The 262,074-nt window shown below is 38.2% G+C and overlaps 3 protein-coding genes across 13 annotated transcripts; all 3 read right to left on the minus strand.

Annotated features, from left to right (window-relative positions):
• Positions 1 to 471: 471 nt before the first annotated feature.
• On the minus strand, positions 472 to 131,431 carry TNRC6B (trinucleotide repeat containing adaptor 6B). 8 transcript variants are annotated; one of them, XM_087968287.1, is made up of 27 exons: positions 131,210 to 131,408; positions 125,769 to 125,841; positions 124,241 to 124,326; positions 113,556 to 113,623; positions 113,150 to 113,202; positions 69,439 to 69,526; positions 63,683 to 63,704; positions 59,979 to 60,323; positions 51,164 to 53,488; positions 49,291 to 49,446; positions 42,745 to 42,923; positions 40,794 to 40,868; positions 35,890 to 35,935; positions 35,090 to 35,238; positions 21,721 to 21,891; positions 20,951 to 21,076; positions 18,457 to 18,588; positions 17,954 to 18,061; positions 17,198 to 17,369; positions 14,883 to 15,020; positions 14,253 to 14,429; positions 11,954 to 12,100; positions 10,853 to 10,948; positions 9,900 to 10,124; positions 7,251 to 7,321; positions 5,835 to 5,974; positions 472 to 3,184 (listed from the first exon to the last, which is right to left on the minus strand). In XM_087968287.1, exons 5-27 carry the CDS (start codon positions 113,182 to 113,184, stop codon positions 2,797 to 2,799), a joined length of 5,511 nt encoding a protein of 1,836 aa, XP_087824413.1. In that variant the 5' UTR covers positions 113,185 to 113,202; positions 113,556 to 113,623; positions 124,241 to 124,326; positions 125,769 to 125,841; positions 131,210 to 131,408; the 3' UTR covers positions 472 to 2,796. The 8 variants fall into 8 exon arrangements, with proteins under 8 accessions (XP_087824413.1, XP_026550619.2, XP_026550624.2 ...); XM_026694834.2 differs by lacking the exon at positions 113,150 to 113,202 and having other exon boundaries at positions 131,210 to 131,431; XM_026694839.2 differs by lacking the exons at positions 21,721 to 21,891; positions 113,150 to 113,202 and having other exon boundaries at positions 131,210 to 131,431.
• An 11,999-nt stretch (positions 131,432 to 143,430) lies between these two features.
• SACK1F (scaffolding CK1 anchoring protein F) lies at positions 143,431 to 168,136 on the minus strand. The gene is made up of 5 exons (XM_026694841.2): positions 167,435 to 168,136; positions 159,972 to 160,139; positions 152,219 to 152,340; positions 148,916 to 149,604; positions 143,431 to 143,970 (listed from the first exon to the last, which is right to left on the minus strand). Exons 1-5 carry the CDS (start codon positions 167,888 to 167,890, stop codon positions 143,906 to 143,908), a joined length of 1,500 nt encoding a protein of 499 aa, XP_026550626.2. The 5' UTR covers positions 167,891 to 168,136; the 3' UTR covers positions 143,431 to 143,905.
• Positions 168,137 to 185,315: 17,179 nt separating this feature from the next.
• Positions 185,316 to 253,450, minus strand: GRAP2 (GRB2 related adaptor protein 2). 4 transcript variants are annotated; one of them, XM_026694846.2, is made up of 8 exons: positions 253,173 to 253,450; positions 214,209 to 214,294; positions 210,164 to 210,255; positions 206,231 to 206,350; positions 201,779 to 201,965; positions 191,795 to 191,917; positions 188,388 to 188,504; positions 185,316 to 186,321 (listed from the first exon to the last, which is right to left on the minus strand). In XM_026694846.2, exons 2-8 carry the CDS (start codon positions 214,284 to 214,286, stop codon positions 186,145 to 186,147), a joined length of 894 nt encoding a protein of 297 aa, XP_026550631.1. In that variant the 5' UTR covers positions 214,287 to 214,294; positions 253,173 to 253,450; the 3' UTR covers positions 185,316 to 186,144. The 4 variants fall into 4 exon arrangements, with proteins under 4 accessions (XP_026550631.1, XP_087824419.1, XP_026550627.1 ...); XM_087968293.1 differs by lacking the exon at positions 253,173 to 253,450 and adding an exon at positions 223,556 to 223,644; XM_026694842.2 differs by lacking the exon at positions 253,173 to 253,450 and adding an exon at positions 216,192 to 216,248.
• Positions 253,451 to 262,074: the final 8,624 nt, after the last annotated feature.

A 262,074-nucleotide genomic window follows, 5' to 3' on the forward strand; every position in this document is an offset into this window, starting at 1 on the left:
GCAAAGATAAAGCAGGAAAATAAATGTTAAACTCAAAACACTGTTAAAATGCTCCCAGAGTTAATCTTCATTGATATACATACATACATATATGAGTGTGTATGTATATGTGCGTGTGTGAATATTTATGAGATAGACACATATGTGCGCATGCACACACACACACACACACTTTTTGGTCTTTTTATGTTTAATTTTTTCCCTTTAAGCTTGTGATGGAAGAACATTTTAGCTTTTCATTTGTTAATTTTTTTTCAGTTCCCTCATTATGTCTTGTAAACAAGAGGGGCTCTAGCACCTGGCTTTCACCATAATATTGTAATGAATTCAACAAATCCAAAGTGCAGGTAAAGGGATCAGAAGGCAAGTTGGGGAAGAATGACAACACAATAGTAAACTAGCTTGTGTGTCATGTCACATATGGAAAATGCTTGGGGGCCATGAGGTGCTGCACCTTGATGTTTTTCTAACTTTTTCTTATAATTTATCCTGCATGATTTTAACTGCTAATGTCTAGTGACAAATATCGTTGCTTTAGGAACAGGTATGTTTATCTGGCAGGATTTAAAAAAAATTATCTTGCTTAGACAAACAAGGTAGAAAAAAGCAAAACAAGGGAAAATGCTGAAGATCCACATATGCAGTTTCCAAAGATTAAATGCATAACACCTGCTTATGTTGACCTACTTATTATGATACTGAAGCAGGCAAATATAAATGTGGGCACTCCCTTCGTCTTTTTTATGTCAAAGAATTCACATTAAAAATTAATTTGCAAATCTCCCTTTTGATATAAATGCAAGAAAGTTTGTTTTAAACTTGCTATCAACACTTCTATTTATACCAGACACCAATGTATAGTTCAATGAAACTGTTGAAGGAGAAAGATTCTTCTGTTTTTAAACTGTACAATATTATCTGCTACTTCCAAGTGCTGGAGTATGAATGTGTTTGCTGGTACAGAATATTGCAGCACTTTCTAAATTCAGTATAATGCAGACCTAATAAAAAGCCAGAACCAAGTTCTAATTCTTTGAAGAATATTTGCAATGAGTTCCCTACTTGTTTTTATCCAATCTATCCATCCTGAAAAACTCCTTTGTTATAAAGGCAATGTTTGTTACAGCTTTCTTCACAATAAGCAATTCTGTTCCCAGTGTACACACTGGCTATCTTTTGAATTAATGATAGGACTCCCCTATCATGCCTGGAGTACTACTATAATGGTTGTTTTTTAAAACAAAGAAACAACAACCTTTCTTTAAATACCGACAATAAAAAGCAACAGTACAGGGAAAAGTAAAAATAATAAAGGTGCAATACTTTATAAACAAAAGAAGTCTTTGCCAGTTATATGTCTGCCCAAGCAAACCCTAAGCATGACATACATGGAAAAATACAGAGAAAAAAATGCTCAAAGTACACACTGGTTTAAGAACATTCTTAAGTAAACGTTTCTGTCAGTGATGATCTGGTGCTGTAATACACCTAGGCCTGGCACAGGTAACACAATGGGGGAAAGAGAGAACAAAAGTTGCTGCATGTGCTTTCAATAGGTGACAGGCCAGCAAACTACTGACATTTAACTCTGTCATAACAGCAGATCAAGAAAACATACTTTGGCCTAAATTATTAGTGGGTTTTCCATTAATGGATAAGAATCTTCATACAGACTTCAGGAGTGAATTCTTTAGAATTGCAGAAGCTTCAACCATTGTATAGGTCTTTGTCACAAATATGATGCTTTCTTTCTTCTGGTAGGTCCCCAGAAGAAGAAAAGTGTTTTCATAAGAAATAACCTTGGGTTCTGTCAATAACTCTTATTAAAGAAAAATATACTTTAGACAAAACAAAATTCTACATTCTCTCTTTCCCTCTCCCTTCCCAGAAGCCCTAAAATTACACATCCCTCACACCAAATCCTTAGGATATGGCAGTGTTTTGCTTTATAACAGGGTCAGAACACAATGTGTAGTGTACTTAATACCCTGCTAAAATACCACCAACTAATAAGATTTGAAACACAGATCAATTTGATTTTTGCAACAGGCACCATCATTATTCAGTTTAAGAATCTAGTCAGATAGGTTGCTGACCAACAACAATGCAGCTTTTCAAGACAGAAATGTGCGCGCGCACACATACACACACACACAATCATGCAGACATACACTCTCACACAGATACACGCACACACACACACACAGGCAGTTACATGTGCCAGAACATACTGGTATATATCAACCAGCCAATCACAAAGTGTTTTTTTTCCTTTTTTGTTTTTTAAAGTGAGGCTCCGTCAAGTCTTTCCCTCCCACCCCACCCCAATTCTTCTGAACCCCACCCCCAACATAGTAGACCTAAGGACGGAAACACACCCAGTGCAAACAAAGTTAAAAAGCTATTTTTCAGTATATATGTTTCTTAGCAACAACTTCCGTATAACATGAAAAAGTGAAAAACTAGAAACTAATTTTTTTTTAAATTTTTTGTGTTTAGTTTTAAATGGTATGTGTACTTGCTTCACATTGTCTTTCTAAGTTGGCGTTCATGATTCAAGTATTTCAAGAGTGATATGTTCTCTTTTTGGATTCATATTCCAAACGAAAAAACTGAAGTTGTAAGGGAGGCAACTATGTGCTCAGACAGTCCTGTCAATGACCCACCTTTTTTCTCTCTCCATTTTCTTTTTTCCTTTTAAAATGTATTTATTGCAAGTTGAAAAAAAAGAAAAGGTCACGTTAGTGCTGCTGCTGTTCCAAAAAGGTCACGAGGTCAGAGTTGAAAGTTTTAAGTTCAGATTGAATCCGACCCTCCGCCTAGAAGGTCTCCAGGTAGTAAGGGAGCAGGGCTTCCCATTCTGTGGGGATCTTCTACACTTTGAACCCCCCATAAACTTGAAGAATAATTTGGAGGCCCCCATAATGAAGCACCAGCAAGGTCACTCCCACTGCTGCCGCCACCACTGTTGCTCCACTGCCCAAGCCCTGTTGACCCACCAAAAAGATTCAAAGCAGGTCCAACTGGATCTGTCTGATTCTGTCCTGCCTCAAGAGATTGCCAGCCTGCTGTGGGTGCACTGGGGGTTGCTGCAGGAGTAGGAGGCTGAGCTTGTGCCAGAAAGCGACTAACTTCCTCGTCTGTTGCAAATTCAGCCAGGATGGTAGTGTTTCCCAAAACACACCTATAAAAAAAAAGCCAAAATGGTAGAGTGAAGAGTAACAAACGAACAAGAGTTCAAATGACTAAAAATGTTGAACACTGCTTGAAACAAAACAAAACAACACACTTACTCCCATTTAAGTCAATAGTGATAAACAAATGAATGGCTGGAGTTCCATCATTTATTTTTGTTTTAATCCCTTTCTCAAAACCTTTCTTTAAAAAAGAAGAAAAATAATTACACAGATCTGCAATTTCCAAACTGTGTGCCAATGCATCTTGAGGCACTGTAATGATCTCACCTAATAAAATACCCAGGAAATACTGATCTTTTATGTACAACTGCTATTATCACATCCATACGAAGTAGCTTCTTTGAACGTGGCTAAATTTTGTTTTACTGTATGCAAAATTAGGCAGATTCTAACTGCCCACTGATAATTCACCACTCATGGTAATATATCATTTTGTCTGTTTTTTGTTTTTTATTATTGTTGTTTTAAGGCTTTTATTTGCAATATTGGTCTGTAACCATAATACAAATTGACTGATAGAAGAGGAAATAGGATATGTTAAATATTCAATGAAAACATGGCAATTCTCAACATTAGTTGGACACCATGCTACTGCTAAGCCTAGTATTTATTAGTTTAGTTTGGTGTTTCTGTCAAGTATTTTGTTCCCAAACTGCACTGCGGTGCCCCAGGTAACCCAGCACGTTATTTGGGAACTGTTAAGTGCTGCAAAAAAACTTACTGAAACATTATAGTTTCCCTTGACATCTGAAATAGTAAAAGAGGAAATAAAAAAGAAGTCAACCTCCACATGTGTATGATGGCTTCAATAAAGGAGTATTATTTGTAGCTCAGGGTTGAAATGACAGTGTTGGTGGGAGCTGTCTTTGGGGTTCTTTGGCTGGGCTGTTTATTGTTGGCTTGTTTGGCAGTTCCTTGATTGGGGTATTGTTTATTTGATTGTTGGTCTGGAGTTAATCTATGCTCAATTGGGTGCTGATTGCTGGTGGGGAGGCATTTTGATCTTTAGTCTTTTCTATAACTTGACAATAAACAACCCAACCAAAGAATCTCTAAGACCACCACACCAACACTGACAGAGCAAACCATTAGAATATAAACTGAGAGCAAACCCCCTCTGTAGCAACACTGATGATGTTACCTCGTTTGGGTAGTGAAACATCTGCAAGAAAACAACTAAGCTCAGAGAGCACCAGAACCCACTGTATCATGGCTTCTTAATTTCGCTTTATACAAGTAGTTTCTTTTATTTATACTACAACAAACACCTGTGGAAATATAATTGGAAATAAGCAAGTGACTATTTTATAGAAATAGTTAAAATCTTTGGGGATTCCTGTTAATTTCCAACTACTTTAGTATTAATTAAAATGTAACTAAAATATTTCAAAACTAGTACAGAGAATGCTATTTCAGCCTTTTTAAAAACTTACATCATTAACAGAAAGACTTGTTTACTTTTTCAGTAATTATCAACTACTAGAAGGTCATTAAATGAACTTTGTTTACAGTTCAGAGTAGTTCACTCAGAGAACAAAATAGCCCCCTACTTCTTTTCAAAAGATTGTATAAAAATAGTTTTATTAAACTAGACCAAACTATATCTAGTTCAATATCTTTTTTCTAAAGTAACTAGTAAGATTCCTTTAATAAGTCCATAAGCAAGATACAATATTCCTTGTTCAACTAAGTCCAGAACCTTATTTGGAAAAAGTATGAAGATGTTTCTATTCATTAAATTCCCTAATTCCCTATATATACACCATCTAAGCCAGTGGCGATCAACAAATCGTGCAATAGCAGAGTTATTAGAAAGTGTGTGATGTACCTCCTTTTAGTTGTTTTGAGTCTATTGCCAAACAATGTTTAATTGTATTAATGAGGAATGAAAAGTTCCAACCAATTTCCCATACCATAATATTGCTTAAGTAATGATGTATCACTTCCCAGATAAACAATTTTCAATCATAGAGAAAGTTCCAAATGTTTCTGCATTAAGAAGAGCAGTAATATCATGGATATTTGTTCTTTTCAGCTTTAAGTTAACTATTCAAAAGTAAGGTTATTTTTATATGGTCATAGGATTCTATAATACTAACCATTTATGAAAAAGGTAATAATAGAAATCTCAAATTCATAATTCTAAGTGACTTTTGAACATTCTATTGCATTTCTAAAACTGCAACTATGGTGAAAAGAGCAATATATAATTCTATCTGGGAAAACCTAGAACATTAATTTTGATTTGCAATTAATTCAAGTAAAATTTCTACATGAATAGGGATTAAAATCTCAGTGTTGCGAATTTTCCAATTTTTAAATTGGGTGATTTTGAGGATGACTGCATTTGTAGAATGATAAACTTTATCAAGAAGGAAGCTAAATATTAACTTGTCAGTGGTTTTCACCCATCTCTCTTGTCTGCACAAACTGTTAAAAGCAAGTTCTATTCAAGTATGCACAGCATACCAGGGCCATATCTATTCCAAGAAATGCATAAAATAATAGTGTTCAAAAAGAAACTTTTTTGCAATTGTCAGTCATATCTGAAGAATGCATAGATGAAACAATGAGCCGGGAATGTTATATATTGACAAAAAAAGTCAATGAATATTTGTAGATTGTTGCAAAACTCACATGTGCAGTGCAGTCTGGGCCTTAGCTGCCTCCTGCTTGGTGCTGTACCGGATAAGGGCGGTGCCTTGGGTCAGGTTGAGATGGAATGTCAGCAATGGACCATGCTGCATGCAGATGGTCCTTAAAGTTGACCCATCAATCTTAAAAAGAATAGCAAATACAGGTTATTAAAATTAAGAGACTGAGGTTTTTTCATCTTTAAATGTAGTGGAACTTCAGGTTGCAAATGCTTCTGTTTGCAACGAAATCGGGTGACAACCAGAATTTCGGGCAAAGTTGTTTCTGATCACGAACACATCTTCAGGTGGTGACCAGATACAGCTGTGGTGATTTTCTCTGCTGCGGCGATTTCCCCTTCGGTGCCATTTTTTTGTCCGTGCATGCACAGACGGTCGTGCTTCCGATCACGACCAAATCAGGTTGTGACCGTAGTCCTGGAACGGATTATGGTCGCAACCTGAGGGTCCACTGTACTATAAATAATATACAATCAGGCAGCATATTGTACAGGTAGTCCTTGAGTTGCAATAGCAACTAGGACCTGAATTTCTGTCATTGAGCAATGTGGTTGTAAAGCATGATGTCACATGACTGCACTGCTTAGCAAGGGCAGTCCTGGCATTCCTAGTTGCTCTCATAATCCCAGGATTGTGTGGGCTGTTAAGCACAAAGAGGAGGGAATACCAGGAAAGTAAAGCTAATGGATAAGAACTTCAGGTAGGCAAGAGTGTATGTGCTCTAGGTAGAGTCTATGGTGTGCAGGTGGGTGCTGCACTTTGGTGGTCAGTACCCTGGATAGGCACTATGGTGTGGGCAGGCAAAAAAGCAGCAGAAAGGGAGTGATTTCTTGCCAGCTTCCCCATTGACTTTGCTTGTGGGAAGCTGACAGGGAATGCTGGAAATCATGTGAATGTGACTTGCTGTGCCATCATAACCACAAGCCAGACATCAAGTGCTTGGATTGTGATCATGTGACAAGACCTAATGTTGGGTTGCTCAATTTAAGCCAGTCTTAAGCAGTCTTTACACACTGAATGGCAGTTCATGGGCTCTTAAATATGTTTAAGAAAGGAATTTGCATAATTGTGACTGGTTGGAATGACTTAAGATGAAGTTATAATAAAGAATTAAAATCAGGCTAATACAGAAAGTTATTCTAACAGAATTCAAAGCTTTTTGGCAGCTGTGTTAGAAATATTCTATAATCTCACTAAGGAAAAAAGAGGGAAGAAAACTGGCAGTCATGACTGGGTGCAGAACTGGAAATAACAGTGATAAATCTGATACTTAAGAATAAATTCTTTGGTTTTTAAGTATTGCCATATTGAAATAAGTACAGGGCTGTGGACTTTTAAAAAACACAATACAATATTGTATAAGATTTAGGAAGAAAAAGGGGGATGAAAGTAGAAATACCTGCGGAGTGAGATTGTGAAGAACCAGCCAATAGCTGGGACGTACAGAACCACCATCACTCCAAGTAGAGGCTGCAAAATTATTAAAACAGCAAGCATTTGTATTCATCTTAATTTATGATTTGGAAACAAAATAAATATTAATATTTATGTATCTATTTAACTTGCTAAGAAAGTTACACAAGAAAGATTGGTTGCTTATCTGCAATTGTTCCAAATGATCACCTGCAGAGAATTTAGCAATCAGATCAATATTAACAATGTTTTACTGCTAGCTGAAAGGGTTTTCCTTTTTTCTTTCTTTTTTTGGTGGCAAGCCCACCTCAAATACCCAATAGTTAAAGGACCAAGACTCCTCAATCCTTTCTTCCTGCTCTGTTCTTAACAGATCACTGCAGCAGTTATTGATGCTAAAGCCAAGAGCAATGCACAATGTCTGCAGTGGAAAGGAAAGTGGAAGGTTAGACACACATGAGGATTACACAAAAGGTATGAAATCAAGTTTTCTTTACTTTATGAATTTCTACCTTTCAGCAAAAGAATAACATTTAATCTGTTCCAGTAAGAGTAGGTCTGAAATTAAACTAAAATAAATATTAACATCCAATATCAGAAAGTAGTGTACAATTTCTATTGACTCAAACAAGAACTTGACTCTGACCTGGGGGGTGGGGCTGTCTATCAGTTGGGTATTATCCATTTGCTTTCATGATTTTTGGAAGACAAAGAAAAGTTCTCGACAGCAGTTTTTTTAAATAAAAGTACTAAATGCTGATGGTGATCTTCCACCAAAACATTTTTATCTGCAACGGTGTGTATTCAAAATAACTCTTTTTTGCATGCTTTCAAAACTTGTATGTGCGACTGCACAGATCACTTCAAAAATACACATACTTATTCCTTACAACTACATACTATTTCTAGAATTCTCATGCTTTTTTCTCATTGTACACTGCTCAAAAAAATAAAGGGAACACTTAGACAACACAATGTAACTCCAAGTCAATCACACTTCTGTGAAATCAAACTGTCCACTTAGGTAGCAACACTGATTGACAATCAATTTCACATGCTGTTGTGCAAATGGAATAGACAACAGGTGGAAAGCATAGGCAGTTAGCAAGACATCCCCAATAAAGGAGTGGTTCTGCAGGTGGTGACCACAGACCACTTCTCAGTTCCTATGCTTTCTGGCTGATGGTTTGGTCACTTTTGAATGCTGGCGGTGCTGTCACTCTAGTGGTAGCATGAGACGGAGTCTACAACCCACACAAGTGGCTCAGGAAGTGCAGCTCATCCAGGATGGCACATCAATGCGAGCTGTGGCAAGGTGGTTTGCTGTGTCTGTCAGCGTAGTGTCCAGAGCATGGAGGCGCTACCGGGAGACAGGCCAGTACATCAGATGTGAAGGAGGCCGTAGGAGGGCAACAACCAGCATCAGGACCGCTACCTCCACCGCTGTGCAAGGAGGGACAGGAGGAGCACTGCCAGAGCCCTGCAAAATGACCTCCAGCGGGCCACAAATGTGCATGTGGCTGCTCAAACGGTCAGAAACAGACTCCGTGAGGGTGGTATGAGGGCCCGACATCCACAGGAGGGGGTTGTGCTTACAGCCCAACATTGTGTAGGATGTTAGGCATTTGCCAGAGAACACCAAGATTGGCAAATTCGGCACTGGCGCCCTGTGCTCTTCACAGATGAAAGCAGGTTCACACTGAGCACATGTGACAGACGTGACAGGGTCTGGAGATGCCGTAGAGAACGTTCTGCTGCCTGCAACATCCTCCAGCATGACCAATTTGGCAGTGGATCAATAATGGTGTGGGGTGGCATTTCTTTAGGGGGCCAAAAAGCCCTCCATGTGCTCGCCAGAGGTAGCCTGACTGCCATTAGGTACCGAGATGAGAACCTCAGACCCCTTGTGAGATCATATGCTGGTGCGGTTGGCCCTGGGTTCCTCCTAATGCACGACAATGCTAGACCTCATGTGGCTGGAGTGTGTCAGCAGTTCCTGCAAGATGAAGGCACTGATGCTATGGATCGGCCCGCCCGTTCCCCAGACCTGAATCCAACTGAGCACATCTGGGACATCATGTCTTGCTCCATCCACCAACGCCATGTTGTACCACACTGTCCAGGAGTTGGGGGATGCTTTAGTCCAGGTGTGGGAGGAGATCCCTCAGGAGATCATCCGCCACCTCATCAGGAGCATGCCCAGGTGTTGTAAGGAGGTCATACAGGCACGTGGAGGCCACACACACTACTGAGCCTCATTTTGACTTGTTTTAAGGACATTACATCAAAGTTGGATCAGCCTGTAGTGTTTTTTTCCACTTTAATTTTGAGTGTAACTCCAAATCCAGACCTCCATGGGTTGCTAAATTTGATTTCCATTGATAATTTTTGTGTGATTTTGTTGTCAGCACATTCAACTATGTAATGAACAATTTAATAAGAATATTTCATTCATTCAGATCTACGATGTCTTATTTTTGTGTTCCCTTTATTTTTTTGAGCAGTGTATTTTCTCAATAAAAGTTTCAATTGATTTTTATAGATTAGGTAGTTTTTCATTGAACAAAGTTAAAAATCTCTGATCTGATTTATTAATACATCCTTCTTTGGCTTATATCCTAAAAGAAGTATTCACCAGAGGCAAGCCTTGAATCCTGCGCACCCCACCCCCTGAGTGAGCGGGGCGCTGTGCTGTTCCAAGGAGAGGATGTTTTCGGATTACTCAGACCAGGAGGTGGGCGTGGAAGCCCTGTAGTGTTTCTTGAGGAAATATGGTTTTTCCATAACTTGGTAGAGAGATGAGCAGGATTAGGTCCTATGGGATCTGGGGACCATGTTGATTTGTAATCATTGAATTTTGCTGAAATGGATAAAAGTCATTAATAAATACATCACAAATTAAGTTCTGTTTTTGTCAAAGGCTATTTAAAATGTTTGGTTTAAAAAAAATCTGAAGCAACACATCTGGGTCATATTTCATCACTCTATATTTGGCTAAGGAAAAAATAAAGGCAAGTCTCTGGCTACTTTATGATTTTCTTCCAGAACAAGATGGTCCCTGACTCTCCAACAATCACTCCATGCTTTTTAGAGGGGCTGGTAGAAGATTTGGAGAAAATAGACATTATATGTATGGTATTTCTTTTTACTTGACAGAGGTTCCCACAAAAAAGAAGACCAATCCTTCAACATGTACATTATTCCAGGCTACATTTCTTTCAAACTTCCAAAATTTACTAAAATGATGTGATGAAGTTTTTGCTTCAGTTAAGTAAACTGAATTCATTGTTCAATTTAATTTCATAAATGTCTTTATTTTATTACTAACTTCATTACTACATTCTATCAATTAATTACATTACCATTAAGCAAACAATTATTCTTTTGTTTTATGGAACAGCTTATTAAATCTTGGAGGTAGTTGATGGACTAATAGTAGATCCCACCTCCTCCCTTGTACATATTGCTCCCTCCCCCTCCCATCTTTTAATCATAATTTTGTATTTTTATTGGGATAGATAAGATAGATAGATTGATTCCACCTCTCTTTTATTCCCTTACATGGGTTGAAAATATAAAGGCATATACCTGAAGTGCTATGAACATTTGTGAAAGAATTGTCAGAGGCACTGTAGGGCCAGGCACCAGGTGAAGGCAGCGAGGTGTTGAGGGAAGAATTAGACCCTATGGAAAGTAAAGTAAAGAAAAACTCAGTGATCTTCAAATGTGAAAAAAGCTGAATATAACATGTTAAAACACTGAATATAACATGTTAAAATTGTTTGTATGTGTGTATATGCCTTGCTTAATTAGAATCATAGCAGCTTTCATGCTTTCAAATATCAGAATTTACATTTTGTAAATTAAGAGGTAAAACAAGATTTCCAGTTTGTATTTTACTATCTTGCATGACAATGCTCAAATTTTCACTTATGCCAACATGTCACATTCAGAGATGAGCCTTTCTCCCCTCTTTCCCCACCTTGAAACCTATTTTAAAACTAGCCACATAAGAGAGGGGAAAAAAGCTGCAATGAAGAACCAGCACTTAAGAGAAAAGTTAAAGCATCCGAAATCTTTAGGCCACTCTTTCAGCCCAACCCATTTTATAGGATTCTTACTGTGGGAAAAATAGGAGGAGGAACGAGCTTTATATATACTACCTTGAGTTAAGATAAGTAAGAGGAGGACATAATCAAATAAACCTTTCTTTTCAGAAAGTAAATCTCTTCTTCCCATAATTAGTCAACCAACAAATAGGCTATTACTTGTACAGGTTGTCCTCGTCTTATGATCACAATTGATCCCAAAATTTCTGTTATTAAGTAAGACATTTGTTAAGTGCGTTTTGCCCCATTTTCCAACCTTTCTTGCCACCGTTGTTAAGTGAATCACCACGGTAAGTAGTAACATGGCTGTTAGGTGAATCTGGCTTCCTCATTGATTTGCAAAAAGTGATCACGTGACCTTGGGACATAGCAACGGTCATTAATTATTAGTCAATTGTCAACCATCTGAATGTTGATTACATGATCATGGCAAAGCTTCAAAGGCCCTAAGTGTGAAAACAGTCATAACAGTCACTTTTTTGAACAGTCACTAAATGAACTGTTGTAAGTTGAAAACTACCTGTATTGTGCATGGCTCCAATCCTAGCAACTATAGAATACATATTACAATCCTGCAAACCTGTGCTGTTATCCCGCAGAAGTTGGTGATCCGTATCTACAATGGGGGCTGTAACGGTACCTCCCAGCACACTTCCTGGGGTCACGTAAGGGTCAGATTCAGGATCAATGTTTGGAATACCTTTCCATGGCACTCCTGGCTGAAATTCTGAAACAAAACAATCAATACTGCTGTTTAAAATAATGTGTTTATGATGCTGTTTCAATAATACTCTGATTCTGCATAAGCAGAATCATGTATCTCAAAATGCTATAGTTTGAAAAAAAAATCTGTATTAGTACAGATAAAATATATTAAAAATTTAAATTTTTTAAATTACAAACGTAATGGCAAAATTATGCGACAAAATCTCAGCAAGGAATTTTCTCCCTTCCCAGAATTACTAAATTGAACTGAGTATCCTAAAGAAATGTCACATTATTCAAGAGGAGTTTGTGTATATGCATACCTTAATATGATGTAGTTAACACCACTATTTAATTCAATCAAGTATCCCCAAAATCACATGTTATTTATGACTTGAAAGGTCTTAGGAATCAGCTAAGCTCATCAGAATGTATGGAGCAGGCTGTTGGGAGTGATACTCCCAATATTGTTATGTTATGATCCATCAAATCACCTTTGACTCCTGGTGATGAGAAGGACATGTTGTTGTAGATTGGGAAACATTTTTGGAAATAGTTTGATATTTCCTTTTTCCTAGAGCTAAGAGACAGTGACTTTGGTCTGTTTTATCTCCTTGATAAAATGATTTATTAAACTATTTTGGATGAGTACTTTGATAAACTCTAAAGATCAAAAGAGAATGTCTGCAGTTATATATGAACATGATTAAATCAAGGATGATTGTAAGGTCAGAAATGTGGGGTATAGGTATAAACTAGTTCAGTTAATCTCCCTGTTTTCTTATCTCGGACATTTATTAAAAATATTTTTATCCTAATTTTTTTAAATGTACAACTCAAGACAGAGAACCTATCAATACTCTTTCCTTCTCCTATTTTCCCCAGAATAAATCACCTTATGAAGTGAGTTGGCGGAGAAAGTATGACTGGTACAAAGTCATCCAGCCGGCTTTCATGCCCAAGGCAAGACTAGAACTCACAGTCTAGGCCACTCGGTGCTGGGAGCAGGCTTTTAAAGTGCCGCCAAGCAGGACCGCCGAGCCGGGAACGGGCACCAAGGCAGGGCAAGGCTCCACCAGCAGTGGCCTAGCTTTAGGTGGCTCCAAGCAGCTCGCTCCAAGCAGCCCATCCCGCCCACCGGGCGGAACCCTTCCCGCTCCTCGGCGGGAAGATGCTCCAGCCTGCAAGCTTTGCCTTGCAAAGTTTAAGCCTGGAAGCCCCGGGAAAAAAAGGGGGATCGGCGGGGACTCACCTTCGGAGAGGTCGCACTCGAAGGTGATTTCAAACTCCCAGCCGAGGCCTTTGCAAATTTCTTTTCTTTCCTACCCCTAGATCGCTCCGCACTGTTTTGCAGCTTTGGGGGCCACGCAGCACAGGGCAATACACCACGCCCAGCGATTTTTTTTCAGGGGCGGGCCGGATTGGACAGACCAATGGAAGCAATTTTTTTCAGGGGCGGGCCGCATTGACAGACCAATGGGCGGATGTGGCCTCGCGGGCCGTAGTTTGCCCACCCCTGGTCTAGGCCAACACCGTCACTACTACACCAAACTGGCTCTTAAGGCTCCCAATCTTTGATGTATTAGGTTTCATATTTCTTTCTGTGTTTTGTATAATATTGCTCATTCCAAAAGAGAGTAGTTAATATGTATTAAGGTATATTTGATAAACTGCACAAATACTTAGTGGGAAGAAATCAGTAACAGAGATATGAATCAAGGAGTATGTCACAGAGAAGATGATGCAGATGAAAAGAAAAACTAAACTCTGAATACAGGAAGACAATTTTAGCCCCATTAAGAAACAATTGGTTCCTTTGCAAGTAAGATAAGTGAACTTTGTTCTGCCTTATGATGACTTGTCTGGCCTCAAGATTTATGTCAGCTTATTTTTTGTATTCAAATCAGCAGCTTCAGCTAACTTGTAACTAAGTATCATGGGATAATACTAAATAATTTGGCAAACTGAAGTGAACAATTCTTTGAACTTGAATATACAAAGGCTTATTCATAACTTTAAACAATTTTATACAAATTCAGATGGTCAAATAGTGGGAGACTTTGAATCAAAAGACAGTGTTTGCTCAACAGTAAAAACTGTACAAATAAATTAACATATAAACAAGGATATCATTCCTTTTCCATCTACTCATTCATAGAGCACACTGAAATTACCTGGTGGCCAGCTGGCATTGCTGGATTTGCTTCCAATTTTACTGGTTGGTGGGGATTTGGCTGGTAGCCAACTGTCACCAGCAGGACCTGTATGGCTGCCCAGTGGGTCGCCAGGAACTATATCAAATTGGTTATAGGGAGATCCCCCACGGGCTTTTCCAGGGGGCACAATTGTCCCTGGAAAACAGAAGAAAAATATGTTCTGATAGAAGATGATCAGGCTGGTAGCAGAGGCTGTTATCATATTGTTACCAGTGCTATTATGTAATTCAGTATATTGAAATGTAGCTGACTTGTGCCATGGATACATATGAAAGCTGGAATAAATTCATTCAAAGCAGGCCATACAAGTAGAAAGTATAATTGAATGCTACAAGTATATTTCATTACTGTCTAGAGTTGCTGATGACGAGATGGGTGGAATATACATTTAATAAATGAATACATAAATTTATCCTTCAGAAGTTTGATCTATTAAAAATCAGATCTAGTTTAAACAAAAGCTACTGGATTCAAGCACATTATCACAGAATGTTCAGGTTATTTTAATAGATATTTCACTGGCAAAAAAAGTTATTTTTGGAATGTTATCACTAAGCATTTCTGACAATCTAAGATGGAATTTCTCACCATTTTTGTGCATACTGGCATCTTGGGAAGCTACAGGTGGCAATCCATCCATCATAGAAGTCCACTGTTTAAAGCGAGATTCTGTTCCAGTTTCTTTCCCTCCTACCATGCCATAATCCATGCTACTTGAACCAAAACCTTTAAAACAGCAATGCATTTAAATGCATATATAAGCAACTATCATGATAGGGATAGTGCTAATGAGGAAACTTAGATACATCTGCTCATTTTAAATAAATCTGTAAACAACATTGTTCATTCTCTCCTGTAAGCTGCACCTTAGTGTAATGTAAGCAATTCTGACATTAAAAAAGGACATGCTATATACTGATCTAATGATCACATAAAGACTTAGAATATACTAACCTATGATAATTCAGGCAACACAAAACTTGAAATAGTAACATTATGTTCAAATATTCATTAAAATACAAGTAGTCCTTGACTTATGACCACAATTGTGCCCAAAGCTTCTGTTGCTAAGTGACAGTTGTTAAGTGAATTTTGCCTCATTTTATGGCTTTTTTCTTTAGTTGAATAATTGCAGTTGTCAAGTTAGTAACGTGGTTGCTAAATGAGTCTGGCTTCTCCATTGACTTTGTTTGTCAGAAGCTTGCAAAAAGTGATCACATGACCCAGGGACGCTGCAACCATTATAAATATGAATCAGTTGCCAAGTGCCCAAAATTTGATCATATGACCATGGGGATGGTGCAAGAGTCGTAAGTGTGAAAATGGTCATAAGTCATTTTTTTCAGTGATGTTACCGAATGGTCACTAAATGAACTGTTGTGAGTCATGGAATACCAGACTTCCCTGTTCCAGCAAACATAACTATGTAAACCCAGGTGTCCCCATGTTAGTGGGGTTGAGACCTCTCTTGCATCAAAAGTGAGAGTACTGTCCCATCTACCCTGGTATTTTTAAAAGTGGCTATAGCAGGGATTCCCAGAATTCCAGATAGAAGTCTTTCTCAGCATTATTTGCATTATTATGACAGGAAATGGCCTTACATTTTGCAGGCACAATGACACAATTACTCATTTATATTTAATCAATTCTAGTTTGTAAGTGATGAAATACAATTTTAAAAGAATTATTTGTGGTCGATATTTTAATCAATCTTGTAACAATTTATTCTTATCATAAGTATTGAAAGCTATTTGAATAACTTACATGTACTATAATGAGTGCAGGAAATAATTTAAACTCTGATCCCACCCAACACACTTCATCACTATCTACATATGTTACTTATATCTCAGTCAGATGAAGAGAAAAGGAAAACTCGAATTAAATCCTGAGAATTTCTAAGGATTATTTGGAACCAAAACCTTTCCTTTTTTTTGGTCTTGCTCAGGGCTTGAACGCAAAACATCTCATATATAGAATAACCTGTATCACAAAAAGGTAGAATCTAATGAAAATATGACTGTGTTTGTGGAAAAATCTTTCTAGACATCATGTATAGAAAGTTATAGTGTATACAGCCATTAACTAGAAATCAGAATATGCTTTCTTGGCCTTTACTGACTTTTTTGTTGTTATTGTCTTATATGTGCCATTATTTTCATGAGAAAACACATGAAGTTAAATATTTATAAAAGGCCATATCCATAAATATATCAATATAAAATGCCACTGTAATATCGTGTTTTCCTGAAAATACAGCCTACTCCAAAAGTAAGTCCTAGCTTGATTTTTACATGTATGCCCAATATAAGCCATACCCTCAAAATAAGCCCCAATTAAGACCCCGCCCACTCCAGGGTGCACAGGTAAAACTTAAGCTAGGGTGTGGATGGAGTGGTGGAGTTGCCCTACTACTTACCTTCGGACAGTTGCAGCCAGACCTCGCACATCTCGGCCCATTTCTTCTGCAGCCGGCAAGGCTTTCCTGAAGGCCCTCTGTAGCTGACAACAGAGCTCTGGATCAATCCGGAGCTCTGTTATCGGCTGCAGAGGCCTTCAGGAAAGCCTTGCTGGCCTTGTCGGCCAAAGTTCCTAAAGGCCTCTTGCACAGGATTCAATAATTGACTGAAGTTTAATTCCAAAGTGTTTCCTAATTAGGTTTTGTACAAATAAACTATTTATTAAAAAGTCTAAATTAAGCAAGATAATTTTAAAATAAGATTAGCAAATATAATGCTAGGTAATGATAAGTAGAAAAAGAAACCAAACCTAGAGTTTCATGCGATATGACAAATTTCAGTAAAGAAGCAACATGAGCAAATCCAGCATGTATATACTTGGTGTTACAATATTATTGTGTAACAATGAAAAATAATAATAATACAGATATTTACAATGTTTACCTGAATTATATCCAGGAATCTGCCCTTTGGTTGATATATCTGAGAGACCCATATTTAGACCACCAGATACAATACTGTCTAAATGAGGCTTAGGTCCAACTGGATGGGATGGAGAATGTTTCATGCCCGGCTGTCTTTGCTGTTGTTGAAGGGCATTTACCATACGGGCAAGCTGCAGTTAAGAAACAAACAAAAAATGGTTGACCAGACATAGGCAATCTGGTGCTTCAAGGTATTTTGGACCACTTTGCATCAAACCTAAAAGCAAATGTTTGTATGATTTTTATCAAAAATCCCTATTCCTATATTATCTTAATAAAAACAAAGGATTATGCTTCAAAGCTTAGTTTAAAACACTGTTTTTAAACTTTCCAAGTTCATGAGATTCTATGCCATTTTGTTTAAAAAATGAGGAATATCTAAAAAACAGGGAGGAAAGGGAAAGAGTATCAAGATTAAATATTTATATTCTCTTTCAAGTAATACATCGATTATTGTATAATCTTAATAGAATGTCTTAGCTTGAGTATGATAGTATTTATCATTACTATATACTTCTAAACTCATTAAAGAAAGTCTTAAAATCAGTGCAACGTTCAATTTATTTCAGTACTAGATCTTGGTTTTACTGAGTATTGAAAAGGATTTAAATAAAAGATGGTGTGTCTTCAATTATATTCCATGGAAGAAATACTAGATAAAATAAAAACTTAATCACTATCCTTCCTGATTAACTTGTCAGATTTCACGTATTACCTGCTGTTCCTGTTGTTGTCGTACAGCTTGAGAAATCTTTCTCTGATTTTGTAACAGTTGCTGCTGCTGCTGCTGCTGCTGCTGCTGCTGGAGGAGCAGTTGACAGGCCTTCAATGCAAATGAATAAAGGAAAGAAACTAGTTTACTTTGTACAAGCTTAAATTGGATAGTGTACATTTGTGTAACAAAAATAAACAAAAAACAATTAAAAACATTATCATAGAACAGCCTGATGTTTAATACTAATTTATCAAAGGCTTTAATTAGAGTTGTTCTTTTTTAATGATATCTATACTTGTTTCAAATTTAATGTTTGGAAAACTATTGTTATCTAATTACTACTAAAGGTTTTATGCATATGCATATGTCTATGTGTATGTGTGTATTTCCTACAACATATATTTGAAACACAAACACACTAAAAAACTTTCAAGTGCATCCTACAGGAATAGGAATGGGGGGTAAGAAAATTTAGTTGGCCACATATGAGAACTACTACTTACAAGCTGAAACTGAGGAAACTGTGGAAGTTGGCTCAACATAGCAATCTGTTGAGGAGAAAGTTGGGGCCCCATATTGAAAAGGCCTGGATTCAGACCACTGCTAGGAAATTGCTTAAGCATGGAGGCAGAAACCTGTATGAAGACAGGAAAAAAAATTCCAAAAAGGAACAGAACAACAAAATCATTTATGAATAGAAACACTTCTAAATCCAAATTACTTTAGTACTTAAAAGAAGATACACCAAACTTAGCCAATTTAAAGTGGTAAGAACTCATTATTTCCCATTAAGTATTATTTTGGGGATTTATTAAGGTTTATGCCAGGATACAGGGTTGGTTTCCCAATCTCAATCACTATCATTTACGGTATACCCATTTTCACTTTCTGAAATTAAGAATACTGTAAAGTTTTTGCTTACTAGGAGGAATTGCTGGAAGGCAGCTTGCCACTGAATTATTAAAAGCCAGCAGGAAGAGTTAACTGGGCTGAGGAGAGGTTGTGGATTAATTATTCCAAATCCACCATAGTAAGGTAAATGTATTTCAAAACTGAACATAAAATTGAACTATTTTTATTATGGGATCTAAGTCACTCATGAGTTTTGAATTTTGATGTGCAAAGATTGGGTAAATGGAATTAAAGAATGAAAAATGGCTAAATGGAGATGGATGGCAATATGGAAGGTGGATCAGGACTAAGACTTTCTTTAGCTGACAAAACAAGATTGGGTGAAGGTGAAGAAAGATGTTGGGGGCTAGATGGTGGATGTGTCTCAGACAAAAGGTGAAAAAAGCTGGACAGTGGATATTATCTGATCAGCTCTAGGCTCAGAAGAAGAGCTACCCTTGAGTGAGAAGATGTACTGGAATGATTGTTCCAGGGGAAGATATAAAGATCTCTTCTGGCCCAGCAACTTCCACCCAGTGCCTAGGCAACTGGATTGCTGGTAGTCTCAGCATCACACAGCTGTTGGTAAATATCAGGATCATGTTTGTCCATAACTTGCTGGAGTGAACACGTATGGCATGTATTACTCAGTCCTGGTTATGAAAAAGTGGTGATGTTGCTTCTCTAAAATTTGTTCCTCCAGGTTTTGGTCCTGTCTCCATCTTCAAACCAAGGGATGTAAGGTAGTGATAATTGTTCAGGGTATTCTGGCAGTGGTCAGGGGTTATAATGTGATGTAGGGATAACTTTGAAGAACAGGAAGAAGAGCTACAACCAAGACAACGGTTAGACAAAAAAAAAAAAAGAGTCTGAAGCAGAAATGTAATCTGAGAAAGCATCTCAGATTTGACACTCTCTTCCTTTATCTTCAAGAGAATTAGAGACAGTCAAGTCTGAAATGCATTTACAAGAAATTACATTTCTTTCATCTGATCATCCTGGATGCAGGTCTTCTTCCTGCTTCTCAAGATTATACCTACCCCACTGGCAGCAGTTCAATCCTGACCGACTTCAGATTGACTCAGCCTTCCATTCTTCTGAGGTCAGTAAAATGACCAGGTCCTTAAGTGAAATGCCACCATTTCATTCAGATAAAGTTATCTCATACAGCTATATCAGTGTTACTCTCACACTGGCATACATTGATATCAAATGCACAAAATTTGGTTGTATTTGGTTGTAAATGTGGTTGTAAATGTGGTTGTAAATTTGGTTGTAAATGTGTGCAAGTGTTGGAAAATGATTTTCTAATTACCTTCTATTACTGTTAGATAACTGAGGTAGTCACTGAACAAGGAGTATATTGCTAGTCCTACAACTTATTACAGGGGCCCAGTTTTAGAGGTAATGGACTGTGAAGTTGTGACATTGGGCCATTGGGTTAAATTCGGGTTTAACTATATCACACAATTTGCTACAAGTCTTTTCCTGATCTCTTGGATCTCCTCTTGGTGCTATTGGTGAAAGCCCTCAGCTTTGAGTATAAGATACTTCAATTACTATGGGTGGATGGATTCTGGGAGGTCTTAGGAGTCTATAGCCACCATGGGCTTGTCGCAGATAATCTTGAGCCTTATAAACACAATATCCAGATGTTAAATTTAGTGTTTACTTCTCAGTAATCTTCATTATGATGACAGCACTCTTGGTTATTATGCGAGTCACTGCTTACAAAAAACTCCAATTGGTGGGCAGTCAGATTACAATGAGTCACTCTAGGCATCTGATACATCTAGATAGATTCCAGACAGCACCTGGTTGTTCTCTGGTACATGGAATATTCTGCTTTTAACCTACCGAATCCTTAAAGGCTTGATACCTAAAGACCTACTTCAGCTATAAAAGTTACTTGCAATAAAGCAACTTTCCTGCTCGGAATTAACTAGAAAGTGACTGCATCTATTACCTGGCTTTTAATGAAATCATATAGAAAAATGGCAGACTGAACAAAATTCTACTTTTACATTTGTTTAATTGTAACCTCATATGTTGATCCGTAGAAACCGGTTGTAAAGCTATTTACAATTAAGTTTTTATGCTGCTTACCTGGGGGGAAAGAAATTGAGGAGGCACTTGTGCCCGAATATTGGGAGAAGGGTTTAGCGGCTGCACTGGTGGGTGCATCCCTCTCGATTGTGCTGTGCTATTTCCAAACAGACCTTGATTACCACCCTAAAAGCAGAACAGGAACTATGAGTTCAACAGTATAAATACTTTACATGTAGTCACTAATTATTATTATTCATGAAATATTTCAATGTGCAGATATGTGCTACATTATTTAGGGCATATGAATGCTGATTACCTTAAATTCATTCTGCTCTAACTAGCTTTTCCCAACTTTATACCCTTCTGAGAAGCTGATTTCATATTATACTCATTTCTTTAAAAGTAGAAACAAAAACATAATATCCCTCTTCGTTGTGGAATCTAGAAAAAGACTTCCCTGCACAAATTTAGTCTGACTTTTTAGTTTCAAGTTACATCTTCAGAACAAGAGGAAAAGAAGTTTTTCTCGTAGTATTTCCCAATAGTCTATTTATTGACTCTAAATAAGTTTACCACAAGGTTTAGTAAGAAGTCAAGGGAACAAAAGCAATATACAGAATTATTAGAAAATGGGGTTAAGGTAAAGAGAGAGAAAAAGAAAGATTAAATATTAGGCTCTTGAATAGATATTTTATTTTATTTTAATGTATTCTCACAAACAAACCACATTTTAATTAGAAATGAGTCAGGAGGAAAATATCCAGCTCTCCAAAATTGATATAGGATATTGCCAAGCAGAAATATAACTAACAATGCGATTTTCTTACTTGTCTAGCAGCGAAGTTTTGGGGGTTGAGCCCTGAGCCGATTGCCCCAAGGCAGACGTTTGGTAATGTGGAACCAGAGGGAGATAGCTTGTAGTTGGGAGAAGGGGAGAAGGGAGAGCAGGGAGCCTCATCCCCAAGGCACCCATCTTGATTGGAGAAAGGCAAAGTCAGCTGAAGCAGTAGTTAGCCAATCAGTAGCAGTTGAAGGTTAGTGAAGCAACAGAATGCAAGAAGAAAAACAGCGACAGTGAATGGTAAAATATATGTGTGTCTATAAATGTTATGTGTGTGTGTGTGTGTGTGTGTGTGTGTGTGTTTTCTTAAGTTTTCACGGGTATTTATACGTATGGTATTCAGCTTTGTTTAGGTATTTTCCCACGTCGTTATAGTTGTGCTTTTAAAGTTGTAGCAACGTTTCGGCAGAATCTCATCTGCCATCATTATCTATACAGAAGCCTGATGATGGCAGATGAGATTCTGCCATAACATTGCTACAACTTTAAAAGCACAACTATAATGACGTAGGAAAATACCCGAACAAAGCTGAATACCGTGTGTGTGTGTGTGTGTGTGTGTGTGTGTATCTAGGTCTAGGTGTGTTCGGGTCTTTTCCCGTGTAAGATTAAGAGTATCTTGGCGACGTTTCGGTGAGGTCCCACTCGCCATCCTCACGCTGGTGCTTTCGGCTTTGTGCCAATGCAAGCAGTGTGTGATTGGAGCTGCCGTCTCTCTATAAATACTGGTGGTGGTATTACCCATTACCCAAGCCGTTACTACACAGGAGGATAATGGAAAAGAGATCAAAACACAAACAACCCAGGGGATTACAACGCAGGACCCAGGATACCACAACAAAAGAACTTGCAAGCCCATCACACAACCCACTACCCAAGCCGTTAAAACACGAGAGGCTAATGGAAAAAAGATCACTACAAAACAAACGACCCAGGAGATTACAGCACAAGATCCAGGATATCTCCACAACAAAACTCACAAGGCCATCACACAGCCCATTATACCAACATCAACTCCATCAACCAATCAAGAGGCAGCAGCGCAGCCAACCAGCCCAGCACACCAGCCCCCACCACCAGTATTTATAGAGAGACGGCAGCTCCGATCACACACTGCTTGCACTGGCACGAAGCCGAAAGCACCAGCCTGAGGATGGCAAGTGGGACCTCGCCGAAACATCGCCAAGGTACTCTTAAATCTTACACGGGAAAAGACCCGAACACACCTAGACTTACATACCTGTACCCGTGAAAATCTCCGAAAACAAATATACTTACATGTATGGTATTCAGCTTTGTTCGGGTATTTTCCCACGTCATTATAGTTGTGCTTTTAAAGTTGTAGCAACGTTTCGGCAGAATCTCATCTGCCATCATCAGGCTTCTGTATTGTGTTCGTCTCTCTCTCTCTCTCTCTCTCTCTCTCTCTCTCTCTCTCATATATATATATATATATATATGTGTGTGTATATATATATATTATGTGTATATATATATATATATGTGTGTGTGTGTGTGTGTGTGTATATATATATATATATATATATATATATATATATATATATATATATATATATATATATATATATATATATATATATATATATATATATATATATATGTGGATCTTTGGTTATTCGGGTTTTCGCCTGCTTGCACTGGCACTAAGCCGAAAGCACCAGCCTGAAGATGGCGAGTGGGACCTCGCCGAAACGTTGCCTAGATACTTTGAATCTTACGCGGGAGAAAACCCGAATAACCAAAGATCCACATACAAATACCGCGAGAACCTCAGAAAACAATATATATATATATATATATATATATATATATATATATATAAAGTTTTAAGCGGGTACTTACATGTATGGCCTTCAGCTTTGTTCGGGTATTTTCCCACGTCATAGTATACATATATATATGTATATGTATATGTATATGTATTTGCTTCTACTAGTCCTTTCTAGTAGAAATGAGTTTCTACTAGATTATGCTACTTATTTTGGAGATGTGGTCTAAAAGGAGCCTATCAAAACAAACAACCACATTATTTTAAACCTTTTTTTCATAGTTAATGCCAAAGTCACAGAAAAAAATCTTCAATGAAAGATATAAATATCTATGATTTCTGAAAAATTCCATTTATATTTTTGTACAATTCACCCAGTGCCTTAATTCCCATGGACCATATACAGATTATAAGGATAAACGTTCCTTTGCAGCATATATACAATTAAGTAACACTAAGAGCAGCCCAGATAAATACAGAAAGTCCTTGGGTTACCATGTTAATTGGGACCAGAATTTCCCAATTCTGCGATTCAGTTGACTGCAATGTTTAGTTACAGTAAATCTGGCAATCCCCATTGTGGTTGTTATGCAAGGGCCTCCTTGCAACTTGCTGCCAACTTCTAACAAGTCAATGGGGAAGCCGTTAGAAAGTTCCAAGTCTCAAGTAAGCCAGGAGACAGATAAGAGGCTGCTGCTGAGTGTGGGGGGTGGGCACTGAAGTGCAGCGACCTGGGGATGGCTCTTGCTGGGTGATGGGAGTATATATAGGTGGCAATCAGATGGTGTGGTGAGGTCGGACACTACCAGGTGCACATGTGATCAGAGTAGTGCAAATATGGCATGGTGACTAGTGGGTGCATGTTTGGCTGTTGAGGTGTGGTGCTGCCATGTGGGAGAAGGTGTGTGTGTGGCTCCCTCAGGTGGGGAAAGGTGCTAGGCATGCACGCAAATGAGGTCTTTAAGACTACCTGCAACACTATCACGAGATCAGAACGGAGCTGAAAAACTACTTCAAGAGTTTTTCCTGAAGGAAAAGCCCTATGCTGAAAGGAGTAGAAGGCTCCAAAATGAAAATGAAGAGAAGAAACATCAGTACCATCTGTTCCAGATCATAAAGCCCAGGCAGTCTCACTGACTGTTCATATACACTGGACTAAAATCCCAGGAAGGAGATAATCTGAACCACATCTCAGAAACCACATCCCTAAGCAGAATTCTCCAAAAGATCTTAGCTCCATCATCATCAGGGAGCCTACTCTCTTATTTATGCATGCCAAAATTGGTATACTGAGAAGCAGACGAACTAATATAAAAACTTAGTCCATATTTACCCCTTTAGACTGTCCATTCTTCAGCCAAAAATGAAGCACTGTACACAGTTGGGCCAGGCAAAATATAAAAGCTCAGGTGGAGCTTAGACTGTAGCCTTCTGGCCTTAGGTATCATATGTCTACTTGTCTGCCTAACTAACTGCCTCACATGTTAATATTCTAGGCCAGGGATGTCAAACTCAAGGCCCGTAGGCTGCATCCGGCCCTCAGGGTGCTTAGATCTGGCCTGCGGGGACACCCTGGAAACATTGAAGGATTGGCCCACAGTGCCTCTACCAGAGAAACCGGTGCTCGGAAGGGCCACGTGCAGCACTCCCGAGCTCCATTTTCACTGGCAGAGGATTGCAGGAGGCTGTTGCAGACAAAAACAGAACTTGGGAGCCCGTTTTCGCTGGCAAAGGCCACCACAGGCGTCCCCGACACAAGTGACATCAAGTTGGCCATGCCCTCCTCAGCCCCCCTGAGGTCAAACCCAACCCTGATGCAGCCCTCAATGAAATTGAGTTTGACACCCTTGTTCTAGGCTATGCAGGGAAGAAAGATCTAAATGGTGAGTGTTGCTATGATTTAGAATACCCTTAAGATTTATCCTGAATGTCCAGTAATTGTGAAATTTTGTGAGTAGCACGAGGTCAAAATCAATTGATTTTATACAGCCATTAACTGCTCTCAATACTAGAATAGAAAAAACAAACAAACCCATAGCCACTATTACAGAAATATCTCACCAGTGAGATATAATACAATATAATGCAAATATATTGAATTCAGCTCAGCGAATTAACCCTTTATTTATCTATTTGTCAAATTTGTATAGCCACCTATACAAATGCAATTCTGGGCAGTGTTTAACAATGAAATATAAAAACAAGGTGTTTAAAAATTAAATATAAAATCTAGATTAAAAATTAAATTTTATAAAAATGAATTACAACCTCTCACTTAATAGAAGATAAGGATGGGTGCCCTAGCAATAGTCATATGTGTCGAGAGCAGAGTGGGTTTAAATCTCCTGGGAGGGGTAAGGCTGTGAGATAAGAGGGAATAAAGGTATGCCATACGATGCCAGACTTCTCACTTGGCTCAAATGTCAGAGATTGTGACTATGGATAATGAATACTTGTCTGAGATTTTGTTGGATGTATTAATTGCAGCAGGCCACACAGAAAAAAACCAAATACAGAAAAAAAGTTTGGGTATTTGGCTGACCCTACCATACAGGTGGTTATGTGCAGATGTCCATGTTTTCCAGAGAAAGGCAACTAAGAATGCAAGTATGTTGTTCACAGGGGAAAAAATCATCAGAAGCTTCTAACTCTGACTCTGGAGCAAATGTGAGGGAGATATACCATTATGTGAAGTTCCTAGCTCTGCTTTAGGAAAATGCTGCATATATTGTGGGTGTGATTAATACTGATAACCTAGTCGAATCCTTCTCTTATTATAAAACATTATATGAAAAGTTATGGAATTGAAAATATAGTTGACAACCCTGGGATATGGATTTGAAATATAAGAACAAATAGTAGAAAGATCTGAACATAGGTGATCTGATTTTGTACAGTAGATTTTTGTATAGAATTAAAGATGTTGGTTTAATCATGAATAAATGAGGGCTGAAATATATGACAGAAAGTATGAACTGGTTGATATATATCTGTGGGTATATTCTCAAACTATTTATTAAACTTACATGCAACCTCATCTTGCTTAGAGGTGATTCTACAGTAACATTATAAAATAAATGAACTTATTTACAACCATGCACACAAACATACTGAGTCTTCATAAAAAAAAGGGCGTTGGTACTTACCTGATACGCCCGTTCTCTGTGAGCTGTGAAGAGCATCCAGAAGTGGGAGGTGCTTCAGTCTCTTCTGGAAAGGCTGGGCTTAAAACTCTGGGACGCTCCTCCTCCTCCACGGGACACCTCCTCAGCGTCCCCCAGTTTTGCGAAGACTGAGTGCCAAAGTCTGGGACTCATCACCTAATCTAGATCCCTGACTGGAACGGAACCCCACCAGACAGAAAGAAATGGGTGGGGCTGGATGCTCTTCACAGCTCACAGAGAACGGGCGTATCAGGTAAGTACCAACACCCTTTCTCCCATGAGCTGTTCAGAGCATCCAGAAGTGGGACATACCAAAGCTTGGCCTGTCCTTAGGGAGGGACTCCATCTGGATCAAAATCCACTCCTAAACTCTGTGGACTCTCTGCAGGACTCTTCTGCCAATTGAAGCATCTGCTGAGGCATAGACATCAATTTTATAATTTCTGACAAAGGGAGATGGTGAAGCCCAAGTTGCCACTCTGCAAATTTCGTCTATGGAAGCCCGTGTGGCCCATGCTGCTGATGTTGCCTCACTCCTTGTTGAGTGGCTTGAGGAACTGAGATGGACTGGCATTCGTAACTTTTAGCTATGGTGGCTCTCAACCATCTACCGATGGTCGTCGACACCTTTTGCCCTAAAGTGGATGGATTGAAGGATAGGAATAGAGCCTCAGATTTTCGAAATGTCGCCATGCGGTCTAGATAGATGCTTAAGGCTCTTCGAACGTCAAGTCGATGCCATTGATGCTCCAGTCTATGAGATGGTTTCGGACAAAAATTTGGAAGGACCAACTCCTGCGCTCTGTGGAAGGCTGAATTTACTTTAGGAGTGAACGAAGGATCCAATCAGAGAATCACTCTGTCCGCATGAAACACGCACAGGTCCTTTCTCATTGACAATGCCGCCAATTCGGAAATTCTCCTAGCTGATGTGATTGCAATTAGGAAGGCCACCTTATATGTCAGGAATTTAAGACTAGTGGTTCTTAAAGGCTCGAACAGACCAGTTGTAAGTGCGGTTAACATCTTGTTGAGGTCCCAGGTGGGATAGCGGTGAATTACAGGTCGTAAGTTTGCAGCACCCTTAAGAAAGCTGCGGACATGTGGATGGTGCGCTATGGAACGGAGGTCACCCCAGGCTATCACCGAGGCTAAAGCCGCCACCTGTCTGTGTAAAGTATTTGGAGATAGGCCCTTGGCTCCTGTAAAAAGTCCAATAATTGTCCTATTGATGGGGCAGTTGGGTTGATCTTAGACCCCTGGCACCAGCGACAGAAGGCGGACCACGTGGCCTTGTATATATACGATTTGTTGAGGACCGTCTGGATGCTTGAATGGTGGCAATAGCATACTCTGAAATCTGTTGGGCCCTTAAACGGCTCCGCTCAAACTCCATACGGCTAGACTGAGCCATTATGGGTTCGGGTGAAGTATCGGCCCTTGGGAGAGGTAAACCTTCGACGGTGGAATTTTCCAAGGTTGTTCTCTCGACAGGTCCTGTAAATCTGCGAACCACGTTCGCCTGGGCCAGTAAGGGGCGACCAATATCAATTCCGCTCGTTCCTCCAATAACTTCTGGATCAACCTGGGTATTATCGGGAGTGGAGGAAATGCATATAGAAGTCCGGGAGGCCACTGACATTGCAGAGCGCTGACGGCCTCCGCCCCCTGAGTCGGGTACCTTGAAATATACCAGGGCAATTGGGCGTTGAGAGGAGAGGCAAATAGATTGATCACCGGTTGCCCAAACCTCTGCACTGCTTCCTAGAAGACAGACGGGTGTAGGCGCCATTCTGCCTGATCTATAGTGGCCCTGCTGAGCCAGTCCGCTTGTGTGTTTAAGGCCCCTGCTATGCGTTCTGCCTTGAGCGAAAACAGATCGGCCTTGGCCCACTTGAACAACTTGGCCATCTCCAGCATCAGAAGTTTGGAATGGGTACCCCCCCTGTCTGTTTACGTGGGCCTTGGTTGTGATATTGTCTGTCAAGACCAGAACGTGGCGGGATTGGAAAAGGGGTAGAAAACTGCGTAAGGCCAGGTGAACTGCTCGCAGCTCCAACAGGTTGATGCTTTGTGATTGTTCAGAAATAGTCCAAATTTCCTGCACAGTGTGGGATTGGAAGTGAGCTCCCCATCCTACCAGGCTGGCATCGGTTGTGATTGTTGCCCTGTAAGGTTCCTTGAAAGGACACCCCTTGTTTATCGTTTTTTCCGACCACCAGTGGAACGATCGGAGAACATTGTGCAGTACCTTTATCCGGACATTGGAAGTGGCTCTTCCGGATCGCTGGAAAGGTAGCAGGAGCTCTCTAGAATGGAATTGAGCCCAAGGCACAATGGAAATACAAGAAATCAGTTTCCCTAACAGTTGAGACAGCACTGCCAGGGAAACCCTCTTTAAGGCTCTGATCTCTCTGGCCAAAGACTGGATACTGTTTAACCTGTCCTGAGAGAGAAAGACCTTGCCCTCCACGGTATCTATCACTGCCCCTAAATGAACTAACCTAGTTGAGGGGATCAAATGACTTTTATCCCAATTTATGGAAAAGCCATGACCCTGAAGTGTCTCCAGAGTAATCTTGGTATCCAATTTTGCTTGATGTCTGGAAGATGACAAAATTAAAATATCATCCAGATAACACTGTAAGCTAATAGATTTGATCCTGAGTGAGGCAGCCAAAGCCGCGAGGACCTTGGTAAAAGTCCTAGGGACCAAAGCCAGACCGAATGGTAGGGCGATATATTCGTAGTGCCGATCACAATAACAAAATCTAAGATATTTGTAGTGAGCAGGTCTAATTGGTATATGTAGATAAGCCTCTGTGAGATCTATAGAGGTTAGGACATTGTTCTCTCTGATGCTGAGCAGAATGGACTGGAGAGTAGTCATCTTGAATTTTCGATAAACCAATGATCTGTTCAGACGTTTGAGGTCCAGAATTGCCCTCCAGCCCGCCGAACTCTTTGGGACCACAAACAATAGAGAGTAACAGCCTTGACCCCGCTGTTCAGATGGGACCTCTCTAATGGCCCGAATATGTAGAAGATGATTGATAGCCTCCTGCATCAACACCCTCTTAATGGGGCCCGTGGACCTAGGGCTCCTAATGAAAAAGTTTGGGGGGGAGGATTGAAACTCTAGCGCCAAACCAAACCTAATAGTGTCCTTGACCCACGCATCAGAGGTGGAGCTGTCCCATTGATCAGCAAACAATTTTAGCCGCCCTCCAATGGGAACTGCTGTCAAGGACTCACTTGGGGTGACGAAAAAATCGGTCTCCAGTGCCTCTGGGGTTTCTTCTGTTTTGACCTCCCCGCTGACCTCTATCGGAAGATTCAGACCTATCCTGTCTAAAACTGGGCCTGTAGCCTGATGTTCTCTGAGATCTGGGAACGTATGGGCCTTGGTAGTAGGGCCGAAAGGAACCCCTTCGAAACAACTGGGGCGTTCTGTTTTCAGACCTCCGAAAAAGAGGGGGAAGCACTTTTTTCTTGTTTCTATTCTCTATAAGAAGGGGCTCCAAGACACTGCCAAATAATTTATCTCTCGATATTGGGGCTGATGCCAACTTGCATTTATGCTTGGTATCCGCCTGCCAATGCCTGAGCCATAGCAGCCTCCGTGCTGATACGTGAGATGCTATGGCCCTAGACGAGAATTTCACTGCATTAAATGTGGCGTCGGCGGAGAATTCTGCTGCTGCAATAATTTTAGCTATGTCCTGGTGGGCTCTGACATTTGACGCCGGCAATATATCCCTCAAGTGGAAGAGCCATCGGAGGGAGGACCGTGTAAAAAAGGACGCCGCTGTAGCAGCCCTAATGGCCCAGGCGTCCGAAACGTGTGCTCTATGGAGTGCCAACTCTGCTCTCTTTTCTTCCGGTCTCAGGGCTTCCTCGGCCTCCTTGGGAAAGGTTGAAGAAGAGGCCAGTGCCACAATGGGCTCATCCACCTCAAGCGTTTTGAGAAAATTTGAAAACTCTGGTGCCAAATTATAATATTGTTTATCGTACCCTGTTGGGGCTGGGTATGATGCTGCTGATGCTCATTGATTTTGTACTAATTCAGCAAACATACGAGGGACAGGAATAGTTTCCGCCTCATTAGCTAGTTGTGAGAATATTAGATCCTCAGATTCGTCCTGAGACCCTGTTGACAATGGATGAGGGTTTGATGTGCCTAGTTTAGCGGTGTTCTTTGCCTTGAACAGTAAGGATTTAAAGAGGTGCGGGCGAAAAAGGCCAGAAAAAGTAGGTTGGTCCAGAATGAGGCCCTCGTCGTCTGACATTCCCCGTTCTAGCGGGTCAGCCTCTGACAACCCCAAGTCCATCTGATGGTTCGACCCCCCCCTCCATGGGAACTTCCTGATCCTCAAAGTCCACCTCCTCCCGAAGACCCTGGGCTGGTATGTTAGGAATATTGGGGAATACCTGAGATTGATGTTGTCCGATATGCGCAAAGGATGGAGCGGACAGGGATCCCGCATGTGTCTGGTCCTGATGGATTGCTGAACTCAGGCCGCAATGCCCCTTTGAATCGCCATCTCCATCCATTGCCTCATTTCAATGGGGATAGTCTCAGGTAATCCCTCCTCCTGTCTTAGGCCAACTGTAGGGGTGAAGGTTGCCTCTGGGATTGGCCGGGCAGTGCTCCTTGGAGGAGATGTGCCTATGGGAGGTTGTCCAGAAACAGCCTGCCTGGGCTGGGTAGATAAGTCCAAAGGCCCCATCAATGGGTTTGGGTTCTGATCAGATTGTTGTGTCATAGCCATCTTGTCTGCCTCCCTGGCTCGCTTCTGCAATTGCCTTTCCAAAGCTAGGTGCCGTCTATGGGCATCCTTATCCGCCGCCTTAGAGGCCTTTTTGGGGCCCACTGGCTTATCTCGGGACTTATTTGACTTGGAGCGGAAAGCGTTGTCACCTTCCATTGTGGATGACTGATTGTCTTGCCTCTGACTTTAATTTTAAATGTTCTTTTTTAAAAAAAATATTATGATTATGATTATTATTGTTAATATTTGTACTTTGGGGTGATGCCTTCCCCTGCGGTTGAAAGTAGAACACACCTCCAAAGTTTTCGCGGGTACTTACATGTATGGCCTTCGGCTTTGTTCGGGTATTTTCCCACGTCATTGTAGTTGTTCTTTTAAAGTTGTAGCAACGTTTCAGCAGAATCTCATCTGCCATCATCAGGCTTCTGTATTGTGTCCGTCTGTGAGTCAGACTTTTACAGTGGTTTCAGATTTAAATTTGGGGCAGCCTATTGCTGTGCCAGAATGGTTTTTTTCTTCATCCTGATTGGTTGGGAGTCTTGGTCTGTGTTTATTGGTCTCGGAGTTTGCTGTGTTCTGCTTGATTAGTGTCTCTAATATCTTCTGTCTGTTTTTTGGCTCTTTTTGTATCTTGATTGGCTGGCAGCATTGTGTTACTTTATTGGAGGCCTTTAGTGCAGCTTGGCTTCGGGTAAATGGACGGCTATCATTAGTTAGGAAGCTGGGTTTCATCTGGGTGCCTGGTTGGGATGTGTTTGAGCTGGAGGTATCAGGGGGGATCTGTTTGTGCCCAGGTGTTTGCCTGGCTTGTAGTGTGGCGATTTTTTTGTTTGTGAGTACAGGCTTCCAAATGATTGACAGCCTGGTGGAATCATCTCTTCTATTCATGCTTTCTGGTCTTTTTTCAATCTCTATGGCTTCTCTGATGATTCTGTGGCTAGGGTTTTCTATAGTGGCTAGGGTTTTGGTGCCACTGAAGTTGATGCTATGACTTGTGGCTTCCATGTGTTGGACTAGTGAGGAAGTGTGTTCCAGCTTTTTGACTGCATTTTTGTGTTCATCCAGGCGGGTACTTATTCTTCTATTGGTCTGTCCAATGTATGTGGCTGGGCATGATGCACAGGGGACTTCGTATATGCCTTGGTTTTCCAGGTCAATTTTATCTTTGGGGTTGCTAAGGATGGCTGCTATTTTTCTGTCTGTTTTGAAGGCAGTCTTGATGTGATGTCTGTGTAGTACCTTACTAATTTTGTCTGTAACTTTAAAAGAACTACAATGACGTGGGAAAATACCCGAACAAAGCCGAAGGCCCATATATACATATATACATATACTTATACATATCTATCTATCTATCTATCTTTGGTTATTCGGGTTTTCTCCCGCGTAAGGTTGGAAGTATCTAGGCAACATTTCGATGAAGTCTCATTCATCATCTTCAGGCTTGTGTCTTCAGCTCTGTGCTTCTCAGAGTGATGTGAGCTTGCAGCTGCTTCTTCCTTTTAACTGCTAGTGGGGGTGTGACTTGATTGAGTGGGGGCTTGGCTGTGTTCTGATTGAGTGGGGGTGTGTTCTCATTGGTTGGGGGTTTGGCTGTGTTCTGATTGGTAGGGGGGTTGGCCGTGTTCTGATTGGCTGGAGGTATGTTCTGTTCAGGTGGGGGCTTGGTTGTGCTCAGGTTAGTCTTAGTTGCTGGGGGATTTGAACTGGTGAGCTGTGATCTTGCTGTTTGGCTTCGAGTTCGTGGTCGTGCCGCATCTTCATGGTGGGGGTCAGTTCGCTTCATGTATGGCTCGGAGGGGATTGAAGTGGGTAGTGATGCAGCTGCAGTGTGGCTTCTGGTCTGTGGTCGTGTCACATCTTCTGTGTGGGTGTGAGTCTGCTTTTTACGGGGAAGTGTGGTGGTGGCATCTTGTGTGGCCCTCGTGGGTGTGGGTCTGGTGTCATTCTTCATGTTAGGTACTCGTCTGTTCATGAGGGCGAGTTTCCAAATGGCTGGTAAGTGGGAGGTGTCATCTCTTTTATTCATGCTGTGTGGGCGTTTTTCTATCTCTATGGCTTCTCTGATTATTCTGTTGTTGAAGTGTTTGGTTTTGGCGATAGTTCTGGTATTTTTAAAGTCAATCTCATGTCCTGTGGCTTTGAGGTGTTGGACCAGGGAAGAGGTCGGTTCTTCTTTTTTGATTGAGTTATGTTCTTCAATGCGTGCACTTATTCTTCTGTTAGTTTCTCCAATGTATGTGGTGAGGCAGGCGGTGCAAGGGATTTCGTATACTCCTTGGTTTCCTAACTCAATTTTGTCTTTAGGGTTTCTTAGGATGGTGGATATTTTTCTGTTTGTGCAGAATGCTGTTTTAATGTTGTGTTTTTGGAGGATCTTGCTGATTTTGTCTGTAGTGCCTTTTATATATGAGAGGAGGGCTTTGCCGTTATCTTGTTCTCTGTCTTGGATTTTGGTTGGGCTATCTATCTATCTATCTATCTATCTATCTATCTATCTATCTATCATCTATCTATATGCATGCCCATATACATAGACATATGCCTGTATCTTTATGTATAACTGTATATGGTAAACAGTATATAAGGGTCCCCAACAAGGAAAACCCCCAAGTGCTCCAAGCGAGAAAAACTCTGGATCCCTGGTCCCCAACAAGGGAAACCAGCTATATATGCTCTGAGGTGAATCCTTTCCTGTCAAAACCAAACGTCCTGCAATTTAAATGGCACTTGCGGTTTCAGTCCGAAGAAATGATCCAAAGGCAATTGCAAAGAAATGCCTGTTTAATGACTAGCCTGCTTATCCAATGTTAGCCAGACAAGGGAGAGCTAAACCCAGGGAGAACAAAGTGGAAAGGTACTGCCTCGGTCCCCAGAAAGGGAAACCAGCGAGGAATGGTGCCTGTGTTAATTAGGCACGAAGTTGAGCCAGCCGTTGAAAAGGGCGGGAAGCAGAATCACCGTTGCTAATGTCTGAGCCGTCTAATGAGCCGCTGCTGCTGAGGCTCTAACTTGCGAGTTAAATGCTGCTGTCAGACGAAAAGGCAAGGCGAAGTTAGCCGCAGCTTCGAGCGCTCCACTCCGATCGCAGAGAAGGCGATCGAAAAGTTAGATAAGGTAATTGCCTAAGGTGGTAACCTCAAGCTGCCTGCAGAGTGGCAGGTTCCGCTATTTATAAAGAAACCTCTCTTTTTTTGGAACTAATTGAGGTAACCTAATAGAGGGACAAACCTGAAAAAGCCAAATTAAATGGGGAAGAATTTTAAAAGCCGAAATAACCCAAGAGCAAACCTGAATCAGAAAACCGTTCCAGTCAGGGAGTGCACAACCTCTTACCACGAAGGCTGAGCTAAAACTGGGGGACGCTGAGGAGGTGTCCCGTGGAGGAGGAGGAGCGTCCCGGAGTTTTAAGCCCAGCCTTTCAAGAAGAGACTGAAGCACCTCCCACTTCTGGATGCTCTGAACAGCTCATGGGAGAAAAACCCTTTTCCAAATAACTAATGCAAACACTATCTTCAATTTACACCTTATAAACATTATTTCCCCTATAATTCTTGTATTTAAACATGACTTTTTACCTGTGAAAATTCAGTTTTTATTTTAAATTATCATAAAAAAAATATGTCTCACCTTTTCAAAGTAAGGCCCACTATCTGGGTTTCCCATATCTTTGGAGCTAGGAGGACGAAAACCAGATCGATTCTTTCTCATTATGTCATGAAAGTCTCCAAGATTCATGCCTCGTTTGTCTACATCAAACTTCTTATCTTGGAGACCACCTGAAGAAGTACAAAATGATGTATTCTTACCAATTACCATTATGCATTACTGTTAATTGTTAAAATGCAACTGAATTAAATGATTTAAAAATTATACATTTATATGAAGTTTCCCTAAAACCATGAAACAATATACTGAAATGTCCACCAATTTGTTATGAATAAAAAAATATCCTTTTTCCACAGAAGAATATACAGATGAAATGATTTTGGATTTTGCATTGGCTAGCTCATTAAAGAAGCCCTGACTTTTCCTGATCTTGCATGGATAATAAACTATTTTTTTTCCTCTGATTATAGCTAAGCAAAATATATATTATTTATAGCTAATAACAGAGGTTTTATATTATAATGCCAACTTCAAGAATTATTTTATTTTGTAGCAGAATGAAACCAAATTATTACTTCCCGAAAAATCAGTACAACAATAAATCGATTACTATTCATATTCCATCAGCTATAGATGTTACCACTTCAGCTTCAGTTCTTTTTTTCTTTTTGACCATCATTATGTGGAAATTACATTAATGATACACAGTTATTCAAAAGGGATAGTCATATTGGCATAAAGCTTGCAATACTGCTCAATTATATTTTTTTAAATATTAGTAAATAAGGTGAAACTGTATCCTTGTGCTATTATATACATACCTACTGATAAGTCCATCTTATTGCCTGAAGTATCTTCAGTTTGATTCTGAAAAAGAAAAGAACAGTTCTCAGAAAACTCTAGCTTGGCACACTTGAAAAATATTAGAGAGAAGTTCCCTGAAGATGGGTTCCACATGAGTCCGAAAACTCAGAAGACAAAACTGGCCCCAGTGATTGACCCAGACTTTATCCTGCAAAATTATCCTGGGACACGTACCTTCATTTATGAAAAATAATGTATCTTAGTGTGCAGTTTATTTTTACTACTGAAAATGTGTCCAAAATATAGCCAGAAATGTCTAAAAAAATCACAAAGTTGAAAAAACTAATTCACCGGCCTCTTTGGAAACAAAACCTTGTTGTTAAGGTATTCTATTGGTTAGAAAGTTATATATTTTAAAGATAAATCTAGATTTAATATGTACTGGCAAGTACCAGCTTTGTTTGGCAATTTGGGACGAAATGTTCTTGTAACTTTTAAAAGACCCAAAGCTATAGTGCTGCAGTAGTTTTATTATTTGAGTTCAAATTAAAATCAATAGGCTACCTACACCTTAATTTTGAGTAAGTAAGTCTTAGGAGCAGGAATATTTTTTAACAGTGCAACATAATATCTAATTCTCCCATTTGAGATTTATGCCACAAAGGATTAGGTCCAGAATGATGAATCAGCCAGTGGGAAGATCTTCAAATACTTTGTCTAGAATGCTCCAAATGGCACCCCCGGCACAAAAGTCAGAAAAATAATAGAGAACAAAAGGGAAAGGTAATCTTTGCTGTCATACCCTAGCAAAATAATGCTTGTGATAACCTAATAAAGATTAGAGCTCTATATGGAAAGGGAGATGCCAAATGTTCAAACTGGCTTTAAGAAAGACTGAGGACCAACTACTGATATGCTAGATAACCGAGAATGCCAAAGAATTTTAAAAAAGTACTTCAGGGATTATGGAAAGGCCTTTGATGATGTTGATTATGGAATGTACTTAGAACAATGGGAATGCCACAACATATGAAACCTGTATCAGGTCAAGAAGCCACAGTAGAGACAAAGGAGTGAAACAAGGCTGCCCACTTGTTCATTTATTCACTCTGTATGCAGAAGATATATTCTATATGTAAAAAGATGAGAACTAAGCAGTCATTCCTGGTTATATTTTATGGAAATAAAACAAAGAAGCAGGATTTTTTAAAAATGCTTTTGAATTCTGGTGTTGAAGAAGACTTATGATAATGCAATAAGTAACCAACAAAATAAACAAGTGGATCACAAAACAAATTAAACCAGAGGTCCTACTCATGGCATCAACGAACAGGTTCAAATCATGAAATATATAATGTGAAGATCTGGCTCTCCGGACAAGTCTACAATGCTTGGAAATATGGAATGAAAAAGAAGAGGCTGACTAGAAACATCAGACTGAAGACAGCTCACCCTACAGGTAGTACTTGACTTATAACCATTTGTTCAGTAACTGAAATTTTGACGGCACTAAAAAAACGGACTTATTACCCATGTCTGAAATTATGGCTATTACAACACACCCGAATCACTTGATCAAAATTTGTGTGTTTGGCAATTCATCTGAACTTATGACCCTAGTGATGATGTAAACCCCCTACCTATTTTTTCCCTGTATCTCTGCCCTTATGATTAACCTGAAAAGTGGAACTTGTCAGTGGGACTGGAGCTGAAACTGAACCAGCTATCACAGCCCCCAGGCTCCTACCTCAGCTGCAGTGCTGCTTCTATCACTAAGAAATGCCATTTCAAACCCCATACTGCAGTCTATCATCACAGCATCACTGCGTAAAGCTCCAATTACCCCTGCCATCTGTGATCCATAAGACCTACTGTTCCAGCTGACCTTTGCTGTTTTCCTGGTGTTGCTGACGAGGCATGCACCACCTGATTTCACTCTATGTAAGCTAGATGCAGGCCAAGCTTGGCCTTTTTCCCAGTGCATTCTTCAAGCCCCTCTTGCCAATCATTTTCCAAATAGCATGTCCCATTCTTGTGATCTTCAGAAAGCTTCTGAATTCTGAAGCATCGTGAAAATGGGTTACCTGCCATTTTCCAAATAGTACACCTATATAAATAGTAAATATATAATATATAAATAAATAGTAAATAGTACACTTGCAAGATCTGGGGAAGACCAGAAACTTTCCAAAAGATTGTGAAAATGGGGCACATGCTTTGAAGAATGAACAGCATGAGCCGCTTGGAGAATGGCACGTGTGGCCTCCAGAAGAAAGCCCTCAGTGGCTAGCAGTTAACTCACATATAGTAGAGTCAGGCCAGGCGTGCTTTGTCAGCAGCAGCAGCAGCAGGAAAACAGTGAATGTCAACTGAGCACAGTAGGGCCTGTGGATCACAGAAAGGCTGGGCCGGGGTATGCTCCGCTGTGCTGCTAGGCCAGCTGAGGATTCCAAGGAGGGTTGCAGCTTTGTCCTGTGTTGCAATTCAGGGTTTCTTGCAGTGTCAAAGCTGTGACATGCCAACAAGACCCTGAATTACAGAGTATTCTTTCTCTGGCCTCCCTGTGATCATACAACAGTGCAGCAACCCCAGTGGTGTGATTCAAACAGTGCAACAACTGCTTTGGTGAGTACACACTTTGCACACACGCGTACTCTACCTTTAAAAAAAACCAATTTTCAACTGAATTATTTACAGCCAGCGGTGGGATTCAAATTTTTTTTACCACCGGTTCTGTGGGTGTGGCAGGGGAAGGATACTGTAAAATCTCCAATCAGAGGTGTTATTTGCCGGTTCTCTGAATTACTCAAAATTTCCGCTACCAGTTCTCCAGAACTGGTCAGAACCTGCTGAATACCACCTCTGCTTACAGCCCTGGTGACTGAAACAGTTGAGGCACGGCAAACAGCTCTGCCGTGTGAATCAGCTGTGCTAAAAAAAAAACCAGGAAATAAAGCACAGGAAAGAGCAGGAGTGGGCGGTACTCACCAGAACTACCAGTTTGCCTGAACCGGTAGAATCCCACCCCTGAGCAACCCCCTATCCCCAATTTACATGTGGCCTGCACAGGCCTCCTAGAGGATTCTCTGCAGCATCTCTTTACCTGGGACTTCCTTCACTTAGTGACCTGTGCTTCTCAGTTAACAATGGCAATTGGTAGTGCAGGGATTGTGGTCACTAAGCAGTGTGATAATGTGATATCTTACTTTATGATCTCATTGCTCTGCAATGGGAATTCTGGCCTCAATGGTGGTCAGAAGTCAAGAACTACTTGTAAGTTATTATCAACTTGATAGCACATAATCAATCAATCAACCAATCAATATTTGCCCATTCTTCTCTACCTCTCCCTTGCCCTGGAAATGGGAAATCAAAATAGATTTCTCCACTGTTCTGCACTGCTTAGAAGCCTTCCATAGGTGAAACTAATCATTATGTTCACAGAATATAATATTTTCTTCAATGACAAGTGAAAGGTACTTGGAAAATAGGGTCTATCCCTGTTCTTTCTGCAGATAAACATGGCAGGCCAGTTTGGCTCCTGATAGCCAGTTATTCAGAAGAGAGCCACTCAGGTTTTTTTTTTTAAACCAATGTGCATTCAGAATTTTGATAACATTTTTATATTAAAAAATAGATATCATAGGGAGTTACTTCCCAGAAGGCAACTGACAAGGCTCAGATGCATTATTGGAAAAAATATTAGATTAGGGCACTATTACCCAGCCGACACAATGTTTTTAAAATTTAAATTGATTTAAAAAACAACTAAAATAAAAATCTTCCAAAATTTCCATTTTTCTACTGCTGTGTATTTGAATGTGCTGCCTTAATTCAATTTAGTGATTTGGGCTTCAGACGAATTGGGACAGATAGGCAGAGAATGTCTTGGCAAGTGGGACAATCCCAGACATCTTATAAGAAGCCTGCTTCCTATTCTGCAGTAAGGGGACAAGCACAAAGCCCAGGGACAAAAAAGTTCTGATGAGGAACTGCATGCAGAATTCCTTTCAATCCAAAGCTAATGCAGAGAAGAAAGCAAGTAGAAGCATGTATGAGCAACATATGATCACAATAGCTCCTTTGCCAAGAAAGCAACTACACATGCACATAAACAGCACCACCATTCCCACATTAATAAAGACTGCACTATGGTCAATAGTGCTTAGATTGCCATCAGAGTCTGCTCTGTTAGATTTTTCACAGCCTATTCTTGTAAAACAGAAACTCATTTCACCTGTACCTCTATGGTAGCACACAAAAAGGATAGGTATTACTTTCAAAACAAAACAAAGTATTTATACTACCAAATAGCATTTGAATAAAACAATGTGGCATTCTGATTAACTATAATCTATATACAATCAATACATGAATCCAAGTATCTATTGTTTACAAAACAAAAAATACTAAATTTTGTTAAAGCTTAGTGAACAATATTCAATTAATACAGAATTTAAGTATTTTTAAATAACTGGCATTTGGTTCTGTTAGTTGTTCTATTTGCCATAATCTCTTATTGTAATTAAGTTAGTTTATGTGTAACTGAAATAGTTCTACATTCTCTCCCTCATTAATACCTCTACCTCCCCTTCTAGTGCTGCTTTTCAATGTCTATTTTTAAATTATAAACCTCCTAGGTATTGAAGTACTATATATGTGTGAAGTATTATACATTAGTAGAAGATATCTATCTATTGTGTGCATGCACAAATGTATACACAAACATATACATATGGTGTTATATAAACAACTAAGAAAATTTTGCAAATAATTATAAATCAGTCTTGTACTTAATAGCAGATTATGAAAAAATAAATAAGCACAATCTCTTATAATTGTGCCTAGAATAGGTAGCTTTTTTTGCCTATCAAATATTAGTAAATAATTTTTGCAACAAGAAGTACATAGAATTCCTTACCAACAATCCCATATTTGAAATCTGATCAGATAAGGTATTCATCCATGAGTCATTACTTCCTCCTTTTAATGAACACTGAAAACAGATAATTAGTTTAAATTTCATTCTCTGCTACAAAATCTTCAATTTAAATAATCTATAATGGATACTCATCACAAAACTGAAATTGGCTGATCCTAATTTCAACTGTTAAACAAAAAGGAATCAAGTTTAGTATTAAATTCATATACTTATTGCTTACTAATCTATTTAGGGGAAAACATTTCTTAGATGCAGTACAGAATTACCAACTGCGGTTACTTTTATCAAATCTAACATTCACTGCAAATCTTTTGGCTTCTCGGGGAATAATAAAAAATGATCTGTACGCAAAAAGTACCTATACTTTTATGTTTCCAACCCAGACAAATACACTGAACAAAAAAAATGTCATACATCCTTATTTTATTCCATCTTCCATGTTGAGCTTTTTGCTAAGCATTCCATTTATTTTTAAAATGCTTCTGTTGGTGGTTTTACTTCATTCAGTATCTCTATTCATGAAAAATATTCCATATTCAAGTCTATTTATATGCTTCGTCATATACTGTCTCTTGAATAAAAAAAAAGTCTATTTCTCAATTATCTGCTGAAGAATAAAATTCTAGTTGGAACATCCCTCTCCACCATAAAGCTCCATTGTACTTCCTAAATTTAGTTCACGGGCACCTCATGTACCCTTTTCCATCAGAATTTCAATCAGGAACTGTTGTTTTTGATTCATTCTTGCCTCTTTTCACTTCGTTTGGAGGAAACACAGCAGCACTTTTCCAATTGTTATGCATACATGCAGCATACATAAAAAGCAGGTCATGCAGAAATGCTATAAGCAAATCTCACACATTAGACAGGTCACAGTGTCTCTTTATCAAGAGACCATGTCCGTATTTTAACATTTTTTTCAGTTGCAAGAGTTATACATGCAGCCTCACCATTTTTCAACATTCTCACAGTACTGACAATTTGTGACCTTTTTTCCCCTTGGAAACTAAACATTTATAGCATTTGTTTCTATTCTATTCTTCAAATGTTATTCTCGATAAATCTATAGAATACTTCTTGCAACATTCTCTCACCAAATAATTTCCTTACTTTTGTTTTTAATTTTATTTGTTGCTGAAGGCTCTTCAATCAACTCAATCAATTACATGCACTTCTCATTATGTGTAACTTTTCATTTCCTAATTCTATCCAAGCATCTTTTTTCATACCTCCACATACTCCTATGGCAATCCATTACATAATTCTTGTCACTCTCTTTCAAGAATTTTCAGTATCTTTTCTTACATCTTCTTTACTTTCATTCAATTGGAAAGTAATCTATTTCCTAATCCTCTTTTATATAGGACTCCTTTCTTACTATATTATCTTCAGAACTATTAAAAGGCTGTCCTGACAAAATTTGGAAAGTAGTATCTGCAGTTTGTTTGCCATCTGTTTCACAGTAGTGTATTTTAACGGTGTGTCTATTATGTCTTCAGTTCTCAAAAAAGATATGCAGTTTTAATTGTATACAAACTACAGTATATAAAATAAGTAATAAACAATAAAACCAATCATGTTTTTGAATTCTTTTCAGTCCTTTGCCACATGTATATATATATATATGTATGCAAACTTGTTTAAACCATATATTTGAAATCAGCATCTTTTTAAGGAGATACGCTCCATTCACTATTTCCATTTAGTCTCTGAATGGTTTCCTACTTTTTTCTGAATCCTACCCATCCATTCACGTCACCACAAAATCACTGTTAATTATGCACCTTCAGTACATTAAACTATCAAATCATTTACAAAAAACCACTACCTTTTATCACAAATCTTCATAGTTAACATTCTGTTGTAATAGCTGTTTGAGAATGATATTTGCTTATCTATGAAAGACTGCACCACAAAAGACTTGTCCTACCTTAATTTGTGGTTTCTTTCCTCCTTGTCCCCAGCTGGTTGAATTATGGGAGGAATTACTTCCCTGAGAGCCTGCTGTGTTCCAGACTCCTCCCTCCTCTTCCTCTTCCCAGTTGGCATGCCGTGTTCCTGATACTGGCCCATCATTATCGCCCCAGCCATCTTGAGGTGATTTGGAATCTTTAATGGAAAATAAATGTCAGAAAAAAAGACTCAACAGCCACCCTAAATTTCCCACATCTATTATACATTCAAGCATTTTAACCTTCAGTAAACTTGTTAACTTGGATTGTAATTGATAGGTTAACTTTTTAATTTTTTTCTGGAAATTATCATTTGCAGTGGTACATCCCTCCTCTTTAATCCAGAAATAAAGGCCCAAACAAACAGATCTCTTGACTAATTTTGAATTACTAATATATAATAATTTTAGAATTACTAGTATATATCAGATTTATATAAAGGCCTCATTTTAACATTTTATATTATTAGTATGGAACAAATATTTATTTAATTAGTCTTAAAATGTCCTACAAAATGGGTTCTAACAGATCAATGACCAAGATAAAAATAGAAAAATGGGAATCAATCAATGCTACTGTTCTTGGCCCCAAATAAGGAAATTTTTATTAGATTGTTTCATAGGTGGGACACGGACATGCTAAATTAGCATGCATGAACAAATGAAGTTCTTTATGCTGCTAAAATGATAGTCATTAGGGCTCCTTTCGGTCCTAATTTTTTTTCAGAGATTGGTAACTCATAAACCAAAGAATATATCTGTGTTCAGATATTACACTGAATATAGTTCTAGAAATAAACTACAAGTAATCCCCAGGTTACGAGCGTTCCCTTAATGAACATTCAAAGTTACACAATAAATGACCTCTAGTGTTTGTGAACAAGTCCTGAAAATATGAATCTTGCAGCACCACTGCAGTTGTTCACCCTTATGAAAAACTGCAGAGGCTCTGCAAAATTTGTCATGAATGTTGCTGGACAAAATGGAGCTTCCGAGGGGCAGATTCTCCCCTCAGGCCTCATGCTCTCCACAATTGCTTCCCCCCCCCCAACCTGCCAGACTGGGTCACTTACCTTGTGAAGATTTAGCAAGCAGTCTCCTCTCCAGCCTCTCAGCCGGCGCTCCTCTGCAGTTCTAATTGGGTCTCAAAATGGCCCCCGGAAGCTCCATTTCAGTCTGTAATAGGCCCTGGGAGGCCCGGAGCATTGGATCTGCATCTCAGCTCCATTTCAGCCTATAACAGGCCGGAGAAGGCACGAATGGAGCGTCAGAAGGCCATTTTGACCGGCTGGGGGAGGCCCATGGAGGCCTGAACGGAACTGCAAAGGAGCACACTCAGCTGAGAAGGAGACTGTTTGCTAGATCTTCACAAGGTAAGTGACCTGGCACGGCAGGTTGGGTGGGTGGCGGAAGCAATTGTGGAGAGCATGAGGTATTTCAGTGGGTTGGGGAGGCCTTGGGTGGTCTTAAGTAGATGGCTTGTTCCATCACCAGGGACCCCCCCCCCATGGGCTTCCCCACCCTGCAACACTTCATGCACACTTAACAAGTCTCACATTCAATTAGCAAGCTTGCCAGGTAAAGGGTGAGTTGGCGGGTAGGGTTCCCATGGGCCATGTGGGTGGTGCAGCCTTGTGTTCCCATGTAGCCTGGATTAATTGCTTTGGGGGGTTGCTCTGGGGGTGATATTTCTCTGTGGATGGTCCATGAGGAAATTTTGGTGGTCCGCAGAGAAATGTCACCCCCAGAACACCCCCCCAAAGCAATTAATCCAGGCTGTGTGGGAACACAAGCCTGCGCCGCCCACATGGCCCACCCACCCGCTGGCTCCCACCCTTCGGCCAAGTGCAAACCTACAAAAAGCAGCGCAGCCCTCGCTGGCTACGACGAGGTAATGGTGCTGTTGCAGCAAGAGGCAGCTGGTGGCACAAGCGGGCTGAAGCGGTGGAGATGGCTGGAAGATGCAGGAGCGCCGCGCTACTTGCATTTGTGGGGCGCTCCCGCACCTTCCAGCTTGCCTGGCCTGGGCTCTTCTTTGATGGCCACGGGCTGTAGGGATGGCCCAGAGCAGGAAAAGTACCAGTTGGTGGTGGTGGGAGAGGGCAGAGTGGGTAAGTCTGCGCTCGCCATCCAATTCAGAGACACGGAATGGGGCCACGTCGTTGTCATCAGTTTTCTCGTCCCTCTCGGAGCTCTGCTCTGCTAAGGGTGGGGCATAGTGCTACAGCCAGGAACCCGGAGCCCTTCCTCCAGCCTGGGCTCCCTGCTGGTGGGTGGGTACCTCCTTGGGAGATGCCCTTGCCCCATGGAGAGAGACCAGCACACGCACGCTCTGGGGAGAGACTTTGAGGCCTGGAGGAAGGGACCCTTCTCTGCTTGGAAGCGGTAGGAGTAACCTGGAGCTTAGCCTCGGGGAGTCCTCTTGTGTGGAGGCCAAAGGGGGGAGTTGTCGGATGCCTAGACCAAAAGAGCACAGAGAAAGACAGGCTCCTAATAACCATCCTGTTTGTGCAGGCAAGAGCTCAAGCTTTTGTGGGCTTGACACCCGACCTTCGGCCTCCTAAATTTCTGTTTTAAGAACTCCTCAAACAGTTTACTGTGATATTTTTTTGTAGATATGATAAAAAAGATACAAATATTAATACAAAATAACAATACACATTAGAATAATACTGATAATAAAGGATTAATTATTTAATATACTTAAAAATAGCAAATTAAAAAAAAGAGAAGTAACAATTTTTAAAATATTTGCCACAGATTTGTTTGGTAACAGAGAAACTATGGCAATGAGTTGTTTTTGAGATTAAAATCAATCCCAATCTATATCTTGGTAGAAAGAGTACCATGGAAATAAGTAAGAATTGTTTTCATTCATTTGAAATGCAAAACAGCACATTTTTGAGTCCCCCAAGAAGCCACATTTTTATGCATTCTTTAGAGCAGTGATCCCCAGCCTTTTTTATGCCGCGGCCCGTACCGGCATCAGCTGGGCGCCGGCATCTTTTTTTGATGAAAAAGTGCTTCCGGTGACCTCACCGGAAGCACTTTTTCATCAAAAAAAGATGGCAGCGCCCAGCAAACCAGCGGCCCGGTAGGACTTGTTCCACGGACCGGTACCGGTCCGCGGACCGGTGGTTGGGGACCCCTGCTTTAGAGGTTCCTTCTGGGATTATGCTGCCAAAATTCAACAACAAATCATCCTGCTCCCCCCCAAAGACCTGGTCTTGTACAAGTTTATTCTTTCAATTTATCCAGGAAAAGGCTCAAAAAATGTCCCCAAGCACTTCTTTGGATCCAGCAAAACTAGTAATCCAAGGACCTCTTCTCACACCGCAAATCCATACATTTCTTATTTATTTCCCCCATCTCCCAGCTGGAAAAAGTGAGATAACTTAATTTGTTTCCTGTATATTTATTTATGACTTTGGATTCCTATTTTCTCTTATACAAACAGCAGCAGCTTGTGAGGCATAATATTCTTAATAAGAAAGTCGTTTAAACATACTGTATCTATGTGTTTACTCTGGATACTACAAGCCTAAGAATACTATTAGCAAATATTAGCACATACAATTAGCAACAGACTCCAGTTTTATCTGATAGTTCAATGTCCTTGATTGTTAAAGTGTTCATTCTCCCTCCTGCTCCCACTTTCCAGTTTGTTCATCTGCATGTTTACATCAGAGACTAAATACTATTAACTCTAAAATCTGCTCTAAAATTAAATTCTTGGTTGCCTATATAAACACTCAAGATTGCTCTATTTAGAGTGTCCCTGTCAACCCCACAAAAACTTCATGTGCCATCCAGTTAAGTTTGTATAAGCATGTTTAAGTGTACTATTTAGCTCCATACTTGTTGTGGTTAGCCAGTAGCAGGTGCGGACGGCTGAGGAGAGCAAGGACTCAGATGAGGGACCAGGACCACTAGGGAGTAGATTGCTGCCTTCAGAGATTGTGGGGGCTGGCAGGAGCGATGAAGAGATTCCCAAGGAGCCTGTGCCAAGTGCGCGTGCGCGCAGGATTGCTCACAGGAAAGAGCAGCTGCAACAGCACGGGTGACTCGGGAGTAAGGCTGCAAGTAATGGCCCCTCCTTCAAGAAGATAAAAGCCAGCTGTGAAGCTAACGTTCTTGGCAGGAAGCAAAGACGTTTCGAAACTCAGCCTCATACAATATCTTAAGTTGGTATTTGAAGACTCTTGTGTTGTGAAATATTTCTTATCTGTGATTCTTGGAAGTTTCTCACAAGGTTTGTGTTTATCAAAGTTAATTAGTTTGCAGCAGCCTTTTAACTGGGGATTCCTAAGACTCATTAAAAGGTTTCTGTTCCTTTTGGTTATTGTTTGTCTTATTGGAAAAGGGTATGGATTAGAACAATACTGCACTTCATAGTAAAATATATGGATCCAAGACAAAGGGTTTATTGACCAGCCTTTTGCAACTTGCATACTCTCAAATGTATGGATTCCAATCCCCAGAACTTCTAAGTCAAGACAGCTGCTGCTGACAATTCTGAAAGTTGAAGTCCATGCATCTAGAGAAAACCCAATTTGGACAAGGTTCAGAACACTGGTAGAGGAAGATGAAAAGTAAACTTGATCAAGCTACTGCACAGCACACAAGCTGCTGCTGTTGTTAAACACCCATATTTTTCATCCCTACTGTATCAGCACTATTGTCCTGCAGCCTTGTTTAAGATCACCTAAGATGAATAAGAACAATTAACACCAGGATGCTATGACACTTCTGGATAATATTTTACTAACAATCACTCAATTTGAGCAAAGTATTGGTTTCTTATATGCAGGAAAAGCGATGAGACAGCACTTGTACTGACATCTAGAACAGGGGTCGCCAACCTTTTGGACCTCAGGGACCACCAAACTCATAATTTTAAATCCCAGAGACCACTAATATGAATTTTGACTGACGGTGGCAGGAGAGAGAGAGAAGGAGAGGGAGAGAGAGATATCTGATCGAACCTCCCTCCCTCCCTTTCTCACACACACACACAAAAAGGCAGGGGTGGGATTCAAATTTCTTAACCGGTTCAATGGGTGTGGCCTAATTTGTGGGTGTGGCTTGGTGGTCATGTGACTGGCTGGGCATAGCTTGTATGTAAATATTATATTTATATAAATATTGATTTTTTTATAAAAAATGAGCAACTTTTACCCAAAATCAGGCAAAGCAGATTGAATTGCTCACAGAACCAGATTCATTCAGAGATCTGTGAGATCGGCTACCTGAGCCTGCCACATAAAATTTGCTTGCAAGCAAACCCATAAAATTTGCTAGCAAGCAAACTCACAAAGTTAACTCACAACACACGATGTATGTAAATATTGATTTTTTTTTATAAAAAAAGAGCAAAATCAGGCAAGGCAGGCAGATTGAGTTGCTCACAGAATCACAGATTCACTTAGAGATATGTGTTTCTGCCATCGGCTAGCTGAGTTTGCACTGCTTCAGTCCTAAGGCAGGTTCAGCTCTGCTTAAAAGCAGAGCCGAAGATCTAAAGATTAGCTAGAAAGCAAGAAATCCAACGATTTCCTGCTTCCTAGCTAATCTAAATCTCCTGGCACAGCAGAACAGCTGATGGCCAGAAAAAGGAAAAACAGCAACTTAGCAGGCAAGTTTGCCAGGTAAGGAGTGAGTGGGTGGGGAGGGCAGGCCACGTGGGCAGTACAGCCTTGTGTTCCTGCGCAGCCTGGATTAATTGCTTTGGGGGGGTGCTCTGGGGGTGACATTTCTCTGTGGACCACCAAAATTTTCTTGCGGCCCACCAGGTGGCTGTGGTCCACTGGTTGGTGACCACTGACCTAGAACTCATTTGGCTTGTCGAATCTAATAGAATGGATAAAGTGCTCTCTAGCACTAGTTACCTGAGATAGTTTAGATCCATGCACCTTTTAGTTCTTTTGGGTGGTCTATGGGAAGCAATAGTGGTGAATTCCTGGGTTCAGGAACTGATTAATATTTCTTCAACCAGATACTGCCTTTAAAGAAGCATTAGTTTATCCTTATTGAAGAGCCTTCCCTGAATTTGGCTTCTTTAGACAACCAAAGAAGGTGAATGTGGATTTAACTTCAGAGGACCCTAGAGAAAGATGATTTGTCTGGATCCTTTTCAGAGTTCTTGCCTGGGATTAATGCTACAATGGCAATGATACCCTGGTAGATGCCAAGACATGGATAAACGTGGGTATCACTCCTGGTCCTACTTGATCTCTCAGTGATGTGTAGTAATTGAATGCTTTTAGCTCAGAGTTAGGAAACTGAAATATTGTTTTGTAGAAATTCTCCTGAGGTGTAATTCTGGATTTGGAGTGGTAGTGAGAGATTGACTTACCAAGTATTCCCTTGTAGATTCCTGCTGAAAACAATTCTGTTTCTTTTTATAAAACTATATTTTTTTCTATGAACTATATTCTTTTAGAGTTTTCAACAATTAGTTTTAATTAAAAAAAATTCAAAATATACATTGTTGATGTTTTAAAAGAGGAAACAAGAAGTACTTACTAGGTTTTATGGCATTTGATGCACTGGAGGATCCATTTCCCCACGTGGTAGAAGTCCCTGCTTCCTCTACTTCACCCCAACCAGGACTGGCTTCATTTGGTTCACCCCAAGCAGCGGTACCATTATCTGGTGCAGGGTGTGTGCTTTTGTTCCAGACTAAATACAGAAATAATTTTCATTCTAGGCTATTTATTCACTAAAGTGCTTTTCTAATATCCAAAACAACATAATCTCAAAATATAGGTAGGCCTTGACTTACAACCATTCATTTAGTGACTGTTCGAAGTTAAAACAGCACTAAAAAGTGACTTATGACTGCTTTCAAACTTATGACCATTGCAGCATTTGGGGCCATGTGATCCCCTTTTGCGACGTTCTGTCAAGCAAATTCACCGAGGAAGCAAATTCACTTGACAACTGTGTTACTAACTTAAAAACTGCAGTTATTCCCTTAACAATTGTGGCAAGAAAGCTCATAAAATGGGGCAAACTCACCTAACTATCTTGCTTAGCAATGGAAATTTGGGGCTCAGTTGTGGTAATAAGTTGAGGATTACCTGTAAAGCTTTCTCTTTCTACACAGCTGATTCTACTTTATCATACATCAGTTTTAATATCTATTTTAAATCCTACATTATTGTGCTAAATCAAGTAACAGTTTGTCATTACATTAAAAGTAGAGTTTGATTTTACAGACAATATAATTCAATATAATCACAAATCGAGTGTAACAAAGGAGGACTTCAAATAAAAATTATCTGAATGAGATCAGAAAAATGTTAATATATGTGGAATATATTATACTATGATCATGTATAACCTATGTTATCCACAATTTGCTCAGAAAAACATGATTATGATAGTATAAATCTATATATTGGCAAAAATATAGCATATTTTCCTCCATTGTCTGACACAAACTGTTCCTCCATTGTCTGCCACAAACAAATATAACAATACAAGGCAGGAGAAGCACTTAAGAGCTTGGGTACATCTAAGTTGAATGTAATATGCTTTTTAACTTCTCCTTCTGATGCTTGGAAAAGCAACATAATTAATTGGAGTCACATATGTTGCTCAAAGATTCTCCACAGATAAAGTTATTAATATCAGAGTCTATAACAAAATAATTACTATTACTGTTATGAATATTTACAAGCACCCAATCTATATTATACCGGTATATATATACATGTTAATCTGATAGAACATTTAGCCTTAAAATAACCAATCTGTTGGATAGAGCATTGGAAATCTATCATTTGTATGTTCATACTCCCTTCTCCTTAATGAGAAGTAATCAGAAAAATTTAAATATCCAATAATTTGTAGAATATTATATTTAAAAAACTATCTAACAACAAAAAGGTGTGCAATCCTGGAGAGAATAGGTGCCAAGGATCCTGCCAGTCCTGATCTATCGGGAAATCTATCTTCTGCTACTCCTGTATTCCCCTTGGCAGAAATTGTAACAAGGAGCTCATCGTTTCTGGAAATAAATGCTTTATGAATTTTATTCACATTAACTATACATTATGAATGTCTTAGTAATAGGAACCTCACAGGAATCTGATTCTTTGGCCAATGTGAATGAGGTTCTGGCAGTCTGGTTCATTCTATTCTTTTTTTAAGTTAAAGGCAGTTCAGAATTCCCCTTCCTGACACATCAAACACAAGAATAAAATTGCTTATAAACAGTAAGCATTTCATAATATGTTATATAAGACTACTGTATTCAAGGTTTACAGTCTGTATTTCAAGGACACATTAGATATATGACAAACTACAAAACAGATTTGAAAATTATTGTAGATCTAAATTTAGGGTTAGGTAAACTGTTTGCATCACCATGAAAATAGTTAAAAACAATTACCTGAGGCTGTTACTTTGCTAGGCCTTGGGGGAGGGTGGTTCTGTTCTCGTGAAGCTTGTCCACTTTGTGAGTTCTTGTCCCACAGATTCACATTCTTATAATTGTAACTATTGGGGTCTCCCCAAGCTGAGGTGCCATCATCAATATCCATTTTACGACAAATTGACTGGGGGGATGGTTCTTCCCAGCCACTGGGTTCTTCATCCTTTGAGACAGTTGACTGTGGCCCACTGTTCCAGTTAGAATTGGGTAGCCTTCCATTACCTGGAGGCTGTGGTTGTGGAGGTGGTGGTGGGTCCCAGGAACTGGGTGCCTCTGACTGCTGATGGTGCTGTTGTGGATTATTCCAGGAACTGGGTTGTCTACCAGTATCATTCCATGCTGGAGTTCTTTTACTATTATCCCACCCTGCTTTAGAAGAAGAGTTTGAATTTGCATTATTACCCCAAGTGCCAATCTCATTCTGGCCAGCTTCACACCAACCTGATATTGACTTATTTCCTGAAGTTTCCCAATTGCCATTTTTTGTTTGGTCAACTTCTTCTCTCCAGCCATTCTTCCCAGAAGACCATCCCTGATTAGGTGGCCGCCCATTCCATCCTGGGTCTTTGTTGGAATTCTCATTCCAAGATGCTGTGGCTTTTTCATCTGGTCTTCCCCCTCCCCAGTTAGAACAATTGCTTTTGTAATCATTCCATCCTCCAGTGTTTTTGGGCTCTTTCCATTCTGTTGAAGCTGAAAGCTCACCCCATCCAGACTTGATTGGATTGCTTTGGCTGGGTGCATCTCCCCAGCCCCCTGAGTTCTTTGTCTGTATGGTAGAACTCTCCCACCCCTCAGTACCTTTATCAGACTTTCCTTCAGCTCTTGGCATTTCTTCTATGTCCCAAACAGTATCTTGCTTGATTTGAATTTGACCCCAACCAGTATTTGAAAGCACTCGGGGGTCTAAATCAGTCCTGCTTAATAAAGTTTGCAAAACTGCCTGACAATCAGGATGTGTAGGCCTGTATGATCGGCGTCCAGAATTGTGACTATCACTGCTTCCTGCTTTATGGTTGCTTCCAGTGCTTTGACCTCCAATCTCACTTCCTGCGGAACTAGATCGTCCCCAACAGGGAGCCTGGGAATTACCTTGGTTTTCAGGAAGCAGGTGGCCCCTTTGATTGTCCCATGCTCCAGTGCTAGAATTTGGTTGGTTTGGACCATTCCATTCACCAATCTTCAGTTCATCAGACCCAGACGGCTGTTTCCATTCTCCCTGAGACATCCCTGATGTCATTTTGTTCCCTTCATTCCATTTACTTTCACCAGAGTGTTGAGGGCCAACGGTCCAAGACCCATCACCCGTAGATCTATTACTATTATCCCAAGATTCATTTCTTGACCCATTCGATTTTTGAACAGAAGCTCCCTTCCATGAGTCTTCCCTATCCTTCCCATTGTTCCCATGATTTCCAGAATTACTTTGATTAGAAGCACTGTCCATTCCAGAAGGCCCCCTAGCTGTACCCCAAGACCCAATGTTCCCAGTTTTTCTCTCTCCAGTACTTTGTGAAGGGGTATCAGTGCTCCTGGAGGGGTTCCCAAAGCCCATTTCAAAGGACATTCCCTTATTCTCTACTGGGGTTGGTGAACTTAAGTTCAAGGATATAGCATTTCCGTTTTTTGGTCCATCAGTGTTGTGGATTTGAGCATGTTCTCTGCCAGAGACAAAATTAACACCCGCATTTTCCATCTTTGACTGCTGTTCCCTAGAAGTCTGACCTGTTGTATTAATCTGTGCATTTGAACCATCATTATCAGTTTCTGAAGTCCCTTTCCTTGAATTGCCCTCCTGAATTAGTGCTGGCCAAGCAGATGGGTTGCTATTTGGGTTAAAATTGTTAAAGCCAGGATTGGGGCCAATTCTATCCTGCCCACTCAAGTTTCTCCAGCTTGCTAGACTACCATTACTCTCTGCTGAAGGACTGGAAGATTGAACAGGTTTAGCCTTGGGGTCGGATTTCCAAGCCCCAAGATTACATTCATTACCAGAGCTTCCAGACTGGCACTGGTTTCCTTTTCCTTTGTTGCTACTGATGCTTCCCAGCAGAGTGCTCTTCTCTGAGCTGGAGTTTGAGGCACTGTTGTTGTCTGTGGAGTTTTCGGAAGAAGACTCAGTATCTTTGCTAGCAATACAAGGCCACTCTTCCATGTCAGACCCGTCTACAATCACCTTGTCCCAGACGTGAGTAGGGTTGACATTGGTGCTGTTGGAGGACACTCCAGGACCCCAAGTGGAATTTGCATAATTTGAAGCAGCAGCACCTCCAGTTGTTGAATCTAAAAAGGCAATAGACCAAATTATTCATAAATCCATGTAAGACCTTAAGTAACATGTACATGTTTGCTGAAAGTTTGAATATTTCACAATCCTGTGAAAGACATTCTTCACTGCCTTTACTTCCTAGTTGGTTGGATGCAGACTGTAAAAGTATTCTGCATCTAGTGTAGGTACTGCTACAACTAGTAATCTAGTCTACACTTCTCTATATTGCTAGAAAGTGTTATGTGAAAGCCCAAATTAACTAAATCCACAATGGGTTGGTGGAGGATAGTATCTTTGGGCTCACGTGGCATATTAGGTTTTTATTTATTGATCATATTAAATTGTATATACCACAAAGCCCCCCTCTGAGGGATATGGGTGGTTTAGAAATATGAAATGTAAATATATATTAAAGATTGCAAATTGTATCATAAAAATAAAATGATAGCAAATGAACCAATGATTGGAATGGTGTAATTTTGTGGACATGAACATCTGGAGGGAAATAAAGATGCAGATTAATAATAAACAGTATAAAGTGTTTTTCATAAAGTATGAAACAGTGCTATATCGGTTATTGGTGGTATTTATGAAAATATATATCTATAGGTTGGTAATAAGTATATGTTATATTTCAATGAATTATGATAACAAAAGAACCAGGTAAGCAAGGTTTGGGGTAAAATTATGTAAATTGTTGAATGAACATGACCAAGGAGAAAATTTTTGTTGCTAGACAATTTAAATGAAGCTGCTTGAAATAGTAAATCAGAGAATACCACAGAAATGTGAGATGGAACATTAATATGATTAATGAAAAAGATTGCTTAGTGGAATGGGGAAGGTAAGAGGCTTAGATGGAGAAAATGTAGATAAGATAATCATTGCTGCAATACCTGAGAGAAAGTAATTGTGTAAGATTTAGACAAAGAAAAAGATTGTTGCAAGGAATAAAGAAAACAAGGAAAAATCAACAGACTATGCAGAGCAATGTTTATGGAAATTTTAAAAAACTGTTTGAAAAATGAAACTAAAAAAAATAACCTTCAACAAAATGAACAGAATTCAAAATAAAACTCATGAAATTATTTGAAAGGAAGCTGAAGTGAGGGAATGGAAGAATGCTACATAGGTGGTCCTCGAGTTATAATTGGTCACATGACAGTGATTTACATCCCTCTTGCCCAAACTCTGCATTTACTTCCAGCTTCTGGCAAAATGTCCCATAGAAAGCAATGAATTTGCTTAATGATCATGGATATGTTTAAGGACTATGGTGATTTTTTTGAACAGCTTCAAAAAAGGTCAAAAATCAAATCTGTCACAAGGATGATCCCCTTTTGACTATCAAAACTTATGACCATAATGGGAAGGCTCCGTTATCAGCAAAAAAAGCTAATCCAAATATGAACCAAGTCTAGGAAGCTGTCTAGCAGCAAAGAAACTCTTAGTAGAAATTGTCATAAGATCTTTATAAATGACACTACTGTTAGGTCCAGGGACCTTCTGCATTTGCTGGAGTATGAATGGCCATGATCTGATTTGGCTTTTCTTTTACAGATTACCACTGCCAGACATAGCATTCACTTTTTTCTTCCTTAGATGCATGAATGCTTCACAACTAGGAAGATGATCTTGGTCAAACTACTGTTATTTTGGATGGGAATGATAAAGCTGTTGTCTCAATGTCTTTGCTAAATCCTGGTACCACATACATCTTGCTGAGACCTGGCAGCAAAAAGTTGGCATTTTGATAAACTTTCTTCCCGCTTCTCTTCTTCATCCACAGAAGAGTCTTAAGACAAAGTCATGATACTAATAACTGGGAGAGAGATGGATGGCATTGTAGAGAATGGTAAATTCCCTCAGAAATGGATTCCCAATTGTACTTTCATATGCTAAAAAGACTCACTGCAGTTTGTTGAAATTGGTGAGCAAAGAAGTGGAGTGTGGAATGGAGCTTGAAAATAAATATTTTAGACTGAGGCAGGTATGGTTTGATACTGCAAAATAATCTATCAGTTCTGATAAAACTGACAAAGTCCAATTACCAGTGTCACTTTAGACCTGCTTCTCCTCAGACCTGGTCAGAGTGCTTTGAAGACTTTTAATATTTGTAAGCATGATATCCAGCTGGTGATTGATCAGACAATCCTAAGATTTCAAGCTCTATATTAGAAATGTTGAAGATACTGACCAGGATTTTAAATTTACAGTCACAGTAGGCTTCAGGCTCATCACAGTTACTACTCAAGAGCAGCAGACTGTCTAAAGCACAGCTTTCTGGATCATTGGAGCTGCTGTGTATGAAGTAGTATAGACTTATTGTGGAAGAAATTATTGGAGGCACAAAAATCTTTTTGTGATAAGCTTGACTTCTGAATACCTGACAATGCAGGTAATATGAGCAAAAAAGGCAGCAAAACAGCATTGTTTAGCTTTGGTTAGTTTACTCAGGGCTCACATCTATAAAAATGAAACACCAATAGAGAAACTTTGACAAGAAATAAGCTTTCATGCACAGAAGAAAACAAAGGAGATTGATAAAGTACTGTTCTCTTCGAGGACATTTTTAGACACAAAAATGTATCTACCAAAAAATGTAGAGTTCTTGAACATTGCTTACTCTTCCCTCCCCTCCAATCTTTTTGGTTACCATTTGGATGTATTATTCTCATTGTGTTGCTTTATCATTTGTTTATTTACTGTTTTATTATTTTATTTCTGTTCTGTTTACACACCTTTCATTTTTTTATTCTAAGCCAGGGGTCCCCAAACCCAGGACTGCACAAGTGATGCAATAGCGTGCACCCATTTGTGCTAACGGCTTACCCAACACTCGCACAGAACCATCCCCTCTCCCCCACCTGCATTGGTCCACAAAGCCAGCAAGGTTGGGGACCGCTGTTGTAAACTGCCTCATGGCGAGATAGGCAGTAGATAAATTTAACGAATACATAAATCAATATTGTTGTATAATCCATCAATATAAATCAGAGCATGAAGAACTATATGTATTCAGCATGTTTTTATCATTTGTTCATTAAGAATACAGATAGCCAAACATAATTCTTAGCATACTATCAAAATAACTCATAAGAACTAAACTCTGCATGTGGGATGCATACTCTTAATTCTGTGGCAGCAATCACTCAAAATACTCCATTGGGAACCTGTACATTACCCTGTTAATAAAAACATAAATTAACACTCCAGTGGTCAGTATATAGTAAAACCAGCCTCTTGCAGAACTCATTCTGGATACAATGTCATAATGCTTTAAGACGTTTGGTTTCCCAAAAATTTAACACTCGGTGGCTTCAGTTCATGCCGATACTGGTACAAGATGTTGATGTGAAAAGAAGTAGACCCAACCCAAATATGTACTGGATACATTAGTTGCTACCACTTTGTGTTTAATGCCAGGAAGCCTTTGCTCCTTTAAGCAACTTATTTATTTATTTATTTATTGTTTCTTTTATGTATTTTTATTTTTCTTATATGTATCCATGTATTCATAACTATGTTTTTACTTATACCTATTATCTTGTAAGCAATTGACAAAAAAAAACTTGCTACAGCTATGACAGACTGCTTTACAAATTGCACCATACAAGCTATTAGTGGCTGCCTACGCTGTCAAGATAGAAATTTCAGGTCATAAAATTATGGTCTGAACTGAAAAGTTTTATATTTGAATTTCCTACTACCTTCTCCAATGCTGATGCTGTAATAAATTGTTATTTTAATACCAGATTAAGTTGTTATAGTATTCATATGCTATCAGTGCTGCCACCAAACTAAAGAAGATGCAATCCCCTTTGCAGGCCTTTATAGTAAACCAAACTACACAGGCCTTAGGTCTATATTCTAAAGCCCCCACTCCTCTATCACCCTTCTGGATTCATCTTTTGGACTTGTCAGAATGAGAAAAAATTAAATAATTTATAATAAATGTACATAATGTATTCCATTTTACAGGCTGTTTTGAGGTCATTCCCCAGTTTAACACTGATCACTTTCCAGTGTTTCTATGTTTAGAATCAATCATTTATTGTATGTATCTCACATGGTAGTAAAACCATAAAATCCAAAATTAAATAATACATTGAACAAGAAATGACAGACGTACAATCTGACTCAGAAGAAGCACAGGTACCCAAGGTTACATTGCTAACATCTGACAGATAATGAGAAAGGTGAGGGAGTTTTTATAATTTTAAAAGCAAGAAATAATTACACATATCGAGTTTCAAAAAGATAGCAATCATTTGTTTTCTTGATTATACTAGAGTTACTGATTATGTGGACTATGGCCTGTTCTTTAAATTATTGTATGGCGTACCCTTTTAAAACAAGGAAATGCCAGGTTACTCAGCTACCTGTTGTATGATGACCAAGGAAACAACAGAACAGAATATGGAGCAATTCAATGGTTCAAAATTGGGACAGAAGTTGCCAAGGTTAATATATTTGCAGAATATATCGTGTTTCCCTGAAAATAAAAGCCAGTCTTATTTTCTTTTGGGCTCCGAAATAAGCACTAGGGCTTATTTTCGGGGGCGGGTGTTACTTTTTTTGAGTGTTGCCGCTGTGAGGTGGGAGTGGAGCTGCCCCACATGCCTTGCACTAGCTTACCTCAGGGCCCCCACAGCCTAGTGGTGTCAGCTTTGGCATCCCTGTTCAACAAGAGCCCACAGAAGTGGGCCGGCGGCCACACGGTGTCTTGCTGGACGGGGATGTAGGAGCTGCCGCCATGAGATGAGGCCATTGTTGGGGCCTGTCTGCGGGGCCCTGAGGTAAGCCGGTGTGGGATGCGTGGGCAGCTCCATCCCCCCTGCCTTGCCTCATGGCCGCGGCAAGGGCACATTACTCGGCCTTCTGCTCCGGTGCCATGCCAGAAGAAGTGGGCTAGTGGACATGTGGGCTCCTGCTGCACATGGCTGGTGGTGCTGCCACCACAAGGCAGATGGCTTGGCTATGGGAGCCCCGAGTTAAGCTGGTGTGCGTATGGAGCAACTCCACCCTCCCTCGCCTCATTTCACCTAATGTCGGTGGCACCGTGAACAACCAGGAGGAATGGGTGGGTGGCCAGCTGCGCAGGTGCTTAAGTAGGACTTATTTGGGGGATAGGGGTTGTAATGGGCACACATGCAGAAAACACACTAGGTCTTATTTTTGGGGTAGGTCTTATTTTTGGGGAAACACAGTATCACCTTGATAGCTAAAATCAAGGAAAACCTAAGGAATTCCTTGTGGAAGGTGAAAAGGATATTGCAGCAGTAGGAAACTATTGCTCAATATTAACAGATATTAAAGTTAAAATAATAGGCAATCCCAACCCAAATAAAGACATGTTTTTCATTACATCTTAGTGGTAATATATAGGTATGAAAATGGGATCATAAAAATGGCGAAACAAAGAAAAATTATGCTTTGAATTTCAACGTTGGAATAAAATTGATGCGAACCCAATGAACCATAAGAACAGCAAATAATTCAATGCTAGATGAAGTAAATCTGGATGTCACAATAGCCCTAATGCAGCTAAAATTTAGTTTGGACACATGAGAAAGCAAGAGTCATTGAAGAAGATCCTGATGCTTAAAAAAAATCAAAGGCAAAATCTTAGAGAAATTATGTCTTTTAGGTCTCAAAAGTTGGGTTTGAATGTCTTTATATTTACACAGTTAGTACTGTTATGTGACCCTGAAGCAAAGTAACTCGCATACTTAACTTTAAAGACTTACATGCAAAATGGAGGTACACAGATAAAACTTACCTAACTATAATTAAAAAATAAGCAACCATAACTTCAGAAGCAGGGTAATGCAGCTTCAACCTATCATATTCCATCTGGACATGTTCAGTGCTTGTTTCTTTTTAATACTCACATCATCCCATCTAGCCTAGCCATCAGCAGTAAAGAGTAGACACCTGACATCCAATCACATTTATTTAATTTCCAATCACACGTTGCAAAACAACTTAAATACAATGTCTCAAGCACTCAGTGTGAGACATCTTGAAAAAAAAATTGTTTCCTCCTGGAAACAAAAATGTTCCTTTGTTTTGACTTAAAACCTATGACAGCATTTCAAATTCTAGTGACTGATTAGGATCAAGATATTTCTGAATTCATATGAACTAATATTCACATTTTTCAGATTCAGAAGATTAAAAATCTCTGATCTGAAATCAGAATAGTTTGAACTTAGAATGCTTTTTTCACTTCCCTCTAAGGAAATATGCTGGAGAAAATCTACTTACCTAGCTTTATGTGAATAATTAAAATAAAATTTTTATTAAAAAATGTATTGCAATATTTATGCTTTGTATTCTGCCTTATTCCCAAAGACTGTGATTTTCCTTCAAAGGTTGTTACAGAGATTTCAGGATATAAATGAGTAAATTAAAAAAAATCAATTTCTAAATTCAAAATACAAAATTATATGACATAGCACAGATAGCAAAATACTAAGCAGAATGCTAATGGTTTCATACCAGTTGCAGTCCCACTGTCACATGGCAGTAGCACTCCTGTTACTGGTTGTGCGTTGTTTGGATTTGCTCCAGGTGCTGGAGAGGAAGTAGGCCCTACTCCACTTCCAAGGAGCATACAAGATGGCGGAGGGGGCTGCCCACGTTTCAATAACACTTTGTGGTCCTGCTGGCAACGAAATCGCGGCGGCACCTCCCGAGGCATGTAGCGGGCAGCGCTTGGCGGTTGACCATTCGGCACTGCCACCCTTTTGGCATTATTGCCACCGTTTATAGGTGGCGATGGAGAGCTGCCAATTGGGCTGGCGGTCACTGGTTGGCTTAAACTTGTTTTTGTCGCTTCGGGCACTATAATGTAAAATATTGGGTGGTATTTAGTATTGTTTACAAGTTTAATGGTGTCATAAAATCACAATAAATAAGAGCTATTAAAATATTGCTAACTTTAAGCACGAAGAAAATTAGGAATCACTATAACATGAATTCACAAGGAAAAAAAAATCAAGATTAGAGAAGTTTGCCAAGAATCCACTAAAAGCTTTTCAGTCTATCAGCTATAATTATCAAGATGGTATTCTCCACCAAAGAAGGGGTGGGGGAGTAAAGATGTTGTGTCTGACTCTAGAGGGCAGTACTCATCTCAGTTTCTTAACCAAGCATTGTCCAAAGAGGCTTCTGTGGTATATGGCCAACATGACTATACATCGAAGTGCACAGAATGTCATTACCTTCTCACCAAACACATTTCTTTTAAAAAATGAAAGCAAATGAGTGATTACAATGGCTAGACCATAAGGGAATAAAATAACAGAAAAACTACTTAAATTATTTGTATTGTTTTTCATTATGGATAGTATTCCGCCATAGTATTTAAATGGGGCAAATATACTATAAACAACTGTAAGAAAGAACTACTTTGTAACTAGAAATATAGCTTATTTTAAAACTTTGTCTTCATATTAGATTGGATTCTGCAAATTATACACAGAAAAACCTTTTTATTTGTTCAGTTACACTTTTTCATTTTATGATTTTAAGATGTTTAAAACATACATTTGACAAATTCAGACTAAAAAGTAGAGACATAAGAAATGCATAAATACTTTTACTTTTTTAAAAAAGTTTACGCATGTTGACACAATCTTAAAAATACATAAACATGAAGCAACTGTAATAATCTTTTATAAAAATCTTCAGAAAGTATCCTATTTAAGTAGATATAGCTTTTTAATAAAATGGGAAGAATAGTATTCAGAGAAAACAGAATTGTATAGCTTTAGTTATTAGTACAAAATGTATTGAGAAATGATATGGTCATAAATGGTCAGATGACATATTATTATCTAGACAAGCCATGAAGAAGCCTCAAAGAATCTCTTCAGTCTCAGTAAAATAAGAAATGAAGTGATAAATGAGTTTAAAGAGGCAAACTGATGTACCTTATAGGTATAGCTTTTACACAGGATTATGTGTCTTTTTAGTATAAGTATGAAGCATTTTAAGTCATATTGGGTATGATTATATCTCAGCGGGTAGCATTTTCTAACCCACTCTCAGCAAATGAAGCTTGTCTAGAGGCTATCTTTACATTTTTAATAAATTATTATACTGTAATAATAGTTACAATAAATGCAAATTACATGTTATAAATTAGTTATTTAAAACATTTATTTCTGCTCTAAATGCTTTAAAGTTAAAAATAGATTGTAAATAGGAGAGCTAAAATGATTATGTTGGAAAACAAACATCAAATTCCCTTGAAAAGCACCTCTAATATCCTAGCAGAGTATCAAAGAGCAAATTGGGTTTCACTAAGAAAAAGTACCAACGTCTATGTTAGATAAAATGAAAGGACTTCTTTTGGTGTTTGAAGGGATGGATTCTGTAACTAATTTGACTGTTCTTCATGATATGTTTATGAAATTGACTCATGGATGGATTAAAAAAGATTTTTCAGATAAAGAATTGTTGTTGCTGATTGGCTCCTACCTAAAAAGATAGAATTCTGTCATAAAATCAAAAGGTGCTTCATAGCACTATTGGTTTAAGGGTGTGCACACTTATGAAACCACATTATTGTATGTTTGCTATTGTTATTTCTCCTCTAAAAGATTTCAGCTTATTTTTCAATTAAATTGTATAGCTTATATATTATATTAAAGGTGGGGAAAAAATTCTGAAGTGATTTTTTTTTTTTACATCTCAAAAACCTAGCATTTTAACAGGGTGCGTAGACTTGTTATACAGCCTCTATAATCTGATATCTGATTGTGTAAAATCTGTAAGTGTCACACCATGAACAATCTGGAAGTTTTTCAGATAATCCCACATAAAGCTCTTTGAAGTTTGATCATTTTGTAAGTAAGGCAGGTGCTACCAAATTGAAGATCTAACTTCCAAATAAATACACAAAATGTCTTAATCAAGAGTGAAATTATATTCATTTCGTCACGGTAAGTGTCCAGATATCCAGAACCAAAAACTGTCTAGAACATAGAATTGTGCTTAACTCTAAGAATTTATTTTCTTTCCAGCATTGGTTAGAGCTGTGATGGTGAACCTATGGCCTGCATGCCAGAGGTGGCACGCAAAGCCCCCTCTGTGGGCACACGAGATGTCGCCCCAGCTCAGCTCTGCCACATGTGTGCCTCCCACCGGCTAGCTGGTCTTCGTGTCTCTGCTGCACATGCGTGGGGGCGCATGAATTGGAGGGGCACATGCGCAAGGGATACATGCACATTGCACTTTGGGGATGCACGTACTTATGTGCGCTTTGGGCACTTTGTGCCAAAAATGTTAGCCATCACTGAGTTAGAGTCTTTTTTCTGGGTTTGTTGTTCTATTGAATAACATCACATTTTAGTTTTTTAGTTTGTCACTCCAAAACCATGTGTGAATATATTTGTGGGAACTATGATTCAGGAAAACTATGACTCCCATAGACCTAGGATTTATGTTTCAAAAGACAGGCCGTGCTCACCCTGTGGAATATGGTATCAGCTAGGCATTTTTAGTTTTCAGTTTGGTTAATTTAGAATTTTTCTCCAAGCCACTAAGCAAGGATTCCCAGTAAATTAAAGATCTATTAAACCTGAGAAGAAATAAGAGTTAAATCTCGCCTTTTCTAAGTTACAACTAAGTTATTCAATTAAAAACAATTATTTTTAGGCATAAGGGCGCTGTGGTCAAGAAACGGAGAGACTGCGAGTTCTAGTCTTGCCTTAAGGCACAAAGCTAGCTAGGTGAGATTGGGCCACTCTGAAAAAGCTTGCCAAGAAAACTGCGAGGACCTATCTATCTAGGCAGTGTCCAAGAATTGGACGTGACTGAATAGAAAAACAAATGAAAATAAACTAGCACTCTTTAAAGACTGGAAAAACAAAACATTTCTCCTTTATATTGTAGGGAAAAAAACGTTCTGTATTCAGTTAACCCCATAGTACTTAACATAAGAATACGGGCTTTATCATAAGGATAAACCTGGCTGGGTGACTTTGAGCCAATTACCCTCTTTCAATCCAACTCATTAAGCTGCTTTTGTGGGTAAAATAGAGATGAAAGTTGTATTAGGTATGCTTGTTGTTTTGAGACATATATAAAAATAATAAATGTGAAATATGAAATATTTTTGTAAAAAGTAAATGATTTCTCCAGAAATAGCAAAATAGCAAGAAAAGCAAAAAGTTAGAAAAATTAAAGCTTCTTACCTTTGGTTTTTTGATCTGTGACCTATAATTAGTAAGAATAAAAACAAAAGTAATTCGGTTTTCGTAAGTTATCATAGTTTTGAAACTACTATTATCTAAATAATAATTACTAACTACTCATAGTTAGTAATAGTATACTAACATGCAGCGGTACCTGCCAATATTAAAATTTCAGTCAGGCAACTCATTATTTCTATCAGTAGAGATACTGGTACTATATATGCATTTTAAAAAAGTAAAGCAAACTATGGAGTATGGCAATGTAGATTAAATCCTGAAGGTGTTGTATTTTCACTGAACTATTCATCAGGAAGCCGATACAAGATATATATTTAGGATTAAAGAACTAGAACCAAAAAATAAATCTGTTCATAAAGCATCCATATAAAAATCCAATCTTGCTTATCCTAAACTTTGTTCATTTTAATAATAATAATAAGATATAAACGCAATCTAGTTACTGTTATTGTTAAATATGCAGGCTATACAAATTATTTAGAGCCCCTTTAAATACCTTTTGTGCCACAGACCAAGACTTAACTCATAACATTTCTTCAAGCCTTCACAGACCCTCTATCATGACATCATGGTCCCCCAGCGGTCGGCAGATTACAGGTTCTAAGTAACAACCACTGACTTAGAAACTTACCAGCACCCATAGCTACTTTCTCTCTAACCCCAATATGGCATCTTGAATCACAATCCACCTCCTAGTGGAATGTATATCTTATCACAAGCCAAACACTAATTTTCAACATTTAACTGATAAACCAGAAACATTATAATTCTAACTCCATTACTGTAGATTTTAAAATTAATACAAATAGTTGTAAAGGTTTCACTGCAATAAGCCACCATTTACAAACACTATTAATCCTTGCTTTTTCCCGAAACCACAATAAAAAGTCAGGATGAACTGTTAGTTCAGATGCTTGCTCTTTCATTCATTTCTGAATTACCAAAACTTGCTGATATCCCAACTGAAAAATTATAACTACAATTAACCTCAAAATTGTGATATATAGTATGTTTACCAATCATGGTTGGAGAGCAATAGTAACTATAATTTACTTAATTTAGATAGTACAAAAAAGTAAACTGGAAAAAAGGCAGGAAACTGAGCCATTAATAGTGTCATTTATATCAGTGATCCCCAACCTTTTTTACGCCGCGGCCCGGTATCCCCAACCTTTTTTATGGCGCGGCCCGGTACCGGCATTAGCTGGGCGCCGCCATCTTTTGATGAAAAGTGCTTCCGGTGAGCTTTCTACCCGGAAAAGCTCACCGGAAGCACTTTTTCATCAAAAAGATGGCGGCGCCCAAGCCAGCTGCCCGGTAGGACTTGTTCCACGGACCGGTACCGGTCCGCGGACCGGTGGTTGGGGACCCCTGATTTATATCATATCTCATTATGATTTAGCCATAAACTAGTATGTTATTCTTCCAGCAAGTGGGTACAGGGAGAACTTACAGTGGATTGTTTGATTTTTTAATGTATCATACAAATTAAAGACTTGGGAACTCTGTTTTTTTTTTCAAAGAACAAAAAAGTAAGAGAACAAAAGAAAACAATGATTCCAACCCTCATTTTGTTTAGGCAATATTAGACTTACAATGACATTGAAAAATGTGACATGACCTTTTTCAGTTATGATCTTTGCAGCATCTCTGTGAGCAAAATTCAGGGACTCATATTTATGATGGCCGCAGTGTCCTGGGGTCACGTGATCCCCTTTGCAACCTTCTGACAAGCAAAGCCAACGGAGAAGATAAATTCACTTAACAACTGTGTTCCTAACTTAACCCCAGTGATTCATTTAACAAATGTTGTGAGAAAAGTAGTAAAATGGGGCAACACTCACTTAACAAATTTCTCACTTAGCAACATAAATTTTTGAGCTCAGTTGTGGTCATAAATCAAGGACTATCTGTATTAAGTTTACTGACTTGTTTCTGTTGGAGAAATGGCCAGGAAATCAACATTTGTTCACAACTAAACTTATGTTCTCATCCTATGGGGGCAGAGATTGTGCAATTGATTTGACTGATATCCTGCTGTTCTGTTCATGGATTACATAAATTTAAGATAAAACTATAAGACATAAATACTCAAATTATTAAATTATTTTCAACTTCTATAACAATGATTTAAAACAAAATGGTGGAAAATGTGCTACCATTCAACTATAGTTCTGAAAGTCCAGCTGCTAAGTGTTAAAGGATGCAGGGAGCTACCTTAGTAGCACCTGGAAGGCCATATTCCCTGTTCAAAATGCTTTCCCCATATAGTTGTGCAATTGTTTATAACCGATGTTATAGTAAATTTTGGAATAAGCAGGAAAATAACTAGGGTTAGACTCAGGTGTCAGGTTAGATAGCATATGGCATCTATTTTATACAAATGCTGATGTAGGTACAATTGAAAAGTAAGAATGCAGTGAGTAGTTGTTATAAATGCAAAGTAGCTAGGATAGATAGAGCAACTGATAGCTATAAAAGCTATCAGCCTGACTCAGTCCATTGCAAGTTGAAGGCTTCTTCATTTAGATTGTAGACTGTATTCTACCACATTGTTCCAGTGTGGTTGATAACCTTCTTTTCAACTTTCCAGTCTAGGACTACGAGACTAAATGACTCCAAATCCTGAAGCCATTTTTTGTCCAAAGAACTAGAACTTGGGCCTCAAAACTTTCAACCCAGCACCTTAACTACTATGTCACACTGGTTCTCCAACGTATGAGTTTGAGTGTACATGCATATACATATGCTCTCATATGATCGAACCACTTTTTGTCTCCCATATGAATAACAAAAAAGTTAGGTAATATGTGCCACATCTTTTATTACATTTTTATTGGTATGAAATCTAAACCGAACAAACTTTAAATAAAGCTGAACGCATTATAAAAACTGGGATATGTTTTCTAATTTGAATTCTAGCCTTTGCTATTCCAAATGCTTACTTTACAATAAAATATTAAATATTAAATTTCCTTAGTGAATGTTGCAAGAGTTAATTATGAAAACTTTTAAAAAATTAATAAAGTAAAATTATGTACGGATTTGTGTTAATTTTTGACGATGCTGGGTATTTACATAGCAACAAAGTCATAATGTGACCACTGTTTAAACCAGCTTAGCCAAATCCATAGAATAAGGTGCATATAAAAAACACTTTCCTTTTTGCTGCCATTTAATTCAATTGATGGAAATAAATCATATAGTTTATAATTTGTCTAATTTTTATTTAGGTAAAAGATATATGAAAATCTTGTTAATATCAGTTGTTAAAGGTCAAAGAGATCAGGAAAACCAGTATTACACTTTTCCACTTGCCTTAAGATTAAAGATTAAACTCAGCAATAACCTTTGAAGTACCTGAGACTGTATGGTATAGCATTTCCTGCTTGAGCAGGGGTGGGACTAGAAGATCTCCAAGGTCCCTTCCACCTCTGTTATTCATTTTACATCCATAAAACAAGTGCCTTTTATTGTCACAAAATAAGTGTGTTGTACTGGTAAATATTATAACCTAGCCTTGGACAAATCTATATTTAACCTTTTTCTCAACAGAGATCTTTACTGAGTGAATTTGGACTTCTACTCTCAACTCAATGCTATCTCACAAAGGTGTTGTGGGATTAACTGAAGGAAGATTATCATATATTTTTTCTGAGCTCCTAAAGGAATGTGGGATGTTCAAGGTTGAATAAAGTCATAACTGCACCCTCATAATTTTAAATTTTAATAAACTGAATAGAAAATAGAGTGTGAACATATTGGTAGATGGGATAAGGTGGTGAGATCTAACATCACAGTAATCTCTTGGATGAGTTATTAGGTATAAAGTTTACAACAAAAGTTTTGATAGTTACAATGTAGTTAAATACAATGCAATCAATTATATTAGCTTTACTTAATTTTTAATTATATGGAATTTGAATTTACATTTATTTTATCTCTATGGTATTACTTTATCTTATCCCATCTATTTCACAAACTACTGCTTATTAAATATGTCCCTTATCCTAGATCAGGTTGTGTGTTCTTCTTTTAGACATGACATTCTGGCCTATAAAAGCCCAGAAAAACAGCAAATGAAAAAAACTACATCTTCTTATGATAGTAATATATGTGACATTGCCAGAACTTTAAAAATTTTTTTTACCAGCAATTGTTGAGGGAAAAAGATACGGTTTACATCCTGGCAAAGTTACCATCTTTGATCAATAAATTTTTCTTGGTTCTTGCATAACTTTTTATCTAAAGGTAAATGGCGGATGTCTACAAATTTGAACTTTATATTTTGTAGCTCTCCGGAACTGTTGCTAGGAATTGTTTTTAAGTCCAGCTAATTATTTAAATACTAGCAGTTATTTTCAAATATACATAATTAGGCTGGAAAAAAATCACTAACACTAAAATCACTAAAAGGCTGAGAACCAAGGAAATAGGCAACCTAGAAAAGCAACAGTACTTTTTAAATGGTGTTAGTACTGATATATACAAATAGTCCTTTACAAATATTAGGTTATTTGTTTTAAACTGACATTATTTCTAAGTATCCTAAAATGAATGTTGACAGTAACCAAATTACTTCCAAGATAGAATCAATTTATCGCTCAATATATTAGGCAAGATACCTTCTTAGCTAATTTTTACAAAGTTTTTGTAAAAACTTTGATTCTTTCTACTAAAAACAAAGATGCCTGCATGTGTTTGTTTACAAAAGAACTCTTGAATCTTTCTCAGTCTGTGAAACAACTACTACATATTAAAGAAACATTTGGGAATCAGTGTTATCAGACACTGATAAGGCTACCTCTTAAAAAAACCTATTCTGGAGCTCTGGAAATATTACTAAAAAGAGGCAGTATTTCTGCTAATGACGCATTTTTATAGTTATTCCAGGATGGATTACAGGTAGTCCCCGATTTATGACAAAAAATTGAGCCCAAAATGTCTGCTGCTAACGTTTGTTAAGTGAGTTTTGCCCATTTTACGACCTTTCTTGCCATGCTGTTAAGTGAATCACTGCAGTAATTAAGTTTGTAACATGGTTAAGTGACTCTGGCTTCCAGAGTCAGAAGGTCACAAAAGGGGATCACATGACCTTGGGAATAGGACACAGCAACTATTTTAACTATAAGTCAGTTATCAAGCATCTGAATTTTGATCATGTGACTATGGGGACGTGCAACGGTCCTAAGTGTGAAAAACAGTCCTAATTAACTTTTCAGTGCTGTTGTAAATTTGAATAGTCCCTAAATGAACTTCTGTAAGTCAAGGACGACTGCATTAGTTCACAATCTTTTGCTAAAAGCAAGCAGAAAATAATAACTAATATTTCATTATTAATAATTATTACATACCTAATAATTAAAATATATTACAATTTACAGATATAAAGGGCTCCCCCTTCAAGTATTTCCTAAAGCCCAAACCAATTCTCTAGATTGTTTTTTTTTTAAACAATATCCTCACCTTTTCTATTCAACATACCTACTCACAAGGATAAATAATAGGTGTTTTTAGATAAATACACAAGCAGAAAAATATACACAGCAAACCATCACTTGGCTGTATGCAAAATTCAAGAGGTATCTTGTGTACTTAAAGGCTTTTTATTGTGAGCGCAAAACTGAATGAAGGCAGGACAAAGTAGAACATGGTTGAGGGCATAAAGGCAGTTATTTTAAGTGAACTGCCGATTATAAAAAATGAATACTGAATGACAAAAAGCCAAATACCCTTACCTTCTGAGTAGATTCCTTCTTTTTCTTATCCTCTTTTTTTCTTTTCTTGTCTTCCATTAACTGTTCTTCCTTTTCTTGCTCCTTCTCTCTGTTAAAGTTTAAAATTAAAATTTATTCCTATGTGTGCGCTCTATTCCCAAAAAGAAAATCTAATATATTGCAATACTGACTCTATTTCATGTAAACAGAAATGTTTCAATCAAATACGGGTTAACTACTCTAAAATAAAACTTTGCTATAATTGCTTAATTACCTTCATTTCTACAGCATCCGGTCCTACACTCCATGTATATTAGAAGCATGAGGAAAAGATAACTTATAGAGTTTGTATTTTTTTTAATTTCAAACTGTTTTTTAAAATTATATAATTAGTACTTATTTTCTTGAGATGCTTCTCCATCAATGTATATTACTACCTTCAGGCAAATATATTCCAATAGAAAATATGCCCCTGACTCGGTCCCAGAATGTCACCAGGATTCTCTTTAATATCTAAATGGCACCATTAAAAATAAATTTATATATTGCTTCAATTTTACTATATCCTACACTATTTAAAAATATATATAACATGAAACAACTGAAAAAGCCAGTAAAGCAAAATAGCAGTGCCTGGGGCAGGGTGGTGGTAAAGAAGCCACAAAATAATGCCTGCCCCGAGTCTCACATAACACAGAAAAGAGAATCTCTTTTTTAAAGTATGCATCTCCATAGAGAAAATTTACCTCATGTTGTCGCTTCCCTATGGTTCAGTTAAAGTGCTGCCCACCCACCCCTGAGCTGGCAGGCATAACATTTCCTGTCAATTCATATCCTACCTCTATTCTGGCTTATTAGCAAGTAACTTGAGTGGTAATTTCAGGTGTGAGATGTATTCATTCCTCCTTTCTGAATACTACTAGATGGTGGGAAACAGTCTGCCAACATCAGCACTACTTTAGTGGGCCTCTTGGAAAATCAGCTCCTGGCAGACTTCTTTTCAAGCTAAACCCACTGTGAACCCCTCCCCTGTAAAACAGCCAACAGAGGTGGGATTGAAGAGTAAAGTAGAATGTTGTCTCCCATTTTACTGGGCAACATTTCTCTCAAGGTTATGCTGATGTAGCACACACCAAACCTTCTGTCAAAAGCAGCTCAACCAGCAGATGATCTTTGGAGCTGCCCAGTAATGAAAAACAGAATCTTTCCTCCTTTACTGATCTTCCATGCCATGCATTGATTACCTGTCATATGGATTTGTTTTGAGTATGGGTTTACTGTTCTTACTTTTCCAGAAACTATAGACAGCTAATCTGCAGAGTCCAGTTGGTAGGGTGTACAGTGGAAGAGTTCAGTGTGAAAACTCACTCTTCTTAAAACAGAATGCAAGAAAACTGATCCCACTGCATACAATCATCTTGTTCTATTACAAATAGCAACTCACAACAGCGTTTGCACACCTTGAAATTGATCATGTTCTTGTCTTATGAAAGTTAACACAATTTTAATCCCGGAATACCCAACAATAGTTTAAAGTACCGTGTTTCTCATATAATAAGGCTGGGTCGTATTTTTTTTGAGCCCCGAAAAAATGGCTAGGCTGTCTTTTCGGGGGTGACTTAATTCCCCCCCCCTTGCATCTTTGGGCGGGCGGGCAGCGACGGCTTGGATGTTGACCTCAGCGTTGGTGGGACACTTCGTATCGGGGTCAATGCAGGCAGCACCATATCCGGGTGTGCAACAAAAGTACTTCCTAATGGCAAGCCCCCCCACCATTCCCCCCATTTTGCATGTTTTAATATAAGCCTTAATTTGGGGGAAGGGGCTTAATTTCATTTCATGCCTATAAAACATGCTGGGACTTCCTATTGGGGGAGGCCGTATTGTTGGAGAAACAGGGTACCTCCAATATAAATTGAGATTGAAGGCAATATTATAGAGGCACACCAGAGAAAAAGGGTTGCTAGGGAATATTTATTCTATACTTAGAGATTTTCCTTATTCGAACTGCTGTGGACTTTGCAATATGTTGCTCAAACAGCAAATGCTCCCTTGAACATTGTAGAGACTAAAGGGTGACACAGTAGTCTTTGATTTACAATAGTTTGTTCAGCAATTGTTTAAGTTATGGTGGTGCTAAATGAAGGGACTTATGACCACTCCGCAAAGTTACAGCCATTGCAAATCCTCCAGTCATGTGATCGATTGACAAATATTTGGATGCTTGGCAGGCAACCTGCATTTACAACTACAGGGATGATTCAACTCTCCCCTACCTATCTCTTCCCAACTATGCCTTTTTGGTTCCCTGCATGTCACCCTAGCTAACCTTCGCTGCCTTCTCACTCTGGTTGCTGACAAGCATGCGCAATCTGGTCCCTTGTGAGGCAGCTGCTGACTGCAAAAGGCTTTCTTCCAAAGGTCACACATGGCAGTTTCTTTGCTGGAATTGGAGAACACAGCTTCACTTGGCCAGCAGCCGCCTTGCAAAGGGTCCTGTGCAGACATGCCTTGTCAGCAGTGAGAAAGAAGACAGAGGTTAGCTGGGGCTGTAGAGCGTAGAGAAGCAGGGGTCTCAGTTCAGGGTGTTGAAAGTACCTGAAACTGGGCTTGGGACTTTGCACTGTGTGGCTGGGGCTTCCTGAGCTTTGCACTGTACTCCTGGGCTTGGTTAGGGTGGTTAAGGCTTCCTGGGGTAACTGCAGCTTTGTACTATACTATAGCTCAGGGGACTCCTGCAGTCTCATAGTTGTGGCATGCCAAGAAGCCTGTGAGTTTCTGTGTGGCAAGCAGCCCCAGAGCTTCATGATTCGGGGGCTGCTTTGTACAGCAGAAAGCGAAATGCAGTGTAGCCAAAAGGACAAAGAAGGAGAGGAGATAGGTGGGTGGGGGGACACAAATGTAGTCCCTTACCTTACTAAGGTTCAAGGCTGGAAGGTACCAAGTCCAGAATAGCTTTAATTGGAGTTGGTTCTTAACTAAAGACTAGTGGAATTTGCTTAATGATGGCAGCGGGAAATGCCAAGACTGCCATTGCTAAGCAATGTAGTTACATGATATCATGCTTTATGATAGCACTATTTAGCAATTAAAAAATTTGTCTCAACTGTAATTGTTAGTCGAGGACTACCTGTATTTTAATTGCCTGTAACTCAGATAGAAGAGCTAAAGTGCCATTACTGTTCTAATGATACGAATTCTATTTCATTTTTATAGTTTAATTTTTAGGATAATGTTAGGCATTTTTAATAAATCTTAGGAAATCATTCTAATCTGCATGAGGCTGAACAAAGTGAAATACAAGCCAGATCTGCTACTGCTATGTATTGGCAATTTAGTTATAATATAAAACTTATGCTTAATTACATTGTTTTTGTATATAGTTTGGGAATCCTCCTCAATTCAGTCATTTTTCAGATGCTTAGACTGCTGTCTTCTAAGCATGTTTCCGCAAATATAGGGTGCACTTTTTTCAGATCAACCAAATCCATTGGTTGCAAAAGGAAATGACTGACTAGCTTGTTGTCCAAACATCATATGGTTTTTGTTAATATCCTTACTACTCCACATAAAAAATGTATTAAGAACAAATTCAACAATAGTAATCCCATAAGCAAAGTCATATTACGTTCTTTTCCCCTGTTAAAACTTATTTTAGAAAACTTAACTGATTGAAAGAAAAAAAGATGCATCTTAAGTCAACTAAAATATTTTTCCATGGTGCAATGTGTATGTACATATTGTTATGTATGTATGTATGTATGTATGTATGTATGTATGTATATACTGCTCCATGAAAAATTACTGTTACTGTTACTTATTTTATCTTGCTGTGCTGTGCTATGCTATGTTGATGTTGCCACTATTTTAAAGAGAGAAAGAAGGAAGAAATTATACAGACAGTGGTATTTGAAACTCCTGAGTGACATAGAGTAACAAGAATACTTATTCTCTATCTACAAATTCCTTATCTTTTCTGAGAATTCTTGGATGAGAAGCAACATGTCTTCAAAGAAAAATCAGAAAGACCCATTGAAAAAGCAACTTTGGGACAATCATGGCCTGGATGATTGAGAATTGCCATAGACATATGTCCAGTGGATGTTCACATTTACATTATAATTCTTCAGTTCAATTCTTTAACAACTAATTGTAAATGCAATTTAGAAGCAATATAACTATTCCTCTTTAACAATATTTAACAAGTGCTGATAAATGATTGTTTTTATAAAAAATCAAGAGTCATTATGTTTTTAGGTCTCTTCCCTAGGTTTAACAAAGTTGACAAACTGTCTCAAAGTTCTGCTAGAAATAATGGAAAATTTCAGACAATATTCATAGAGTCTGCTGAATCCTTGAGGAATACAGTAAGGATTTCACAGACCTGGCATGTTGAAAAGACAATGTACACAAACACAACTTGTAGAGAAATTACTTAAAATGAAGAAGGTTCCACTATGATGAAGCCACAGCATATTGGAATAGCCAAAATTTACAAAGCTTGCTGCAACTAGCAAGCATGAAGCAATATTTGGCACCTTACTGCTATGTACTGACCTTTCCCATAGGGTATTTTAAAATCTATCATCACGGATCTTTCCTTTTTTAATAATAAATTGATTAAAAATTACAATCATAGTAAAAACTAATACAACTAAATAAATGAAAAGAAAATAAAAAAAATAAAAAGTGCAGAAAAGAAAATTCTCTATCTATAAACCAATTCACAAAGCCTTGTCATTTCAGTTCTGATGTCAACAAAAAGTCCATTAAGGGTTACCAGAGGTAACATCTCTTTTAACCTTGATCAAATAAACCTTCCTTTTATTGAACAATCTTTATCTTTACTGCCTTCCAATAATGTCCTAGAATTTGATTTTTCATTTTTCTTTGTCCCGTGTCACAAAATTCTTCAAAGCTTTAAAAGCCTCTTTTGTAAACCCAATATAGAAAAATTATCCAGAGCATACTTTTGGATTATTTGCATATCTTTTTTAATTATTAAGACATCTGCCTGGGTTGTTTTTTTAAAAATATCCAGTGTGCAGTATATTTTATCATGTCAATTTTGTACTGTCTTCTTAAATCCACTTTCAAATCATTGTCTTGTCAGGTAGACTTGTTCTATCTATAGAGGAAGACACTCTTAAAATTAATTTCTTCATCTACTGTTTAAAAATATCTTTCAATGTATTTCAGCTCCCACTCAAGTTCTTCACAATAATTCACACAATGAATTTCACTTAATCTCAGTTCACAATAAGAAGTCAGTGAAGACTCATCATTTCTCTGAATCAGTTAACATTTGTGTATATTTTTAAATTAGTCACAGCTATAGTTTTATCAAATAACCTTTTATGTCTTTGCAAACTATAAAAAATATTTGAACTAATGTAATAAAGCAAAACATTCTTGGTGCACTATACCAAATGTGGCATGTGTTTATGTATGTGTAAATTTCACACTATAAACACTGTTTGTAACTATGCAACTAATCTTTGTAACTATTCTGAAGATAGAAACAAGGTATTTGTAAAAATATAGATGCAAAAATAAAGATGCACTAATTTTTTACTAATGTGATATGGTATTTAATAGATTGAACAGTAGTCTGAATACAATCCCTAGAAAATTGTAATTTTATTCATAATAAGCATTAAAGATCACTTAATATTTCAAGAGTTAACACGAGATATACAGCTTACACTAGGGGTCCCGGCCGTCCGGGAGGGGGGGGGGGGGGGGGGGGGGGGGGGGGGGGGGGGGGGGGGGGGGGGGGGGGGGGGGGGGGGGGGGGGGGGGGGGGGGGGGGGGGGGGGGGGGGGGGGGGGGGGGGGGGGGGGGGGGGGGGGGGGGGGGGGGGGGGGGGGGGGGGGGGGGGGGGGGGGGGGGGGGGGGGGGGGGGGGGGGGGGGGGGGGGGGGGGGGGGGGGGGGGGGGGGGGGGGGGGGGGGGGGGGGGGGGGGGGGGGGGGGGGGGGGGGGGGGGGGGGGGGGGGGGGGGAAAATCGGTGGGTCGCCAATCAGTGGGCCGGGGACCACTGGTGGTCCGCAAGAAAATTTTGGTGGTCCACAGAGAAATGTCACTCCCAAAGCAATTATTCCAGGCTGCGTGGATTAAGGCTGTGCCACCCACATGGCTTATGGGAACACAAGGCTTGCGTCGCTTGCATTGCGAACATGAGGTAGTGAGGGGAGGGGGGAAAGGGAAGAGGGGAGGAACTTGCCCCACTCACCTGGCCTGGCCACCGGGCTGCTTCTTTCCGCTTCTTCTTCTTCTGCTTTTGGCTGCATGCAAGGAAAGCAGCAACAGCCTGTCTCTCTCCCCCAAACTCCACCAGAAATGAGTCTTTGGGATCCTGCAAGGCATCCTGCTCCAAGAGGCTGCACTGGCAAAGACTCATTTCTGGCAGAGTTTGGGGGAGAGAAAGAAAGACTTCTGCTGCTTCCCTTGCATGAAGCCAAAAGTCTCTCTCTCTTCCCCTCCCACTCCCCCTGAGAACGGAGCTGGAGACAGTATCCTGCAATCCCAAATAAAGAATGATTGATCGGTAGGAAAACGGGGTGGGGAATTTTCCTGAAGACATTTTTTGGGATTTTCCCAGGGTCTCTGGTCCGCGGGATTTAAAATTATGAGTGCGGTGGTCCCTGAGGTCCAAAAGGTTGGTGACCCCTGCACTAAACTATTTTAATAGAAACTTTGATTCAGTTTGTTTATCCATAGCCTATTAAACACACCTTAACCGGATAATAGCACCCCAACCCAAAATTGTGTACCCAGAGTTGGTAAATTCAGTTCATATCTTTATGGTTTTTTAACTTTTGCATATCTAGGCAAAAAATTGTTATTTCACTCTTTTTTCCTCTCTATTACTACAAAGCTTTATGTGTGTTATCAATATCAATATTTCATTTACCGTATTTTTCGCACTATAAGACGTATCCCCCCCAAGTGGGTGGAAAAGTCTGTCTTATAGAGTGAATATTGCGGCGGGGGGCAAGGGGGGTTGGTGCACTGCTGCTGGGGAATGCTGGAGCTTTTGCTGTTTATCGTCACGGCCTGTTCGCCACTACCACCTATTCGCCACGGCCCGTTTGCTGCCTGCCTATTCGCCATGGTCCATTTGCTGTCGATAGATGGCGGTGGATAGGTGGCAGCAATCGGTGTCAGACGGCCTGTGGCAAACAGCTGAGCGGCGGCAAATGGGTGGGCAATGAACGGATGGCAATAGGTGGCAGTGGCAGTGGCAATAGGTAGCGAAGACTCCAGTGTTTCCCAGCAGTGGCAGCAACTCAGCTCAGTTGAGTGGTGGTGGGCACAATGGAGCACAGCCCTGACGAGCCACATGCTGAGGCTGTGATAACGTGCTGAAGCTGACCAGGCTGTTTGCTGCAAGGACGCCAGCCAGATGAATACCGGATGGATACTGGAAGGCAGAGGTAGATTTTCCCATTGTTTTCCTCCTCTAAAGGTAATGTGCGTCTTATGGTCCAGAGTGTCTTACAGACCAAAAAATACTATACTTAGTTTTCTATCTAAGTTTTCTGTTCTTCCATTTCCAATCAGCATCTACAACTATTGAGCTTACTTAATCTTTTAGAGATATTTTAGAGTTTCTTGCACCATACTTTAAATGCAAACTTGGAACTCCCACAGATCTCATTTCTCAATACTGCCTTGACTCTCCTAAACAGCAGCAACCAAACCTGAACATCAGAAATATGGTAAGTTATTTTGTTAATAATATTTAAATGAAACTTACAATTTGTATCCACATTCAATAAGCAGGGCCAAATACAATGACCATTTTTTTCAAACGTTTTTCTTCCTGAAAAGCTTATTTTCATTTATCTATTATTAAACTTATATGCCACTCATCTCACCAGAGGATACTCCAAGCAACTTACAATCGTTCAATTAAAATGCAATATAAAACACTGAAATAATAAAAGGGATCTTAAATTTAAAATTCAGTTAAAGTAAAATTGACCGGAATGCAGAGGAAGAGAGCAAAGTGCACAAAAGGAAGAAGTGGTATGTTATTTATTCCATTAGCCACTTCCAAAATGCCACATGCCCATTAGGGTCCTAAGTCAGTTGGCATAGCCAAGCCCGTTTGGAAGGCCAAAAGGGTAAATGTACATCTCACTTCAGGGGGCACAATGCTTTAGAGCAGTGGTCCCCAACCTTTTTTGTACCAGGGACCAGTTTCAAGCACAAACACTTTTTCAAGGACTGGGGGAAGAATCGAGTTTGGTGGTTTGCTTGCAGACGTTTCATTACCTGACTAGGTAATATCTGATGTTGTTACCTAGTCGGGTAATAAAACGTCTGCCAGCAAACCACCAAGTTCAGGGAGCGCCCGGCCCTGCCTCCCTCAGCCCCATCCCTCAGGTGTCTCCCTCCCTCCCTCAGGTGTCTGCCTTGTTCCTCTCTCAGTGCTCTCTCGCTGCTCCACCAGCCCAGGAAGAAACTGCTTCAAAGAAGCCGGGGTGGGTGGGTGGGTGGCTTTCCTGTCGCCGCAGCTCCTGCGAGCGCCCGTTACCCCCCACGCCGCCCGACGGTTCAATCCACAGTGCTCTGTTCTGCCTGCCTTCTTCGCTTCGGAGCAGCTTCGCTGATAAAAAGAGGCGAATAGTTATTATTCTCAGCCGAAGCTGCTCCGAAACGAAGGCAGGCAGGCAGAACGGGGCACTGAATTGAACCGTGCGCGGGCGGGCGGGGTAGGGGTGAACGGGTGCTTCGGAGGAGCTGCGGCGACAGGAAAAGCCACCTCCCCGGCTTCTTTGAAGCAGTTTCTTCCTGGGCTGGTGGAGCAGCGAGAGAGCGACTGAGAGAGAACGAGGCGGGAGGAAACCGAAGCCGCTGAGCCAGAGAGCAGGACAGGCTTCGGTTGCTTCCTCCCTCCCCTTCTTTCATTTGTGTCCTTGATCCCCGATCCCAGCAGAATTCACCGAAGGCGAAGAAAGCCGCCATTTTATTTTATTTTATTTGCGGCCCGGTACAGAGTGCTCCACGGACCAGGACTGACTTTCCCACCAACGTCAGCAAGCCACCCCGGGGTGGATTTCCCTCTCCCGAAATTGGTCTTACCTTTCAGTTGCAGCTCATGTGGCTCTAGTCAGGTAAGGTTTAGCTCGGCTGAAGGGTGGGGGACAGTGGGTGGGTGAGCCATGTGGGCGGTGCAGCCTTGTGTTCCCGCGCAGCCTGGATTAATTGCTTTTCGGAGGATATTTCTCTGTGGACCATGAAAATTTTCTCGCAGACCACCAGTGATCCACAGCCCGCCAGTTAGTGACCACTGCCTTAGACAGCCTGGATCCATGCACTGAAGGGCTTTAAAAGTTACTTGAACTGGATCCAGAAGCAAACTGGTAACCAGTGCAGCTTGCAATACAGTGACATAAGATTAGCCAATCTTGAGGTACACGATTTGCCTATGCAACTGCCTTCTGCGCCAGCTGAAGCCTTTGGATACTCTTTAAAGGTAGCCCCATGTAAAGCACAATGCAGTAGTCCATTGTGACAGACCCCTTTCAAATATAACACAAATATAATTTCAGAATTACTGTATCATGTAGTAATAATTGAGAAATATAGTTATAATAATGCATTCAATCGCATGTTTCCAACATAGTGCATGAGTTCAAAGGGCTAAAAGTGTTTAGCTTCTGATTTTTGTTTGTATCAGTGTCTGATGCATCTCGCTGAAGTGTTTAATAATAGTCAGCCAGCACCGATGGATTCCAGTTGCCTGATACCATTTTTTCCCACTCTGGTAATATTCTTGTGAAACCTTTCAGCATGTTCATCACTGAGTTTTGGGAAAGAAATCCATGTGTGCATGCAGAAAATGAATCTTTAGTGACACATTGCACTTCATGGCCTTGTATGCTGTAAGAAGTTTGTCAACCAGCTGAATGTAGTTTGGTACCCTTTAGTTGCCAGGAAAGTTCAATGACATCCTTGAATGCTTTTCAGATGTGTTTTTTTTCTGGCCACACTAACAGATCTTTAATCCACTTGTCATTATTGTTGTGTCCACTCTGTTGGACCAACAAAAATGCCTTCCGTAACTTGGCATTAGTTATTCTTGCAAACTTCCATCTCAAATAATGCAAATCACCACCTTCTTTGATCATCACATAAACTTTTTCATCAATCCTAGTTTATATGAAGCACAGACAAAAATATCTTTGTCGGGTCAACAAGAGGTATACGTACCACATTTTTCAGTCCTAGAACTAAATTTTTTGGAGTGGCCATTTCTTATATTATTATTCTTGCATGGCTGTCCCATTCACATATGTAACAACAGTACTTGGTATATCGAAGCTACATTCCAAGTACCAGAATCTCTACTACTTTTAGGTCTCTACAGATATTTCAGTTCTATTTGATATACAGGATGTATTTCAATAACAGTTCTATGTGTTCATATATTTCTTTCCTGAATGCCGCATAGTTAACTGATACAGGATATATATACTGCTGGTGTATAAAAAGATTTCTATAAAATGGTGTAAGCGAGACTAAATTGCACGTTATTTTCATGATTAGTAATTTCATTATTTGTAAGATACACCTAAAAGTGTTCAGGAAGCAAAATCTTTGTTGTCTAGTACCTCTTCCAACATATTCTTCCTTTTTTTTTTTGAATATTTAAAAATATATTATGGCCATGTCTCCAAATGTGATATGCGATTTCCTATATGTCAGAAAAGTGTACATATACATAAACTTAACTCTATCAATCTCAACTTTTATATAATAAAAATGGAGAAGCAGAAATATCTTAGAAAATAGCTATCAGTAGGACTCTGAAAAATTTGATTACTTAAAAATATAATTCCTCTCTTTTATCAAGAACATCAAGTTCAAATTCTACAAACTGATGCTCTATTGCTGCAAACCATAGTGATATTGCTCCTTCTTGTGTTGTACTTAACCGTAATAGTTGAAAATTCCAAACAATTTCTTTCAATTTATTTAACAGGTAGTCTTTGTTTAATGACCACTCATTCAGCGAACAAAATGATCACTCATTCAGCAACCAAAGTTACAATGGTGCTGAATGAATGGTACTTACAATTGGTCACTGAAGTTCCAGCAGTCTCCTGTGGTCATGTGATTGTGATCTGGGAGCTTGGTAACTAGCTTGTACTTGTAATGATTGCAGCCTCCTGCAGTTACATAATCACCTTTTGTGACCTTTCTTCCAGCTTCTCACAAGCAAAGTAAATGGGGAAATGGTCAGGGAAGATCGGAAATCTCTTTGATAAGTTGTTTGCACCATTCCCCACCTAGCAGCAGCCATCACCAGCTCCACCACATTCTGGGGCCACCTGTGCACCCTTCTCCCAGCCCTATCAGAGTGGCTACTGATGCACTCTCCCCTGCTGGCAGCAGTCATCTCAGGCCCTGCCACACCTTAATTGCCTTCCTGTAAGCTACCTGGGATTTGCTGAACAACCTGAGAACCCTTAACAACAGCAAAAAGAGGTGCCAGAATTTCAGTTGCTAAGCCACGCAGTGATGCAATGTCATGCTTTATGACTGCATTACTTAGGAACAAATTCATGTCCCAATTATTATCATTAACCAAGAACCATTTGTAAAGTGTGCCTAGATCTTAATTTAAGGTGGTTAGCTGACAGCCAATTCCTGATTTTGCTTTCAAAAAAATTCTTCGCTTCACAAAAAGAAACTATTCAAATTCTAATGTTTTGTTAATTAACTAATTGCAGCTGCCTTTGGAAATGGCCAATATAAATCTTGTCCTGTTATCTGAATCAGCAGTAGTGTGGCTGCTTTGTCCTTTGCAGAGAGGAGAAAAGTAAGCAGGCAAACAACAGAGCACAGGTTTTGTGTGGGCTAATGGTCAAAGCAGAGATGAGAACAGGAAGTACTGAGGGGATACAGCTGGCAGGTAAGAAAATAGATAGGTAGGACAGGAAAAAGGAGAGGGAAGGAAATAAGAGTAGGTAGAACAGGGTCCATCAAAATTTAATACCAACTTTTTAAAGGATTCCAGAGGCATATAAAGAGGTTTGTCTATTCTGGACTAAATGAGATAACCAAACATTGGCAACAGTAAATTTCTTCAGTATTTCTACACATCATTATTGAATAAGAATGGAAACCTATAATTATATTTGGTGATATTCAAAGTCTGTTTAATATTAGAATTGATGGTCAAACTTAAATCTTTTGTAGCTGATAAGGCTTTATAAATGGATAACAAATGTGGTGGAATCATTACTGATAACTTGCACCACCATGCAGAGTAACAGGCATTTTGATGATTAAAATTGATCAACTAATTTCTGTTACTATTGTCAACAATTTCAAGAATTCTAAACTGACGGTGTATATGGCTTCGCAAAAAATGCGAACAGAGCTCTTTCTCCCATCTAAGAGTGTGGTGATAGGCAGAGAAGATTGAATATTTTGAACATCTGTATTCAGGACAAGGGCTAGATTTATGATTTTTTTTCCTAAATGATATTCTTTTTTATTAGTTGATTCATTGATTACATTTTTGAACGAGAACTATAGGGAGGCAAAAAAATAATAACATCTTTCTCTAGATTCCTTTCAATATGAAAGAAATACACCAGATAAATTATCTAAAATTATAGAGGTATGTCAAATTATAGAGGTATGTCATGTTGGAAGTATAAAAGCAAAGAAGGGACTTTTTATCATCCATGGTGTACAAGTGATAAAGCAAATATTTTTTGGAGTATGATTCATATTTTAATTCAAATGTTTTTGAAAATGGAGATCAAAATGAAACCAGAACTTTTTCCTTTTGAGCCTAATGGAAAAAGGAGAAAAAAATTGGAACATTGTTACTATATATGTTGCCAGCAGCAAGACTATTGTATGCACAAAAATGGAAGGACACTTTGATTCCTACCGTGGAAGAACAGCTGCAGAAATTGATGGGAGTTGGCTGAAATGGCAAAACTGACTACTTTGATTAAGGAAAAGAACATAAGTACCTTTGTTTCCATATGAAAACCACTTCTGAACTTCATGCTCAATATGGAAAAGAATGAAACTCTGACTTTGACGTTTTACTGATTAGACTGACAGATCTTTATAGAAATGGCTTGTTCATACTATTATGGAAAAGCAAAAAGTTGTGATTTTATGTTAATGCCTTATTTTACTGTAACAGAGAGTCAGAAGCTTCTTTTTCTTTTCCCTATCTTTCCACACTTTGATTCCCCCTTTCCCCTCCCCCCTCACTGCTCTTCTATTTACTTTTGTATTTTGTATCAATAAAAATATTTACTGAAAAAGGAGGCAAAAAATAAATAAATATTTCTTTCAATATGCATGCTTCAATGGATAGGAAGAAGCCATATGCTTTCTAGCAGTGTCCAAGAAGTTGTAAAAGAGGTTCTTTCAGGAAACAGAAAGCTTGCACTAACAAGGAGAATATAAAGTAATACAAACTCTAGCAGAAAGTATAAGGTATAAAATAAAAATTACAAAATAGAATAAATACATGGCAAAAAAGAGGGGGCAGGGAGGAATAGGAACATATTTCAATGAGAAAACCAACCAGACTTATATTTCATTTAATACCGTAGAGAAGCTGCTTCCATGATTGGTTTTCTGAATGAAAGGTATATTTGAGAATGATATGGGGATTGCAAAGAAAATGGGCTATAGTAATTGTTTGCATCTATCTTTACTATAGAAGAGACAGATACCTGAAGCCATATTGATTTTCTTAAGGAAATCTGAACAACTAAAGCAAACTGAGGTAATATGATATTTAATAAATATGATATTTATGGTAAACTACATTTGTAATAAATAATTGGGTCTAATGGCTCCCATCCAAGAATTCCTAAAGAAATTAAACATGAAATTGTAGATCTAGTAGCAAGTTTTAAAAAAATTGTTACTATAATAAAGCTCAGTGTCAAAAGCTTGAAAGATACCAAAAGTGAACACCAATTTTTAAAACAGAAATCCAGGGAAGATCAAGTTATTAATAATTCAATTTAATGATTTTCCTGACAAATGGTAGAAATGGCAATTGAAGGGTAAAAAAAACTTGATACCTAGAAACAACATTACTGAAAAAAATCAGCATGAATTTTGCAAAGGAAAATCCGACCTCAACACCTTTTTAGTATTTTTAGAACTCATGGATGGAGGTGACCTTTTCAAATTCTAATCTTTGACTAAGTTGCTCATCAAAGACTCTTAATTAAGCAATAATGGTCACGATTTATGGGTGAATTGGTGAAATTTGCAGGATACGAAATTATTCAAGGTGACAAACTGATTTCAAAAATTGTTTTATCAGATAAATATTCAGAAAATTCAATTGTGTGAAAACCCTTCAATGATTAGGAATCATTTTAAAGACTGTGTTCTCCATTACTAATCTCCCATGTTTTTAGAATAATTTAAAACAGATTTTTTAAAAAAGAAATTAACTAAAAGTAGAAATGGGCGTTGGTATTAATTACCTGAGAACGCCCTTTCTATATATGCTGCAAGAGAGTCCAGGATGGGTTAGACTCCTCTCTGTGACATCATAGAGCTGAATCTGCCACTATATAAAAAGCCAGCCCATAGCTGGCTCCCCAGCTTTAGGCGAAGATACTTGACAGATGTAGAGTGTCTCTGGAAGCAAAAAAACAATTAGAAACAACTACCCCTTACCAGAACCGGACGAAACAAGGGTGGGGCTGGACTCTTGCAGCGTAGATAGAAAGGGCGTTCTCAGGTAATTATACCAACGCCCATTCTCATCCATGCTGCACTGAGAGTCCAGGATGGGACATACCAAAGCCTGCATGTCCACGGGAGGGTCATCGTCCGGTCTGCTTACTCAGATTGTGGTATCACCCTCTGGAGCACCCGTCTGCCGAACGCTGCATCTGCTGAGGCAAATTAGTCCATACAATAGTGCCGGATGAAGGGTGACAGAGATGCCCATGTAGCCGCCCTGCAGATCTCTTCAAGTGAGGCCTGAGTGGGCCAGACGGCAAAGGTTGCAGCGCTTCTGGTGGAGTGAGCCGTTAGGTTCTTGGGCACCGGAAGAGACAAGGTCAGGTAGGCATTAGAAATACATGTCCCGATCCATCTACTTAGAGTAGAAGAGGCCTTGCTCCTCAAGGAGTTTGGAGAGGTCACGAACATGGCCTCAGTTCTTCGAAATGCCGCATTACATTTGATGTAGATACACAGGGTTCTCTTTACATCCAACGTATGCCATTTGCTCTCCAACTCATGGTGTGGCTGAGGGCAGAAATCCGACAACACAATGTCTTGAGCCCGATGGAACCAGGTATTCATTTTTGAGATAAAGGTAGGAGCTAAATGCAGGACAACCCTGTTCTTATGAAAAATAGAGAGATCCTGTCTGACTGAGAGTGCCGCCAGTTGACACTCTCCTGGCTGATGTAATAACCACTACAAAAACCACCTTAAGGGTCATGAATTGAAGTGACACCGATCTGAGGGATTCAAATAGAGGCCTCGTAAGGGCCTGCAATACCTTAGGAAGCTCCCACATGAGGTACCTATCAATAACTGGGGGATGGAGGTTGGAAGCCCCTTTTTAAAAAACCTACAAACTGATGGATGATGGGACAGGGAAGAATATTTTTCCCAGGACAGCATGGATGAAAGGGCCACCGCCTGATGGCGGAGGGTCTTAGGCAAGAGCCCCTTATCCAACCCGTCCTGAAGGAATAGTAACACATCAGTTACAGATGCTGAGATGAGATTACTGTTTTCCTTCAAGCACCAATTGCAGAAAACCTTCCTGGTGGCATTGTAAATGTGAATCATTGAAGGTTTACGGGAAGCCTGGATGATATGGATCACACTATCAGGAAGGCTAGAATCCCTCAGATGTTGCCACTCAAGCGCCACACGGTCAAGCGGAACCACTGGGAGTCTGGATGAAACAAGGCTCCTTGAAAGAGGGAGATTCTGGTGGCCGGGATCCTCCATGGTTGGGCTACAGTCAGGTTCACCAGATGGCAAACCAGGGTCTCCTGGGCCAATATGGTGTCAGGAGAATCAGTTCCTCCTTTTCCTCTAACATCTTCCGAATGACCACCGGAATGATAGGAAGAGGGGGAAAGGTGTAGAGAAGACCCGGAGGCCATCTGCTCCAAAGCACATTGGTCCTCTCCGCTCCCCGAGAACAAAATCTGGTGAAAAATCTGCTTACCTGAGCATTTAGGGGAGTGGCAAAAAGGTTTACTGCTGGTGCTCCGAATCTGAGAGAGATCCCTGAACAGGGAAGGGTGGAGATTCCACTCCAAATGGTCGACCTTGCTTCAACTCAGCCAGTCAGCCTGGGTGTTGTCGACCCCTGAGATGTGGTCCACCCTGATGGACAAAAGGTGCCTTTTCGCCCACCGCCCCAGGCGTTCGGCTTCCCTCATCAAGGCCCTAGACCTCATCCCCTCGTCGGTTGACATGTGCCTTTGTGGCCATATTGTCCGTCATCACCAACATGTGGGACCCTGCAACCCTGGTCTGGAAATGTTTTAGTGCCAGGAAGATGGCCCTGAGCTCTAGCCAATTTATGGGGCAGGCCCTGTCTACCTGAGACCAACTGCCTTGGGCTATCTCGTCAGCCAGATGGGCCCCCCAACCCTCAAGACTGGCATCTGTGGTGATCAGGATTCTGTCCGGTTCTTTGAACAGATGTCCCCCCCAGACTGCCAGAGATTGCCACCACCTGAATGTGCAAAGGATCTGTGGTGGAACCTGAACCTTGGAGGCCTTGCTTTTAACATTCTGACTGATTCCAAGACACTAACTCAATAGACAAGGAGCTGAGTCAAAGCTGGGAGCAAACTAGGGGCTGGCTTTTTATATAGTGGCAGACTCAGCTCTATGACGTCACAGAGAGGAGTCTAACCCATTCCTGGACTCTCGGCGCAGCCTGGATGAGAATGGATGCTTCCTATCTTTTCCATACAGAAATGCCAGAGAAGGAGGAGAAGAAACAAATGTAAGAGCCTAATTCTAGGCCTCAGGGAACATGAAACATTAAGAAATATGAATATCGCAAATCACAACTCACTGAAAGAGGAAATGAAATTATTAAAAATTGATATTTTAGGCATAAGTAAACTGAGTTGGACTGGGAGTGGACTCTTTCAGACAAGACAATCACACCCAGGACATGAAAAACAAACACGGAATGATGATGCTTTCATAACTATGAAAGCTATAGCAAGAACAGTATTTGTCTACAATGCAATCAATGAATAAAACAGTTATTACATTTTGTGGGCAACCCTTTAATATAGCGAATAGCTACTTCTGCTGGCTGCCAGCAGTTTGGCAGTTAAATTCTCACCAGCTCAAAGTTTCCATCCTTCCAAGGTTGTTAAAATGACGACCCAGATTGTTGGTGATATGCTAACTCTGTAAACCACTTAGAGAGGACTGTAAAGCATTGTGGAGCAGTATATAACTCCACAATGCTTTACAGTCCTCTCTAAGTGGTTTACAGAGTTAGCATATCACCAACAATCTGGGTCATTTTAACAACCTTGGAAGGATGGAAACTTTGAGCTGGTGAGAATTTAACTGCCAAACTTCTGGCAGCCAGCAGAAGTAGCCTGCAGTACTGCATTCTAACCACTACGCCACCTCGGCTTAATATGATGATCAACAGAAAGAGCAGAAGAGGCGGCTAGTAAATGTTATGATCAAGTTCAATCTGAAATTGACAGAACATTAAGCCAAATATGCTGCTTGTGACTGGAGAAAGAAAAATGTTGGAAACATGAAAGAGGAAAATGTAGTTGGATAACTTAGAAAATTAAAACAAAGCAGACCAACTTAACAAATTAATAAGTCATTCCAATGATTTCCTCATAGATAACTATCTTCAAAAAACTAAAGACATGCCTCCGTACATGAACATCGCTAGATAGAATATATAGAAATGAATCTGGTATTATTGCTGAAGGGAGATGGAGAAGCTTAACTATAGCATCAAAGAGAAAAAAAAATCTCGGTAAGGACATTACCAGAGTTGCATCAAATTGCAAGATAAGCAGCAAATACAATAAGCAAATACATTAAATAGCAAATATGCCTCCCCCAGTGAGGCACTGCCTTGACACGGTTATGGGACCTGCATGCTATGAGGATGCTGAGAGCTATACCAAAGATTCAACCATATTGGACAGTCTCAGAAGAACCAGACAGAGTGTCTTTCCCATAACAAGTATGGTGAAATGCAATTTACAGAACATACTGTATCAGTCGTCTCCCAGGTCAACGAGGACTGTACTTAGGGGTTGGAGTTCTGGGATATCTGGTGAAAAGTGGGCCATAGGCTATTGGCTCTGCAACTAGGACCAGCAGCTGCAGACCTACTGGAAGAAAATTATCTGTCACAAATATACAAAGACTGAAAACAAAAAAATAATCATCTGTTATTATAGATCAGATGTAACGTGGACTTTTGAAAAGGAAGGAAACCAGATCTGGAGAGAATATCTAAAATCAGAAATAACAGAACAGAATAGCAGATCAATGCCGATTTATAATACAAAATGAAGTATTCACAGAAACAGAACAGGAAGAATCGCAAAATTCTATGTAGGGCAGTGATGTTTTTGGCACCAAATGCCCAAAGCGTGCATGCACCCCCAAAATGCAACTCCCTGTGCATGCTCCCCCACCATGTGCACATGACCCCTTGCGCCCCCGCCCATGCACGGTAGAGACTGGAAGACCAGCTGGCTGGCACGCACACATGCATGGCAGAGCGGAGCTGGGGTGACAGCTCGCGTGTCCAGAGAGAGGACTCTGCATGCCACCTCTGGCACACGTGAAATAGGTTCACCATTATGGACCTAGGGTAAAGAAATCAAAGCCTTGCCAGAAGTAAATCAGACTGTACAGGCAAACCAGGAGGAGTTGGCAGTAGAGGAGGTCAGTACAGCTATTGAACTATTTTCATTCTGAAACCAGATACTTTCTCCTCTGCATCAGAAACAACGAAGACTTCATTTAAAATAAAATAATTGAAATAGTGTAACTGAGCATTTAGAACAGTACAAAAACAATGAAATTGCCCACATTGAAAATTGATCCAAAGAAACAGCTAGCACAAGTGTTAAAAGATGTTAATACTGTCATATCAAATATAAGCACCAGCTCACTGCAAGAACTAACCAACTAATGTAACAGCTGCAGACCTGGAACACAACTGAATACCTGACATGCAAAATCAAAAAGAAGAGGAAAGTAAGATCAGTAAGCTAAGATTAGCTGCAAACAAGCTAGAACAGATTAAAGAAAAGAAGCTGAAGAACACGAAAACCAAAGAATACCTAAATCAAGAAATATCACTTAGAAACAAGGAAGATCAGGGAAGCACTGGAAATAATAAAACAGCAAATAACAGCTATAGCCAAGATCAGCAGATATGAAGCTTGAATTACAAATTATAGACAGAATCTCCAATTTTAATCCAATCAGAAATATTTCTACCAATCCATCAATGGAGAGACTGAAGGGAATCAGTCAACACCCAACAAGGAAGAAACAGTGCAGTTCATGGCATAGATAGGGGATAACCCAAAGAAATACAAGAATGCAACCTGGCTAAAAGGAGGTTGATAAGAAAAAAACAAAGAATATCAAGAATTGGTCAGCACCAAGTGAAGATGAACTGCAGGTTGTTTGGTTGAAACATCTGACTGGTCTACTATACCCACTCATTGCCAAGCAGGTTAACAACATGTTGCAAGGAAATGAAACTGAAGAGTGGCTAACATTTGGCAAAATCTACCTGATAATGAAGATCCAGAAAAAGGGAGAGCACTAAGCAACTACAGACCCACCAATTACCTGCTTACCAACAACTTTCAAACTGCTAACTGGTGCAGTAGCTGATGCAGTCCAAAAGCATCTACTTGAAAAAAAAATCTTTCCACTTAAGAGGAAGCAGCCCCAAAAGTAGAACAACAGATCAAGTCCTGGTGTTTCTAAAAAACTGCAAGAGAAGAAAGACTAACTTGAATGTAGCATGGATTGATTACAAGAAGGCATTCAACTTCCTGCCACATAAATGGATAATCAAGTGCCTGAAACTAACAGTCATAGAAACATCAGAAGCTTTGTGTAAAGATCCATAGCACAATGGAAGACCCAACTGCTGGTCAATGAGGATAGATTGGGATAAGTTAATATCAAGACAGGAATCTTTCAAGGAGACTCCCTATCACCACTACTATTTGTCATTGCACCGATTTCCCTATCAACAATACTGATAGTCCATGGCTATCAAACATCAAAAACATTTACCAGGATATTCCATCTCTTTTTACTTGGATGATTTGAATTAGTACCAAAAAATAACATCTGAAATAGAATTGCTATTCAACACTGTTCATATATACAGCCAAGATGTTACAATGACATTCAGACAGGACAACTATGAATAGAATAGAATACTTTACTGGCCAACTGTGATTGGACACACAAGGAATTTGTCTTGGTGTAAATACTCTCAGTATACATAAAGAAAAGGTACATTCATTAAGAATCAAGAATCATAACGTACAACACTTAATGATAGTCATAGGGTACAATCAACAATCAAATCATACTAAGAAACAGTCAAGTGGGAGAGGATGGGTGATAAGGAGTGGTGAGAAGATTAACAGTAATAGTAGTGTATACTTTGTAAATAGTTGAACAGCGTTGAGGGAATTATTTGTTTAGCAGAGATGGCTTTCGGGGGAAAAACTGTTCTTGTGTCTAGTTGTTCTGGTGTGCAGTGCTCTATAGCGTCGTTTTGAGGGAAGGAGTTGAAACAGTTTATGTCTGGGATGTGAGGGGTCTGTAAATATTTTCACAGCCCTCTTTTTGACTCGTGCAGTATACAGGTCCTCAATTGAAGGCAGGTGCGTAGTAATTGTTTTTTCTGCAGTCCTAATTATCCTCTGAACTCTGTGTCTGTCCTGTTGGGTTGCAGAACCAAACCAGACAGTTATAGAAGTGCAGATGATAGACTCAATCATTCCTCTGTAGAACTGAATCAGCAGCTCCTTGGGCAGTTTGAGCTTTCTGAGTTGGCACAGAAAGAACATTCTTTGTTGTGCTTTTTTGATGATGTTTTTGATGTTAGGTGTCCATTTTAGGTCATGTGATATAGTAGAACCTAGAAATTTGAAGGTCTCTACTGTTGATACTGTGTTGTCTGGTATTGTAAGAGGTGGTAGTATGGGAGGGTTTCTTCTAAAGTCTACCACCATTTCTACAGTTTTGAGTGTGTTCAGTTCCACATTGTTCCGGTTACACCACGAGGCAAGTTGTATAACCTCCTGTCTGTATGCAGATTCATCGTTGTTTCGAGTGAGACCAATCACTGTTGTGTCATCAGCAAACTTCAGTATTTTAACAGATGGATCGTTTGAGATGCAGTCATTGGTATATAGGGAGAACAGAAGTGGAGAGAGCACACAGCGTTGGAGTGCCCCTGTGCTGATTGTACAGGTATTGGATGTGATTCCGCCTAGCTTCACCTGCAGCTTCCTGTCTGTTAGGAAGCTTATGATCCACTTACAAGTGTGTTCAGGTACTGCTAGTTGGTTTAATTTAGTTAGAAGAGTGTCTGGAGTGATGGTATTGAATGCTGAACTGAAGTCTACAAAGAGGACCCTTACGTAGGTATTTGGAGATTCAAGGTGTTGTAGGATGTAATGCAGAACCATGTTAACAGCATCATCTGTCGATCTTATCCAAACAGGAAAAATAGTGAAGCTGAAGGAATCAAAATGCCCTACGGAAATAATATCAAGAGTCTGGGATGAAGATGGTAATTACAAATACTTGGGCATCCTTCAAGCTAACAACATAAAGCACAATGAAATCAAGAAAAGGGTTAGAGGTAAATACAAGAGAGTGAAGATCTTAAAGTCCAAACTCAGTGGAAGAAATATCATCAAGACCATTAACACCTGGGCAATTCCAGTCATTGGATTGCAGGCAACTAATTTTCTATGGGTTTCTACCAATTAACTTAGCTATTCTGTAATCTGTGCCTGGCAGAATATTTAAAATACTAAAGAAAGTTATTTTAGATAAGATGTCTTACCATTCTCCTTAGAGCTGCTCGGAGCATCCAGAGTGGGTGGTGCTTCAGTCTTCTGCTGTTGTAGGCTGAGCTAATTCTTGAGGAACGCTCCTCCTTCCGTCACATGACTCCATTGGAGCGTTCCCCCAGTTTATGCTCAGCCTCTAGCAGAGTAGGCAGTGTTTTTTCACCTCTCTTGGCCGTTTCAAGACTACAGTATTTGGATTGTTTCTCAGGTTGTACTTATTTTATTTTAATTCCTTAGCCTGCGCAGTAGGTTGTTGGGATTCTAAATTCCCCTGGGAGCCTTTAGTCCCGGGGGGGCCAGGGGGAAGACTAGCCAGCTTTCCAGGCTACCCCCCCCCCCGCCTCATTGCCTTCTGCCGGTTTTTCTCTGTTGATTTATTACTCGCATCGTTTCGCTCCGTCCCCCCCCCCCCCGAATGCCGTTTTTCTTCTCTGTCGAAGGTGCTGTTTCTCCTTTGCTTGCCTTCCCCCTGGGGACCTTGCATTGCTTAGAGAGCTGTTTCTTGCTGCTGCTGGAGCCCTGTAAGCCCACGTAACAAGCGGGCGCCATTTTAAGCGCCGCCTCTTGGCCGGGCGCCATTTTGTTTTTTTGCTTATCTTTCCGATCGCTGCAGCGCGCTTGGAATCAGGCAGCAGGACCGGCTGGCCTGCTCAGATTCCGATTAACTGTGATATTGCCTGGTTCTTTCGTTGGAGGCCAGTTTCTCTGCCTCCCTTGTTGGCTTCTTCTGCGGCCTGCCTTAGCTGGCACGGTTTGACTCTCACCACTCCCGCCCGGTTCTGCCTGGGAAGGTAGTTTGGTTAGGCCCAGCTTTTGCCTTAGGACCCGTGGCGTTCCTTGGTCGTCTGGACCAGCTTCCTCGTCTTCCTCTAATCACCTTCGGAAGAGAGTTTTCTAAAAAATCATTTACAACAATAATAGACTAGAGGAATTTAAGAGACAGAGGAAGATCTTATAAATATATAATAATAATAATAATAATAATAATAATAATAATAATAATAATAATAATAATAATAATAATATAATATATATATATATATATGGATCTTTGGTTATTCGGGTTTTCTCCCGCGTAAGATTAGAAGTATCTAGGCAACGTTTCGATGAAGTCTCATTCATCATCTTCAGGCTTCTGTCTTCAGCTCTGTGCTTCTCAGAGTGATGTGAGCTTGCAGCTGCTTCTTCCTTTTAACTGCTAGCGGGGGTGTGACGATTGGGTGGGGGCTTGGCTGTGTTCTGATTGGGTGGGGGTGTGTTCTCATTGGTTGGGGGTTTGGCTGTGTTCTGATTGGTAGGGGGGTTGGCCATGTTCTGATTGGCTGGAGGTATGTTCTGTTCAGGTGGGGGCTTGGTTGTGCTCAGGTTAGTCTTAGTTACTGGGGGATTTGAGCTGGTGAGCTGTGATCTTGCTGTTTGGCTTCGAGTTCGTGGTCGTGCCGCATCTTCATGGTGGGGGTCAGTTCGCTTCATGTATGGCTCGGAGGGGATTGAAGTGGGTAGTGATGCAGCTGCAGTGTGGCTTCTGGTCTGTGGTCGTGTCTCATCTTCTGTGTGGGTTTGAGTCTGCTTTTTACGTGGAAGTGTGGTGGTGGCATCTTCTGTGGCCCTTGTGGGTGTGGGTCTGGTGCCAGCTCAAATCCCCCAGTAACTAAGACCAACCTGAGCACAACCAAGCCCCCACCTGAACAGAACACACCTCCAGCCAATCAGAACATGGCCAACCCCCCAACCAATCAGAACACAGCCAAACCCCCAACCAATGAGAACACACCCCCACCCAATCAGAACACAGCCAAGCCCCCACCCAATCAAGTCACACCCCCGCTAGCAGTTAAAAGGAAGAAGCAGCTGCAAGCTCACATCACTCTGAGAAGCACAGAGCTGAAGACAGAAGCCTGAAGATGATGAATGAGACTTCATCGAAACGTTGCCTAGATACTTCTAATCTTACGCGGGAGAAAACCCGAATAACCAAAGATCCACATACAAATACCCTGAGAACCTCAGAAAACATATATATATATATATATATATATATATATATATATATATATATATATATATATATATATATATATATATATATATATGATACATATTTAAATAAATAAATAAATAAATAGGGGGGCGAAACATTTCCAAGGGCTCCCGGCCTTGTTGTAGGTTGACCCCTAGGCGTGCCAACCGCCACATATTGGTCCTTTTTTCTTACTCAATTATCAAAAAATGGCAGAAGGCAATCCTTCTACAGGCTCTTCCTTGAAGGCCAAATCAAAGACCCACTATCTGCGCAGGCAGACTAAGGAGCCCTCCAAAGCCTCCCAGAGGGATGCCTTAAGACGCCATAAGGCGCTGGAAAAAGAGATCGATAAACGCACCAGGCTCAGTGCCTCCCATACTACCTCCTCCTACCTCTTCTCAACCCCCTCCTCCTGTAGTCCATTCCTCCCTATCCAGGCGCAGCTCGCCCTCTCAGGGTCACCAGGCTCCTGGAACACCGGCCAGACGAACTCCAGAGGCTACCTTCACGCCCACGGCCGCCGGCCTACACCAGGAAGAACCTCTCATTCAGGTGGCTCCGGAGCAACTGAGATCCTGGATGGAGCAGGCTATCCGCCAAGGGATTGCAGAAGGGCTCCAACAGATGGGCAGGCCTGGTCTACCTCCACTGGCCACCGAATCCGAGTCTCATTCAGTAAGATCACTCCCACTCAGATCAGAACCGCCACAGGATCAGGTACTCCATCAGGGGGAAGGTTCCCCCTCAGTAAGGGAGGAGGAGGAGGAGGCGGTAGAGGAACTAGATCCTTACAGGGAGGAGGAGGAGGAGGACTTTGATTTGGGGTCCCTACAATATAATGAACCCCCTTATGACATAGAACCATCAGAGGCAGAGATGTCAGAGGATGAGGGTCTGGCTCCCGACCAACCCGCCTTTGTGGGGCTTTTTAAGACCCAACTATTCAAATCCCTCCTGTTCAAGGCCAGAAACATTTCGGGTCTAAAGACTCAGATCCCCTCTGACCCCCTCCTCTCACTCCAGAAGGTCCAGAGGATTCCATTTTTCAACAGCCTGTCGTGGAAGCCGAGGTCATACCAACCCCCCCATCTTCCTTGGCCTGGTGTCCAAACAACTAGCCTCTTCGGCGGCCCCTCCCGCCCCTCGGCTCATGATAAAAAATTCTTTAACCTAGACCCAGAGCTTTCTAACCTATTGGGTACTCCGGAGGTTGATGAGCCCATCGTGGGCCTGGCCTCTTCCACCACCCTCAGCGACCCCCTAGAGGCCCTGAGACCGGAGGAGAAACGATCCGAACTGGCCTTATGCCGTGCCCACCAGTCAGACGCTTGGGCAATCAGATTGGCCACGGCCGCCTCCTTCTTCATCAGGTCATCCATTCGCTGGCTTCGCCAGCTTAAGCAACATGTCCCAGCCTCCAATGTCCGAGCTCATCAGGACATAGCCAAGATTATGGCCGCGGCCGAGTTCTCGGCCGACGCTACCTATCACTTGGTCAAATTTTCCACCCGGGCCATTTCCTCCCACGTCTCTCCCACGTCTGCTCTGGCTAAAACACTGGCAGGCAGACCTCAAGAACAAGGTTAAATTGGCTTCCGCTCCCCTCGTAGGAACCAAATTGTTTGGACCATCCCTGGATCCCCTTTTAGTAGAAGGAAGGAACAAGAAAAAATTCCTTCCATCCCTCACCCGCAAGTCAGAGCCAAGATCCCTGCAGCCCTTTCGGAGAGCTCCCTTTCGCCCCTATTTCCAGACCCCCCTTCCCAGGTACCAAAGACCCTCCCTTTGGCTCGGGTCAGCCTCAGGACAGGACCGACTCCTCTGACAGGCACAGAAGGGGCGGGGGCTTCAAAAGGCCCTTTCGGGGCATGGGCAGCAGGCCGTTCAGGCGCTCCAGATAAGCCACCAGATTTGATTCCCATTGGCGGGCGTCTCAAGACCTTCGCCAACCAGTGGGACTCCTCAACCTCCGACGCCTGGGTTAGGGACACCATCAGGTTTGGCCTTGCCCTTGAATTTCAATCTCCTCCCCCCGATTTTTTCATGCCATGCCCCCTATCCAAGGACTACACCAAGCGCAGCCTCATGGACTCAGCAATTCAGCACCTACTTGATATACAGGCCATTCAACCCATTCCTCCATCTCAAAGAGGACAGGGATTTTATTCCCACTTATTTGTGGTACCCAAACACTCGGGGGGATGGAGAGCGATTTTGGATTTAAAGAAGCTTAACCGCCATCTCGTATACCGCAAATTCAAAATGAACACGCTGCAATCCATCCTACTGGGTGTTAGGCAGGGAGTCATCCATTGACCTCTCCGAGGCATATCTACACATCCCAATCCGACCCTCCCATTACAATTTCTCCGTTTCTGCTACAATAACCTCCACTTCCAATACGTGGCTCTCCCATTCGGGTTGGCCTCAGCACCCAGAACTTTCACCAAGGTCCTGGCCGCTTTAGCTGCTCACCTCAGAACCCTCCCGGTGCGCCTCCACTGCTACTTGGACGATATTCTCATCCTTTCCACTTCCAGGGAACAGGCAATGAGGGATACCCAAACTACCCTATCCTCTCTCCAGGATCACGGGTTCCTCATCAATTGGAAGAAAAGTCAATTATCTCCCTCCACCAGGATAACTCACCTGGGGATGGTGATCAACACTGTGAAGGGAAAGGTGTTTCTATCTGAGGAGAGAATTCTCAGTATCCAAAAATCTGTAACAAGTATCAGAGGGGTTCCCTTCTGGAACTATCCCAGTTACTGGGTAAAATGATATCTTGTCTTTCCATTATTCCCTGGGCCCGTTTCCACTCCAGATGCCTCCAGTGGTTCCTGCTCCCATGCCAAAGATCCGGATCAAGCAACTCAAAGCGCAAGGTCAGGGTTTCACCAAGGGTGCTCACCTCCCTCCTTTGGTGGAGCAAGGCGTCTATCAACAAGGGCTGCCCCCTCAAGGAGCCCCCAAGAGTCACCGTCACCACAGACGCCAGTCTGTCCGGATGGGGAGCTCATCTCCAGTCCCTTACAGCTCAGGGCAGATGGTCAGCCACGGAGAAACTATGCAACATAAACTGGTTGGAGCTTCGCGCCGTCCATCTGGCCCTCCACACTTTCCTCCCCCAGGTACGCGGCCGCCACATTCTCATCCTTACCAACAACATCACAGCCAAAGCCCACATCAACAAGCAGGGGGGCACTCAATCATTCCGCCTAATGAGGGAGGCCGAGCACCTCTGTCGGTGGGCGGAGTCTCACCTACTTTCTCTCAGGGCGGACCACATCTCGGGCACCTCCAACACCCGAGCAGACTGGTTGAGCAGGGCCACCATAGACCAGTCGGAGTGGCGCCTCCACCCAGCTCTATTCAGGGAGGCGACATCCATCTTCGGGCCACCAGTGGTAGACCTGTTTGCCTCCCCCCTCAATACCCACCTTCCAAGGTTCATTTCAAGATTCCCATCCCCAGGGGCGGAGGACCACAACGCTCTTCGGTGTCCATGGCCCACGGGCCTCCTTTATGCCTTCCCTCCCCTGGCGCTGGTGCCCTTAGTCCTTCAGAAGGTCCTTCAAGAGAGGGCGGAACTGATTCTGGTAGCACCTTATTGGCCCCGTCGCCCTTGGTTTGCGGACCTCCGCAGCCTATCAGTAGCCCCCCCTGGAGGATCCCAGCAGACAGAATCTCCCTGTCCCAAGGTCCCCTCCTCCACCCGAACCCCCAATGGCTTCAACTAGCCGTCTGGAGGTTGAGCGGGAACGTTTGAAGAGGGAAAACCTCTTTAACAAAGTCATCGATACCATTTTAGCAGCCAGGCGACCCTCAACTACAAGGATTTACGACTCCACCTGGACCATTTTTCGTAAATGGTGTGTCAAGCTTCTTATTGACCCAACTAACCCCTCCATTGCCCAAGTGCTTGACTTTCTTCAGGAGAGTCTCAGTAAGGGACTGTCCCCCAACACGCTAAGACGGCAGGTAGCTGCCTTGTCTACAGTCATCTCCGGTGGAGAAGGCAGTTCCCTCTCTCACCATCCCCGTATTCGAGCCTTTCTGAAGGGGGCCACAAATTTGCGTCCCCCGGCCCTTCACCGGTATCCAACCTGGGACCTCAACAGGGTCCTTACCTCCCTCACAAAGCCACCCTTCGAACCCTTAAGAGAGGCTTCGCTTCAGTTCCTATCCTATAAAGTAGTTTTCCTGGTAGCGATCACTTCAGCCCGTAGGATATCAGAGATCGCTGCACTGTCTGTTAGGAAAGACCTTTGCGTCTTCCACCCCGACCATGTGGTCCTCCGGCTTGACCCTTCCTTCTTGCCCAAGATTAATTTGGTCTTCCATAGGGCTCAAGAACTTATCCTCCCCAACTTTTGCCCCAGGCCAACTCATGAAAGGGACAGACTCTGGCACACTCTGGACGTCAGACGTGCCTTGCGGATTTATATTAAACGTATTGAGACCTTCCGTAAATCTGAGGCCCTGTTTGTATCTTTCCAACCAAAGTCACAGGGGCTCAAGGCTCCTCCAACCACCATAGGTTGTTGGATAAGGGCGGCCATCGCCAAAGCATATCAGGCTCAGGCTCTCCAGGTGCCCAGGGGTATCACGGCTCACTCCACTAGGAGCGCGGCTACGTCAGCTGCCTGGGCTACCCAGGCTCCAATAATCGACATTTGCCGGGCAGCGACGTGGGCCTCCCCGTCACCCTTTATTAGGCATTACAGAATTGACAGATATGCCTCAGCTGAGGCTTCCTTCGGTAGGAGGGTTCTTCAGAGGGTTCTCCGGGAACCCGAGGGGACTGCAGACCAGACGGCGCCCCTCCCGTAGGACAGGCCCAGCTTTGGTATGTCCCACTCTCTGGATGCTCCGATCAGCTCTAAGGAGAATGGGCGTTGGTTCTTACCTGACACGCCATTTCTCTTCGAGCTGCGAGGAGCATCCAGCCCCTCCCTTTTCTTTCACCGTCTGGTGGGGTCTTGTTTTGGCCAATGAACCTTAAGTCTAGTCAGATGAGAGCAAGAATTCCTGTTTCCTCTCGTCTTCGCATAAACTGGGGGAACGCTCCAATGGAGTCACGTGACGGAAGGAGGAGCGTTCCTCAAGAATTAGCTCAGCCTACAACAGCGGAAGACTGAAGCACCACCCACTCTCTGGATGCTCCTCGCAGCTCGAAGAGAAATGGCGTGTCAGGTAAGAACCAACGCCCATTTTGTCTGTGAACTAGCAAGACTCCAGAGACACTAGCTCTGACTTCAAGGAGCTGAGACAAAAAGCTGGGGCTCACAGCAGAGGCTGGCTTTTTATACTGTGGCAGATTCAGCTCGATGACATCAGAGGGAGGAAACTTATCCCATTCCTGGAATCTCGTCGCAGCGTGGAGAAAGGGATGGTTGTTAAAAAGAAAATGCCCCATATTAATCCTCCTTTCTTTTGTCAAACTAAAGATTATATAAATGAGCTTGAATTTGACAAGATTTCCCTACTTATAGTTTAGGTACTCTCTCTTTACAAAATTCTGCACATTTATAAAAGAAAGCCAACAGGCCAAAAGCTACCTATTCCATAAGTGTTGCTTCATGATAAACCATCAAATGTCCACAAAGACTCAAAACAGTTTTTCAGTTTATGTTATTAAAATATTATCAATTTTAAATGTGAACAAAATCTAGCACTGACAAAAGAAACTCTGAAGTGTTAAACTTTTTTTATAATATATTGTTAGATCAATGAGAGAATGTATAGACTACATACAATAGTTTAAAATTTAGTTTGAATTACAGTTCGAAAGAAATTTTTTATAAAAATGATGTATCAATGGCATTTGACTTGGGAAAAACTGGCAAAAATGTATAAACTTCTAATAAGTATTGGAAATGTAACCAAACTCCAGGTACATTTTATCACATGTGGTGGTGGTCTTGGAAGTATATTCTAAAATCTAAATCATATTGGATAAACATAATAATGCTGAATATATGAAAATACAAATACTAATGAAACCTGAATCCTTTCTCCTAGGTATTATAGACAAATCAATAGAAACAGTTTGGGACCTGATTTCTTTATACGGCAACTGCTACAAGGGTTGTTTATGCCAAATATTGGAAATAAATGAACAAACAAAAAAAGCCTACTGTTGAGGAATGGTTGTTAACGCTGAATGAAGTGGTAAAGATGGCTTAATTAACTGCACTGATTAGAAACAATGGATTAGATTAAGTTCATATGAGATTAAAAGCTGTTTGTGGACTTTCTGAACGTTAAATACAATAACAAGGTGTTAACTGGGCTTTGAAGACTAGTTCTGTACTTTAGGTTACCTGTTAACTTTTTAAGAGTAGATGGTGGATTGACCTGACAGATAGACAATAGTTTTTGTTTTTTTTAACTACTGGAGCTGCTAGATCTTTTGATTTACTTAGGATGCTTTGGAGGGTTTTGATTGGTTTGTATATTGCAGTTATGCCATACAATTCTAATGATCTGTTGGTGGTTTCTGAGATGTTTTTGATGTTATGACAGTGTTATCTTTTTCACAGTTTATGTTGATTGTGCTGTATAGATAGGCATTTTTTATGAAGTTGCTTTTTTGTCATAATAAAGGACCAACTAGAGAACTATCAACATCTTCAAAGGAATAAAATTCACTATGGGGAAAGAAAACAATAACATGCTACTCTTCCTGGATATCCTTATCAGCAGAAGTAGGGATGGCAAATTAGAAATAACATCTATTGTAAAAACCACCCACATCAACCAGGTGCTCCATCAAAGTAACAACCCAACTTCCCACAAGAAAAGCTGTGTAAGAACACTATTTAGACAAGCACAAACACACTATAGCAACTTTGAGCATTAGAAAAAGGAAGCACATCAGGTATACAACACTTCAACAAAATGAATAGCCATACAACATCAAAGTTCTCCTCATCAGCAATCAGCACCCACATGAGCAGAGATTAACACCAAGATTTGGACAAATAGTCAAGGAGCAAACAATATTCCAATGAAAGAACTCCCAAACAAGTTAATAGTACACAATGGTCTAATCAAGTAACAATCAAAACCACTCCCACCAACACTGACAGGCAAGCCATTTGAATATAAAATGACAGTAAACTATACTGCCTACTAACAATGATGATATTACCTAGTTTGGTAATGAAATGTCTGCAAGAAAACAACCACGCTCAGAAAGCACAGTTCATTCCTGAGCTACAAATATTATCTTCTATCGGTATACCCAAGTATATACAGTAATAAGGAAATGAGCTTAAAATGGATCAGCATACAAGGCATTACAAAAGGCACAACTAAAATCAATTCGAACAAGGCAAAAATAATAAAAACAGAAAACAATGTTATTGCACAGAAATGTTTAATGAAAACCCCAAAGGGTATATATAGTATATGGGAGACCAAAGAGGCAGTATTCACTAAAATGAATACAGATAGCACAAATTTATAAAGATTTAAGAAAATGAAAGCTCAGAATGTGCTTAGTTTGGAAAGTAAAATAATGCTAAAAAGAACAAAATTAATTTTCAGTATGTTTAAAATAAAGGGGAAAAACTCCAGTATAGCAGCTGTGGAGCAATTAAAGGCAATTAACAATTAAAGGCAGAACTTCTAGTTCAATTGTCTTTTCTAAGAAGAGGATGCATATACCCCAGAAAAATTGAAGGCTAAGATTTCAATTCAAATTTTATAGTATAGGTACTCCTTAGTTGTCTGGATAGTAGGTACTCCTTACTTGTATGGATAGGACAAGCAGAAACTATTGGGAAAAGTGAGTTGCTTATACATCCAGGCACTAAGTTATATAGAGTTTTATAGGTAGTGCCCAAGCACCTCTCTTTATTATCCAAGTCAGGCAGAGGTCCAGTGCACAAATGGTAGAAGTGAGAAGGCTTGAAATATAAACCAAAGGTTTTCACTGATTATTGGCTACCTTAATTTTAAAACTGGAATATTTCTTGATTGAACCTCATATAAAAAATTGTGCCTGAGAAACAAACTAATGTATTTAATTAATAGTAAAAGGATTTGCATAGGAATAGCAAAATCAATTATTAAAATTGGCAATGTATATAGGTGGATATAAATGAAGATATGTTGCTTCTCCAATAAATTTTACTGTATTATAAGTTTACACAATATTTTAACACAATGTGAAACAAAAAAAAATCAAGATAGTTTATCTACACTAGTTCTTAAATAACATTTTGCTGTTTTACAGCATATCTTGCTCAGAAAGAATTATTACTAACTACCATTAAGGATACTTTTCCATGTTGAAAACAGGGAATTATAAAAGGGAAAATTATATAATTGAAATGGAGAGTTATCAATAATATAAATGAAATGCAACCATTAATCTAAATCACACACATCCATTGTAGGCATTCTGCTAAACCCAGCTATCAAGTCATCACAAATGCTAGATTATAGGAAATAACACTTTGCATAGCAGTAGAATTATTTATTGATCAAATATGACAAGCTGAAACTATATATATAAAAAAGAGTCTAGAGAAGGATCACTACATTGATCAAAGAGTGAAAGGTTAAAGAATTTGAGTGTTGTTTTTTTTTAATTTAAAAGGATAATTGGGGCAAAGGGAGCAAAAAGCATTAAAAACTCTTGGTTAGAAGGCTTTAGAAAATTTGAAAGAAACCACAATTGCTGTGTTTGCCCATGGTAATTAAATGGAACCTCAATGTTCAAAGATACTATGCCACAGAAAACTAATTACTGGAGAGCAATATTACAATAGCACTATTGCTTTTATTTTTTATTATATAAGCTCTGAGGACCCCGAATGACTGATAATCAGGACCCTGGAGCAGACACCAATCTATTTTTTATTCTATACCCTTTTTATAACACACTCATTAGGAATATTTTTATTTAATTATAAGTATTATGCATATTTGTTTCTGTCTTACCACTGTTGACCTACTCTATTTAAAAGATCTTGCTATACATTTACTGAGAAATACATGTTTCAATTTGGAAAAGATTCATTGAGCATCTAGACATTCACATTATTGAAGCCATAGTTTTCAATCACAGACAAACTGTCCCAGGTTTTTTGACACCATTCTGCAGCAATGTCAGCTGCTTTATCAATTATTCTGGATTATACCTATAAAATGTATAAAGGCTCCGCTTATCAGTGAGACTTTTTAAATATTAAACCAACCAAAATGCATGCTTACCAAAATGGTTTTCTTTTAAGTTACCACTATATAAGATCATTTTTAAATTCTTAATTTCTCAGATCAGTTTTTTGCATGCCTCCCAAAGAAATGACAGAATTAAAATTGTTTAGCTCAAATCAGTACTCTATCTCTGTTCAGTTTCCATTCATTGTTTTTCAAATGATTTATTCCATTTTCATCTCTAGAGTTAATGATAAAGAATTGTATAGTAAGTACTAGCAGCACACAAACTACAATTTCATACTTAATATGCTAACCCTCAAAACCAAACCAAGGTGATTTGTCTTGAGTAAATCACTCATACATGTGCACATCAGCACATTAGAATATCAACCTCAAAGAATACATCCATTTTCAATATAATATAGAGCACTTCTCAACATAATAGATTCAAAACCAGATTTTATTTTCTCAAGACAATAAAACCTAACTCAACATACATATGAGCAATTATGGAATAAGCTCAAAATTTAGTGAGATCCTTGTTTTGTGACAAGAAAAAAATATTTAATATTGCATGAGCTAGTATAAAATGTGAGATTTCAAGCAATACTCTGATAATTGATTGCAGTGGAATCATTATAAGCCCCACCTATATCTTACAATATCACAATGCAAATTAAATACAAGGCCCTTCAGGAAAATGGGAGAAATGTATGACAATCAAAATTTACATTGCTCTATTCAATTCTACTCACAGAGATACATTGTATCTCTCTCTCAATGCAAAAGGGCTTCCTTCATAGAAAGTAAATTTTATAGTGCCTACTGTTCTGATCCTTTTGATGAAAGCTATACATGAGGCTTCATTTAAAAAAAACAACACCTGTTTGGAGGGGGAAAGCCTCATTTTTCTTCCCATATAAATTTCATTTGAAATAACATTGTGTATAAAATATATTCTTCAAAGTCTAAATTGCATTAGTATTTCACCTTGATACTTTTAAACTTAACCTTTTCTAGCAGAGATGAACTACAGTAACAACAGTTTCCTCTGAACTCTGTCATGTTTATAGCATTTGCTTCCCACTGCAATTCAAAACGTAAGAGAACTAAAATAATTATATTTTTGGATGAGGAGACACCCAGACACAAGTGTTATTTAGGTATGTTTTGCCTGAGATTCTGAAACATAAGCCGCTTCCAGAAAAACCCACAAGCTGTTTCATTGATTACTTCAAATCCCTCTTAAAAGCTGCAATGCTGCATTATTTTATTTCTGTGAATCCCTAGAATATAAAGCATTATTAAAATATGCACCTCCCCTTTCCCTGGCCAATCATAACAGCAAGAAAGAATATAAGCACATTTAATGTATGCTAATTTTTGCACCAGAGTTAAAAGCCTCAAAAGACATGAATGTTTTCAGGTAAAGAAAAAGAGAAAAGAGAAGTCTCAGGTGAGATTCTTTACGAAGATCTAATATAGCCAAGCACATTCAGTTAATTATACTCAAAAGGTATTTAAAAGCCATTTAATCTTTCCAGAATTTGCCACGTATATCTTTTAGCGATCTTCTCCAAGATCTGGCAACTGCATTTGAACAAGATCAAACCACTTATGCGAGGCAAACATCGTGCTGCAAAATCAAACGAAGCAGTCAAGGTAATCTGCACAAAAATATTATTTAAACTACTGACCTCATAAAGTGCAACAGTGCTTGAATCCAGCAAGTTGAGGCATATAGGGGTAAAAATGGAAGTGACGAAATCTCAAAAAAAATCTGCTGTATTTCTATTTTCTCAAATTGAAATGTTCAAAAGCCAGCACAAGCTCCGTCGGCCATTTTGAGTTGAACTCGATCACAATCGCGATCGCGCGCCGCCATGCGCGCGCGCGCAACTGCGCGCACACTTCGGCTCCCCTCCCCCGGTATGGAAACTGCTTTTTGTGACCTTCAAATAGAGACGGATCATGTGACCAGCGTATATTGTCAATCAGGAAGAGGGCAGGAAAATTATAATCTTAAGGAGAACGCAGTTCACTTTTCTTTCGTTCCTCTGCAAAGTGCAACTAGTATGCTTCGTTTTCTACTACTTCTCAGCAATATACTCTACAAAGTGCCACATTTTAATAAAGATTGGCAACAGGTTGAAATTATTTTCTCTCAAATCAAACCTTATTTTAATCTTACATTTAATAATCAGCTCACACTTTTTCCATTTCTATTTTCTTATTTAAATGGATAGAAAATACAGACTATATCTAGGTAAATAAGAAGTGTGTGGCAAGACACAATAATATTTACCTGTCATTTAATGCCAAAATGTAAATCTGTATATGCTGAAGTTACAGCTTGTTACTGTTGCAATCCATATTCTTACTCATCCTGTCTACTAAAAGAAAAGCAATTTCAGCATACTGTGCTACTTTTTAGATTAAAAAGCAGTGCACATTTGCAAATTAGGAATTACTTCTTAACAGAAATACTTAAACATTAATTCCTGATTAAGTGAACATAATTTATTTTCTGTAATAATAGATATATTCTGTAATACTATATCACTTCTGTAATATTGTATACGGCAATCACAATAGCTTATAAATATTTGAAAATAAAGCATGCAATATTATAGAAATTACAATCCATGTTGAATACTTAAAAACAGGATGAAACATTACTACCATATCCTAATAATTTATTTAACCAATTAACTGTTTAGCTCCCTTCACTCTCAATGTTCCAAGCCAGTGTCTTCCTGCAGTAAATCCCATTTTGGAAAAGACTTATTGATCAGGGGTGTCAAACTGGTGGCCTGAGGCTGTATGAGTTACACGCAGGCCATGCTCACCCCAGCTCCTCAAAGGGGAAAATGTTGCACCAGCAAGATTAACCAACTCCTTCCCTTCCACCCCAAAATTATTTCACATTTACAGGTAATTTTCAAAGTACTTGTGTCTGTATTTATAGCTATCACAAGTTAATTAAGGAAATAAATAATGAGTTACAACAAAAATTTTAAATGAAAATTTTGAAACCAAGTTCCCTTAAAATATACCTGTCTACTAATGTGTCTCGAAAATCTAAATACAGTTATGACCAGTTGAGCCCAAAATTTATGTTGCTAAGTGAAACATTTGTTAAGTAAGTTTGCCCCATTTTACCACTTTTCTTGCCAGTTGTTAAGTGAATCATTGCATTTAAGTTAGTAACATGCTTGTTAAGTGAATCTGGATTCCCCATTGGCTTTGCTGGTTAAAAGGTTTGTGTGAAAAGGTATCACATGACCCCAGGACACTGCAATCCTCATAAATATGAACCACTTGTCAAGCATTTGAATTTTGATCATGTGACCATGGAGATGTTGCAATAATCATGAATGCGAAAAATGGTCATGTCACTTTTTTCAGTGCCGTTGTAACTTTGAACAGTTCTAAGTCGAGGACTACCTGTACAAGACCCTGATCTACTATATCATGAAGTGCAATATGGGCCAGCCATTGTTAAAAGCATCCATTCAACTACAAGACATTTTATTGATTTTGATTATGTGCCATCAAGATATCAACTATTGGCAACCACATGGATATTATCTTAGCCTGTTTCTTTAACCAGGGATCCCCAACCACCGGGCCGTGGACCGGTACCGGTCCGTGGAACATTTCCTACCAGGCCGCCGGTTTGCTGGGCGCCGCCATCTTGTTTGACGAGAAAGTGCTTCCGGGTGAGCTTTTCTGGTTGGAAAGTGGCGTTTGGGTCCTGAAGGAATCCTCGCGCCTTAGTTTCATTGAAGGGGGGGGGCGGCTTCGAACGAAACTAAGGCGCGAGGATTCTTTCAGCACCCAAGGCAAGGCGAGCCAAGCGACTGTCCCGAAGCCGTCCCGAAGCGAAGCCCATCGACAAAGATATAAAGGACGAGTGGAAGGTTGCGGGGAGAAGCGGGGGACGGCCAGCTGGCCGGTCGCTCGGCTCGCCTTGCCTTGTCATGCGTGCTGATGCCGGTACCGGGCCGCGGATCATTTTGTGATGCCAGTACCGGGCCGTGGCACAAAAAAGGTTGGGGGCCACTGCCTTTAACAAGACATTTTATAAAGGGGGGGGCAACCCACCAGAAACAGCTACATGAATTCTTATATTAACAATGTGTAGGAAGGATAAATATGTTTGAAATACCAATTCACATAGGATATATTTTTGTTCTAATTTGCAATTATACCCAATAAATATTAACGTACAATAACCATATTCAGTCAACAGAAGTAGTGCCAAATATTGGAAATGGTCATGCCTATTTGTTCATTTTGGGGGGGGGGTTGGATGTGTACGTATGGAAACTATAGTTTTTATGTTTCAAAATTCTCTTCTCACCCATTCAGCAATACTGCACATTTCAAATGCTTACAAATAGTTGCTATTTCTGGAAGCTGATCAAAACATATATTTTGTAGTATGCTTATACAGTATTCCTTCACACTCCAACGCACTCATTTCCCCTCCAACTCTACTTCACAGAATTGGAAATCTGCCTTGTGGGTGCACAGTAATCAACTCAGTAAACTCTGTCTTTCATGTTACTAATCATCTCTGATTCCTCTTTCCTAGATTCTTTAATAAATATAACTGATTAGGAAAGAGTCCTTTTGCCTGCCTGGTACTGAACTAGCCTAATATGCCATACTACTTGATGGGAAGGAAGGAAGCTCTGGAAAATAAAGGCACAACTTTCGGGACTGGAATGCTTTGTTTGGACTAAAATTTAATAATATTCATAAATCACACATCAGTTGGCAACAGATTTATCCCCAGAAATATAATACCAAGAGGAATAGGACTTTGGAGGTGACGATACAAGTAGCCCTCAACTAACAATCATTCAACAACAATTGGAATTTACAATGGTGCAAAAAGTGACTTATCACCAGTCCTCAAAGTTACAACAATTGCACTGCCCCTACAGTCACTTGATTGCAATTTGGGTGCTTCAAACTGGCTCACACTTAAAATGGTTGCAGGGTCTTGTGATCACATGATTGTGATCTGTGACCTTTCCATATGGCTTCCAACAAGCAAAATCAGTGGAGGCAACCCAATTGTAAATGGTGATTCATTTAATGACTGTGATGATTCACTGAATGACTGCATCACTTAGTGACCAAAGTATGGTCCCAATGATGGTCGTAAATCAAAAACTACCTGTATCTCCTTGTTGTTAAGGTTTAGTTACAGTTTGGGAAAGTGATGGTATAAATGAGTAGAAGCTGGAGGCATAGTGTTGGTCATCAACTTTAAAGTGTGTGGATTACAACTCAATTTTTCAGTGAGTACATAGGGTACAGATTTGGGGAATTGAAAACCACACATCGTAAAGTTGTGAAAAATACTGATATAGATCATACCTAATATTGCAGGTACTTAATAATGATGAACACACATTTGAAGGAAAACTTGTTTCATTTGTATTTTTTCTAAAGAGCAAGAGGGATTCTCAAAAGACACAGTCCTTTTACTATGCTTTTTAAAGAACTTTTTAAATCTGTTTCTAACACGTAATTTAGTGCGGCATGATACTTACTTGCATGTATTATCAGAATAATATAAAATATATAACTTAAGGATCAGGTTATAAAACATATTTTTATATGTAAAAACGCATATAATAAATGCTATAATCTATTTTTTCAATAAGTGAAGATGCAAATGGAAAAATATTGTTACCTACAATTACCAATTATAGTAGCTTATATTAATGCTCAAGTTAGATAGATGTTTTAAATCTCTCCTATCTATCCATCCATCCACCTACCTACCTACCTATCATATTCAGGGTTTTTCCTCTGTAATTTGGAGCAATGAAGCCAACCACTGGAGAGAGAGAGTTTTTAAAGTTAGTGGACAATGCTTGTTTGAGAAACCACAAAATGCAAACTTCAGAAACCAAGAGAAACCTTTCAAAAATAAGTTTTTACTTTACACAAAACAAAATAAGCACAATTCTGCTTGAGCAATCTAATCTAAACACCATTATAGAAAAATAAATTTAAGAATGGACTCTCTTTGGTCTCCCCTGCCCCCCAAAAAGAGAAGAAAAGGAAGATTTAATGCAATTGAAAGCAAGCAAATAAATGGTTATTGGTTGGTGTGGGCAGCATATGAAAACAGTATGCTTCGCTATGAACCAGTTTCCATGGATTTTGGCTTGAGATATAACTGTCTAAGCCAAGCTAGCTGCTTATGCGTAAACAGTAAAGTATGCAGACCTTTAAAATTAAAACTGTTTCACCACGGAATGGCAGACTTAGTGCTGTGGACTGCTCTCATGTGCTCTTGCATTTTAGGAGGAAAAATATACTTTTCTATTAAATTGCAACACGGTTATGGGAAATGCTATAATTCATCATAGACAAAGCCCAAATAAATTGTATTTCCAGCATTTGCTTCCACAAGATAGCAGCTTTGAACGAGGCTTACAATGCAGATAAAACATTTATTTCAATTTATGCTTGTTCAATCTAAAAATAGATGCCTGAATAATGCTAATCAGGACAAACAACAGCTTTGCAGTCAGATTAAACTACTACAATTGGATATTGAAGTAATATTAAACTTGCTTTAAAAATACCAGTATAATCCTTTTAACATAATAAAAGTATTAAAAAGCCTCATGAGATACATACATCATTGGGCTAATCCCATCAACTGAAAACATTATAGGAAGAACAGAAAATCATTAGTAAACAAAAGAAATACAAGGGAATATATGTACAACCTAGTTTTTACACCAATACTCTATTGTTCTTCTTCATACTCTTTTAACCAGGCTTCTGGCATGTCCACATCCTGCTCAATACATTGCCTTTGCTTTTTTAAACATCTAAGAAGCTCATCAACTCCATCCTGCTATAGATTTACTCTATTTTTCCTTTCTTCTTATCTCACATTCTCTCACTCTCTATATTTGTTTGTGATTCAATCCTCATTCATTTTCTGTTTAAATGACTGAACTAAAAATCCAGTTCACCATCCTATAAAACAACTGTTGAAAAACAGCAAGGAATTTATATCCTAAACATATTACCACTGTAAATAGTTAGCAGCTGCAGAGAATGAATACTTCATTTTTAACAGGTGAACATAACATCTCTTATTTTTAAATTAGGATTGGGTTTTTCTCCCCTTTCTCATTTTTATTATATTATATTGAGTGACAAAATATCCCTAGTAATATTATTGTTGCCAGACACTTCAGTTTTCAGCCGAGAAGTCTTCTATCCTTATTTGTAACTCTTACAATCTATATCTAGAGAGGACAAGTTGCATTACTTTATCTAATTCAATGCAGCCAATTTCATAAGGATTTGAATTTGACCATAATTATTGTTTCAAGTAAACCATGGGTGTGCCATTTTTCTTGGACTGAGAGCTACATCCGACCTTTGACAAGCTGAGGTATATAAGTCAATTAGCTGAATGAGCTAAGACAAAATCTTAATTTCCTTAAATGATTTACAAAACTTTAACTGGAGCCTTGGTTATGATTCCTATGTGTGATCAATGTTTGATTTCTACGGTGATCATTTAAATTTTTTCCTCAAGGCTATAATACCTTTTACTCCCAAGCCATGGAGAAGTACATTCCTGTTTCTAGATAGTGTACACATTTTTCTTCTAATAAAAAAAATACTCAGTATACAGCCTTCATCTGGAAAAGCAGACCAAGACAGACACACATATTTTGACTTGGGAAATACCAACATCACCATGTTTAGTAAGGGGAAAGTGAAAATGATGTTTTAGGAAAGGAAAGTCTATGCCTCCCTAAATATACAATCAACATTTTTTCCCTTTCAAATAGTCTGAGGCACTTTAGATCTCCTTGTAGACACATGTAGTCATAGAACCCATCTCTAGCCAATTTATTTTCAGAAAGCCTAAAGGAAGCGGGGATTTTTTATATAAAATTTTTTATATAAAAAAGAGAAATTTTTACCCAAAATCAGGCAAAGCAGGCATGCAGATTGAGTTGCTCACAGAATCATTCAATGATCTATCTGCCATCGGCTAGCTCAGTCTGTCACATAAAATTTGCTTGCCATGAGTCTGCACTGAATAATAGAACCTTCAGTCCTAAGGGAAGTTCGGCTGTGCTTAAAAGCAGAGCTGAAGATCTAAAGTCTAGCTAGAAAGCAAGAAATCCAACCATTTCCTGCTTCCTAGCTAATCTAAAGCTCACAGCTGATGGTTGGAAAAATAGCAATTTAGCAAGCAAGTTTTCCGGGTAAGGAGTGAGTGGGCAGGGAGGGTTCTGGCGGGCCATGTGGGCAGCACAGCCTTGTGTTTCTGCGCAGCCTGGATTAATTGCTTTGGAGGGGGTGCTCTGGGGGTAAGATTTCTCTGTGGCCCACCAAAATTTTCTCATGGCCCACCAGTGGGCTGTAGCCCACCCATTGGCGACCGGTGCCCTAGATGATATAGAAAGCCAAACAGAAACAGATTTGATTAGCATATGGAGGGGAACTATCTGGAAAGTCTAGAAGACAGATTATTTTAGGAAATTAATGGCAAACCACTTCCACTTCACAGGTTTGTCATTATGAAGAAAATAGAGAGGAACATTATGTACGTTGCCTTGAGCTGTATTTAAGAAAAGTGGAATAGTAACCTAATAAGTTACATTTAAAAATTGAGTAGTTATGTCAGTTATCAGGAGTTGCACTTCACCTGAAGGCAATTTTGGAAGAAGGAGGAGAGGAGAAAATAGTATTTTCCAAAGATAAATATTGAGAAACAGAATGGTCTTCAGTAAAAATTTCAGCATATGCCAGGAATGACAGGAATCCAAGGCTGTGCTAGTATCCAGACTTTCCTAAACTAGAGAGTTTGGAAAAATATTAATTACTTGTATGACTAATAGCATATATATTTACAAAAAGTTTTGTAAAACACAAAAAGAGATGGATTTTCAGATATTATTGTTTGGAAGATACATTTCCAGAATGTGTTTTGAAGCAATGAATCTTCTAAAACAGGGCTGTCAAACTCCCGGCCTATGGGCCAGATGCGTCATGCACTGACCACGCTCATGCTCGGTTTAGCGAAGGGGGAAAATGTCCTGATACATCACACGACACTGCCATGACAACATGAGTTTGACACCCCTGTCCTAAAACAAGCCTATTATATTGCAAAAGAAAACCTGGAAATTGTCCTGTTCTCTTTGTAATTAGAATAGCTTGTAGGAAGTATAGAAAAAGTATAATTTATATTATTATTGGAGGGGAGATGGTCTTAAAATGCTTAAAGGAATCATTGCTTCAAAGGAAGATCTTTTGGGCTGAAAAACAGAAATAGTTTATTACAATGTGAGTCTTTGATCAAACAATAAAGTTCATCTTCCCCATTCAAACCATTACCTTAGGACTACTATTCTTTTCAACTACATCTGCCTAGGAAGTATGTTGCAAAGAAAAAAAATGGGAGTGACCTAATTTAAGTCTGTGACGCTGAGGCAAGAGGGCTGCAATGTAAGTATGAATTCTGAATGAATTAATAAAAAAATATCAGTTCTTTCAATATAATTTTGTTCTTAAAAGTACAAATAACAGTCTTTAGATCTTGGTTTTTTTTAGTTTTACACTTGTTACATAAGTCAAACAAATTAAGTTTATATTTGGTATACTGCAAGAACTTTTATGATTTTTCTGTTTCAAATAGAAAGCAATCCAAGTAAATGTATAGGCAATTATTAAAGTTATACATATAACTTTACATACTCATATTAATGCTACATAATAATCTTGTCACAATGTAGCGGAATTCTTTCATCAGTAATGTTCTCAGTAATTGAAATATATTTTTAACATGCTAACACATGGCAGTTTTTAATTCAGTGAATTACACATGAAACACTGTGGTAAAGGTGTGGATTGATTAAAAAAAAGTTTGTAGTAAAGATGCCTAGAAATTATAAATTTCATTAAGAAAACACTCCATATCCTATGGGAAACTAGGAGACAAATGTAATTGACGGAAAAGGAATATATTTTGGATTGTGAGAAGTAAGCAAAAGCCTACCGAGGAGAGAATGTCACCATAGCTCACAGTGATCTGAAAATCTTTCAGTCAAGTCTTACAATTTCTAGATAATGATAATAAAAGTACCAAAGAATTGCTGTGAACTACCTTAAAGCACAGTTGTTTCAGTATGCAGTACTGGGAATCTCTTAAATAAATCAATACCATTTGGATTACAGAATATGTCAAACAAAAACATCCCGTAACAATTAAATTTAACTGCATTATCAAAAGTAATTCACTATGATCTTTATGCACTTTCATCAGATCATAGTATACTGCTGCAGAGTAACACTATAGTTTAATTACGGCTCCTGGTGCATATAATAGTACTTACTTGGATTTGCTGTGGACTGAAATGCTAAGACTCATATTTCAAAACAAATGCACCTGAGATAAATATAGAACATTAATAGAGAGATCTTAGTTTGTATATTACTGCAATTCTATTTGCAAAAGGTCGCAGCTTTTCAATGCTGTTGGCAGTACCTGTACACCATACTATCACACTATATCCATTGAAATACCTTTTAATGGTTTGCTCCAAATCTTATCAGAAGTAAGCCACCAGGTTCAATGATACTTACTTCCTAGTAAGTATATTAAAATTGCATACACTAGCAGTTAAAGTTTAACATTAAAATAACTAAATAATGAATTCCTTAAAAAGGAAGTTAAGAGTTCATCCACAAGTGCTTTGTATCATATTCTATAAAGGCCCTTCTTAAATAAACATGACTCACTGTTTGTTTTCTTCACCAGGAGGTGGAGTCTTGCCATGCCCTTCCATTACAAAATCCTCATGTTCCATCTGCGAAGGCAAGCAGTGTAGGTCAGCACGGATGAAACAAAGTACATGCTGTCCTATGTGCCCCTCTTCCTTGTCAGTCAATTATCGCATATATATGTTAGCCCACTCAAAAGACTGTTAATTCAGTTTAACGAGATCCACTTCAACAGTCATTGTACCAATATCATACATGGTTTTAGTTATGTTGATAGAAGATAAAGACAAGCATGAGGAGTGTTTTAAATAATGGATATAGAATTATTATTTTTTCCATTATAAGGAGGGTGTTCTTTTTGTTATTGTTGCAGCAACGATTATCTCCCTTAACAATATCCAGCAGAGAAAGAGTATGGGCAGAGTATCAAGTATTAAGTGGAGAAGTCTGGGAAAAGATAAAAAACAAAGATGGGATGCTAATATTTACAAAAAGACTGTACGGAAAAGGATTAGTCTACAGGAAGAAGTGACAAAAATCATTTTTTTAAAAAAAATAATTCTTTGCAAATGCTACAGAAGTTTACTGTGAACAAGTTCCACTCTAGTAGACCAAGCTTCACTAACAATCCAAGATTGACTACTCTGAATGTTGTCTATATGGAACATTCTTCGGAATAGGGAATATCATGTCAAGGAAGCGACCAAACTTTTACTCTGATGTTAATATGCATCAGGAGTGAATATGTAAAGTTTATTCATGTTGTGCAATATTGCTTTTGATGTGTGTAAAAGCAAACAGATTTCTCTCTTACAATCCCTTTCTCTCCAAACTCTCTGCTCCACGAAGGAAAGAAATAACTAGACAAAGGAGAGATTCCTACTGAAATCCTTACTTTTTTTCTCTTCCCCACCTCCCAAGCTGAAATACTGGAGAAGAGATTTCAAGAGAGTACTGTAAGATATTTGCATAATGTGCCCACAACTCCCAGCCTGTGTTGCCAACATGACTGCATTGCTTTCAATGTGTTATCAAAACAGTACAGGTACGTATCTATGGAGGTTCTCAATCATCCACGTCATGATTGTCCCAAAGATGCTTTTTCACAACTGGACTTCTTTTTCTTGAAGATGTTTTGCGTCCCATCCAAGAAGCATCCTCAGTTCTAACTGAATGCTGGGGAATGGAAGGATTTATATTCCTTACAATTATGTGGTTGTTAAATGTTCCTACATACACAGGTACATGATTCAACTTACAATAACAGAGCCTGCCCACTACAGTCATAAATGTAGATTGTAAAATAGGTCATATGATCAACCTAAATTTTATAACCTTTTGTTTTTAGAATGATCATTAAATGAACCCTCTGTTTTGCTCTGGGATGTTTTTGCCAAAAAACCTGGAAGTAAATTGCAGTTTTTAACAAGAACATTGTAAACTGCAGTCTTGTAACTGTGGGATGTTGCAAACGGCTGTAAATGTGAGCTGTATGCGGAACGTCTGAAATGCAGCCATGTGACAGTGTGGGGGGCCTTTGTTAGAACTTCAGAACTGGGTCATAATTACCTTTCGGGGCATTCAGAACTTTAAATGATTGCTAAGCAACTGGTTGTAAGTTGAGATCTACTTGTAAGCAGGCACTTGAGTATTCCAAAGAGCAGTGGAAAATAAAGTCATGTTTCTTTTCAACCCAAAGCAAAATTGATGCCATTTACATTTAGTAACTGCTTCATTTAGTCGTGAATTGCTAGCCACAATTAGGGACTACCTGAAGAACAGTTGACAATACCTAAGAAAAGATTGTTCTGCTTACACTTGTGAGATTCAGTCTATCCAGATTATTGTAGTCATCTCCAAATGGATGTTCCACTATGCAAATATGTTTTCTTAATATTCCACAATACTCTGCAAGGGGAAAGGTATCAGGAGAAGGAGACTACAGACAAATATTACTTTTTTCTTTCCCCGATAGCGGAGAGATTGGAGAAAAAGACATTTTAAGAGAGTAAACTGTTCTTTTACATATTGAAAGCAATGTGATCTTATCAACAGGGAGAAAAAGTCAGGCAAAGGAGAAATTGCCCACAGATATCTCTGGTTTCTTTCCTTTCCCCCCAGAGCAGAGAGATTTCAAGAGAAAAACTGTTTGAAATATCGCACCCATAGCTTCCAAACCCTGGGCTGTCAGTGCGATCACACTGCTTTCAATGTATAGAACAGAAAACAATTGACTTGTAATCCCTTTCTCTCCAATCTCTCTCCTCTGAAAGGGATTAAAAAAGTAGAAAAACCTATAGGTCAGGCACAGGACACACATACTGACTATAATGGAGATCATATCAATAGCATTTACACTGATATAGCACTCCATAGTGCTTTATAGCATTCTCTGAGAGGTTTACAATGTCAACAAATTGCCCAGCAATCTGGATGCTTCTTTTTCCAACCTTGGAAGGATGGAAGGGAGACAATCTCAAACCATGTCAGGATTGAACTCCAGGCTGTGGGCACAGTTAGCCTGCTGTACTGTATTCTAACTGCTGCACCAATAGGGCTGACTAAGTACCACCATCATAACTAAGGGACATTGTGAAAAGCTAAATGGTTATAAATGGGCCATAAATTTATTTTTTCAGCAATATTATAACTTTGAATAGTTGCTGAACAAATGATCAGTAACTGAGGACAACTCACACATCTTGGACATTTACACTCAATTTGAAGTATCTTTTGATACCATTTTGTCGGTGAGGCCCAAATATTTTTACATACCATACTGATTGCTCAAAGAAACTGGAATTGCCTGTAGATGAAGTAGACGAAGATTTACTCCACTCCACATTTAACTAGATCTTAGCAAAATGTAAATGCAGTTCTTAAGAGAAACATAATTTTTCTAACAAATTCAAACTAATATGGACACAAATCATTGCACAAGTGCAATGCTAAAGATGGATTATGACAGTTTCTTAATAAAGTGCAGTAGTGTCATTGACACATTTCTGAAGAGATGGAACAGCATCAATGGAAAAACGATAATAATTTCCATCTTTTTTGCGGGCATCAATACAGCATTTGCAGGCACCATGGACATATGATTGTCCAGATGGTACTCATGGAACCCCATGAAAACTGATTTGAACCCTCGTTGTATAGAATAAAATTCACAAAGTTTTACCAATCCATTTTTATGAATGTCAAATGATGTAAATAAATGCCCAGTTAATTTTGCCAGTGTAGTTTTTAAATTATAAATGGAAATAAAATAATTATGAAATACATGTAAGAAGTGTCAGAGTAGTCAGATCTGTTGTAGACTGTTTAAGAAAATGCAATTAAGTATGAGAATTACTAGAAACTAGAAAGTAAATACACATTACAGTATTTCTTCATTTTCTGAACAATGAATGGCTTTAAAAACAGTTCCATTCTTAGCTATCACTTACTTACAAAATTTCACAGTTCATTGGGCTACTACTTCCCTTACCTCTTCATCTTCAAGTATTGACAGAATTCTCAAGACTCATAAAGAGCTATGCTTTGAAGTCTAAGTTATTACTGGGATTAGTGATAAGCCCTTATCTCTAGCAGACAAACATTATTTGGTTGTGTAACATAAGATGGCTAATTTTAAACTCCTCTCTTTCAGAACAGATGGGAAAATTGTTTAAAATGTTAAAAGGTTACAAATATTAGAATCCAATTTATCTGAATTCACTTTAAAAGCAAATTCCAACATTTAGGGAATTGTTATATATGCAACTGCATAGAAAAACATAAGTATGTCTGGTACTTATAACAAATATTATAAAACTGCTAGACACTATATATAAATTATATACCAAAATATACACCCAACACTTTATCATCTGTGGTTTATAATATATTCAAAACATAGAAAGAAGAATGTTAAAAGGGAAAAATAAGAGGAAAGGTTCAATTAAATTAAGATAAGGAGATAGCATTTAAATATTTGAATATAAATAGAATGAAACAGTCTGATTATCATATGTAAGAGCATTTGAGAAGGAAGGAAAGGCACAAGGAAAGAGAGCAGACAGGCAAAAACTTAATTAGAAGACCGACTCCTGCAGAGTAAATTGCTTCAGGGAGAGTATATAAAGAAAACAGGACACAAAAGAGCAAAATCAATAATACATTTTAACAAATGCTTTAATAAAAAAAGGTATAACTACAGTCAGATCCCAAATCAAAATTATTTAATTTCAGGAACTGTCTCTAAAAGCTAAATATTTATGATCATAACATTTAATATTTTTCTCCTTAAATGCAAGGAAAGTTATACTACTAAGTCACTATATACATATTTTAAGACAATTTTCTTAAGGGAGAGGAAGGAATGCAGTGAAGATTATTCTAGAAATGCTTCCCTTTAACATTAAATGGCTAATAAAGAGCCATTAATATCAATTGACATATGCTATGTGTCCTATAGGTTAGTTTGCTTTTAAATACTATTTTTATTATATTTTAAATACCAAATGTTTATCAATGTTTACAAGTTGTTTTAGGAGGATTGTTATGCTAACAAATAATGTATAAGAAATTTATTATTAAAAATAAGAGTTGGAAACCCATACATCCCAGTGCTAAAATATTTTTAATTTTATTCCTGAAGTTCATACTTGCACAAAGAACTACTGTCGTACACAGAGACTACTAAACCAGCTAAAGTGACTGTTTTGCTATGTATAAGATCAAGTATAACTGAAGCAAAAGATAAAGCCTCTGCAATTTTATTAGCCAATGTCATTTAAAATCCTATATTAAAATTTATTTATTTATTTATTGAATTTGTATTGCTGCCTATTTGCCCATGGCGACTCGAGGCGGCTTACAGAATGTAAAACCATATTTAAAATAAAAAACAATAAAAAAACAAAAAGAATCAAATACATTAATAAAGTACAAGTAAAATGCTAGTTAAATGCTCCAATGAGCCGGCTAAGTTAGCTTCCCACCTCCCATTTCAGGAAATACTTTATGCTGTTCTTTGGTATAAATGTCACAAGATTGTCCTATCACAAGTTAAGAAATGATACACATGTCTAGATTTCAAAACAAGATAGAGTTCTATTTTTTAACTAAAAAGATTTGCATATATTGGTCCTTAATAAGATCTGAGAATGAAAAAGCAATTCACCTTTGCAATTTGATTGCATAATATGACTTGAAGTCTTTATTGTATTCAGCTAATATAATAAACTCTGATCGATTAACTAAATCTTCAGAATTTTCAGTTCTACAATCATAAAGAGCAATACGTAGTGAAATTAAACATTCGTATACAGATATCCATTGTCCAACCAATATTCCTCATGAAGTTTTCTAGCTTTAAGTATCATGAAATGTGAATCTAAATATTATTCATTAAATTTTTTTATATCATACATTGATCTATAGCAATCAAAAGTTTTGGGATCAAATATAAAAGTTACACTTTAGAACTTTCGAACTGGAAATGTTATTGGTTTCTCTCCAGTTGAGTTGGATTCCTGTTAACTTGCATAGATACATGTAAGTACTTTTCTTGGCATGATTCATTCTACTGCCTTCTTCGAGGATATATTGTTTACTATGATTTCAGACAAAATCTTCATCTGAGATACTAATGGTCAACCCCAATGTGAGGCATTATAGGAATTATAGGGATGAGGGAAGGTAAATTTTTATACAAATTTTACTGGAAACATGAAAAAGTCCTTAAACACAATTAACACAATGTTCTTTGGATAAATATTAGATTTTTAAAGCAAAGTAATCTAAAATCAACAACAAATATAAATATTGTTTTTAAGCCATTAAATATATTTCAAAAACATTAAAAACATGCAATGAAGGGCAATTTCATAGATTGGAGAAAATATGATATGCAGTATGTAGAAAGCAAGTTATTCTGTACAGAATTTTAAAGAAAATAATGAACTGATTGGTAAAACAGATTTTGAACTTTATTTTTCTCCTCCCACTGTAATATGGTATTTAGGCAATGCTAATTAGTTTGCTTTTATTTTTCCAGGCTAAGTGAAACAAATAATTTTTGCACTATAGATGAGAGCTATAGATAAGTAAAATCATTCCAGAATATCAAGAGGAAATTAAGCTCTAAAACTAAACTGGCTAGTTTGAAAATAAATTCTAGCAGGTCAGGATATCTGTCTGTCTGTCTGTCTGTCTATCTATACACATACATACATACATACGTACATACATTTTAAATCAGAAGAATGTCTAAAATAGTTTGAAAAGTATTTCTATACTTTAAGCTGCTGCAATCCTCCTACAATCAGTAAGAAGTCATGCCAAATGATACATATCTGGTCATTCTCATCAATAGTGCAGGGCAGAAGGAAAGCTGCATAAGTAATGTTCCCAACATCAGTTTTTATTATTGTTATATTTTTATCCCCAGCTATCTATCTATGGTAAACTCAAGACAACAATCATACCTAATGCACCTGATTCTTATTTTCCCAACAACAGCCCTGTGAGATAGGCTGGGTTGAGAGAAAGAGACTGGCCCAAGTTATCAAGATGACTTTCATCCTAGGGGTTCCTGCTTTCTAGAGCTCAGCATTTTAACCACTGCGCTGAAATGGCTCTCCAACTGCAAAAGACAGAACAGATAAGCATTGGATCTGAAAAATTCAGCCCTCACAAAATGATGTCAGGGAGAAATGACATTTATTTCAAATACTTTTATTCCACTTTAAGTTCGCTTAGTCTTGTTTTCAATCAGTTGCCATCATTCTTCCCTTACTCTGACTATGCCAGCAGGTCTTTAAATATGTGGAAGTGTTCTAAGATTTATGAAAGGGTAGATAACACTACTCTGTCTGCCAAATGTTTGCCTCATTCAACTGTTTGCTTAAGCCTATTTAGTTAATCAAATTAATTCCACCATAATATTCAGTTAATTGCTAAGACCTTTAAAACATGGCAACCCATACAGTGTAGTGTATAGCAATTATTTAACAGATAGTTGCTAGTAAAGGTTTTCAATTAGGAGGTAGGGGCAGCAGTGGGGGGAGAATTGAATCTTCTAATCAATGTTGACTTCTGGGAACTTCCTGGACAACTCCCATCAGCTTTCTTAGTAACATTTTTGGAAGTGGTATGTTGTTACCTTCTTTCAAGAGTCTGAGAGAAAACGAATAGCCCAACGTCAGCTGGTTTTGTGCCTTAGGTATAATTAGATAAACTGGGATGGGATAAACTGTTCTCCCAGTTTCTAGCCTGACACTTTAACCACTACAGGAATCTATATCTTAGGAGTATAGTACACAAATCAATTTTTAGATATCCAAAGACTTGCAAAGACTTCGATGTACTTATGTACATGTACATTCTTTCCGCTCCTTTAGTGGGATGGCTGGACAAGTCAAGAAGCAAGGAATTTGGGAAACAGAAAACTGTTATATGATAATTTGAAAAAAGAGCTGAAAAAAATTTACTATGACAAAATGGCAAGAGAAAGAAATTGGTTCTAAACCTTGAGACAAATATACCTACAATTAGTTTTTTAGACTCTACAAAAGCTGTTTTACTTTGCCATTAAGGCTATTTTGTATCACTATTAAGAGATTAACTGTGTAGCTAGTCCTCAGGTTACAACCACTATTGGGACCAGAATTTTGGTTGCTAAGCAATTCAATCACTGAGTCATCACATGACTACATCCTGTGTTACAACCATTTTATCATGCTTAAGTGAATCACAAGGTTGTTAAGCAAATCCTGCTTCCCCAGTTGATTTTATATTTCAGAAGCCAGCTGGGAAGGTCACAAATTGTGGTCATAGGACCACAAGACACTTCAACTGTCAAGCACCCAAACTGTGATTGTGTGTATGTGTTGCTGCGCCTATAACTTAAGTCACTTCTTTTGAGGTCTCCATAACTTTGAACCATTATGAAATGAACAGTTATAACTCAAGGTCTATCTATTGAGGCTTAGCTATAAACTTGATCTTGGGTATCTGACTTCCAACACTATGCTATCCCTAATACTCTAGTTGGTGAACTATAGGAAGCAATATCTTGATGAAAGATCAATGCTTTTTAGTTAGAAAATCATTACAGGTAGTTCTTGATTTACAACTACAGTATTTGTTTAGTGATTGTTTGAAGTTATAATGGCACTGAAAAAAATGGGATAAAACTCACTTCACAACTGTCTTGCTTAATTTTGGGATCAAAATTTTGGGATCAATTGTGGTCATAAGCTGTATGGGAAAATATCTAACTTCAGTGTTGTGCTAATGCAAGTAGACAGTATCAACCCAATTGGATTAATTTTCTGAAATATAAAATACTTTAAATTAGCAATTAATCACAAACAATTGAGTACACAAATATAACATGCTATACTTTAAGACAGGGCAATCTCAATGCCATAAATAACAGAGCAATACTTTTTATTCAATCTTTAAAATGAAGTTTGGAATCTCAACACAGCACTTTTCTGCAACACCTTAAAGTAGTTATTCATTATCCCACAAAAAAAAGGAATATTTTAAGATGTTTCAAGCTAAATGTTATGTTTTCACTCCTGCACACTGGCAGCGTCGATCCTTTTTGACTTAATACAACTACTATTACATCAGGCGTGAATTTCAGATAATACAGAATAAAACTCTCTAGAAATTTAAAGTTTAATGAGAACATAAATGCAAGGAAATAGGGCATATTCTAGAGACTGCAACTTCTCAAAAATTATTAGCAATAAACCATGATATCAAAGCTGCTGTAGAAGTAACACAAAACAATTTGATAATTCTAAGCTGTTTATCACAGCAGCTTAAATGTTTTATGTCAATCTTACAAATCCACAGAAGTTAAAAACTGAATATCCATATGTAGTCCGTGACATACAGCAGTTCGCTTAGAGACTATTTGGCAACTGACTCATATTTATGACTGTTGCTGTATCCTAGATTATGTGATCATCTTTTGTGACTTTCTGACAAGCAAAGTCAATGGGGAAGCCAGATTTACTTAACAACTATGATACAAACTACACAACTGGAAACTGATTCACATAACTGTGGCAGAAAGGTCATAAAATGAGGCAAAACTCACTTAACTGTCTTGCTTAGCAACAGAAATTTTGGGCTTAATTGTACTTGTAAGTCAAGGACTACCTGTAATTTGTCTTAGCAATTTCAATTTTACTGGAAAGATAGTAAGTGGGTAAGTGGAGGTATGTCCTGTGTAACACTATTTCAGATACTTGATAAGTATATCCCTCTCATTGTTCTTAAACTTGAACATTCCTAATTTCTTGTCTTTCTTCCCAAGATTTAATTTCTAGTTCTCTGATCATCCCTATTGTCCTTTCTTTGCTTCTATTCCCATTTACCCTTTTTTCTCTCCCCATAATATGCTATCTAAATATTCAAAGTGGATATGATCAATGAAAACAGAATGGAAGAATTGCTTTGCATATTTGGAAAATGTATTTCTATTAATGTATTCTAAAACTAAATTTGCCTTTTTAACAGCAACATCACAATGCAGTTTGTGATCGGTATAATTCTAAGATCTTTATTCCACAACTTTCAGAGCCAGACACACCCTCTTTATCTATACATTAGTTCCCCCAAATGATGTTAATTTATTCATTATTTTTTCAAGCTATTCCTGCAACCAAGAGCATTTTGAACTACAATTTTTCTAGAGTTCATTTTGATTCTATAAATTGCAAAATTGATGAATATTTCTCCCATCACTTTGTTCAAACAATGAAGAAAAATACTGAAGAATATTCTAGATGAAGCCCCCTGGTGGTCCAGTGTGAAGAGGAATCACTGACAACCTTAAATAGCCTTAAAGTCAAATATTATCCAACTTTTAAAATCTTATTTTTTAAATAAAAAAATTAAAAAATCACAATAGTGGAACAATTGTGTATTATGACCTTGTAAATTATCTGCTTCTTTCTTCCCCTTGTCAGTCAACATTAAACAATTTATACATCATCTTTTCCTCCCATTTGCTCTCCTTTCCAGTGATCTGTGTAATACTTTGCCATTTCAAATATCTGGTAACAGAAGATATAACCTGAGTGAATTTAAAACTGAGTTACCTGCTCAGGACTTACTGGATCTAAACTAATTCCCTCCCTGGCATATATATTGCTTACTAGAAAGTTGATGGTCTCAGTTACAAACACCAGAAGGAACAATGTCTTAAGAAAAGTTTTTTTTTCAACAGAGCTTCTCTAGACATACCCCTCTTTTCAGTTTTCAACCTCCACTACAATGAGGAGAGGGATAACATAGGCAAAAATAAGGAATGCATATAATCCCCTGAACAATTTTTTTTGGTAATATTTCTTTTGTAATACTGGGAGGAGTGAAAACCTGTCAGCCAAATGTTTAACTCATGTGCTGATGGCACCTAAAAAGATGAGAAAATTGACTGTAAGAGAGGATAGATGTTTCATTTGCCAGGTATGTACAAGCATACAACCCAGCCCACATATAACTAATTACCTAATCAGAGTGGTATGGGACACTAACTTTTTCTGTAACTGGGCTAGTCTAGGTTAGATTCAATTATATAAATTTTGTCTGCATCAGTGCATGGAATATTATTTGGAAACAAGTTGCAATCTGGAAATCAAATTCATATAAGAACAATGAAATTTACCACAACCTCATTCTACTATTTTACTGACCTTGGAACTGCCTTCTTCCAAAATTTCTCCCTCATCAGTTTGCATGGAAACAGAATCTGTGCAAAATTCTGCTGAAATATGAAATTCTGCCAAAGAAAAAGAATGGAAGGAAAATATATTTAAAATATATACAATTTTGAGTATACTATAATACAAAAATACCATTAAAAATTCACACAACATGTGGCTTTTCATACACTGGACAATCAGTGCATACCAGTACTTCAGAGCAAAATAAAAGGCCATTCGGGGGGAAAAGCACATATGCAGAAATGTTATCAAGAAATTTAAAAATGGGGTGGAGTCTATATGTATTCTAATTAAATTAATTCCTCAATGAATTAGTCACAATAATCATGAACCTATTTTATTTATTCATTAATTTAACTAATTTTTAGGAAACTTTAATGTTTGTAATACATATCATGGACTTATTTCTAGAGATAAAAATGAAGTTATCAAACCCAAGAAGATTGAAAGGTACAGAATCTTAAATTATAAAATTCAAGAAACATCCTGTCCCATCAATCAAAATAAAATAAAAAATAAAAAGGTCTTCCACAAACATCTAGCTTATTAGTGATTGCTTTGTTCCTACTGTAGAAGTACATCTAGATCTTCCACTATGGATTAGTGAACAGACATAATAACTTTATATTTTTGTGTTTTTTGTATTGATTTTTGTTCTTAAAGTTTACAACTGTAAATGGCTCAGAGTTGCTGAGAGTTAGGCTGACTATGAGTTTAATAAATCATCATTATGTTTTTTAAATCTGCATTCTTACTAAAAAAAAGTTGACCAAGTATGGTGAATTGAACAGCCAGTGTGGCCTTAACAAGGCAAAGGAAAATGGAATACAGCAAAACAAAGATGACATATCCCATCTTTTTCCCTTCCTTCATATTATAAGCAATATTATATCCAAAGCACCATTAAGGCTAATTTAACTTTCAAAATTCCCATAAAAAACTGTATGCGACTGCTATTATTGGGTTTATGGGATACCTGCACAATATGGTAACAGATATGGGATATTTTTTTTTATAAGATCGAGTAACAGCAAGGAATCATACAGCTCTAAAAAAGTATATCCAACCTAGATTTTAATTCCCCCCCACCATCTTTTATTGTGTTGGCTAGAACTGGAAAGAGTTAAATTCCGTAACATATGGAAATATTTAAGTTGAAGAACTACTACTTGAGAGGACCTGATCCTCTGCCAGGTATATAATACTGTGCCATACTTTAACTATACCATTTCAGCTGTTGAACAAAGTAACTAGGAGAATTGTCATATGTTAATACTGATCTGGAGATCTGTCTTAAGTAAAACCTTTGTATTCACTTAGGATAGCCAAAGTTTAAAGGAATGGTATTTCTATACTGAAACAACTCTTCTGTGGAACTCTTTTAAATTATGATCAATATATTCAGCAAAAAGAAATGAGCACAAAAATCAGTGTTGTCTACACATTTTCCGTATGTACAATGTTATGCAGTTGTATATTTGTATTTTAACCAATTTACCTTGACAGCTTCTTAGGGCTATTGAAGCCCACTAGGACCTGTCCTGGCTACATTCAGTGCAAAAGTCAAATTACTGTAGAAAGAAAAACAAAAACAAACCAGCATTTTTCTATTGTTCATAACAAGGGAACAATTATTACATTATAATGACAGTTCATTATTAATAATGTTACTTCAGCACTAAAAAAGCCTTTGAAATAAGAAGGCAGCACAATAAATACCAGTATTATTTTATTTTGACAAATATCTCAACGGTAACAATTGTTGATTTGGAAAAAGAAGCATAGACATTTATGCACTATGTTACTATTTTTAATTAGTCCTTGACTTATAACTGTAACAGAGCCCAGACATTTGGTCATTAGGCATTGTGGTCACATCAAGTCACCATGTGATTGGACTTAATTTTACAACTGTTTTTACAACAGTTATTTAGGAGTCAGGGGGTAATTGAATCATGTGGTTGTATACTTGAATCCAGCTTATCCAAAGGGCAATTTTTTCCCAGAAAATGGCACAAAAAGCAACCACATGACTGCAGGACACTGCAACTGATTATGAATTCAAGCCAGCTGCCAAGTGCCCAAAATGCAATCATGTGACTGCTTGGGTGGTACAGCAATCGTAACTTTGAGGCAGGTTATAACTAACTTTTTTCAAGTCAGTGGTAACTTTGAACAATCTTTAAGCATCTGGTTGTATGTTGAGGACTATCTTGTACAATAATAAATAGTCTGATAAAATATAGAATAACTATGATTAGCAGAAGGCTCCATATACTGGAAAACTAATGTATACATACATAATATAACATAGATAAAAGCAGAAGGCTCCACATACTGGAAAACTAATTTATATCCCATAGTAGAAAATAAAGAATAAGCAAAACAATCTAAAGGTGCCAAGTAGCAAGCCATGATATTAATTCTGAATGGCAGTTGGCAAAATGTCATCAGTAAGAAGGATCAAATTGAAGTTCTTGTTCCAGAGATCAGAATTAGCAAAGCAGCCCTGAAAACCATTCAGAACATCAGCTGGTCTAGAATACAGTGGCTCAGGCATTGATGGGTATGTATGTCTGGGTATGTTCATGAGACACCTCCGCTTCACGAGCTGCACAGGCTACCAGTATGCTTTCTGGTGCAAATCCTGGCCTATTAAGTCCTACATATCATATGGCCAGGTTATATGAGGGATTGCCTATTTTCATAGATTCTCTCTGGTTACCATGTAGTGGAAGAAGGCATGCTCAGAGTACCTTTGATCAAGTATTGCCAAATATCAAGATCTAGGAAATGTGCTTTATCTATCATAGTGCCTATCCTCTGAAACAAGATTCTCCACTGAAATCCCTGTGATTCCTATCCAACTGCTATTCCCTAAGGCCCTAAAGACCTGTTTTCCCTGATCTCCGGTTAGGGCGACTAGAGTCCCTTTGTTGAGCGTGTTTTATTAGTTTTTTGTACTGTTTGATCAGATCCCCAACTTCTTTTGTTGCATTTTCATTGTTGATAGTATAATGAGTTCCTTACAGTCTGCTTGAAGTTGAGCAGCGCCTAAACTAAATTAAATCAAAATCTAATCAACCAGTACTTAAGTATCAGCCACAAATAAAATAAAAAGGTGATCCATTTCAGCAATTACAATAGAAATCAGAATACAGAAATAACCATCTTAGACCACTCTTTGTCAGATACACCATTTATTCATTTCTAAGCTGCCAACCTTGCCAAAGCCTGTTCTATAGACTGTTGTATAGTTAACAGTACTTTTAAAACACAGCTGTACTAGAGGGCATAGTGATTTAACAGATGTTATATTTAATCTTGTGTGCTTTCATTTCTACAATATACTCTGATCTATGTAAAACACATTATATAATTGCCAGGTGTCAGTCCAAGGGCCACATAATGCCCTCCAAAACCAGCTATTAAGGATCTTTAAATATTGCTGCCAAATTGTGGCTTTTAATATGAAAGAGAAGATTATTAATACAAGTAAAATGCTCACATTAAATACATACATTCAATCTTAAATTTAATTTGAATCAAATACAATTTCCACTGTCTATTTGATGTGTGTTGAGAGAGGGGTGGGGTGGGAGAATGGGATAGAGAGATCCCTGGCAAATCAATCATATGACAACTATTTTGTCACCAATGCTGTCATTTCCTATGCACAGCAAAGGAGCACAAGCATGAACTAAGCAAAACTGAGCAGCTACCATATGTAGACATAGCCGGTAATTCTGTGGAAAAATCCTTATATCCTAGTAATGCCACAGTAAAAACTTCCCTTGAATAGATGCTTTCTATCAATTAAAACCTATCCAAAAGCATTTGCAAAATTTGCTTCTCCTGACTGAGAATATGTAAACACAGCATAGGAAATTCATGCACTTAGATGTTGACAAAATCATATAAGCTAACAAGAAATGTATCCTATAGCATCTAAATTAGTATAACAGGAATTTAACTGATAAGATTTTTCAAAAGAAACTATTAACTTCATAATTTGTTATATTCTTGTAAAACAAACTTGAATAAATCAATCATCTAAATTGTTTACCTACATTAAAATCCTGGTCTCATCAACAGCAGCTATTATCTATTTTATATAATAAAAAGCATTTCACTAGAAATTCAATATTAGCACATTTTTCTCTTTGCTTTATAAAATATATATCTTAATATATGGATACTACAGATTCATACGCTTTTCTAAGTCAGAGAAGGCTACTCTAAACATTTTACAATTTACACATTACAAGACAATGTTTAGAAGTGGGATAACTAATGCTACCTTTGTACATGAAATCCATTGTTTATTTAACAGCATTTTATTTTTTAATCATCAGGTAACTTGGGAATAGTTCAAACTAAAGAGATTTTTGCAGAAACTTGTCATCTCATAGAATGCTCAAAATCCAGGAAGGCCATGTAGATGCTGAAGTGGATATCTCTGGAAATCAGCAGTTCTTGGTGAAAATCTCACTTTCCTCCAACAAAAAGAAAAACTCTATTGTTGCTGCTTCGGAAGAAGGGTAAATTGGGATGGCAACTAGGGACAGCTGGGAAGTATGCAGTAGGAGGAAGCAGCATGACATAACCAGACGACACACAAAGAATAAGAAAAATGGGATTTGGATAGGCAGTGTTGTACAGAACAAGTTGATATAGGAAAAACTGGGACATTCCAATTTGGTAAGGGGATTCTATGTAATGGCTATGGAACAAAGTAAAAATAAGGGAGGAACAGAGATAATCCCAAATAAAGAGAAATAAGTACAGTTTCAAAGGAGAGCATTTGTATTCTGAGATTTAGACATCTTTCTAATTTGTACTTGGATTCATAAGCAAATTGCTTATTTTAACCAAACCTTTCCATCTTTTAAGAAACATTTTTTGCATTCCAGAAATAGTTTTTTTTTAAAAGGGTATGCTCTGCCCATAGTGGTTCAAATTATTTGTTATATTACTAAAAGACAATTATCAAATTCTATAACATAAATTAATCATAGAACGAATTTTATCTAAGCAACACAGGAGAGCAGGATCCAATTTAATTAATGTGTATTATTTCTACAATCTTTCACTCCATATTTAGCAATAATTAAGGGATGTTATTATCCCTTAAAGCTAACATCAATTTTAATCCTTGCTAGCATAGCAAATACTAGTTTTACATTCCGGTTTATAAAGAACTGTGCTAATATTAAATGTTCTTCCAAACACAACCTGACTCTTCAACTACAGGTGAATCTTTATTTTATTTATTTATTTATTTGATTTGCCAATTGTTTACAAGATAATAAGTATAAGTGTATACATAGTTGTGAATACATGAAATGGGTACATATAACAAAAATAAAAGAATAAGAGAAACAATAGGACAGGGACAGGGTGCGCTTATGCACGCCCCCTACAGACCTCTTAGGAAAGGGGTGAGGTCAATAGTAGACAGTCTAAGGTTAAAGTTTTTGGGGTTTGGGGAAGAGACTACAGAGTCGGGTAGAGTATTCCAGACATTGACCACTCTATTGCTGAAGTCGTATTTCCTGCAATCAAGTTTGGTGCGGTTTACTTTGAGTTTGTATCTATTGTGTGCTCTTGTGTTGTTATGGTTGAAGCTGAAGTATTCACTGACAGGTAGGACATTGCAATGTATGATTTTATATACCATGCTTAAGTCAGACCGAATCTTCCCCTTAATTTTTTAAAAGCTAGCCAATGCAGCCAATAATTGCCTAATTACAGCTCATACTAGTTGATTATATTGATAAGGTGCAGCACCATACTACGGATCATAAAGGGAAAGGAGCACCTAAAGCTGCACTTTCCTTGCATGGCAGGTAGTAATCTTGCTTCAGCAAACATTTAACACCCACTAGAAGGAATCCATCAGACGTTTGTTACGCCTCTTTCGTACCATCCCATCATCTGCGTGAGTTGATCCAGCGTGAGTCTATATGCTACATTTAAATGTTATGACTTTCATTTGAGCTCTTCCTTGTCTTGTTAGTACAACTGAGGGAAACGTGCTGCCTTCAGTGCCAATATTTCTTAGCAGGACCAAATAAATATTACAAGTTAACGCTCTAAACTAGCGGCAGCGAGAGTCCCGCCGATGGAAGAAGGAAACAGAAACCTAGCCAGGCGATGACACTTATTTATATCTTTTAGGATCGTTTTTCACGCTGTATTTAAAGGACCAGGAACCTCTACAACCAACGCTGCTATAAATAAGACTTTACACCAACATTCAGGGTAGTCCGGCTGGCTTCGGAAGCAACTCCCGGACTTCACCGATAATAGAGACGTGCAAAGCTCGGCTCCAGAAGCGGGTGAGACCGAAAAGGAGCCGGGAGGTTGCCGACGATTTTGCAAAACCTCTCGCTCCTTTCACTCCTCTTCCAAGCGGGGAAGTCAAGGTGCTACGGAAATCGCATTCGTGGGTTCTGGGGGAAACTTTTCCTCCGGGTTCAGCTCGCAAAAAAAAAGGGGGGGGGGGAAGAGGGAGGGGAACCGTCCCTTTAAGTACTCGACGATCTACTTACTACGAATACCCTCGGATAAGCCGTCAGTGCGCAGGCGCAGCTGCGGAAACGCCTCTATGCCCCCCCCCCCCCCGCAGAAGCCAAATAGCTCCGATTCAGGGAAGCTTTTGCGGCTACAGGCGTGAAAAAAGACAGACACCACCACCCCGACCTGTTATCAAAAGGCAAAATAAAAAAAATCTAGTGACAAATACGACTGGCGACTGAGTAAAAGGGAAGGGAGATGAAAGCGAGGGAGCCGTTGGGTTTCCCTTCAGGATTTATGATCGTTCCCGGTGGAACGGCAAGGATGCTGTGGAAAGGCTCCACGGCGTTACCTCAAGACGCCCTGTTTTACTGAAACCGAGCACGGACCCGTATCCCCGAGGCCTGCGTCGCCACTCACCCAAAAGAAGCCACGATCGTCGCCTCTCCGTTCGCCGCGGTGCAGCCGCGAAGCCCACCGCCTCCTCCTCGGCGCTTCTGCAGGAGCCGCTTTACCCGCCTTACCAGCTTATCTCAAGATCCAAACAAATGGCAGGGGAAGGAGGGAAACACCGCCTCCAAAAAATAAACTTTCCTCGTCGCCGCCGTCTCACTCCCTGGAGAAGCACGAACCCAAACACATAGAGGCCCGCCTTCCGAGCCGCCCATTGGTAGCCCTGCAATAACGCTCGAGGCCATTGGTTTCGTTTCCTGGCTGTCTTTAATACGACCTTCCCCTTTCTCCCGCCTTTCCCTCTTTTCCATTGGCTAACCGCCTAACTATCCCACGATACAGTGGTTTAAAGTTTATGTCTATCAATTTTAACTCCGCCCTCTAAGTTTGTGATGATAATTGGACGGTGTGTAAGCCATCCGGTGTCTTATTGGCGAGGCCAACTACGTATATTGCTTTAAACTTGAACCTTTTCACTTTTTTTCTCCTGGCCTTTCTCTAATTCGCTAAAAATACAGTCCGTCAAGTTAAACTGCATATTGTCCCACCCAAAACCGAAAACGATTGGTTATATATTTCGTCACCATAACTAATCCCCAGCACTCATGGAAGCCGCTACAAAATCAGAAAAAGGACGTTCAGCGCGCTTAGGCCGTGGGCTTTTATGGCTTGTAATTTGAAACTTTTTGCTTTTGACGTTCATAAATATCGTAACCGGCTGCTTTGTATGCGCCCACCCATTAACTACTTGAAAATGGTTAGCATAACGGGATGGTTAAGATAATGAAAATGCCACCATGATTCCCCTGCGTTCAAACGTAGAACGGCAGGAGTTCTCTAGGCGTAAGTAAAGCTGTCACTTGATTCCTAACCGGAATCATGCTGTTTCCACAATAAAAGGCAAGAGGCAATTATTCCGTGTCGCGTTTTCTTCGCTCAAATTGTTTATTTTTTTTTAAAGCCTTCCAATACTTTCGCCTTCCTGTCAGCCTCGCGCAAGCGCAGTGCCAAGTGCTCTGCGCAGCTGTGGGACCACGTGGGCGTTTGTTGCTGATCCGGCACGTGGCCTCGGGGCAGCGTCCGCGTGACTATGACAGCAGGAGACCTTCAGGGCGACGCTGTTACGGTGTAATCCTGACTGGCGGGAGTCCTCTCGCCCCCCCCCCCACTGCCTCCCCCCCCCACCGGTTTGGATTTACTTCGTGAGCTGGGGAATGGCTGTTGGTGCCGTCGTGGCAAGTTTTAGGGCAGAGGTGAAGCCCCCGCCCCCGGTTAACAGAACAAACGGGAGGGGAGCGCAAGTGCAGCAGAAAAAAAAGCCAAGGGACAGTTAGTGTCTCCCCTGCTTCGCGTTCTGGGTTAGCAACCCTAAACTTCCCCAGCGGATGCATTTATGTAGCATTCAAATCCCTCTGGAGTTGAGCTCTGCTTCTTAGTGACTTGGGTAGATGTGAGTATTCCCAAAGAGACAACATTGGAACTGTTACATTCAAGGAAGTTGACATGAAACCCAAGAATTTAAACAAAATGAACATTAGAAAACCAATAGCCAAAAGAATTTTAGCAGTTGTCATTTTAAAAAGCCTTATATATAGAAACAAATGTTCAAATATATTCCTCCACCATCCCATGTAATATTTCATTACTTAATCCACACTGTTGAGTTGGTTGTTCTTTTTTTTTCACCTGTCCCTCCAATTTTTGTAATTGCCCGATTTGGTCTATTTTTGAGTCTATTCTAGTTTATATATTTTAGGCTTTCTGATACTTTCCCATTCATTAGTCAGGTTGTTTGCTATTTAAATGTTTCTGGATTAGCCAAGGTTGCCCAAGTGTTGTTTAGCCACACACACACACCTTACAAAAGTAAATAGGAACTAAGTTTAATATGTAATGTTAATGCATATGGTAGGGTTTTACCAGGCCTTGAAGCATGTTTTTTATTCATGCCCATTAGCTCAGATCCAAAAAGTTGTGTCTAGAGTAGACCCACTGAAACCAGTCCAATTTCAGCTAATAACTAAACTTTAATTGGTTTCAGGAGCTGTATTATATACAATATGTTGAAATCCAAACCAATTCTGTTACTACCAAAATGAAAATGATGAGGCCATTGAATATCGTGTCCAGTAGGCATAATGTTCTGATGGCTATGCTACATGGTTCTTCATAGATCCTCCTGATTTGTCACTTGCCAAATTGCCAAATTTAACATGAAGTACAGGTTTCCATAATGCATGATAAACATGATTAATAGTTTCTTATTGTTGTTAAGCTTCAAGTATGTACATGGCATTCATTCAATATCTAATCTTTTATTATGTTTATAGACCAGCACAAAAATGTACACGACATATTACAAAATAATATAGTTTCCTTACATTTATAACTTTCCTCTCTTCAGAAGAATCCTTCTGCCTTTTATTTAAAGATGGAATAAAATAGATAAATCATGTTTATATAACACTTGCTTTTATGTTGAAATATTAGCAATTTAGCTTTGAATATTGCTATAAGATAATGATTATCAAGAAGAGAACAAGAAATGTGAAGTTTACCAGAGGTCCCTCAGAAATTTTCCTTCTGAAATCCTCTTTTTCCTTTTTGCAAGTAGTTGTAGATCAAAATATTCATATAGTCAGTTAAAGAACATTTCCTTACTTGCAAAAATATTTTTTCATTGTTGATGGCAATAATTCAGTTTAAATGTAGTTAATTATATATTTACTATAGTTTGAATGTATACATTCTTACATTTTGTAATTACTTGGCTTAATCAAGGCTGATATGTTTACATTATTGAACTGTGAAACATTTGAAACACTCAATATTATTTGCTTAAGTCAAAAATCTCATCTATTTGCAAGCAGTTAAGCAAATGTCATTGATACTCCCATTACTAGAATCTGTTATTGCATCCAGAAACCATAATCAGACATGGTGAGCTCATCTCTGATATTTCTTCCTTCAGCTCCTGCTTCATTTCTTTTATTTGTTAAAACTAAGATGTAATTATCCACCTTTCCTTTAGGAGCTGAAAATGTCCTGCAATATTTTCCCTTAAGAACAAGCCTATAAAGTAGACTGATCTGGGAGAGTAAGATTGTGGAGCAGTTTAGAAATGCACAGAGGTGGAAGTAAACACTAAAGTAATACAAGGCAAATCTGTTTGCAGCTTATTTCACAAATAACAATTCAGTTGAGATGGCAATATATGTAAAAAGAAGCATTTGAGATCATTCAAAGGGATTCCACCTGTCTATTGATGAGGCTTGGAAGTTCTTATAGTTTCCAAGATTATTTATCAGAGATTACCATTAAAGATATTTGAAATATGTATTTCCAGCTTTCTTGATTTCAAGAAAATCAAAGTTCAAATGTGTATACTAACCCAGTGAACTTCTGAGGTGATTGATAAATTTGAGTCTCCCAAATCCTAGGCCTGAGCCTTAATCATTATATCACCAAGAAGGCCTACAACTGCAATTCTCAATGTAATGGTGGTGACATATTTGTTTTCCTTCACAAGATGCACAAACTCCAGGCAATGGGATATTCTTGATTTATATACCATTTTTCTAGCCAATCATTGTTTAAATTGTATTTCTCAACCTCCACCATAAAAAAGAGGTAAGTTATTTGCAAGGAAAACAGGTGCAGAATTGGAAAGATAAGAATCAGGTTGGAAGAATAAATAGCAATACTAGCTTGCTTCAGTAACTAAGAAATTCCTAGACTCTAAGGCAATAGGCTGAGCTGAAAAAAATAGGATTGCCAGTCCTAAAATGGAGATATTTATTCCTGGAAGGAACTGTTCTAATCATGATTTTAACTGATATAAAATATAGAATCAAAGGGCTGAAAGGGAATTTGGAGGTCTTCTAGATCTAGTCAAGCTCAAGGCAGGAGACTTTGTACCATCTCACTCAAATGGTGGTTCATTCAATTTTTGAAAACCTCCAGTGATGAAGCAGCACCCACAACTCAGAGGCAAGCTGTTCCATTGATAGTTCCCTCTGTCAGAAATTTTTTTCTTATTCTAGATTGGATCTCTCTTTAACAAGCTTCCACTCTTTACTTCTTTTCCTGCTCTCTGGTGCTTTATAAATGAGTCAATTTCCTCTTCTCTGTCACATCACTTCAAGTGCCGGAAGATAGTTATCATGTCCCCTCTAATTCTTCTCATCAATAGGCTGGACATACTTGGCTGCCTCAACTGTTCATCATATGATTTAGCTCCATGATTTAATCCATCCCTCCTGCCTGTGTGCTTCTCTCCATGTAGATATAGTTCCATTCAGGACTACAAGTTAGATGCAGTTGGTCAGACGATTGTGAATATATCTGGTGGTGGTATTGCCTATCCCCATAATATTTTTATCTTATAAAGAAGTATTTTATTTTTATTTGTCAATTGCTTACAAGATAATAGGTATAAGTAAAAAACATAGTTATGAATACATGGATACATATAAGAAAAATAAAAATAAAATAAAAGAAACAATAGGACAGGGATGGTAGGCACATTGGTGCGCTTATGCTTATATAGTCCTCTTAGGAAAGGGGTGAGGTCAATAGTAGACAGTCTAAGGTTAAAGTTGGGGTTGGGAGAAAAAAACCACAGAGTCAGGTAGAGTATTCCAGACATTGACCATTCTGTTGCTGAAGTCGTATTTCCTGCAATCAAGTTTGGTGCGATTAACCTTGAGTTTGTATTTATTGTTTGCTCTAGTGTTATGGTTGAAGCTGAAGTATTCATTGACAGATAGGACATTGCAATGTATGATTTTATATACTATACTTAGATTGGACCGAAGGCGGCGTAGTTCTAGGTTTTCTAGGTCTAGAATTTCGAGTCTGGTGGCATATGGTATTCTGCAATGAGTAGAGGAGTGGAGAACTCTTCTTGTGAAATATTTCTGGACTTTCTCAACTGTGTTAATATCAGATACGTAATGTGGGTTCCAGACTGATGAGCTGTATTCGAGTATTGGTCTAGCAAATGTTTTGTATGCTCTAGTTATTAGTGTAATATTACCAGAGAAAAAACTACGTAAGATTAGGTTAACAGCTCTTAATGCCTTTTTGGCTATGTAGTTACTCTAGCACTTAGGTCATTTGAGATGAGTACTCCAAGATCCTTGACAGAGTTTGGATCATCAACAAGGTCTTGACTATTCAGCCTGTATTTTATTTTCTGATTTTTTTTGCCAATATGTAGGACAGATCATTTATTTGTTGAGATTTGAAGTTGCCATTTGTTTGACCATTCTGATACATAGTCAAGGTCTTTTTGAAGGGTAGCAGTATTGTCTGTGGTGTTGAATAGCTTTACATCATCAGCGAAGAGAACGCAGTTGCTCTTGGTATGATCATAGAGGTCATTTATGTAGAGTATGAAGAGAGTTGGTCCTAGAACACTGACTTGGGGGACACCACTGTTGACAGGTACAGAATTTGATAGGATGCTCCCAATTTTGACCATTTGTTGTCTGCTTTTTTTTTGTTTTTTTTGCATTTGTTGGCTGCTGTGTCGATTGTCTTACTGCCCATGCATTTCTTTGATCGACTAATTTAGTCACTTTATCAAAGAAAGCAATAAGATTTGTCTGGCATGATCTGTTTTTAAGAACTTGGCTGACTCTGAAGGACCTTCTATCCCTGCCTGCACTTGAATGCTGCCCCACGCCTGCTATTTTTTCTCTCGAATGATTGTTAATTTTCTTAAGGGGGTGAAGAGGAGACCTTATGTGTAATTGAATATGGTGGCAGAGACAGTATTGGTAAAAGGAATTATTCTTTTTATTTATTCAGATTATTATTTATTATTATAAGAGTTTGTTTATTATTATATGAATTGTAAATAGTGTCCCTTCAGCATGAACAGGTCAAGTCAGCGTTAAATCACACGGTTCAGCAATAGAGGCAAGTTTGGCAACAGTAGTCATTATTCCAGGTTTGCTAACACCACCACATTTCTTTAAAGTGACTCAGAGATTTGAAATTTCAGTTGGTACAGAATGCAGCAAGCTGATTATGGGTGAGAACCATCACATTGCATCTGTATTGTAGGTTCTACATTGGCTGCATGAATGCTTCCAAATGCAATTTAAAGTGCTGGTTATGACCTATAAAGTATTTTACAGCTTGAATTCAGGTTACCTATTGGACGGTCTTCTTGTGCAGTTTGACTTTTATGTGCAATGAGCTCAGATAGGATGCTTTGGATCCCTGCTCTTTGATAGATGAGAAAGACCAGATCCAGGGTTCTCTGCTGCTTCCCCAATTCTGTAAAATAGCTTGTCCAGCAATCCCTGGTAAAAACAGTATTTTATCAACATGTCTTTGCTGGTCCCTTTTAGTAATTTTTTAATATTTATCATAGTAATGTATATATTGTATATTATAAATAAATACAATATTTTACTATAATAAAATTAATGTTAATTTTAATTGTTTTAATTCAATTTGATTTTAAAAATTATTTTAGAAGTTGCATTCTTGTGATCCTAATGAAAGCAACCAGGAGCAGATTGAATGAGACAGAGTACAAGTTAGCAAATACCGTGTTTCATCAACAATATGCCCCCCCAATAGGAAGGCCCATCATGTTTTCTAGGCATGAGGTAAAATTAAGCCCCTTCCCCAAAATTTAGGCCGATTTAAAAAAATGTGAAATGGGAAGGGCGGGGAAGGAACTTGCCATTAGGAGCGCCCTGCGGGCAGCCATGCCTCGCCACCAGCCGCTCCTAACGTCTCATCATGGTGGAGCGTGGAGAGCTCCCTACTCCCACCAAGCGCCTTTACTGCAGACCCTGGTATGATGCTGGCTGCAGGTCGAATCAGCGGGCAGGCAGTGGCAGCAGCGTGGATGGCAGCCTCAGTGGCGGCAGGGCACTTTGCGCTGCTTCCTCTGCCACCGTCACTTTCCCTTCTGCCATCGCCGTGGCTTATGCCACATTCAGAGTGCTGCCATTGGGCAACGCGTAGAGGCCGGAGTCCCTGCTGGACATTGCAGCGTGGTGGTAGTGGAGAAGTGGCCCTTCCAGCAGGTGGAGGAATGGTTCAAGTGCATTCCTCCACCAGCGGCATTTCAACCGCTTCTCAGGCGGGGGAGCCACCTCTGTAGCTTCCACGGTTCCCGCTTGTGGTGGCACCTCTCTCACCAGCGCCGTCTCCAACAGCAGCGGCAGCAGCGACGAGACAGACCCTGCTGCTGACGAGAATCACCTGCCCTCCTGCAGGGGCATCACTTTGCTTGACGTCGGCTGCGTCGACAATGTCCTGCAAGTCGGTGAGTCATTTGGGCTTCGGTGGGTGGACGCGGCAGTGGGAGGGTGATGCCATCATTTCTCTCCCCCCCCCCCAATACCTCGCTTTGCTTCCCGTCCCAGAGCTTTGGGTCGTGGTCTCGTCCCCTGTATGGTCGGGCGCTCTCCTCTTGCTCCAGCCACCCGAAACGCCCCCGTGGACCTTTTCCTCCACCCGCTGGAAGGGCCACTTCTCTGCTACCGCCACGCTGCGATGTCCAGCAGGGACTCCGGCCTCTGCCCCAATGGCAGCACTCCGAAGGTTGCATAAGCCGCAGTGAGGGCAGAAGAGAAAGCGACAGTGGCGGAGGAAGTGGCGCAAAGTGCCCCGCTGCTGCTGAGACCAACATCCATGCTGCTGCCCGCCCGCTGATCTGGCCTGCAGCCAGCACCATACCCAGGTCTGCAGCAAAGGTGCTTGGCAGGGGTAGGGAGCTCTCCGCGCTCCGCCATGATGGGCTGTTAGGAGTGGCTGGTGGTGAGGCATGGCTGCCCGCAGGGGCTCTAGGCAAGGGTGCGTGGGGGGGAATTAAGTCACCCCCAAAAAGACGGCCTAGCCATTTTTTCAGGGGTCAAAAGAAAATGCCCGCCTTATTTTCTGAGAAACACAGTAGATAAATAATAAACATAATACTAGTGAAGGAACTTGGAAGATAAACCACAGCCTTGACAGAACATAGAACCCATTTTTCTTAATACGGTTAGAATAATTTATTGAACTATCCAAGATTTTGTGTAGAACAGGAGATATTACCTAAGATCCTAGTGCATTTTATATTAATTGTATGCACTGAACACCACCTAGGAACACCACCTGCATATGGATATGCAGAATAGGTGTGATTCTCATTAGGACTACTATATAAAAAGTGGTTTAATCCTTTTTTCCATAATTTCCAATTAACATATTGACAGTGCCAACTGAAAATTCTAGAAGTCATGATTCCTATAATAGGAAGAAATCGGTTTAGTTAAAGTTGATTTCCAGATTAAATGAAACCACCTGGGATAGTAGTTTTTATTTTGTATTACTATTGTAATATGCCTATGCCAGGAGAATAGTTTTTTGTAATTTACAAATTTTATACTGCCAGTAGCTTGAAGATTGATCTCACTGAAATATGATAAGTTTGATTCATTTGTTGTATTGCTTTTCCTTATGGAAAGAAAAAATGTTGGTTTTTCTTTAACCACTGCGTGTCACTATTGTTCTATAGGATAGTAACTGCTACATTTTCAAATAATTTGTGGTTTAGCCTATCTTGAAATAGATGAGAGCAACAGATTATGCAAGCATCACCAGCAAAGGAGACTGGAAGTCCAAGTTTTATAATACTGTGAAAGGAGGAAATAAACCTTCCTCTGTAAGAAAACTCTTTTGTTAATCTCAGTCAGATAGTTTTCATATAGCTTACAACACTATATAGTTTATTTGTCATATTTAAATCTTTCCTTCCAGGGAGCTTAAGGCAATATGTGAATTTCCCTTGTGCGTTTCTGTCGCCATAACAACTCTGAGTCGTAGATCCAAATGAAAGATAGAGGCTGGCTCAAAGCCACCAAGTGAGCCTGGCATCTGAGTGAAGATTTGAATGCTATTCAATCCTAGTCCTAGTCATCTGATGTTCTGAGGTAAAAGCATAATAGCTCTCACAATGCCTGAAGAACAAATTGGCCAGCTGTTACACCTTCTATATGCTACTAAAGTTGTCTTCATTATCATTAAGTAGGCAAAACAATTTTTGAATCATTTTTTGAATTCTGTATTTTGAATACAGAATGCATCCAAAATCTGGGACTCATGACTCCCAAGGAAATGAAATTTGGGTAAGTTATACTACTTCAAGCTGCTGTTGTGGTTGGGCTGCTGTTATGGTCACATGATGGTCATTTGAATATTCTGTGACAGTTTCCCTGCCATTCTTGCAATCCTTTGCTCCTTCCCCCACCTAGAATCAAGGTACTGACTCAACATGTGACTTTTAAAGAAACAACTTTAAGATACAAAAGAAAGCTTGGGATATTTTTATTGCTTTATATTTCTCTGACATATAAACATGCACCTGTATCTATATCTCATCTTTGTTAGGCCCTCAAGGTACATACATAGTGCTCCATTGGCCTGTATTTCTTCACAGCAACCATGTGAGATAGGTTGGCCACCGTTACTCTATGGTTGCAGATAGAATAGAAACTGGATCTCACTGGTGTCAGTCAAATACATTAGCCACTATACCTTAATCCTTAGCCATCCTGTTTCATTTTTCAACCGTTTCCTACTCTGAAACTGAATGCAGACTGGCCCCTCCTTCAGCCATGGAAGATCAGATAGACTGTCCTGCCTTAGCCCTCATGCAGTCATGTGATCGTCTCTGAAGACTTCCTAGAATTCATTGGAAAAGCCAGCCAGGAATAAACTTTTCTGAAATGAGAATGGCAATGTATCATTTAATTTTGTGTGGTAAAAATAAAATATCAGTATAATAATGCCATGTGCAAAGAAAGGGGAGATGACATGGTCAGCACCAAATGTCAGGATGTGACAAGGAAGGAGAATGAAGAAGCAGGATAAAAGGGCTGCATGTTTCCAGAATCACAAAGAAAGAGTAAGGGTGCTCCCTGCCAAGGAAATCAATGGGGAAGCCTGTTGAAAGTTAGAAGTTGCTACTGCTTGCACTGATTTTTTTGCCCACCAGTAGCCATTCTGTTTCACTATTTAATTAAGGAAATACCTGTGTAACAATGACCCAACTAGGCATGTGTTGTCTAGTAACATAATAAATGGCTTCAGACTTTACATTTAAAATATTCACCTGAACATTTCAGTCCTCCAAGGTACATTGCTCATAATTTAGAAAATCTAGAAGAGTCCTGCAACACTGAAATCAACAAAAGCTAGCATTAAAATGTGCAATGGGAAAAGAACAAAATCCTTTTTTGGATGTCCTTATCAAATAACAAGAATTACCTACTTCTAGGAGCCATGGTGACACAGTGGTTAGAATGCAATATTGAATCTGACTCTACCCACAGCCAGGAGTTTGACCCTGACCAGCTCAAGGTTAGCTCAGCCTTCCATCCTTCAGAGATCTGTAAAATGAGGATGCAGATTGCTGGGGGCGATATGATGGCATTTGTAAACTGCACAGAGCTCTGTAAAGTGCTATATATAAGTTTAAGTGCTATTGCTATTACTACTAATGCCTAATGTTCAGAAAAAGCAACCGACATTGTTCAATGTCTCAGCTGTTATTCAATCCTGAAAGAAGCATGATTGGGACAGTAGGCATGAAACTACTGGTAAGATTAGATACAATATGTAGTAACATGGTAAGGCATGGGAAACCAAAACAAAGTTTCAAAAAAAATATTAGGTTTCAAGGACAATTGAGAGAACATGAAAAGGCTCCCTGCAACAAAATAATAAAGAATGTATTATGGCAGTCACATACCATAAAGTGTGTAAGGTATACATGGAAAAAAATGAGGGAATTTTCTGTAAGTACAAAAGTTTGCCTAGTAGCAATGAATCAAAATACAAGTAAAAATTGATTTAATAAAGTATGGCCCCCAAATCTGAAAGAACTGGAATAAGGTGCCATTTCTCTGATCCCCATGTTACACTGCAAGAAAGCATATATCAAAAATGGGTGGGTTTCTATATTAATTTCTATATGAAAGATTCCATACAAAGGGGATAAAGGTATATTGCTATAACGATTTCTGCTGCTGTTAAAGTATATTAAATGCCTTGAGACACCTCAGGGAGACAGTAGAAAATAAATTCATATATGTGGGAATATATCTGTTCAGAGTATTTGTCTGCTCAGCCCACAACTCTCATTAACAGTTCCCTAATTAAAAGCTTCTTAAAAAAATAACCTGGGATGTTTTTAGCCAGTTATATTGGGAAATTGACTGTCTGTGGAGATTTTCAATCATCCAGGTCATTATTTGAAAAGCGCTTTTAGGAACTGGAATGTTTTACATTTACGGTAGCTTCTGTAACAGCTATGATGCCTCTCCATATCTATAATACGTTGTAGAAAGTCCTCATTTGATGATATTTGAAATCAGACTACTGCAGAAAACAATAAATGACACACTCTCTCTCACTCCCTCTCCCCTGCCCTCCCTCCCTCCTTATTTATCTAATCCACCCATTCATCTTGTGGTTTGATTAGCATAGGTGTTAGAAGATGCACTCAAGGAAAGTTCACCACCTAGATATGGCAGAAAATGCAATGTAATGTTTATTACTATTGGTTCCCAATGGCCATTTATATAATGAGTTATACATGCATTATACCTGAATATAGTTGTACAAGTCCTGGCCTATTTGTCTGGAATATATCATATTATTCATAAGTATGAAAGTACAAAGTTGCAATGTCCATATAAAGCTGCATCTATTGGGCATAAAATAGCAGGAATCTTTGTGAATATTTAAATGGAAATTTTAGCCATGTAATAAATACATTTTAAAAAGAATAAGGAAGGATGAGAAGGATTCAGTATTATTTATAATAGCCAATACTTACATCATTTATTACTTGCAGCTTGTTACAGTCAATTCTATTTATGGAGGCTATGTCGAATTTTATTTATGCTGTACATCTCAACAGGCATCTCTTGTACTCTTACCTCCTATGTTGGCTTAAGAGTCAAGTTCTCCATAGAATGAAAGGAATTTGTACAGTAATATCATTGTTGAATTTCTCCCTCATTAATAGCCCTCAAATCTATGAATGTAGGTCTATCTGCTACTCTGAGTATGGTACTCTTGAGAAGGCTATCCACACATTAATATTACTGAAAAGGTTGAAAAACAGGACAGAGGTTTTAATAAGCTTTTAAGAAAATATAGAGATGTTATACATTTTTAAAAATATTTTATTCAAACTAGTTTTATTTTTCATTTTCTATCCCAGAAAGTTAATAAAATACAGTGCAGTTATCAATGATGCAACATTCTTTTAAGTCTGAAGCCTGACAAACTAAAACATCACTAAAAGAAGAGAAGCACTTTGACATATTATTTATTTAGAAATTTATAAGGCCACCCAACTCTTCAACAGCTATTAGAGTTAAATTGCAATAGAGTTAAATAGAAAATGCAGTTGTCATGCTTTTTTTAAAAAAATAATATTGCTACCATTATGCAAGGATCTTCCAGACATACAATTTTACTCAGTAGGTATGCTTTAACTGGCAATACCAGCTCTGTCTTGGAAACTGCAGTGGTTACATGCAGCATTGTGAGAATGTCAGACTGAAAGTTTGAAAGAATGTACTTATTGTATATTCCAGTGGATGCCTTTTGAATTCTAATTTTCCAGTAGTTTTTCTTCAGTCATGAGACCACACAGATTGACTGTTTGTTTTTCCCCCCTGGGAGAGAACTTGGACTTGTATTACCTGCAATAGAAAATACATAAATAAAGTTTCTAAAAGTAGTCATATATAATTTTAAAAATAAAACACTGATATTTTGCTATCCTAAATTATATAGGCAAGAGTCTCACTTTTTGTTTCTGCTCAGGTATTCCTGACCCAGTTTGTAAGAGAAACAAACTCAACACACATTCACCACTGAGCATCTTTCTTGCAGCTATTCCTAATTTGTACATTAATACACATTTACAGACTTTCAAAATATTACGAGAACTGTAAGTATCTTTGAGACTCTTTAATGAATAAAATTTTTATAGATAAGAGTATGCAATTCTCTGGTTCTGAAGTGTTATTTTAAAACATTAGACCAAACTTTTTCAACCTGATGTCCCCTCAACACCTTTCATTCTTGCTGGAAACCCTGGGTATGCTAGCTGAACAAACCTAGGAAAGACGACAGCAGCAGCCCACCCACATTAGTTCCACCTAAGATCACCCCCAGGCTGTTCCTTTCATCTAGAGCTGTTGCCTCAGCAACTGTGATGCTTGCTTATTGCTGCCAACAATTTTGCCTAATTATTCCCTACAAGTAAGCCACAGGCATTGGTTCTGGGAAAGGCCCCCAACTGAGCAAGCAGGAAGAGAGGCGGTGAAGCCTGAGCCACACATTCAGCAAGCTGTTCATGTGACACTAATGCCACAACTGCTGCATTGCAGCACTTCCTTGTAAAGCCTACAGACAGATTTGTTTATTTCTTTACAATATGGATTTGTAAGGCTGCTTAACTCAGCAACGACTCTGGGAACTGTATAAGTAAAACCATCATTTCTGCAACTAAAACTAAAACCATATGAACACAACATGAAGAACAAACATGCACCATAAGATTGTCATAATATGATCTGGGTAGACAGAGCCTCGTATCCAGCTACAGTGGAACCTCTCGTCACAAAACGCTTCTGACCATGACCAAATCTTGTTTTGACCAAAAAATCCATAATATTTTTGAATTGGGTCATGATTCAAAAATCAGGTGGCAATCAAACACGGCTGCGGCCGATTCCCTTTCTGCGCTGATTTCCCCTTCAGCACCATTTGTTTTTGGTAGGTGCATGCGCAGTCAGTCTCACTTCTGGTCACCACCAAATCAGGTTGCAACCGAAGTTACGGAATGAATTCTGGTCGTGACCTGAGGTTTCACAGTAATTAGTTTTCTGGCTTATTGGAACTCCGGTGATGGGGAAGGATCATAGATGAATGTTTAAACAAGCAGAGTGGCTGAATCACTTTACTTGGATGTCCAGTTAACAGGATTTGTTAATGGAGAGTATCTTACAAGATAATAAGTATAAGCGTATACATAGTTGTGAATACATGAAATGGGTACATATAAGAAAAATAAAAGAATAAGAGAAACAATAGGACAGGGACGGTAGGCACGTTGGTGCGCTTATGCACGCCCCCTAGCTGAAGAGCTTAGCACAGCATCTGTCAGTTACAACAGAACACTGCCAATCTGATTTTATTCACATGTTTTCAATTTCATCTTCCTTCATAATCTTGAACCAACAGTACAGTCCTCAATTTACAACCACAATTTAGACCTAAATTTCCATTGCTAAGCAAGACAGTTGTTAAGTGAGTTTTACCCCATTTTATACCACAGTTTTTAAAGTGAATCTCTGCAGTTGTTAACTTAGTAACATGGTTGGTGAGTGAATCTGGTTTCCCCATTAACATTGCTTGTCAGAGGGTTGCAGAAGGTGATCATATGACCCTAGGACACTGCAACTGTCATAAATACATGCCGATTGCCCAAGCATCTGAATTTTGGTCATGTGACCATAGGGATGTTGCCATAGTTGTAAGTGTGAAAAACAGTCACAAGTCACCTTTTCAGAACTGTTGTAACTTCAAACAGTCACTAAATGAATGATTGTAAGTCAAGGACTACCTGTGTAGACAAAAGACTGTAGTACCTGTATAGTACTTCCAGTAAATAACAGCAGCTAGATAGATCAACTTTTTTCCAAGTGATGGCCATATGGACTATCATAGTGAGCTCAGGCTAGCAGCCTGCTCTAGACTTAATAGGTCAGCCACTGCCTTAGGATCTACAGGCATTTGAGGTGAGACTGTCTGGTAATCAACAACAACCAGTCATTGGTCTCTGAAGTTGAGGAGTCTGAGCTGCTGTCTCCACCCAGCGCAAGAGCTCACCAAGCAAAGAAGAGCAAGTACTCTACAAATTTCCTTGCAAGAATGGAGCTGCATCCTCCCATAATGAGCAATACCCACATTGGTTCTACTTAAGTAGAGCAGTAACCCCAAGCCTCTCCATTGGAACCAACTGTTGCTAACCCAAACTGTGTGTCATTAAATACTGATTCTTGAATCTTTTAACTCTGACTTTGGATCTTGGATCACCTGCTACATCACCTAGCAATAGCACTTAGACTTAGACTGTTTCACAGTGCTTTATAGCCTTCTCTAAGCAATTCACAGAGCAGCATATTGCCCCCAACAATCTGGGTCCTCATTTTACCAACCTCGGAGGGATGGAAGGCTGAGTCAACCTTGAGCCAGTGAGAATTGAACTGCCAAACTGTTGGCAGCTGGCAGTCAGCAGAAGTAGCCTGCAGTACTGCATTCTAACCACTGTGCCACCATGGCTCTTGGTGAATAAAAATAAATAAAAATATCTTGCTGTGTTAGTATTCAATTGTTAAAGTCCTACAATATTTTCTAGGCTTTGTCTTGGACCTTATTCCAACTAATCTTTTGCTTACTGCTTTGACCTTGGAAAGGTCAAGGAATTAATGAAGCTGAAATTAACACATCTGTGGGACATTACAGTAGATTGGCAAGGATGAATTAAGTCCATACTGTACATAAGATATTTTCATCTAAGAATCCAATTTAATTAATGGTCAAACAACCTCTAAAAAGAAAATAATTGTCTTTGAGTATTAATCAAACATGAATAAAAATATTTTGCTGTGTTAGTATTCAGTTATTAGACTCCTACAATATTTTCAGCTATTCTGAGCAACTACCGTTGATCTTTAACTTTTATATAAACATATTTTATTGATCACCGGTGCTGTTATACAAACTTAGCCACTAGACAGCAGCATTGAAAAAAATTATAATGCCAGTTTATGGATTTCTCCTTCAAGCTGACCACTGGTTACTTTGTGGAAATATTCATGTACTTTATCTGGCAACAATATGGAAATAATTTGGCACTGACTTTTTCCAGGATGTTTTTCTTCTTCCTAGTCTAGTTTAGCCCTAGTATTTCATGGAAGTTTCTTACCAAGCACCAATTAGACAAGATTGGACTCTCTCTCTCTCCCTCTCTCTCTTTCTCTATCTCTCTCTCTCTCTCTCTCTATCTATCTATCTATCTATCTATCTATCTAATAAGAATATGTTATGGAGTAGAAAGCAGTATAGCTTATCTGATAGATATCAAATACACATTTATTAGGAAAGCTAGGCAGACAGAGACATAGCCCCTGTTATCTTGTAATTCTGTCACAAGGGGTTGCTACATGCCCTCTGGTCAATTAAATAAAACACATTTACTTAAAAAACTTAGTTGCAGTTTGTGCTATAAAGATTTCTAGTCAAACAAGATAGACTGTCAATTTCCAAAAGAGGCCTTAAGAGCAGTCAACTGAAACAAACTCTGCAACTCACTTAAGTTTTAATAGTATTTTCCATACAACAATGTAAAGGGAACTTTAACCCCTTGGCCGCTTTTTTATGATTTGAATCTGCTGCCTCCCATACACAGCAATGTAATTTTTATTACCAAAAATGATTCTTCATATTTCCATCAATTATATTTCGCAAAGTAGGATATATAGATATGTTTATTTTAGACTGATCAGATCTAATTTATCATTTATTACAAAGTTGTAGAGGCAAAAATCTCTCTTCAGAATGAAAAAAATAGAATGTCACCAAGTACATTCATATGAATTTATCTTCAGTACCATATCTAAACTGAGTTGAGAAATGAGATTAGCTAAACTGCTTCTTTTGTAGCCCTAGAATTTAAATGTTGTGAGGGGTTCCATAGGTCACTTTTAAGATTTTTGCACAAGCTAATGTATTACTAGCTAGCTACTACAGGTAACTCATTTGTGGCTTCATTGTTTTTTGTTTTCTCCCAAGTCCCTTGCACAAATTCCTTGGCAATTAGGAAGGAAATTATCTCATTTGTATTAGATTGTGGAAAACTAAAAAGACAAAAGGGAACTTTTCTAGTATTATTATCTTCCCCAAGCTGTTATACAAAATAGAACAACAAAAAGAGGATTTGTTTTCTGTGGAATCTATTCATTATAGGATAAAATGGATGAGAGTTACAGTCTCCACAGGTGTGAACCTGCCTGATTTATCTTGTTTCTAATCCCATGTAACCTTTTACCATTAATAATGGATAAACAAGCCAAAATTATTTTATTCACACTTTTGGGTGTAAGAAAGCAGAAGATTTAAATAAGAGAAAATAAATCTACTTAAAATTCAGCTGCAGAGTCTCAAAGCATTTGCTGAATGCCAATAACACCAAAATCTGCATCAGCAATTCTAACTGAAGTCCTTTACAGCACTTTAAGGACATATACTGTATACTATATGATTCCTATTCACAGAACTCTAGTTGACAATCTACCATACTTCCTTCTTAAAACCAAAAGGATAGTTATTGTATTTAGCTTCTGTTCTGCTCACTTAAAAACAAAGTTATTGAATGAGGTCAATAGTGCCAGGCTTACAGAATATATTTCAATACAGCCACCCTCTTCTCTCTGAATTCCTACTGTTCAGTAAGATAAATTTAGAAAAAGAAAGGGTAAAAGGGAGGGAGGAAGGAAGGAAATGAAAGCCTGATTGTGTAACGTGCATTCATTGACAGAAACAAAACAAGTCATAATATTTTCCAGGAAAATTTACCTGAATTGTCTCCAATACTATGAAAACTACTGTGGCATTCCTTTGGTACCTTAATGCCTATCAAGTCTTCAGCAATCTCACTAGTAGCAGAATTGGCATCAGCATTCAAAGGTGGAGGTCGCTTGGCCCTTCTGAAAAATCCACTGCCAAACTTCTTTTCTTGTTTGGAATTGACTGCCCTATCAGAAAATTCATCCTTCCTATGGTCACAGAGAGACTCTTTGGATTTGGATTTATGTTTCAGTTCTAAGTGGAATCGGGAAAAAAACTTTTGAGGTTCTGCTATGTTCAAGTTCTGAAGTGGAGGTTCTATATCCGGCAGTACCTGCTTGACTGTTACAAGGTCATTAAGAAAACTATCTAGTCGTTTATTTGATTCACTTTGTTCTTCTCGTCCTTCAGGTTTCTCTTGTGATTTGTCCCTCTGACGGCGCATCATTTCACCTGGAGGAATACCTACCACCAGTCCATATTTTGGGTTGATAAGTTTCCGGGCCACAGTAGAGGAAGAAAAACCAGGGTTCTCAATACCATGACAGAAAGGAGAGGGAATCTTCAATTCCTTGTAAAGATTGACCTCCTCTGAAATGGCATAGAGCTCACGGAATTCAGTGTCAAACATTTCAACGTGCTGCCCACTCAGGCACAAAAGAATATTTCTGTTTATGTGGGATGAGGTCCACGTGAAACTGTAAAACAAGGGAAAACCTGTCAGTCTTTTGCTGTCAGGGGAAAAAAAACTGCAATCAGAAATCACTATTAAACTTTTAACCTCTTGCTATTCAGAAATACATAATATTTTAATTGATTTGACCCAATCAAGTACTTAGGAAAAAAATGATTTTTTTTATTTGTTATCAAAAGAATCACATGAAATATTTCATAAGACTAGATGTATGGCAATCAGTGTATCTGTCTTTGAACTAAAAAGCCCCCGCCCCCAAATCCCGATATAAGGAGGAAATGCAAAAAAAGAATGCCTTTATGGTGTATTTTGCTTCCTTCTTCCCTTTTACTTTCACACTTATTAAGTCCTCGTTCCTTCCAAGTGACTGTAGTGAAGAGTGTTAATATAGAATATGATAGCAGGAAGATAAGTATGGTGTTTTTACATTTCTGTTATCCTGTTTTTTTCAGTAATTATTTTTGTTGCATTTGTGTATCTTCCTGTGATACCTGCTTGAGTTTTAGTTTCTTTTATTTTTAAACAGCTATTTAACACTGATTTTAGATTTTTGCAATTTTTACTGTATGTCATCTTCTGTGCTTTTAACTGTAAGGTTAATAAAGGTATATATGATGCCCAACACAGTGGTCCCCAACTTTTCCAGCTTGGCAGCCTGGCCTGGTGCGGGGGGGGGAGAGTATGTGTGTGTGTCAGGTGCATACACACACGCACGCACACAGCTCTGTTTGTGTGAATGGCACGGACATCCTCCATTTGCACAAATGGAGCTTCACACATGAGCGGAAGGTGCTTGTGCTCAAGCATGAAACTCCACTCGCACTACCAGCAAGCACTTGCTCTCGTGCATGAAGCTCCACTCGTGCAAGCAGAGGGCACTTGAGCAGAGGGTGCTTGTGCACATGGACAAAACTCTGCCCACTCTCCGCTTGTGCAAGTGGAGCTTCACATGTGCATACTTGCCCATCTCTCCCGCACAGCCTGGGGGTTGGGGACCCCTGTCCTAATCTTTTGCAGTATTAGCCTTAGTATAATGCTAGGTGTGATAATAGGTTTTTGTCTCTACAGCAGTGTTTCTTAACCTGGGAACTTTTAAGGTATGTGGACTTCAACCCCATTCTGGCTGTGGAATTCTAGGAATTGAAGTCCACGTGTCTTAAGATTGCCAAGGTTGAGAAACTGCTCTACAGCATAGATTGACAATCTTTTCAGGCAGACAGCATCCCTGCTGATCTTGGCTACCTAGAAATTTAAAATCATGGCTAAATTTTGTGAGATTTCAATGTACTGAGAACACTAAAATCTTCTGAAATTTTACCACTCATTCTTTAACATTTTTATTTAGTTTTTTACATTGTTATTGAATTTTCAAATTTTAAAACAAATTTTAAAACTGCCTATCTCCATACATTGTCTCTAGATTGGGGGGGGGCACCAATTAGTTTTAGAGTGAGGGAGGTATCTAGAGATGTTGAATTCAGAAACATTTTCTGCTCTAAAGTTTGGTTTCGGGTTCAAATAACATTAACATCCAAAATCTGATATAATCAATGCTTTTCAGCCTTCTGTAACAAACATTCGGCTGCAAACTTTCAATTATGTTTTCTAAACTGGGGCATGTTTAATATTGATTGCTGCTCTTCTAGATGCTCCCTATTTGCTTTTCCATTTATGTGAATGTGTATATATTATTTTAGTTGATTCTTATGTGTTGTAGCTGCTGTGTATCAGATGTACATAATAGAATTTTTTCCAGAAAGGTTTGTGCTCAGTTTAACATATACAGAGAAATCTAACATATCTGTTTACTTTTCTCCTCATAAGAAAGCTTATTATTGTTTATGATGAAATCTACAAATTTAGGAAAAAATGGTACACTAACATTTTGTGGTTTTTTAAAAAATGTTGTCCTGCATTGTTACACAGTGATTTTTTTATTTGAACTGGGTTCAGTTTTTTTAGAAGCAATGTCACCCAAAATACTACAGTAGAATAGCAAAATGTATATTGCAAGCATAACATCCTTCCAAGTATTAATTGCCTATGAGAGGTCCACAGTCAGGACTTAAGAACAGCAACACCCATATGTATTTGCACCCTACAAACTGTTCTTGAAAGAATTCTACTTTGGAAAACGGAAACCATATATAATTATCATAACTTACTGTTTAGCCTTCAATAGCTCTATCATAGAAGAAACCAGCAGGCAAAAAGATTATAAGTCCATTCTCAAATTATTTAAGAGATCTCAGATAGAAGGACTAGGAAAGATGCAGATACAGGATACACAATCCGGAATCCTACCAATGTTATTGGATTGGAACTCTGATCAGCATCAGTCAGAATGCCAATGATAAAAATAGGAGTTGCAGCCCAAAGCTATCTGGAAAATCCAGAAAGAGAGAAAAGGGTGGGAAAGGACTGACAAAAGATTGTTTGAGCCATAGTAAATGGCTCAAACAATGTTTTGTCAGTCCTTTCCCACCCTACTAGTAAATGGATAATTGTCCGATTTTAAATGCTAAATATTTTGGGGAAAATGGAAGATGCCAAGTTTCTAACATTTAAATATAAATCTGGTTTTCAGCTCTGGTTTCCTAAAGGCAAGCTATATATACCTATAAGATCCAGTTAGGACTTTTTCACCATCTACCATTAAGAAACGAGAGGCCAAATTGCCTTGGATCTTCCCTGATGGCATGTAGAACCCAACTCCAGTCACACAACGTACACGAATATTCTGATGGAAAGAAAAGATACATTAAATAATGTACAAAGGGAGGTTATGATCTCTTATGTTGAAGATAGGCAAATATCTTGGGTTAAGAGCACATTTGGAGTTTTGGGAAAATATGGTACGTATGCTCACAAAATGACTGCTGTGGTAACCAAGCACCCATCTATCAGAATTAGTTTTCCCAATCTTATCACTTGATCATTACATCATACCGACTTAGGTAGATTAAGATCCCGAGTGAGCATCAAGACAGATGTGTGCAGGTAAAAAGTAATCACACCTGTTTGAACTTTTTGAGCAGGATCATAAAATGTCTAAGAGAAGACGGGTTCCTCTTTACAGTTAGTCCTTGACTTACGACCACAACTGAACACAAAATTTTGGTTGCTAAATGAGTTTTGTCCCATTTTATGATCCTGCTTCCTTGCCACAGTTGTTAAGAGAATCATTACAGTTGTTAAGTCAATCTGGTTTTCCCATTGACTTTGCTTGTCAGAAGGTTGTGAAAAGTGATCACATGCCCCTGAGACACTGCAACTGTCATGAATATCAGTCAGTTGTTAGACGTCTGAATTTTGATCACATGAACATTGGAATGCTGCAATGGCTGTAAGTGAAAAACGATCATGTCACTTCCTTCAGTGCTGTTATAACTTTAGACATCACTAAACTAACTGTTGTAAGTCGAGGACTACCTGTATTTAAAGGAGGCAATCATTATACTTTTTCTTAAGAAACCTGCTTTGGACAGCCTCAGAGATAAGCAATTATGACCAGTATCTAACCAACCATGATCTGGTAAGATGATTGAGAATAGTGGCTTCTAAATTGCATGGAGTACTGGAGAAAGTTATTGCACCCATTTGAAACTGACTTAAGGATGGGCACGGGGGGAGGAATGCCCATGCCAGTCTAATAGATGGGGGCTGGGAAATGACAGAGGGAATGCAACTCTTAGCTTTGATTCATCTTTCAGCTATAATATTCCACTGGATAGGTTTGACAACTGGAATAGCAGTTTTTAAGTGTTTCCCTTCCTCTCTCTCAGGTACATTTCAGATAGTATCAAAAACTGTTCTTCCTTGAAATAGGAGCTATTATATGGCGTCCCTGAGGGTTCCGTTCTGCTTGCAGTGTCTTTCAATATCTACATAGAGCCAGATGATCAGGAGATACAAAGCCAGGGGCTATCAGTATGCTGCTGATTCTATGTCTTTTTTTCCTCTGTGATACCTTCAGGAAACAGTAATGCTTCCCTGAACATCTGCAGCACGCAGTAGAGGGCTAGATGAGGGAGAATAATCTGAAACTGAATCCAGATGAAATAAGGATTGTGAAGAGCAATTAGGCAGAAAAGTAATAATTTTTCTTGTTCGGAACAAATGTCACCCTCTCATAAAGAGTAGGGTTATAATTTCAGGTATTTCTAGATCTAAATTCCTCTGTTTGGTTTCCTAGATTGAGGCAAAGGTCCAAAGTATTTTTCAACAGTAGTAATTTATATGCCAAGGACATCCTTTTCTGGAAGATAATGATCTTAAACCTGTGGTGCATGCTACTACTCTCCAGGTTTAACTGTGGTAATGTATTCTACATGGGGCTGAATTGTTCAGTTGATAGAAAACACAGCAGCCAAGTTGGCTTTGAAAAAAATCAGCTAGATCATATTATGCCTGTGCTTAAAGCATTACAGTGACTATCAGTTCATTTCTGGACAAAATCAAAAATAGTTGCTGCTATCTTCAGACTGTCCATGTTAAATTTATGTATGTATTTATTGGCTGTCCATCTTACCACAGGGTAACTCTGGGCGGCTTACAGGTACATATACAGTTAAAACATAAAAAATTAAAATCAGACATCAAAACCAAGAACACATGTGGAGGGTGGGGGCTGAGTGGGAGAAGGTGGGATTTATTATTATTCGATCAACCCCCTCCATTGTCCTGTTCCCCAACTAGCACCCCAAGCTGACTGTCTTTAGAACCTTATGAAAAGATAGGAGGGTTGAGCCAACCTCACAAGGGCAAGATGTTCCCAAGGGCAGGAGCAACAGCAGAGAAGGTCCTCCTCCTGGACCCTGTCAGCTGAAATAATTGGGCTGATGGCAGAGGTGGGTATTCAGCAGGTTCTGACCATTTCTGGAGAACCGGTAGCAGAAATTTTGAGTAGTTTGGAGAACCGGCAAATGCCACCTCTGACTGGCCCCGCCTTATTTATTCTCTGCCTCCTGAGTCCCAGCTGATTTTGTTGCCCTGCACAGAAGAATGGAGCTGGGAAGCAGGTTAGTGGCGGTGGGGAGGGAATGAGATTTTGCAGTAATCTTCCCCCAGGAGTGGGGAGAGAGTGGAAATTTTACAGTATCCTTCCTTTGCCACGCCCACCAAGCCATGCCTACAGAACCGGTACAAATGGAACAGGCCAGTTCCAGTGGGGTAAGACGATCCCTCAAGCAACCTGGACCTATGCCATGAAGGTAATCACCAATATCTTGAATTGCATCTTGAAGCAGACTGGAACCCAATGCAGCTCGCAGAGCAGTGGAGTTACAGGGCCATTGTTGGGGCCCCAAAACTGTCCAGTGTCTTTGAGAGAATGCATCATTCTGTAGCAAACCATAGCTACATGTGATGGAGGTTTTTATTTAATTGCTCATACTAGTCTCTATTAAGACCTGTGATTACATTTCAGACTAGTTTGAGTCTGTAGAGTAATAAGAATGACCGGGCATTGATGAGCAGCTGTTTGCTCCAGCCTCTGAGCCTCTCAGGATCAAGACTGCCTTGTTTCTAAAGAAGCCAAATTTAGAACGTTTAGGGAATCTGTTTGCAAAATATCCCCTTTCCTCCCCAAAATGAACTTTGAAGCTGCTCTGAGAAAAGAGGATGCATGAAGTCTTAGCCAAGCATTCATATTGAAAATGCCCAGTGTCTAAATTGTGCAGAACTTGTGCACAGCTTTTCTCAAATAGAATGGAATTGTGGTGTCTTTCCTACTTGTTTTTTTCTTGGAATTATCGTATATCCAGTTTATCAGAATTAATTCAAACTATGTTCTGTTTAATTCATCTCATATTTGTCCCTGTTGATGAAGTGGGGGGAGATGCACCACGAGGCACTAGCCTGACATTTCAGACCTCTTCCCACCTCCCATACTGTGTGGCACATGGGAAAAGTGCAACCCTGTGTTCCACTGCAGTTTACTTAAGCCAATAATGGGGTCAGAGCTGAGGCCAGTAGCAAGGATAGCTCCAGGTCCAATCATAGTGGAAGAGAAGACGCACTACAAGGTAAAGAGGATCTTGGATTCCAGGCTGTACAAGGGAAGACTTCAATACCTAGTCCAGTGGAAGGGATATCCAATGCCAAAAGCTAGATGGGTAAAAGCACAGGATATTAAAGATCGATTAATCGGGAAGTTTCACAAGAAATACCCCCAGAAACCTGAAGGACCTCCCTAGGGATAGAGGGGATCCTGGCTTTCATTAATGTGTGTGTGTGTGTGTTTGTGTTTGATGTTTTCCACGTGCTTCTAGGTGGATCTGACTACTGTCAATTTTAAAACAGATCAGGCCTGTTGCAGCCATCATTCAATTTCTCAGCTTGCCACACAGTATGGGAGGGAAGCTGAGAAACAGAAAGATGGCAGGCCTGATCCGTTTTGAAGTTGACACTTCTTTCAGTCAGCCCAAATCCTGAACTAAAAGTTGGGAATCAGCAGCATAATCTTGTATTGCTTATTCTGTCAGAAGCAATGGATTTTATGGGTGGCGATCATTTTCTTGACTGGGTCATCAAAGATAGTCTTTGGATTTGCCAAGGTAGATCCAGTGATTCAGGTTTGGTGTGGGGTTGCTCATTTTATAACTTCTTCCCTTACTGATTGATTAAGTGCCATCAAGTTGTTGCCAATTCCTAGCAATCAAATAGACATTCTTCACCATGATCTTCCTTTACCTGGTTTTTCAGTGCACTCATTTCTACTGTAACTCCATCCGCCTTGCTGCTGGTTCTTTTTCCTTTCACCTTTCCCAGCATTAGAGGCTTCTCTGGAGAATAACAGCATTGTATAATTGGAATATTTTTTTTATTAATGGATCTAAAGCAGAATAATTTGAGCCTGGTCATTTGTGGCTTTAGTGATAACTTTATGATGATTTGTTCATTGATCCATTTGTTTTCTTTACTGCCTACAGTATTCTCGGGAATCTTCTGCATCATTAGGTTAATTATAAGCTCTATCTAGGATTTCCATTGGCTTTCTCAGTGAAAAACCCCCAGGTCTAAGATGTGTGGGATTCTCATAAGGAAACAGCTTATCTTTTTACTAGAACAAAAGACAGGTGTTGTCTTGCTTGCTTTCAATAAAGTGGCTTCAAACCAGATACACTACAGGTGAAAGAAAAGAGGCACAGAACGTAACTCTGGCTTTCTCTATAAATAGGGCTTATTTTTGGGACACTTGTATTGGAATTCTTTACTGACTTCATTAGATTTTCTACAACAAATCTACTTATCAGACACCTTTATGTCCTTGAACTTATTACATTTATTTCCAGTGTCATTTGTTATAATTGATAGGTATTGTTAGGGTAATAAATAAAGGAAAGAAATAAAAAATATTATAGAGAGAGAGTAGAGAGTTACTCTATAAGCATGTGTTATCTTGATGTTAGGCAGTTGTTTTCCTATGTATATAGAAGTATTTATGTCTATAGGCATTTCTTATCTTGCTGTTGTGGAAAATATTTCTCTAACCTTTGTGTTGTAAAACTAGCCTGCAATTAGTTACATCTCTCTCATATGAAGACACATGATTATCCCATCTAAATCAATCTGAATGGAACATACTCCCTGGAAACTCCCTGGGAACATAACTCCCTACATCTGGAGCAATATACACCTTTTGAAGTATGCTGTTAATAGCCCTCTTAAATGGTCAGTTGTGATCGATTAACAGATAATAGGAGAAAGGATACTGAAAGATAAACAAGTGCCAGGAGGACATTTGTCTTTTTGCAGGAAAGATGTAAATCTAACTTAAGAGTGTTTTACAATGCAATTACTCTACTTCTAAAAGAATCTTAAGGTATAAGAAGAGTTACTTTCGCCTATATGCTTTGTAACTTTCCTCACATATTTGTGTGTATGAGAGGAGAGGTCTTACCCTTGTATTGATCAATAAAAGTTAGATTTTGTTCTTCAAAGCCTCTGCTTAAGTTCATTTTTGGCACATCGTGATCTTAAGTTCTAGCTGAACCTTACAGTATGTTGTTTATTTTGAACAAGCATTAAATTTGCTTTAAATCTATCGTATTTATCACATAGGGGACAGGTTCTCAATATTGAAGAGCAGCAGTGGCTGCCGCTGCTCCAGTAATGGTTTCCATTGTTAGGTCAGGGTTGGTCCTAGAACTGTCAATTGTGCTAGATCAGGGGTGTCAAACTGGTGCCCAAGGGGCAAATGTGTCACTTGCAGGCCATGTCCACCCCAGCTCCGTGAATGTGATATGGCGAGTTTGACACCCATGTGCTAGATTGTGTCTTGTTGTTTGGCTAATTAGTTCACTGTCTGTACTGACTAATCCATCTGGATCAATATTGGTTTGGTTACTGGCAACTTGAGAATTTGGAGAGATGTCAGGGGTTGCAAGAGAAGCTATCCTTAGTCTACTAGAACAAGTTCTCCTCCTGTAACGTCAGCAACAACCAGATCTAGGCAGGGCTAGAAATCTTGGCTTTCTAGAGTAGTGTTTCTCAGCTGTGGAAATTCTAAAAATCTGTGCACTTCAGTTCCCAGAATTCCCCAATCCCTTCTTAGAGTTTCCAAGATTGAGAAACACTGCTCTAAACCCTGACCACTTACTCAGGAACTGGTTTCTCAACAGAAGGTTTGTAGACATGACTCAGCAGAATTAGCTACTTTATTGCAGACTATTATAAAAGACATATATTATAAACATTGCATGCTGTGGTCAAATATATGTATCTGTGCTCTAGGGTTTAAAGCCTAGCTTTGTTCCTCCCATCTTCCTGGAAGAAGAGATTTTGTTCCTTTTTTTAGGCCATAGGAAGCCTTAAGTATTTTGACCTAAGGTTCTCTGCCTAAGAAAGGCCATGGAGGTAAGAAAAGAGCGATTAAGGTTCTTCTTTCTCTCCAAGTCTCAAGATGATTTGATAAAAATAGATGAAATATATTACAGGTACATAATTATCTGTAACTAAGATGGCACTATGTTCTGCTGTAGTTGTAGGAAAAGTGCTGGGAATTAGTAAAATATATTGTCATATTGTCCCAGCCTAAAAATCTAGATCATGTTATTTTGTTGCTTTGTGCAAACCAGCTACAATCCTACCCCAGGATTGTGAGATCCTCAAATTCCTATGAATTCTAACAATTTTATGTTACATCGGGATTAAAATTCAATTTAATCACTGTCCTTTATTACAAAACTACCTACAAGATGGTTTTACAACTTCCACTCCCCTCCTAAATTCAAGTAGGTTTGTTCCCACAGGGACCAACTATCCAACACTTCTACCCAAAATTTTCCTTCTGAATAAAATCTTTAACTTGACATATCATAAATTAAACCTGTGTCCTCTCTTAACAAATTGTAGGATTGTTCAGCATAAAATTATATGAATTATAAGAGACTGGGCAAGATGAAGCAGAAATTTAGAATGAGTGATTTATGATCAGGTTATTTCAGAAGGGTTTTGCAATTTCTTTCAAACTCTCCTTAGATAAGATGCCTTAAGACTTTCTGACCATCATCAAGGTTATTTTAGACTTTTGCATGGACAATATTTTCTATCTCTGATGAAACATGACAAAAAGCAAACTGTTTAAATGTTACTTAACTGTAGAAACTTTCTTGACTTGTAGCGTATATGAAATGCTGTTAACATGGAAGTTGATACAACTGATACTTGAAAGTTATCATATCAAATGTTGATGTGAAAGAACAATGTGGATGCTTACAAATCCCACTGTGACATTTTAAAAATGTATTTAATTTTCTTTTTATTTAACTTAACAGAGGAAAGAAAAACTGATAATGATTTTTGCAATTAAAATCACAACTAATTTTTATTAACTATAATCAGCTGTGAATTCCCACAAATCAATAAAACAGTCTATTTACTTTGTCATGAAATTTGAAATAACTTTATGATTTCAAAAGAATTAATATTTTCCCTCTACATTTGTCTTCACCTTGTGGTTGGCCTATAAATACATTACACACTGAAATATTATAGATCTCATCATTGTCACTATCACAATTTTCCTTTTCCTTTAATAAAGGAAAAGGATGAGAGAGAAAAACAAAGGGAAAATAGAGATGGCAAAAGGAGGAAATTTGAAAGTCAAAGTGAGAATTTTTTTAAAAAAAGAACTACATAATAGATCTGGTTGAATTGTGATTTTAAAAATAAGCTGTAGTCTGTTGTATTTATTTGTATTAAACTATCATATTTGGTAATCACAACATCTATAAAATTTTATGGAAGATTCAAACCCGCTGTCAAGGCAATAGTTCTTGAATCTGTCCTAGATAAACATGAACAGTATGTTGCAGTATTAATCAGGCATGAATTGTATTAATTATTGCACAGTAAATATACCCTTACCCTGATATGGAAATCATTTAGGTCCATGCATTTGCACATCTCCAGGAAGAGTATGGAGCCCTCTTCATCTAAGATCATATAGACTGGGATCCGACGTTTGTATGCTGCATCTACTATATCTCGGAAGATGTCCCTGTCAGTGAACTGATCCATGACTATTGCAATTATCTGAACATGCACAAGAAGAGAACACACATTTACTTTAAAAAATGTTGAAAAAAGGTGATGTAGGTGATGTCATATCATACATATCCACACTCCGTGCAATGAGAAACAAATGCTTTAACTTATTCAAGAACTCATCACTTCATAGCATAAGTCTTCCTTCCTGTAGAAACCAGTTTATTCTTGTTAAGAGTCATCCTGGGACTTGCATGGATTGTTCTGTGTTAAATACTATCTAAAGAACACCAAAATAATATGTTTCAATCTCTTTGCAATACAGTGCAAACCAACCCCACCTCATCCCATTCCTTAGAATAATTAAATAATTTATATTTGGGAAGATCCCTTTTCCATTCACCAATGTATCAACAGGGTACTTCTGCATCTAACAATGATTATAATTTTTTAAAATATACTTCACATATTTAAAAATAGTCATTTAGACTCTTATTTGGCCTCAGATAAAAAGTACAGGTTAGTTAATAATGGTAGAGCACATGTTTTGCATGCAGAAAATGGCAGGTTCTTTAGTATTGTGCATCTCAATCTTAGCAATTATAAGATATTGGACTTCAACTCCCAAATCCTGCCCCCAGCACTGGCCTACCATGTTTTTTGACAATAAGACCCAATCTTATTTTCTTTTGGGCCCCAAAATAAGCAGTAGGGCTTATTTTTGGGGAGGGTCTTAACAACTTCTGCTTGCTTGAGAGGCAGGTGAGTGGAGCTACCCCACACACCCCATGCTGGCTTACCTCAGAGCCCCCACAGTCAGGCCACCGATGCCATGATTCCTGCCTTGCCTTGCAGCGGCGGCTCCAGCAGCCTCGTCTAGCAGGATCCTGCATGGCCTCTAGCCCACTTCTTCTGCTTACTCCGGCCGCAACGGAGCAGGAGGCTGAGCAACACGCCATTGCCACAGTGAGAGAGGAGTGGAGCTGCCCCACATGCTCAACACTGGTTTACCTCAGTGCCCTGACAGCCAGGCTATCCACGCCCAGACACCTGCCTCGCCTCGCGGCTGCAGCACCAACACACCATTTGGCCTCCTGCTCCATTGTGGTTGTGAGCAAGCAGAAGTAGGCCGGTGGCCATGTGGGCTCCTGCTGCACATGGTTGCTGGTGCTGCCACCACAAGGCAGTTGTCGGGGCATGGATGGCCTGGCTGCGGGGGCCCTGAGGTAAATCGATATGGGGTCTGTGGGGTAGGTTTGGGAAAACACAGTACTATCACAATCAGTGGCAAATAATGCAAAAGATCTTTGACTTTCGAACAACTATCAATCAAAAGGAACTGTACTGGGACAAATAATCTAAACAGAAGTAAGGCAGATTCAAAATCAAATATGGATGATACTATATTGCAGTGAAATATACATTCAAATATATGAAATAAATTTCAAATATCCATCCCCCCTTGTAAATTGGTTAGGGTTCTTTTATGTATGGTGCCTTTGGTCAATCTTGAATGCCAGTGAGTGGCTGGACAAGCCCCTGCAGTTTTCCTAACAAGATTTTGGAAGTGATTTGCCATTTCCTGCTTCCTAGAGCTGAGTGTGTGTGACTGGCCCAAGGTCACGCAGTTGGCTTCATGCATAAGGCAGGATTAGAATTCATAGTCTCCCAGTTTCTAGCCTGATGCCTTAACCACTACACCAAACTGGCTTTAAGTTTTTAAAAAAGTGTTTAAAGTAAATGTATTTATAAACGTAAGCATTAATACACACCATCTTGGTTTTACTCATTTTTCATAAAATACTATTTTGAATGTTATTAAAATGGTTATTTATCGAGAATCTTTTTTGTTGTAATAGCCTATCTTTTTTGCTCTTTTTTATTAAAAAAGGTTAAACTATAAAACTCCAACAAAATAAAAAAACACAAAACAAATATATTGAAAAAATGCATTAAAAAGACAGACTCCCCACACATATACACAGATTACACCCCCCCAGATGAATAATGATTTAATACATTACTACAATATTGGTTGTAAGGTAAAGGTAAAGGTTCCCCTCGCACATACGTGATAGTCGTTTCTGGCTCTAGGGTAGGGGTCGCCAACCTTTTGGACCTCAGGGACCACAAAACTCATAATTTTAAATCCCAGGGACCACTAACTGGTTCTGTGGGCGTGGCCTAATTTGTGGGTATAGCTTGGTGATCATGTGACTGGCTAGGCATTGCTTGTATGTAAATATTATAAATATTTATATAAATATTGAATTTTTTTATTAAAAAAGAGCTACTTTTATCCAAAATCAGACAAAGCAGGCAGGCAGATTGAGTTGCTCACAGAATCACAGATTCATTCAGAGATCTATCTATCTGCCATCGGCTAGCTCAGTCTGTCACATAAAATTTGCTTGCAAGCAAACTCACAAAATTAATTCACAACACACCATGTATGTAAATATTGATTTTTTTTATAAAAAAAGGAGCAACTTTTACCCAAAATCAGGCAAAGCAGGCAGGCAGATTGAGTTGCTCACAGAATCATTCAGTGATCTATCTATCTGCCATCAGCTAACTCAGTCTGTCACATAAAATTTGCTTACAGTGAGTCTGCACTGAATAATAAAATCTTCAGTCCTAAAGGAGGTTCGGCTGTGCTTAAAAGCAGAGCCAAAGATCTAAAGACTAGCTAGAAAGCAAAAAATCCAACCATTTCCTGCTTCCTAGCTAATCTAAATCTCCTGGCACAACAGAACAGATGATGGTTGGAAAAAGGAAAAATAGCAATTTAGCAGGCAAGTTTGCTGGGTAAGGAGTGAGTGGGCGGGGAGTGTTCCTGTGGGCCATATGGGCAGTGCAGCTTTGCGTTTCTGTGCAGCCTGGATTAAATGCTTGGGGGTGCTCTGGGGTGAGATTTCTCTGTGGCCCACCAAAATTTTCTCACGGCCCACCAGTTGGCAACTGCTGCCCTAGGGGGGCAGTGCTCATCTCAGTTACAAAGCTGAAGAGCCAGTGCTGTCTGAAGACGTCTCTGTGGTCATGTGGCCAGCATGACTAAACACTGAAGGTGCACGAAACGCTGTTTTGTACTGCTAGGTTGACAGAAGCTGGGACAAGTAATGGGAACTCACTCTGTTATACTACAATACAGTGGTCCCCAACCTTTTTTGTACCAGGGACCAGTTTCATGCAGAAACACTTTTTCAAGGACCGGGGGAGGAGTCGAGTTTGGTGGTTTGCTTGCAGACGTTTCATTTCCTGATTAGGTAACATCTGATGTTGTTACCTAGTCGGGTAATAAAACATCTGCCAGCAAACCACCAAGTTCAGGGAGCACCAATGCCGCCTCATTGCAACCCTGAGCGACAGATATTCTCTTCTATTGGGACATTTAAAACGGAGGGTTTCAGCTGCAGATTCAGGAACTGCGCCTGGCTGAGGAGCGCCTTCAAAACTGAGCGCTGGGTGGCGGCGGCCTGCGGCTGTCTCCGCGGCTGCAGGACAAGTCCCTGCAGGACGGCTGAGAAGCCCCGCCTCTCGGCCCTGCCTCCCTCAGCCTCATCCCTCAGGTGTCTGCCTCGTCCTCCCTCGCTCAGTCGCTCTCTCTCCTCCACTAGCCCAGGAAGAAACTGCTTCAAAGAAGCCGGCAGGGTGGCTTTTCCTGTCAGTGCAGCTCCTCCAAGCGCCCGTTCACCCCCACCCACCCCCGCCGCGGTTCAATCCAAGTGCTCCGTTCTGCCTGCCTGCCTTCGTTTCTGGTTGTTTCGAGCAGCTTGGCTGAGAAAAAGAGGTGAATAGTTATTATTCTCAGTAAGCTGCTCCAAACAACCAGAAACGAAGGCAGGCAGGCAGGCAGAACGGAGCACTGGATTGAACCTGGATTGATTGGCGGCGGGTGGGGGTGAACGGGTGCTTTGGGGAGCTGCGCTGACAGGAAAAGCCACCCTGCTGGCTTCTTTGAAGCAGTTTCTTCCTGGGCTGGTGGAGGAGCGAGAGAGCGACTGAGAGGAACGAGGCGGAGGAAACCGAAGCTGCTGAGCCGGAGAGCAGGACAGGCTTCGGTTGCTTCCTCCCTCCCCTTCTTTCATTTGTGTTCTTGATCCCTGATCCCAGCAGCATTCACCAAGGCGAAGAAAGCCGCCATTTTTATTTTATTTTTATTTTTATTTTCTTTGCGGCCCGGTGCAAAGTGATCCACGGCCCGGTACCGGTCCGCGGCCCGGTGGTTGGGGACCCCTGCTACAATACAATTACTACAATAACAGCATTACGTGTGCCTTTGGCGCTTAGTCATGCCGGCCACATGACCACGGAGACTTCTTCGGACAGTGCTGGCTCTTCGGCTTTGTAATGGAGATGAGCACTGCCCCCTGGAGCAGGAAATGACTAGCACATATGTGCGAGGGGAACCTTTACCTTACAACCAATATTGTAGTAATGTATAGCTCCCAAAACAGTGTTGCTATTGTACCAGGGTGTTCTGTCTCACCTTTCTTCTTTTCTCAAAAGATGAAAGAGTACAAACTCACACAAACACAGGCAGGCAGGCTGGCTCGGACTTCACAGAGTTAATTGTTTGGAACTGATAACGTCCTTGGCATTCCAACACGCTCTGCCTGCCAAGTCCGAACTGATAACAAGTAAAAAGCTACTTACAGAAAAGTACAAGGCAGACCACAAGAATCATTCCCAAAGAAAACCTGAAGTAAGATCGAACTTTGTCTGGTACAAAGTTCCAGCCGATAGCACACCCACTTTTATCCCGTGGGGTGTGGCTCAATGACTCAGCTCACTCTCTGACCCTCCCATGCCTCCTACATTGCTGCTCACGTTTCTCCCTATGATGCTGCCTAAGATCAAGCCAACATTCTTCCTCTTGACTGCCTGTCAGGGGCTGCTCTGATATGCCTTCCTCCTGATTAATCTCAGGCTGTTCCTCTCGGTTGTCTGATGAAACCTGAGGCATTATCAGGGAGGAAGGCATTGCCAGAGAGGAAGGTCCTGGGGAGGAAGGCATTCCCAGTTCCTCCTCCTCATCTTCCAAGTCCTCTTCCTCTAGCAGCACAGGCTTGGGAATTGGAGCCACAACACCAGGGTATGAACATAACTACATATGGCAATGCATTCTGGAGAAATTATGGCTTCTGTCCTCTAGGGCAGTCCCATATAAAGTACATTACAGTAATGCAATTGGAAAGTGATAGTAAATGTGATAGCAAGCAGAGCCTTCTGATTCAGGGACAGGCACAACTGGTGCATAAGATGAAGCTGTGTATAGGCCCTTCTGGCTACCGCTGTCATCTGCTCTTCAAGCAGAAAAGGTGAATGTACAAATTGCACACTGGCTTTGAACGGGGAGCACAATCTTCTCAGAATCAAAGATGGAAAACTTCCAGTGTAAAAGCCAGAAGACCCAAACCCCACAGCCATTTATCATTACTAATCTCAGACATACCAGTATTACTTCTAATGTCCCTTATAACATGTTAATATAAGATATGAGTATGTAAATTTCTAAGTGTTGCTCCATTCAACATAAACTCCAGTGGCTTTTCCTGACTACTGATAGCAAGCAATCCAACTACTGAGTGTATATTAACTGCCAGGTTTTCAAAATACATTAGTTCGTGGATGCTATATGCCAGTGGTGGCTAACCTTTTTGAACTCCTGTGCCAAAAATTGTGTACATGCCAGCACATGCACACTCGCGTGCCAGCACCCAGAATACAATGCATGCCCCCCCCCATGCCCCTTGCGCATGCGCGCACAATCCCCACCCCCCTGCCACCCCCTTACCTGCACTGCGCCTCACAGCTGATTTTTTGGCTGGTTTGAGGCCTTTTTTGGCCTCCCAGAGGCTTGGAAAAAGCCTCTGCCAGGCCGAATAATAGGCCCATCACAGGCCTATTACTTGTCCTGAAAAGCCTTGCAGAGGCTTTTTCCAAGCCTCTGGGAGGCCGAAAAAGGCCTCAAACCAGCCAAAAAATCAGCTGTGAGGCACGCGCATGCGCAGTGAGGTAAATTTGCTTGCAGTTCGCGTGCTGGTACAAATGGCTTTGTGTGCCACTTGTGGCACGGATGCCATAGGTTCGCCATCACGGCTATATGCAAACACAGTCTTTGCTACTTCTATAACAACTGGCATCACCTAACCCATAATCCCTTTAGAAACTCTATTTATTAAAGACTTTATAGTTTCTACATAAACATTGCTTTGTTACTGTAATAAACAGCCTAATGAACTTAAAAGCAGTTTTAATATTGTGACACATTGCCAAGATCTTGCCCTCAAATTCTAAAAGTGATAATGGTAAAGTACTGGAGTACTAGATTCAAGGAGAACTTTTATCTTCTTCCAGAGAACTCTGTTTAGTATTTAGTAATGTCTGATCCTAATTATTTCCTTAGCCCAAACACGATCAACCAGATACTCTCATTTGGTAGGATAATTGCATTCAAATGTTCTTAGAGGGTATCTTTTATATCTTGTAAAATCATTATGGGCAATATATAAAAATGAGCTATCAGAAGAAAGAGATGAAAGTGTGGTTTAATAATTTAAAAAATATTGACACAATCTACGAATTCTTAATGTCACTACCATTTATTTCAATTTGGTTGAATGCATAAGGAAAATGGTTGCACTTTATAATAATTAAAATAATTCACCTGATTTTTTAAAAAGTAAATTTAGGATCTGTGTACACTGAGTCAGAGAAATTTCCATGGAATAATGAAAAATTTGCTTTTGAAAATTAAAAACACAGATCACTTCAAAGAACATGTTAGGACTTGTTCTGTAGAGTTGCTTGATACTATAAGCTCCTTCCAGAGGCAAATTAAGCAATCTTTCTTTAAAATAAACAGAACTTTTGTCAGCTTTAAGCAGAAAAAAGATAAAGTGCTGATTTATTAGAGAAGGGACTTTAGTGGACATGAAATGTTTAGGGCCTGGAACAACATTCATTCAACTGATTTTTGTCCATCTAAATTAAACTTTCTATCGATGTCCCACAATGCTTGTTGCACAGACCCGCGCACACCATAGTTTATGCAGCTACTGTATATAATTTACCGGATAAATTAGAGCGGCAGGTTTCACAACATGCTGAAATTGATTAAACAAGATTTCGATTCCTGGCGAGGTGCAAACGCTACCTTTTTGAGAGGTAACGTCCGCGTCGGTGAAGGAAAGGAAGAGATCCCTCACTCAAGTTGGAGGAATTAGGGGGCAAGTTAGCTCTTACGTCGAGGTAGGTCATAACGGAAGAAGACTTCGCTGGCCCTTGCTTGGCTGGCTGGCTGCCCTCAGATCGGAAAGGCGCAAAGGCGAACTACCCACCTTCTTCGCTTGCTGAATCGTTTCGCGCACCACTTGCTTGACGTGAGGCGCCTTGTCTTCCTTGCGCGGGTGCGTGTACAGAGCCAGACGCGTGGCTCCTCGGTAGAAATAGTTATGAGTCCACCCCATGTCCAGCGGAGGGATCTCCGTGTCGGAGCGTTCGGGCCAGTAAGACAGCGACAGGGGTTTCCCCGAAGGTCCGGTGACCGTTTTGCCAGCCTCCAGGTGGGCATCGTAAGCACGCCAGCCGTCCCGCAAGACCTCCAACTCTTTGCTGGAAAGGAAGTCAGGCAGCTGCCCTGTCTTCAGCTGCGACTTATATGCTTTCTCCCCGCCGGTCACGAGGACCTCCAGTGCCCGCCGTTGTTCCTCGCTGTAGTAGTACCGCGGATTATGTTCACTGACCCGTTCATTCACGTGAGCATCCTCTAGGCAAAGAACCTGCGACTCCGCCATGCTCCACGTCGGCGCGATTCACTCACTGGACCTGGATCCGGGCAGGGCGGGAGGAGCTTTAGTAAACCGCCTCCCCATACCTTGAAAGGTGAAGCTGACTCGGCCTACGTAACTTGTTCTCGAATCTGCCAAGTCAGCTGTTCTCCTCACTCATGCGAAGGTTTTTGTTCCAAGAACAAACTTAAAACTTGAGCAGGCAGATTACTCTTAAGTCAGTATTGCTCAACTTCAGCAACTTTAAACTGTGAACTTCAACTCCTAGAATCCCCCAGTCACAAAAGTTTTTTGAAAAACGTTGCAGCTTGTTTAATAAAAGTACAGACACTGACAAGAAAGGGAACACATAATTTATTTAAAAATGAATCTGTTTTTTAAATTAAAAGACTTATATTGTTTCAATTTGAAAAAGCTAAACTTGGGGGAGGGATGTGGAGGAGCATTAGCTGAATCAGAAGGGGGGCGTGCATAAGCGCACCAACGTGCCTACTGTCCCTGTCCTATTGTTTCTTTTATTTTTCTTATATGTACCCATTTCGTGTATTCATAACTATGTATATACTTATACCTATTATCTTGTAAGCGATTGACAAATCAAATAAATAAAAATAAATATTCTCATCACCACCTAAGACCACTGAATACTAATACATAGATTTAAATCGTCTGGTCTTTTAAGGTTTTAAACATTCAAGACTGATTTTTGTAGTCTGGCTCTATAATGTCATTATAAACCAGAATGTGTGCCACTTGATTTCTAAGGTTATAATGAAGCTACTGATGTTGGTTTATAAACTACTGTGTGAATTCAGATAATTGCCTTGTTCAGTAACCTATGCCAAACAGCCTAGTTTACTGTGATGTGTGACACTAAGACCACATCAGGCAGAATATTTCATTAAAGGTTGGACAAATTGCCTTCTATAGTTAAAACATTTCTAACAACAGTATAAAATATTATAGTGAGATAGTATCATATGAGATTAATGGGTCTATAGTAATTCAAATGCAATTGCTAATATTTACCATGTTGAATTAAGGCTATAAATGAGGGAAATCATGAATTTCAGCTAATTTACTAAACACAGTACCTGAGTCTTAATTGCTTACAAGTATTTAACAAAATTTTAGTTTTGTTTTTACAATTATTTTAATATTTTGTAGAAAGCTTTGTTATAAACCCGTTCTTTACCATTGTTTAAATAAACAATCCTATTTGTGACTGTCATCTATTTGACATGTTTGTATAAATTGGGGTTGCTGCAGTAAGTTAGGTTTTGTGATATGGTGAAATTCATTAAAGGAACTCTTCTGAGTAGTTTATAAAAACACAGCCATTTGCTGGGGGTTCCAGGAGAAAAGAAGTTAGAAGTTGCTTTTTTTCTGAGTGAGTAAAGTAAAAGTTGTTGTAGGGCTAAGTTTGAGGAATCAGATCTAAAACCGAGAAAGGGGAAGCAATAAGGTAAAATTGGCAGAGAACATTTATTTAGTTGTGTGAAGATTGCCTTCTGCGGTTTTGAGTGCTTCATAACTGGAGATTTTCAAAAATAGATTGGACAACCATTTGACTGGGATGGTATGAGACTCCTGCCTTGAGCAGGAGGTTGGGCTAGAACAGTGGTCGCCAACCGGTGGGCCGGAGACCACTGGTGGTCCATGAGAAAATTTTGGTGGTCCGCAGAGAAATGTCCCCCCTAAAGCACTCCCCCCAAAGCAATTAATCCAGGCTGCGCGGGAATACAAGGCTGTGCCGCCCACATAGCCCGCCCACCCGCTGCCCCCCACCCTTTGGCTGAGCGCAAACCTTACCTTGAGTAGAGCCATGCGAGCTAGAACTGGAAGGTGAGACCAATGGTGGGAGAAGGAAATCCGCCCCAGGGTGGCTTGCTGACATTGGTGGGAAAGTCGGTCCCATATCCCAGAGCTGCAGTAGTCACAGGACTGGCCCTTTGGTCATCCCACAGCAGCTCCTCCAGTCCATGGCAGGCCGGTGCACCGGGTGGAGAAGCAGCTGCTTCGGGATGACCAAAGGGCCAGTCCTGTGACTACTGCAGCTCTGGAATATGGGACCGACTTTCCCACCAACATCAGCAAGCTACTGTCAGTCAGAATTCATCTTAGTGGTCTGCAGGATTTAAAATTATGAGTTTGGTGGTCCCTGAGGTCCAAAAGGTTGGTGACCCCTGGGCTAGATGACCTCAAAGGTCCCTTTTTTATCCCATGATACTGTGATTGAAAGATTGATTGATTGACGGATGTGGAAGAGTTGTTATTAGTTCTACTCTGAGCAGCACATTTGATTTTTGGGTATTTTTGCATCTCCTCCAACTCCCTCCCCCCCTCCCCTCCCCCTCCCCCTCCCTCCTCTCTCCTCCCCCCCAAACTGCTGGTTTTAGGATGCAGATCTTAGGCACAGGCAATCTACTGCATTAAACTATTTTAAATCCCAATAATACTATTTTTATTCAAAAATCTCTGATAAAACTGGGATGGGGTGGTACAACTCTCTTAGTGCTTCTTGAACTCTTGATGGCTTCCAACAACAGTTACCTTTTGGATGAATTTCAGGGTTTATGGACCAGTTGTATCTTTTGTATTTTTAATTCTTCCTCCTGTTTAAGAATAGATAGGGGTTTTAAACATCTATCTCTGGAGGCTAGCCATGAGATCCTAGGAAAAGGCACATATATTTTAAGGCATTGCTGATATATACAACATGAGCACCTTTGCCTTGTCAAAGAATTTGTTTTCATTAAATCCAACTGCAAAGTATAGAATTCAAAGTGCTATAGTGCTATAAAACTATTCTATATTATTATATGTTAAATTTTAAATACCATTCTGATGTTGTACCATTGCACAAAACAGTTGATAAATCAGCAGTATTTTCTGTATTGATAATCTTCCTTCCTTTTCTTGAATGAGAAAGAACCCTCTTTCTCCTTTTGAAGGTTATGTGTTTCTTGCTTTCAGACGTGCATTGGACATAGCTATTAGAGCAAAGTTTGAATGAATTATATGAATAGCCTCTAACAATAACAAAAAAGAACAAATGGGAGATGAATTAAAATTGTATCTTTATAGTAAATAATATTAATTTAACTATTATTTGAAAATCACATCAATTTTGGCTTTATTCCCCCACTAAAACAGGGGTGTCAAATCTGATCACATCACAGGCCATATTGGGATGTATCGAGATTGTTTTTGCCCTTGTGGGGTCGGGGTGGGTGTGGCCTATGCAGGCGGTATCTGGCCCATGGGCCGCATTTGACATGCCTCCCTAAAAGATTTGCTTCATATGTTCACACCTAATTAGTTCAGTAGCTATTCCAATAAATTAATTGAATATAATTAAAAATGCATCGATTTACACTTTTTGCAAAAGTATTTACATGGATTAACAAGTATTTGGATGCTTGTATATCTAAATGTCAATGTCAATGTAAGCATGGGTGGCTGTGGAATTTTGGGGTTGAAACCCACACATCTTAAAGTTACCAAGTTTGAGAAATATTGATTTTTTTATTTTTTTATTTTATTTGGTTTGTCAATTGCTTACAAGATCATAGGTATAAGTAAAAACATAGTTATGAATACATGGATACATATAAGAAAAATAAAAGAAACAATAGGACAGGGACGGTAGGCACGTTGGTGCGCTTATGCACACCCTCTACAGACCTCTTAGGAAAGGGGTGAGGTCAATAGTAGAAAGTCTAAGGTTAAAGTTTTTGGGGTTTGGGGAAGAAACCACAGTCAGGTAGAGTATTCCAGACATTGACCACTCTGTTGCTGAAGTCGTATTTCCTGCAATCAAGTTTGGTGCGATTAACCTTGAGTTTGTATCTATTGTTTGCTCTTGTATTGTTATGGTTGAAGCTGAAGTATTCATTGACAGGTAGGACATTGCAATGTATGATTTTATATACTATACTTAGATCGGACCGAAGGCGGCTTAGTTGTAGGTTTTCTAGGTCTAGAATTTCAAGTCTGGTGGCATTTCAAGTCTCGTCTGCAACGAGTAGAGGAGTGGAGAACTCTTCTTGTGAAATATTTCTGGACTTTCTCAACTGTGTTAATATCTGATACATAATGTGGGTTCCAGACTGATGAGCTGTATTCGAGTATTGGTCTAGCAAATGTTTTGTATGCTCTAGTTAGTAGTGTAATATTACCAGAGAAAAAGCTACGTAAGATTAGGTTAACAACTCTTAATGCTCTTCTAAACTGTTCAACTACCTTTCTTCAACATTTTCTCCTTTGTCTTCCCTAGGTTGAAAGTTGCTCTGGTTGTCAGAGAAATAAGAAAGAATACTGGGAGATAATTTCCTCTTTTTTTGTAGAAAAGCTACAACATAAAGAGAACCAGTGGGTAGCTTAGCCATGACCTCAGGATATAGGGTTCTGTGGCCTACCTTGTTTCAACTGCCTTGTTCCCCTGAGCTTGCAGAAATATAAGGACATTGTTAAACGTTTTGGAGTTCATGTCTGAAATAAATGAAAAAAAAATTGTCTAAGTGTCCCCTTCTTTCAGCTCCTGTCCAGTTCTCTTTAACATATAATCAACTCATCTCTGTATCTGCCATTCCCAAATTGTGTATGTTGGCATTCTGAGAGCTCCACACTAAAGACCACCTGATTGAGTAAAGATGCAATTTTAGTACAAACCAGCATAAAAATTGCTTCCTGTTTCCTTATTTTGAATTTTTCATTACTGCACGAAAGAATGTTCTCTGCCTAAAAACCTGAGCAAGTCGTGAATTTGCAAGGCTGGCAGCCTTTATAAGTAAGAAATGTTTAAAACGCTGCAAATATATTGTCTTGTTTCATTTTTATTTTAACTAGTGTCATGATTGTTTCCTGTTAAGGTCTTGAGCCAGCACTGCTGTTTTCATCCAATAAATATACATTTGAAAATAACAGGATTAGATTAGGAATGCAGCAAAAATACATCTCTATGTCATTCAATTTTCCTTACTGTGAAATACAAATTAGTTATTTTGATATGAATGAAATGCAAATTCTAGAATCTAGAATTAGCATTTGGCATTTCTGTCAGAAGTGACTGAGATGCCTTTTTAAACCATTGCGGTAAAGTTATTTTATTTGTCAGTTTTACATGATGCCATCTTCTTGTGATAGCAGGTACTTGTGGAAAAAAACTCAGTATGTCTACTTTAATAATTCAGAAGAGGAAACCTATATCACAGAATATAGCTCACTTTGAAATATTAATACACAATGTATGGTGTGCTGTAATGTAAAACTCTGGACTCCAGATTTCTACTGAATCATTGATAACAGACGTTTATGTTAAAGTTTAGATCAGGGAAACCTCATTTTGGCTCTCCAGTCCCTTAACATGTAAGACTCCTCTGCTTTTATGAGAGTTTCTTCTAAGAGCAGGTTGAGAAAGGGATTTGCAGTTATCTCTCTTTTGTTAAAAGATTGTACAGGTGGTCCTCGACTTACAACTACAATTAAGCCCAAAGTTTCTGTTGTTAAGTGAGACATTTGTTAAGTGAGTTTTGCTCCCTTTTACAACCTTTCTTGCCACTGTTGTTAAGTGAATCACCACAGGCATTAGTAACACAGTTGTTAAGTGAATCTGGCTTCCCCATTGAGTTTTCTTGTCAGAAGGCCGCAAAAGGTGATCACATGATCCTGGAACACTCAACCGTCATAAATATGAATCAGTTGCCAAGAGTCTGAATTTTGATCACATTACCATGGGGATGCTAGAAAAGTCTGAAAAATGGTCATGTCACTTTTTTCATTGTAACTGTTGTAAGTCAAGGAGTACCTGTACTACCCTATTTTCTTTTGTGGTCTCTCTCCTTTCTACATTACAGTTCCTAGCTGAAAACTCAGTATAGGAAGAAACTGTGAATTTGGGGCTTTTGTGATAAATAGAAGTTCATGGTACAAGGAGGAATTTCTAGGCAGATCCTCCAGCCCAAGAGGACCTCAGTTCCCTGAAAGTGAGCAATTGTTTGGGATTTATGCATTTTATGAATTTATATCCAGGAACTAGAATTAAATAACAGGAATAGGGAAAGGAGGAAAGAAACACATGTATATTCAAGTGAATAATTTAAATATGTAAATCACAAATAGGGAAGAGAGCCAAATAATGAAATGATCCGTGGTTCTTAACCTCCCTACCAAAAGCAGTCATGTTTGGTTCCACGGAGGCTGAGATGCCCATACTGTAGTCACTGTGGTGCAACCCTGCTAGAGGACCAAAAGATGGCAGCTTTATCTCACTGTCACTGTTAATCCTTTTCAGAGTCTCTCAATATTATTAACATTAGAAGTCCTCTCTGTACTGCTGCATACCTCCTTATGGCAGTCTCATTCTGATAAAAAGGAGAAAAGTTAGAGAAGCATTCTCTAAAAATTAGGCATAAGAAATGCATTTACTTCAACATACAGGTAAGGGGTGAGGGTGATGGGCCAAGAAAAACTACCAAGAACTATCTAAATTATCCTCTGCAACATGAGAAAGACAAAGTGAAGAAACAAGGACAAAAGCTGTCAAACTAAAAGTTTGACACTAAAAGGCTTTTCAACAATGCAGTAGGCTAAAATGGTCTCCCTTCCCCCAAATCAGCTTATATTCTGAATATAAACCTGCACTGACAGGAATGAAACCAGAATTATATACATTTATCTCTTTTGCTTTCAGTCATACATTGACAAATCCACATCCAGAGTGACATTGGAGGAAATACTCAAATATGAGTGTTGAAGGCTCAGGTGTAAAAATAGAAAAGAAACGGGGAAAATGCTAATTAATGAAAAGTGCCAGCCAATTTAGCTTGTCATTGAGATATTATTCACCTACCTCATTTTTATTTGTTTTAATTCTTTAATACAGTCTCTACTTTTCATCCTATTGCCTTTGACGAGCTGTGTTGAATAAAATAGGAAATTAAAAAGGTTCTTTCATGCCCCTATATTATGCTAGATTTTTCTGAGGCAAACCTTGTTTTATGTTTTTGGTTTTTTTCAGGTATATTTTGAAGTCATTACAGTGGATTTAGAAGTAATAAATGTTTCAGTTTGGAATTTTCCCTTTATACCCATTTGTTATCTTTGAACTTTCATGATATGTCTCCCACATACATGTTAGTTCCTAGGCCCTTATTACTTCACTTTTTAGGACTTTGCAGGTCAAATGCTATATAAAAGATGTGACAGCTTATATTTAAGGTTTAATTGTAGCTGTGTTTGCCTCTAATGCATATCCTTTGCCAACTTCTGCCCCGTAATTTCACTCTCCAAATAGATGGTCTCGTGCTATAGTTTTAGATAAATTTCCTAATGTTTTTGCTCCTTGCAATTGCAGTGTCTCTTGCAAATACTTAATTTTAAATAAATCTTTGTTCATTTAATAAGACAAAGTAAAGAGGGGGGGAATAAAACAATGGCATATAGAAGAGAAAAAAGCAAAATAACAACAATAAAAGATGTCATATAATTAGTATAACACAACAAATTCAACAAGGGATAAACAAACAAGCAGCATTAGCACTGAATAATTGGATCATACATCTATTTTTCCAATGTTGAAGGCCTAGTCCCTTAGCAATAAAAAGGTGCAATTTCAGATCCTAGGTGTGTATGCAAAATCTTCATTTATTGTGTTTTAACTTTATGGTTTTCTGTTTCATACCAGTTTTATCACTAATCATAGAAAATCTGTTTCTATGTTGGCTAATGACATTGTGCGCAGGCCAATGAACAGTGAAAGTTAAAAAGAGTAGAGAATTCATGGTCAGGATAAGTTATAAAATTGAAGAAAATAAGATTCTATATCCTGCTGTATCCATGATCTGATTTGTATATAATCAACAAATATAAAGTTTTGACTTCTGATGGCACTTCCATCGAAGTCGGTTCGGAGTCTGTGATCATGCATGGCTTTGATCCGAATTCAACCTGTTGGATGGTCCCTAATGGGACCAAAACCACCTTGCAGGGGTGGTGAAGAAAGGAGTACTGCCTGTCAGGTCGAGGGGAGCCGTATCTCCTCCCCTGGCTAGGAACACCCTCTCCGAAGATGGGCTGTAGCAGTAGTCTAAAATGGGAAGCTCTCCGGGAAACCAAGGTTGTACTGGAACGGTGAAGTGGTGAATGGTGTGTGGACCAGTAAAATATTTTGGACTATTAAAAGTAACCCTGGGAAATAGTAGGAAAGAATTCTCATTAAGGATTGTATCAGCAGTGATTTGAAAGAGAGAGAATGATTGAAAAACGCAAAGAAACTGGATCGGAGAAAGACTTTTAACTATAACTGATTAAGAGACTGAATTTGGTGCTTATATGGAATTTGGCACTAATTAGGCATTGATTAAAATGCGGGAATTGACTATTTCAAAAAGAAAATAACAGCTAATAATTGGGAATTAGCGGAGTTAAAAAAGCTTAAAAAGCGGAAAATTAAAAGGTGGAAAGTGGAAACTGATTTAAAAGTACCACCTAATGGTAAAGGAAATTTGTTACAGACTTTATAAAAAGTGTGTGGTCTAACTAAGGTGTGAATTTAAAATGAAATAAAAGGAACTTAATACAATAAAACCCCCAAAAGTGGAATATTAAATACTACAATAAAAGGATACATGAAGATATTACCTTAGGATTGACTGGTGATTTGAAATTGTTTGATTAGGAACAGATGGATTAAAACTGGGAAATAAAGACTTATGGACATTGATTGTAAAAATTAAAAATAAAAAGATGCTGGTTTAAACAAACTACAGGATAATCAGATTGGATATAACTATTAAAGAAGATAAAAAGTAAAGTAAAATGAGTGAAATATGCAAGGAAATAAGACTGGAACTGCAAAGCATGAAGGAAATGATAAAAGCTTGGAAATATGGAGAATTATAACAGAAAAACTAGAAATGGCAATGCAAATCACAGAAGAACAACGAAAGCCCAAGGGGGAAGAGTTAAACAAAGAATAAATCAGCTTAAAAGAACAAAGGGAACAACAAATATTAGGGAAGGACAAAAAGGGAATTAAACTTAAGACTTTAAGGATTGATGTGATAAAGGGGAAAATATTTTGAAGGTTAAATAAAGGAAGAGGGAATCACAGAAGAGGAAATTACAGAGAAAAGACCAGGAGACGAAGGGGGTCACAACAAATAATTGGGGGAAGAAACTGTGGAAAGAAACAGGAAAAGAGAAAATCAAGAGAAAGGACCAAAAAATGATAGAAAATGGGAAGCAAGCTAAAATGAGATGAAATTACATAGTCAGGAGAGTAAGAGATGATGGTTAAAGATGGGAAGGATGGGGGATTCTGCATGGAAATGTATTTTGGTATTTAAGAATATAGAGATACAGGTTAAGGAATTTGGAATTAATATTTCATTAAGAATTATTGTTAAAAATAGATAAATTTAATGGTTTAATTATTGAAATAGATAAATGTAATTGATACAGACATGGAAATAAGAACTTACTATAAGATTGTTATTTAAGATATATTAACATGATGCTGAAAGTGAATATAGAGTATGAGAAATAAGAATGATTATATTCTTATTAGTTTTTATAATTAGTCAAACGGAAATAAAATGAAAAATATAATTTGTTATATAAATGTTTTTGGAACATATAAAGAAATCAATATGTTATAGGAAAAAGGATAACATGGAATCTGATAGAAAAAATATGTGCATATAATATGTAGTAAATAGGGGATTATTGTTATTAGAGAAGTTAAAGGGGGAAATGGCTATATCATTATTAGTTTTTATAATTGGTTAAAGGGAATAAAATAGGGAAAATATGTTACAAAGTAAAGAAGGTGGCAAGATTGAAGTGATAATGAAAGGGGATAAATATTGGATAATATAAATTAAGGTGAATTTTTGGAAATGATTGGAATAACAGTGTGATAAAACCTGCAAATATGACGAATAGCAGAAAATGTGCAGGGGTGGGCTTAAATTTTTTTACCAACAGATTCTCTGCCCGGTTGCTGGGTGGACATGGCCTTGGTGGACGTGGCCTAGTTGGCTTCCTGCACCACGGGGGGGGGGGTTGCCCTCCCTGGGCTGCGGAGGCTTTCCTCGAGCCTCTGGGAGGGTGAAAACGGCCTCCCCAGGCCCCAGAGGCTCTCTGGAAGCTCTCTGGAAACTCCTGGGAGGCCTGCTTTTCATCCTCACTGAGCTTCCGTGCATGCCCTGCACTTACCTGCATCCAAACCGGGCCACGTGGAGACTCCTGGGAGGGGAGGGGTGGAATGGGCAGGGGCAGTCAGGAGTGGGATTTGGGGATTCTCTGAACTGTGTAGAATCTTAGCTAGAGGATTTTCTGAGCCCCCACAAACCCCCAGCAGCCCACCTCTGTTGTTAAGCAGGTTACTACAGAGTCACTGTTTTCAGATTCCAGTAATACAGGAAATGTTTCTTTCTTGGCATAAGAACAAGAGCCCTGAAACGTCCTCTGTATGAACCTATGAGAATGAAAATTAATAACCTTAGTATTACCCTTGCACAAGGTTATTGCAATCTTTATAAGCTTTGTAGTTTGTAAAATGTGGTAATCCTATATGGTAATGGCATGGAAACATGGTGATCTTAACTAGGTAGCAGAACTGTCAATTTCTCTAACTTTCCATATTTCTATTATATACTTCCATGGCAAATTTCAGATGCACTTTTGTTAAAAGTCACATTTTTTAAAAAATGTTAAAATTACTTTTTACATACTAAATGAAAATTTAAAAGCAAAGCAATTCACACCAAAAATATAATACAACAAAAGTAAGAAAAGTCTTAAATTGTTTTTATATGTGGCCCTTTAACTTGGGTATTGAAAAAAAATAAAACATCCCTATGGTGCATCAATGAAAGTATCAACAAAAATAATCTTACTCACAAACCTTGACTTTTTTTTACCAAAATTATCAATAATTGTTACGTGAATATAATCATTTTCTTGTTGTGTATTTTTAAAAAATATGCCACTTCATGACATACCGACTATGAGATTTGATTCAGATTTGTCAAAACAGTTAACTAACTAAAAAGATTTTCCATTATGACAATATGCCACAAGCACTTTTTTAGACCTGCTTTGGGGTTGAAAGACATGCCTGAACTGCCTTCAAAGATGGAATGATTCCACAGTTCCATCTCCATGTTTAGACTACTGCCAAGAATAAGAAAGATCCACAAATTCTGTGTTCTGTCTATTAAACCTAACATTAATCTTTGCCAATGGATGAACCATGAAGGGCCTAAACATCTCTGAATGGAAAAATATCTATGATATTGTCATTTTAAGTGTTGTCACAGTGGGTTTTTTTATGTGCCATTGCTCACCAAAACAAATCCAGAAATGCTGATACAGGTTCAGCCTAAGTCAAAAATGTGTCCTCCTCCTGCTCTTTTCTCTCTATTTATTTTAAGTTTGTCATTTTTGAGAGAGTTAAATAAGTCATAGCTTGGATCTGACTTTGAATCAAGCATAATTGCTTCCAGAGCAAATTAGGCATAAACATCTGTACAATCAGTGAATTAGAACACGCAGCAAACTTGTCTGAGAATTGCCAGTAGCTGAATGACTCAGCTTATTATGAAACAATATAATGCAGCACTAATATAACATAATGGTTATGCATCAAGCATGTCAAATTCTATACAGACATGTAATTGTTTTAACCTTTTTCTTCCAGAACTAAAAGATGTTAAGTCACATCCAAGGAAACAAAGTATTTTTCTGGGTCACTTCCTTTGTTGCTACCCCCTTAAACAGTTTTATGGGCCATGCACTCCAATAAAGGAGAAGACAGAACTGTTTTAAGTCCTCTCTCAGGCAGCATTGAAATATCTGAAAGGGGAAGGAGAAAAACCTCATTCTGAGTTCAACATTCCATATAAAAAAAATGAAATTAGGCCATAGTTTCTATAAATCTTCTGAAAGAAATGCATATCTTATGATGGCTAGGCTAAGCTCCTTCAGTAGAAAGATGGGAAAGGTATAATTTTATGGGAAATAAAAATATCACCAGTTATAGATAGAGATGCTCAAGGCATATATTTAATTTGCAGGACATTGCATGATATAGGATTATCAATCAAATAAGGCAGATTGTTCCTTATGCTATTATATATAAAACCTCTATCATTTAGATATTATGAGAGGTAAGATTTTCTCAGTCCAGGCCTTCACAAAATAATGTGTCCACACCATAGAATTAACTTCTATTTTATTCTAACCAAAAAACCCCCAGCAAAACAATATCCACATCTTAATACTGTATATATAGTATATTTAAGCTTTATCATAAGCATTATCTTCAAATTATTAATTTACTCTTAGAACATTGCTATATGACAATTAAATGTCATCTTTTTACATATGAGAAACTGTAAAATATACATTTGTTGTACAGCTACTTTTTTACATTAAAACTTCTGCTATCAACTAAATGAATACTATGTAATCAAAATAAAATTTCACCCAGTAGGAAAAATATGCAGAAATCATTAATTCAGAAAAGATGACACAGGATACAAGATGCTTCATTGCTATTCAAAAGGCCAGTCTTGAATAGTTTCGTCACTGTATTTCCCTTTTCTTCTTCTTCTTCTTCTTCTTCTTCTTCTTCTTCTTCTTCTTCTTCTTCTTCTTCTTCTTCTTCTTCTTCTTCTTCTTCTTCTTCTTCTTCTTCTTCTTCTTCTTCTTCTTCTTCTTCTTCTTCTTCTTCTTCTTCTTCTTCTTCTTCTTCTTCTTCTTCTTCTTCTTCTCCTCCTCCTCCTCCTCCTCCTCCTCCTCCTCCTCCTCCTGCCAATTTTTAAGCCCTCCAGTCTAGATATCTGAATTTTTGTCACAGCCTTTTATATATCAATCTTTTCTTTTATCTCTACAACTGTGTGTGGATTATGTATATAGATTACATATGATTTGCTTTTAAAGAACTAATTGCTCTTTTTGAGAGGAAAAAGTATGACAAATTTCCAAGAGCCAACTTATTTATATAATTAATTTGTGTGTTACCTCAGTCACAAGTTCAACTCTAGGCAGGTTATATATCAGAATTAACAATTTTGACAAACTTATATCTAACAGCACATTGGCAGAAAAGGCAAGACACAATATCAAATGTAATCCGACAACAGGGAGCAGATTATAATACAAACAGCTCCTGGAAAAGCTATGTCTTTAAAAATTTATGAAAAATTAGAAGTCCGTCCTCCCAAATCCTGCTGTGCTGATCAACCTGATGGTGGGTGATGGAGTGTTTTTAGGAGGGATGAGGGAAAACCCTTGGAGTGCATAGCGATAGTATATACTTCAGCAGATTTCACCCAGCTGATCCCATTTTAAAGCAAATAAGCACCTATATTCTGGAGTAGTGATATGAAGATGTTCGAGGCAAATGATCATTTTAGTGACAATGGCAAATGCATCATTTGATATTGCATGGGAGAATGCCACAATAAAACAATCGATTTAAACCCCCCCCCCCATGTGCATAGATAAGATAAAGCAGTGTCTTTAAAATCTGGCAAGTTTAACACGTGGACTTCAAGTTCCAGAATTCCCCAGTTGTCGGAAGCCAAGTTTGAAAAACGCTGAGATGAAGCAATTGACAATAGACAATATAGTACTAGATTACGAGTCCCTCAGGCCTGATGGCATTCAACGTACTACTGAGAAGAGGCTGAGCATCTTTCAGGATATTAATGGTTATACATGACATGACTACATTAAAGTCTTCAGAACTCATTTAGAAGGACAACATTGGGAATTTATTTGAAATCATGAACCTGCTTGATACAGGACCAGTAGAATGAATTTAAATACAGTGGATATAAAAGGTTTATACACGCTTGTTAAAATACCAGTTGTAAAAAGATGTAAAAAAAACACCAGACCAAGATAAACTACTTCAGAATTTTTTCACCTTTATTATAACATATAAGCTGTGCAATTAAATTGAAAAACAGACCTTTTGGTGGGGGGGAATAAAAAAAACTTACAAATTTGTGGTGGCATAAGTGTGCACACCCTTCAAATCTGCTGCTTTAAAGAATCTTCCCAAAGTTAATGTGTTTGAAAGGCAGCATTTTTTTTTCAGGTTCAAACAAACACCTAAGCAAGTTCGGCTTCTTTAATGAATAGTGAAGAGCCATCCTTCCAAAAAGTCCAAAGAACTTTTAATCATTTTCAAAACATGCTCAGCTCTACAATTCGTGTTTTTTCAGAGTAAGGCAGAATATGTTCAGCAGGACCTAATCTAAAGTAATTGTGTTTATTATTGCAACTGAAAACTCATAACAAGTTAATTAAGTGGCTTACCCGAACACAGGCAGCAATTGTAGCTGATACTTTACCTTGATTTGTGGTTCTACATCAGAAGTTACAATAAAATATTAGGGCTGTAGCAATGTTTTTGGAAAGATGAAACTATTTCAAATCCCAGATGATAATCTCTAGGTATAATCTTGCTCATGCTTTGTGAAAATCACTGGAAGAATTTTACAAACTGATCTGGAGAAATAGATGCACCCAACCCAGAACAGTATTGTCAACCAGAAATACTGGTTTAGCATGTCAAAAGAAGAATCAGAATTATAATACTTTGGATATATGGAATTTGGAGTACACATTTGTAGAAATACATTTGAAATTCTACTGATTTGATTTTATATTTTAAATAGGATTATAATTCTATGGGGATGCTATGCTATTGGAGAGGGGACTGTGGTGGTAGGGCTACCATACTAGGCTGCAAAACTCCAGTTGATCATGTTAATTTCCACAATTCTACAGCCAGTGTGCTAGTGGTCTAATGTATACTGTATAAGGAGAGAAGACCTATCAAAAAATGACCAAATGCTGCATATGCGTTCATAGTCTGGAACCAAAATCAGGAAAGAAGTCCTCCATTGGGGATAACACCAATCTGCAGTTTGTGAGATGGTAGCAAAGAGGACTAATGGAGTTTATTCTACTTTTACTTATCCTGATTACTTCATGTGCACAGTAAAACTTGAACTATGTATTACTTTTAACAATAATGTGGTTTGTTTGATTTTAGTTTGTGCAATCTATTAATTTAGCCATTACAGTTCGTAAACTGAGAGAAGAGAATATCTGTAGCTCGGGATTGAACTGTGGAGTCCTTGGTGTTCTCTGAACTTGATTGTTTTCTTGCAGTTATTCCATTTCCAAATTGGATAACATGATGGTAATTTGTGGCTTACTCAGTAAGCCATGGTTAAACAAAATTATGGGTTAACATAATGCATGAATTTGATTTGTGTATAATGGTAGGTATCTAGTGCTAAATGATCCTTAAACTGGAAGGCAGCACCTCCTTCAGAAGCACTGTATGTAGGATTTACATTGTGTTAGGGGCTGAAGTTCTATAAAAGGGTAGGGAAGGACAAGTTTCTGAGACAGTGCCTGCCTTCCTTGCTAACAAAGCCATAAAGCACCGTTAACCAGGTATGTTGGTCACAGAATTCCTAAGCAATGTTACAGAAAGCTTTTTTAGGTGGGAATTCTTGAAGTCTTAGTCTTAACATAACAGGATAGTACTAATTTGGGGAAGACCGTTTGAAGGTTAGGATTAACATTCAGTCCATAGGTATTTGTAAACTGCAATAGGATATATTACATCTTTGTATGAGGATTTCCATTCACTTGCAGAACAGACTATTGATATTCAGTAATAGTTTGGGGAAGACGGGACATACCATAGATAGAATGCATTAGAAATATTTATTCAGTCAAAAAAACAATAAGGAAGCTGAACGCTAGTGTTCCTTAATATATAGTGTGATATTTAGGCAAGGTATTCCACATTTCTTTAATTGGCTACTTATGAAATTTTAATGACTGAAAAGTTGTCTTTTGCCGTTTGCAGTTACTTATACATTATCCTTTGTAACATTTTGGGGCATTATTTCTTCTTAATGCGTGCAATATTTTGACCGTATATTTTGCATTTAAATTCATTGTGAGTCCTTTATTTGTCTGCTTCCTATAGTAGCTGATATCTACATTTACAGTTCTTTCCAGTTACTGCTTCTATTAACATAAATGGAATATTTTATGTTTCATGCAAATGAGGCCACTTCAAAAAGCTTTTACTTACATTAAAGACTCTTCTGGCAGTGAAGCGAATAAGCAGTGGTTTGTCAGCATTGATAAATATTGTTTACCATGATGATATTGTACTTGTATTTTTAAAAATGATTTTTTTTGTAATCAGGACGACTTGGCAGACATAAGTCATTCAGAAAGTTCAGTTATCATTCACAAGAGATTACTAGTTATCTATTTCTACAGAATTATTTTTAAAGTCAGTTAAAACAGTCATCAGAATTACAGTAAAATAAGCATATATTTTGTATATGCTTTTGTATACGGTTTTGTAAAGTTGAGTTACAAGGTTTACTCCAAGTTTTTTGGGGGAAGTGGAAGGTTTCAACAATACTAGAAAATGTTCTACCCAGATTTTGCTATAGCAGTGGTAAATATATCCTTGCATACAAAGTTTTTTTAAAAACAACAACAACAGCATATTGGTATTTGTACTAGAAGTACAGAATCCAGGGTCTACTCAAATGATGTTTGTGCGTACATGAGGAGAGGAAGACAGGAAGTAGGATGGGTTATGGCCTACTCAATCTAAGTTGGCCAAGAAAACATAGGTGATACAATTAGAATATGTAGCCCTGACATGCTCCATTCTTTATAACCTTCCACTGGAGCATCTCTTATCAGCCTAGGAGAACTTGTTCAGGTACTACAACAATTTAATAAATGTACAATGGTAAAAAAAATGACACTAACAGTTTATGTAACTATAATTACTGATAAATATTTTTCTTGTCATATGTGCTTTATTTCACTTGGGAGGAGACAGGACGAACCTTGGATTAATAGTTGATGACCAATAGCATATTTATCATAATTGAATTTCCAACATTCTTTGAAGAAAGTTATTACTATCAGGTATAAAGTTGAGACATGTTTACTTTGCGGATTTGCCCTGTGAATCATATGGTGCTATGTGATGGCAAGTGAGAGGCATTGTTAACATAGTGGCCACAATTCAAAATCTTCAACTGGTTGCTTGTTCTTTCCATGTATTAGGACGTAGAAAGTTACTCTAAAATGAAACATTTGCTCTAGTTCCAGAACTAGAGCAATGTTAATATTTTCAGGCATTTGTTAATATATGTTAATATTTGTTAATATATGTTAATATTTTAATATAAAATGTTAATATTTTCAGGCATTTGTTCAGTGAAATAAGCATGTATACTTTACAATATTTGGAAGAATGATCAGAGCAAATTTGCAAGCTTTCTTACTAGAAATTTATAATCTTACAAAAAGTAGGGAATCAGAGTACGGAAATACAACTCAATCCAAGATAGAAAGTACACTTAAACTTTATTTTTCTCAAGTGGGCTGAATCAAATTTCTCTAGAAAACTGAAAGCAAATAATAGGTGTATAGATCAACAAATTGAATAATATTTCAATAATTTTCTTGGATTTTTTTTTGTTTGCCTTTAAAAAAAATAAAGTTCTGCATGTACATTTGTAATTCTTGACTTAGAACAGTTCATTTAGTGATTGTTTGAAGTTACAATGGCACTGAAAAAAGTGACTTATGATTGTTTTTCACATTTACGACTGTTGCAGAGTCCTCAAGTCATGTGATCAAAATTCAGGTGTTTGGCAACTGGTTCATATTTATGATTGCCAGGGTTATGTGATCACCTTTTGTGGTTTCTGGCAAGCAAAGTTAATGGAGATACCAGACTCACTTAACAACCATGTTGCTAGCTTAACAACTGCAGTGATTCATTTAATGACTATGGCAAGAAAGGTCATAAAATGGGGCAAAACTCACTTAACAACTGGCTTGCTTAGCAATATAAATTTTGGGCTTAGTTGTGGTTGTAAGTTGAGGACTACTTACATATTTTAACCTACTTCCCAAAAATTTTAAAAGTACTGAATGAATTTAAGAGTTTTGACAGTGTTCCAAAAAGAACTTTTCTGCTATAATGTTTCAAACAAATCAAAGCTGTCCATAGCTGAGTGCTTCCTGAACATGTGAGCTGAAAAGGAGGTGGTGTGTTTGAACAGTAGTTAAGATTGTGGAGCTACGAACATTAACCAGTCATTTAAAGAGTATCTTCTATTTATATGATGGGACATTCTTATTAAACCCCTATCAGAAACAATGACAATTTACTATTTAATTGATTGCACATAGTTGGCAGGAAAGAGACCAAGTGTTCCATGTAAACAGCCTTTCCACCAATGTTCATCAGAGTTGTCGAGGACTTCTATGACATCTCCACTGCAGAATCCTAGCTCATCACTCTCTGCCGCCTCAAAATCATACAAGGCCCGGACCCATTTTGGCCTCTAGCAATAAAGAGAAAGAAATGCATCAGCCACAAATACAAATCTTAAAGATTTATAATGAAATTTGCTATCACCAAATCAAAAAAACCTAACTTTTCTTGTAATATAGAGAAGTTGTACCTTAATCCACCTCATAAATTGTTTATTCCTCCACCCCCTCAATGTTTTCCCTTAAAAAAACAGTGGACCTCAGATTATGTTCATACCCAACTGCCTGTTTCGTGTTCCATATTTATAATTTCTCTAACTTCTGATGACCATGCCAGGATGCCCTTGTAATTTTGAGAACACAGGCAGTTACAGAAAAAGAAAAATGTCTTCTAAATGCTTTAGAATTACCTGTAAAATAGCATGTAGATTTTGAAAGAAAGAGTATAGTAAAATCCAGAGCAGATAAATTGAGGTGGATTGAAACAGTATAATAGTTCTGATGCTGGGAATGAGTGGGTTAAGGAGAAAAAATAGATTATGGTATACCAACAGTCAAGCTAGGTAAGAAAAAAATTCTTGAGCCCATGCTGTAGTTAAACAAGTATGGAGAGAAAGAAAAAATAGAAAAGACAATATAAGAGCAGAGGTTTCAATGATTTAAATCTATTAGTATAGCTTTAATAGAAGTATAGATGCTATGAACTTAAACATTTAGTCACTACAATATTTGTAATTACATTTTACACTAGGCGGTCATAATAATGAACATTACTGTATTTCGTGTCCTAGCTTTGTATGTGTCTGGCTTTATACCTATCCATACTCACATTCTGATACTTAAAAAAATTATAACACATTGGCACTTTGCTTTATAGCAGGGGTGTCCAACCTTGGCAACTTTAAGACTTGTGGACTTCAAATCCCAGAATTCCTCAGCCAGCTTTGCTGGCTGAGGAATTCTGGGAGTTGAAGTCCACAAGTCTTAAAGTTGCCAAGATTGGACACCCCTGCTTTATAGTATGTCAGTTGGAAGGCTGCCAGCAAGGTGGACTGGCATTTAAGGATACAAAGTCTATTGATATGTAGATTTGTTGTAAAAATAAAAACTAAGAAGATTTTACAAAAGAATTCCAGCAGAGGGATCCACAGATTGCGGTAAAAGAAATCACAGCACACATAAAAAAACAGCTTCAATCACACTGTCATGACTGCCAGAATGATGTTTTCCATCATTTTTGGACGGGGAAGGAGAGTAACTGATAGATTTGTTATCAGGCTGCTTACGACTATAGGTAGTCCTCCACGTATGACTACAATCGAGCACAAAATTTCTGTTGCTAAGTGAAATGTTTGTTAAGTGAGTTTTGCCCCATTTTACTACCTTTCTTGCCACAGTTAAGTTAGTAACATGGTTTTTAAGTGAATCTTGCTTCTCCTTTAGCTTTGCTTGTCAAAAGATCACAAAAGATGATCACTGCAACCATCATAAATATGAACCAGTTGCCAAGCATCCAAATTTTGATCACATGACCAGTCATAAGTGTGAAAAAGGGTCACTCACTTTTTTCAGTGCTGTTGTAACTACAAATGGTCACTAAATGAACTGTTGTAAGTCAAGGGCTACCTCTATGTGAGCAACTTGTTCTAATTAATAAAGTTAATTGACAGGAACCACAGTGTTGTCTCTAGGCTTATTGGTTTTCATAGGTACCATTAATACGTTATAAACCAAATGATACACATGCCCAGCTATTTCTGGATTGAAAGCTATGATTGATATTTAAGAGCTGTGTTGGGTTGCACCAAAAGATAGTGTGTGGGATCAAGACAATAACTAAGATTGCCTTTATTTACATTTAAAATGAATTAAAATAATATAATTAAAATGCATACCCATCAATTATTTAAATTACTTCAATATTGAAATTATTAAATAGCTCCTATCACATTAAGTATTGCTGTTTCTTAGTCATTTTGGAAGTTCCTGAGAGCTTCCCCTAGGTTTTCCATTTTGCTTAATGTCATTTTTTTTCTCTTCGCGTGACATACATAGAAAAATTAAATTCATTTATTTTTTTAAAAAAATCAAGGTTGAGCTGTATTACCTATCAAGCTAAAAGATGAGTGTACAGTACCTGTACTTGTTGCGCTGGATCAGTGTGTCTCCGGAACATAGATGATGCACCTGGTTCTCTACAATCCTTTGGGCCCTTAGGCCGATCTTGAATATCCAAGCTTCTGCCATGTCTATTCTATGAAGTAAAAAAATATAACATAACAACTATGAATATAATCCAACATGGAATTCAAATTTTCATGGGCACCTATTAATATTAATAGCTATTGCAGCAAACATATAGTGGTTTTTATATATTGTAGTGACAGGGTTAGTTACATTCTATTCTATAATTATTAATAACAATATAGAGTGACATTTCAAGGATAGGAGAACAGCGTAACCTCAATTATACCAACTTTATTTTTTTAAACCAAATTGTTTAAAATGTCATATGGGTTAGTATCAGATTCAAAGAACCTAGTCCACATGCAAAGAATTCAAAATTACTGATTTATTGCTCAAGCATATGCACACGACTTTTCTCAAACTAACATTTGCACCTGGGTTAAAACTAGGTAAGTTCAACAGCATTCAAAGGAGATTGGACTTTGTTCTCTTGTAACTACATAGAGACCTTAAATTGATTTATTTCTTGATTCCTTCCCCTGGCTCTGCAAATCTTCTCTTACAGTTAATGCCATGAACTGTGGGGAGGGAGGATGACAAGGGGGAAAATGAAAGTAAGTGCTGTATCTCTTCAAGAAGCTGCTTCAAGGTCACCCGGCATATAATAGAACTTTGGGTCACAAACACTTCTGACCACGACCAAATTGGGTGCCAACCAAAAAATCAGCTAAATGTTTCACTCTAGTCGCGAACACATCCTCGGATGGCGATCAAACAGCCACGATTTTCCCTGCTGCGGCAAATTCCCTTCCACGCTATTTTTTTATGCGCATGCTCAGTCAGTCTTGCTTCCTGTCATGACCAAATCGGGTTGCAACCGAAATCCTGGAGCAGATTACAGTTGTGACCAGAGATTCCACTATATTAGCTGTATACCAACTTGTGCTTGGACTGTCTGTTATGAAAACATCCTGCTGGAACCTGATTGGTTGCATGGGGTGGGTAATGGAAGGTGGTCAAAGAAGGGAAAAGTTGAACTTAGGAATTTTGACACACAATTCTCAGTTCTGGCTTAACGTCAGACCTGCCACAGTTGAAATTCCTAAACAGAAACGACCCTTTGCTCCGTTTGTTGAGAAAAGTATAGTTTTATTAGAAGTCAAATGTAATGCAGTAATGAAAAGCCAGAATTTAGGCCTGTGAACAGGTGGAACACCAAAAAAGAAGGAACTCCTGAAAATGAGCAAGGAAGAGTTCAGCTTCAAAGAACAGCCAGGGGGATGTTTGTGGTGGAAGGGTCACTGAGCAGCTAACTACTTGTACTTCAGTCAAGGCCATGACCAAGCATGTTCCACCTAAGAGAGGAGAAGCTACGACCAAACTCAAGACCATGGCAAATGAAGGAAATGAAACCAAAAGTTCTCTTTATGCTTCAGCAAGGAAGAAAATGCCCCAATGAAAATCCAGAAGTCGGAGGAGGAGCATGGCGGCAGGAGAACAAGCCAGGACACTCAGAATTTTATTTATATGCATCATTACTATAAACATCACAAAAATAAGCTGGAAAAAAAATCAAAAAGGAAATGCTTTGTTTTATTTTTGAACAAAGCTTTGTGTTGGCAATGTTATGCCTAAAAATGATAAAATACCTAAAGATTGAGAACCTGATTATTTTTATATATCAGTTTGGGCCATTGTTCATCATGTCTAGCCATAATTGTGAAGTCATGCAAATCTTCATTATCACCATCACTATCCTCCTATGGAACACAGATCAGTAGGCATCTACTTAAAATCTTAAAAACAGGAGCCAAATGTCAAAGAAATACATGTAGAATAATTCTGAACTAAGGAACTAGCTGAGTTGAATGGAGCTCATAGTTTATAAACAAAAATATCAATTTCTATTTATCATAAACTTTCTAAATTAAACTTAATTTTAAATCAAATTGGACACTGTCAACTCTGGGTGGTTTACAAACAGTAACAAATCCCAGAGAATATTTGGGTAGAATTTAAACAAAACAAAAATAGCAAACACACCAAGCAGCCTCATTTATTTCACAGCAACACCTCAGAGAATAACAAGATCTGCAAGGTCCTAATGGTACTTTTTCAGAAGGCAACTGGATTTTCTTATTTTGTTTGTTTTTAAAGATGTTTTGCTTCACATCCAAGAAACTTCCTCAACTCTGGAAGGATATGGGGAATGGAATCCTCTGACTATCCTTCAGAGCTGAAGAATCTTCTTGGGTGAGAAGCAAAATGTCTTTTAAAAAACCCAAGAATGTCCAGTTGCCTCCTGAAAAAGCACTTTTGGGACAACCATGACCTGGATGACTGAGAATCTCTACAAAGATCTGCAAGACTTTTATGGGACAGCAACAAATTGGGAGCCAAACAGTCCAGCCACCAGCACAGTTTGTAGAACAGAGGTGTCATATAGTCATATTGAGGCATGCCCATCACCACTCAAATGTTTATATTCTGGATCATTTGAAGCTTCTGAATGGTTTTCATGGAAAATACACTGCAGTAATTGAGCCTTCAGATGACTACTGCATGATTGACTGTCTGAAGGACCTCCTGATCCAGAAGATAAAGGTGAGGGAAGTCTCTCTTGGCCATAGTTGCCACTTCTTTTTGAGCTGTAATTCCAAAAAGACCCTCAGATTGTGCATCATTCTTGAGCAAGGAAGTGCTTCTCCATCCAATAGTATGAATGGAAAGTCTTGGATGCAGAAGTCCCTAATATCCACAGCTACTCAGACTTTGTAGGATTGAATCAAATTCAGTTTTTCCCCAACCAGGCCTTTATAGTTCCCAAGAGCCTCATTTGGTCAGTCTAAAGTCAAAAGATATAACTGGATATCATCAACATACTGATGATGATACTAAACATCAGACCCCTCTTCTAATGGCTTCATGCAGGCATTAAACAAGAAGGGACAATATTAAGATCACCCCATATCATAGGGTCTAGGGGACAACCTTTTCTTGATAACACCTACTGGAGCTAACCATGAAAGAAGGATGAAAATAACCATAAAATGGTGTCCCTGCAGATGGTTCATAAGGATACTGTGGTCAGAGGTGTCAAAAACTACTGAGAGATCAAGGAACACCAGGATGGATGTATCTCCTCTATCCTGGCTCTGCAACAGGTCATCAGTAAAGGTAACCAAGACTATCTCGGTGCTGAATCCCAACTGAAAACTGATTGAAACATATCTAGATAAGTTCGTGATAGGTAATCATTTTTTATTGTCATTACTGTTAAAAATTCTGAGGAACAAATCCTTGATATATCACATGGATCTTGATCTGTTTTCTGTCTACCATTGATAATTGTATTACCTGCTTATGATGCCAAGATGCAAAAGGATCCTCATATTTATTGTGCTCTGATGGTCTTACATCTTTTATTGAAGGATGGAGTGGTTCCTGTTCCTTTTTATATTGGCTCTTATCACATGCTTCCTGGAAAGAAACAAGTTTTCCCTGTTACACTGCATATTTATTCATAGGTTGTCCTTCCCATAAATTATGTCCCTTGTTTTTCAAATTAGATTTTTTGTATGTTTTCCCAGAGTCACCAACACATGAATCTATGATTCCACAAAAAGCAACAAAGAGTAAGGTCATGTTTAGAAACTGGTTTACTACAGCGTAAATTTTTGTGGACTAGAAAAACTTTTAAGAAAGCTGTATTAATGTGACTAGTCCCATTTATCAGTAAGCAAACCATTGAGACAGCCACACTATTTCTAGCATTTCAAGAGATTTTCTATGTTTCCCCTTCCAAAAAAACCCCCCTGAGATTCCATTCTTCAATACTTTTTATTTTCTAAGACATCTATGGGACTTTGGGGTCCAGAAATGATTATAAAGATTATATTTGAGAGCGGAATTCTCCTTTGCAGCATGTTATTTTCCCAAAGGAAAAATTCAGGGCTGCCAAAATACATACACCCTTACATATTTTTTATACAGAATGTCAGAACCATGAATCAAGGCAATGTGATGATGTCCAAGTAAAAATGTCAAGATTGAACATTGAGTTTCTGGGAATCAGTCAATTGAAATGGACTAGAATGGGTCACTTCTCATCAGAAGAACAATATATCCACTGCAAAGAAGAAAAATGAGAGCGGGACTGGAGTAGCTGTCATTATTATTGATATTTGTTTAGGTTTTTAAAAAAATGATAGCAAGATCTCAGTCTGAGTCAAAGGCAAAAAAATCAGAATGACAGTGATCCACATCTATAACTATACATGCTAAGGGAATAGAAATTAATCCTGTGATGTTATGTGAACCTTGTCCACAAGCACTTAAATAATCACACTAATTCCTGGCAACTATAGAATGCTAAGGCTGGAAATAAAAATAGCATCTGGAAATCATGGGAAAATTTGGCTTCAGAGTATGAAGGAAAGATGAAGATGAATAAGATTCTCTGAAGAAAATTCAATATTTATAGCAAATATTGGATGGCAGTACTTGCAATTGAATTTATCCCTGTCTTGGAGGATAGCATTTGACAAATCATAGAATATCCCTTCTACTACTTTACCTGCTGATCTTTTCCCCTCCTTTCTTTATTCTTCTATCCCATTTCCCTGTCCTACATTATTTTCCCTGTCCTACATTATTGCTTGATGAGTTGTTCTTTAACTATTGGTAGCTTTCTTGTTTCATTTAAGAACATTGTTGTTTATACTTTGCTAAAAAACCAAAACCTTCCTGGATTCTTCTTTGTGCTCAAATTATCAGCTTGTGCCCTTTTTAATAAACATAGTAAACATATTTATATAATATTTATATATAATATTTTCATTTGCACGGATCACAGACACACACATGAATCATTTTTAAACCCCTGCTTTACATAAAGATGAAAAGTTACTTAAATATTAATTGGCTAGAATCGTTATTCATACTACATATAACAATAACAGAATATACGCAAATCATTTGAAACCTGCCATACAAATAATTTGGAAAGCTGTTTTAGGAAATGACCAGGCTGAACCCATGGAAGAAGGAGGGGTCAAATGTGTCATCAGTCTTGAATCCCTTTGTGCCCACAAGAGATCTAAGTGCAGACCACCTTAAATTCTGTTGACTCTTATCTACCCCCAATTTGCTTTGACTGTTAGTAGATTCTTGTAGAGAGGTTAAGCTTGCAATAAACCTATTTGAACTGCCTGGACTCCTGATTTCCCATGCTTGACAGCTGTGTTGTGAAATCCTGTGAATCCATTTGTTAAAACTTCCTTATCGGGGTTGCGAGAATTGAAATGACCATTAGTTTTGGCAACAGAAAGGTTGTTTATCTTTGTTTCCATCTGGAGGGCATCTGGAGGGCATCTGGAGTTTTGCTACTCAAATATTCTAACCCTACATTACTATCAACTGAAATTGACTGCAAGCAGTGAGGTTGACCAAAGCAGCAATAAAAATCTTCAGTTCCAGCTGAACTGCATATATTACAAAAAGTATCTCCTTACAGACTAGCACAACTATTTTATCTTTAAAATCAAATATTTGTTTTTAGTGTATTCACAGCACATATATTTATGAATTGCTTTTTCAATTAAAAAGGAACTACTTATTATTTCATGTAGCAACTTGCTGCAATGTCCATATGAAAGGGAAACATGTCTCAAAACATACTGAGTAATGGTTGTATTATTTTCTTTTAGATCATGCTTTTTCCAGCAAAATCCCATAAGCTGTTTTTGTCTAAGCTCATGCACTATGTTTAAACATCTCTATCAATCTTACAAAGTGAACTTTTTGAGAGAGTGACTCTACAAATTCCTACATTTTATGCCATTCTGCAAATAATGGAATTGAAGATCCCAACTTCTTGTTGATTTGGATTTATTCAGTTTTATAAGTCTTTCAGTCATGTTTTATGCATGATTTCACTTTGGTGCTTAAACCTGTTGGCACCCATTTATACAAACATAAGTTCATTGCTAATTAGTAAAAAAGGGATTTTTATAATGCTGGTAAATAATTCAAAACCGCAGAGATTTTATGTCTAAAACACTGAAAATTTATTTTCTTTGTAATAAAAAGTACTAAGAAAGACAACAAAACATTAAAGCAGAATTCAGATTATGCATTCTAATTAAACTGAATTCTCTCCTAGGAATTTTTTTTTAAAACAAATACAGCTGTGTCCTGGGTAAACCTATTTGCTTCATTGAATGACTGGAACCAGTTTTTCTAGCATGAGCTGAAGTAATAGTCTGGAATCTCTCCAAAATAAACAGTTTGTATGTTAAGTTAAAGAGCAGAAACCCTTTTTTCTAGAGGTCAGTTGCAGCATTCCACTATTCTTTTAATTTATGAATCACTGTGTTCCTCTATTCTCTTCTGTCATATAGTATATGCGACTTCCTTCCTTTTTATTTTGCTGAAAGTTCCCATGTTGTGTAATCCTGCTACATCACGTTGGTTTACTTATCTTTTTTTTATCTTTCATATTCAGCACAAATAAATAATTGCAAATTTATTCATTTTATCTGATTTCTATCCCACCTTTCCTTTGAAGCAGGCTAATTAAAGGAACTAACACTAACTTAGATTTTTTTTAAAAACATCCAGCTTTGTTCCACCCAGAGTTGTGTGTTGTCATTCTGTATAGTCCCTGAAACTTTTTCTTGAGGAAGACTTGCGATCTTCAACTACTTACTAATGGAATGGAGTGCCAAAGCAACTGCCCAGGAACAGAGAAAGGTGCCTTCTCTAATACAAAGTCAAGCTGTGCCTATTATTGCTTACTGTGACAATGGTTTGCCAGTACTCAGACACACGTTTCCCATCATCAACTACCTGAGTTTTTTTAAACTAGAGGTGCCAAGGATTGGACCAGTAATTATCAGCATGTCATGATGGGCCAGATCGTGATGTATTGTGACATTTTTTGCCTTTGCAGAGCTGGGGTGGGTGTGGTCTGCACGTGATATATATGGCCCATGGGTTGCCAGTTTGACAGGCCTGCTAGAGCAGTTAATTTGCATCTTACATTTTAGTTCTGTAGCTATTTTAAGACATTCTGTTGTCTGGAAAGAATACATACCAATAATCTAGAAAGCTTACATTATACTCCTGCAACTGTCCTACAACCAGCCCCAGGCTCTCTTTCAAATTGTTGACAGGTATAAGTAGTTGGTTTATATTTCTGACAAACATATCTAACAGTAGTTGAACATAAATTCAAAGAATATTTCATAGACTTGAATTTGATGCTATTTGATTACAAGCTCTGATAACATACTTTTTTTGCCCCAATCATGGCCTAAATAGCCAGCCTGCATTATAATATTGCAGCCGCCCTGCCAGTCTAAATGCAAGAGATTATCTAAGTCTGAATAAATATGCATCCTGAGACTTTCCATTTACAAGTAGTCCTTGACTTACAACAGTTTGTTTAGTGACCATTCAAAGTTACAACCAGTGGTGGGATTCAACCAGTGTAACAACCACTTTGGTGAGCGTGCGCTTTGTCTGCGCACGCTTGCTTTGAGCACACGCTAAATGTGCACTTTGCATGCACATGCAGTGTTTAAAAACTGCCCATTTCCAGCTCTAATACTTACCTTCTACTGCAGCCCCAGTGAGTAAAACAGCTGAGGCGCGGCAATCTGCTGTGCCGCACGAATCAGCTGAGCTGCAAAACATGAAGATAAAAGACAGACTAGGGCAGGGATGGGTGGGCGGGGCCAAATGATCGCAGAACTGCCGGTTCCCTTGAACTGGTCTGAACTGATAGAATCCCACCCCTGGTTACAACGGCACTGAAAAAGTGGTTAATAACTAATCTGGTAAAACTTATCCGATTCAAAAAGACCCAGCAAAAGGGACATAACAGGAAATGATAGGTCAATAACATGCTTGCCTACAGTGTTTAAATTACTCATAGGGAAAATAAGAGACAACATCAGGAGAAAATAACATACTTCAGGCAGAACATAAAAAGAATAAAAGAAAAAGCAGAGGTACAAATGATCAACTTCTGATTAATAAAATGATTTTGGACAATTATAAAAGGCACCCCCCCCTCTTTAACTAGCTTTTGCTCTGTATTGACTATAAAATGACATTTGATTCATCGGTTGGATCATCAAATGTTTGGAAACTGGCATCTGTACAAACATTAGAATGTTTATGGAAAAATAATGAAGCAGTGGAAGACAGAATTATTGGAAGCAAAAAATTTATCAACACTAGAAGAGGGTTTATCAACACTAGGAGAGGCATCTTCCAGTGTGATTCATTATCACCCTTTTTTGTCATTGGTATGATCCCATTTTTATTGATTTTGAAAAAAAAAAACCTTGGCTACCAAAAAATGCTAATAAAATCTCACCTTTCTTTTATATGGATGGTCTGAAATTGAAATCTTGATTTTGGCTGCTCATTGTACCAATGCAAACAAGATCAGAATGGAAAATTATTCAAAGTGTAGAGTGTGCAGAGTGTGCAAAGAAGCAGAAGAAACAGATCATAAACTCAGCTTGTGTACAATAATAAACAACTACATAACACAGTTGACAGAACGCTGCACTGGAATATCTGTAAAAATTATCATGTGCCCCAGTAATGAATTGTTGATGGGAACACAGAGTGGAAAAAGTAATTGACAATGAGTAGATTAAAATATTGGGGTGTCTTTAACACCGGAGTTAAATGATGGAAAGATGAAAATATGGATAATTGATGTAGCAAATCCAAGAGACAGTAGAATGGAAAATAAATAATTGGAGAAGATTACAAAATATATTTTCAAGATCTGAAAAATGAAGCTGAAGTATTATGGTATAAACTGGGTGTGACAATTCCAGCAGTTACTGACATACTTGCACACCAAAATGTCTTGGATGACACTTATAAAATCTGTGCATTTTCAAAATTTTCATCTGTCAATTGCAGAAGGTTACACTGCTTGGATCTGCACATATACAACAGTGATACATTATTATGACATTCTAAGTTCTTGGAAAAGACTCAGTGCAGATGAGGGCCAACACCAGCTAAAGAATTGGCAGCTGTGACTTCACATTGTTGTGAACAAATAATAAAGGCAAAATATTACAGGGGGAATACACAAATCAAACTCACATGCAAAGCAGATAGCAACAAGTCCTGGCAATGGCTAAGAGCAGGAAAGTTGAAGAAAAGCCAGGGGTGGGGCTAATTTTGGCTGCACAAGACCAAATGCATACAAAGCCAGAATTGAGTAGATAGCAAAAGACAGCAAATACCGCACCTTCAAAGAAGCCGAAGAAGCCTAGTCTGCTGCTGCAAGATCACACAGAGTGACTACAAACAATGGCATAACGAAATAGCAACAATTGTGTATTGGAATATTTTCAAGAAATATTTGGTTATTATTTATTATTTATAGAGCCATGGTGGCACAGTGGTTAGAATACATTACTGCAGGATACTTCTACTGACTGCCAGATGCCAGCAGTTGGACAATTCAGTTCTCACTGGCTTAAGGTTGACTGAGCCTTCCATCCTTCTGAGGTCAGTAAAATGAGAACCCACATTGTTGGGGGCAATATGCTGACTCTGTAAGCTACTTAGAGAGGACTTTAAAGCACTGTTGATATGTAAGTCTAAGTGCTATTGCTAGTGTTAAGTGCTATTATTAAATTTATTTGCCTCCCAACTTGTGTCAAATAACATTTGCTTGAAAGCAAGAACTAATGGGACTACAAAATAGACAAAGTAATATAAAATGAAGAAGCTAAGAGGTCTGGGACTTTAGACTTTGAACAGACAATAATACCACAGTTTTAACAATTGTTGATAAGAAAGACAAAAAGTCTACATAGTGGACATGGCAATACTTGGAGACAGCAGAATAGAAGACAAAGAACTGGAGAAAATCCCAAAATATAAAGACTTGCAAATAGATTTAAAACAACTGTGGCAAAATAAAGCAAAGCTAATGTCAATAGTAAAATCCCAAAACATCTAGACATCACTTGAACACTGTTGGCATTGACAAAATCATCATCAATCAATTGCAAAAGGTAGCCTTATTTGGAACAGCTTATATCTTGTGACAATAGCTTTAACACAATCAAATGCCTAACCCAGGTCCTACAAAAAATGCCAAATCCAATCAAACATCTGTCTGACTCTGAGATTAATCATCATCATTAAAAAAGAAAAAAAAAGCAGAAGAATGATATCTTGTGATCAACATTGTACATTACACTGACAGTTGATTTCACTAACTTCATCCAACTTGTTAAACAATGAAAGTTTGCATTTTTTATTTTTAAAATTAAAAAGGATCCTTATTGTTTATAAATAATGCAGTTTGGGTTTAGTTAATCTCTTATCAAGTGATCTGTCTCCCAAAATGGGAAAGGAAGGCTTAAAACCTCTAGGCACGTGCCTTTACACTACAAGACAAGGAGTTTGCATTACAGGATTGTTTCATTTTTCTCCTTTATTGCCAGCAATGCAATTTGGATGGTCAAGGCCCCTTTTCTTACAGAGAAAGAATAGCGGGTAGAGAATCTGGAAGTTGAGTCATGACAACTGGACTTTTTTTCTTATTGGTTCAAAACAATTTATAGCTTCTTCAGCCTGAGCAAGTTGGTTGGGGGGACCTATATATGTCCTCCAGGGAGATTTTGTTTTTCATCTAATATGGATAGGCTCATTAGGTGAATAGGCAAAGAGTCATTGGGATGTAAATGTTCCAACTCCTAAGTTCTTTACCCTAGGTGGGTCATTAAATGTGGCAAACCTAGTGAGCCTATGAAGATGTGTTAATCTTCCTGGAACTGATGAAAGATTAGCATAAAAAATAGGGGACAAGTTGTGCCTGAGGCTTCCACCTCTGTTGAGGGAAAGATTTTCCACTTTGGCATAAGTAGATTTCTCCAGTCCTCTCAAAAAACCTATTTTCTCTCTCCAAAATGTGAACATTATTGTCCTCAAAAGAGTGTCCTTTTTCTTCTAAATGGAGGTGTTCTGTGATCCTGTGATGTTGCTTCTCCTGTTCTGGGTTATCGTCTTGTGTAAAGGCTGCTTGGTTTCTCCAGTATAGAGCTCTGAACATTCCTTGCTGCATTGGACTGCATACACATCATTACTCTTCTTATTCTTATTATATCACATGACCTAAAATGGACACCTAACATCAAAAACGTCATCAAAAAAGCACAACCAAGAATGTTCTTTCTGCGCCAACTCAGGAAGCTCAAACTGCCCAAGGAGCTGCTGATCCAGTTTTACAGAGGAATGATTGAGTCTGTCATCTGCACCTCTATAACTGTCTGGTTTGGTTCTGCAACCCAACAGGACAGACACAGAGTTCAGAGGATAATTAGGACTGCAGAAAAAACAATTACTACCCACCTGCCTTCAATTGAGGACCTGTATACTGCATGAGTCAAAAAGGGGGCTGTGAAAATATTTATAGACCCCTCACATCCTGGACATAAACTGTTTCAACTCCTTCCCTCAAAATGACGCTATAGAGCACTGTACACCAGAACAACTAGACACAAGAACAGTTTTTCCCCAAAAGCCATCACTCTGCTAAACAAATAATTCCCTCAACACTGTTCAACTATTTACAAAGTCTGCACTACTATTACTGTTAATCTTCTCATCACTCCTTATCACCCATCTCCTCCCACTTGTGACTATATGACTAATTGTGTCGCTTGTATCCTTACGATTTATATTGACTGTTTCCTAGTATGATTTGATTGCTTATTGTACCCTATGACTATCATTAAGTGTTGTACCTTATGATTCTTGACTCTTGGTGAATGTATCTTTTCTTTTATGTATACTGAAAGCTTTTGCACCAAGACAAATTCCTTGTGTGTCCAATCACACTTGGCCAATAGAGAATTCTATTCTATTCTATTCTATTCTATCATGTTTTGGTGTCCACTCTTTAAGGTGGATAAGCCTATGTCTCAATGTGTTGGTGGGCTTGAAAAACACAAGTATGTGATATTTTCCAAATATCTGTTTTAGCATCTCTGATATACCAGCTTTGTAAAGAATGACCAGGTTATTCTTTTGACTCTGAATACCAGCTCTGTCTGCCACTTTATGTTGAATCCAGACACTGATTTAATAAAGAGCCAATTTGGATACCTACAGGACTTAAGAGCTGTCTTTAGGTGCCTGTTTTCCTTCTTTTGGGCCTCCATGGAGTGGGGATGTTTTCTTCCCTGTGAGGTAGCGTCCTGATATGGTTGGTGGGAGTCGTAGCAGGTATTGGTCTCTCTGTGTGGGTTTTCTTTAGATCTCTCTTTCTAGCTTATCACAAGTCCCAATCAATGTTGGATGATGAAAAAGGTCATAACAACCCATAGATCTATGAAACAGCATTTTCCCTTTTGGATTTTGTGAAAAATTTTTTTGCATATTAATTGCCATATTAATTGTTTCTGGATTCTACTGCTAAAGGGAGTCTGAATTTGTCTTTGTTTCACTCATATGATTAACAAAATAATCTGACGTATCATTTGCCTTTTTTTTTTTGAAATAGCTGTAACCACATGGTTCCTGTAATTGGTATCAATTTCTCACTTCACTATACATCATTTTTAGAACTTCCTACAACATATTGCTTCACTTATGAATATAGAAGGAGGAAAGGGAAGTTGGAAGGGATCTTGGAGATCTTCTAGTCCAATCTCCTGCTTGAATAGGAGACCATATATACTGTTCTGGACAAATAACTGTGCAATCTCTTCTGAAAAACCTCCAATGATGGACACCCACAACTTCTGGAAGCAAGCTGTTCCACTGAATAATTGAATTTCTCTTTAATTCTAGATTGGATTTCTCTTTATAAGCTTCCATTTGTTATTTCTTGCCCTACCCCCAGGTGCTTTGGAGAATAGGTTGATCCCCTGTTCTCTGTGACAGTTCCTCAAGTACTGGAAGACTGCTATCATATCTGGCCTAGTTTTTCTCTTCGTTAGAGTAGACAGAACTGCTCATCATATATATATGTTTTGGCCTCCAGTTCACTCCAGTAAACATCTTTGTTGCTCTTCTCTGAATTCTTTCTAGAGTCTCAACATATTTTTTGTGTCCAAAACTGAATGCCATAGTCCAAGTGTCATTTAATTTAATGCCTCTGGGGAGCCCTGTGTTAAGGCTTCTATAAAAAAAACTGATGAAAGGAGGAAGAGCCAACTAGAAACAACTAAGGAAACAGTTGATGGGGTGGCTAATTTCATGGCAAAAGTCACTTTATTGGCTTACAAGTTTTACAAACCTTACTGGATTACGTTTTTTTCTTCTACTCTATCATAAAAAACTGACCTCTCTAAGGTTTACTTGTGATCCTTTCTTGGTTTCTTCTCTCAGAAAAATCTGTTTGTTTTTGGAGATGGAAACATTCTTGTAATACTCCACAAGTTTGTTTAGTGACTGAAACTTTTCACTCCATAGAAAATAATTGCTGTTTGTGTCCTTCATCACTTTAAAATGCTGGACATCCTCTTCATGCCTGGATACCAAGGGAGAATACAAAACATTTGGCAATCCAATCTAATTTTAAAGTTGCATTATTCTATTTGTACTCTGTATTAACGTTTACAAATTGGCATGCTTTAGATGAAAAACATTATTTGAATTATTTGTGAAAATAATAATACCTATAATTATTATTTTATATCATTCTTCATAAATGGTTCCAGGTGGTTTATGTTTTAAAGTTTTAAATGCACTAAACATATTAAAGAATGCCATTCACATTAAAACATATTAAATAGTTTACATTTTAGATGATTAAATTATTGAAAGTCTAGCAGAAAGGTCTGCAGATGCCTGATATCTACACACAGAAATTTCCACAATTTTAAGGATGATGACTGGGATATCCAATCTCAAGTCACTAGAGAAGCTGGCGGTTCTGATCCTGGAGATGGATTAATGTACGATGAGAATATATACAGAAAAAGACATAACTGAGGCCTAAGCTCTTTGGGATCTTAAGGAGGGTAGTCAACCTCTTGGTTGGTGTGGAGTAGGGAGGAAAGATCTGCTCAGAAGACTCTATTTTGTTCAGCACCTCATGCCTCTCTCCATTCCTCTTTACCATCTATATGAAACCACTTGGAGAAATCATCCATTAGAGCCACGGTGACGCAGTGGTTAGAATGCAGTACTGCAGGCTACTTCTGCTGTTTGCCAGCTACCAGCAGTTTGGCAGTTCAAATCTCACCAGGTCATGGTTGACTCAGTCTTCCATTCTTCCGAGATGGGTAAAATGAGGACCCAGATTAAGCCACCTAGAGAGGGCTGTAAAGCACTGTGAAGCGGTATGTAAGTCTAAGTGCTATTGCTATTAGCATGAGGTCTGATATCAGAGTGACGATACCCAGCTATACATCTTGCCCACATGCCAGGTGCATTGAATTGCTCTCATGGTTTGGATAGAGTGGAACAGATTTTGACTGAATCCTTCCAAGAAGGAGTAACTTTGGATTTATAGACCTAACAATTCCAAGGAAATACTATTTTTTGACTTTGAATGAAGTTGTGTTCCCCACTCAGGTGATTTTTATTTATTTATATTTCATACTTCTTAATCACCCATCTCCCTCAGACTGACAGTTCAGATGTTCTCCTGGATTTATAGGTCCTGTTTGATGAGCAGGTAGCAGTTGTGGCTAACACAACTTTTGAACAGCTATTTTAATTGTGGCCAGTATTTAGGTTCTTACTCATGTCTTAGTACCTTCCCACTTCTGATACTGTAATGATCTTTACATAGGGCTGCCTCTGAAAAGCCTTCATAAGCTACAGTTAGTACAAAATGTAACTGTCTTGGCAGTAATGGGTATATCCCAAAGTAGTTGGGTAATCCCAGTATTTTAAGAGCTGCACTGGTTGCTGGTCGGCTTCTAAGCATGATTCAGCAGTTATCATCTTTACGTCTCTAAATGGCTGTGGACTGTTATCTGTTGCACTACATCTTCCCATATTCATCTGTTCCATCTGATCAAATCAGATTCCCATCTTCCAGGTCCCTTCCATCATCATTCCTCATTTTGCTGTAGTAAGAGTCTGCACTAGGACTGGGGCGATCTGAATTTGACTGTGCCTTAGGTACAAAGGCAGCTGAGTGGCCTCAGGTCACACTCTCAGCCCTAGGAAGCAGCCATGATAAATCACTTCCAAAAATGTTGCCTAAAATAACTGCAGTGAATATATAATTTGATCATTCATTCCATTTTCTTAATTAAATCTTGTACAAATCTATAGCAAATTATTTGGGTAAGATTTGGACAACAGAAATCTAGATGTCCACTAGATGGCAGAAAAGAATTAGATTCTGAAAAAAATGATAATTTCTCTGTTGCCATTTTGTGGTAAACTTGATTTTTGCAGCTGGGTTACAGTAACCCTCTGCTTCCACATAAGTATTTAATTACATTATTTGACTTTGTAATAATGCTAAGAGGCTTTTGTTTTTTTAACTATGATTTTAAAAAGTTATAGTAGCTTGAACTTCATACAGGTCTAAGGTTGAATGGGTAGGTTCAAACATCATATTAAGTAGAAATAAATTACATTGTAGAATGCACATAATCTTTTTACACTTGGAAGCATGCCCTTGTTTCTGTGTATTTTATCTTTATACAAGAAAAGCCCTTTATGAAAGGAAAAAGAATTGCTTCATAGTATTATTGATCGTGTTTGGGAACATTTGAAAGACTTTAAAACTTAGTTCATGAAAAAATGTTATTCCTGAAATCCAGGAAATTCCATCTCATATGTTTATGAACCCATGATGATAGTTTCTTCCTTTTTGTTGTTCCTTTATGCATTTTTTGATTGACACTTGCATAACATAGCGGAGCGCCAGCCAGTCTAGTGGTTAAGGCACCAGGCCAGAAAGTGGGAGACAGTGAGTTTAAGACCTGCCTCAGCCATGAAAGCCAGCTGGGTGACTTTGAGCCTGTCACACTCTCTCTCAGCCCAACTCATGTTGTGGAGAAAATAGGAGGTAGATGTGTTGAATATGTTTCCCACCTTGAGATATTTGTAAAAATAATAAAGGTGGGATATTTCACAGCTCCTAACCATCCATAATCATAATTCAGTCAAGCACCTACTTAAATATGGAATTATTGGGCAGTATTTGCTTTCAAATTTTCCTTGTTGGGCCCTTCAGCTGTTCAAATCTGAAATAGGTATAGGTAACTTTCACCCCATTGGTTTCCCAAAGACAGGGGGAAATCTGTTTTATCAGGCTCTATCTATCTGAATCAAATACTTTGGCCACCTAATGAGAAGGAAAGACTCAATGCAGAAGAGCCTAATGCTGTGAATGGTTGAGGGCAAAAGAAGAAGGGGGCGGCAGAGAATGAGGTGGCTGGATGGAGTCACTGAAGCAGTCGCCGTGAGCTTAAATGGACTCCAGGGGATGGTAGAGGACAGGAAGGCCTGGAGGAATGTTGTCCATGGGGTCACGATGGGTCAGACACGACTTTGCAACTAACAACATCTATCTGAAATAATAAGGCTAATATATTTGGACTGCAAAAATTTGGATGCTCATTAAATGGAAACAAAGACCTTTTCACAGTCATCTGGTGGTTCTTTGGATTTTTGTAGTCCTGATGTGATAGCCCCAGAAGTAAGCACTGTGATCATGTATAAATCTGAATTAATAACATTAATTCTGATAAATTAATTGATAAATTCATTATTCAGCCATTTTGACTTAGTGAAAAACCACTTTCTGGCATTTTCAAAAGTGTAAGTCTAGGTAATAGCTTTTTATTCCCCTATAGGTACAAACCTAGGATGTTTGTGATACAATTACTCATGCTTTGTGAATGGTCACAGAGAATTATTATTATTACTGCTGTGTTTGTGCCTTCAAGTCAGTTTTTGATTCCTGGAGATTACCTGGCCTAGTTCTTACAGTTTTCCTGGCAAAGTTTATCAGAAGTGGTTTCCCACTGTCTCCCATATTCTCTTGGAGAAAATGGTTTCATGCCTAAGGTAGAACTAGAATTCAGAGTCTCCCAGTTTCTAGTCTGATGCCTTAATTACTACACCAAAGTGGTTCTTGTAGATTATTTTACACACAATGTAATATTAATTTTCTCAGTCTGTGTTTAATCTCCACCTAAAAATTCCATTCTGCCTCTGGCAAATTAGAGAATATGTATCTGCCAATACAGGATGTTTCATGCAATAAAGGAATAAAAGTTAAATCACAATATATTTTTTAATATAACAAATTGAATAGAATTCTATGTTACATTGTCTGCAATAGATTAATGCAGGTAAATTCATGGAAATATTTATTTTTAAAATATTTGTAACAGCTTCTACCCGTTTGTTTTGAACTGTTTTTCTGATTTAGGACTGTTTTGTATCTGCTTTTGGTATTTTTGGTAAAATCCTATATGTCTTTATTTAAGGGAAACTCCATTGAGTGATTTACTTCTCAATAAGTAATGCATAATTCTAAATAGTTACTTCTCAATTAAAAAGTATTGGATTTTATTACTAGGTTTTGGAAACAGCCTTTTCCAAATTGGAATATTAATATATTTTAAAAGCTAGATTGAAAAAAACAACCGTTGTAGGTCATCCAGAGGCTATCATGTTGATACTGAGCACACCTTGACATTAACAAATGGCTGTTGCACACATGGAAAACAAACTTGTTTTAAGATATCTATCAAATAAAGCCGTCTGCTTCCCACTGTCCATCTTTCCCATATGGGGGAAAGAGAGGAGGAAACTTACCTGACAGAGATAGAGAAATCTCCTGGAGAGTTCTGACTAGCTCGGACTATGAAAGCACCAACTCCTTTATCCCTCAGCATCGTCTCAGCTGTGTGGCGGGACACTCTCTCTTGGAACCAGCTGTCAAAAGCAACACATCATAAGTAACTATAATAGAAAATCAACTCGAGAGTTAGCCAGATTTTAGAAGTATACAACACTAAGAAATGCCTCAAAATTCATTCTGAAACATCATCATCATCTCCATCACCCCTGATCATCATCATCATCATCATCATCATTCCTTTCTAATTTGTTTCTACCAATCCAGCACAAAATAATGGAAGCTCCTGTCAAAAGTGAAAGTGCTTCTGCCATTTAGAATGCAAAAAAGAAAATGTGCCATACCCATCCCTCTGAATATATATTAGGTTATTAGAAGAAACATTGTTCTATATTCAAAGAATAAATAAATAATAACAGTTGACAAGGCTCATATTGATAAGCCTAAATCATCCTAATGTGATAAACTAAAAGACAGGCACTTCTAACAGGAAAAACTGATCAACTTAATTTTTTCAAACTTCCCTTTCCTTTCCTCTTAATTCATTTAGGTTTTCCATATAAAGTATTTGTCTTGCTATTTAATCCTTATTCATTTTCTCTGTGATGAAGCCACTTCAGCATACTTATTTTTGGGACTTCCGGATGACGTCATAGTGAGATTGGACGTGAGGAGCAGGTCTCTGCGCTCCTGTGCCAAGTTTTCCCTGTTGGAGGACTCTGAAAGAAGCTAAAGCCACCCTGTAGGGGTAGTGAAGTAAAGAGGGGTAACTCTCCTGCTTGACCCAGGGCTTCTCCCCTCTCATCCATGAAAAGGAGAAGAGGCAGCCACTATGCCTGCCATGAAGCTGGGACAGCCAAGGCAACAAAGAAATGTGCAGGAGTGGTGTAGATGAACAGTGACTGGAGCTGGGTGAGAAGATTCCTTTTTTTAATTTAAACCCTAACTTTAAAAGGAAAAGAAGAAGAAAATCCAGGAAAAGAGACTCTTAGAACTATTTGTTAAAGCGGCGAACAACCATAGAGAGAAAAATCCTAGACCCGAAAGAAAGGAACTAAGGGGAGAAAAGCTAAAGACCTTTTAAAACATAGAAAATTGGACTTTTAACTGGGTAGGCATTGTTTTGGAAAGGCATTATAAAATGCTAGAACTATCTACTTGAATAGGTGATTTTGCTCCCATAAATTGAATTAAATTTGGATTAATAAATTTGTTAGACTTGAATCAATGCTGAAACCTAAGCTGAGGATGCCGTCTACTGATGAATGGAAAGTATACCGTATCTCTATAAGCCTAGAAAATTTCTGATAAGAGAAATAAACAACATTCATCTGGAAGACTGTGGTGATACTCACTGTTCTATATCTACTTTAAGATTACTGGACTCTATTGTGAGAATAAGGAAGACCTTTAAGTAAAGTAAAGTGACTTTTGATTTATGGAAAGCTGCCTGGACTACTTAAATGGAACAGATTAATAATCCTGAGATGTAAAGAACTATGATTATTGAACTTTCCGAGGAACAACATTGGACTTGAATATATTGTTTTTGGACTATTGAGTAAGAGCGGGACTTACAAAATAAGACAAGATGCTCCATCAGAGGGAAATGAGTGAGATTTCAAAAGAAACGGCATTGATGTTTCAAAGCATTAGAAATACGAAGAATCACAGAGAGATGAAGAACCTAGTGCAAGGCATACATGGGAAAATAGAAAATACCCTACAATTGATAATGAATGAAGATCAAAAAGTCCAGGAAAGAGGAGACAGCAGAAAGAATGGAGGAAAAGATAGAACTGAAAAATCAGCAAATAAAGCAAGGAGATGAGAAGGAGAAGATGATAAAGACAATAATGACTGATGAAATAAACCAAGGGAAAAGTATTTTAAGAGCTTTAAAAATGGATCGGATAAGCTGGAAGATACTTTTGAAAGGGAGATAGGGGCTTGGGTGAACACTCTGGAGACCTAGCAGCTTAGGAGGATAGAGATGGGAGAAATATTCAGACTGAATGGGGAAGACGCAGATGTTGATAGAGACAAAGAGCTAAGAGAGCTAAAACACAAATAAGAATTGAAGCATGAACAAGAGATGATGGATAGAAAGGAATTTTTTTTATTTTTTTCTAATATAACGATGGCCTGATTAAAAACTAGAAAAGAGGTAGAAATAAGAATATACACTTTTATATAAAGCAATAGTTAGATGGAAAGATTGGAGGTTGAAAGATGGTTTTATTATGTATGATGATTGATAATATGATGATTGGTAATAGAATGGTGTATTGAAACATTGAAACACCAAATAATGAAGGACTATGTCTTAATATGAACATGTATATTAACAAAAGAATTAGTAATGATGGCCTGACTAGAAGCTAGTAAGAAACAGGGGGAATATTAGTATATATCCACGATGGTGAAACCTATAGCACGCGTGCTGGAAGTGGCACGCAGAGCCATTTCTGCCATCACGCAAGCCGTCACCCAGAACTCATCCACTGCGCATACACGTGCACTACCCACCAGCCAGCTAATTGTTGGATATCTCCCCTTGCGCATACACAAGGGGAGATGGTCATGTAGGAGATGTGTGCACAGGAGCGGGGCACGGGGGGTCTCACATGCATGTGCAGGGGGCGGGGGGTTGCATGCACATTGGATTATGGGTGCAGGCACATGTGCGCATGTCCGCGTGCGCACTTTCGGTACGAGACGACGAAAAGGTTAGCCATCACTGGTATATATAATTTTTATATAATAGAATATAAGCAATAACTAGATGAAAAGTTTAGAGGCTGAAAGATGTATGCTTAAATAATATCATTGGCATTAAAATGGAACATTGAAATATTGAATGACTATTTTAAAACAAACATGTATATTAATACTAGGATTACATAAATTTGATTAATGTAACAAACAGTATTAATATTATTATTGCTACTTGTTTCAAAATGAATTATACCCAGAGGCCATGTATTATACCCAGCTGCCACACTGTTCATGAAATGTATATTTAAAAATAAAAATCCAATAAAACTTTAAAAAAACCAAAAAAACAAAACCCATACTTCTTTTCTACTGGGCACTGACTTTTGTGTACACATTCATTTGATATCCATGCATTATTTTTGTTTTTCCACACATACTTCTCAATTAATCTATTTTTATATTATTCAATTTATATTACTCCTGACAAATTCAAATGTCAGTTCCATATAAAAAGTGAAGTGCACTTTTTTATATAGTCATTTTTGCTGTAATTTCTTGCAACAGATTACCCACTTCCTTTTTATCAGAGTTTACATGTCTCAAAATTTCTCCTTTTAGTTTCCCATGTTGATTAATGTTCTATTGAAATTCATCCACCTGCTTTAATTTTTTGCTATGTATAAACTTACAAATGCTACAGCTATTTAGAATGAATCAGGAATTAATTCAGAAATTATAAGTATTTTAGAAGGATTTCTGAGTTTTATATGTTATATGTGCAACTTTTTTTTGGCTACCCTTAAAATATTCCAAGTGGATATTGAAATATCTGCTTGGAACAGTTTATATTTTTGGACTTACTTTGGTAAATAGGATTGTGTAATTTGGTATGGCAGGGTAATATTCTCTTCCAGCTTTCTGAATATTTGTGTAGATGTATGTTTCTGTATGTGTGTGAAAGTTGCTGAAAAGTCACTAGAAAAAATATTCAGAGTTCTGAATATTTCTGGACTGAACAGGAAAGGGAAAATAGCTAAAAATGGAAAAAGAATTTCCCCCCAGAAATTTGCCACTTTCTTTTTTTTTACCGATTCATTAAATGATTTCTTAAATGAGTACATAGAAGTCAATATTATAAAAGATGGACATAAATGTAGAAATTGAATAGTTACCCAGGAACCTGAAAATCAACATAATTCTTTGGGACATATCCCTCATTATTCTTCAACTCAGCTCTGTACCAATTTTCCTGAGAGCTTAAGATCTGTAAATCAAAAGGAAAACTAATTACTTGAAGGTATATGTGTGCTTTCTGCTAGCCTACATTTTGAAGATTTTATGCCTCTCTAAATCCTTTACGATGCTTCCTGCTATCAACTCTTACCAGTTTTCCTCCAGAGATCTGAAACAAACTGCAGCTTTTTTTTTCTTGAAAATAACCCTGTTCTCTTACCTCAGTAGAAATGAACAAGCATAGCAGGTGTGCCAAACCAACTGTTAAGAGAAACTGATAGCTTCTGACTTTCATTTATTAGGCATGGACATGTATAGGAAGAAAACCTACATGCAAACACTTTCCTTTAAGAAAAAAAAAAACCTGATTACCCAGAATTTTAGTTCCAGAGTGTGCTTCAGCACTTCAAAAAGTCAAAGGAAAAAAAAAGGGTGGACCTAAACAACTATATAAGCACAACAACAACAAAAATTGAGGGTTTGCATTTCTTCCCCTACTTTGGTGCTTTGATTAATTACTTTATAAAGAATAAGTCTTATCATATAAAATTTATTTGAGAGCTACTTTGGTCTAGTGATTAAGGTATCAGGCTAGAAGCCAGTCATTCTCTTCTCAGCCTAACCCACCTTGCGGGGTTGTTGTTGTGAAGAAAAATAGAAGGAGGAAGGTAAAAGTAAAGATAAGTTTTCTAATTCTAGGGCATGGTGCTCCATTTCTTAGGGAGCCAGCATTGTCCGAAGACATTTCCATGGTCATGTGACCAGCATGACTATACAATGAGGAGCAAGGAACTCTTATATTATCTTCCCACTGAAGTGGTACCTATTTATCTACTCACATTTGCATGCTTTTGAACTGCTATGTGGGCAGGAGTTGGGATAAGTATCAGGAGCCCACCCCATTGTACTATGTTTGGGTCTCAAACAAGCTTAGGATCTTTAACACTGAATGTCTTTAACCACTGAGCCATCATGCCTTCAGGAGGAGGAAGGACCGTTAGGTATAGTTGCTACTTTGAGTTGCCAAAGTGTCTCTTTTCCTTCAATGTGCTCATGACAGGTGTCCAACATAACAGTGGCTTTGCTCCTCTTAAAGCTGTTCTGTCTTAGAGAGAGATGGTGGATCAATGAAATGATTCTGCTACCCCTTAAGAGCTTATCTCTGTAAATGGCTGCAAATAATAGATAGAAGTGAATTCAGCCCATAAATCTTGCAACCTTTAATTAATATAACTTATAATTCTTCCTTGCCTTGTGTGCAGAAATAACCCTTTCATAATCAAAAATAAAAAGAAACAAGAAAACCAAATGGCAGTGTGGGTGGTTTAGAAATGGGGACTATAAGTAAAAAATAAATAAAATAGTTTGGGAAGATTATGGTAGCCTGGATTGAGACCGTGGAATTGCTAAAATTATTTTAGAAAACAGTGAAAGGAGATTTTGAAAATATGTTTATGAACCAATGTAATGAATTTATAGCATAGGTGGCAGCATCAATTCAGGAGGCATAGAAAATAAGTAAGTAAATTACAAAACAACAACATCTGTCTATTCCATGTTCTTGGGAAGGATTTGATAGGTGGTTAGAAATACCAAATCCACTTTAAACACCTGGCTGACTGTGCATTGAATCATCATAATAATAAAGCTTAGCTGCTGCAAGAAGATCACACGGACTGACTACAAGCAATAATATGACAAAGTAGCAACAATGGTACATTGAAATATCTGCAAAAAATACCCTTTGCCAATAAGCAAGAACTGATGGCTAAAAATAAACTAAGTAATAGAAAATGAAAAAAAACTAAATTACTCTAGGACTTTAGAATTCAAACAAATAGACACTTGCCACATAACATCCCAGACTTAACAATTGTTGATAAGAAAAACAAAATGCCTGGATAGTGGACATGGCAGTACCCGGAGACAGCAGAATAATTGAGAAAGAACTGAAGTAAATCACAAAATACAAAGACCTGGTAATAGAAATAGAACAACTGTGACACAAGAAAGATAGCACCAATAATAATAGGTGTGTTATCAACAAATATTTGGATAATAATAATTGAATGAAGGTTAACAACAACAACAACAACAACAACAACAACAACAATAATCCTCTAGTTTAAGTAGAGGACAGAGGAAAAAGTATATAGAACAATGCAAATGAAAACTTACATATGACATGCATTCATATGTAATTGAGAATAAATGTTTATATTGCATGAGGGACAACTCTAAATTCATGAGGTGAGTCCACACAGTTTCATTACTCATGGATTTTGACAGCATATATGCTTAAGCAAGCCAATTTGCTTGCGTGCTGAATTATAGTAACAGTCACTGAATGTTTCCTTTCCTAATTAGATAACATTTTAAGTGTCATACACAGGTAAAATGTGAGAAGTCTATTAAGTTTGCAAAATAATGATGACTTCTACTTCACAGAAATCTGAAAATAATGCTACTCCTACTCATCTCTGCAACCATAAATTAATATTTCTGTAAATGTTAATAATTTTATCTGAAGTCAGATCCCTCAAAATCAGTTAACCCAACAAAATTGCACAACAAGTTGCTGATCTCAAAATTTATTTACACCTAATTGATTACAATTTTTCTTCTTCCAGTAGACAAACTGTGAAATCTGAGCAATACTAAAACTCACATGACTACTACTGTATAATTGGAATTACATTTCCAGAGAAATAAAGAAATAAGTCCTCTGAGGTAAAGAGGACAATCTTCAGATAATATCTTTTTGAGAAGAGGTTCATGTAGAGATATAGGTTTCTTCCTTTCAGCAGGCCTCATCCTTCCTGCTTCGTTAATATCTATATTTTGCCTTTTGAAAGCAATTCTGCGCTCTGTAAAATAGCATTTTTAAATTTAATATTTTTCAGGCAATGTTAGTTTTTTTTAAAAAAAATACCAAAACTCCTGAAAATTTTCTGTGAATAAACGTTTGGGTTTTAGCCTTCAGTGTCTCAAAGAACCCCATCAACCTCTTGTGGAACCCAGTGTGAAAAAACCTGCCCTAAACTGTGTGTAAAAAAGGTGTTTCACATTTATGAACATACTAGTTTCTTATGAATTCTTATAAAATATTTCATATTTAGGGAACCTCCTTTTTCATGTATCAATGTTCCCCACTGGAAATAAAAGATTGCTTTGCATTTCTTTCAAAATTCGCAATTGAGTGATATCTTGTGCTAAACCCAGTTATTTTATTCTTTAACTCATCTTTGAAAGACAAACTAAAAACTTGTATTAAAGAAGGAAAAAGTTTATTGGAAAACTTATCCATCAATCTTTTGGCTAGTAATAATGTTTTTAGAATCAGTTCTAGTTTATGACTTGTGTCACTGATTATTAACAGTACAAATTATATTATCTCTTCATAGGAAACACTTCCATGCGCAGTCTTTGCAATGCTCCAAAAATCAGTTTTGCATATATGTAACCTAGGCCATCTTTGTTTGGTGGCTGAGCCAATTTATTTCTGGTTCGCTTGCAATGCATTCAGAAACTCCTTTCCCACTGGAAATGCTGAAGCTGTTTAGTATTTTGAGCATACAGCTTCTCTGCTGGCAGAAACCTGCTGCTTGACTTTTCATTTCAAGCCAACTTCTTCCTCTTCCCTACAGAATTCAGCATCAAGCTGTTATTGTTGCTGATTTTTTTTTTAAAGGTAGCCAAGGGATATTCACTTAATGGAATTGTAGCTTCCCTTGTTGCCTGTGCTCACTGTTTGGGGGAAAATACCAGACAATTAATACTTAATTATTAACACAGGTGAGGGACAGCTGAATGTCACTCTTTGTGCTATCTTAGTAGTCATCTGGAGTGCACAATGTTAGTGTTTCAGCACTGAGTTCACTGGCAGTGAAGATAATTAGTCGTTTCAAACTGCTTTTGAGATTTGGGGAATAAAAAAGGTGCTGCTCTGGAAATGTCTTTGAAGAAGTGTTGATTGATACATACCTTCAGAACATCTTGTGCCTGGAAACTTAGCTCATTCTCTCCTGATGCATTAAAGTCAAATTTTGCAATGGCTTCCATGATATCTCCTGTTATAGTCAAGTAGAAGATACATAATGTTATTTATAATTTCTCTCAATGATAACTTTGGTTATTAATTGATTATTCAGGAAGCTTTGGTTGAACTTGTAAGGCAATTATGTTGCCATTTATGGAAGAGTTCCCAACCTCTCTGGCTTTGTGGACCAGCGGGAGTGGGGGAGAGGGATGGTTCTGTGTGAGCAGTGGGCAAGTGTGCGTGTGTGCAGCTCCATTTGCATGAATGGAGGACATGTGCGCCAGCTGTGGGATTCAACATTTTTCACTACCTGTTCTGTGGGCATGGCTTGGTGGGCGTGGCTTGGTGGGCATGGCAGGGGAAAGATACTGTAAAATCCCCATTCCCTCCCCACCCCACTAACCTGCTTTCCAACTCCGTTCTCCTGTGCGGGGCAACAAAAGAAGATACAGCCGATCAGCTGGGACTTGGGAGGCAGAGAATAGATTGAGCCAGTCAGAGGTGGTATTCCGAACTACTCAAAATTTCTGCTACCGGTTCTCCAGAACTGGTCAGAACCTGCTGAATACCACCTCTTATGTGCACCTGTTGCTTGTGCAAATGGAGCTTGTGCGCATAAGCTTGCCTGCTGCTCAGGTAAGTGGGGATGCACACTGGTGCTCCCCTGCCACTTCCAAGGCCCAGTTTCAAATGGCTCAAGGCTTGATAGTGGGCCCTGGCGCAGGGGTTGGGGACTCCTGATTTATGGTATCAGCCATAGAAACATTCCAATCATCTGGATTCACTGAAGTGGTGGCTTTGTTGTAACCACCATCAGTTAACGTAGCAAATTCTTAAGTGTAATTAACAGCAGATTCAATAGTATAATAGTCATAGAGAAAAAAGCTAAATGTAGTAACACTAAAAGTACTTTCCCAGATTCCCTGAAAAGTATATCACCAATCTAATCAGTGTCTTGGCTGCAGACCAAACCAAGGTAAAGGCTAAACAGATTCATTCTGTCAACTATCCTAATATTATTCCCTTCCATGCGCAATGTCCAATTGTCATCCATCAGAGTGGTGAATGATGGTGAATCGTGTTCATGGAATTGTCATGGACACTGCACTGCAGTACAGGTAGTCTTTGACTTACAACAGTTCATTTAGTGACTGTTCAAAGTTACAACAACACTGAAAAAAGCGACATGACCGTTTTTCATACTTATGACCATTGCAGCATCCCCATGGTCACACGATTGAAATCCAGACACTTGGCACCTGACTGATATTTATGACGGTCCTGGGATTATGTGATCATCTTTTGCGACCTTCTGACAAGCAAAGTTAATGGAGAAGCCAGGTTCACCTAACAAACATGTAACTAACTTAATGACTGCAGTGATCCATTTAACAAATGTGGCAAGAAAGGCAAAACTCACTTAACAAATGGTTCTCTTAACAACAGAAATTTGGGGCTCAATAGTGGTCGTAATTCGAGGACTCTCTGTAATGCTGAACCTTCAAATACATGTAAATATAGCGTCCAGCAATTTCCATAGCGATGTTTGAAAATTAGAATATAGGCAGCTCTGACCATATTACGAAAAGAAAAAATAGAATTTCTACCAAAATTGGTTTTAAGAAAGATCATTTAAGCATAAAAGCGATCAATTTGCAGAAATATGAAAAATTGAACTGATATTGATATCAGTTTCTTCAATTTTGTTTATGATGGACCCTTGCATTTTGCACTACATTGTCATAATACAGTGTGTTTTATGCATAGGTATCTGCCGAGAAAGAGGCAGCAATATTAATAAATATGTGCTTTATTGCCCCTTTAACCTGTAATAATGGATCAAACATACAGACAATCAACATATATCATACCGTAGTACTAGCTGAGCGAATCTTGTTCTATTATTTCTAGATGCAAGCCACTCTTACCATTTCCTGCTTGCATGACTGTGATAAGATCTGAAAGGATGATCAGAGCCAACTTCAAGTACATTTATCTGCTGCACCTCCCTACTGAGGCTCCCAAATACAACAAAGGAAGTGGCTCAGTTTAAAGAATGACAAGCAAAGTTATAGTGTGGGCAAATAAGAAATACACAACCAGTTCACAAAAATTTACAGAATAAGCCTTTATTTGTTAATGCATTTCATTCTTTGCCAAAATATCTTTATCCTTTTTACTAATTGATTGCTTTATATAATATCACTAGGCTACTTTTTACAGCTTGCTCTTATTCTTTTTTTAAAAAATATTAATAATAATCATGCTATCCAAATAATTAACTCCATTGTTTCTTGAAGTAATCATGCAGGAATGGTTTACAGTACTATTCCTGTAAATTTCAGTAAGCTCCAACTGAGAAATATGCTACTTCACTTTTGGGATGAAGATAGCAACTTAGATGCTTAACACATTGATTTCAGTAAAACGTTGGATTGATTACATCAACTTGTCCAATTTATATTTGATAATGTATCTGATTAATGTATGGGTGTCAGCCCCATGAGGTAGACAAGATCAGGGAACTGATTTTACAGGATGATTAGGGCTATATTTTTTAATGTGATAGGCTACTATAACTAGAGGTTTGTAAGTCTGATTGTGCTTTACAATGCATTATCTGGGCTCATGTGATAATCTTTTATGACCTTCTGTTAAACAAAATAAATGAGGAAGCCAGATTCACTTAACAATTATGTGAGTAACTTAGCAATTCCAGTTATTCAATTAACAATTGTGGCAAAAAGGTCATAAAATGGGGCAAAATTCACTTAACCGACTTGCTTAGCAATGGAAAGTTTGGATTCAACTGTGGTCATAAGTCAAGGACTACCTGTAGTAGGCCTTAACTTAAGTCCACTTTCTGACTTCTATCCAGAAAGTCTGAATGTAACTCTGGTGATTTCTGATGCAAATTATGCAATTTTATATATGTATGTATTTATTAGATTTTTATAAGTAACTCAAGATGGTAAACATACATAAATATCCTTCCTCCATTTTCCCCATAACATTCCTGTGAGGTGGATTGATTTGAGAACAAGTCACTGGCCCAAAATTATTGAACTGGTTTTCATGCCCAAGATAGAATTAGGATTCACAGTCTCCTGGTTTCTAGAACAGCACCTTAAACCTCAACACCAAGCTGGATCTTATTCTTCTTTATTCTTACACTTGTCTTACTTTTCATCTTCGAAATATTTGTAAGCATTCTGTAGAAAAGCATTGCAGTCCATGTAAAATTATTTTTTGAAGTAGAGATGAGGAGAAATAGTCAACCTGATCAGTGTTTTATTTTATATTTTTAAATTGATGATTAGCCACATATTTTGTTGATTAATAAAATGCAATTTCCAGATTATTTTTATTATAACCTGCATGTATGCTTAGAATAGAATAGAGATTATATCATAGAATTGCAGGTTAAAAATCCACATATCAAAGAGCAAGTTAGTGACAAAATATTCTGGGCAGCTTGTCATCCACAATAGCAATCAGTATCTTTTATCCAACCATTTCTTTTTCAGAAGCTAAACTTCAGATCTAGATAATTACTTTCCATTTGTGACTAAAATCCACAAGTGTTGGTCTAATGAAGCTGTTTGTACTAAGACAGTAATTGATGTCAGTAACGTATTGGATGAAGGAAAACAAATTGATGCTTAATATAGATAACACAAAAGCACTTCTAGTAGGAAAAGGAACTTAACCAATGCAGAATTAACCTTTGCATCATTTTGAATGCCTATATATTCTCTTAACTCCAAGTTTACTGGCAAAGAAACAAAGGTAATCCTGCTATACAAATTTCTCAAGAAATTCTGGGTGTTGTAGTAGAGCTATTGCCAGCCTACTTAATTATCAAATCTAAAAAGGAAAGGAAAAATGACTCTACTAATAAGTGTTTCTTTTTTCTTTATTTTGTATTTTAAAAATTATATATTTTTTAAAAATTGTGGATTAAAGAAAAGGAAACTTGTGTTCTGAACTGCGCAAAGAGGCTCCTTCAAAATCCAGATGGGTTCCATTCTGCTGTAGTTTAGAAGAGCTGTGAAACCAGACTCTTCACCAGGGCCTTTAGCGAAGAAGCACGAGGTCCCCACACTTCACAGAACTTTCCATCTTTTCTTTATTTTATTGTAATTTCTTTGATTGTTGAGCGACCCAGACTTATTAAGTTTAATTACCTAGTGTAGTTTAGCTATATCCTCCATGGGATATTATAATATGCTTGATGTTGAACCGCCTTGTTTTACAAGTGTTTGGAGGCTTTACTAATTTTAGGCTGTGAGTTCAATCCCAGATAGAGGCTAATATTTGGAATAGATTCTCCTGCTTGAGCAGGGGGTTGGACTAGATGACCTCCAAGGTCCCTTCCAACTCTGTTGTTCTATGTTCTATTAGATTATATAATGAGTCAGATGAGGAAGAAGAGGCTATTTAGGCAGTATCACTGTTTTAAGGGCAGCGCAGAATAGAGTGATACATACAAAACGGATTGGAAGAAGGGTGAAGGGTTTAGGATGGAAATCTGGAGTGACAAATCTACAAGATAATTTTGTGTTCATATAAATGTTAAAACATAAGGGGATAATATACATGTGTGCTTAACTCCTTCAGGAGTGGAGATAGGCTCTGTCAGATCATCAAAATTAATGTCTTTAACCTGGGTTATCTACACAGTTTACTGTGTAAACTGTAGGTTAAACTGATACTTCAGTGTAGCTGAATAATCAAATTAAGAAGATGAGGATTAATTGATTAGTTGACTAGTTTCCTCCAAGGAATAGAATCAAAAGCTGCCTTTAAGTTAATAAAGGCAGCAGAATGAGCTACATTTGGAAATTTATAGTATTTTTCTGCCAAATGATTCAATATTAGGCACTGATTTACAGTATTATTGAATGTCCATCTCCAAATCCTTCCTGTTCTGGCATCATAATGTTATCAGAAAACAGCCAATGCTATAATTTGTGGCATAGAAATCTATCATAAAATTTACTAATTATAGAGAAAACACTAATTGGATGACAGTTGGCTGGAACAAAAGGTTTGTTTCTTTTCTTATATATTGGAAGAGTGACGAAAGTAAGCCAGGTTTGGGGAACTACTATGAAGAAATTTATAGCGGTAGAAAATGGGGTTAACACTGAAACCTATCATAGTGGATTTAATTTTAATTTTAAGAAATATGAAGGAATTAAATCTGAACTAGAAGCTTTAATACTTTTTATATTTCCATATGGGTTACTGATGACCACACTGTAGTTCTCTACATCAAAAATGTTGAGATATAATCCTGTATAAGTAAAAATATACTTTTCTGGCTTTGTATTAACTTTAGGTTTTGATTTTAAGAGCCAAAATGATTTTTGTTGTGACATTCTGCTAAATCTCTCTTCAGCATTCCTGGGCATTTTATTGTTTTCCCCTTTACTTGAATAGATTCTTATATTTCCTTTTATTCTTATAAAAGATGTCATAGGAATAGAAATTATTAGCTAAACACGCCCTCTTATATGCCTGCATTCCTGGCTTTTAACTAAAGCAGATTCTATCTATATCAAATCATGGTTTAGATTTTCCAAGTGGTTGATGCAAAGGTAGGTTGGATGCTGTAGGTGAGATATACTTTTGGGTGACCCTAGTAAGACTGTGAAAGACAAATGTTGTTTCTTTATAGTTTCTTTATAGAGACTGCCCATGAGAACAGTTTGGGGGACATTAAAGAAATGAGATGCAGCAGATTCCTTGTCCATTTTGACCTGATATAACAGCAGACAAGGGCTTAGGAGGATCCTGTTGTCTATTCTACTTGATATCAGCCAGGGTAATGAGGCCCCAAATTAGGAGATGGTCATCCCAAATATCACTCCAAAATCCTTGCTTGAATGCTTTCCAATATTGCCATATAATTCGGGTCAGATACTTATTGAGAGCCCCAGAAGATGAACTGTTCTTCAGAGTTACCAGGCATATAGCCTTTTAATGGCTTTACATCAGATTTTACTGTCAGTAAATACAGTCTCCACCCTCCTCATGTTAATGCTAGCCTCTTTTGGCTTCTGTGAAGGCTCTCCATAAAGGTAAGAACATGAGGCATTAAACGGTTGTAACAAAGCCTTATCATTTCTTCCAATTCTGATATTAAAATCACCAGCCAATAGGCAAGTAAAATCAGGATGTTGCACAATTAGCTCACTAAGCCAGGTTTCAAAATAGTCCCAAGAATCATTAATTGGGCTATTAGTTTTGTGGTAGAATATAAACATTTACCAGAAGGAATTTAATTTAATTAATTAGGCCAGAGATTGCTTTTACTAGTTGGTCACATCTGAAGACAGATATTATTTGGATGTGCAAGGAATCAGGTGGTAGGATACAGAAACACTCTACAGATTATCCTCCTTTCAGATATGGATGGGTCACTAATGAATGCGATGAGACACTTCTAAATTGTAAGGATTCAATAACCCTTGTCTCTTGTAAAAATATTATTAAAATTTTATTTATAAACTCTACAAAACCTGTGGTGCTTGTTAGCTTCTAAAAAAATAGCAAAGATGGTGCTTTTTCTGTTTTCTGTTTAGGCTTTATGTGCTACCATGTCATTGGGCTGCTATTATTTTTAGGGGTTTTTACTTTTAAAAAAACAAACAAGTTGTTAGATTAATAATTGACATATTTGATTGAATTGTCTAATGAATTATGCTGGACTAAGATTTTTTAATTAAAAATTAATTAATCAATGAGCCACCCAGAATCTTATGAAGATAGAATCATGTAAGAAACAAAAAACGGCAGTTATGACTAGACTATTTGAAATGTCTATTTTTTTTTACATACAAAAAGCCTCTCTGGGTTTTGAGATCTTCAGCAGACACCCTTCTCTCTTCTTTAGGCAGGCATTTTGCATTGAAGGTAATTTTTTACAGAGGTGGGTATGTTAGCTATCTTGTGCTGGGCTGCTTATAAATTAATGTCAAATTTGCCATGATATAGATGAATTCATCTGAACTCACAGTGAATAACTCAGAATACTGCTTTATAGAGCTGAAGTAGCTCACAGTTTTTCTCTGTTAATATTCCACTTTTGCAATATCCTTGGCTGGATAACTTTGAAATGTTTAGAAATGTGTTATTTTTTAAAAGTGAGAATTGAGTGATAAATATTATAAAGACCTTTGCTACAACATTTTGTTTTTCAGCAAATAAAATGGTCTTCCCCTAAAAGAAACCAAGTGAAAGAAAACCAAAATTTAAAAGAAACTATTTCTCCTTTAAGGAAACCAGGCCAATCAAAGAACAATGTGGCTGAACACCAGAGGTGGTATTCAGCAGGTTCTGACCAGTTCTGGAGAACTGGTAGCGGAAATTTTGAGTACTTCGGAGAACTGGCAAATACCACCTATGACTGGAGATTTTACAGTCTCCTTCCCCTGCCACGCCCACCAAGCCACGCCCACAGAACCGGTAGTAAAAAAAGTTGAATCCCACCACTGCTGAACACCATCAAAACTGACATCAACCAGAGCACAGAAAGACTCAAATCAGAAAATGTGAAGACAGCTGGCCAATAGAATTGCTAAGAGTTGGACTTGACTGAATAGATAACATAATCTTCATCATTTTCTTTTTATAAAAACAAGCTCCAATACCTAACATTTTTCCTATTCCAAATACCAACAATTCCAAAAATCCCACACCCCAAATAGTAACCCCATTTAAATACATATTCTGTATTTCCACTCTGAACTACAACTACATCCATATTTGACAAGTAATCCCACTATCTTAATATAAAACAAAAGACCAAAATTTAACGCAAAGAAGAAAAACAGTTTCTCCTTTACAAGACAAGTTCTCCAAACTCCCTTGTTTTGAATTAAAAAAAAAAACCAATCAGTTCAATGCAAAGTATTTATACTATAGTTTAAGTACTATAAAGTTAGGATTACATATAGTAGCTATAGGCAAAATGATTTTACACCATATTAAATGCAAACAAATCTAGTGTACTACATTTTTCCAATTAGGATATTAATAAATTCACAAAAAGTAATCCAGAACAATAATATATCCCATTTATCCTTGATCAAATAAACTGATTTTGTAGTCATTTTTTCTATACAGAATTTTTTTTCCAAACAGAACAATCTTTCTCTTTCTTATTCAGATGGTTATTGATTTTTGCTACAATTTCTTTAGCACTTTAGACAGTCCCTTTTTTTGAATCTAACAGAAAGAAATTATTTCAATTGTTTTCTGGGATTTTAATTTTTATTTCCTTCTTAAATTTTAAAACCTCATTCAATTTTTCTTTATATCTGGTGGCATATTCTCATAGAGTTTTGTTCATATTTTGCTGCATATCTTGTGTTGTAACATCTTTGGGATCAGACTGTTCTCAAAATGACACAACATAGCTGACATTATTGAATCAAATTTTTGACACAGATCTCGGAACAGTTCGTCTAACATATCTCTTAATGCCATTTTAAGTTATTTGTTTTATTGTGTCTACAATTTTTTTTAAAAAAATCTTCCCCATAAATGTACATTTATTCTTTAAAAATAATTTCAAAATTTTAATATTCATAACTCCAAAACTCCAAACTTTTATGATCCTTCAAAATTTTCTGTAGACAAAACCTTGTCTTGCTTTTTGCTGTTTATTTTAAATTCTCGAGTTATAAAAACAAATCTTCATATTCTTATATTGAGTATTGAAGACACTCACCCGTTACTTCCAACCTTGTCACTTTGCAGGTGTCTAATTTCTTTGAAGCAGTTTATAGGCAATTTCCTGAAGTAGTTAGCAGTAAAGTTAGTGTCCTTTAAAATACTCCCGTCTGCAGTTGGCGCAAACATGACAAATTCTCCCATCTCCTGATTCTCCTTGCCTCACCAGAGATCACTTTTTATGTTCTCTTCATGAGAAAAAGGAACCACAAGGAACAACAGCTTGGGCCATCTCGTATCTCTCTCTCTCTTTTCTCCAGAGAGAAACATAGAAAACTTTCTACTCATCATCTACAGTACCTTGTTAATACTGCAAACGTTGATTCTGCTTCTCTATGGAGCTGTCTTTAGCCTGCCATCTTCTCATGTGCTATGATGTCCGTGTGGTTATATGAGCTGTGACTTGGGGAAGGTAACATAATTGGAGGAGACTAAGCATTCCAAAAAGAGAGTAAGAGAGCCTCCATACAGTTTGTAGAGCAACTGCAGATTGCCCCCCTCTATGTATACTTGAATCTTAAACATTTTTATGTTATTATTTTTTACTTACAGAAGGTTTCAAGCTTAATCTTTGGCATTGCCAGACTACATAGGATACGCAGTCTGAAATGGAGAAAAGCACCATCACTCAATGTCAACAATACTGAGGTAGATGGTTGACTGAAAAGAAGGCAGCTTCTTATGTGCAAATATCTCTGTAGCAATGACATTTTTTAAATGTTAAATCTCCAAGTTGAAAAACATGAAACTTGAAATTAGGTTTGTTAAAAGAATAGCTTTGGATAAACATTAAATGGTGAGTTTTGCTTAGAAAAGGTTGGTTTCAATATTTACAACCTCAGTTGGAGTCTGTGAAACAAACCAAACCATCCTCAACAATCTGATGGAATCAGATGATGGATTAACTTTTTTTTTTTCTGCTGCCGAGGATTGGTTGTATAAGTAATAGAAGCATCTTGTGTCAAATTTTAAAATCTCAATAATTTCTCTCTATATATCTTTGAATTGAATTGATTGATTGGCATTGTTTGATTGGCACATCATTATTAAATTTTCCCTTTATGAACATGGTTGAAAATTTTTGGTTAGGAAATTTACTTTTGAGATACACTCTATATTTTAATCATAAAAAGTACCAGCAATTTGTAAGCATTTTCTTATATTTCCCAGTCATCACTGGCCTCACCATGAAAGCTTTTCTGATAATGGTTCATTCTTCTTTAAATATGTGGCAGTGTTCCCTGACATTTTTAGAGACTGATTGCTCCCTTACATTTATCTTACATTTTTCAGAAGCTTTTTTATCTTTCTGGATATTAAGGCCTCTTTCAAACTGTGAATGAAATTATGCCTTTTGTTGGCTAATATAATTCTATCAGCTTCGAAGGACTGCAAAAATATAACTGATTGATTCTATGCTATGTTGAGCTTTGTACAAAAACTGCTATTATTTTTCACAACCAGCATAATTTACAAGAGTAAATTACCTAAAGGGCATATAAAAACAACCCAAATATTTTAATATTAGATTATATGCAGATATTTTGTGATGTGTAGGTATACTAATGGATACGCTTAACAAATTCTTTTTGATCCATCTATAGCTACATTATACCGCACTGCACCAGTTCTCCTTCTAACCTAAGTGCCTTTCCAGACAATGATTTTCTCATGGCACCAGTATGGGCCCTCTACCAGGAACGTGGCCTTTCATAAACATTCCAACAAGAAAACATCTCACAATAATTCTTATTTGGCACTTTCCAAATCACTTTGTTTTGCATAGTAGTCCCTTCCCCCTCTAGATTTATGCACGCCAAGTATTTGCCATATTAGTCTTCCACCTATGCAGAAAAACCTATTTTGATCAATCAGTTGTGATTCAAGTACTCTTTCTTCATTGTCTAACAAGAAGAGAAGCAAGGATCATCTATTGGCAGAAAAATAATTGTTTCTGAATTTTCTGCTCCTATTCTAGCCCATACTACATCATTTTTGCCATGCCCATATGAGAGTCTAACATATTTTTTTAAGTTAAAAGAGAAAAAGTACATTTCAAATCAAACTTGCTAAGACTAAGTAAAAACTATAATCAGAAAAGCAAACATTATATTCCAGATAGGTTAAGACACAGATGTCAAACTCAATTGCATGATGTCATGTGACATATCATAACTTTTTTGCCTTTGTGGAACCGGAATGGGTGGGTGTAGTTCGCACATGATGCATCCGGCCCGTGGGCTGCCATTTTGACATCATTGGAACATTAAGATACTCCAGAAACATCCCAGGATTCCTCGTCCCTGTGGCCTTCCCCCCCAAAGAAAAGATTCTGAAATGCAGAAGCTAAAGAGAGGCATAAAACTACCGCCTGTAGTTTTGATTCCAAATTTACAAGATTTAGACAACTGCATTTTTAGTTTACAAATAGACTAAGATGGGGATAGAGATAGAATAGAATAGAATAGAATAGAATAGAATAGAATAGAATAGAATAGAATAGAATAGAATAGAATAGAATAGAATAGAATACTTTATCGGCCAAGTGTGATTGGACACACAAGGAATTTGTCTTGGTGTAAATACTCTCAGTATACATAAAGAAAAGGTACATTCGTTAAGAATCAAGAATCATAACGTACAACACTTAATGATAGTCATAGGGTACAATCAACAATCAAATCATACTAGGAAACAGTCAATATAAATCGTAAGGATACAAGCAACAAAGTTACAGTCCTACAATCACAAGTGGGAGGGGATGGGTGATAAGGAGTGATGAGAAGGTTAACAGTAATAGTATTGTACACTTTGTAAATAGTTGAACAGTGTTGAGGGAATTATTTGTTTAGCAGAGTGATGGCTTTCGGAAAAAAAAAACTGTTCTTGTATCTAGTTGTTCTGGTGTGCAGTGCTCTATAGTGTTGTTTGGAGGGAAGGAGTTGAAACAGTTTATGTCCAGGATGTGAGGGGTCTGTAAATATTTTCACAACCCTCTTTTTGACTCATGCAGTATACAGGTCCTCAATTGAAGGCAGGTGGGTAGTAATTGTTTTTTCTGCAGTCCTAATTATCCTCTGAAGTCTGTGTCTGTCCTGTTGGGTTGCAGAACCAAACCAGACAGTTATAGAGGTGCAGATGATAGACTCAATAATTTCTCTGTAGAACTGTATCAGCACTCCTTGGGTAGTTTGAGCTTTCTGAGTTGGTGCAGAAAGAACATTCCTTGTTGTGCTTTTTTGATGACATTTTTGATGTTAGGTGTCCATTTTAGGTTATGTGATATAGTAGAACCTAGAAATTGGAAGGTCTCTACTGTTGATACTGTGTTGTCTAGTATTGTAAGAGGTGGTAGTATGGGAAGGTTTCTTCTGAAGTCTACCACCATTTCTATGGTTTTGAGTGTGTTCAGTTCCAGATTGTTCCGGTTACAGCATGAGGCAAGTTGTATAACCTCCTGTCTGTATGCAGTTTCATCATTGTCTCAAATGAGACTAATCACTGTTGTGTCATCAGCAAACTTCAGTATTTTAATAGATGGATCGTTTGAGATGCAGTCATTGGTATATAGGGAGAAGAGAAGTGGAGATAACACACAGCCTTGGGGGCCCCCTGTGCTGATTGTACAGGTATCGGATGTGATTCCGCCTAGCTTCACCTGCTGCTTCCTGTCTGTTGGAAGCTTATGATCCACTTACAAGTGTGTTCAGGTACCGCTAGTTGGTTTAATTTACTTAGAAGAGTGTCTGGAATGATGGTATTGAATGCTGAACTGAGGACCCTTGCATAGGTATTTGGAGGACCCTTGCGTAGGTATTTGGAGATTCAAGCTGTTGTAAGATGTAATGCAGAGCCATGTTAACAGCATCATCTGTCTATCTATTTGCTCAGTATGCAAACTGCATGGGATCTAACAGTGGGTCCATGATGGTTTTCAGGTGGGACAGCACAAGCCTTTCAAAGATTTTCATAACTACAGATGTTAGAACAACTGGTCTGTAGTCATTCAGTTCCTTGATGGAGGGCTTCTTTGGCACTGGGATGATGGTAGAACGTTTGAAGCAGGAAGGAACATAGCACATCTCTAGTGATCTAATGAAGATTCGGGTGAAGATGGGGGCCAATTGGTCAGCACAGACTTTTAAGCAAGAAGGAGTTATCTTGTCTGACCCTGGTGCTTTTCCTGGCTTCTGTCTGTCTTCTTGCACTTTTTTTTCTGTGATCACCAGAGGTTGTGAGCCCAATGGATTGGGGCCAGTTGTAGGAGGCTTGGCTGTTGTTGATGTGTTTGAGATCTGGGTTGTAGAGATAGGTGGCTGTAGTTTATTTTCAAACCTGCAGTAAAACACATTCAGGTCATCTGCTAATTGTTGATTTCCTTCTGCCTGGGAAGGATGTTTGCTGAAGTCAGTGATGTTTTTAAGAGTTTTTTCACATGTCTGCTGGTTCATTTGTTGAGAATTGATTCTTTAACCTTTCAGAGTAGCTTCTTTTTGCTGCTCTGATCTCTCTTGTTAATATGTTTCTGGCCTGGTTGTATAGCATTCTGTCACTTTTTCTGTAGGCTTCCTCTTTGGAACGACATAGCTGCTTAAGTTTAGCTGTGAACCATCTAAAATTTAGAAGCAGGATTTAAGCTTGGAATGATATATGATTCTGGGAGAGAGGCCCAGAAAAAAATGGAAAAAGTGATGAATATAAGTGTTGATGAGGAAGAGAGAGATGGAGAATGGATGGCCTGGCCTTTGCCTACTAAAGAAATTGCTCATGACGTTGAAAAATGAGCCATAGACAAGTCTCACATTTTCTTTTTCTCTTAATGAAAGAATTAGAATGGCAGCATATACAAAAAGATGCCCATATATACAACTGATCCCACTTTTATTTTGGTTTTTTATCTTGACTTTGATTGTACTTACAGAAAATTTTAAATTCTGAATAAAATACAGTAGTTTCATGGCCTCCTAGTTTCTAACCTATAGAAATATAGAAACCAGTAAAATAGTATATTACGTACAAGAAACAGGTATAATAGATTTAAAACAACCAAGACTAAATTCTAACAGGAATTATAATGCTAAATAAATTTGAAAGCTAATAAAAAACACAGTATATACTGTTGGTAGGGTAACAAAAATAAAAAAAATGCAAACTTGAGTTTGAGAACACTATTCATAATCACTATTTTCAAAATAAAACAAGTTTTTATTCAGGTTAATCACATACCCATGTTGTGGCAAATTAGGTACATTTTTGCTACTTTCCCTCCCTAAACCAACTTTCCTGAATCAATTTTTTTCTACAGGGCAATTTTATTTAGGAAAAAGCGGCAAAAAAACAGGGGAATGGAATAATTCGACATCAGTCTCCATTTTGATGAAGGTTCTGCTGCTATCCTATTTAGTTAATCCCTGAACTACTGTTGTAATAATAAATATACTTTAATATGATTAAAAAGTGGCAGCCCCTGAGTGAATGTACAGTTTTACATTTAATAATAACTTGTTGCAATTTAATTTATTAGGGAGACAGAATTAGTATGAAAAAGAATAATGAAGGTCTCCTTATGGGATGTTGATCAGTTTAGTGAAACTCGTTTCAACAAATTATGTAAATTAAACTAATAGACTGGATGCAAACCTTTTACTTTTTATAATATAGTAGATTTTAAGCACTTTCATTTTTATGACTGTATTACATAATACAGACTTTGTCTCCATCAAAATTATAACAGATTCAATGCTAATACAAATTATGCAGTGGTACATTGAGACATCCTCTGAAATCACAATTCCTTTATATTTGGTTAGTCAGCCTCTCATATTGTTACATCTAGCAGCTGTGTTGGGATTGCAACTCCAGAATCCCCCTTTGGCTCTGCTAGTGGGGAATTCTATGAGAAGGCTGTTACAAGCCAATTTGAAAATAATGGCATTACTACCTAGAGTTTCTTTTGACAAATGTTAATCTATAGCTATAAAACTGGGCTGAGAATATCATTATACCACCATTTCTTTGAGAACAGTTTCCAGGATCTTGATTTCTTGGTAAACTGTGAACATCTGGAGAGAAGCACTTTGCATGTGTTACTTTCCACACCCTCAGTTTTCTGTCATGAAGTATAAAATAATCATAAAAACGTAGGTGGATTTGAAGAGTAACAAGATTGGAACTTTTGTTCAGCTCCAATTTAGTTAGCATTTGAGGTTAATTGGGGTTTGGCTCTAGGTTATTTTTTCACACGTAAACTGGTTCAACCTTTTCCTAATTAGTTTGGCTGAAGAAAGCAGTGCTGTCAAAAACTGAAGAGAGCGTGCACAAGAAGGTGTAACCTTGGCATGGAGGAGAGTTTCAGTTGTCATGTTTTGTAATGAACATCAATTAATCAACCAGTGGATGAGACTATAACTTCACAAGAAGGAGGGAGTTATGAATGGGAGCTGTCCTGTTTTCTTAATCTTCTATCTATTTCTGTCTCAGATGTGTTACACATAGAGCAATTCATCCTTTTCCTTGTGTCTGACAAAAGACAGGTAGTTTAAGATATATGTAATGGCAAGTCATTAATAGGGTGTTATTTCTTCTGAGAAGTATCAACATAGGGTAGGTGTATCTTTCTTTACAGAATCTTACCAATATATCTTTGTCAAGAACCTGCTGAGCTCCTCTGATCAGGTTATTTCCTTAAATCTATGTATCACTCAGATTCATATAATGAATTTATTTATATCAGTCATTGTACCATGGAAGTATAAGTACATTTAGCTACAACATTAGACATAACGCTAGGGCATTGTAACCCTCAGACTTAAGTCCTCTTCTTTAATTTTTAATAATAATAAACTCAGTTTCATAGATTTTAGGGAGGCGAAAGGGAGATTTTTTGTGTCTTGCAAACCATGTGCAAACACTTACTTCTGTCCCTGAATAATGGCTATTATGAATAAGAAAATGTCAGAAAATCCTGATTATCTATGGCAACCATAAGACAGTAAGGTCTTGGCTAAAAAATGTGAAGAAGATGAATAAACAGGAATTAACATATGTATCACCTCAGGTTTGATGTTTAAGACAAAAACAAATGCTTTTAATATTCATTGTTTTGCAATTTTATTTTGAATACACCCAAGAGCAGGCATGAGAATCTTCTTGTATTCTTTATTATTAAGGGTTGCAAAACATTTTTAATATGAAATCTTTTGAACTTGAAACAGGGTTTTCTGAACATTGCATTGAAATGCTTTGACTTTTAAAGAGCTTTGGTTTGAATTTGATAATAATTGTTTAAATTTGAAACATTTCAATAATAAATTGTAGAATAATTTGTTTTAAGTTTTGAATAACAATATACTGTTAGGTGCTGACCAAGGTCTCTGTGGTCCTATTAGGCCCAACACAAATCTTGCAAATCTGGAACCTTGTGGTTTTGTGGTTCACCAATCTAGTTACTATGTTGACTCTTTTAAAATAAAACCAGAAAAGACTGGTTATATAGTCTGGGTTTAAACCCCAATCACATGTCACATAATTATTTTCCCAGAGATCCTCTGGTAAATGAGGCATCTTGGGGAAAGGAAGGTGCTGGATGCGACTATAGCTTTGCTCTTGCTTAAAATCCTTCTGGAAGTATTTTTTAAATGTATAGTACAACTGCGGTAAGAGAATAATAAGCACTGAGACAGAAAAAGTGGTGAGGGAAGGAAATATTTGCACATGGGGATGGGGAAAATAAAAAAAAGAATGACAGTAAGTACTGGGATAAGGGTAGAATAGACAAGGGAGGGGTCCCAGAAATAGGAGTAGTTCTGCTTAACCCTCATCTGGAGGTATTTGCAAAAGTGGCAGAATGAGAAAAGCAGAATTATGATATCATAATGTAAGCTCCCACTGCACTTCTATGTCCATCATAGTATCCCACACAAATCCAAAAGGATGCAGTTTGTGGCATGATATTGAAATGCTGCTTTTGTCACAAGAGCCTGCAGGTGTATTTCCCTCAGCCACAGCAGCCCCACTAGGTAGCCTTCCATGAGGATTGTGTAACTACTTTAATAATCATTATTAATAAAATTATATTACAGAAGAGCCTTGGCTTTATTGGTTAGGTTTCCCTACGCTAGTGATTGAGAGTTAGTGGTTTATAGAATTAAATAAAGTTTTCCACTGCACATAAAATAAAAATTGGTTCACTCATCATATTAGGTCATGGCTCATTTAACTGGTTTGTGTAATAAACTATTATATTTGAATTTGCACAATATGTTAAGTCAAAGTGAGTCATCACATTATGGCTAGGTATTATGTGTGAATCAAACCAATATTTTCTCAGTGTTTGAAGTTCCAAATTTTTATAGCAGACAGACAGTAAAGGAGGGGAATCATTAGCAAGAGCAAGTAATCTTATACTACCATTTTGGCAGGACAAAGAAAGGAGGAAATTTACATAAATAGGGAAATAAGAGTGCTGGTAATACACACAAAAAAGAATATATCTATTACCAACATGAAATTCTATGTATTTCAATAGTGGCTGTGATGGTTTATATGATTTTCTCTAATTAGCTTCTATTAACCTAAGCAAGTGAGGAAATTGCCAGAAGAATACCATTAAAATGTACTACATGGGTGGTTGATTTCCTTAGTGAGTGAGTGAGTGTGAGAGAAAGAGAGGGAGGGAGGGAGAAAAACTGCTCAATTGATTTAAAATTCTAATGAGACTCATTCAATCATACATTAATTTTGGGAATGCACACCATCCTTTTGATAATATTCCAGGTGGTCTTTTAAGCACCAGAAAAGGGTTTTTCCTAAATCCCATTTCTGTTTCTGTTGGCTTTAATGATAATGATAATGATGATCTATTTGGGTCACTTCATGTGAATGTTTATGAAGCACCTTAAGCTGCTTAACCTATGATGAGCTTGATTCTAACATCACAATGCATAACTTGCTATCTATTACAGGAAAGCTAATTTAATGTGCATGCAACTTTAATTAACGTGATTATGGCAGTTTCCTTGTCCCCTTCCCCCTCTCCTTGAAATTAGATAACAAACAAACATAATGGGAACCTTGCGACTGTGAAGATTTCAATGGATCAAAACAAGATCAGATTGGCTCTGATTGTTTAGAGATTTCATCCCTAAAAGTTACAGTTCATGTTGTTGATAATCAATCTGGCCTTACCCAATTCTAATATGGACTCTGCATGAGGTCACATAACAACTTAAGAAAAAGCTCCACTATCTGGAGATCCTCCTGAATTTGCTGCTTTTTCTACAGCCACAGTTAGAGGCTGTGGCCCGCAGGCCTTTGTCAGTTCTGGCTAATGTTGTGGATCTTGGAGCTGAAGCACCATGGCAAAATGACTCATGCGCTTATCATTTTATAGAATAGAATAGAATTCTTTATTGGCCAAGTGTGATTGGACACACAAGGAATTTGTTTTGGTGCAAATGCTCTCAGTGTTCTTAAAAAGAAAAAAAATACAAATATATATATATAGATTCTTGTAATGCACCATACTTAGAAGATGAATTGTAAACTCCATGTGGTCCAAAATGCAGTCTGCTAAAACAGCAGATTCAACAGTGTTACATGTTTGTTGGCAATTGTTGCACTGATTACAAGTTCAAGACACTCTTAAAGCCCTTCAGGTTGCCCAGGCATATTTTTATTTTATTTTATTTATTTATTTGATTTGTCAATTGTTTACAAGATAATAAGTATAAGTGTATACATAGTTGTGAATACATGAGATGGGTACATATAAGAAAAATAAAAGAATAGAGAAACAATAGGACAGGGACGGTAGGCACGTTGGTGCGCTTATGCACGCCCCCTACAGACCTCTTAGGAAAGGGGTGAGGTCAATGGTAGACAGTCTAAGGTTAAAGTTTTTGGGGTTTGGGGAAGAGACTACAGAGTCGGGTAGAGTATTCCAGACATTGACTACTCTATTGCTGAAGTCGTATTTCCTGCAATCAAGTTTGGTGCGGTTTACTTTGAGTTTGTATCTATTGTGTGCTCTTGTGTTGTTATGGTTGAAGCTGAAGTATTCATTGACAGGTAGGACATTGCAATGTATGATTTTATATACCATGCTTAAGTCAGACCGAAGACGGCGTAATTCAAGGTTTTCTAGTTCTAAAATTTCAAGTCTGGTGGCATAAGGCATTCTACAACGAGTAGAAGAGTGGAGAACTCTTCTTGTGAAATATTTCTGGACTTTCTCAATTGTGCTAATATCAGATACGTAATGAGGGTTCCAGACTGATGAACTGTATTCGAGTATTGGTCTAGCAAATGTTTTGTATGCTCTGGTTAGTAGTGTGATATTGCCAGAGAAAAAGCTACGTAGGATTAGGTTAACAACTCTTAATGCCTTTTTGGCTATGTAGTTGCAGTGGGCTCTAGCACTCAGATCATTAGAGGTGAGTATTCCAAGGTCCTTTACAGAGCTTGGGTCATCAACAAGGTCTTGACTATTCAGCTTGTATTTTATTTTCTGATTTTTTTTTGCCAATATGTAAGACAGAGCATTTATTTGTTGAGATTTGAAGTTGCCATTTGTTTGACCATTCGGATACATAGTCAAGATCTTTTTGTAGGGTAGCAGTATTGTCTGTAGTATTGAACAGCTTTACATAATCAGCAAAGAGAACGCAATTGCTCTTAATATGATCACAGAGGTCGTTTATGTAGAGTATGAAGAGAGTTGGTCCTAGAACACTGCCCTGAGGGACACCACTATTGACAGGTACTGGATTTGATAGGACTCTCCCGATTTTGACCATTTGTTGTCTGTTTGATAGGAATGCTTCTATCCAGTTATTCAGTTGTCCAGATATACCATAGGATTTTATTTTTAGGAGTAGTTTGTCGTGTACCACTGAATCAAAGGCTTTACAGAAGTCTATGTAGATTGCATCTATTGCTTTGCCCTGGTCGAGTTGTGTCGTCCATATGTTTTTGCAGTGTAAGAGTTGCAGATTACAGGATAGTTTTTTTCTGAAACCAAATTGTTTATTGGAGAGTAGGTTGTTTGTCTCTAAGTGGAGGATGATGGATTGGTTAATAATTGATTCCATGACTTTGCAGGTGATGCAGCATAAGGAGATTGGTCTGTAATTTTCAACTAGGCTTGGGTCTCCCTTTTTGAAGATGGGGATGACTGTGGCTTGTGACCATAGGTTTGGCAAGGAGCTGGTCCTGAAAGATTTTTCAAAGATTATGCTTAGAGGTTTGGCTATGGCAGTGGATAGCTTTCTTAAGAAGTAGGCACATATTCCATCCGGTCCAATAGATAGGGATAGTTTTAGATTGCGTAGTGATTTTTCAACATTGTCTTCTGTGAAATCGATATGTATTAGGTCATTGTTGTTATCTGTGGTACGGTTAGGAAATACTGGGCAAGATACATTGCTGTTTACAAATACTGAGCCGAAGAATGTGTTAAAGATGTTGGCTTTAATGGTGTCGTCATTGCAGTCTTTACCATCAGGTCCTATCAAGGGAGGGATGGACCTTGATTCTTTTAGTTTGTTGTTTACAAAATTGTAAAAAGCACGGGTGGAATTGGTGCTTAGAAGGTTTTCTTCTTGTTTAATGTGATAATTGGTGCATTCGGTCTTTATCTGGTGGCATAAGTTTTTGTATCGGTTTTTGAAATTGGCAACGTGACCAGATTTGTTTTTCCGCCAGAGTGACCTCTTTTTGGATTGAAGTTTCTTTATTGATATGGGTAATCTTCTTTTTTGTTTTGTTTTGGGAGTTGTTTTTGGAACATATAGTATGATGACTCTTTTGATTTCAAGTAAGAATATGTTGTAATGGTCTTCAACGGTATTGCATCCAGAGAATAGAGATTGCCAATCAAGGGATGAGAGGTCGTTGTCTATAAGATCATAGTTGCCTTTTTGAAGTTATAATTGGGGATTACATCATTGAGGTGATTTTTGTGTGGACGTATGTTGAGACAAAAGTCAATCATATTGTGGTCACTGCTGGAAAAGGGTTCTTTAGTTTGTATTCCGTAAATTAAATTCAAACTATTGCAGAAGATGAGATCGAGGCAGTTGTTTAGTCTAGTGTTGTTGGTTACTAGTTGTTCCAGTCCCAGATTTGTAATAGCATTGTAGAAGGTTGTGTGTATGATTTCAGTATACAATTATTTAGGGTCCAGTCGATATGAGGTAGATTGAAATCTCCAAGAAAGATAAAAGGGTATGGGCAGGATGTAGCCCATGTTAGTAATGTATTTAGCTTGTTTACATGTTCGATGTCATAATCAGGTGCTCTGTAACATAGTAAGAATCGAATTGTGATATTTAAGGATAGTTCACAGATGATGGTTTCAGGAAGGGCAAGCTCCTGGGTAACTTGGATATTTTTTAGATGTAAGGATTTTTTATAGAATATAGCAACACCACCTCCTCGACGATTTTCACGATCTGATCGGTAAACATGATAGTCTCTTACTGTGGTAATGGAGTTGGGGAGAGATGCATTGAGCCATGTTTCACAGACAAATATAATGTCGAAGTTAGCCGTATTAAGGAGGATGAGAAATTCAGGTATTTTATTCACGAGGCTTCTTGTATTGAGTAGTTTGCATTTAAGTCCGGCAGTAGTTAGAATTGAGGTAGTTGGGGCGCGCGTGCCTAGTCTTGGGTGATGGTGGATGGGTTGAGGTAGGGTTGTGGTTGAGGGTAAAAGTTGAGAATTGGGTTGCGTGGCTTACTTTTGATACAGTCAGCATGGTAGTCAATGTACAGGTCCTTCTCTCCATTGTCAAGACGGTTTTTGAGTTCGATGCGGAGTACACGGGAGTGGGCACGTTGCTGTATGGTTAGGTCAGGGCGGCAACGGAGGTTCTTGTGGTTGGTGTTGGTTTTGGCGAGTGAGTTTATAGTATAAATGAATTTACGTTTGCTTGATTCGTTTTTGCAAATGACCCTGCACAAGCGTGGGGCCACAGAGCCGTCTCTATTTTTGAGCTCTCGGTCGATGCGGGAAATGTCAAGTATTTCATCAGCGGAGATGGTTGATGCTTGATAATCTCTGATGATGTTTCGGACAGTTGTGATGTCATCATTGACATTGATGTCTTCTAGTCCAAATAAGATGGCGTTTGGACGTTTCCGTTCACGCTCAACAGCTTCTCTGATGAGGATTGGGATATCAATATTTGTCTGGGTTGTGTTTATTTGTGGATTGGGTTTTGGATTGGATTGTGGTTGATGGGTGGAGATGTGGTTTGTAGCTATTTGATGTTCAGGTTTTTGCGTTGTGTCTTTTTTTTTCAAGGTTGGTTATTCTTTCTTTTACAGCGTCCAGGGATGCTACTATGGTGTTGAGGGATGTTTTAATGGTTTCGATGATTGGGGATGTTTCAATGGTTTCGATGGTATCATCTCTTTCAGACAGATCCAGTTTGGGTATGCATGATTTGCAGAAATATGGATACTCATTGGATGATTCTAGGTATTTAATCATTTGCTCAGGTAATCCCAAGCAGTCATGATGAGTGTATTTTTTACACAGAGAACATATGATGGAGTATTTATTATCCTTTAGATTTTTGTAGCATTTAAGGCATGTGCAGGAGTCTTGTGGTTCATTGGTGGGGATTATCTTCTCTTTAGGTTGTGGTTTGACGTAGGATTTACTTTTTGGCATGGTAGGATTGGTAAAATAGTACGTTGATTGAATTAATTAAAGGAACAATTTTGGGTAATCTATATAGCCAATATTACATCAAACAATATCAAACAATCAACTGTAGTAATCTCTCAAGTCAGATAATATTCCTGAGCAACAATCAGCCTGATCAATTAATTACTCTAATCACTAATCAATTAATTACACTAATTATTAATCACACTGTTCATTTAAATTCACTAAATCAATGATTTTGCTATTCAATTAAATTACATGAATTTTGATATTTTAATCTAGTCAGTAATCACACTGTTTGCACTAAACACTCTAATCACACTAATCAATTAAAAATAATAAATTAATAAAACCATTAATAAAATATTTTATAGAAATTGATTATCTAATCGTTGATATAGGTGATGAGGTAGAAAAGTTGTAAGTTTTGAGGTAATGAGGTAGTATTAGTAGTCTGCAAGGAACGGCTTGATTGTTTTACTAGCAGCTGATGAGAGGAATTTATCGCTTTTTGAATAGCAGATCGCTATTACTCTGTAAACAGGAAGTTGTAACACAGTGTTCTCACTCAGCAGTTGAGGGGAAAACTCTCAAAGTTGGGGAAAAAGCCACGTTTGGAGCGTTCTCGCTCAGGGAGCGATTCATATGGGATCATCTTTCCTGACTAGATTCATTCCATCCTATGTGATATTTAAAACATGTTGCCCCAGTCTTTGGAATTTGTTATCCCCAGAAATATGAATTTCCCCCATCCTCCCCCATCTTTTAGCCTTCAAAAAAGCCCTGAAGATTTTTACTCTGCAGACCATATGGGCACCATTGGTACATAAGCAATGTGTCAACTCACAAAGCATCTCTTGCCTGCTCTCGAGTCTAGGGCTAGTGAGATTAGATTTGATAGACTATTGTTTTTAATGTCTTATGGGTTTCCTTTATATAGGAAAATATTCAAATAATGTTGAACAATGACAAAGTTTTGACTGATGACAGATAATGTTTTAAGTTAATATTGTTTGATCTGTGTGCAGATGTATATACAAAGGGGAACTGAAGTGTTTTTGGTTATTTCTTGGAATGAGCTCTAATTTCTATCTCCCCTTTTTACTTTACTACTAACATACAGAAGCTGATTGCAGATTATCTCCCTACTTTGTCATTGTTTCAGGCTTATTGTTTTCTTGGTTTCTGGTTCTATTTTTCAAGTGCCTGGTTTATTTATTCCATTAAAAATATGCTTAGATTTTAAAATGAATTTTAGTTTCAATGTACATCTCTGCATAGACTTAGTAATATTAACTTAAAACTATAACATAATTTAAAATCTACTGCATAGGATTAGAAGAAAAAGCAAAGACCTGGGCGCAATAGATAGTTGTCATCTATCTGCTCAGCTGCTGTAGCTTTATTGTGTAACTCAGACACATGCTACAGAAATAACCACTAATCGACCACTTTTGTCTCTTTTGTGAGACTTTTATCTGCTGAGGATCTACAGCAGGGAGCCACAAAATCTTCTGACCTATTAGAGTGCAACAATACTTGGAGCTTTGTGCAAAATGTAGGAATGAGTCATTTGACAGTTTCAGGTTGACTGAAATAATTCTGCTACATTTATTTCTGAACCCAACATACTATTCACATAATTAATACCGTGTTTCTCATATAATAAGGCCGGGTCTTATTATTTTTTTGAGCCCTGAAAAAATGGCTAGGCCGTCTTTTCGGGGGTGACTTAATTCCCCCCCACCCTTGCATCTTAGGGCAGGCGGTGACAGCTTGGATGTTGACCTCGGCGTTGGTGGGGCACTTCGTATCAGGGTCAACGCAGGCAGCACCATATCCGGGTGTGCCACAAAAGTACTTCCTAACGGCAAGCCCCCCCCACCATTCCCCCCCCCCATTTCGCATGTTTTAATATAGGCCTTAATTTGGGGGGAGGGGCTTAACTTCATTTCATGCCTATAAAACATGCTGGGACTTCCTATTGGGGGAGGCCATATTGTTGGAGAAACAGGGTACTTTAGGAAGAAACTCTATTGTACATTATTAATATTCAGTGGGTATAAACTAGTTTCAAACAGGTAGATTTGGAATTTTGGGAAATTTGTTTCACAAAATAAAAGTTTGGAAAAGAAGTTTGTTGAAAGGTGGACTTGAAGCTTGAGCTCTAAATTTTCTTTGATTCTGCAGTTATCATTCCCAATACTCATTTTACAGAGAAATTAATAAGGCTTGGAGATTAATAACCTGGCCAGCCAAGAAAGTTCAAGGGAAAATGTCCTCCAAGGAGAAGTCAAACTCGGATATCTCCCATTTAAATACCAACCAAATCCAACCCCGCTTAACTTCCAGAGTCCAGACAAAGACTATCAGTACTCTGTATTATTTTCACCAATGAGAAACAAATAAATATTATAAAGATAAAGAGGCATGTTTTGTGTATAATACATAAAACAAACAATCTATACATTTGTGTGATAACAGCTTAATGTTTATGTGATACTATATAGCACATCCTGAATCATCAAATTAATAATGTTGAGACAAAAATAACAGATGAAATACCCACCGTACTTCACCCAAGAAATAACTCTCTCTCTCTCTCTTTCTCTCATAATTTAAATTTTATTAATTTTTCTTGCTATATTTGATACTTAACCTATACTTCATAGTTAGACAACTGGCTATATAAACTTATCAACAGTAGACACCTTCAAGTTTCTAGGTTCTATCATATCTCAAAACTTAAGATGGACATCTAACATCAAAAACATCATAAAATAGCACAACAAAGAATGTTCTTTCTGTGCCAACTCAGAAGCTCAAACTGCCCAAAAAGCTGCTGATTCAATTCTACAGAGGAATTATTGAGTCTGTCATCTGCACCTCTATAATGGTCTGGTTTGGCTCTGCAACCAAACAAGATAGACACATATCAATGGATAATTAGAATAGAAGAAAAAACAATTGCGACCAACCTGCCTTCCACTGAGGACCTGGATACTGCACGAGTCAAAAACAGGGCCATGAAAATATCTACAGACCCCTCACATCCTGGATATAAATTGTTTCAACTTCTACCCTCAAAATGACGCTATAAGGCACTGCACACTAGAATAACTAGACACAAGGACAATTTTTCCCCGAATGCCATCACTCTGCTAAACAACTAATTCTCACAACATTGTCAACTTATTTACTAAGACTGTATTACTATTATTCCTCTCTTTCTTCCTAGTACCTATTTCTTCCCTCTTACGACTATAACTGTGTTGCTTGTATCTTTACAAATTACATTGTTTTATTTGTTTCCTAGTATGATTTGATTGCTTATTAATAACCTATGACTATCACTAAGTATTGTATCTTATGATTCTTGATGAATGTATTTTTTCCTTTATGTACACTGAGAGCATATTTTAGTTTAGTTAAATACCATCTTCAGTGTGAACTATGAAACTAAACACAAACACATGTCCTTCACATTCTGTACATTGAATTGAAAACCCCCGATATTGCATTAATATTGCACTATACAGTAGAATTCAATAGAGTTATTGTCCTGGGATAGAAGCTGTTTGTCCTTGTTTTTATTATCCTGTACCGTCTGCAAGATGGTAATAGTTAAAAAAAAAAAGGGTGCCCAGGATGAGATGGATCTTTGAGAATGTTTTGAACTTTCTTAAGGTAGTGGGAGCTATAAAGCTCTTCCAAAGAGGGGATAGGGCAGCCAATGATCTTCTGGGTAATGACGTTAACCCTCTGGAGTGCTTTCCTATCTGCCACTGTGCAATTGGCAAACCATACAGAGGTGCAATAAGTTAAGATATTCTGTATGGTGCAGCGGTAGAAGGTCACCAGCTGTTTTTCATTCAGTTGTTTTCTGAGAAGTCTCAGGTAGTATAATCTCTGCTGGGCTCTTTTGATCAGTGCTGCAATGTGAGCACCTCAGGTCAGGTAACACCCAGAAACTTAAAACTGGCCACTTGCTCTACTCGGTCTCCATTGATAAGCCAGAGCTCACTGTAATAGCATTGCCAAAAAGGCATTAAGAGTTGTAAATCTAATCTTACGAAGCTTCTCCTCCGGAAATATTGAATTGCTAACTAGAGCATACAAAACTTTTGCCAGACCAATACTCGAATACAGATCTTCAGTCTGGAATCCGCACTGTATATTGGACATTAATACAATTGAGCGAGTCCAGAACTATTTCACTAGAAGAATATTACACTCCTCTGCTTGCAACAGAATATCCTATATCACCAGGCTTGAGATTTTGGGCTTGGACAACCTTGAACTATGCCGCCTACTGTTAGACTTAAGCATAGCACACAAAATTATCTTTTTTGTAAAATAAAGTTTTATTTGGGTTTTCACACATACAAAATACAAATAAAACATCTTTTTTGAAAATAGCATGGTCCCGGGTTGAACTTCTTTATACAGACACAAAACTCAATTTCATGCTCGTTTTTGTATTCTATTCCATATATTATACTATTTTACATTTTCTATATAGTTTTTCCCCTCTTTTGATTTTCTCAATTTTATTTTGATTATCTCATCTCAATTCAAATCATTATATTTATACTTTTGTCTGTTCTGTTTCAATTTCATATTATCTTTTCTCATTAAACAAATTTTCTCCTGTAGTTACTAATTGGAGTATGACACCTTTATATCTTTTAATTGCATCCATTCAACTCTTATTTAAACTTCAATATATACCTTAAGGTTATGACCTTCAATATAATACATAATACATAACTTCCAATCGAATTCTGCTTGGTACATTCTTATAATACACACTATATTATTTTTTAAAAAAAGATTGTAAATATATGTAATTATAAACCCTCATTCCGTTCCAGTTCAGTTCTATCATTAATAATCATTAAAATCTTAACATCTTTAACACTTCTTTTCAATTAAATATCATACTTCCTTAAAAACACATATAATCTCCATAATTAATTTTTCCCTTATTTCTCTTCACATATGTTTTATAAATCATTAAATATACCTTTTATTACATTTATTTATTGACAAGCATTCCACTGAATTACAATAGCTATTTTATCAGACATTTTAATCATACATTGTTTCATATTTTCTAAAATTATTTCTGTTTCTAATATAACCATACTATCTTATGTACCTTTGCAGAATCCCTTTTTCCATTAAATTTTCACCCATTATCTCTAAATAGACCCTGTTTCTCTGTATTTTGTTTCTGTCCTTTATGACTTCTTTTCCTTTCTTTCTTCCCTCTCATCTTCTCCCTCCTCCTTTTAACCCCTTGTCTCTCTATTTCTAATTATCTCTTCTGCATTTCCCTCTTCTGTTGCTTTCTGATTTTATACTTATTTTTCACTCTATTTTTTTTGGAGTTGTTTTTCCCAATATTAAACTTTCCATTCTCTTTCCCCCCTTTCCTCCCCCCCCCATCTAAGATTACTTGTTCATTAAAGATGGCTTCTTTTTTGTCGCAATCTTCTTATTCTGCAGGCATTTCTTGTTGTTTCTCATAATTCCAAATCTCCATTTCTAAAAACTGAAATATGAAACCAAAAGAACCTCTCCCTTCTTGTGCATCTTCTTTGTACTTTTTAAGTTCCATTTTCAGTTCTTCTAAAAGTGGACCCATTTTAAACAGTTTTAAACAACCACCCAATTGATTTTAGTCATTCAAAATAATAACCAAGAATCCAGAAATCATCAAGTAATCCAGATAGTCCTGAGTTATATCTTCTTATTTCTTTTTCGACATTCTCTTCCTGGGGTTTTTGTTGTGATATTTCAGTTAGAGTGTATCTTTTGGAAGTCTTGTTGAGATTTTGCTGTAAGTTCTTTTTAAATTCCAGGCAGTCTCCTCCCTTCCAGATCCTGCCCTTTTATTCTTTTTCTCTCCTTTCCTGTTTTCAAAAGCTTTTAATTATCCAGAAATCTTTATTATCCCTTTGACTTTTTATTTTCAGCATTAAATGCCTATTGATGTCAAAGTGGATTTTTTTCCAATTTCTTACTTAAGTCTCTTAGCTGTCAGTATAGGAAAAGGAGAAAAAAAAACCCAAATCTTTTCCCTTTTCTCTCTCCTTCGCAGCTTAAAAATCTTCTTAGGGAACAATGTTTTTTTTTAAATAGTTTCAATTCCAGGGTACCTTATATGTTGCTTTTGCTGTTTGACCCAGTCAATCAAAACTTTCTCCTCTTATCTTCCTCCTGCACATTCTTTTCCGGTCGAGTTCTTCTTTGTGGTGGCCATTTCTGACCACCGCTACAACCGCTTTCGGGAAAGGGAGTAATGGCCAGCTGGGGAGGAGAGATGCGGCTCTCCTCAACCCTGCAGGCAGTCTCCCCCCTCTTCACCACCTCTATGGGGTGGCTTAGCCCCGAAGCCAGCCGGCTCGGGGCGCTCCAGCGGCGAGCACGGATTGAAGCCTCACAGAGACAAGGTTTCGGTCTGTCACTGAAGAAGCTCAAACCGGAAGTCAGCACACAAAATTATCTGCTACAATGTCCTACCAGTCAATGACTACTTCAGCTTCAACCACAATACAAGAGCACACAACAGATACAAACTCAATGTAAACCGTTCCAAACTCGATTGCAGAAAGTACAACTTCAGCAACAGAGTGGTCAATGCCTGGAATGCACTACTTGACTCTGTTGTTACATCCTCTAACCCCAACTCCGTTAACCTTAAACTATCCACTATTGACCTCACTCCATTCCTAAGAGGTCTGTAAGGGGTGTGCATAAGTGCACCATCATGCCTACCATCCCTGTTTTATTGTCCCCATTTATTTCCTGTATTCTTATTCATGTTTATACTTATATCTATTATCTTGTAAGCGATTGACAAATAAAATAAATAAATAAAATAAATAAGCAAGGGCTGGATATCTGATCTGTTCCTTCTATAGTCTACTATAAGCTCCTTGGTCTTATTGGTGTTGAGGACCAAGTTATTGTCTTGACACCATGAAAGCAACTGGTCTACCTTGTCTCAGTAGGCAGACTCACCCCCCCCCCCCAGAGATGAGTCCCACCACTGTTGTATCATCTGCAAATTTAGTAATAGTATTACTTGCATGAGTGGGAATGCAGTCATGCACTTAAAGAGTATAGAGTAAGGGACTCAACACGCAACCCTATGGTGTACCAGTGTTAAGAATAAGGGCTGAAGAGGTATGATTACCTAATCTGACTGTCTGTGAGTGGCCAGACAGGAAATCTATAATCCAAAGGCACATTGAATAAGAAAGTCTATGGTCCAGAAGTTTAGACACTAGTCTATGTGGAAGAATTGTTTTAAATGCAGAACTAAAATCTACAGAAAGCATCCTCACATAGCCTCCCCACTCCTGCTGTTCTAGATGAGTCAGAGCAGAGTGAAGAGTGATGGTTATAGCATCCTCTGTAGATCTATTTCTTCTGTATGCAAATATGCATTAAAGACAAATTCCTTCCAATCACATTTGACCAATAAAGAATTCTATTCTATTCTATTCTATTCTATTCTATTCTATTCTATTCTATTCTATTCTATTCTATTCTATTCTATTCTATTCTATTCTATTCTATTCTAATTGTTCTCAAACTTAACCAGTAACTACAGATGAACATTTACTGTTTTCAAATACAATATTATTTTGTAAGAGACTAAAAGAAGCACAGCAGAAAGATGGGGGATGCCTGCTCATTCTACAGGAAAAGCATGTATTGTTAGCTCTCTTTGGGAAATGTTTTTCAGGGCTCCTTTCTACTGGTTATTCTGGAAAAGACAGCTGGATAGAAGAGAGTACACAGTGTTAAATGATGCTTTTCAGAGACTTCTAATGAAGATTCCTAGCAAGCTAGATGTTCTTGAGGAGAATGTTGGCATTCCAATCGAGATTGGTGGCCAGATAGTGAGATTGCCCTTGGTAGCTGCTACTGTTGTGGCCCGCCAACAGCCAGCAGAGCTGGCAGCAGACGTGGACAGTGAGGAGGTTGGGGAGGAACATGGGACAGTCCTGGTGTCTGGGGAAGGCCCCGATGAGTGCTCTGCATTGGAGGCAGAGATGAGGCCAGGGCCATCCAACAGTTATCAGCTGCCTTCAGAGTCAGAGATCAGTGGGGCAGAAGAACAGCTGGAGCCTGTTCCCGATGTGCACATGCGCAGAGCTGCCAGGAGAAGGGAACAGTTAAGGAACAAGGATTGGCTTGGGAGTAAAGGCACAGGTGGAGGGTGAATGGCCCCTCCCATAAGGAATAACGAGGAGTGAAAGGGGAGAGGTGTTTGCAGGAGACAATTAGTTCATTTGATTAGGATGAAGATTTGTTCCTGACTCCTTGCCAAGTATTTTCTGCTACAGCGTTGCTCTTGGAAGCTATCGGCCTGGCAACTCTCCAAGCCTGATAAGGTCTATGATTGTAAATCACTCTTGAAAGATTGTTGGGACGAGGAGTCTGCTTTGTAATTTTGTGAAGTCTAGGTCAGAACAGCTACTTTTGAGTTGGCTGTAGAAACAGAAGGTTCACACTCATGTCAAATTCACAATTCCTATATGGATATAATGTCTGCTGAGTTGTATTTCCTAATCCCTTTCATAAATTTCTTGTTAATTGCTTTTTAGCTTTTAGCTGTTGGGAAACTTTGGAATAAGTTTTATAGCACCAGGTGAGCTTCCTTTAATAATTAGCGAAATAAGTTTTAAATATAAGTTTAAGGACTTCAAAAAATCTTGCTTTAGTAAAGTATTTGTAATGAGAGTATTATTTTATGATTAAAGAGGAGGGGAATGAAAATTTAATAAAATCTCATAGGTAAACTTTGACTGAGTAGAAAAAAAGAAAAAATATGAAATGGTTATATGAATATCTTTGAAATAAATATAAGATTTATTGGGGGATATACCAGGTGGATCCTGAAGATATTAGTTTTATGTTATTTTTACTCTTTTTTGTTTGCTTATTATATATCGGCTTTGAGAAAGTTAATGAAGATAATAATGTAAAATAAAATAGGTGGTAAGCTGAAAATGAAAATAATAGGGGATAAGAGTGGAAAATATATGTGAGGATGAAATGTTTTTGATATTGAATAAATGAATTGAAATATGAAGTGAGAACTTATTTAAACATCATTGGAATAGATAATAATTTAATATGAAATTAGATGAGAAAGTTGGAAATGTAATTACGATTATGTATGAATGTTGTAACCTGGAATCACGTTGCTCACTTGAAGAGATGTGTAAAAAATAAAAAAAATAAAAAAAACTTTTTATATAAAAAAATCTTTCTTTGGAATAAACAGCAAAAGGGCTTTAAACATTGATTTTAGAAAGTTACAAACAGGCTAGGGATTGAGATAGATTTGAAATAAGATTTTAAAATTAATTATAAAAATGCTTTCTATGGGAAAATGTTGCTGTTTTGAATTCTTTAAAAAATAACAGAATGGGACTTCAAAGGTTGGACATTAGAGGAAACCAGAACGAACTAAAGACTACAAATAAACAAGAAGAACACTTAAACTTGACTTACTAATACAGAATGGAGCAAAATATTTTAACATTGGGTGTACTGAGAGATATTTGTGAACCCTGGACCCAGAAATTAACTTTAGCTCTGACTCTATTGATACATTGCACTTAAAATATGTTATGGAAGAAGAACAATGCTGAGATTGATTTGAAAGTGGATTTAAAATGACAGACCACAAGAATAATATAGAATAAGATGCTATACTGGGTATGAAATTGGCTGATGACTTAGTAATTAATAATTAACCAAAAGAGTGACCTGGATATCTTTCCTACATTGGATTTACAAAAAAAACTTGTTAAAGTTTTAAAGGATTTTGTAGACTTACAAATGTCAGTATATTTCCCCCAACAATCTGAGTCCTCATTTTGCCAACCCCAGAAGGATGGAAGGCTGAGTCAATCTTGAGCCAGTCAGGCTGAGGACAGAGTTTGCCTGCAATATTGCATTCTAATCACTGTGCCACCACAGATCTTAGCTATATAATTGTCTGTATCTACTGTATATCTATAATTGAGTATGTAGAGACTTACTATAAATCCTGAACTGGACATTGCCTGAACTTATGGTGCCAGAAATATGATGACAAAACCTGTTCTAGTTATCTATGTAAATGCTGACCACAATTCAGGCAAACATGAAGAAATGTTCAAGGTGTATTGGTAATCTCATTCTCATTTGGTAATAATGAGAAATTACACCATGAATTTTATGCATGCTTGTTCAAAAGTAAATTCATTTTTGCTGATTAGTATTACTTCCAGTACAATATGAAGCAAGGGTACACAGGATTGTAGACAAAGGTAGTAAACCAGTAGTAAACTCTATAGGACACTTCCCTGAAAATGCTTTCATAAGATTCTGTTGTAAAGTACATATTTAACACTTAGTCATAGAAATCAAACATAAATGTTATCTGGCTGAATTATTTATTTGTTTGTTTATGAAATTTATTTGCCACCCATCTTGTATCCAATGACTTATATTCTTGTACCAACTATTTTTTGTCAGTGAAGACTAGATAAATTAAATTATGCTATTTCACACTCTAAAGCTTATTACGATTGAACTATATTACAAAATATATTTCATACTCTTTCATCAACTCTAATACAAAGTTAAGGACCTATGAAAAGAGGACCTTGAAAGGCAGTTTATAGATAATCAATTGGTATGTGGAGGAAAAAAAGATACAATAGGCAGGACACTCACGCAACAAACTTTTAATTAAAGACACAGTAGTTCTGAAAAGCTTCAATGCCATTTTTTGTTAAATTTAGATTTGCCTTAGGCTGTTTCAGCCTGTTTCCCTTGAACATAGAATGTTGTGGTACATAGTATTATTATATCTACATCTGGTTATTTTTATTCTTTCAGATATTTTTTATTTCATGCAATGTGTTCAAAGCAATGTGGTTGCTAAGTGAGTCATGCCCAACTTTACAACTATTTTTGCCACAGTTGTTAAGCAAATCACTGCAGTTGTTAAGTGAATCACACAGTCTTTAAGCAAATCTAGCTACTCACTGATTTTGCTTGTTGGAAGCAGGGCGGGAAGGTAACAAACAATGATCAAGTGACTCCAAGCCACAGCAACCATTATATATACTCAATGGTTGCTAAGCACCTACATTTAAATTACACAACTGCTGGGATGCAGTGACAGTTGTAAGTACAAGAATTGGTTGTATGACACTTTTTTTCAATGTCACTGTAACTTTGAATGGCTGCTAAACAAATGACTTTAAGGACTACTTTATATGTACTATATGACTATTATATGGACTTGGTATGTGTTCTAACAACTATGAGAAAAACAATCCTTGATTAATGCTGAATCCTGTAAATATAAAAATAAACAGGACCAGCTCTACATGAAATCTGAATAGGCACCTGCCTAGGGCACAAAATTTTCTTGGGCAGAAAAATTAAAAAGATTTCTGAAAAGCATAATATAAAAGCAAAAAAGCAGTCTGAGTACACAGTGTGAGGCAGTGCATCTGCTTGTGGGTTAAATATAATTTCATAGTATAAACAGCATAAAGATGTCTGAGAAAAGAAAAAGAAATATTCGGGGTTGAAAATCATAAGTTCAAAAACTTGAAAAAAAAAGAGGTGCCTTTTTGAGCTTCCTAATGAAGTTGGAAAATAAGCCAAACAATAGGATCTGATGGAATATGAATTTGCCTAGGGTCTTAAAATGTCTAAAACCAGCCTTGTAAATAAACAAGGATAGTTGGGAGGTTGACTTTATGTTTTAATTTAATTAGTAAATGTTTTAGAAAAACTTTTTCAAAAAAATCTATTTCTGATTATATAAATACCACACATGTAAGAATACACACACATCAATGTAAGTGTAGTAAATGCAAAGAATCTGCTCTGGAGGAAGCAATGGCCGATTGAAGATGGCTCTGTGAAAAGTGGAGCTGACAACTAGAGCAGACTGAAGAGCCAGTAAGTAGAAACAAGGAGAGGATTTGAGATTGTCCACTAATGTTCCAGGCAGCTGCTCCTTTTGAGACTGAGATGACATTTAGAGCTCAGGGAGATACGGAAATAGTCATCTTACTTAAGTTGTGGTCAGGATTTCGAAAGGACACTGGGTTTGCGTGCTTCCCTTTTTAATCACTTTCAGAAATTGCCGATTAACTGCTTTTCAGCCACAAGGAACCTTTGGATTGACAAATTTGCCAGCACTGGATAAATTTTTACTTCAATCCTTAGTAAAGAAAAGTTTTAATTACAAGTTTCAGAACTTGTTTTTAAATCTTTATAATAAAGAGCAAAAGGGTGATTACAACTTTGATTTTAGAAAGTTACAGACTAAGGTTCCTGATAGATTTGAAGCAATATTTTGGAATGAATGGTAAAGAAAGCTTTCTGTGGGAAATTCTTTGAATATTTTTTAAAAAGATAATAAGATTTTAAGGGATACTCAAGATTACAATTAAATGAGATGAACATATAAACTCAGCATAAGTCACCCCGCTCCTAATCCAGCACTCTGGGGAAGCAGAGATATGGAGACATGGTGCTAGCAAGCTATCAGTTTTGTCTCATCGCGTTAGCAAGCTGAAGCACTGGAAAACTGGAAGAAGTATAAAAGTATTTTTGTTTATTTCATCAGCAACCTTATCACAAATATGGCTGAGCAGTTTAAATAATCTTCAATTTAATTAGTCAGTTGCAGAGTGTAGAACTGGTCACAATCGGTTTAGTATTAAAAATATAAATTGACACAGGGATTTGTTTCACAGCTCAGTTAAGATGCTCTCCATCTATTTGTTGTGAGCAGAAAATTAAACAGTATAGATCTTGCTGTTCTCACTGCTAATCCCAATTGCCAATGTTCTGGAGGACAGAATCCTCATTCCCTATTCAGAGTGTGCTGAGGAAAGAGATTTGTGGATCATTTTAGTTTGATTGCTTCCCCCATTCTCAACATCACCAGCTGGCAAAAAACACATCTGCTATGAATGCTGATGGTTTTGACAAATGATTTGGCCCAGGAGATTAACAATCTGTCAGAAATTGACCCTGCTCCATGGACAAGGTTGTCTCCATTGACCTACTGTATGTACAGCCCAAGAAAAATTAATTATACCATCAGCTTGTAAGATTCTGGCAGGTGGGAAAAGGAGAAACCTCTTCACTCTATTGTTATGCTTTTTCATGCTTGCCAACTTTCTTGGAGAAATTTTCTCATCCAAGAGATTACAAAAAGCACTGTAATCTTGGTTTATGGAGGAGATATTCCTAAATATTCTCTTAAGGGTGTGGAAAGTTCCTAATTCTCTTCCTAGGGTATTAGAGGATAGAAATAGTAAATAGTTTCAGTTCACTCCACAGGTGGTATTCAGCAGGTTCTGACCAGTTCTGGAGAACTGGCAGTGGAAATTTTGAGTAGTTGAGAGAACTGGCAAATACCACCTCTGACTGGCCCTGCCCCCATCTATTCTCTGCCTCCCGAATCCCTGGGTCTTCTTTTGTTGCCCTGCACAAGAGAACGGAGCTGGAAAGCAGGTTAGTGGGGTGGGGGTGGGGGAATTTTGCAATAACTTTCCCCCGCCATGCCCACCAAGCCAGAACTGGTAGTAAATTTTTTTGAATACCACCACTGGTTCACTCCTTCTGCATTTTTAAAACAACTAGTAAAGGACAAACTCTCTGAGTTATATCACATCTGATGTGGCCTTCCACTGTTATTTTTCAAGCAAGTATGTAAGGCATAGTAAACAATTACTATAGATAACCCCCAAAGAAACAATAAAGATTGTGTTATTCATATTCTACTCTGCACTTACAATATTCCCTGTGGGTTGTGGGAGATTATTTAGATTGTATATTACAAATCCCTTATCATGCAAATAATTTGTACAGATTTAAAGGTAGGATACACATTTATTTTATGGGAAGTTGACATTCAAAATAATTTTATATTAGTAGTTAAGAAAGAAACATGGGGGGAAAAACAGCTGGCACTGCAAGAAAAGAGTACCCATTCTAATTTTATCCTGCACTGTGTAGAAAAGACAGCATTTTATAAAACGTTAAAGGCTATTTGCAAACAACATGTGTTTGAGATTCAGAGACTGTTATATTTTCTCAGCAATGGGATTTGGGCTGTCTCCTAATCTGTTCTCTTAGTTTTAGAACAGCTGCTCTGTAATTTTCGTTCCAGAGGAAGGCGGTTTTTCCAACAATCCTGCGAGATTAACCATTTCTATTGCTATTTTTAAATAGTTCTCAGAACTCCCGTCTAATCTGATTACAATTACACTTACAAAAATGACTGAATTGCTACCACACTCATCAATCATCTCTACAAATATTTAAAGGTTCTGCAGGGTTACAAATTTTCAAAGACTCTGTTTTGTTAATGATGATTTTCTACAAAAGAAATCACAGCTGTTTTAATTACTGGATCCTATTTCATATATGGCCAATAAAAATAAAACCATATCAAACTAAAGTACATTTTAGTACTGTGTTAAGATGGTGACAAAGTGTGTTGTCCCTAACTCAAGATATAGCCTGCTGATCCCCAGACTTGGATTGACAATTTCTTGGCCAATGATAGTTCTCCCTAAGAAAATTTCCAGTGAAAATATAAAATATTATATACTGGATCAGTGAAAAACATTCAGTTCCCAACTAAAGAAGAAAGGGGATGAGGGTTGGGGGAGAGGAAGAAGTAATTCAGCAAATACATGCTTACAGATTTTTCCTCATAAAAATAAATTAAATAGCCTACCTGGATGCAACAAATAGCTTTTAATTAAGCACTAAAATGTATGTACAATAAACATGTTGGAGATTAAGAATGGGCAGTCATAATCCCCAAAATAACATATATTCTAAGCAAATTATATGACTCCACTTAGTGAATATGTTTCCATAATGAATTTGAAGTACTTAACTACTCAACCTTATTTTCCCTTTCATGAACATGATGTTAGAGATCAAACTGGGCAACCTAGGTCTCTGAGTCCCAGCAGGGAACATAGTCCCATTTGCTTATTCTTGTTTTGAATGAGTTTAGTTCATCACTCTAACTTAATTTATCTTGTGAATGATGTATCACCTTTCTTGAAGTCATGCCATTTATAAAGCTTGCAAGGTCGCTTTGCAAACTGCTCCTAACTTTGTTCACTTGGGGAATCCTTACAAAAGGCATGATTATTGTTTTATAAAGATATACTTGGTTCATACTTATGTGTGCTGCAAATCACTGCTGTCAATGACTGCGCAGAACTTTGAATTTTGAATTGCCTAAGTAAGTTTCTATTCTCATGCTTCTAAGATGTCAGCTATTCTATGACTTTGTTCCATTTAATATAAGCCATTTATTCTATTGTTTTTATTTCAAATCATATAAAGATGCATAATATTGTCACATATCATATAAATGGAGGTAGAACCAAAAAGTTTGCTCCTAAGAGAGGACCTGGGTGCTTGCATGGCAGAAATAATGGGAAAGATCAGCCATTAAAACTAGTAGCAGAAATAAATTCTGTCTTGGTCTTCCAAATAAACCACAGAAGAGGAAGAAAACCTATGCAATAATATGTCTGACTTATCTCTTGGCTTGTAAGATACAAACATGAAATGCAGTTGATTTTCAAGCATACCAAAACATACAGTTATAAGTATAAAATACAGAATGCTGTCTAGCAGTTTGGATTTAGAGCAATTATTTATTTATTCTGTGAATGTGTTATATTACTTATCTTCAAATATATATCAGAAAGAAATAGTATTAATTGGTCTCACTGCTAATGTGGAGCATAAAGTAGAGGAGGATCAAAGTATGATATATTCTTGAATTAATTAAGACTAATGAATCATGATAATGAGACTGTACAAATGCATAAATCAGAAAGGTACCAAAGCATTTCCTTCTTTGTCTTTCTAGAATTAGAAAGAAATTAAGCAAGAATTCCTAGGTTTTATACTAACAGTATTTTTTAAAATGAGGTTGTAAATCTCATGGAATGCATTGACATAAAGTTTCTGAACATCAAATAAACCTATTGAATAGTTTCAGAGAGTTGGACAAAAATTAGCAATGTTAAGAGTTAGCTCATTAGTAAAGTCTAGATCAGGAGTGTCCAATATAGGCAACTTTAAGACTTGTGGACTTCAATTCCTAGAATTCCCCAGTATATATGATCAAAATTGCTCCTCTTTTCTTTAAACTTATAAAAGATGAGGAGGAGGAAGAGCAAGAAGAGAAATAATGTAGCATTTAATTGTGACTGAAGCATGACAGAATCACCAAAAAGTTGAACTGGAGTTCTATCCTGAAATAATATTTTCTAGAACCTTATTCTGAAAGAAGGAATGGCTGTCTAGCTAAACAACAAACAGAGACTCTCCATACTGCAGTATTTCATTTAAGTCCTATTACTTCTATTTTTAAGGACGTTACACAAATATTAATCACATACCTTTAGGAGAATCTAGGCAAGTAAAATCTCTGATTTTTTTCTGTTTATTAGATCCCACATGCACAGGATTCAAGATGTCAAATTATGGTGGAGTTGTGTTCCATAAGACATGAGAAAATTTCTTGCCCTTGACTAATACCTTTGAGAATCATTCATGAGGCTTTTATCACTGATATTCTGCTCCAACTTAAACTTCCGCCTATCATACAATTAAGATGCAAATCACAAGACATGGAAGAACTCGTGTTCAGTACAGGCTTACTTAAAATTTCTGGTTTTCTTTCTTTCACTTTCAAATAATACGTCATTTTGCAGTCTTGTGTGATTGAGAAATTTCTTTACGCTCAGAATTGCAATATATTCTGTGGTTTCCTATATAGAATTTCCTCTTATGCAATGATGCACAATATAATTAAGACCTTAACACGTTGGCTCACATGGTTAGGACCTTGGGTTGGAGGTTAGTGCTACTGTGGGGTGGGGTGAGCTCTCATCCTTTGCTCCAGCTTCTGCTAGGTACATGAAAGGAGCCTCTAGCCTGAAGTGTAAAGTGTTTTCTTCAGAGAGATTTAAGTGGTGATCTCTGCTTTGCAGCAAAATACTTTTTTTCAAGTTTTCTGAAACTTTTTAGATGCAGTTTTCATCTTGCTATTTTGATTGTTTTTATGATGCTGACACTTTTATTTTAGTATTTGCATTTTCATTATTGTTTTATTCTAAAGTTGACAGGGAATATAACTAGAGGTAAATAGAAAAAGCTCCGAAGAAAAAAAGATCAAAAACAGCCTGAAAAATGGCCTGAAAATGCCCCCCAAAATGCCCCCAAAATAGGCATGTGTGCACTGCCCAACTGGTCTTTGGGTTTCTGATGCTCTGGCATGTGCACATGCATGCACATGTACATGCGTTACAGTTTGGGCATTTGGTACAGAAAAGGTTCGCCATCACTGTTATAGAGGTACTTAGAATTGCCAACAGGAAAGACATTTTCCTAAAGAAAATTATTTGATATTTGAAAGTTACTAGTACAGGTAGTCCTTGGTTAATCATTCATTCAGTCAATGAATGTACAATGGTGCTGAATGAGGAAACTAATTGTTGGTCTCTGAACTGTGTCCATTGCAGTGTACCCACCAGCCCTCGGACAGCAATTTGGGTGGCTGGTAATCAGCTCACAACTACATTTGCAACATCCCGCAGTCATGTAGCTTCTGACAAGCAAAATGCACATCTGACACATCCCTGTATCCAACCCATGGGGTAACTCTTATACACCCCTGTACATCCTTCCTGACCCACATCATGTCCCTTCCTTGCACACCCTCCCTGATCTGTGCAGCTCCTCATGTGCACCACTTGCATCCTTGCATACCCTTCCCAACTTGCATGCTCATGTACCCCTTCACTCTTCTATCTGGTAGCAGCCATTTTACTTTCTGGGATTGCAGAGATGTCTATTGCTAAGTGTATGGTCATGCTTTACAACCACATTGCTTAGCAAAAGAAGTTCCACTCCCAGTCCCATAAAACAGGTAAATTATGGACTACCTGTATTAAAAAATAATCTATCACGGTTGCTCCCAAGTAAAGGTCAATTTACTAGAATAAACCTGGACTGTTGTACTATTTAAGATTATTAAATGTAATATATTACAAAGACTAACTAAACAACAGCCTGCATAGTTGAAATTCTGATCTTTTGACTGTCTGTTATACAATCCACTTGCCCTAAATTTGGCAAATAAGGCTTTGTTCGGGTATTTTCCCACGTCATTGTAGTTGTTCTTTTAAAGTTGTAGCAACGTTTCAGCAGAATCTCATCTGCCATCCTCAGGCTTCTGTATAGTGTTCGTCTGTGAGACTCACAGACGAACACTATACAGAAGCCTGATGATGGCAGATGAGATTCTGCTGAAACGTTGCTACAACTTTGAAACGTTGCTACAACTTTAAAAGAACAACTACAATGACGTGGGAAAATACCTGAACAAAGCCAAAGGCTATATATATATGCAGCAAGAGTACTTGTGGGAGCCAGCCAAGAGCAACAAGGGACAGGAGGGTGGGGCCTGCTGAATCTGTATAGCCAACTGTCTAGCAGAACCCAGTAATGCTGGGTAGAAATCCTTTTACTTGTGTTGTTCACCACATGCCAAGTGAGACTCCAGTAGAGAGACCTATTCTGCTCACAGCGTGGCCTCTTCTTTTGCTGGCTTGGTTTGGAACTATGTGTATATGTGTATACACACACACACATATATTTATTTATTTCCAATTCTATCCAAATTTGGAATCTTGTTTTCATTGTTGGAACAGAAATATAATGATTAAATTAAAATATTTTTTAGCAATTGATATTCAACTATTAACTGTTTTCAATAAATTCCCTTTTACTTTTTTTGCAAATAGTTAATAATTGAATATTAATTGCTAAAACAAAACCTAAGCAGGAGAAGATGGTTATATTTATAGACATATGGTTGAACAGCATGGAAAAGGATTGCTGGACTAGATAGAAGTTTGGTTTGTCCCAGTGTAATTCTTTGTTCTTGGGAAAACAGTGTTAAAGAATTTGTGGGTAATACATGCTGAAAGAGAAAATGGTAAGCAATGCCTGTCTAGTCTCCAGTTTGCCTTCTCTTAGAGAACTAAGGTTCTCTTAGTGATTTTAAAAAGAAGCTGGTCATGAAAAAGGTCAAGTATCTACATAACCTTGAGCAGGGTTATATTTCTAGAAAGTGTATAAGCAGGACTTGAAGGCAACTAACCTAGACTATTTATGTTAGATTGTGGGTAAAGAAAGATGCGTGAAGCTCTGCTCGTCCAACTTCTTTATTTTGTTCGTATAGAACTGAAAACGGCAGCCATAGCAGCTCCTTTTACAGCAGGGCTGTCCGCAGCTTCAACCAGTGATGGCTGTTCAAGTTTCCCGCTTCGTGAAACAACCAATCAACAGTGTGTATGCTAATATCTAACACCCCTTCTCACTGGTCTGGGCTCACCCAATCCCATCCCGCCTAACGTACGTAGTCATGCAAGTAGGCTCTTATGGGTGCAACTGGACCTGCACAGCTCAGTCGCTGTTCAGTTGGATCTATCGTCTCTCCTGCTCTCCCCATTGGAACCTCCTGGAACCTTCTGGCTGGGGTGGCCATTTTGTCTCCACTAGAGGCTGCCCTTTCAACTCATCCCTGGATTTGTTCCTGTGTGGCTCTGCTGACCCGTCGATGGAACTCAGGTATGTCCCCGCTTCCATCGTTCGATGCTGTTGTTAATTGTTGAGATTGTGCCTCATTATTCATTAGGGCCTGTTCTGTTTGGTTGTTTGCTTGGGAGAGGTCTCCCCTCTCCTCTCTGTTTGCTTGGGATGGGTCTCCCCCCTCCTCTCTCTGCTTATGTTGGTTTTTTGTGAAGGGTCTCCCCCTCCTCCCTTGCTTGTGTCTGTGTTTTCCTTTCCCCCCTTGTCTGTCGAGCCCTCAGTTGGTCTATGTGTCTCCTCCAACTTCGCCCACCAGTTGTTACCACCCTGTAGGATTGGGGCCCAGTTACTTGGGACACCCTTGCGGGTATCCATAGGGGTTCTCCAGATTTTTTTCATATACTGGGTCACCCACTTGGAATGTCCGGCATCTGCTGGATGAGTTTACAGGTGTCTCTGAGTTATAATGGGGGTGTAGTCTGTTTAATGGTGACCCCAGTTTCTGTCCCATTAAAAGTTTGGTGGGGCTCTTGTTAATTGTTGCGCTTGGTGTTATGTGTTGTATGCTTAGTAGTTTGTCTATCTTAGCTTGTGTGTCCCCTGGCCCTAGTTTGTACAGGGTTTCTTTCATGGATCTTACCATATGCTCTGCCTGTCTGTTCGTCGAGGGGTGACCTGGTGCTGATAGGGTGTGTCATATCCCATTTTGTGCTAGGAAACCTTCAAATTGGATGGCCGTGAATTGTGGCCTATTGTCCGATATGATTACGTCTGGTAGGCCATGTGTCACAAATAGTTTCCTAAGGTTTCTAATTACTGCCTAGACTGTGGTGGACTGCATTCCAACCGGGGGTGGTTTCCCCTCTCATCCTGCACACCAGAAGTCCTTTTTCTTCCCATATCAGTTCCTCGGGCCCCGTTCTGAGCAGAGTTGGTTCACTTCCTCATTGTTGTCTGTTTCTGAACTGGATTCGATGTCCTCGTGGTGGGTTATTTTGGGCTTCATCAGGAGTCAACTCTGCAGTATTAGGTCCTGAAGTCCCAGGACTATGCGATCCCTCATCACTTCATCCACATTTAGGAACTCGCATGCTCCAGCGATGTCTCTCAGGTTTGTGACAAAATCATTTATGCTCTCTCCATCTTTCTGGTCCCTCTGGTAAAATTTCTATCTCTTAGGCAGGATACCGGTGGGGTGTAGTGGGCCCTCAGAATTCTCTCCAGGTCCAGCCAGGCCATCGTTTTCACATTGTTAGGTGCCGAGAGAGCTTTGGCCATTTTGAATACGGCGGGCCCGCAGTGCGTGAGGAAAATGGCTCGTTTCCTCTGTCCTGAAATGTTCATCAGGTCGCCTCCCTCGAGGAACATGTGGAATTGGTTGACATACAATTCCCAGTCTTCAGTTGTCGGATCGAATGGTGCGGGTGGCATGTTGGTTCCAGCCATTGTTCGGCTTCTTTGTTGGTTTGGTTGCCACATGCTTGCTTTTGTCTTAGAATCCCACCTTCAGCACCAGTGTTAGATTGTGGGTAAGGAAAGATGTGAGAAGCTCTGCTCGTCCAACTTCTTTATTTCATTCCTACAGAACTGAAAACGGCAGCCGCGGCAGCTCCTTTTACAGCAAGGCTGTCCGTGGCTTCAACCAGTGATGGCTGTTCAAGTTTCCCATTCTGTGAAACAACCAATCGACAATGAGTATGCTAATATCTAATGATTTATTTGTTCTTTATCTTAAGAAAGAAGGACACACTTGATAGGTTGGAATATATGAGAGGCAAGGAAGAAAACTTTCAAATGACATGGTTGTTGTTTTTAAATTCTCTTTATGAAATAATTTACAGGCTTTATCAATGCTTATTCATTTTGAGGTTGTATTGCTTCTTTAATGCTATTGTATGCAGTTGTATTTTTGCATTGCTGATTGGTAATGGGTCTTCCTGGAACTAATAACAACTATGTGAATGGATACAGCAAATGGAGAAGATATTAATCCTTTCTGTAATCCTAAACTTTCTTCTTCTCAAAGCTGCTATTTACACAATTAAAATTAGAGATGTTAATTACATTCATGTAAGTAGTCACTTTTGTATGAGGATCTGTGACAGTTCAAAAAATGGGATCATATGATTTCAACATTTCACTTCATTTTTACCTGACAATTCATAAACCATTTTGGCACCTTCAGCAGGCAACTCTGATCTCTCTATCTAAGCAATAAGAAGCTCAACAAATTGGATTTAATGTCCTACCACTCCAAATTATGACAGCTCTTATAATGTTATCTGCCTAAAGAACAAATTATAAAATGAATACATTGTTATTACCCTTCCGCTAGTATATACTTTAATATGCACTGTATGTTATTTGCAAAACAAAATGCAGGTCAAGTTGTAGTAGGAAAAAGTCAACCTTCTATAACACACCATTCCTCCTATTTCTATTTAAATCTCTTGTTAATTGGATGAATAACTCTAGCCTTGCTTGTAGCTTGTAGTATAGAGCTTTATGCAAATGGGGTAGAGGATGAGAGAAGAAAAGCTCATTTCAGCTGAGAGGTAGAGTGAGGCAACAATTCCATGCATACTGCTTTATGCAAGCAGCAAATATAAAGTTGGGAAATAATTATGATGAATTATAGTGAAAGTCTAAAAGATTTGATTAGTTCCATGGCTAAATATTGCTTCTTCCCGCTTCTTATGGTGAAATTGAGCCTTTTACGGGTATTGTGAAATTAACTAGGAAGTTATTGCAATGATTAATATCTGGTTCCCTAGTTAAAGTTGCTTATATTTTTTCACTAGCATAATTAAGCTGTAGCAGACATTCAACAAGGGTGCTCAAGGGCTAGGAAATGATAAAGGAAGATTGAGCTAATCAAAAAACAGAGCAAGTTCAGGACTTTGAGAAAGAGTTCATCTGGTGGAGTCATGCATTTGGCAAATGACCATAGTATCCTTCTGGGCCATTTTCAAAGGTTTGCAACTTTGCATTGCTTTGCAGTGTGGGCAACTCCAGTTGGTTTGATAAGGGAGAAAAGGTTGAGCCTCCTGGGCAGTTCAGTGTGGGATGTTCCAAATAGTGCTGAGTGGAGAAAATGTAGTTAGATTGAACTTAAAGTGGTTAGGGTTAGGGTTAAGGTTAGTGGTCAAGGAGGAAATAATGAAGTTCTTTTTTTGTCTGTCCACTTTTGAAAATGAATTTATATAAACATGAATTTACATAATGGGGAAATTAGGAGGGTATAATTCCCATTTACATATGGGAAATTAGGAGGGTATAATTTTAGAGAGAAAATGTTACAGAGACGCAAAGGCAAAGTGATGATGGGAGATTGGTGTCACAAAACAAGCTGGGACTGATGTATTAGCTTCTATGCTGCACAGCTTCATCCCTGCCAAGTCAATCTCACCACAGGGTTCATATTGCAGCCTCCTAGATAGCAATATGCTAATGATATCCAGTTATACACCATCAGTCTGAGCTGAATAAGGGATGCAGTTGAGGTCTTGCCTTGATCAAGGTATTCCCCTGCCAGGGAAGAATATAATGTATAATATGTTGCAGGGGTGGGATTCTACAGGTTCGCACCTATTCTCTAGAACCAGTTGTTAACATTCTAAGCAGTTCGGAGAACCAGTTGTTAGAAGAAATTATTGGCCTAATCCTGTAAGGAAGGAAACATTCTGGTGTTGCTTACGGAAACTGCCTCTCCGTTAACCCTTATTATATTCTTGACAGGAGTAGACTTCCTGTCTCAGGAACTTTTCTGGAGTTTTTTTTTTTTTTCATCTTTGCTGGTACTGTGCTTGTGTGGAGTGACCATTCAAAGTTACAATGGCACTGAAAAAAGTGACTTATGACCGTTTTTCACACTTACAACTGTTGTAGCATCCCCACAGTCATGAGAGGCCAGGTGAGGAGATGCGTGCCTTGATGTGAGTGATGTTGAGTTGGCCACGCCCAGCCAGTCACATGACCACCAAGCCATGCCCATCAACTAAGCCATGCCCACAGAACTGGTTGTTAAAAAATTTGAATCCCACCCCCGATATGTTGCCAGGTTCTATGCAGCAGCACTTAAAATGCATCAGATCCCACCCCTCCCCTCCCAGGAGTCTCCATGAGGCCCATTTTTGGATGCAGGTAAGTGCAGGGCACGTGAGGGATGTTGCGGGGGGGCAAAAACGGGCCTCCCGGAAGTTCATGAAGGCCAGAAATGGGCCCATTTTTGCCCTCCTGGAGGCTCAAGGAAAGCCTCCAGAGCCTGGGGAGGGCAAAAACACCCTCCCCACCATGATGCAGGAGGCCAGCTAGCAGAAGTGGGATTCAACCGATGTTACTACCAGTTCAGCAATTACACTGAGCACGCGTGTAATTCACCTTAAGCTGTGCCGCCCGGACAGATGATAAGCGCTGCGCGCGGGTGCGCAGCGTTTGAAAAACCACTTTTTTTGCTGTTGTTTCAACCTCAGATGTGCCACGCAAAGCAGCTGAGGTTGAAAAAGCAGGAAATAAAGGTCAAGTAAGAGCCTGGGCGGGCAGGTGGGCCAAACAGCAGCAGACACAGAACCGGTTCAGTGTATGCTGCTCTTCAGAGCTATCAGTTCTATAGAACCGGGCAGAATTGGTAGCATCCCACCCCTGCCAGCTAGGTCATGCCCACCATGGCCACGCCCACCCAGCAACTGGCAGAGAACCTTTGCTAATTTTTTTGAAGCCCACCCCAGCAAACGGTCCTTTTTAGTGATGGAATCCTCTCAAAGGTAAGGACTGCTTCTTCTCTGTTAAGTGTTAGAAAACCATTAAAGTTTTGTCTCTTGCAGACGATGCTTGAGGAAAAGATGAAATGTTTAATTATTCCCAAAGTGTTGGTGCCATTGCTACTTTAGAGAAAAAATATGTTGCGAGTGTTTGCTGTTGCTCACAGTTTGAATGATTTTCCCTTTAATGCTTATGTGAGGAGACTGTAAGCCACTCAAAGTTTTCTGGTTTTTTGGCACAGAAACTTGAATGGACAAATAAACAATACTGAATTCCATACAGTAGAAGATCTCAACAGCACACAAATACATGATTAATTGAAACATTGTTTATTGATTTAAATCAATATCCAAGACGTGCTGTGCTGCGAAAGCTAACAAGTTTATATTTTATAGAAAGAAAATTGTATCCAGTGCAAGATTGACTACTTATCATCTTATGATAAATAAACAGAACAGGTTTAATTTCCAAAATTATTAAATCCAAATCTCTATCTAGTACTTTATGTTCTTCGCAAAATTTGCCTCCTATCTAAAAGCAGCACTACAATTAAACTTCTATTAGTAAGAGTTACATATACAAATACGTTTTATTGATTCTTCTACAAAGTGAGCAACAAATTTCATTTGGATTTGCATTCTAGATATCATAAATGAGTTTCAGTATATGAAATAAAGATAAAGCATAGGTAACAAATTATACAGTCTAGGTCACAGATGCAAGGGGCCACTTTTTTGCATAATAAACAGTTCTTGAAAACAGTGACTAGTTGTTTTTTTAAAAAGCTACAGTTGGCATCCAGTAGAGCTGACTTAGATAAATGATAGGCCTAAAGAATAATAATTGTCCAGGTGGAATTGTCTTTGAAAGAAGAAAAGGGGTGGGGCTATAGTATGAACATTCTGATTGGTGAAGTAGGTGGGTTCTGCAAATGATTGATGG

Source organism: Notechis scutatus, chromosome 6, assembly GCF_049901735.1.
Source record: "Notechis scutatus isolate UNSWTSFEM ecotype Mainland chromosome 6, rNotScu1.2, whole genome shotgun sequence".
NCBI classification, from domain to species: Eukaryota; Metazoa; Chordata; class Lepidosauria; order Squamata; family Elapidae; genus Notechis; species Notechis scutatus.

Coding starts and splice junctions, on each gene's coding strand:
- TNRC6B (XM_026694834.2), bottom strand. CDS start 124,285: ATGCAAACTGATGAGGGAGAAATTTTGGAAGAAGGCAGTTCCAAG. Junction 49,447..51,163: donor TAGCAAAGTAACAGCCTCAG/GTAATTGTTTTT, acceptor TTCTGTATTTAG/TCTGGAACAAAAGCACACAC. Junction 18,589..20,950: donor CTCAATTTCTTTCCCCCCAG/GTAAGCAGCATA, acceptor GTCTTCATACAG/GTTTCTGCCTCCATGCTTAA.
- GRAP2 (XM_026694842.2), bottom strand. Junction 201,966..206,230: donor GATTTCTCTATCTCTGTCAG/GTAAGTTTCCTC, acceptor CTTGGTATCCAG/GCATGAAGAGGATGTCCAGC. Junction 186,322..188,387: donor ATCCAGCGCAACAAGTACAG/GTACTGTACACT, acceptor CTTTATTGCTAG/AGGCCAAAATGGGTCCGGGC.
- SACK1F (XM_026694841.2), bottom strand. CDS start 167,890: ATGGCGGAGTCGCAGGTTCTTTGCCTAGAGGATGCTCACGTGAATGAA. Junction 160,140..167,434: donor CGATTCAGCAAGCGAAGAAG/GTGGGTAGTTCG, acceptor GTGCATGTTCAG/ATAATTGCAATAGTCATGGA. Junction 143,971..148,915: donor TAGTATTGGAGACAATTCAG/GTAAATTTTCCT, acceptor TTTCTATTGCAG/GTAATACAAGTCCAAGTTCT.